Genomic DNA, 288,358 nt, shown 5'->3' on the forward strand with positions numbered 1-288,358 from the left:
GTAGAGAGAGGACACATATACAGCACTGTTATGGTATTAAACAGAGAAGAGAGGACGCAGATACAGCACTGTTATGGTATTAAACAGAGAAGAGAGGACACAGATACAGCACTGTTATGGTATTAAACAGAATAGAGAGAGGACACAGATACAGCACTGTTATGGTATTAAACAGAGAAGAGAGGACGCAGATACAGCACTGTTATGGTATTAAACAGAGAAGAGAGGACACAGATACAGCACTGTTATGGTATTAAACAGAATAGAGAGAGGACACAGATACAGCACTGTTATGGTATTAAACAGAGAAGAGAGGACACAGTTACAGCACTGTTATGGTATTAAACAGAATAGAGAGAGGACACAGATACAGCACTGTTATGGTATTAAACAGAGTAGAGAGAGGACACATATACAGATGTACAGTACCAGTCGAAAGTTTGGACACCTACTCATTCAAAGGTTTTTCTTTATTTTTACTATTTTCTACATTGTAGAATAATAGCGATGACATCAAACTATGAAATAACACATATGGAATCATGTAGTAACCAAAAAAGTGTTAAACAAATCAAAATATATTTTATATTCTTCAAAGTAGCCACACTTTGCCATGATGACAGCTTTGCACACTCTTGGCATTCTCTCAACCAACTTCACCTGGAATGCTTTTCCAACAGTCTTGAAGGAGTTCCTACATATGCTGATCACTTGTTGGCTGCTTTTCCTTCACTCTGCGGTCCAACTCATCCCAAACCATCTCAACTGGGTTGAGGTCGGGTGATTGTGGAGGCAAGGTCATCTGATGCAGCACTTCATCACTCTCTTTATTGGTCAAATAGCCCTTACACAGCCTGGAGGTGTGTTGGGTCATTGTCCTGTTGAAAAACAAATGATAGTACCACTAAGTGCAAACCAGATAGGATGGCGTATCACTGCAGAATGCTCTAATGAACATATCATCTACCTGAGGCAGAGGTAACTCTGGATCTTCCTTTCCTGTGGTGGTCCTCATGAGAGACATTTTCATCACAGCGCTTAATTGTTTTTCGACTGCACTTGAAGAAACGTTCAAAGTTCTTGAAAGTTTTCGCATTTATTGACCTTCATGTCTTAAAGTAATGATGAACTGTCGTTTCTCTTTGCTTATTTGAACTGTTCTTGCCATAATATGGAATTGGTCTTTTACCAAATAGGGCTATCTTCTGTATACCACCCCTACTGTCACGACTTCCGCCGAAGTCGGCTCCTCTCCTTGTTCGGGCGGCGTTCGGCGGTCGACGTCACCGGCTTTCTAGCCATCGCCGCTCCATTTTTCATGTTTCAATTTGTTTTGTCTCGTTCCCTGCACACCTGGTTTTCATTCCCCAATCATTTCATATGTATTTATTCCTCTGTTCCCCATCATGTCTTTGTGTAGGATTGTTTGTGTTATGTGTATTCTGATATTGTGGATATCGTTACATTACTTTTTGTCTATGTTCCGTGTTTTGGGCACATGTTATTTTGTGCTGTCATTTTGACTGGAATAAAAAGTGCGCCTGTTCACTACACTCTGCTCTCCTGCACTTGATTTTGCCTCCGATACACACTCCTAACAGTATCCTACATCAACCATGGAGTCAGCAGGAGCAGGTACCCCGGTCAGAGGAGTCCAGGAACGCGTCCAGGAACACGCGGCTATGCTACATCATCTCGGTGCCGTGATGGATTGCGCTGTCCAGACCATGGACCGCTGGGAGAGACAGGAAGTCTCTCCATCGCCTCGACCAGCTCAACCGGGGTTATCTCTACCTGTCCCGTCCGGATCCAGCTCCAGTGGAATACGTCTCTCCCTTCCCAGGGAGTATGATGGGACGGCCGCCCAGTGCCAGGGGTTCCTTTTACAACTGGATCTATACCTGGCCACTGTTCACCCAGCTCCCTCAGGAAGGGAGAGATTATCCGCCCTCGTCTCATGCCTCTCGGGGAGAGCTCTGGAGTGGGCAAACGCCGTGTGGGGAGAGGCAGACGCTGCGTTGGACCACTTCGAGGAGTTTACCCGCCGTTTCCGGGCCGTCTTTGACCATCCGCCCGAAGGTAGAGCGGCGGGTGAACGACTCTTCCATTTGAGGCAGGGGACGAGGAGCGCACAGGATTTCGCGCTGGAGTTCTGGACTTTGGCCGCCGGAGCAGGATGGAACGACAGGGCCCTCATCGACCACTATCGGTGCAGCTTACGTGAGGACGTCCGATAGGAGTTGGCCTGCAGGGATGCCACCACCACCTTTGACCAACTGGTGGATATGTCCATCCGGTTGGATAACCTGCTGGTCATCCGTGGACGTCCTGAGGGGGCTCTGTCGGTTCCATCTTCCAGCACTCCCGCTCCGGTGTCCATGGAGTTGGGAGGGGCTACGCGTAGGGAGGCTGGAGGAGGGCCCTTCACGTACACCATCTGTGGCCGCAGAGGGCACACTGCCGGTCGGTGCCGGGTTGGTCACTCTGGGAGGCAGCAGGCAGGGCACTCTGACGTCACCCCAGGTGAGTATGCACCACTTTCATCCAGAGTCCTTTGTTGTCCACCTGTTTGTACCTGTTTGTTTCCCTGAGTTCTCCCCGCATTCCCAGCATAAGGCGCTCGTCGGTTCAGGCGCAGCTGGGAATTTTATTGACAGAGCGTTAGCACTTAGTTTAGGGATCCCCATTATTCCTGTGGATAGACCTTTTCTGGTTCACGCTCTGGATAGTCGACCATTAGGGTCCGGGATAATCAGGGAGGCCACCATCTCCCTGGCCATGGAGACACAGGGGGTTCACGATGAGAGAATCAGTCTCTTTCTCATTGACTCTCCTGCGTTTCCCGTGGTACTAGACCTTCCCTGGTTGGCTCGTCATAACCCCACCATTTCCTGGTAAGAGGGCTTTCATGGGGTGGTCGCGAGAGTGCTCGGGGAGGTGTGTAGGGGTTTCCGTTGGTGCTACCATGGTGGAAAGTCCAGACCAGGTCTCCACCGTGCGCATTCCCCCAGAATATGCCGATTTGGCTCTTTCAATTACCACCCCATCGACGGGGGGGTTGTGCGATAAATCTCCTGGTAGACACCGCACTTCCCAGGAGTCACGTGTATCCCCTGTCGCAAGCGGAGACGGTGGCTATGGAGACATATGTCTCCGAATCCCTGCATCAGGGGTACATTCGGTCCTCCACTTCACCCGCCTCCTCGAGTTTCTTTTTTGTGAAGAAGGATGGAGGTCTGCGCCCGTGCATTGATTAGAGGTCTCAATCAAATCACGGTGAGGTACAGTTACCCGCTACCTCCTATCGCCACGACGATTGTGTCAGTGCACGGGGCGCGCTTCTTCACTAAACTGGATCTCAGGAGTGCGTACAATCTGGTGCGTATCCGAAAGGGAGACGAGTGGAAGACGGCGTTTAGTACCACCTCGGCATTATGAGTACCTCGTCATGCCGTACGGGTTGATGAATGCTCCATCAGTCTTCCAAACCTTTGTAGACGAGATTTTCAGGGACCTGCACCGGTAGGGTGTAGTGGTGTATATCGATGACATTCTGATATACTCCGCTACACGCCCCGAGCACATGTCCGTGGTGCGCAATGTACTTGGATGACTGTTGGAGCATGACCTGAACGTCAAGGCTGAGAAATGCCTGTTCTTTCAACAGTCCGTCTCCTTCCTAGGGTATCGCATTTCCACATCAGGGGTGGAGATGGAGAGTGACCGCATAGCAGCTGTGCGTAATTGGCTGACTCCCACCACGGTAAAGGAGGTGCAGTGATTTTTAGGGTTTGCCAATTATTACCGGAGACGGGGTTTTGGCCAGATGGCTGCTCCCATTACCTAACTGCTGAAGGGGGGTCCTGTGCGTCTGCAGTAGTCGGTTGAGGCGGACAGGGCTTTTGGGCAGCTGAGAGCTCTGTTTACCTCGGCTCCCGTGCTGGCCCATCCGGATCCCTCTTTGGCATTCATAGTGGAGGTGGAGGCTGGGATCGGAGCCGTGCTCTCTCAGCGCTCGGGCACGCCACCGAAGCTCCGCCCTTGTGCTTTCTTCTCGAAGAAGCTCAACCCGGCGGAGCGGAACTATGATGTGGGGGACCGGGAGCTGTTGGCTGTGGTTAAGCCTTTGAAGTTGTGGAGACATTGGCTTGAGGGGGCTAAACACCCTTTCCTCATCTGGACTGACCACCGCAACCTGGAGTACATCCGGGCAGCTAGGAGACTGACTGAATCCTCGTCAGGCAAGGTGGGCCATGTTCAATACCCGTTTTGTGTGTTACCCTGTTCTACAGACCAGGTTCCCAGAATGTTAAGGCAGACGCACTGTCCCGGCTGTATTACACAGAGGAGCGGCCCATGGATCAGACTCCCATTCTCCCGGCCTCCTGCCTGGTAGCGCCGGTCGTGTGGGAGCTGGACGCGGACATTGAGCGGGCGTTGCATACTGAACCCGATCCACTCGTGTCCCGTCGGACTTCAGTACGTTCCATCTGCTGTCCGTGACCAGTTGATCTATTGGGCCAACACATCACCCTCCTCTGGTCATCCGGGGATCGGTCGGACGGTGCGCTGTCTGTCTGGGAAGTACTGGTGGCCCACCTTGGCTCGGGACGTGAGGGTTTATGTTTCCTCCTGCTCAGTGTGTGCCCAGTGTAAGGCTCCTAGACACCTGCCCAGAGGTAAGCTACATCTCTTACCCGTTCCACAACGGCCTTGATCACACCTGTCGGTTGATTTTCTAATGGAGGCCCTGTTTACACACGTCTTCCGGCACTACGGGGTGCCTGAGGATATAGTGTCTGATCGGGGTCCCCAGTTCACTTGAGAGTCTGGAGGACATTCATGGAACGTTTGGGAGTCTCGATCAGCCTTACCTCGGGTTTCCACCCCGAGAGTAATCGGCAGGTGGAGAGAGTGAACCAGGATGTGGGCAGGTTTCTGCGGTCCTATTGCCATGACCGGCCGGGGGAGTGGGCCTCGTTCGTGCCCTGGACAGAGATGGCGCAGAACTCGCTCCGCCACTCCTCCACTAACCTCTCCCCATTTCAGTGTGTATTGGGGTACCAGCCGGTTCTGGCACAGTGGCATCGGAGTCAGACCGAGGCTCCTGCGGTGGATGAGTGGTTCAGACGCGCGGAGGAGACCTGGGAAGCCGCCCATGGTAACCTCCAGCAGGCCGCGCTGCGCCAAAAGACCAGTGCGGACCGTCACCGCACTGTCTCTCGACCCGAAACCTGCCCCTCCACATGCCCTGCCGGAAGCTGGGCCCGCGGTTTGTGGGGCCATTCAAAGTCCTGAGGAGAGTGAATGAGGTATGTTACAGGTTACAGCTTCCCCCCGATTACCATATTAACCCCTCGTTCCATGTGTCTCTCCTCAGGCCGGTGCTGGCTGGTCCGCTCCAGGAGTCTGAGGTACGGGAGGTTCCTGGACATCGAGGAGGCCCCGGCGTACTCCGTCCGTTCCATCCTGGATTCAAGGCGTCGGGCGGGGGACATTCAGTACCTCGTGGAGTGGGAGGGGTACGGTCCGGAGGAGAGGTGCTGGGTTCCGGTGGCTGATGTATTAGACCCTGAACTACTGCGTGAGTTCCACCCTCGCCAGCCGGATCGCCCTGCACCTCGCCCTCCGGGTCGTCCCCGAGGCCGGTGTCGACGCACCGCTGTCACAACTTCCGCCGAAGTCGGCTCCTCTCCTTGTTCGGGCGGCGGTCGACGTCACCGGCTTTCTAACCATCGCCGCTTCATTTTTCATGTTTCCATTTGTTTTGTCTTGTTCCCTGCACACCTGGTTTTCATTCCCCAATCATTTCATATGTATTTATTCCTCTGTTCCCCATCATGTCTTTGTGTAGGATTGTTTGTGTTACGTGTATTTTGATATTGTGGATATTGTTACGCGCATTACTTTTTGTCTATGTTCCGTGTTTTGGGGACATGTTATTTTGTGCTGTCATTTTGACCGGAATAAAAAGTGCGCCTGTTCACTACACTCTGCTCTCCTGCACCTGACTTCGCCTCCGATACACACTCCTAACACCTACCTTGTCACAACACAACAGATTGGCTCAAATACATTAAGAAGGAAAGAAATTCCACAAATTAACTTTTAACAAGGCACAACTGTTAATTGAAATGCATTCCAGGTGACTACCTCATGAAGCTGGTTGAGAGAATGCCAAGAGTGTGCAAAGCTGTCATCAAGGCAAAGGGTGGTGTCACGCCCTGGCCTTAGTTATCTTTGTTTTCTTTATTATTTTAGTTAGGCCAGGGTGTGACATGGGGATGTATGTGTTTTGTATTGTCTAGGGTTTTTTGTATGTTTATGGGGCAGTGTTTAGTCTAGGTGTATGTATGTCTATGGTTGCCTAGATTGGTTCTCAATTAGAGACAGCTGTCTATCGTTGTCTCTGATTGGGAGCCATATTTAGGCAGCCATAGTCATTAGGTAGTTTGTGGGTGATTGTCTATGTGTAAGTTGCCAGTGTCTGCACTTATTGTTTGTATAGCTTCACGGTCGTCTGTTTGTTGTTTTGATTAGTTTGTATAGTGTTCGTTTCGTCTTCATTAAAGAGAAGAATGTATTGTTATCACGCTGCGCCTTGGTCCTCCTCACTTAAATGTTACGACGAACGTGACAGGTGGCTACTTTGAAGAATCTCAAATATAAAATATATTTTGATTTGTTTCACACTTTCTTTGGTTACTACATGATTCCATGTGTTATTTCATAGTTTTGATGTCTTAACTGTTATTCTACAATGTAGAAAATAGTAAAAATAAAGAAAAATCCTTGAATGAGTAGGTGTGTCCAATCTTTTGACTAGTACTGTATATCAGTCCCTCTCTTCTCTTCCTCTCTCAGCCCCCCTGGTCTGTGCCCTGTAGAGCACCCCCTAGCTGGCCAGAGGAGGGAGTGGTGGAGTTCAGGAGCTATCAGACAGAGCTTAACCCATCACCCGCTGAACTGTCTTTCTGCACCCGGACCAGAGAGAAGGTTTGTGTGTGGGCCTTGATTCTCTGTGTGTGTTTGTGTGTACTTTTCTGTAGGTGTGTGAATGTGTACATGTATATACTACTAGGTTTGTGTTACTCTACAGGTTGGTGTGGTGAGCAGATCAGGAGCAGAGCTGGACGCCATAACCAGTTCTCTGTTCCGATTGGTGGAGGGCCGAAGGGGCGTGTTGATGATTGACGGTGTGGACATCTCTAGTGTGGGACTCCACGACCTTCGCAGCCGGTTGGCGGTCATAGCTCGGGTGCCAACCCTGTTCTCCTGTTCACTGCGCTCTAACCTGGACCCCTGGGGTTGCCATGGGGATGCCCAGGTGTGGCAGGCACTGGAGAGGTGCCACCTGAAGGAAAGGGTCAGCTTGCTGCCAGGACAGCTCCTCTACCCACTACACCACGGAGGGGCCGGGCTCAGGTGGGTATCAGACAGCTGTATACGGGTACAGGTGTGAGAGAGACAGGAACAGGTGTGAGAGAGACAGGTACAGGTGTGAGAGAGACCGGTACAGGTGTGTGAGAGAGACAGGTACAGGTGTGTGTGTGAGAGAGATAGGTACAGGTGTGTGAGAGAGACAGGTACAGGTGTGAGAGACAGGTACAGGTGTGTGAGAAAGAGAGAGAGAGACAGATACAGGTGTGTGAGAGAGAGACAGGTACAGGTGTGTGAGAGAGAGACGGGTACAAGTGTGAGAGAGAGAGACAGGTACAGGTGTGTGTGAGAGAGAGACAGGTACAGGTGTGAGAGAGAGACAGGTACAGGTGTGTGAGCGAGCGAGAGACAGGTACAGGTGTGAGAGAGAGAGAGACAGGTGTGAGAGAGAGACAGGTACAGGTGTGAGAGAGAGACAGGTACAGGTGTGAGAGAGAGACAGGTACAGGTGTGTGAGCGAGCGAGAGACAGGTACAGGTGTGAGCGAGCAAGAGACAGGTGTGAGAGAGAGAGAGAGAGAGAGACAGGTACAGGGACATGTACAGGTGTGTGTGTGTGAGAGAGAGAGACAGGTACAGGTGTGAGAGAGACAGGTACAGGTGTGAGAGAGACAGGTACAGGTGTGAGAGAGAGACAGGTACAGGTGTGTGAGAGAGAGACGGGTACAGGTGTGTGAGAGAGAGACGGGTACAGGTGTGTGAGAGAGAGGCAGGTACAGGTGTGTGACAGAGAGAGAGGTACAGGTGTGTGAGAGAGTAAGGTACAGGTGTGTGAGAGAGAGACAGGTGTGCATGTGAAAGGTATGTGGCAGATTGACAAGTGTGTAGACTAAAGTCAGAGGAGGCTGGTGGGATGAGTTATAGGAGGACAAGCTCATTGTAATGGCTGGAATGGATTCAAACATGTGGTTTCCATATGTTTGATGTGTTTGAGAAGTTCAATTTATTCCATTCCAGCCATTACAATGTGCCTGTCCTCCTATAACTCACCCCACCAGCCTCCTCTGACTAAAATCAACCTCAAAAATCTATCAAAGTCTGCAACTCTCTCTCCCTCTCCCTCTCCAGCTTCAGTGAGAGGAGGCTGCTGTGTGTGTGTCGTGCCCTGTTGAAGGGCTGTGTTGTCCTGGTAGTGGAGGACCCTGTTCCTCCTGTAGACATCCACACTGAGAGGCTGCTCCAGAGCATCATACACACACACTTCTCCCACTGCACCGGGCTGTATCTAACACAGAACCCTGGGAACGTCACACACACTGACAGGTGAGGGTTACTGAGATCTGTGTTCTTCTGTGGGATTTGTGTTCTGTCATTTTATTCTATAAGAGATTAATATTGCTCACTTTTTTCCATATGCTTGACCAGTTGTATCTCTCTTTCCCCCTCCTTCTCTCCCTGCCTCTCCAGGGTGTTAGTGTTAGATGGGGGACGTGTAGCTGAGTTTGACTGCGCCTCTGCTCTCCTCCAGAGGGGGGCACTGTTCTCCCAGCTGCTGTCTGAGACACATAGACACCAAGACACAGAAGAAGAGTGAAGAGTGAGGGTGGAAGTTGGTATTAGGAACAGAACTAGGATCATTTTACCCATGATCATAATGATGCTGGACTAGCTGTTTGAGTTTGCTCAGTTGTTTGAAGCATGGGGTTTCAACATTAGAGTAATGACACCAGAGTTGTGGGTTTCAACACCAGAGTAATGACACCAGAGTTGTGGGTTTCAACACCAGAGTAATAACACCAGAGTTGTGGGTTTCAACACCAGAGTAATAACACCAGAGTTGTGGGTTTCAACACCAGTAATAACACCAGAGTTGTGGGTTTCAACACCAGAGTAATAACACCAGAGTTGTGGGTTTCAACACCAGTAATAACACCAGAGTTGTGGGTTTCAACACCAGTAATAACACCAGAGTTGTGGGTTTCAACACCAGAGTAATAACACCAGAGTTGTGGGTTTCAACACCAGTAATAACACCAGAGTTGTGGGTTTCAACACCAGAGTAATAACACCAGAGTTGTGGGTTTCAACACCAGTAATAACACCAGAGTTGTGGGTCTCAACACCAGAGTAATAACACCAGAGTTGTGGGTTTCAACATTAGAGTAATAACACCAGAGTTGTGGGTTTCAACACCAGAGTAATAACACCAGAGTTGTGGGTTTCAACATTAGAGTAATAACACCAGAGTTGTGGGTTTCAACATTAGAGTAATAACACCAGAGTTGTGGGTTTCAACACCAGTAATAACACCAGAGTTGTGGGTTTCAACACCAGAGTAATAACACCAGAGTTGTGGGTTTCAACACCAGTAATAACACCAGAGTTGTGGGTTTCAACACCAGTAATAACACCAGAGTTGTGGGTTTCAACACCAGTAATAACACCAGAGTTGTGGGTTTCAACACCAGTAATAACACCAGAGTTGTGGGTCTCAACACCAGAGTAATAACACCAGAGTTGTGGGTTTCAACACCAGAGTAATAACACCAGAGTTGTGGGTTTCAACACCAGAGTAATAACACCAGAGTTGTGGGTTTCAACACCAGTAATAACACCAGAGTTGTGGGTTTCAACATTAGAGTAATAACACCAGAGTTGTGGGTTTCAACATTAGAGTAATAACACCAGAGTTGTGGGTTTCAACACCAGTAATAACACCAGAGTTGTGGGTCTCAACACCAGAGTAATAACACCAGAGTTGTGGGTTTCAACATTAGAGTAATAACACCAGAGTTGTGGGTTTCAACACCAGTAATAACACCAGAGTTGTGGGTTTCAACATTAGAGTAATAACACCAGAGTTGTGGGTTTCAACATTAGAGTAATAACACCAGAGTTGTGGGTTTCAACACCAGTAATAACACCAGAGTTGTGGGTCTCAACACCAGAGTAATAACACCAGAGTTGTGGGTTTCAACACCAGAGTAATAACACCAGAGTTGTGGGTTTCAACACCAGAGTAATAACACCAGAGTTGTGGGTTTCAACACCAGTAATAACACCAGAGTTGTGGGTCTCAACACCAGAGTAATAACACCAGAGTTGTGGGTTTCAACACCAGAGTAATAACACCAGAGTTGTGGGTTTCAACACCAGTAATAACACCAGAGTTGTGGGTTTCAACATTAGAGTAATAACACCAGAGTTGTGGGTTTCAACATTAGAGTAATAACACCAGAGTTGTGGGTTTCAACACCAGAGTAATGACACCAGAGTTGTGGGTTTCAACACCAGAGTAATAACACCAGAGTTGTGGGTTTCAACACCAGTAATAACACCAGAGTTGTGGGTTTCAACACCAGAGTAATAACACCAGAGTTGTGGGTTTCAACATTAGAGTAATAACACCAGAGTTGTGGGTTTCAACACCAGTAATAACACCAGAGTTGTGGGTCTCAACACCAGAGTAATAACACCAGAGTTGTGGGTCTCAACACCAGAGTAATAACACCAGAGTTGTGGGTTTCAACACCAGAGTAATAACACCAGAGTTGTGGTCACTTTGGATAAAAGCATCTGCTAAATTACCATATTATATTACCATGTGTTAAGTGCCCCTCGTAAGAGGATCCTAAAGGGCTATACATTGTGATGAGATTACTTACCTCATTCTCTACCAGCAGCGTCCATCTTGGCTCAATGGGGCTATCTGGTTGCCGTGACTGTGATGCTTTTGCAATATGGTCAATGTGAAACTGAGTTATAGAGGAACCGCATGGACTGTGGCCAAGGCTTTAAGTGTACTCAGACCATGTTGTGATACAGGATCAATACTAAAAGTACAACAAATACAGCACAGTAAGCACAGCACTCAATACATACAGCAAGTTTATCTGAATGACTGACACCAGCACAACAAACTACTGCCTGGACTACAGACTCTCTCTGTGTCTCTCTCCCAACTGCCCTTCTCTTCATTTGTTTGATCTCAGGCATAAATCTGTTCTGATTGAAGAGGGCTTTTATTGACCAGGATTATCCATCCAGCTCTGTATCTACTGGTACGGGTACATTCAGGCTTGGCCAGTACTGTTTATATAAAATCTGTACAATGTATACAAAATGTATTCTGTCCTTTTGATCTCATTCTGACGATGCATGATCAATTGTAACTGATCATCGCAATATGTAGGATGCAGTGTGTGTGTGTTTCTAATGAACATCAAATGTTTAAGGTTCTATTTTCTTGATTCTACCCTGAGCTTTAAAATGCAGTGATTACTCATATCTATAATTACCAGAACCTCCGTGTGTGTGTGCTCTTGTTGAAGCACAGGACTGATAAGTTTAATTGGCAGGCTAATCACTTTAACAAAGTACGACTAATAACAGAATAGGGGTAACCCACACACACTCTTCAGTGTGTGTGTCATGTCTCATCATCGAAAATGCACAATTAAACACTGACGTCCATGAATCACATAAAGCCTTTTATTGAGTTATCTCGTCACAAAACAAGTTATGGGTGAAAAAGGTTTCTTTAAGTTTCTACAAGGCTGTATATAAACTCTGTTTTCATCTCTGGCTGTGGGTAGACATGCTAGCAGGACAGTGACTGCATCACAACGCTGGGTACAAAACACACTACTTCTTAACAACACTTCTTAACAACACATTCACACACAGGCTCCAAAACGTGCCATACCATCACCAGAACCTAGTCTCATATATGTACCACTGATCTACTGTATGTGTTTCTAGAAACTCTAGAACCTAATGTATGTACAACACTCCATCCAACACATACACACTGAAATATACACAAATCCCTTATTAAAACCTTGTTCAATGGTTGAGCGTGCTACACGTGTGTTTACCTTTGAAAGAAAACGCATGTAGTACGCTCATATATTCCATCATATAAAAGCAATAACATAGGACATCTGAGGATAAGTTGAGATGTATGGCATGTATCAATATTAGCCAGGTGGATAATCTCTCACATTAGACGATGCTTATACGGAATATAAAATATAACATTGTAGACCATGTAACATGCACAAAACTGCACTTACAGTATTCATATCAGGCGGTGATAAATATTGGATAAATACTGACTGTTTCATCCATGAGATATTTACTGGCATTATGCATTCAATTAGATTGGATCATGGAAAGCCTCTTCTGTAGTGTTCACTAGCTTTGGTCCTCATCTTGGTAGCGACCTCTCCCAAAACATAGTGTGTCGTTTTGGATAACAAGAAGAATAAGAAATAGCGTTATACCTTCACAACAGAAAGTCATGGTCAACGTTGATAATGTCCCTCTGCATGACAACAGACACAGATAATCAGTTCAGTATGTTTTCAAGTTCCTCTTTCTATAATAACTAGGTAATCATTTTTTTTCAGGACATTTAGGAAAGTCATTTAGCTGACTGATCTGTCTGAGACATAGCTCCCCGGTGAGGGAACAGAGAGTTAAGCTAGTACTAAACCCTGAACAACGGGAAGCAGATCAAACAACACACTTCAATTTCCATTTTAAAGTCCTATTTCCCTATTTTCCCCCTCCCTGCCTCTTTTCCCACTCTTTCCCTCTCTTTTTATCTTTTATTCACTTTCCCTTAAATGTTCCTCTTTTCCCCCACTCCCTCCTCTCCCCACTCTCCCTCCCCTCTTACCCCTTGCTGTGTGCTGCTGTTCAGGAGTAAATCTGTGTGATGTGTTAAGTGGCTCTGACCCTATTCCTGGTCACAGGGGATTGTTCAATTCCTTGTTTTATCAGGGTCCCCCTCGCACCACCCTTAATTACTGATAGTTAATTACTTCCTCTGTTTGGAACCAATTAATGTAACACACACACACACATTAGTGTACACAAACGGTAGCATGCTCACACTCACACATGCGTACAGACACCAGGATTCCAGCAAAAACTCCCTGGCAACAGCAGCAATGGGAAAAGGCAACACGATAGGTTTACCTTGATATCAGAGAGGTACGAGGATTGCCAAATTATCCATTAAGTCGTTTCATTTTTGTTTGCTGGAACACATTAACAGGAGGACAGGACAGGAGGGGTGGAGGGGAGGAGAGGGGAGGAGAAAGGAAATAAGGAAAAACTAAACAGAGCGGTGGAGACATGAACAAATTGAACAAAGGAAATGCAGAAGAGGAGAGCAGGTCATTGGTTGAGGTGGATAGTTAGATGTATTTGGAACAAGGATAGTATCAGGGAAAGAGAGGTATCATTCAGTTAGTTCTGCCTGATCTGTTTATCTTGTTTGTGATGTAACCTGCCATTCATACTTCCATGCTGTCTGTCTTGGGTGTCTTGGAGATCCAGAGCGTTGATTGGTGGTTAACACTGGTTTTGGTCCGTGGTTTGCTTTATGAAATAAAAACAACGGAAACAGAATGAACAATAGTAGAACAAAACTAAATTAGAATAGTAGAACCACAGATGAATCGTAAAACAAAACTGTGTGTACGTGTGTGGTTGTGTGCGTGTGTGTGTTAAACACGAGAGCTGTTGCTCACACAAACACTTCTGTGCCAGCCATACCCAGCGATAAAACTCTGGATCCTTGCCTACTCATAACTCCTCATAACTCATATTTCCTCAGATCGCGTTTGTCGTGTTGTAAGTTCAAGTGTGTCGCCTGTTGTAAAGGAGAGACCTCACACGCGCTAGAGTCATGGCTAGAAGGGTCATGACCCTAGCGTCAAATCAGATTAACATCAGATTTGACTTTTTGTAGCAGGTTAGAAACATTTACGAAGCAGGTTAGAATAATTAACGAAGCAGGTAATAATAATTAACATAGCAGGTTAGGATAATTAATGTAGCAGGTTAGGAGAATTAGCATAGCAGGTTAGGATAATTAGGTTAAATGCAAAACATTTCAACTTTTGACGTTCATTTGACAAAAGCTTGATCCCTTCTAGCCGCGTTAGGGCTTTGGGAGCGTTTCAGGAAGAATTTTACTGCGGCAGGCGGGAGTCAGAGGCGTGATTAACTGGTCTCTGTCTGTATATTCCCTCTCAGTTCCCCAGCTATCGGAAATATGTTAAAAACCAGTGGTGGAAACAGTACCAATTGTCATATTTGAGTAAGAGTAAAGATACCTTAAAAGAAAATGACTCAAGTAAAAGTGAAAGTCACCCAGTAAAATACTACTTGAGTAAAATTCTAAAAGTATTTGGTTTAAATATACTTAAGTATCAAATGTAAATGTAATTGCTAAAATATACTTAAGTATCAAAAGTAAAAGTATAAATCAATTCCAATTCCTTATATTAAGCAAACCAGACAGCACAATTTTCTTGTTTTAATTTACGGATAGCCAGAGGCACACTCCAACACTCAGACATTAATTTACAAATGAAGAATTGTGTTTAATGAGCGTTTGTGTTTAATGAGTCCGCAAGATCAGTGGCAGTAGGGATGACCAAGGATGTTCTCTTGATAAGTGTGTGAATTAGACAATTGTCCTGTCCTTCTAAGCATTCAAAATGTAACAAGTACTTTTGGGTGTACATTTTTTTAAACATTTGGATGTAGTGAAGTAAAAAATAAAGTTGGCAAAAATAGAAATAGTAAAGTACAGATATCCCCAAAAATTACTGAAGTAGTTCTTTCAAGTATTTTTACTTCAAGTACATTACACCACTTTTAAATAAACATCAAATCAGACGGACAGCGATACTAAACTGGATAAATTAAAAAAACAAAGTTGCTGCCCAATCAAGGCAGAGGAGAGCTGGGAGTGTCTATATAGGAGATGTAAAGTCACAGTAGCGGGGTAGGGAGGTTGGTTGGCATTATACAATGTGCTGGAGTTGCACTTTGGTTATTGTAGGAACGCCATCGACCGGGCCCAGCTATCGACCCAGAAATCATAGAATGTGTTACCCTATCTGTTGCCAGAGTAGGGTAACACACACACACACACACGCACATCGCCTACACACAATCACAATAATAATTAATGACAGAGGGCTGAGCCAGTGGCCAGGGCTGTTATGCTAAATGACTCTTTGCTAACAAGGCGTCCTTGTGTTATGCCAGTGATTATGACTGAGTAAGCACTGTTCTTACCAAACAATTACAGCCCAGACCCATCCATCACAGCACAGGAACGGGGGGACTGGACCCATCCATTAGTGGATGAACAGGGGGGGGGTAGGGTTCACAGATTGAGCTGTTTCTCTGATTAATTTTGAGTATGCCAATTCAAGGAATTAAAAAAAAAAGAGTTGATGGGAGTGTAAGTGTGATTGATAATGAGAGAAAGAGGAGTATATAAGAGAATATTATACGATTGGTTTGTATGAGGATCATAGATTGATATTTTAGTGAAGTTGTTATCAGTAAGGCAGTACATTTTACATTTTACATTTTAGTCATTTAGCAGACGCTCTTATCCAGAGCGACTTACAGTAGAGTGCATACATTTTATTACATTTTACATACTGAGACAAGGATATCCCTACCGGCCAAACCCTCCCTAACCCGGACGACGCTATGCCAATTGTGCGTCGCCCCACGGACCTCCCGGTTGCGGCCGGCTGCGACAGAGCCTGGGCGTGAACCCAGAGACTCTGGTGGCGCAGCTAGCACTGCGATGCAGTGCCCTAGACCACTGCGCCACCCGGGAGACAGTACTGGGGACACCGGGGACTTAGTCTGTTCAGTTGTGTTGTACCATAGGGAGTTGAAGTTTCTGTTGTTGCAGTGGTGTGTCATGTCTCACCTCTTACTAAACATCTGGAAACAGCAAGTCCCAGAAGCCACCAGGATGAGCAGCAGCAGAGGGATGGTGGGGATGATTACATAAACCAGCAGCATACCTGCAGAAGGAGGATAGAGCAGAGATGGAGCTCCAGAGAGACTATTTCAGCAATTACACTCTATTTAAACACTGTCTTACATTCCATATCATCGCTACACCACATGTCTCACTTTCTGGTGTCCTGCCATACCATTTAATTGTCTCACCTCCCTGTCTCACCTCCACCTGTCTCACCTCCACCGGTCTCACCTGAGGTTCCAGCTATGACTACGTGTGGGGCGTCGTCCTCACTTGGTCCGGATTGTTTGACCTCATCTGCCTGCACCACCGCCACATCTGGGACAGACAGACAAAGATACTGAATCAAAAAGGGATATACTAACTGATACCCTCATGCAGTCAACCATGCTGACCTCCAGGAGTGGGGCTGATGTGGCTGGGCTATGCCCCAGTGTGTGCCTCCTCACCTGGGTCACGAGCTCCAGGCCTGTCCCCCTGCTCCTTCCCCAGACGGCTCTCTGGATCAACATCAGAATCAGAAAAAACTTGATTAAACAAAACTGATATGCATTTCTGTTAGTGTAATGTTTTACCAGGCTAAAACACAATTGGATCGCAATTGGATATCACAAAATTGGGAGAAAAAGGGGGGTATACTTTTTTTTAGAATAAAAAATAGATATAACAACCTTTTAAAAGGGAAACGTATAGAACACTCGACAAAACACACAGAACTCATCTCATCTGCCGTGACATTTGCGTACCTGTGTGATGCTGCGTACCTGTGTGATGCTGCGTACCTGTGTGATGCTGCGTACCTGGTTCGTACTTGCAGATGAAGTTGTGCTTCATGTTGCACCTGTCATCGTTCCACTGGTACATGTAGGCCCCGCCCAGCCCATGGAGCGCTGTAGGCTGGTGGTACATCACTACACATGCCTCCCCTCCGCACGACGGCTCGTCAAAATACCAGTTCCTAACACACACAATCACACACAATAATACACATATTCAAATTAAAATACAGACATACACAAAAGCCTCACCAAAGTAACAGTTGCTGTGTGAAACATACACACCTGAATTGGGACACACTCCCATCGGTCCAGAGGTAGAGGTCAGGACAGGAGGCGAAGCCGCCGTTTTCCTGTGTGTGTTCTCCTTCTGTCCTCATCAGCCCGATCCAGAAATCCCCGTCTGCTATTCCTCCATTACCGGTACCTGCTCCTACCCCCGTTTCTGTCCCTGCTCCTGTTGAGGAGGTCCGAAGCTCCTGTAAGAAATAATATATATATTGTAAGTATATTATAAGTAAATAAGAAATATATTAACATGTTCATGATTGGAGCACTTTGAGGAGGTGTTTTTGGTGTTGTTGTTTGTACTGTCACACACACACGCGCAAACACACACACACACACACACTGACCTGTAGCAGGTGTTCTATGTGTCTCTGCTCCGCAGCGCTCTCTACACTCAGCAACGACCCTCCGTCCATCTCACATGCCTGTCTGGCCTCGCTGAATGCAATCCGGCTGGTCATTTCCCGGAAGTAGGCAATCTTATAGCATGGACGCTCCTCCCCTCCCTGACACACCGTCTGACCTGGAGGCAAATGAGATCATCAATCTATCTATTGATTGCATGTAGGGCTCGCACAATTACCTTCTAACCATGTAACCGACGGTTATGGATGAAGATCGGAATGCCCCCCCTCCCTGCATCAGCAGCACACATAGAAATAGAATGAATAGAAGGGTCTTGGGACCTCTGGCTAATTGACTGGTAAAATCATGGGTACACTCGAAATTGCTGCCTGGTATTGTGATGCAAAAATGTTCATGGGAATGTTATAGGGCTGTGACGGTCATGAAACTTTGTTAGCCGGTGATTGTCAAGCAAATAACTGCCGGTCTCAAGGTAATTGACAAAAATACATTTAGCATCTCCTTACTTCCATGCATACAGTAGCCTACAAGGGACTGATGCAGACCTTTGGAACATTTACATTTTTCTAAAAGTATAATAAATCCATTTAAAATAGCCTACACTATGCCAATAAATCCATGACTTATTTTAGACAGGTCTAAAGAAATATGACATGAAGAAAATGTAGTCTATTTCAGATTAACAGAATAGCATACTGTGAGTTGTCCTTATGTTAGGCCCGGATCTGGCTATGCCATATGGCTGTAGGCTACACTAGTTCATTTAGTAAACAAGATTTGCTTAGAATTCCGTGGCATTATTTTATATTATTTTATAGTATGAAGAATACAATAGCTGAATAAAATAGAAAGGATATTTTTTCCAAACGATTTGAGGGAGTGCACACATGCGGCTATTCTTTGTGGAGCGGTTAAAAAAGAAACAGGTCCTCCTATCTGCTTAATTTAGAGTTACGTTGGGCTATATGTTTAGATTTTTAATACATTCTAAGGCTACATGATGTGACTCTAATGATGATTTGAAAAAAGTTGCATGAAAGGCATGAGCTTTGCTTTGTTTTTTGTGCAGCCTGTACACACTTCATCAGTCTCTCATTCACAATTTGACAAACACTTGATAATGCCTCGAATTTCCCGGCGACATCCCCTTTGCTTGGCCATAATGCCCCCTAAAAAAATCCATGCCTTTTGCGGCCAGTGGCTGTTGTGCCCTTGTGCTGAATCTAATAATTATAATTCCCCCGGCAGCGTGCTCCGAAGCACCTCTCACTCACATGGCTCTCTGAGATATCTCAATTCTTATTAGCCAATGTCCATCACATGATCGGGTCCTTCTCACAGGCTACAAGTGAAGACACACATGTGTGCGTCCTTGGCCAATTCCGAGGCGCATATTGAAGATATTGGAAGAACTGTCCACATTTCCTTTGTCAGCCAACAAGATGAGTAGGCCTAACAGACAGCAAAAGCACTAGCCTATGTCAATCTACTATCCCCCATAGTACAAAGAGTTGACCTATTCTATTCTGTGCGAGAAATAAATATTCAATGCATCGTCTGGGACAGTTGTGAGATAGGATAGATCCCAAATTAATATAATCACTAGCATCAAAAAAAAACATTTTAAAAGCAAATGAGGCTGATGCAACGGATCAGAACTATTAGCTTAAAATGTTCATAAACTATTAGGCTATTTCTTCACATTATAAGTGTTGCAATGCGCATACGGCATAAGCTCAAATGTTCCAAAATGCAATCAATTAGCGGGAAAACACAAATCTCAAAAGTGACCGCAAATGCGATTATGCATGTAAGGCTTTTATAATAAAGGTGTATTTTTATGGTGAAAATGATCTTCCCCAAACTTGAAAGTCACGCGCTGCGTATGTATGCCAGTTAGGCTCTAAACACCTTGTAAAGCGGATTAATGTGCTTCATTTGAAGAAGTTGTTTGGCCACTTTAGTTGTGATACAAACCTTTTCAAAACATATAGGCCTATGGGCTGAGGTGTGCGACTATGATTTGAAAAAGTGGGGGGGAGTGATGCACTGTTTCTTGCCTTACTGCACACAAACTGGGCATCATTCACAAGTGATAGGCTAATATTGTCACCCATCAGACTATTCTTGATTTAATCTTGTCTTTACATATACTAAATAATATATGTGTGAAATTAGTTTTGATTTAGAATGGGCCGTTATCATGCACCAGTCTCAAAACAGGAAGGGGGAAAAAATACATGTCATCTTGGCATTTAAATAGTGAATGGAGGACGCTTTTTTCGTGGTTTATTTTCATTTCAGCCAGGTATATGTCAGAATGATTAGAAGGATAATAGAGTGCTGAGTACCGGGCAGTTTGCAAGTTTGATAGGCTACAAAAGACCTTCAGCAGCATCAGAGCTTGGAGAAGCCAAATTACCGTGACTAAACGGTCACGTGGAATTTGACTGCCGTCATGACTCGTGAACGTCGGTGTGGTGGTAATACTGTCACCACAACAGCCCTAGAATGTTTATTCAGATGATGTTAACGTATGTGGCACAGGCCATGGAATGTATTTTTTGTAATGTTAGTTGAGTTGAATCAACAAATCACAGCACATATTGATGGGTACACTTCCTGCTTTTTCTTCCTGCTTTTACTTCCTACTCTGCTCAACGCAATGGCCATCATTCCACTCACTATGCTATCACTGACTCGAATGGGGACGCCCATTCTATTCCTTCTATTTCTATGGCAGCACATGCAGTCAGGAGCGGAGGAGAGCCGAAAATGTGCGTCTTCAAAAAATAAGTATATTCAAACGATTATTACAGTGACCGCGGTCACTTGGCTGGCCAATTACCGTCATACAAAATTCCATGACCGTCACTACCCTAATTGTAAGTAAACAATTTACATAAGGATTGATTAATTAATCAATGAACAATTATGTCAAATCTATCTGTGTCAGTTGTATGCAATAGGAGTCAATTTAGGCAACTACTGTATGCCGGTAATCTATCGTGGACAGACTACGTAACATATATGGTAGTAATTTACGTGAGATTTTCAGTTCTTGTTTGCCGAGATCAGTATGCCAGTAATACAGCCAATGCCATCAAGTAATGGTTCCACCACCGTTTCAAAATCAAGGTACTTCCTTGTTCTCTACTCATTCCTGTGGCCGTGGCTGTGTTTGTCTTTTCCTCCCTCCATCTATCTGACAAACCATCCATCATCTAATCAGTGATCAGTAAATCCACCAGACTACTGTATCTACACCCAATCAGCCCCTCCACCGGTCAGTACATCCATCAACCATTCCACAAATTAACCAACCCACCTGTCAATCAACCAGTCCACAAATCAACCAACCCACCTGTCAATCAACCACCTCACCAAACAACTAATTTATCAATCTAAAAATCAGTTCATATTAGTGATACCTCAGTGACTCAGATACCTCTCTGTTGATCTTAAGAAGTGGTTTGAAGGTCTTAAGTGAATGCAAACATCTCCATTGAACTTATCAGTTGTACACAATCCCTCGACCCCCTCCCACACATACACCCTTAACGACTTTTGGCTTCCCGCCAAAAGGATGTGGTCATCGCATTCGCATCCTCTCAGTACCTTAGAATTTACCGTCTTCTGTCAATCAGGAAGTGACTCTAGCTAACTGACTGTAGTAACAGGGCTGCTGATCACACTGTAGGCTGGAGGCCCACTTCTAGAACAGCCTTGTTACCGCTCACAAACGTACTTTTACTGGATGTGTTCACACACTGATATGACATTTACAGTAAGCAGCAGTCATGCTGTACTGTACGTATACACAAACACAGAGGAGACACACCCACAAACACAGAATAGACACACCCACAAACACAGAGTAGACACACCCACAAACACAGAGTAGACACGTGTACTTTCACAAGTATGCACGCACACAGGTACACACATACACACAAATATAATCACACACATGCAGCACACAATATTCAGCATTATAAAGCTGTACTCTATGATGGCAGTTAAGTGGGTGAAAAGTGGCGGATCTGGCCCAGATTCTGGACTGACTCATAAAAAAACGTGTGTGTGTGTACACGAATATGTGTGTGTGTGTGTGTGCGTGTGTGTGTGTATGCATGCATGCGTGCATCAGTGAATAATACCAGTGATTAATACACAGGCAGTTAAAGAGGCCTAATAATAACATTAGCAGTGTGGCCAGGAGGTACTTTAAATGATTGGCTGCCTGGTCTAGATCAGATCTGCACTATCATCACTTTGGACCGGGGCGCACAGACGACCAACAGACTCAGCATTTTCACCCCCTTTCTCTCTTTCTTCCTCTCTTCGTTCATTCCCTCCATCCATCCTGCCTCATCTTCCTGTTCTGATACCTCAAAATTCTTCTTCTCAACCCAAAGCGTCATCGTTTTCCTTTCTCCCTTTCTTTCTTCCTCTCTCGCTCTCTCTCCTTTATTCATTGGTTCCCTCTATCCGGCCTCCTCTGCTCTGATTCCTCAGATCCACATATTCATCAGTTCTTTCCCTTTCTTTTCCTCTAACAGCCTCCTCTTCCTTCACCTCCTCCTTCACCTCTTCCTTCACCTCCTCCTTCACCTCTTCCTTCACCTCTTCCTCTGTTTCTCTCCTTCACCCCTCTTCCTCATCCCCTTTTCATCCTCTGCACTTTCCCTATCTTGGAACATCAACCCCTCTCTCTCACTGATTCTCCCTCTGTCACTTTGTCTTCTCCCTCATCTGTGCCACTTTTTCAGTTTATTTAGACTAAATCACATAGTAAGGACATTTTAGGTTAAAGAGGGGCATATCTCACCACTAATGAAATAAAAGTTGTCCACTCTCCCCATCTGTCATCTGTCTGACTATAAGACTCTCTCTCTCTCTCTTTGCTCTCTCTCTACAGTATGTCATGGATTTGAATGCAAACATGTTAAGTCAGCTGCCTGTCCTATGACACCGACAGCCCTGACACATGTAGAATAGCAGTCTAATGTAAATCATAGATATTCCTACATTTAGTCACAGAGGGAAGGAACAGTAAATAGACTCAATCTTTACAATCAATAAAACCAATAAATCCAGTTTCCAGGGTAAACCAACTCTAACAGGCTCACACACACATTCATACACATGTAACTGTAGCAATGCAATAAAAGCAAAACTGTAGCAGTTTACATGTAATTACATTTTTGACATGAACAATGGAAGGAATAGAAAACATGATTCCATGTGGAAAAAATGTTTCTTTGTGTCAGATAACCTAATCTTATAGATTGATGTATATTTTCCAATCCTAACAAAATTCACAAATGTCCATCTAATTTTAATGATGATGATGGTGGTGGTGTTTATGATGATGATGAGCTATAGGCCTATAACTTTAACCTAGTCACAAAAGATAACATTTTACTGGTACTTTATGGTTGAGATTATTGTTTGATGAGAATGGTTAAGGAATTATTATTTGATTATTCTTATCTTGAAGATAACAGAAATACCACCAATATTCAAATGTTATTATTTTATAACGCTTATTTGTTTTATACGATCATTGAAAGTAGACCAATATGTGAAAAACTGACCATAAAAATGATCACATCATCAACTTACCACTGACAACTCTTGCGCCGTGACCGCTCGAGGCCATGACCATCACTCCGCATAGAACTCTCAGGATATTCTGCTCCGCGCTCTTCTTAGATGATTGCATACTTGACAGAGGAAAAGCCTGAGCTTTGAAATAAAAATGGTATTGTAAAAATAAAAAAGCTCCTTCGCTCACATTAGAGTTCACCGGTCTACTGCCAGTTTGTTGACTGCGACTCTGTTCTCAGTCTCTGCTGTTGTCATGGTTTCCACCCAAATTTCCGGTTTTTACTTTGCAGTGAGCAAGATGCTCTAATGGGATTCGTACCGGCACCCTCACGCGCTCGAGGACCGGAAAATGTTCTAAGAACGGGGGCTCGCCTCGTGCAGACAGCCCACCAGAGACAGTGAAACTGCGAAAGTGGCTCCCACAGGCGCGCTTATTGATCCCCCTCCCTTTCCTTCTCTCGTTGCTGAGTCCCTCTGCAACTGATCGACCACACACAGCTGTCACCTCGCGCCCCACCGACTATTTAATTAGCCTCGTGACACGTGCCTCGCACCCCTCCCCAATCTATATGTGCGAAATCCATTGATAGCATGCTTGAGATTAGATGGAATATAATTGCATGAACACTTTAAGCAAATGCGTCAAACTATAAACTAATATTAGGATTAAGCTACAATACGGTTCACTAAAATATAAACTATACTACATTTGAGAGTCCAGTTCTAGAGGGTTACTCCTGCATGCTGGTGTCTTAAAGGTTCAGAACTCTTGGCAGGTACGCTGACACAGAGGGAGGCTACATTGTATGTATATTAGCTGTCCTGGCTTGGGGTCACCACGGTAGCCACCTGGGACTTAACCAACCCCCCCCCCCCCCCTTTCAACTGTCAAATCCAATCAAAATAGATGGAAACTATATCTATACACCAGAGCCTTGGGAGAGTAATAAAATAAAAACGCATACTAATATGCCAGGCCAGAGACCAGAGGTAAATGGGTTGTTCCATCAAATGAGTGCCTCTTGTGTCCCTTTAATTAGAAATTGTGCACCAATATTGAATTTTAAAAGCCTGTATATTAAATGAATGATGCTTTAATATAGACCACATGGATAATTAAATAAATCAGATTTGTTTTTATATGAATAAATTCAGCATTTTGACATATCCCTCAGTCATTCCTGTGTCACTTCTAGGAAGACTTCAACCCAAAGTCTCCAAGTTTACACCATCATTGTAAAGCCCTAGTTATTTTGTTGCTTTGACAGTCATTTCTGAAGATTACTATTCATTTCATGTGATTAGTGATTCATTTACATTTGTCCGTTCATTTTAAGCTGAACTCTGTTAAGTGAATTTAACTCTTGTTTTAAAATAGTGAAACTATTGCATGTAAAATATATATTTTTAAAGAAACATTGAACATCTAATAGTCAAATCATGGTGTAAAAGCAGGTGAGCTGGTTCTACTCTTCTTGACCATTTTCTGGTGTTTTGTGGTGAAGAACTGAGGCGTCGAGCATAACACATCAACCCTGTTACCCATAGATAGACTGATTAGAAATGTTTTAGCAATAAAAAAAAATTGGTGAATCTTGCATTCAACTGACCCTCCCTGTTGCGCACAACAAGCTTCCATTCCCTCTGTCACAAGGTGATTTGTGGCTGATTTAACATGAAATCATCAACCCTGTTACAGTCAACTATGTTACTTTATTTGGCTCTTAATAGGCACTTACTATATTATAATTTTTTATTGATAACCTTGAGATGGAAAACATGTTTTTATTACGTTAAACGTGCTCTTTATGACAATGTTAAAATTGGGTGAAATCTAAAAAATGTTGGGACCAAGTCACACTTCTTAAAAGGCATCAAATTGGTAGAACACCAAAATATCGAAATTATTTTCATATTGTTCTCCCACAATTTCATATAGTTATGATGATAGCCAATGACATTGTCTGGCAGACAGGCCCTCTCTCTCTGTGTTGTATTGATCTGGTCGCTATAGCGATATGGAGCAAGGCTGTTATGGCCCTCTGCTGTTAAACACGCTGTAATATGCATTGACACAAAATATGCTATTACTTAATTCACTGTTAGATATTGATCGCTTATGCCCCCCTCCCTACTCTCCTCCTCTCTCTATTCATCCCTCCTTCCTCTCCACCCTCCTCTTCGGTAAATGGGTAAATGCAATTGGGGTTTTCTGGTCGGACGGGAGGTGTTCAATAACGACACTAAGATATTCTCTGACACATTATCAATAAAGTGGCCAGAGCATTATTACAGCTGCTGCTGCCATCATCATCATCAAGAGGCCAGATTAAACATGAACTGTCAGGAAATGAGAATAGATAAGAAAGACAGAAAATAAGAAAGAAAGCGAGAGAGGGTTTGTGAGAGAGGGAGAGAGGGAAACAGAGAGAGAGAGAGAAAAGGACAGAGAGAGCGAGAGGGAGAGAAAAAGAGTGAGGGATAGAGAAGAAAGGAAATGTGGGGTAATCATAAAAAAGACGGAGGATGGAGCTGAGTTTGAGTGCCATCGGGCAGAGGAAAGGGCCAGCTTGCAGAAAAGTGAGTGGGGCAGTAACTGGGGCAGCTGAATCGGGTCCTGCTGAGGCGGCTGTCTGAATGGACACGGGCAGCGGCCAATCCCTGAACATCATCATCATTAATGGCATCACTGTCCAGCTGCTCCTCATCATCTTCTTCTTCATCATAGTAGTCATTCTGCTGTGAAAGCATGTGTGGACATACAGTACATGGGTCAGAAAAGGCGTTTGTCTTGGCTGCTTTCTCTCTCCATTTTCACCCGTCTTTCTGTCTCTCTCTCTCTCTTTCTCTCTCTCTCTCGCTTAGCCTTAAAAATATTGTGTGTCAAGGCCCCCTTCACCAGGCCATAAAGAGATAGTATTTAAATGTACCATTTCAAGCCTTTTTAAGTAATTGTGTTTAAAAAGTGTCAATCTCTGTTAGAACAGTTTTATTGCCCCTAAACTCCACTCAGAGACTGTGACGGATCCACCAAATCTCGTTAGGTAAGAGGGGTAACATCTGGGGGTAGGCTGCACCCCTTCTAAAGAGCCCCCTTTGGGGTACACAGAGGCCTCGACCACCTGAGAGCGGTCTGAACTAATAACCGTTGGTATTGACCTCTTGAAAACAGTATGTACACACACACACACACACCGCGACCTGGAGGAGATCAATTTGAGACAGATTTACTAAATGGGATATTACTGTATAGAAAGAAAACTAGCGCTTCTAAAAGGCACTTGGGATGAATAGGATACAATATCTTCGAAGATTATATATGGTATTGTTCAACTGGTATGGGGGTCCATTTAGCAATAGTTGATGCCTATACACTGTGTCTCGGTGACGAGCAATCAAATAATTGCACAAGAATCAATGTATGAAATTGGAAATCAATACAAAAATGTACTCCAGCTCAGTTCTTTTTGACTGGAATTCTATTGAGTGAAATGCATTGATTTCCATGGCTGTCATGTTGAGGGTAGAAAAGAAAAAATATGCCATTCTTGCCTTACTATTGTATTTCAGGCAGTGGCCAAGACCCCATATAATGGTTGCATTTACAAAGCACTTTAGATTGTAAAAAAAAAAAGGGTGAGCCTTCACCCCTTATAGTTTGACTTATCACGAAACACCTATTTGATTGAACAGGGCCCTACTGTAAATGTGTCTGTTCTACACTACTTTGTCTTTATTGACAAGTGGCTTCTCAAGATGAATAGGCGTTACTTCCTCTATTTACCCACTCCATCCATCCATCCCTCCATCTCTTTTTTCCCCCGAGAACGGAAGCAAAGGAAGCCTCTAAGCACTCACGAGGGAATCATCCAGAATGGCCTGCAATTCAGTCTGTGAAAAGTGACAGGGTGGGAGAAAGAAGAGAGCAGTGGTGCGTGGGTAAAATCACTGGGGAACCCAAGCAAGAAAAACCTACAGTGCATTCGGAAAGTAGTCAGAACCCTTGACTTTTTCCACATTTTGTTACGTTACAGCCTTATTCTAAAATTGATGAAATAGTTTTTCTCCCTTATCATTACCACATAATGACAAAGCAAAAAATGGTTTTACATTTTTTTGCATATAACATCACATTCAGATAAGTATTCAGACCCTTTACTCAGTACTTTGTTGAAACACCTCTGGAAACGATTACAGCCTCATGTCTTCTTGGGTATGACTCTACAAACTTGGCACACCTGTATTTTGGGAGTTTCTCCCATTCTTCTCTGCAGATCCTCTCAAGCTCTGTCAGGTTGGATGGGGAGAGTCGCTGCACAGCTATTTTCAGGTCTCTCCAGAAATGTTCGATCGGGTTCAAGTCCGGGATCTGGTTGGGCCACTCAAGGACATTCAGAGACATGTCCCAAAGCCACTCCTGCGTTGTCTTGGCTGTGTGCTTAGGGTCTTTATCCTGTTGGAAGGTGAACCGTCGCACAAGTTTGAGGTCCTGAGTGCTCTGGAGCAGATTTCCATCAAGGATCTCTCTGTACTTTGCTCCGTTCATCTTTCCCTCGACCCTGACTAGTCTCCCAGTCCCTGCCGCTGAAAAACATCCCCACAGCATGATGCTGCCATCCCCATGCTTCACTGCAGGGAGGGTGCCAGGTCTCCTCCAGAAGTGACACTTGGCATTCAGACCAAATAGTTCAATCTTGGTTTCATCAGGCCAGAGAATCTTGTTTCTCATGATCTGAGAGTCTTTAGGTGCCTTTTGGCAAACTCCAAGCAGGCTGTCATGTACCTTTTACTGAGGAGTGGCTTCCGTCTAGCCACTCTACCATAAAGGCCTGATTGGTGGTGCTGCATAGATAGTGTGGTGGAAAATCGTCTTACAAATATAACACTTACAAGAACTTGTGAATTCAATAAAGGCTTTTAATACAAAATATCAGAAGCCGTGCTTGTCCGCGGAACAACCCACTTCCCTAAGCACTGGCTCTGTTCTTATACACATACAGCATATGAGTCCACCCTATATGCAAATGAAGTTACTTCCCTCAGTCCATCTGCCACCATTATCTTTTAGTTTAAGCTTCCTGTTTGTTCACGCCCAATAACGCCCATATCTGCTTTCAGTTAGGTTATAATGGTAGCAGGACCCCTTCATGTCCTAAAAATAATATATGTCCATCTATCCTATGGGCCTATGTCTTTGGCCTTCGTACTTATGTTTAGCTTGTTGCGCTCTTCGATATGTTTGCCCTTATTAGGACTAGTAGACTTTGTGTCCCTCTAACATTAGTATGTCCAGCTGTCCTATGCACTTAAGTGTCGCCTTCCCCTCCTGTGGTCTGATGTACACATGTTTTTGCTCTATAGTATTATATCTGTCCCTATATGTGACAATAACTACCACAATAGTTGTCCTTCTGGAAGGTTCTCGCATCTCCACAGAGGAACTCTGGAGCTCTGTCAGAGTGACCTTCTCCCCCGATTGCTCAGTTTGGCTGGGCTGGCAGCTCTAGGAAGAGTCTTGGTGGGACCAAACTTCTTCCATTTCAGAATGCTGGAGGCCACTGTGTTCTTGGGGACCTTCAATGCTGTAGACATTTTTTGGTACTATTCCCTAGATCTGTGCCTTGACACAATCCTGTCTTGGCTCTCTACAGACAATTCCTTCGACGTCATGGCTTAGTTTTTGCTCTGACATGCACTGTCAACTGTGGGACCTTATATAGACAGGTGTGTGCCTTTCCAAATCATGTTCAATCAATTGAATTCACTACAGGTGGACATCTCCAGGATGATCAATGGAAACAGGATGAACCTGAGCTCAATTTCGAGTCTTATAGCAAAGGTTCTGAATACTTATGTAAATAAGGTATTTCTGTTTTAATACATTTGCAAACATTTCTAAAACCTGTTTTTGCTTTGTCATTATGGGGTATTGTGTGTAGATTGAGGAGGACATGTTTTTATTTAATCAATTTTAAAATAAGGCTGTAACATAACAAAATGTGGAAAAAGTCAAGGGGTCTGAATACTTTCCAAATGCGCTGTATAGGCCTAAGGCCGAGACAATAAGAATACAAAGTGTCAGAATAAATTCAACCACACCTTTGTTTCATCACAAAACCGGAGAGCAATCTCTGTCCGGTGAAGTCCACAGAGCATATTGCATGTAACAAACAGTTACATGATCTACAGCACAGGTGTCAAACTCATTCCACGGGGGGCCGAGTGTCTGCGGGTTTTCGCTCCTCCCTTGTACTTGATTGATGAATTAACATCACTAATTAGTTAGGAACTCCCCACACCTGGTTGTCTAGGGCTTTATTGAAAGGAAAAACCAAAAACCTGCAGACACTAGGCCCTCCGTGGAATGAGTTTGACACCCCTGATCTACAGCATCATCAAGCAAGTTAATGACTACTTAACATCTAATTATTTAAAACCACGGAGAGTTACTGCAAGTTGCAAAGAAAACAGGAGCGGCCGCCGCTATTCCAGCACCATTTCAACTTCAACATCATCAAATCACCTCTGCTTAGTCTACTACAGCAACAACTAAACGATACCAAAAACAATTTAGTCCAATCAACATAAGCTAAATTTGATTTTGCTGTCTATGGTTCTGATTTTGTGTATGGGTGTGTGTGTGTCTGTGTGTGCGCGTGCGTTCGTGCAAGTATAAAAAAAACATGTTGACTCACCCTACTTGTTGAGGAACACCAATGCCATCTTCCTCTCTTTCATGTTGACAAAACACTTTAATTTATTTTTGTCCTAGGCTACCTTGCTAAAATGCTTGCTCGCTAGCCTAACTTCCAATCACGGGTAACGTTAGCTAGTTAACATTAGCCTTATACATCTGTCTGCATATTGAACTTCCATCCTCTCAGTCCAGGGGCACAATGTATGCATTTATGGTTGGATCAGAATCGCCGTTATAGTCATTGGCCTGTACGGATAATTAAGTAAAACCACAAGTCCAAATCCTTATCTCCATCCATGGGTAATTTAGGAAATGGACAATTTTAGCTAGCTAGCTACCCACCGGAGGACAACAACACAAAGAGATGAAACAATTCAAGTTGTTTCTGTCAATGACGTATTGCTCTCAATGAGATGTGATTGGAGTGAAGCTAAATCCAAACTGGCTTCCATTGACACTGTTTTTTGCTGCGCCAGGACCATTCACAATTGACCTAACTCAGCTCAACGCTGATGGGCTATTATTTATTTATTTTTATTTATTTTTTATTTATCAAGGGAGGCCAAATGCTCGCTGGCTTCCTTTGCAATCAATGCTACTGGCAGCAAAAATGTCATACTATTTTGACCAGACAGCATCAGATCGATGGCCTACACATACAGAAACAGAGGGGCGCTGTTTTCGCTCGCTCGGATGCTTTCGCCATTGAGAAACATTCAGCCTTTTGCGAATTGAAGGAAAACGATGAAATACAGAGACAAAAGATAAAATCTTTTATACGTTTTTGTATTTTTTCTTCAACCCTTAACTGAACCCTCCTCTACCTCCCTTGACCCCTACATCTCCTCCTCAAAACCTCCCCCCATTCTCCACAACCTTTAACTGAACCCTCCTCTACCTCCCTTGACCCCTACATCTCCTCCTCAAAACCTCCCCCCATTCTCCACAACCTTTAACTGAACCCTCCTCTACCTCCCTTGACCCCTACACCTCCTCCTCAAAACCTCTTTCTCCACCCCCATGCTCCTCAAACCTTAACTGGACCCTCCTCTCACTCCCTTGACCCCTACTCCACCTCCCCTTGTTCTCTTCTCTCCAACCTCTTCCACTGCATAACCCCCCACCTCACCCCCTTACTCCCTCTAAAGATAAATGTTGCCCACCTTGGGGTGGGTGAGTGAGCGCTGCCTCTCTGCTGATTGGATTAGAGACTGGTCATCGTGGGGATACAAGATGGAAGGAACATTAGGAGGAAGTAACAGAAATCCCATTAGACAGACATCAGACTACAGCTCACCCCCTCTGATCTATGGGTTACATCAACACTCTATTCTCTCTCTCTCTCTCTCTCTCTCTCTCTCTCTCATTAACAGTAGTCCTGTGATGGTTGTGACCCGTATCGTGTTCACATCATAACCTACTTACTGAGGTGTTGTTACTGCAAGTTCATATAGTGTTTCATAAGAGAATGTGATAACAGCTTTAAGTGTTCCATAATCAAAGTTTCACACATGGTAGTAAGGATGGATGGACTGTAGGAGTGAACAGGGAGGTAGCAGTGAGGGATGACTGGGTGTTTACAATACACACACACAAAGACACACACAAACAGTTAGAGTAAACATGACACTGGGTTAAAAGGAGTGAATTAGGATAAATCGTACATTGCAAGCTTTTGTATAAATAAGTGAAGGCGCCAGACAGAAAGAGTCCAGTGAGCTAACAAGACAGAGAACATGAACAGTTAGAGTATAAATAACCACTAAATAGAAAAATAGAAGAGAGAAAGAGAGAAACAGATAGAGAGAAACAAAGAGAGAGACAGAGAGAGCGAGAGAGACAGAGAGAGAGAGTCTTTAGTTAATGACCTCTACTCTTTACAACCCTTAAGAAACCCAATGGACCAAGACCTCATCTAATCCTACTGATTCTCATCACGAAGAGGACAGACCAAACACACACACACAGGTCCTTCCACGAAATGAGCCCCTTTTGCGTTCCTTTGATATTTGAAGAAGAAATTGTGCACCAATATTGGATTTTAAAAGCCTGTTATATTAAATGAAGTGTCCTTGAATATAGACCACATGAAATTTTTTTATAAATCTGCTTTTTTATATGGATAAAGACTTGATAAAGAGCCAAAATTCAGCATTTTGACATGTTCCTCTCTGCACTCTCTGTGACTTCTCTGAAGATTTTAACCCACTTAACCCCACATTTCTCCAAGTTTACACCATCATTGTAAAGCCCTAGTTATTGTTTTGCTTTGACAGTCATTTCTGAAGATGATCATTTTAGAGTCAACACTGTAACGTGAAATTAACTCTTCCTTTTTAAATATTTTTTTCAAAAGATACATGTGCAAAAGCAGGTGAGCTGGTTCTACTCTTCTCTATCACTTTCTGGTGTTTTGTGGTTGAAAACTGAACGGGTCGAGCATAACACGTCAACCCTGTTACCCGTAGATAGTCATGCTAGAAATGTTTTAGCAATAAAAATGTTTTGGTGAATCTTGCATTCAATTGACCCTCCCTGTTGCGCACAACAAGCTTCCATTCCCTCTGTCACAAGGGGATTTATGGCTGATTAAACATGAAATCATCAACCCTGTTACAGTCAACTCTGTTACTTTATTTGGCTCTTAATAGGCACTTACTATATTATTCTTTTTATTGAACCTCTTGAGACGGAAAACGTGTTTTGCTCGTCATGAACATTTGCTCGTCATGACAGAATGTAAAAAATGTGGTGAACAAAATATTTGTATTTTTTTAAGTTACACTTCCCAAATGGGACTCATTTCGTGGAACAACCCACACAAACACACACACTCTCCAGCCATTCCTTCAAAAATATACTCACACACACACACACTTGTACCTGTTGTCGTCGTCCGCCCTCTCCCAGAGCGACTGGTTACTAGTATAATGTTCTATGGGGTGACATCAGCAGTTGAGGAGGTGTCACTGCAGAGCTAATGTAATCAGTGATTACACCATAGGTCACAGGGTCAGGTCACCAGACCTATAAACACACACACCATCCCACTCGTCTTTTCCTCTATGCTATTATCTGTACCAAGAGGACAATAAAAGGGAGAAAAGAGAGGAAAGGGAGGGAGAGGGAGGAGAACAGAAGAAGAGAGACAACTAAAGGAGGTTAGAGAATACATCTAGAGAGACTAGATTGAGGGACTAAAGTAGACAATTGGAAAATAAAGAAGGAAAGGCAGGTAATAAGGGAAGGGACCAAACCAAAGTCAGAGAGAGAGATTGTTACTCCTACCATGCCTAAGTGTATACTGTCTGGGCCAGGGACAGGGGCGTATTTCTCCCCAAATTGCTCCATTTCCACAAATGGACTTGTATTGATTAGAAGGAATGCATCTCTTCAGAACTGCTAATCTGTTAGTGCCGTTCTCCCTCCGCCAGTCTCCACTTAAGGCTAATTACCCAGAAGCCAATACTGCGGCCGAGGGCGGTTAACTTCTCCCTCTCCGATTGGACAGTATAGCCTGGAGAGACAGAGAGAGAGCGAGAGAGAGGGAGAACTGAGGAGAGAGGGATGGTAGAGGTGAAAGAAGAGAGGAGGAGATAGAGAGGACTAGAGAAGTATAACCAGTCAAACTCAGACTGCAGCCAGGTCTGTTTATGTTTATAATGGCAATGTGCATTGTCTCAGAGAAGATAGACAAATATTCAAGGTAACTCTCCACAGTATCAGTCATCAGTCAGAGAGAGAGAGAAAGAAAAGAGAAAGGACAAAAACAAAACAGCAAAAGAGGCTAGATTCACCTGCTCTGAGAATGTTTCTCTCTCTCTTTCTTTCAATTTAATTCAATTTGCTTTATTGGCATGACGTAACAATGTACATATTGCCAAAGCTTACTTTGGATATTTACAATATGAAAATAATAAAATTAAATAATTCTCTCCCTCTCTTGTTTGTGCTGCGCTGGCTCTTTAAAGGCCCAATGCAGCCATTTTTTTATCCTCAATATCAAATCATTTCTGGGTAACAATTAAGTACCTTAGAGGAATAGATTTTTATTTTGAAAACTATTTCTCAAGCAAGAACTTTGCTAGGACTGTCAAGGAGTGTTCTGAGCGAGGGGCCTACTTGGAGGGGCCTAATGGGACGGATATGTAACTTGAAAATTAGCTGATATTGTCAGGATTTATTTTTCTTGGGGGGGGTGGGGGGGGGGGGGTGGACTATTTACAGTGGTGTAAAGTACTTAAGTAAAAATAATTGAAAGTACTACTTAAGTAGTTTTTTGGGGTATCTGTACTTTACTTTAATATTTATATTTCTGACAACTTTAACTTCACTACATTCTTAAAGAAATAATGTACTTTTTACTCCATACATTTTCCCTGACACCCAAAAGTATTTGTTACATTTTGAATGCTTAGCAGGACAGGAAAATTGTCTAACTCACACTTATCAAGAGAACATTCCTGGTCACCCCTACTGCCTCTGATCTGACACACTAAACACATGCTTTGTTTGTAAATGATGTCAGTGTTGGGGTGTGCCCGTGGCCATCTGTAAATAAAAATACATGTAAAAAAAAAAATGGTGCCATCTGGTTTGCTTAATATAAGGAATTTTTTAATAAGTAGGTATATTTTAGCAATTACATTTACTTTTGATACCTAAGTATATTTTAGCAATTACATTTACTTTTGATACCTAAGTGTATTTTAAACCAAATACTTTTAGATTTTTACTCAAGTAGTATTTTAATGGGTGACTTTCTATTAAGGTATCTTTACTTTTACTCAAGTATGACAATTGGGTACTTTTTCCACCACTTCCTATTTACCTATACTGCCTGGTGATGTCACCAGGCAAGCCTAAACTTGCTGTTTAGAAGGTACTGTGTAGATAGATTTTCAACCAGCAACTATCAGGAAACTACACTGATCACATGTTTTCACACTTTTACAGTGTTAGTTTCATCAGTTGTACAATATTATGCAAAACACAGGCAAAACAGCATTTTGACTTCACTGGGCCTTTGAGCAAGTCTCTCTGGTCGTTGTGGATGCGGCCACTTTGGACGGTGCTCAAATGAAAAATACATTTCCCTGTGGGCCCCTATTGCTCCAACAGCTCTCCCTGCAGCCTTAAGGGCTCCCTCAGGATCACATTAATACATTTTCATACAGTCATAAAAAAACCTCCTGACTGCTCTTAGTAACACAACCGCAGGTACTAAGAGGATAATGTATGGTGATGTTTCAACTGGAGGAGAGGTAGAGATTGACAGAGGTAAGCCACAAACCTGACACCATACATGGAGACAAATGGACTGACACATCAATCCAGTGTAGGTGACTGTGGGTGGGTAGTCGTTTCAAAGCATTGATCAAACATTGTGGAACTGTCTGTGCTCTGAATATATATCCATATTGGTCATTTCATGTATTGTGGTAGTGCATTTCTATACTCTCTTTGTAAACTTCACAGAGAAAGCACAAATCATCCAACATATCATACACATCTGTGACTGAGTGTAGAAAACATTAGCAACACCTCCCTAATATTGAGTTGTACCCCATTTTGCCTCCAGAACAGCCTAGGGGCATGGATTCTACAAGGTGACAAAAGTGTTCCACAGGGATGCTGGCCCATGTTGACTCCAATGTTTCCCACAGTTGTGTCAAGTTGGCTGGATGTCCTTTGGGTGGTGGACCATTCTTGATACACATAGGAAATTGTTGAGTGTGAAAAACCCAGGAGCGTTGCAGTTCTTGACACACTCAAACGTGTGGCACCTACTACCATACCCCGTTCAAAGGCAAGTAAATATTTTGTCTTGCCCATACACCCTCTGAATGGCACACATACACAATCCATGTCTCAATTGTCCTAAGGCTTAAAAACCTTTAACCTGTCTCCTCCCCTTCATCTACACTGATTGAAGTGGATTTAACAGGTGACATCATTAAGAGATCATAGCTTTCATCTGGATTCACCAGGCCAGTCTATGTCATGGAAAGAGCAATGTTTTGTACACTGTGTGTTTCAGGGGTTTTCAGAACAAATCTCAAGCCCCGTTTACAAGCAATACTTACCACTTGACCTCTGATAATTTAACAGATGCTCTTTTACAAGGCATCTTAGATGTATAGGCAACAGCTGTACAGCTAAATGTAAGGTATTATTGAAGTGTCCTGGCTTGTTATAAGTGTGCCCCCGCCCAACTCCAACCCTAAGCGATCCTGACAATAAACAAACAATAAACAAAGAAGAAATTGAGTGATTATCCAGAACCTGAATCTGTCTCAGCCTGTTTACTAACAAATTAAGCCCCAGAGTGATTGTTCCCTCCCTGATTATCCTTTGTGATTACTTTTTTGGGAGGCCATATAAAACTCAATTATGTTAACTACAAGACGTGCCCTGAATGGCTCTCCCTCAATGTGAGCACTTTTTAAAAAATCAATTCTTGGTTATGAATTGGCCCCGTTTGAATCCCTCGTGGAGATAATGTATTTGTAAAGGCCTGACGGCAATTTATGGTTCAGGTGACAAGAGGCTTATGAAGTATATAAAGCCTAGCTGTCTCAGTCTGACAACCACACCTCACTCACACACACACAACCTCTTCATTCCAAATACGTTTGTGTCATCAGCCACAACAGAACTCGAATTTCTTTATTTCTGTCTAACTCTCTCCATCTCTTCCTTTTTGCCTCAATCATTGATTAACATTGATGTTTAGTATAGTGCCTTGGATTATATGCATTTGTGGTGTGGGAGCATGTGGTGACTGGGTGTCAAAGAAAGTCTCAATGTGCATGTAATTGTGTCTACCTGTCTGTACCCATGTGTGTATTTCTCATTTGGGGTTAATAAGGGGATAATTAATGGCTTCCAACGATTCGACACAAAAAAATAATTATCCTCCTCGCATCATCAATCTCCAGAGTCATCCTGAACAACAGCAGAGGCACCGCCACACACATCCTGATTAATATTGATTTCTTAACTGGAGAAAAACTGCTAAAAATCAAACCGTGTGCAAGATGTAAAAACGCAAACGCCTCATCGAATCAGCCCAGTGTGGCTGCGTCCTCTAGTGTCTATTCAGTCACATTACAGAGCGTGAGAGATCAATTTTCAATTAACTTACTTTGGCAGTGTAAACATGTTTCCCCTGCCAATAAAGCCATTTGAATTGAATTAAATTCAGAAGGAGCGGCGGCGGCGTTATGTCTCCTGTTCTAAATGTGAAATTCATTCCAGATTACCTATTATTTACTCAGCGCCAGACTGTAACCTATTTAAATACTAAGTCATTCAACTCCGCAAGTGTAGAAGTTAGACTCGTCTACTTTAGGAACACGCTTAGAGCGCGATGTTTTTTATTGCCTATAGGCCAAACGCAAATTCTTACTGAATGTCGGTTTGTTTAGAAGTATGCGTACATTCAGCATGGAAATGACCCTCACCGTATCTCGGTAGTAACCTTATCTAATCGATTCCCTAACGGTCTGTTGTTTTCAGAAAGCGAAACTTCTTCGCCGCACCTGTCCAGTCCAGTTCGCATGCACAAAGGTGACCTTGGGTCACACCCAAGGGAGAGAGAGGCGGGAGAGAGGAAACCCATTTCACGTGGAGAGTGCCAGTAATGGCGGATCAGCCTCAGGAATGGAGATGTACTTAAATTCATTTCTGCCTTTTCACCGGCGGTGTTTTAAGCTTCCCTCCCGCCTCAATTGGTTAACGGAGGGTAACCAAACGGGAGCCGGCAGACAGGTAGTCTGATAATGTCAACACATGACGCGGCGAAGGTAGATCTCAGATTTGTAGGTGGAGAGAAGGAGATAGAGACAGAGGCGCCAAAGCTTCCTGCCCAGAGAGACGCAAAGTGGAAAAGGACGAAAAAGACAGAGTAAATGTCTTGATTAATTTAAAACTTAGTTGTAATTGCTTCTTTGCAAATGATAGTCTACGGAATTGTGAAATCCATCAATTTGCATCAATTTGAGGTCAGTAGGCTGATATCATTCGAAATAATTTGGACATGTTGGGTTTTACTATTTGTTTTGGTTTTATCTTTTAGCCTTCTTGTCCAGCCTAGGCCCACTTGCGTTTGAACTTGTATTATTTTACTCAAGATACGAACTTTCGAGGTGTTTTATGTAACAGTCAGATAGTTAAACTCTTGTTCGTCTGTAAGGGACACATGCATGCTCTCTGGCATTTTAAAGTAACTGTCCAGTGTTTCAGATTTCTATTAAATATAATCTATAATTATTTAAAATATGAGTGTAATAATTTCCCCCCAAGACTTCCAGTCTTTGCCTGCTCTTGAACGTTCTAGGTATATAGAAAAGTTTTCTTGTTCCCTTGCCTATATGTTCTTTCAACTTGCCGAAGACCAGCTGTGCAGACAACCCTACCAAATGGCCCAAAGTAGCCTATGGCAATATCTACACCTACTTGGTGTAATCTTCAGGTTTACACAGGCAATACACATAGCTAGTTAGAACTGGTCCTTGGGCAGTTGATGAAACTTATTTGGGTGGTCTTTTCTCATACTATTGTTCTAACAAAACAGTACGCAACCACATTTATTCGTGTTAGCTTTAAAAGAAGGGTTAGTTAGCTAACATTAGCTAGCTGAAGAAAGTCTATTGGAATCAGCTCTTTGGCTGATAATCGTGAATGACCATCGCATGGAATGTACATCTGTTCATGCTAACATTTTCACGTGTAGAGTCAGTGTTTTTAGGTATGATGTAGTTTGATGATTTAAGATGGCATGGAAGTATGTTAAAAATGACCAACCAAGCATATCCAAAATGTTTGTAGAATGATACAAATAAATACAGCCGTTGTCGGGTTATGCGTAAAGTAAGTAATTTAACATAGGAGTAACGGGGGGACCCTGTGTATCTATGCGAGTAGACTGCTGATTTGCCAGCTCAGTCAATTTCACCTTTATTTAATGAGCCAACATAAAATAGCAAGCATTTTTGAAACAGTCTGTTTGAGGTGGGGTTTTTGTTTTGGCCACAAATACGAATATATGACTATTCAACAACATTATCTGGGTATGAGTTAAGAGTAACTTTTTAAAAGTGAGATTTTCACTAGACAGTTACTTTAATTAAACGTCACCTAGGAAACATAGTTGTGCTGGCATTTGTATAGAACCAGAGGCCTCCATGCATGTTCACAATTGTTCCTTTGCCAATTAAGTCAACATTCTTAATCCCATATCAATCCCTCTACAAAAGGTAAACAAATCTGTGCTATAAAGCATTGCCTTCACTGTGCAAGTATTCAGTTGGGGTGGGACTGGCAGATGGTTGTGACATTACCAATGGTTGCTGTGAGGTCATAGGCTAACCTAGGCGAAATTGACACGGGGATGGGGGAACATGTCATCGTCCACACCCCCTCCCCCAATATTCAGAACAGTTCAATTCGTCCCCCCCAGTCATCTATTTGTGTTTCTAGATCATCCTCTGAGGAAATAGCAATAGCAACTTCCACTTATCCTTCCACTTATGCCTCAAGAGAGCCATAAAAAAGTACTGTGTAGAATTACAGGAAATCTGTTTTAAGATGTCGGACCCCCGTCTACTATTCGTCCCCACATGTATCTACACCACAATTTCGCCCGTGACCTATTGTAAAGCAAAATCCCCTTGAAGGCTTAAATCCTTCTTTAACCTGTCTCTTCCCCTTCATCTACACTTAACAAGCGACATCAATAAGGGATCATAGCTTTCATCTGGTCGATCTATGTCATGGAAAGACCAGGTGTTCCTAATGTTTGTACACTCAGTGTACATCTGTGAAGATCAAAATGGACAGCCATTATATGGCTTCACAATAAGCTTACAGAAAGGTTGATCTATGCAAATAATTTTGAACATCTTATGACAGGACTATGACCTTTCATGTAGATATTATCTTGCATGTCGTGCTGGGTATGTTAGACATTTTGAAGAAAATAGGCCTTGAAGCACATGCATGCTGCTGTGGAGAGCAGAGTGGATTGACCAACTCTTTTATTTACTCAGAACGGATGTGAAGCTTTCCTTAGGATAGATGTTTGCTTTGGCTTGAGGTGCTCAGTGCTGTAAGCATTCCAGTTTAGTTTGATCATAGTTTGGAAGATTTAGGCCAACGCCGGCAGCAACCAACAGTGGTGTTTCTGTGAATAGAACATGTTCACCTATTTTTCCTTGTTGACATCAATAGGCTCATGGTCTGTGGGAGAAAGAAAGAGTAAAAACATTGACTGAATCTGCCCTGCAGTCTGTTGAATTTGGCATTCATCTCTAGTTAAAGGAATGATTGCCACAGGAGAGCTCTACTTATAGCATGTCCTGCCACATTGTCCTGTTATGATCCAGAGCTTAGTAAGCCTTACAGCCAACAAGTATTTTCTAAAGGAAAGGCGTAGCAGCTTCTGTAATGGCTTGTTTCACTCACAGTATAGGGCCATGCCTCTGTATTGGGAGGGAGAAAAAGGGAGGGAGAAAGAAAATTAAAGAAACAGAAGATGGACAGATTGAGAGACAGTCAGACGGACAGACAAAGAGGCAGACTGAGACAGAGAATCCTCGTGTGACTTCCATGCCAAAGACAGCCAGAGGCTTTAAACTGTAGTCACAGTTGATTTGAACTTGGCCCATGCTGGTAGCTGCCAGCCAGCCCAGAACAGGACAAGACAGTGTAGTCGAGATGGTAATCACTGCATCTCCCTGAGGTATAGTACTCTCTGATTACTTTGGTACCTTTCCCAGTGACCAGATTATGTTTAGAATCAGGGTGAATAATCAGCTCTTTAGTGGGATTATACTGACTGGTTGTGATTAGTCTGTGCAGAGACCGAGATCATCAGATAGATGTGTGTCAGATAGTTGCTCTGTAACATTATGGGCATATTTATGTTAGATTGTTATCAGGTCTCTGTCTGTATTGGTGTTTTAGCTGGTATATCAGTCAGCAGTGTGTGGCTGCCTGGGCGTGTTGAGCGACGGGAGCGGATCATTCTAAAATAAATCAAATTATTTTATATGTCAGGTAAGGCTGATAGACAGATAATGTGAGTGTTAGAATCACAGATAATGTGAGTGTTAGAATCACAGTCACTCACCTGCTGCTATTGCCTATTGGACCTTGTCTTTATGGTCTAGTTCCATATTATTGGACTTAGGTTCTGGTCATACCTGACCTGGTTTCCATGGATACTTAGGTGTGTTGTTCTCCAGGAGACCCCAGGATGTGAGGTGGTCCCAGGAGAAGAATCATCATGGAAACGAAGTGGAAACTGACCAGTGCACTCAGACACCACTCAGTGCCAACAGTGGGGGGATAGAACAGACAGGTGAGACAACTCGCACACCTTATAGACACAGGTGACTAGTACTGAGCAATTATCGGTTCAATTACTTGAATTCCATTTAGTTTTTTGTGAGCCCAGAGAAATCAAATCATTCACGAGAGATTTGAGAAATTAAGTCAAGAACTATGTAGGCTGAAGGGAGTTGTAGTTTTCATTAAGTAAACTCAACCTACGTCAGCGCAGAAACATGGTAATTATATACAATGACAGAGACAGATCAGAGAGGAAGAGGCGAAGCGAGAGGTTGCACTCTCGCCGAAATCGGTCCAAAATAAGCCCAATGCGTTTCTATGGGTTTATTTTGAACCTAAGCTTGTCGACTGCCTTCCCGCCTTTGGAACAACAACTCCCATTGTTAGGGAATAGACATGAGCATCTCGTCATTGTATACAGATCTCTGGACGAATACAATTTTACACCTGCTACATTAGGTTAGATACACACAGACCGCATAAGAGAGCAATGTTCACAACGACAAGGGGTACAGAGACCGTTTGTGAAAGTATACCTTATCTACTTTGAAGAACTAGAAAAATGATTTTGTCAGACCACTCTGCAGTATACTTAGACAGGCTAGCTAAATAGGATGACTAAAGACAGTACAGTATGGGGAGCACATAACATTAGATGGCCTGGCTGGCTGACTGCTACTGATGAGATTACTTTAAGGAATGAAAAATAATAGTAATCAAATAAAAGCAAAGTTATATACACAACTGAAATATTTATTATTTCATAGTAATTTCCTCTTTCTATTGATGTCTACCCAATGTGGACCAGACAGAGACAATGGAATAAGTTAATGTTTTGGCAATTGAATGTTCATTATTTTTGGCTTTATAAAGTCATTATTTCATAAAACATTTCATGTTTAAAAAATATATATAAAAAATCGAAAAGCGTTATTTCTTTTTTTAATAATCGAAATGAACCGACCTCAAAAAGCACTAATCGCTCAGCACTACAGGGGACACAACTGAGGGAACTTACAGCAGTGTGCAGTGATTTACCTGTCTGCTGCAGATCCACATGGACTGTTATATTAGTACCTATTACAGATCTAGTTATAAACTCTACTCTAATACCATATGGGATGTTTGTGACCAGAGCTAACTTTGAAGACCAGGGAGGAGAGTCACGGCCGACCTGCAGTTCTGAACAGGAACCCCAACCAGACCTGGTTCACATCCTCCCTTTCCTTCAGACTCTCCTCTCAACACAGCAAGAAACACGACCTGGAAAAACTAGAGTCCACAGCTCAGAGGGAACACTGTCTACACAGGTGAGACAGCACTTTTAAAGCTAGAGTTTATAGCCTTAGTTATGGGATTTTGCATTATACAGTGATGCATTTTTTTTTATTGCCCTTCTCTTAGACACTATCCTTCTATTACATCTATGTATGTGTACAGATAGATTTGCACCAACACGGCTCCATAAATCAATGATATGAATGTAAACCGGTTTAACCAAGGTTAATTAGTTCCTTGGACTTCTGTACTGAGGAAATACTTCAGATTGATTTCTTAGATGTGTGTGCGCATGATTCCGTGCGCGCGTGTGTAATATGTGTCAGAGATGAATGCAACTCTTATCGGTATGAGTCATTTATCAAACACTGTCCCTTAGTAACAGACGACCTTTACCTGGCTTTATCGTCACCTATCCATGTCAGCCCTTTAGACTGAGGCTACACACCTCTCTCAACATCAACTTATATAGTAGCACTGTGGCCTTGTGTTTGTGTGTGATGTCTTTATTACAAGTGTGATTTTAAGGCATTCCGTTATTAGTTCCTCTGTTCCGCTATTGCTAACATAGCCCAGGCAACACCGCTGGAAGTAGTTTGGGAGGGGGGATGGGGGGTGCTGCAACGTTTTCGACGCAGAAAGAAACACATTGCCCCTGCTGAAGATGTCTATATGTGGTCTGCTAAAACAAGACTAGTAAAGGCCCAGTGTACTAACTAAATGTATTTGTAGTTGAGTGTATACCAGCATTTGTAACTTGAGTCTGATATTTATCTGCACCAAACAGTTAATCTGATAATACTGTTGGATTATAAAAATAGTTGCTTGATATGTCTCCCAGTGTCGTGAAATGAAACTTTGCAAATGCAACTTATTTCTATGTGTGAACTGAAATGGTCTATTCATTCCTTTTCAGTAGACACTCTTATCCAAAACAACTTACAGTAGGGAGTACATACATTTTCATAGTTTTTCGTACTGGTCTCCCGTGGGAATCAAACCCACAACCCTAGCATTGCAAGCGCCATGCTCAACCAAGTCATCCACATCATCACAAACCATTTGATGTCTCAATGTACTCAATTACTCTACTGTACATTGTTTTTCTTCATGGTGATGGAAAGTGTAGTTACAAACCTAGATGACCAGCTTGTGTACAATACAGTAATGTACATTAAGTGGTTTGTAACGATGGTACATTTAATACAGCACAAAAAGTGGTTGTTTTCCATGTTATTTGATCAATAAAAACATTTCATTTCGTATGGATGTTTTGTGTCTTTGCCCATAACTTTGCACATTTTTGACGTAAACATTTGAGGACAGGATTTAGTTATTTCTGAAATCCATTAGAATGACAATTGCAGAGAAAGGGACAGGGCAACAATTCTTACAATCCCAAGTATTGAATCTTGCAAAAAGACTCTTCTTAATTATACAACTTTTTTTGCTGGTAAACAATGTTTTGCTCGTGCTACAGGCGTCTATATCAGTCTGCTAATACTAGTAAAGGCCCAGTGCGCTACTTTTGAGAAAATGTTTTAAATATAAAAAATATTTCATTCTAATTCAGATTTGAGGGGGTTATGGGCATATTATTGGATCTGCTCCCATTGCTCAACACTCTCACACGCCCAGGCAGCCACACCCTGCTGACTGATATACCAGCTAAAACACCAATACAGACAGCGACCTGATAACAATGTAACATAAATATGCCCATAACTCCCACAATGCTGTTACACCCCTACTTCTCGCGGCTATGAGCCCAGGTAAACATAAATCATGAAAAAGGGAGAGCTGGAGGATAGACAAGAAGGAGAGAATGAGCAATGGAGGTCAAAAGAGAAGATGGAATGTAGTTGATCCTGTGGATCAGGGTGAATGAAAAACTTGTGACACCTGTAATCTTTACAAAAACATTAACACCCAGGAGGTGTGTCTGCATGCTTGTGTGTCTGACCTATTATGGTATACAGTGCATTCGGAAAGTATTCAGACCCCTTGACTTTTTCCACATTTTGTTACGTTACAGCATCATTCTAAACTGGATTAAATCGTTTTTTGCCCCTCATCAATCTACCCACAATACCCCATAATTACAAAGCAGAAATGGGTTATTTTTTATTTTATTTTGCAAATTTATTAAAATTAAAAACACATCAAATTTACGTAAGTATTCAGAGCCTTTTACTCAGTACTTTGTTGAAGCACATTTGGCAGCAATTATAGCCTTGAGTCTTCTTGGGTATTCTCTGCAGATCCTCTCAAGCTCTGTCAGGTTGGATGGGGTGTCACGACTTCCGCCGAAGTCAGCCCCTCTCCTTGTTCGGGTGGTGTTCGGCGGTCGAAGTCACCGGCTTTCTAGTCACCACCGATCCATGTTTCATTTCCTTTTGTTTTGTCTGTATTACACACACCTGTTTCTAATTCCCATATCATGTTCCTTATTTAACCCTCTGGCATACCTTTCTGTTTTGTCCGTGATTGTTGGTGTCTTAGTGATTGTCGTTGGTGTTAGTTTTTGTATTTTCCTTATTGGAATATTGCCTGTTTGTTTTATTGAGTAAACTCGTTTGTTTTACTCTAAACTGTGTCCTGCGCCTGACTCCGCTACATCTCTGCACCCAATCGCTGACATGGGGAGCGTCGCTGCTCAGCTATTTTCAGGTCTCTCCGGAGATCAAATCAAATTGTCACATGCTCCGAATACAACAGGTGTAGACCTTACCGTGAAATGCTTACTTACAAGCCCTTAACCAACAATGAAGTTCAAGAAATAGAGCTAAGAAAATATTTACTAAATAAAGTTTTAAAAAATGAATAAAAAGTAACATAATAAAATAACAATACCGAGGCTATGTACAGGGGCTACCAGTACCGAGTTAATGTGTGGGGTACAGGTTAATTGAGCTAGTTTGTACATGTAGTTAGGGGTAAAGTAATAATGCACAGATAATAAACAGTGAGTAGCAGCAGTGTAAAATCAAAGGTGGGGGGGTCAATGTAAATAGTCCGGGTGGCCATTTGATTAACTGTTCAGCAGTCTGTTGGCTTGGGGGTAGAAGCTGATCAGGAGCCTTTTTGACCTAGACATGGTGCTCCGGTACTGCTTGCTGTGCGGTAGCAGAGTGAACGGTCTATGACTTGGGTGACTGGAGACTTTGACCATTTTTGGGGCCTTCCTCTGATACCACCTAATATATAGGTCCTGGATGGCAGGAAACTTGGCCCCAGTGACGAACTGGGCCGTACGCACTAGTCCACGTTCATCTCCTGTGTCTTGCTCACGTTGAGGGAGAGGTAGTTGCCCTGGCACCACACTGCCAGGTCTCTGACCACCTCCCTATAGGCTGTCTCATCATTGTCAGTGATCAGTCCTACCACTGTTGTGTTGTTAGCAAACTTAATGATAGTGTTTGAGTCGTGCATGGTCATGCAGTCGTGGGTGAACAGGGAGTACAGGAGGGGACTAAGCACGCACCCCTGAGGGGCTCCCGTGTTGAGAATCAGCGTGGCAGATGTGTTGTTGCCTACCCTTACCACCTGGGGCCGGCCTGTCAGGAAGTCTAGGATCCAGTTGCAGAGGAAGGGGTTTAGTCCCAGGGTCCTTAGCTTAGTGATGAGCTTTGTGGGCACTATGGTGTTGAACACTGAGCTGTAGTCAATGAACTACATTCTCACATAGGTGTTCCTTTTGTTCAGGTGGGAAAGGGCAGTGTGGAGTGGGATTGAGATTGCGTCATCTGTGGATCTGTTGGAGCGGTATACGAATTGGAGTGGGTCTAAGGTATCCTGGAGGATGCTTTTGATGTGAGCCATGACCAGCCTTTCAAAGCACTTCATGGCTAACGACATGAGTGCTATGGGGCGGTAGTCATTTAGGCAGGTTACCTTCGCTTTCTTGGGCACAGGGACTATGGTGGTCTGCTTTAAACGTAGGTATTACAGACTCAGTCAGGGAGAGGTTGAAAAATGTCAGTGAAGACACTTGCCAGTTGGTCCGCACATGCTCTGAGTACACGTCCTTGTAATCCGTCTGGCCCCGCGGCCTTGTGAATGTTGACCTGTTTAAAGGTCTTGCTCACATTGGCTACGGAGAGCGGGATCACACAGTCGTCCGGAACAGCTGGTGCTCTCATGCATGCTTCAGTGTTGCTTACCTCGACGCAAGCATAAAAGGCATTTATCTTGTCTGGTAGGCTCGCGTCACTGGGCAGCTTGCGGCTGGGTTTCCCATTGTAGTCCGTAATAGTTTGCAAGCCCTGCCACATCCGATGAGCATCAGAGCCAGTGTAGTAAGATCCAATTCAATCTTAGTCCTGTATTGACGCTTTGCCTGTTTGATGGTTCATCTGAGGGCATAGCAGGATTTCTTATAAGTGTCCGGCTTAGTGTCCCGCTCCTTGAAAGTGGCAGCTCTAGCCTTAAGCTCGGTGCGGATGTTGTCTGTAATCCATGGCTTCTGGTTACTTCTGGTTACTAATACTACTTACTCAATGCCATTGGATGAATCCCGGAGCATATTCCAGTCTGTGCTAGCAAAACACTCCTGTAGCATCCGCATCATCTGACCACTTCCATATTGAGTGAGTCACTGGTACTTCCTGCTTTAGTTTTTGCTTGTAAGCAAGAATCAGGAGGATATAATTATGGTCAAGTTTGTCAAATGGAGGGCAAGGGAGAGCTTTGTATGCGTCTCTGTGTGTGAAGTAAATGTAAAAAAATAAATAAAAAGTGAACACTAATTTCTACCAGCACGTGTGACATGCTGGTAGAAATGAGGTAAAAATTATTTCAATTTGCCTGCATTAAAGTCCCCGGCCACTAGGAGTTCCGCTTCTGGATGAGCATTTTCTTGTTTGCTTATGGCCTTATACAGCTCATTGAGTGCGGTCTTAGTGCCAGCATCGGTTTGTGGTGGTAAAAGACGGCTACGAAAAATATAGATGAAAACTCTCTTGGTAGATAGTGTGGTCTACAGCTTATCATGAGGTACTCTACCTCAGGCATTCAAACCGGTTCAAGTCCGAGCTCTGGCTGCACCACTTAAGGACTTTGGCTGGGCCACTCCTGCGTTGTCTTGTCTGTGTGCTTAGGGTCGTTGTCTGTTGGAAGGTGAACCTTCTCCCCAGTCTGAGAACCTGCTCCAGAGTCAAGGATCTCTCTGTACTTTGCTCCGTTCATCTTTCCCTCGATCCTGACTAGTCTCCCAGTCCCTTCCGCTGAAAAACATCCCCACAGCATGATGCTGTCACCACCATGCTTCATCGTAGGGAGGATGCCAGGTTTCCTCCAGACGTGACGCTTGGCATTCAAGCCAAAGAGTTCAATCTTGGTTTCATCAGACCATATAATCTTGTTTCTCATGGTCTGAGTCCTTTAGGTGCCTTTTGGCAAACTCCAAGCGGGCTGTCATGTGCCTTTTACTGAGGAGTGGCTTCCGTCTGGCCACTCTACCATAAAGGCCTGATTGGTGGAGTGCTGCAGAGATGGTTGCCCTTCCGGAAGGTTCTCCCATCTCCACAGAGGAACTCTAGAGCTCTGTCATATTGACCATCAGGTTCTTGGTCACCTCCCTGACCAAGGCCCTTTTCCCCCGATTGCTCAGTTTGGCCGGGTGGCCAGCTGTAGGATGAGTCTTGGTGGTTCCAAACTTCTTCCATATAAGAATGATGGAGGCCACTGTTGTTTGGGACTTTCAATGATGCAGATATTTTTTGGTACCCTTCCCTAGATCTGTGCTTCGACACAATCCTGTCTCTGAGCTCTACGGACAATTCCTTCGACCTCATGACTTGGTTTTTGCTCTGAAATGCACTGTCGACTGTGGGACCTTTTTATATAGACAGGTGTGTGCCTTTCCAAATCATGTCCAATCAATTGAATTTATCAAAGGTGGACTCCAATCAAGTGTAGAAACATCTCAAGGATGATCAATGGAAACAGGATGCACCTGAGCTCAATTTTGAGTCTCATAGCAACGGGTCTGAATACATATGTAAATAAGGTATCTTTATTTTATGTAATAAATTTGCTTAAATTTCAAAACTGTTTTCACTTTGTCATTATGGGGTATTGTGTGTAAATTGTTTCCTCAATCTAATTTAATCAATTTGAGAATAAGGCTGTAACGTAACAACATGTGGAAAAAGTCAAGGGGTCTGATTAGTTTCTGAATGCACTGTATAACCATAAACATTCATTGTAATGATGTGTTATAATGTTTTTCTCTACATTTCCCTGCTGCTCCAGTTCTCAGGGACCTGTAAGGAACACACCTATAGCTCAAGCACAGGTAAACATAAAGCATTACCATTTAGTGGCAACATTATTAATGACACTTTACTTAATAACACAATAGACATGTTATTAACAGTCATTACAGTTAATGTCACCAGTTTGTGTCATTACAGTTTTGCCATTAGCCAACATCAACTGTCATGACTGCTAATGGCATCTGCTATATTAACAGCGCCATGGAGGCCATATTATGAACGCTTCAATTAAATCGTTGGCACATAATCAATGTCAGTTTGAACATTGTGTAATCTGAAAACAACCAACACGAATGCTAGTTTGGGGAGGGGAAAAATGGTGTTCCTGTGGAAATCTCATGTACTTGGAAATAACCTGTTTGTCCAGACTAATTACTTTAATAACATTTCCATGGGAACATGACTCCTGCAATGCTCCAGTTTCAATAAGTACACTATTTGGATTTCCATGTCAGATTAAATGTGTTGTCACACACAAATACTCTACCACTCAGCCTACATAGCTTTGGGAGGTGTGGAGTGACAAGCCATAGTGTTGACATATGAAAACCATTACATGCTGCAGTTTGATCTAAGGCAATAGATTTGACATTTCTAACGTTGCATAACTTTTGAACTAAAAGCAAAATAGTTCAATCATAGATTCTCTTTTTCTTGGAAAACCTTTGGCTTTGAGGTTAAAGCTTAACAGATATGTCTCGGATTGTTGATATCAATCTAATCTGATTTGAACTTTGAACTTTCTCGACAGGTGAAAAGAGAAGTCTCACCATCATATTATTTTATACCAGCCAATCGCCCTTCAGAGGAAGAGGAAGTGTCATCGCTTCCTTTTAAAGAGGAAGAGGATTCCAAGACAGCCATGTTGTCCTCCACGCTGGTGTCGGTTCTCGCACCGCAGTGGAGTGGGAGAATACGCAGGAACAAGCGGGGCATAGCCGGTACGGACATTGGTGTGGTTGGCACGGCAACCAGTGAGTCTGGACAGGAAACCCAAGGTAGCGGACAGGAAGTGAGCGAGGGGAGTGTGCTTTTGAAGCCGCAAGTCCCTCTCGAGACAGACTCTGTAGGACAACGACGACAACAACCGTTTCTGGGGACCCAGAACCAACGTGTTGGGGAGAGGGGGTTGACCCTTGGATCACAAGTCCATGAGAGGGCTTCAACCCTGGGTAGCAGCAGAAGCACAGTGGGGGGCTGGTATGAGGGAAGCACCCCCAACCTCAAACTGGACAACCCAACAAAGGCCCCAGTTTCTAAGCCTGTCTCTCTGGATGTGAGTTGGGGGAGGCTGGTCAACAGAGGGGGAGAGGGGGGAGCTGTTTCCCCTGTTACTCCCAGCTCTCCCCTCTCTCGCGACCTGCATGTACACAAGGGAATGCTACAGGCTAGTCGTCAAGGAGACCAGACATCATTGCTGAGTTCCAAACCAACAACCAGTAGCCTTCTTTTCTCTCTGAGAAGGCTCAACCACTCAGAGACCAATATCTCCTCTCCAACCAATGACAGAGATGGAGAGACTTCAAGTCCACACCTCTCTCCAACCACAACCAATTACAAAGAATCAGAGACAATTAGGGCACACTTTACCTTAACCTCATCCAATGATGGAGCCAGAGAGAGGTCCAAGTTCCTCCCAAATTCAGCTTATCCCACTTACAGGACAATAGAGAGGTCAAGGCACCTCCCATTACCAACTTCCAATCACAGAGAAGCAAATTCACACAGGACACAACTATTTTCAACCTCGCCCAATTACAAAGACACAGAGGGCACACCCTTTACCAAACTTCCCCAGACTTCCAGGGCGTATCCCAACCCAACCTTCCCCAGTAAGCAGACTCTTCTGTTTAGTGGTCTAGAGAGACTTTCCCCCTCAGAGAGACCAGATGGAACCACGGTTCCCATCAGTGATACTCATCTTCCTTCCTCTCCACCGTTCCAATATGACCACCTGGATTCTCTAAGGAGCCAGTCTCTTCCCAGAGGAACCACCCTAAGATCTACTAGCTGGAGAAAGCACATTACTCTGGAGGACAGTGTGTCTAATCCCAGTTCCCCCCTCAGTCCCACTACCACTATCAACAACAACAACAACACATCCAGCCTCTCAAACACTTCCAGCAATAATAACACAGGCCCCTCTAGCACCAATGATAACACTGGTGTCAATCCCCAAATCAGCATCAATAACAACAATAATTTAGTCACCCCCAACAATACCAACCTAAACCGCAATACTGTCACTGGCAAACACACAACTCAGAGCACCCTTAAAAGGACTTATGCTCAAGATATCCCAGACCAGGATTCCTATAGAATACTCCAAATTCAGGATTCCATTAACTCGAATTACCGACAATCACAAAAGCCCTATTGTTTGTCCAATATCTCCTTCAGCTCTAACAACAGTAGCCCAGCTAGCTCGAGCACTTCGAGTAGCCCAATAAAGTCCAGTAAGCCTGATTGCTACAGTAGGCCATCTAGTTATGACACCATCTACACCCCTCTGACCGTATTTAGCCCCAACTCCCCCAAGACTCCAACCAGCTCTGAAACCAGTGACACTCCATCCTCCCTCAGTAGTCATAGAATCGTTTATAAGTCCCATTCCCCGAACCCCTCTTCCAGACAGCTCTCCTTACAAACCAGTATCGCCTCCACATCCCTCAGTAGCCACAGACCCCTCTATAGTTCCCGCTCACTCAATACCACCAGCTCTATGAGCCAAGACCCCCAAAACAGCCCAAAATCTCCACCCCCAGTCGTCAGAAGCCAGATTCCCATAGTGAGTAACACCCACACCCCCACATCCCAACTGCAGTCCCCTAAAAATGGTTACATGCCTACCACAACTCCCAAACCACTCCTACTTAAAACCGGCTACGTCCCCAGTATCTCGACCCCGACCCGCTACACCCGACCGTTGTCCCCAGCCAGCTATACCCTCACATCCGGCAGCTATACCCCCATATCCCTGAGTATCCCCACCACCCAGGCCCCCTCCACCCTTCCCCTCTCCCCACCCAGCTCGTCCCCTCTGGTGGAAAGAACGTCCATAGGCAACCTAGACCTCTCCCCTAAGAAACACCAGCCCCAAGTGGAAGGGAGGGTAACAGCACATAGAGCGTGGCAGGAGTCACAACTAAGGCTGTCACAGTCTCATTCACCTCAGAGACCTCTGTCCCCAACCAGACCCCTCCGTAGTGTAGGGGGGCCCGCCATCTTCTCCTCCCTGAGATCGGGCAGCCCAACCTGGGCTACGTCACCTTTGTCTCCCCCGACCCCCAGGACCACCAAACTACAAGTTTGGAGGGGAACCTCGATGCATAACTTATCCATAATATCTGATACATTGGTGAAGGAGGGAGGCCAAGCTCTCTCAGAGCGTGTCAGCGACCACACTTCAAACTTCACATTCAACCACACAAGAACCGACTCGACCGCAATAGGACCACAGAGGAAGACCGCTGCCCCTCTCTCCCTTCCAGATTTTGGGAGCTTTTCCAAGCCACGATTTAGCTCCCCGCCCTACTCCACACTCAAGTCTTCACGCCCAACACTGGGTGAGGTCACACACACAACCTCACCCCAACCCCTTCTCTCACCCCCTACCTCACCCCAACACTACCCCTTCTACGGCCACCACAGGGCTAGGTCACAAGACAGTTCAAAGATTGTTGCCTTGGAAATTGATTGTGTCAACAACAACTCCAAACAGACCAGTCAAGAAAATGTTGAGACACTTGTGTACAGGATTTCTAAAGTTGATTCCTCTGCCATATTGGACAGTATTAGGCCTGCACAGCCCTGTTTTCCTCGACACACTCCAGACACACGAGTCGTCACAGGGATAAAGTCCAATGAACTCTGCCGTCTACCTTCACAACACAGCCAGGTGATTGGAATTCCCAGCTGTCAATCATACCAAAGCTCCAATCACAGTGGAGCATTAGACACTGAGAAGGTTGTGTGTAAAAGCGAGAGTTTGCCTAAGAGTGCAGCGGCTCCATTACAAACCCAGAGCCCAAAGAAAGGCTTATTCTCACTGAGGGGTAAGAGAGACAATGTTGTTGGTACACCTGCTGCCAATCTCCCTAGAAACCCAGTGATGCCTCTGTCTGAGAAACCAAAGAAAGAGTCAGAGAAGGAGCAAAAGGAAAGTAACAAAATAGACCTGGTGCTGAGTCGACTCCGGCAGACCTTCAGAGTCAAACGTCTCGATGACGAGAGGACGAAGAGAACACCGCAGCCACCTTCTGTCAGAGGAGCCAGTGACATTAGTTATGTCACTGAGAGTAGTGGTTCTAGCGATCGAGAAGAGGAGGGAAAATGGAGGGAGAATGATGGCGTTCACAAACCTTCAAACTCTTTCTGGGCTGGCAGTGAGCACACGTCAGTTATGACGAAGGAAAATGTTAGACGTGAACACTCACAGTTTGAGGGTTTTAAAGACCATAAAGAGACTAGAAACAGAGACCAACCTTGTGTTATGGACCTTCCTCAATTTGAGTCTTACAAGGACGAAAGCATCACTAAACCCAAAAACCAACCTTCTAGTGGTGAGATCAGCCCAACAAGGCGGCAGTTTGAAGCTTACAAAGAGGAGAGGATCAGTAGAGCCAGAAAGCAACCTCCTCAGAGAGACTTCAGCCCCGTTAGGCATCAACCCTGGGACCCCAGCCGCTCTGCAACCCTCCCTGCCTACAGAACCTCCTCAGGCAGCCCCAGAAACACTTTCTCTGACTTCCACTTCAGCCAGAAGGACTCTGAGAATGAGAACGTGTTCCACATTCCCAGGATTCTTCAGAGGAAGAAGACCACCTCTCTTTGTGAGCCAGGGGACAGGGAGTTTGGTTCCGGAGATCAGCGTGGCAGTGAGGGACGTCTGGCCTCCTTCTCCTCCTGTGCTGATCTCAAATACGGTCTTGAGGCTGGGCGTTCCTTCTCTGTGACTTCTGTGCTCTCCAGCCGACCTTCGGGTCCTGGACGCATCTCCTCAGGCCCTAGGGTCAGCAGTGTCAGTGACCTCACTTACCCCGCTCTGACCTTTGGAGAAGAGGTCATGACTTGGGATGACTGTAGGGTCAAAGGTGATTGGACAATACCAATGTGGGACACACACACAACCACTGGCCACAAAACCACAGGTGACAGCCAAGCTGTAAATGACTGGTCTGTCATTAGTGACAGGACATCCAGAAATGAGCGCAAAACAATCAAAGCTAATTTTATAAATCCACACAAGGCTAGATCCAAATCCCTACCCAGAAATGTATCCTGGAGTTCAGAGGTCACCGCCCCATCTCCAACCTCCACCACCACTGGCCGCATGTGGAACCATGGCAGCCTGGAGACCTCTCACTCCCTGTGGGATACAGAGGGTCCTCCAACCCTCCCTCCGTCCCCTCCCTGGTCCCCAGCCTCCAGACACATATCTCGCCCTCCCAGCTCCTCCTCCTCTGCCTCCCCTTCCCCCACAGACAGCAGGGCGTCACAGGACAGCCTGTCCCCTAGGGGGCGCCTACCCTCCAGGGGCTACGTCTCCAACCTGGCAGTCTTCGAGGAGTACAACTCAGGCTCTGACATGGACTCTGACACAACCACAGATGATGAATACTACCTGGCAGGTGATGGCGGTGAGAAGGAGACTGAACTGTGAGAAGAATACTGTATGGGATGCATCTCAATAGTCTAAAGTGGGTCTGTCTTGTCTCCTTTTGGTCTCCTTATATAGAAAGGACACTTACTTACACACCTATTTATGCTCACTAAAAACAGACTTGTTAAGTGTGCATGGCTCTGGGCCTCCTGAGTGGCGCAGTGGTCTAAGGCACTGCATCGCGGTGCTAGCTGTGCCACTAGAGAACCTGGTTCGAGTCCAGGCTCTGTCGCACCTGTCCGCGACTGGGAGACCCATGAAGCGGCGCACAATTGTCCCAGCGTGGTCCGGGATAGGGAAGGGTTTGACATGCAGGGATGTTCTTGTCTCATCGTGCACTAGCGACTCCTGTGGTGGGCCGGGTGCAGTGCACGCTGTCACAGTCTCCAGGTGTACGGCGCTTCCTCCGACACATTGGTGCAGCTGGCTTCTGGGTTAAGTGGGCATTGTGTCAAGAAGCAGTGCGGCTTGGCTGGGTTGTGTTTCAGGGGACGCTTGAGTTGCAGCGATGGGACAAGACTGTAACTACCAATTGGATACCACGAAATTGGGGAGAAAAAGGGGTAAAATAAGGAAATAAAATAAAAAGTGCATGGCTGACAGTAAAGAAGTCAGCACTGTCATATCACAGGTTAATGCCATGCTCTTATCCTGGGATCCAAAGAGCAGCTCATCACATGAACTCTACACCATATCCAAGAGAATGGCACTTCGTTTTTTTGTCATGTCACAGGTTGCTTGGATATATGGGCCTCTCACTTGACTTTCTCATGTCTGATATTTGTTTAGTTATCAGTGGGAAGTGTACTGTATATGCTAGGTTAAAGGTATTTCCTCGTCTGCTACAGATTAAATGAACAAAGGGCTCTAGCTATAAAGCTATAGTTTTAATACTGTTTTAATACTTCTACAGCTGTTCTAACCATGGTCTTTATTCACAAAGTGTATCAGAGTAGGAGTGCTGGTCTAGGATCAGGTCCCCCCTGTACATATGATCATATTCATTGTGATCTGAAGCCAAAACTGATCTTAGGTGAGCACTCCTAAACTAAGACTCCTTGTGAATACGGGCCCTGTTGTGGTAGAGTCCTGTACCCGGTGAGAGGTATACCTACCATACTCAGTTTGGCTGGGGTCACATTTCACTGTCAAGTGCTGCCTATCAATATGCTTTAAGCTAGCATGCTATATGATATGCAAGGTAAATATCTTTGAATGTTTTAATTCTCATGGAAATCAGTATTTTCTATTTTGGTTGTCTTGGAAGGTTTTCCTGAAATGCATATGTGTGCATTATAAACAGATGATTGTTATTAAAATTTTGTGAATTACTTTTTGTGCAATTCAACAGTTGTTTTTGGATCAAATATATTGTGAATTAACAATAAACCAGTTCTACTTCTGTATCTTCCCCTTTGTATTTTTTATATATGATATATATATAAACTGTTATGCCCAACTATCATATCTAACCAAAGACTGTGTGCTGTGACATTAGTGTTTTGACTTTCCCCTTGCGTACCTGAATAGTTATGCCTGCTACCAACACCACAAGAGCAGGCCTACCAAACCACATTCCAACAATTTTTTATTTATTTATTTATTTAACCTTTATTTAACCAGGTAGGCTAATTGAGAACAATTTCTCATTTGCAACTGCGACCTGGCCAAGATAAAGCAAAGCAGTGTGACACAGACAACAACACAGAGTTACACATGGAGTAAACAATAAACAAGCCAATAACACAATAAACAAGTCAGTGACACAGTAGAAAAAAGAAAGTCTATATATAGTGTGTGCAAAAGGCATGAGGAGGTAGGCAATAAATAGGCCATAGGAGCGAATAATTACAATTTAGCAGATTAACACTGGAGTGATAAATGAGCAGATGATGATGTGCAAGTAGAGATACTGGTGTGCAAAAGAGCAGAAAAGTAAATAAAATAAAAACAGTATGGGGATGAGGTAGGTAGATTGGGTGGGCTATTTACAGATGGACTATGTACAGCTGCAGCGATCGGTTAGCTGCTCAGATAGTTGATGTTTAAAGTTGGTGAGGGAAATAAGTCTCCAACTTCAGCGATTTTTGCAATTCGTTCCAGTCACTGACAGCAGAGAACTGGAAGGAAAGGTGGCCAAATGAGGTGTTGGCTTTGGGGATGACCAGTGAGATATACCTGCTGGAGTGCGTGCTACGGGTGGGTGTTGTTATCGTGACCAGTGAACTGAGATAAGGCGGAGCTTTACCTAGCATAGACTTATAGATGACCTGGAGCCAGTGGGTCTGGCGACGAGTATGTAGCGAGGGCCAGCCAACTAGAGCATACAGGTCGCAGTGGTGGGTGGTATAAGGGGATTTGGTAACAAAAGGGATGGCACTGTGATAGACTGCATCCAGTTTGCTGAGTAGAGTGTTGGAAGCTATTTTGTAGATGACATCGCTGAAGTCGAGGATCGGTAGGATAGTCAGTTTTACTAGGGTATGTTTGGCGGCGAAGGAGTGAAGGAGGCGTTGTTGCGAAATAGAAAGCCGATTCTAGATTTGATTTTGGATTGGAGATGTTTAATATGAGTCTGGAAGGAGAGTTTACAGTCTAGCCAGACACCTAGGTATTTATAGTTGTCCACATATTCTAGGTCGGAACCGTCCAGGGTGGTGATGCTAGTCGGGCGGGCGGGTGCGGGCAGCGAACGGTTGAAAAGCATGCATTTGGTTTTACTAGCGTTTAAAAGCAGTTGGAGGCCACGGAAGGAGTGTTGTATGGCATTGAAGCTCATTTGGAGGTTAGTTAGCACAGTGTCCAAGGAAGGGCCAGAAGTATACAGAATGGTGTCGTCTGCATAGAGGTGGATCAGGGAATCACCCGCAGCAAGAGCGACATCATTAATATATACAGAGAAAAGAGTCGGCCCGAGAATTGAACCCTGTGGTACCCCCATAGACTGCCAGAGGTCCGGACAACATGCCATCCGATTTAACACACTGAACTCTGTCTGCAAAGTAGTTGGTGAACCAGGCGAGGCAGTCATTAGAAAAACCAAGGCTATTGAGTCTACCAATAAGAATACGGTGATTGACAGAGTTGAAAGCCTTGGTCAGGTCGATGAAGACGGCTGCACAGTACTGTCTTTTATCGATGGCGGTTATGATATCGTTTAGTACCTTGAGCGTGGCTGAGGTGCACCCGTGACCGGTTCGGAAGCCGGATTGCACAGCGGAGAAGGTACGGTGGGATTCGAAATGGTCAGTGATCTGTTTATTAACTTGGCTTTCGAAGAATTTAGATAGGCAGGGCAGGATGGATATAGGTCTGTAACAGTTTGGGTCTAGGGTGTCACCCCCTTTGAAGAGGGGGATGACCGCGGCAGCTTTCCAATCTTTAGGGATCTCAGACGATACGAAAGAGAGGTTGAACAGGCTGGTAATAGGTGTTGCAACAATGGCGGCGGAGTTTTAAAAAGAGAGGGTCCAGATTGTCTAGCCCAGCTGATTTGTACGGGTCCAGGTTTTGCAGCTCTTTCAGAACATCTGCTGTCTGGATTTGGGTGAAGGAGAAGCTGGGGAGGCTTGGGCGAGTAGCTGCGGGGGAGGCGGAGCTGTTGGCCGGGGTTGGAGTAGCCAGGAGGAAGGCATGGCCAGCCGTTGAGAAATGCTTATTGAAATTTTCGATTATCATGGATTTATCATTGGTGACCGTGTCACCTAGCCTCAGTGCAGTGGGCAGCTGGGAGGAGGTGCTCTTGTTCTCCATGGACTTTACAGTGTCCCAAAACTTTTTGGAGTTAGAGCTACAGGATGTGGATTTCTGCTTGAAAAAGCTAGCCTTTGCTTTCCTGACTGACTGCGTGTATTGGTTCCTGACTTCCCTGAACAGTTGCATATCGTGGGGACTATTCAATGCTATTGCAGTCCGCCACAGGATGTTTTTGTGCTGGTCAAGGGCAGTTAGGTCTGGAGTGAACCAAGGGCTATATCTGTTCTTAGTTCTGCATTTTTTGAATGGGGCATGCTTATCTAAGATGGTGAGGAAATTCTTCCAGGATACCCGGGCCAGGTCGATTAGAAAGGCCTGCTCGCAGAAGTGTTTTAGGGAGCGTTTGACAGTGATGAAGGGTGGTCGTTTGACCGCGGACCCATAGCGGATACAGGCAATGAGGCAGTGATCGCTGAGATCCTGATTGAAAACAGCGGAGGTGTATTTGGAGGGCAAGTTGGTCAGGATAATGTCTATGAGGGTGCCCATGTTTACGGATTTAGGGTTGTACCTGGTGGGTTCCTTGAGGATTTGTGTGAGATTGAGGGCATCTAGCTTAGATTGTAGGACTGCCGGGGTGTTAAGCATATCCCAGTTTAGGTCACCTAACAGAACGAACTCTGAAGCTAGATGGGGGGCATCAATTCACAAATGGTGTCCAGGGCACAGCTGGGAGCGGAGGGGGGTCGATAGCAAGCGGCAACAGTGAGAGACTTATTTCTGGAGAGGTACATTTTTTAAATTAGAAGTTCAAACTGTTTGGGTATAGACCTGGAAAGTATGACAGAACTTTGCAGGCTGACCTCCCGGGTGGCGCAGTGGTCTAGGGCACTGCATCGCAGTGCTAGCTGCGCCACCAGAGTCTCTGGGTTCGCGCCCAGGCTGGGCTGGGTTCGCGCCCAGGCTCTGTCGCAGCCGGCCGCAACCGGGAGGTCCGTGGGGCGACGCACAATTGGCATAGCGTCGTCCGGGTTAGGGAGGGTTTGGCCGGTAGGGATATCCTTGTCTCAGTATGTAAAATGTATGCGCTCTACTGTAAGTCGCTCTGGATAAGAGCGTCTGCTAAATGACTAAAATGTAAATGTATCTCTGCAGTAGATTGCAACTCCTCCCCCTTTGGCAGTTCTATCTTGACGGAAAATGTTGTAGCTGGGTATGGAAATCTCTGAATTGTTGGTGGCCTTCCGAAGCGAGGATTCAGACACGGCAAGGACATCAGGGTTGGTGGAGTGTGCTAAAGCAGTGAGTAAAACAAACTTAGGGAGGAGGCTTCTGATGTTGACATGCATGAAACCAAGGTTTTTTCTATCACATAAGTCAACAAATGAGGGTGCCTGGGGACACGCAGGGCCTGGGTTTACCTCCACATTACCCGAGGAACAGAGGAGGAGTAGGATGAGGGTACGGCTAAAGGCTATCAAAACTGGTCGCCTAGAGCGTTGGGGACAAAGAATAAAAGGAGCAGATTTCTGGGCGTGGTAGAATAGATTCAGGGCATAATGTGCAGACAGGGGTATGGTGGGGTGCGGGTACAGCGGAGGTAAGGCCAGGCACTGAGTGATGATAAGAGAGGTTGTATCTCTGAATAAGCTGGTTATAATGGGTGAGGTCACCGCATGAGTGGGAGGTGGGACAAAGGAGGTATCAGAGGTATAATGAGTGGAACTAGGGGCTCCATTGTAAACTAAAACAATGATAACTAACCTAAACAACAGTATACAAGGCATATTGACATTTGAGAGAGACATACAGCAAGGCATAAAGTAATCACAGGTGTTGATTTGGAGAGCTAGCTAAGACAACAACGGGTGAGACAACAACAGCTAATCAGCTAAAACAAAATCAGGTAAAATGGCGATGAATGGGCAGAGAGGGTCGGTTAACTATACACAGAGCCTGAGTTCGCGGCTGGGGCCGACAGATAAACAAAAATAAATAAACAGAATGGAGTACCGTGATTAAACGACAGTCCAGCGGGCATCAGCTATGTAGCCAAGTGATCATACTCTACTATACTAATGGACCTAGACTAACAATACTGAACACAAAGCCTTATTACATACTTGATGCTTTAAATAGTGCATGTAATGAGTGTGTGGATGGGGCTATTTAGCGGTCTTGTACGAAAGGCGGTGTTTCCTCATTATTCCAATGCTGTAAGAATACTGCGATACAGTTGAATACCGTGATACAGTCGTTTGTCTGTGTGGTTTGTAGGATAGAGTGCAGCTGGTCACAGTTAACTTTGGCCATTTTCTATGATGTCACTTGGGAAGGGCCACACAGGCCCACACATCCAGAACAATGTGTACAGGCTGTAATGGTTTTGTCACGCTTTAGACCATTTCGACCATCTTGGACTTCATTTGTGTTCAGTGCTTGTGTTGAAACTCTCTGTTTGTGTCCGTTTTCTATAGTGTTTTGCACTATAATTATTAATAGGTTATGTATACAACACAGGAGGTTGGTGGCAGCTTAATGGCTGAGAACGGGCTCATGATAATGTCTGGAGCGGAATTGTGGAATGGTATTAAATACATCAAACACATGGTTTCCAGGTGTTTGATGCCATTCCATTGGCTCCGTTCCAGCCATTATTATGAGCCGTTCTCCCCTCCGCAGCCTCCTGTGGTATACAATGTTATGTACAGTGCATTCGGAAAGAATTCAGACCACTTGACTTTTTCCACATTTTGTTACATTACAGCCTTGTTCTAAATTTGATGCACTGTATGGCTGTCAGGCGTTGTTGAATATGTATTCAGCAGGCGTAGGTGCTATCAGCAGTGCTCATGGCATTACATGCATGCACCTGCTTGTCTCTGCCTCCACACTTCAAAGGACTTCTCCCCACTACAGTTCAACCTGTCAGCACAACAACAACATTCGAAAGGGCGTCTCCTAATAGTTATTACATAATGATGGGTTATTAAAATTAAAATAATTAAAATGGTCATTTGGAAAATATTACCTTTCTCTTCTCCCCTCCCATCCTCCCTTTTTCATTCCATCTACCTCACACCCTGGCAAAGTTTCTCTCTCTCTCACATACTCTGGCAAGGGTTCTAGAGTCATCGTTTCCCATAGCTGTTGGATGGAATGCAGTCTCAGTAAGAACATTGGGCGCAGTAGTGTGGTGTTCACTGTCTGACAGGCAGGAGACAGCTACACCCCAAATTAAGTGTGAGAATCTCTTTCTCAGTTGCATGTAATGTACAGTACCAGTCAAAGGTTTGGACACACCTACTCATTCAAGGGTTTTTCTTTATTTTTACTAGTTTCTACATTGTAGAATAACAGTGAAGACATCAAAACTGTGAAATAACACATATGGAATCATGTAGTAACCAAAAAATTGTTCAACAAATCAAAATATATTTTATATTTGAGATTCTTCAAAGTAGCAACCCTTTGCCTTGATGACAGCTTTGCACACTCTTGGCATTCTATCAACCAGCTTCGTGAGGTATTCACCTGGAATGCATTTCAATTAACAGGGGTGACTTATTAAAGGTTAATTTGTCAAATGTATTTCCTTCTTAATGCATTTGAGCCAATCAGTTGTGTTGTGACAAGGTAGTGGTGGTATACAGAAGATAGCCCTTTTTGGTAAAAGACCAAGTCCATATTATGGCAAGAACAGCTCAAATAAGCAAAGAGAAACAGCAGTCCATCATTACTTTAAGACATGAAGGTCAGTCAATCTGGAAAATTTAAAGAACTGAAAGTTTCTCCAAGTGCAGTCGCAACAACCATCAAGCGCTATGATGAAACTGGCTCTCATGAGGACCGCCACAGGTAAGGAAGACCCAGAGTTACCTCTGCTGCAGAGTTCATTAGAGTTACCAGCCTCAGAAATTGCAGCCCAAATAAATGCTTCATGGAGTTCAAGTAACAGACACATCTCAACATCAACTGTTCAGAGGAGGCTGCGCGAATCAGGCCTTCATGGTCGAATTGCTGCAAAGAAACTACTACTAAAGGACATCAATAAGAAGAAGAGACTTGCTTGGGCCAAGAAACACGAGCAAAGGACATTAGATTGGTGAAAATCTGTCCTTTGGTCTGATTAGTCCAAATTTTAGATTTTTGTTTTCAACTGCTGTGTCTTTGTGAGTATGTGAACGGATGATCTCAGCATGTGTGGTTCCCACCGTGAAGCATGGAGGAGGAGGTGAGGGGGTGCTTTGCTGGTGACACTGTCAGTGATTTATTTAGAATTCAAGGCACACTTAACCAGCATGGCTACCACAGCATTCTGCAGCGACATACCATCCCATCTGGTTTGTGCTTTGTTTGTGATCATTTGTTTTTCAACAGGACAATGACCCAACACACCTCCAGGCTATTTGACCAAGAAGGAGAGTGATGGAGTGCTGCATCAGATGACCTGGCCTCCACAATCACCCGACCTCAACCGAATTGAGACGGTTGGGATGAGTTGGACCGCAGAATGAAGGAAAATCCGCCAACAAGTGCTCAGCATATGTGGGAACTCCTTCAAGACTGTTGGAAAAGCATTCCAGGTGAAGCTGGTTGAGAGAATGCCAAGAGTGTGCAAAGCTGTCATCAAGGCAAAGGGTGGGTACTTTGAAGAATCTAACATGGATTTTAGAGATGAACTGATACAACACATTCTCAGAAGCACAGTGCACTTTGTTTCATGTCTGTAGGTCTTTGCTGAGATATTACATTTTGTATACTGAACAAAATGACAATTGAAATAAATTCATTAGGCCCTAATCTATGGATTTCACATGACTAGGAATACAGATATGCATCCATTGGTCACAGATACCTTAAAAAAAGGTAGGGGCGTGGATCAGAAAACCAGTCAGTATCTGGTGTGACCACCATTTGCCTCATGCAGCGTGACACACCTCCTTCACATAGAGTTGATCAGGCTGTTGATTGTGGCCTGTGGAATGTTGTCCCACTTCTCTTCAATGGCTGTTGCTGGATATTGGCAGGAACTGGAACACGTTGTCGTACACGTCGGTCCAGAGCATCCTAAACATGCTCAATGGATGACATGTCTTGTGAGTGCAGGCCATGGAAGAACTGGGACATTTTCAGCTTCCAGGAATTGTGTATAGATCCTTGCGACATGGTGCCGTGCATTAAAATGCTGAAACATGAGGTGATGGTGGCAGATGAATGGCACGACAATGGGTCTCATTGTCACGCCCTGACCTTAGAGATCCTTATTATTCTCTATGTTTGGTTAGGTCAGGGTGAGAAAGTCTATGTTTTCTATTTCTTTGTTTTTGGCCGAGCGTGGTTCCCAATCAGAGGCAGCTGTCTATCGTTGTCTCTGTTTGGGGATCATATATAAGTTGTCATTTACCTTTTGGGTTTTGTGGGATCTTGTTTTCTGTTTAGTGTCTGTGCCTGACAGAAATGTTCGCGTTCGTTTTTTTGTCTTTGTTATTTTGTTTTGGTGTCATCAATAAAAAGACGATGTACGCCTACCACGCTGCGCCTTGGTCCACTCTTCATTCTACAAACGAGAGGTGGTGGGTGGACATTCCTGTAGTAAGCATGCCAATTTCACACTCCCTCAACTTGAGATATCTGTGGCATTGTGTTGTTAGACAAAACTGCACATTTTAAAGTAGCCTTTTATTGTCGCCAGCACAAGGTGCACCTGTGTAATGATCATGCTGTTTAATCAGCTTCTTGATATGCCACACCTGTCAGGTGGATGGATTATCTTGGCAAAGAAGAAATGGTTTGTTTCCTCATCAATCTACACACAATACCCCATATTGACAGAGCAAAAACTGGTATTAAAATTTAAAACATGAAATATCACATTTACATAAGTATTCAGACCCTTTACTCAGTACTTTGTTGAAGCCCCTTTGGCAGCAATTACAGCCTCGAGTCTTCTTGGGTATGACACTACAAGTTTGGCACACCTGTATTTGGAGAGTTTCTCCCATTCTTCTCTGCAGATCCTTTCAAGCTCTGTCAGGTTGGATGGGGAGCATTGCTGTACAGCTTTTTTCAGGTCTCTCCAGAGATGTTTGATCAGGTTCAAGTCCGGGCTCTGGCTGGGCCACTCAAGGACCATCAGAGACTTGTCTCGAAGCCACTCCTGTGTTGTCTTGGCTGTGTGATTAGTGTCGTTGTCCTGTTGGAAGGTGAACCTTCACCCCAGTCTGATCGCTCTGGAAAGTGGTTGTTGTCCGAAGCGTCAAACCGCTCTGGCCCAACTGATTCAGGGAGCTCCCCGGCGTCTTCCTTTTTCCCAACACAGTTAAGCCAACATCCCGCTCCCAGCGTTCTACTACGCTCCCATTGGCTAGCTAGCGTTGTCTCACTCACAGGCGATCAGCGCAGAGACAGTGACCTTCCAAGGTAAGGATGGATTGTGTAATTTAACAATTAGCTGCCTACTGTAATGCAGGCCTATTATTATCATGTTGGTAACATTTGCCCATGTATTTATTTTCAGTTTCAATGAGTTGTAAAAATGTCTCAGAGAACTCTGCTGAATTCTCTCAATTGAAGGCCAGCTAAGGTAAGCTAAGCTACTTAACATTACTACCTCGGTATTTGAAGTTGTTATATTAACATTAGTAGTCTATCATCAGGTAAAACCATATGCTTATTATTCTTAATTTCTCAAATATTTATTAGCTAATCATTCAGTCGAATATGCTATGCTACAGCCATTGAATCTGTTTTTGAGCGTTAATGGATAGCTCGGTCCACGACATTATGTTATTATATTTTTCAATCTTGAAATACAAGGGCAAACGTTATTAATCAGTGACTGAAATTTCGCGCTTCGTGATATTCACTTCCGGACTTGGAGAGCGCTCAAGGCGTTGTAGAACGACACTCTGAATAACGGGGCGTGGTTTTGGCATAACTGCGTTGGGGAAAAGAAAGACGCAGCTCCCGGATATCAGAGAGATATGCTCACAAACAGTTAGTCAGACAACAATGACATTTACACACGTTATTCACAACATATTAAGGAAAACATTTATGTATAAATATTTATATTTAATCAAAATATTATGATTATCCCATCAGAGTCTAAGCCCTGTCTAAGTGTCTATACTATATCTGAGAGATATAAGAAAGATCAGGAAACGTGTTTTTAACCCCTTATTTTTTGCACTACTAGCTCGGTCGGTAGTGGTCTAAGACCTGTCTAAGACTTGTCTAAACCGGGGGAGGGGAAGGGTTTACTAAGCGATATGGAATTGTTTTAAAAAGGTCATACCAAGGATCATTTAGATTTTTGATTTTGAATTTTAATTAAGACTCCTAGAAGTATAAAAAAAATGTATAAAAAAATATTTGATGAAAAAAATGTTTTTGCCTTACTGCAATTAGCCCATACCAATGCATTGAATAACAGATTCAATACATGGAACAACAGATAGTCCCCAAAAAAACTCAAAAGGAAGTTTGTTCTGAAGTGTCTTTCCTACAGTGCATTCAGAAAGTATTCAGACCCTTTCAAAATCAAATCAAATTTATTTATATAGCCCTTCTTACATCAGCTGTCACGCCCTGGCCTTAGTTATCTTTGTTTTCTTTATTATTTTGGTTAGGTCAGGGCGTGACATGGGGGATTTATGTGTTTTCTCTTGTCTAGGGGTTTTGTATGTTTATGGGGTGTTTTCTAGTCTATGTGTTTGTATGTCTATGTGTAGTGTTTTGTGTTCAGCACTATTTTCTATATAGCGTCAGGTTCGTTTTGTTGTTTTGTAAAATTTGGTTAAGTGTTCTTCGTTATAATAAATAGAAGATGTATTCATATCACGCTGCGCCTTGGTCCTCTTCTCTTTCTCCATACGACGAACGTGACATCAGCTGATATCTCAAAGTGCTGTACAGAAACCCAGCCTAAAACCCCAAACAGCAAGCAATGCAGGTGTAGAAGCACGGTGGCTAGGAAAAACTCCCTAGAAAGGCCAAAACCCAGGAAGAAACCTAGAGGAACCAGGCTATGAGGGGTGGCCAGTCCTCTTCTGGCTGTGCCGGGTGGAGATTATAACAGAACAGGTACCGTCATAGAATGCCACATTTCGAACAAGTCGGCTCCATGCACAATGCCAATGTTGGCTGGAGTGGTGTATAGCTCGCCGCAATTGGACTCTGGAGAAGTGGAAACGTGTTCTCTGGAGTGATGAATCACAGAGTCCGATGGAAGAATCTGTGTTTGACAGATGCCAGGAGAACGCTGCCTGCTTTAATGTATAGTTCCAACTGTAAAGTTTGGTGGAAGAGGAATAATGGTCTGGGGCTGTTTTTCATTGTTCAGTCCCCTTAGTTCCAGTGAAGGGAAATCTTAACGATGCAGCATACAATGACGTTCTAGACGATTCTGTGCTTCCAACTTTGTGGCAACAGTTGCTGAAACAAGGCCCTTTCTTGTTTCAACATGACAATGCCCCAGTGCACAAAGCGAGGTTCATACAGAAATAGTGTGTCGAGATCGGTGTGGAAGAACTTGACTGGCCTTCACAGAGCCCTGACCTCAACCCCATCAAACACCTTTGGGATGAATTGGAACGGTGACTGCGAGCCAGGCCTAATCACCCAACATAAGTGCCCGACCTCACTAATGCTCTTGTGGCTGAATGGAAGCAAGTCCCCGCAGCAATGTTCCAACATCTAGTGGAAAGCCCAGAAGAGTGGATTATTTTATAGCAGTTAAAAGGGGGACCAACTCCATATTAATGCCAAAGATTTTGAAATGAGATGTTTGACGAGCAGGTGTATCTCTATCTTAAACTGACAGATTATTATGGAGATTATTATGCTTATTCGATTTCCGTGTGGACATTGACCTTAAAGGGGTAAGTGAGCACCAGCGTCAAACAGTAGACATCTCGCTCAGTGTCCAGATTTTGTCACGTGACCTAACACCCTAACAGGCCTACGTTTAGACCATGTATCGCAAATATATGTGACAGAAACAAATAATAACCGTTATCTATAAACATTTAGGGGAAATTATGTGTGTAATTGGAAGGAATATGTGAGTCATCAAAGTGCAAGTGTGGGCAGTTTGGGGTAGCAGATGCGAAAGTTTTCCAACCCAGTTACGAAGTGAGTCACTGTCATTTGCCAATGCATTTTCTGCTGGTATCTGGGTTTGTCCTGTTTTGCTGCTTATATTGTCCATTGTGACCTGTGCATAACAACAGTCCTTTGATGTTCTTTGTATTTACCCAGTTCCACTTCAGTCACAGCCATAGCTCCAGTTCATAAGCATGGATAAGAAATGGATCAAGTATGTAATGGAAAGGTTAGCAGAAGTTATTCTCAAACTTAACATTTAATACAGTGTAGGCCTCCACCACCTAACCACTCAAGTTGCCATGCAATATATCAGCTATTCTAGAGTAGGTATAGGAGGTGCCACCAATCAAATATTAAAAGTGTAGGATCTTAGTACCAGTCAGCACCCCCCCACTTTAACCACTGATCTCAGCCCACCATTTATGGACCCCCTCTCTAACCCAGTGGTTCCCAACCTTTATCGGTTACTGTACCACCAACTGAATTCTGCTCTGCCCGGAGTACCCTTCAAGTACCTCCACATGTGCATTTTACTAATAGGCCTATGGTCTCATGAGTCTTCTCAAGTACCCCCTGTGGATAGGCCAAGTCCCCACTACTGGGTCCTGGTACCCCTGACTGGGAACCACTGCTCTAACCTATGCTCCACCCTGATCTCCCAGTGCCCCAACTTCCTCCCCAGTGGAGGACCCTCCTGCAGGGGAGGATACGATGGAGCTGGACCGCCGGCCTCAGAGCGTCTACCACAGGGTTGCCAGGATGATACAGAGTACTTGGAGAAGACACGTGGTGCCACAATACCACAATACCACAGTACCACAATACGACACACACAGGCACACACACACACTGACACACAGACTGTGTAACCTCTCCATTTCCTATATGTAGGATACACACATTTTCTAGTACTTCAAGAACCTTGTGAGGTTCCGTAACAAGGGAGACCCTCGACTCCTGCTCAAAAAAGTCAATCCCAGTGAGGTAGCACCCTACACACACACACACACACACACACACACACACACACACACATACATTGACCATTATGAATGGTACTATGGTTGTTATTGCAGAGATATTCTGGATGCTGCGGCATGAGTCCACATCAGATTCAGACTGGGAGGGGTGTTCATTTTGACAGTGCTAAAAATGCAGAAAAAATATCTATCACTCACAATACTTGTGCCGGAATTTATTTAAAAACCTATCTGTGATGATTTATGCAATACAAATAGATGTGTGCATGCTAATGTGAGATTTGTTTGTCTTTCCCCACATAGACCACCTTTCCCCCGAGCATCCACTATAAGATCTACTATTTAGATCTACACCCACGACCCATCCTGGACATGTGTGCCAATAGCACAAAGGATACACACCCTCCCCCAGGCAGGAGGCCCGTCCCCAGGCAAAAATACAACCAGAGGCCCCTGGTGCAGGTCGAACAGGCTGGCTGGTACTGCCGCATAGAGAACAACAGCTGGAGACTGATGTCTGTGAAGGTGGGGCAGAAGTTCAGACCCCATGATATCACACTATATCGTATATGGGTTCGGTATGATATGGTTGGAACCGCGAAGAGATACTATGTTGTCAACATTGCTTTAGTGCAGTACTCAGCCCCTCTGTGAAAGAAGATTATAATTTGAGAAGTCTATTGGTTCAGGTTGCTCTGTTAGGTGACATCATCACATTGGAGACCAATGGCAGGAAGGTTGAGTTCCACCATTCCAAACTGCAGTCAGCAGTACGTGAAGAGGAGGAAGAGGAGGAAGATCAAGTGGCTGAAGCAGATGTGAGTTAGTGAGCATCCTTACCTGCAATAGCACCACTCACTATGATATTCGCTGATCTGTATGCCTCAAACAGCGTCATTATTGCTAATCTACACTGAGTATACCAAACATTATGAACATCTTCCTAATATTGAGTTGCCTCAATTCGTTGAGACAGCTGCGATGCAGTGTACCCAAAGCAACAATGTTTTTTCACATTTCTGCAGGTATATTCATGACTGGAGGAATGTGTGCACCAGTAATTCCTCTGAGTCTTGCAAAGGTACAATTATTTATTCCTTGAGTTATGGCACATTACAACCAAACAAAAAATTTCAACGGGATTATAGCATCCCCCTGTGGTCAAAGGGAGTAACAACTCTCTCTCTTTATCAATTTCGATTTTAAGGGCTTTATTGGCATGGGAAACATATGTTAATAATAAACATAAGTGAAATAAACAATTAAAATGAACAGCAACATTACACTCACAGAAGTTCCAAAAGAATAAAGACATTTCAAATGTCATATTATGTCTATATACAGTGTTGTAACGATGTGCAAATAGTTAAAGTACAAAAGGGAAAATAAATTAACATAAATATGGGTTGTATTTACAATGGTGTTTGTTCTTCATTGGTTGCCATTTTCTTGTGGCAACAGATCACAAATCTTGCTGCTGTGATGGCATACTGTGGTATTTCACCCAGTAGATATGGGAGTTTATCAAAATTGGGTTTGTTTTCAAATTCTTTGTGGATATGTGTAATCTGAGGGAAAATGTGTCTCTAATATGGTCATACATTTGGCAGGTTAGGAAGTGCAGCTCAGTTCCGTCAGCTCAGTATCCTCCAGCCTCATCAAGTCAGAACGCTCCAGGCCAATCTCTCTGACTGAATGGCTGGCTGGCTGACTGTATCACTGACCAGACCAGAAAATTGCAATACAGACTAACAGAGACTACTAAACCATGACCGTATGCAGTGAGATTCAATTAAATGTGAAGAGAAATAAAGCATAGTGGTGAATGTCACTTTATGTTGATACTACATTTGATATATTTGTAGTCATAAGTGTGGGAGTGTATTCTATATTTTTTCTACACCACCGTTTAACAAATTGTAATAAGTCTAAGGACATCAGATGTAGGTAAACCAGACACAATGTGCGCCGAAATATTATACCTATTCATGTTCAAAGTATCACTGAAAGAAGGACACACAAAAATGAGGGGGCACCCGGATTTGAACCGGGGACCTCTTGATCTGCAGTCAAATGCTCTACCACTGAGCTATACCCCCAAGCTGTAATGTTTGAAAAGGAATTCATATATAAAGACAAATCTATCTAACTGTGTATAAAGTATTATAAACCATATACGAATACATGTAAATAACAACACAATAGTTTAAACAACAGCAAACGTACTTTCCTTTTTTATTTCCTTCTACTAGCCTAGTTGTATTTCTTTCATCTGATTCGGATGTGTCGTAAAACTAACGCAACCCTAACCGGAAGTTTTGTACTGAAAGTGAAAACAGCCTCATCAGAGCGACAATGGTAGCTATCATATTAGCAACATTTGTTGTTTAATTAATACAGTAAATGTGTAAAGTTGATGTTTGTGCGAGTTAACTATATTGTTTATACGAAATACCAATGAATCGTGGGGTTCTGGACCTTTATTGCTAGCTGTATTTGTAGAGACGTTTTGATTTCGAGTAGTCACTCGTGCCAGTGAGCGAGGAGCTAGCTAACGCTAACTAGCAGCGATGAGGGAGCCAACGTTAGCTAGATATTTCTGTTTGGTTAATGTATCTAACTTACGCGAAAAACAAATCAGAAGCCGAAAACCTCAACAGAAGCTGGCGAAGCAAGCAGAGCGAGACGGGTGGAAAGGACGGGACAGGCAGAGCAGTGGCTGTATGCTAACAGGATAGGCCATATTTCCAATATTCTCTGTTGATAGCGATGGTGTTTCCATAAGTGGGTGAATTTGTCTAATTTAGAATGTATGGTAACGCCTTCACTACCTCTTCCAATTTAAATGATTTCGGGGAAAAAGTGAATAATGACGATGTGTATTATTTTGTGACTACTACAGCGCCAGCGAAAACACAGACGTTCTAATTGAGTGAGGCATCAAAGCGGACAACCAGCCTGCCAAGCTTCGTTTGGTTCATTTTAATGAAAAACAATGCATTCTAAAATAAATCACAATCACCTTTGGTGAGTTTAGACCGTTAGCTACATAGCATCGCGCCAATTATCATCCGGCCTTTCTTTTGGTTCGTGACAACTAACAATGTAGCAATTCGCTGACGTTAACTCGGTTGTTTGGGTTGCAGTAAAGTGTTACTATGCCTCTGTTATAATTCTAATCGAGTTGTGTTCTGTTGTTCAACTCCAGAATACCCGTGGACTCAGATCACAGCTGAAGGACAGTGTACCGGTGACGGGCATGGGTCCACAGGTTGGGGCTTATGGCGTTCAGGACACACTCAGGAGCGGGTGAGAGTAGTGTCTCTGTGTTGGACACTCATTTAACTCAAAGTATGTAACTAGCTAAACTATCAGTTTTTGATATAACTGCCGTTTTCACCTCTCCCTCTGTTTCTCTCTCAGATTTAGCAGTGTGAAAAATGAGCTGCTTCCCAGCCATGCGTTGGAGCTTTCAGAAAAGAATGTGAGTGACCAACACATTTGACACACAAGGTCCTGTTTTACGGAGCTACAGTCTATGCATCTTTTCAGGGAGTTAATACAAGTCTTCAGGCATTTATCTCCTAACCTCCTCTGCTACTTTAGCTCCAGCATTGAGTGTTTTCTCTCCCTGCAGTTTCAGCTGAACCAGGACAAGATGAACTTCTCTACCCTCAGAAACATCCAGGGCCTCCACGCTCCCCTCAAACTACAGATGGAGTATAGGGCAGCCAGACAGGTATACACAAACTATCTCACACACAATAGTATATCTCTGATCTTCATTGAAAACAAGGAACAGTGTCTGAGCAATTGCAATAAATAACTTTCCAATGTATACCTTCCCTCTTTCCTCCCCATCTCAGATCCAGCGCCTGCCGTTCCTGCAGAGCTCACACCTGGCTCTGGACACTCTCAAAGGGAACGATGAGAGCATCAGCTTTGAGGACATCCTCAACGGTAAGACACTAACAATAGGTTTTCTACAAAGGAGGAGGGCAGAAAAATGATCAGGAACTAAAGCCAACAGGGAACACATTTGAAGTGAAGCTGATGAGAACTCACGGCCGTGTTGTTTTTCTGATGTGAAAATGGTGCAAGTTCACCACCATTTTGTGTCCATCTCCTTGCAGATCCAGCCCAGAGTGAGATGATGGGTGAGCCCCACATCATGGTGGAGTATAAGCTGGGCATGATGTAAGAGCCGTCCAGCCCCAGGACGTTTGTGTTTACCCGCTGTTAACTAGTTACCGTGTGACAATGCATCTGCTTTAGAGATGGTCACTTACTTCCTCATGTGAGACCGCACTCAAGACTTTTGTATCATTGGATTCTTTTGTTTCTAATAAATCCTGTAACTCAATCATGATGTTGATTTATTACTGGTGTGTGGTAATGTTTTTGTTGTACTTAATTTCTAGAAATACACACCGAAGCACACTATGGAAAGGCACACACCTGTCTATATAAAGTCCCACAGTTGACAGTGCATGTCAGAGCATAAACCAAGCCTTGAGGTCAAAGGAATTGTCCGTAGAGCTACGAGACAGGATTGTGTCGAGCCACAGATCTGGAGAAGTGTACCAAAACATGTCAGCAGCATTGAAGGTTCCCAAGAACACAGTGGCCTCCATCATCCTTAAATGGAAGAAGTTTGAAACCACCAAGTCTCTTCCTAGAGCTGGCCAAACTGAGCAATCGGGGGGAGAAGAGCCTTGGTCAGGGAGGTGACTAAGAACCCGATGATCACTCTGACAGAGCTCCAGAGTTCCTCTGTGGAGATGGGAAAACCTTCCAGAAGGACAACCATCTCTGCAGCGTTCCACAAATCAGACCTTTATGATAGAGTGGCCAGACGGAAGCCACTCCTCAGTAAAAGGCACATGACAGCCCACTTGGGAGTTTGCCAAAAGGCACCTAAAGGACTCAGACCATGAGAAACAAGATTCTCTGGTGTGATGAAACCGAAATTGAACTCTTTGGCCTGAATGCTAAGTGTCACGTCTGGAGGAAACCAGGCACTGCTCATCACCTGGCCAATATAATCCCTACGGTGAAGAATGGCGGTGGCAGCATCATGCTGTGAGGATTTTTTCAGCGGCAGGGACTGGAAGACTTGTCAGGATCGAGGGAAAGATGAATGGAGCATGGTACAGAGATCCTTGATGAAAACCAGATCCAAAGTGCTCAGGACCTCAGACTGGGGTGAAGGTTCACCTTCCAACAGGACAATGACCCTCAACCCACAGCCAAGACAATGCAGAAGTGGCTTCAGGACAAGTCTCTGAATGTCCATGAGTGGCCCAGCCAGAGCCCGGACTTGAACCCGATCTAACATCTCTGGAGAGACCTGAAAGTAGCTGTGCAGCGACGCTCCCCATTCAACCTGACAGAGCTTGAGAGGATCTTCAGAGAAGAATGGGAGAAATTCACCAAATACAGGTGTGTGCCAAACTTGTAGCGTCATACCCAATATGACTCAAGGCTGTCAAAGGTGCTTCAACAAAGTACTGAGTAAAGGGTCTGAATACTTATGTAATTGTCATATATTTCTTTTAAACCAGTTTTCCCTCTCATTATGGGGTATTGTGTGTAGATGGATGAGGAAAAAAACATTTAAATACATTTTAGAATAAGGCTGTAATGTAACAAAATGTGGAAAAAGTGAAGGGGTTGAATACTTTCCGAATGCACTATATCAGTTTCTCTGGTTTGACTATTTATAGGTATGTGTTTGGGTAAAATTAACATTTTTGTTTTATTCTATAAACCACTGACATTTCTCCCAAACTTCAAATAAAAAATATTGTCATTTGGAGCATTTATTTGCAGAAAATGACAACTGGTCAAAATAACAAAAAATATGCAGTGTTGTCAGACCTCGAATAATGCAAAGAAAATAAGTTCTTAAACAACAGATTACTAATGTTTTAATTTAGGAAGAGTTCACAAATCAATATTTGGTGGAATAGCAGTGGGTGCGAGACCTGGAGAGGCCTAGAAGCCACAGTGTCTCGCACCCGCTGTGAAATTTGGTGGAGGATCGGTGATGATCTGGGAGTGCTTCAGCAAGGCTGGAATCGGGCAGATTTGTCTTTGTGAAGGATGCATGAATCAAGCCACGTACAAGGTTGTCCTGGAAGAAAACTTGCTTCCTTCTGCTCGGACAATGTTCCCCAACTCTGAGGATTGTTTTTTCCAGCAAGACAATGCTCCATGCCACACAGCCAGGTCAATCAAAGTGTGGATGGAGGACCACCAGATCAAGACCCTGTCATGGCCAGCCCAATCTCCAGACCTGAACCCCATTGAAAACCTCTGGAATGTGATCAAGAGGAAGATGGATGGTCACAAGCCATCAAACAAAGCAGAGCTGCTTCAATTTTGCACCAGGAGTAGCATGAAGTCACCCAACGTCAATGTGAAAGACTGGTGGAGAGCATGTCAAGACGCCTGAAAGCTGTGATTGAAAATCAGGGTTATTCCACCAAATATTGATTTCTGAACCCTTCCTAAGTTAAAACATTAGTATTGTGTTGTTTAAAACTGAATATGAACTTATTTTATTTGCATTATTCGAGGTCTGACAACACTGCATATTTTTTGTTGCTTTGACCAGTTGTCAATTTCTGCAAATAAATGCTCTAAATGACAATGTTTTTATTTGAGAGAAATGTTGTCAGTAGTTTATTGAAAAAAACTAAAATGTTAATTTTACCCAAACACATACCTATAAATAGTAAAACCAGAGAAACTGATAATTTTGCAGTGGTCTCTTAATTTTTTCCAGAGCGTATATGTACAGTAACCTGTCAAAAGTTTGGACACACCTACTCATTCAAAGGTTTTTCTTTATTTTTACTATTTTCTACATTGTAGAATAATAGTGAAGACATCAAAACTATGAAATAACACGTATGGAATCATGTAGTAACCAAAAAAGTGTTCAACAAATATATTTTATATTTGAGATTCTTCAAAGTAGCAACCCTTTGCCTTGATGACAGCTGTGCACAATCTTGGCATTCTCGCAACCAGCTTCATGAGGTAGTCACCTGGAATGCATTTCAATTAACAGGGGTGCCTTATTAAAAGTTAATTTGTTGAATTTCTTCCCTCAATGTGTTTGAGCCAATTAATTGTGTTGTGACAAGGTAGGGGTGGTATACAGAAGATAGCCCTATTTGGTGAAAGACCAAGTCCGTATTATGGCAAGAACAGCTAAAATAAGAGAAACGACAATCCGTCATTACTTTAAAACATGAAGGTCAGTCAATCCAGAACATTTCCAGAAATTTGAACGTTTCTTCAAGTGCAGTCACAAAAACCATCAAGCGCTATGATGAAACTGGCTCTCATGAGCACCGCCACAGGAAAGGAAGACCCAGAGTTACCTCTGCTGCAGAGGATAAGTTAATTAGAGTTACCAGCCTCAGAAATTGCAGTCCAAATAAATGCTTCATGGAGTTCAAGTAACACACACATCTCAACGTCAACTGTTCAGAGGAGACTGCGTGAATCAGGGCTTCATGGTCGAATTGCTGCAAAGAAGCCACTACTAAAGGACACCAATAATAAGAAGAGACTTGCTTGGGCCAAGAAACATGAGCAATGGACATTAGACCGGTGGAAATCTGTCCTTTGTTCTGATGCGTCTAAATTGGAGATTTTTGGTTTCCAACCGTCATGTCTTTCTGAGATGCAGAATAGGTGAATGGATGATCTCCGCATGTGTGGTTCCCACCGTGAAACATGGAGGAGGAGGTGTGATGGTGTGGGTGTGCTTTGCTAGTGACACTGTCAGTGATTTATTTAGAATTCAAGGCACACTTAACCAGCATGGCTACCACAGCATTCTGCAGCGATATGCCATCCAATCTGGTTTGCACTTAGTGGAACTGTCATTTGTTTTTCAACAGGACAATGACCCAACACACCTCCAGGCTGTGTAAGGGCTATTTGACCAAGAAGGAGAGTGATGGAGTGCCGCATCAGATGACCTGGCCTCCACAATCACCCGACCTCAACCCTAATTTTATTTAACCTTTATTTAACTAGGCAAGTCAATTGAGATGGTTGGGATGAGTTGGACCACAGAGTGAAGGAAAAGCAGCCAACAAGTGCTCAGCATATGTGGGAACTCCTTCAATACTGTTGGAAAAGCATTCCTGGTGAAGCTGGTTGAGAGAATGCCAAGCGTGTGCAAAGCTGTCATCGAGGCAAAGGGTGGCTACTTTGAAGAATCTCAAATAAGTTAAATATATTTTGATTTGTTAACACTTTTTTGGTTACTAGATGATTTCATATGTGTTATTTAGTAATTTTGAAGTCTTCACTATTATTCTACAATATAGAAAAATAAAGAATAACCCTTGAATGAGTAGGTGGGTCCTGACTTTTGACTGGTACTTTATATCTATATCGCAGCACCCCCACCACCAAACTACTTCCCGCAGTTATGCTACTAGGGAAACAATACAATGACTGGATACATAAAGGGTGTGCCATGACATCCAGTGTTGTAGTGGAGGGTATACACAGTATAGCCCCTAATTTTTCAGAGGGCTTTGGGTATACTCACTTCTTAATCCTCACTGATACCTATCAAAGTGGTGTAGTGGAAGTATATGCCATATCAATTAATAAGGCTGATTGAACAGGTCAGAATGTTTAGCTTAAAATGTTGATAAAGTATTATTATAATTTCTTCACATTTTAGGCGCAGATGACAGTAGGCCTAGGCTTGAACGTTCCAAAAAGCAATTGCTTGAAACACTGCTTTAAAATGCACATGCGAGTGGTTTCAGACAGAAATATCCCTTCCCGAAATTTTGAAAGAGAGGGATTTAAAGATGCAATAACCATCATGGGTTACTAATATGACTAGGCTAATGCCTTTGGTTGCTAGACAATGAAAGAAATTTGAAAGAAAGCCAATAGAACAGGAGAACACATATAAGTATGTCTTTATTTTAAAAAGTATTGACTCCACGTTTCTATGGTGGGATTTTGGCTATAGGATACTTTGAAGCAAGGTAAGACATGCCTCATATGAAGTAAAACGTCTAGACAGTGGTGAAAAGTACTTAAGTAAAAATACTTTAAAGTACTACTTAAGTCATTTTTTGGCGTATCTGTACTTTACTATTTATATTTTTGCCAACTTTTACTTTTACTTCACAACACTCCCCCCCCAAAATAATGTACTTTTTACTCCATACTGTAGCGACCCGCACAGACAGCGGTGTGTTATGTGGTAGGTTATTAGTGGGTTGTGTTGTACTTACCAGTGTTCGCGGGGTCCAACATGCCAATTTACCTGCTATCTGTCAATCACGGGGATGCCTGGAATGTTCTGAGGCCGGGCATCCTGGTGTTTGGCGGAGTGGCGTGGGCAGGGGGATGGAGCATTGGAAGTTAAGACCAAGTTTCGCCATTGTTCTCTCTCTTACGTCTGGGCTTCACAAGAGAAGGTCACGGTTGGCTTGTTGGGTATCTTTCGTTTATTTGGCGTGGGTTACGGCCAAACAGTAGCCTGTGTAAAGTTGGGTTAATAAACCGTCAATTCGTAAACTCAACTCTCTGTCTGGACAATTGTTCCTTTATGATCTTGTCAGGTCATTACATTGGTGTCAGAAGTGATCGGACCTTGCATCCACGACAGTGCGTGTGCTTGGCCGGTGAGCGCGTTCCTGTAAAACGTAGAGTCCCAAGCTAGCGCGAGGACGCGCTCTTTGAAAGAAGGGAGTAGTGTAACGACCCTGGGTTTATAAGCGCGGAAATCGACTCTGCCGCACCAGCATGCTTTTGCGGCACAGTCGATAGCGCGCCGGACCTCGGGCAAGGAGACCTGCTCCCTGCCTGTTTCATTACAATACGTTTTCCCTGACACTCAAAAGTACTCATTATGTTTTGACAGGAAAATTGTCAATTTCACACTCTTATCAAGAGAATATCCCTGGTCATCCCTACTGCCACTGATCTGGCAGACTCACTAAACACAAATACTTCGTTTGTAAATTATGTCTATCTGTCAATTAAAAAAATAAGAATAAATTGTGCTGTCTGGTTTGCCTAATATACGGAATTTGAAATGGTTTTAACTTTTACTTTTGATACTTAAGTACATTTTAGCAGTTCCATTTACTTTTGATACTTAAGTACATTTAAAACCAAATACTTTTAGACTTTTACTCGAGTAGTATTTTACTGGGTGACTTTCACTTTTAGTTGAGTCATTTTCTATTAAGGTATCTTTACTTTTACTCAAGTGGGACAATTGAGTACTTTTTCCACCACTGCGTTTAGGTGTCAAACAATTAAGGAAAAGGAAAAGTATAGATGCTAATGATAGGCTTAACCGTCTTCTGGTGGATGGAAAGGCTTTCCCAAAAACATTCTCTATTAAATGTTAACTAGGTACAAAGTAGCCTATGTTATGTTTCAATCCAGTGGCCATTTCTTTTGCAAACTCCTTCTCATGTACAACAGAAACACTGCTAACCAAATCAACAGTGCTAGGTTCCTGTACACTTGAATTAAAAGGCAACTAACAACTACACTCAAAAATCGAAATTTCTTAGATTTTTTCCCCCAGATCTCAAAAGTGGTCTCCTGATTTGGTTCAAGCATTGTCATGGTATTAGAACATTCATTTTTTGCCCTTATTTTACCAGGTAAGTTGACTGAGAACATAGTGTAACGACCCTGGGTTTATAAGCGCGGAAATCGACTCTGCCGCTCGAGCATGCTTTTGCGGCACAGTCGATAGCGCGCCGGACCTCGGGCTAGAAGGTTGAGGGTTCGAGACCTGCTCCCTGCCTGTTTCATTACACTGGTGTCAGAAGTGGGATCCGAACCCACGCCTCCAAAGGAGACTGCGATCCCACTTCTGACACCAATGTAATGAAACCGGCAGGGAGCAGGTCTCGAACCCTCGACCTCCTAGCCCGAGGTCCGGCGCGCTATCGACTGTGCCGCAAAAGCATGCTCGAGCGGCAGAGTCGATTTCCGCGCTTATAAACCCAGGGTCGTTACAATATTCTCATTTACAGCAACAACCTGGGGAAGAGTTACAGGGATGAATGAGTCAATTGTAAAATAGGAATGATTAGGTGACCATGATGGTATGAGGGCCAGATTGGGAATTTAGCCAGGACACCAGGGTTAACACCCATATTCTTACAATAAGTGCCATGGGATCTTTAGTGACCACAGAGAGTCAGGAAACCCGGTGAATGCCCCATCCAAAAGACAGCACCATACACAGGGAAATGTCCCCAATCACTACCCTGGGGCATTGGGATTTTTTTTAGACCAGAGGAAAGGGTGCTTCGTACCGGCCCTCCAACACCACTTCCAGCAGCATCTGGTCTCCCATCCAGGACAAACCCTGCTTGGCGTCAGAAGCAAGCCAGCAATGGGATGCAGGGGGCTACGCTGCTGGTAAATATTGTATGTATATTGTAACGCACTCTAGGTAAAATATATTGGACTTTGATGTTTGGAAGTCTTTGTGGAAATTTTTCGTCACTCAAAAGTTGACAGTCCGGTGTGGAATCGGTACCGGTGCCCCCTGTATATAGCCTCGTTGTTGTTATTCTTATTGTGTTACTTTTAATTATTACTTTTTTATTTGAGTCTACTTGGTCAATCTTTTCTTCTTCTTGAACTGCACTGTTGGTTAAGGGCTTGTAAGTAAGCATTTCACGGTAAAGTCTACACTTGTTGTATTCGTCGTATGTGACAAATAAAGTTTGATTTGATTTGATTCGATTTTTGAACGCTTCGTGTTGCCACGGGAAACATAATTTCTGGAAGAGATAACGCGAGGTTTTGCGGCAATCTCGTTGCCTGTCTCTTCTCACAAACATGGCGGACTACCGAGAAGCGCCCTTGGCCACTCGGCCAAAAACGTTGGACCCAGCTGAATATTTCAACCTTTCGCTGAACCAGAGACGTGCCGAGGAGGAGAGGGCTGGTTTAAGGGCTCAGCTGAAGAGACAATATCAGATGCAGCTAAACAACCCCCACAGAAAAGAGCTTATTGTAAGTACAGAGTGAGCTAACATGCTAACGCTAGCTAGCTTGCTAATGTCAGACCCACAGTTCACCAGTGTAATGCTAACGTTTGGTAGCCAGCAAGCATTCGCTAGCCAGACTGAAAACCCGACCCGACAGGTTAATGTGCCTGCATTCGGCATTTGAGCTATTCAGCAAATGCTGTCTTATGTATATCTACGTAACTAGCTAGTTTGCTAATTTATAATCCAACAACAGGCAACATCACAGGACGTTTTTGAGAGTAAGCGAGCTAACGTTAGGCAAGCTGGTTTTATGATGCCTGGCGTTAGCTACTTTAGTTGATGTGACCTTGATGTTAGAATTTCATAGTCATTTTGCTATTTAAACAAATTTGGGTTGCATTCAGTAACATGCATTCTGGGCCGACATGACTGTTTGTGCATTCAACTGTTTCTGCCCTGCGTAGTAGTTGACTGCAATAAGACTGGCATCAACTCTCAAAGAATGGCCATCATTAATGACATCAACTTTTATTTGTCACATGTGCCGAATACAACTGTTGTAGACCTTACCGAGAAATGCTTACTTGCATGCTGCTTCTTTTGTGTTTACAGGAAGACCCTGCCTTGACACGCTGGGTGTACGCACGCACCAACCCCTACAACCACTTCAGAGCCACCAAGAAGACGTCGCTGCTAGGTGGGCTCTTCGGAGTGGTGCCCCTCTTCGTCCTGTACTACGTACTGAAGACTGACAGGGTATGGATGAGATGACACAACCCCTTATCCTGCTCATTTCCTGACATTAGGGGTCTATTCGAAATCCACCCTAGCCTCTATACTAAGGCACTTTATTTAGTCAAGAGGAAGAATATGTGCTGCTCATGTCTAAGTTCAACTTATACTCTGCAACCATTCTCTGTAGTGTCTGTGACATTTTAGTCTACATGGCACCCCTTCTTCCTCCATTGTTATTGAGATCCTCTCCCTGAATCTGTGCCTGAATCAGAGAGATGTCACAGAGACCTTGGTACTGAGTGTGCCATTGTCACACTGTGCTGTAATTCCTCTGCCATTTTTCCACTGAGAGGAAGAAAAACGACCCTGTATTTATTCATGAGACATTCATTCATATTCTAAGCAGTGGAGGATGAGTAGGTTGCTTAGGTGATGATGCCATCTCTCTGTTGCCATGGGGACCTCACTAACCCCCCTCTGTCTCCAGGACAAGAAGGAGGAGCAGATCAAAGCTGGGACCTACGATCGCAAGTTCAAGCTCGCCTACTGAGTTTGCTCATCACGGACCTCCAATGTAAAGTGTTGTAGAGATAATGTCAGTGTGTATCTATTATTGGTAACTGAATAAAACTTCCGTTATTGTTGAAAACAAAATGAGTGTCTGCCTGTCATTACAAACATCGAAGGGCTAAGAATGACATGAGCAGCAAAGTAATGAAAACACGCTAATAAAACTTCCATGGTATTTATTCATTCATTTCTGTCCAGTACAATTTTTTATCAATGAACTGGTCAAAGAAACGAGCATAGAACAAATTAACCAAGCACTCAATATTACGCTGTGAGTGATATCTAAGGGATAATCAACAAGAGGCTATTCGTTCTAAGGAAAAGGAATGAACAACGTTGGTGTGTTCCACGGCGCAATAGCGGAGTGACACTAACCTTCCACGTAGTTGCATTATTTTCCAGTTGGAACATCCACTGAAGTAGGTAGCAAGTTTACTAGATAGCTACATTAGTTGCCTTGGTAACCAAACAGACTTGCTGGTTTAGCTAACCAAACCATCAGTCCTAGCTCGCTATTATGAAAATCTAATTCAACAATGGCAATGTCTTCAATTCGACTTCTGCTTTCAAAAGCAGCTCATACATAGAACATGTAAGAATGAACTAGAACCATTGAATTCTACCATGTTGATTTACACTGCTATTGTGCTTTATAGGGAAATAATGCAAGCTCTAGAATGCCCTTCAAGCCAATCAAAAATGAGTATTCAACAATGCCATTGTATAAAATGTATTGAGCCACAGTGTAGTCGTGTTACATTAAATCCTAGATGATTTTCTGGTGATCTAGGGGAAGTAATGACTGTTCTGCCTCTGCTCTACTGTTTGCTGGGCCTCCAGTTGGGGTTAAAGTGTTTGCGGAGTGGCTGTCAGTAGCTCTTGTCCAGTCTCTGACACGTCTCTAGGCCCCACTTAGTTACCGCCATGCTGAACGACTACTCAAACATGAAGGTCTGAGAAGAAGAGGGATGTTACTTGATGTCCCACTATGTACAGCTGTTTGAGAATTGTGATCACATCGTGTGTGTTACCATGGACCCCAGGCCACCCTCTCTGGTTTGAGGGGAGTGATGCTGTTCTTCTCGAAGCAGTCTCCGTCAGGACCGTGAGGGGTCATCATGCTGGAAGCCCTCCTTGGCCTCAGTGGCTCTTAATCAGCCCCACGAACTCACTCATACAGTTCCCTGGAACACAGACAGGGGGTGCTCTGACATAACACAAACACTACTACAAAACACACAAAGAGACCAGTGACAGGGGAAAGGTGGGCATGCTAGAACAAAGGTGTCAGTAACAGAACTAAAGACAAGCATAATAAGTAGCTATTTGAGTTATTTTTTCTGAGGGTAAGTGTGTTTATTATACTGTGGTAGTAGGGGGGTCTGAAGGTGTGGTCAGCCACTCCCCAGCGCGGGGGGAAGATGACAAAGTCAGCGATGGTAACTCCTGGACGAGTGGACTTGGCCGTCAACACCGTGAAGATGGAAGGATCCTGGTGCAGAGATGGAGGAGAGGAAGGATAAGTGTGTGTGCGCGTGCGTATGCACGTTTGTGGGAAGATCTCAATTCCATACTCCTGGCATCCTCTCCTCGTCACCTTCTCAAAACCCATTGGAGGAGAAGGTCAGAGGGGAGGGACCTCTGACTTTCTGCCTGTGTGTGAGGTTCTCACCGCATGATCAAAGGCCACACAATTGATTACCATGAAGTTCTCCAGGTTGTATTTGTTCGGTGTATAGTTCCCATGCCACGCCACCACGTTAAAGGGAGAGAAATCCTACAAACACACAAGAAGAAACAGAATAATAAACAAATGTATAGCAGGGACCGCGGCAGCACCGCTTGGTCTACCGCACCTTTGAACTTGAGATATAGCCTTACCTCAAGCCAATATTCATTTGAGGCAAGAGGGCCCTTGATATTCAGAATTGAAAAAACAGCCGTAAAAGCTGCATGAAAAAAAGAAAAAAAGAACTCAGGGGGAGGATAAGGGCTGATTTAAAACACAATGTACCTCTTTTCATTCTCTGCTCTTTTTTTTTTATTTACCCCGTGCTTTGTGATCCTCAGCTCCAGCAGGTATTATGCCGTAATTGGCTTCACAATCAAACTTTCCCAAACTTTCAGCGCCCGCGGCTCGGAGAGAGGGGGGAGAGGGAGACGGTGTAAAGATATTTCTTCATCTTGATTGTTAAAACCAGAGCAATTTTATATAGCAGTGCTGTTCTGATAATGTCACTGTGAAAGAGACATTCAATGGTACCTCTAAAATCAATATAATTCATTACAGCTCAAGCTGTCTTCAGGGCTGACCCATGTACCTTGTCATATGTGTGCAAGCGCAAGCACACACACATTCTCACACACATATATTCCTCCTACTCCCACAGACATACACCATAAAACACACACTAGCACACTTGCATACAGTACAAACACACACACACACACACACACACACACACACACACACACACACACACACACACACACACACACACACACACACACACACACACACACACACACACACACACACACACACACACACACACACACACACACACACACACACACACACAGTCACCATGCACCCAGGGGGTCTGAGAACCCCAAGGCAGGTAATCTCTTGGGCATTACAGTTCCTGTGATAACTCTGGCAGACTCGATTAAAAACGTAGCACAAGAAAACACACACACACACACAGACACACACAAAACAAAAACATATTGGCCCAGTCAAGCAAATAATAAGTTAATTTGAGCAATTTCATCTCTCTGCAGGAGGACCAAACAGCAGGATGAGACGCAGCAGAGATGGAACCTGCCCCACCCACTCCACTTCCAATCTGTGTGTGACACACACACACTCCCTGCAGTCTCAGGTTAGGTCGGGGGAAAGAACAAGCCCCAACACCTGGTCCGAACCCAGAGAGGGAGACGGAGAGAAAGAGAGGGTTGGATGGAGAGAGGTAGAGAGAGGTTAACGAAAGAAAGAAGGGTCCGGTGTATATACCATGCAAATATTCCCTCTAACACAGGTGTTTCTACAGTTACCTCCCTCACACACACATACACACACACATCCTTTCGCCCTGTCTCCTTAAAATCCCCTACTGTCAGACAAAATGAGTCGATCCAATTACCTGCTCGACAGGATGCGTTCAGAGCAGGGCGGGAAATCATTCCCCAGTGAAATATGCTGAAATTAGTGCTTAACTCAAGCAAGGTTTTCTCCCCTTCTGAAAGGACAGGCAGGTATCTGGCGGGAACTCCTGGACGAGCTAACTAATTATTAGTGATTAAGGCTGGTAAGGGAGACGAGACTGGAGCCTGCTGCTGAGAACAGTCAGGCGTTTCACGTTAAATCATTGGGGATGGCAGTTCAATGTTAATGTGCAGCTAACTGCTAATAGAACCCAATAGCTGTTCTGTATTAACTCGCAGCTAACTGCTAATAGAACCCAATAGCTGTTCTGTATTAACTCGCAGCTAACAGCTAATAGAACCCAATAGCTGTTCTATATTAAGTCACAGCTAACTGCTAATAGAACCCAATAGCTGTTCTGTATTAACTCGCAGCTAACTGCTAATAGAACCCAATAGCTGTTCTGTATTAACTCGCAGCTAACTGCTAATAGAACCCAATAGCTGTTCTGTATTAACTCGCAGCTAACTGCTAATAGAACCCAATAGCTGTTCTGTATTAACTCGCAGCTAACTGCTAATAGAACCCAATAGCTGTCCTGTATTAACTCGCAGCTAACTGCTAATAGAACCCAATAGCTGTTCTGTATTAACTCGCAGCTAACTGCTAATAGAACCCAATAGCTGTTCTGTATTAACTCGCAGCTAACTGCTAATAGAACCCAATAGCTGTTCTGTATTAACTCGCAGCTAATAGGCCTCACTTTAATAGTCTGTACAACTTTTCTCAGGGCCCGATTCAATCAGATCCACTTTAGCCAACATCCGCATAGCTGATGTTTGCATGGTGTCAATGGTGAAACTGTGTTAGAGCTGTCAAATCCACAAGCAGCTCCAGGTATTATGCCTAAAGCAGACGTTGCCATTGGCTGTCGCATTAAGAGAAATCCCATGCAGCCTTGTTTACAAGTTGTAACACTGGAATGTGAGATGTAATCTACACCTGACTGATAGAAATCCTCATTATTTCTATATAGCCTACACGTTCTTGTTCTGAACTTCTAATGCAAGTGGGGTGGGCGTGGCTTCATGGTAATGATCACAAGAGCAGCTGCTCTGTTTCTTCCGCCTAATCTCGCACTCTAATTCTCGCCATTGTCTCACTTTCCAAACCCTGTCCATCTAATTTCTCTCTCTCTTTCTCTCTCTCTCTACCTCTACCTAGTTAGGGTCAGGTTCCACTTCATCCCACTTCTCTGTTAGGCTCCCACAGTGCATTGCGGTGTACAGCTTGTGACGGACAAACGGCAGGATACGGTAGAACCAACTGGGAAACAAGGAAATGGAATTAGGAAAGAGAGAGATAATGTCTGTGTATGTGCATGATTAAGTGTATGAATAAAGTCATGTTTATTACATTTTTAAATTTTAGTCATTTAGCAGAAGCTCTTATACAGAGCTATTTTCAGGGGCAATTAAGGTTAAGTGCCTTGCTCAAGGGCACATGGACATATTTTTTTCACCTAGTTGACTCGGGGATTCAAACTAGCGACCTTTCGGTTACTGGCAGGGTTGGGGAGTAGCTGATTACATGTACAAAAAAAACTATAAATGTAATCAGTTACGTTACTAGCAAACATTTTGTAATTAGATTATTGGATTACATTATGACATCTTTCTGTTTTTCCAATGGCATTCAATTCATTATTTAAAAAAGGCGCAAGTTTAAATTTGTTCAGAGACCACTATGATGACAAACCAAATGCCTTTGCTGGATAGTTTTTTCGTCTTATTCTAATGCCTCTTAAGAGGAAAGTAATCAAAAAGTAACTGAAAGTAATCAGATTACGTTACTGAGTTTGGGTAATCCAAAAGTTACGTTACTGATTACAATTTTGGACAGGTAACTAGTAACTGTAACGGATTACATTTAGAAAGTAAACTACCCAACCCTGGTTACTAGCCCAACGCTCTTAACTGCTAGGCTACCTACTGCCCTATACCTAGTGTTAGCATGCGCCCTTTGTCCACGTTCTGATTGTGCCAACATTTTTAGACAGGTGTCGATGACTAAAAGACACATTATGATCTGATTGTCCTGACCACCTCCAGAGGTAGCCAGGCACGCATTGTGTCTGGATATCAATCAGATATAAACAGATCTGGATGATCAAACTATTTAAATCCTCATTATACTGGCCTCTAAAATTGACATGCAGTACCATTGACTTATGGCATCAATAATTGTCTTAAAATAAATACATTCCGAATATCTGTTAAATAATTTGCATACAAGGAGGCACCAGCTAATATGGTCTCATGCTGACACAGTGGATGGATGAGACATATTTTAATACAATGTGTAGACATGACAAACCTTGATCAGATAGGCTGTATCAAAAGACCAATTAGTACAAAAGATCAGAATTGGGCTGCCTGTGTAAACGAAGCCATAGTGATTAGATCTTATTGATCAGATCATGAAACTCACATATTAGCCCCAGGTGTAAACGAGACTTCTGTGTAGGCCTATGTATTACTCCATTATTTATTAAATCTGAGCGATGAAGGAGAAGTTTCTGTCAATCACTATGATATACCTCCTCTTATTGGTTGGCTGTGGGTAGGTGAAAGTGTAGCCGGAGAGTTGTTCAGCGTAGAGACCGTAGGGACACACCTGAGGGTTGTTCTGCTGAGACAACAGAGCTGGGTATAACATCCTAGAGGGGAGTAAGTACACTGGTGTACCGGACACCCCCGCAGCCCCCTGCTTATGAGCTCTAGGGGCCCATGCGCCTGTCATCAATGTCTATTATTTTTGTTATTTAATAAATTATTTTGACAGTAACCCCTCCAAAAAGTCATTCATAAACCTTTTTACTTCCACAGGAAACTAAGTATTTGTTTCTTGGGGCGCAACTTTCACTGGGGACGGGGGGACATGACCCCCCCACATTCTAAAATTGTGTTTTTGTACCCCCCTCCCCCAGTTTTATTATTGCACTGTGATACAAAATGAGCCACTGGTGTGCTTTAGGACCATGCAGATGCCTCAGAGCGGTTGGGTATGCTATTTTCCGGTTTTAGACGGCTGGATTTAGAACTGCATGGCCATCACAGAGCATGTGGACAGGCTAGCTGTGTGAAGGGAAAGCTTCTGAAATGCTGGTGTATAGGACCAGCACGGGAGAGATGAACAGAGGCAGCTGCTGTCTGTTGCGCATTTTCTCTGAGACGTAAAAGCAAGCAGGGCAGAAAATGGCTACCTTTTAGTTGACTGATCTAGCTGGCAAGTTAACTGCTGTTTGATATAAAAACAATGTATTTATTCCCAGCACTGAGCTAGTATTGTAACTGACATGTTACGTTAGCTAATGTTTCATCGCCTCTCCACTGAAGTGAATGAACTTCTAGCTGCTAGTTTAGTTAGCTAGCTAGTAGCTACCACAGCCAGTTCAGCTCTAGCTAGCCTCTAGCTATCTGTCAGGTAGCAGTATCTAACAACTCTTGTGTGTATGGAAAAGTTTTGTAGCCTTTGTTTTGTCCTGTTTCAACAGAAGTAAATGTGATGATGTACCATTGTACCATTAGTTGGCTAACTGTAACTAGCTAGCTAGCTCACTAACGTTAGCTATTATTTTTGCTTCAATCACACTAGACCTGAATCAAACAATGAAACCAGTAGCCAAACGATTGAAGACTGATATTCTGACCTTTTTTCTGCGCAATGCGAGTTTTTATTAGTCAGTATAGCAATGTAACGTTGTTGATCTGTCAGTTTCCCTAGCTAATGTCCTACTTTTCACACTGACACAGTATAAACAGCTCTACAGGCTTCACTGTCATGGTGCACAGTCAATACACAACACTGTGCTCATCATGTTTCAGCAGGATCAGATGGTGACAGATTTCCCTGCAGGGTCAGACAGCCAGGGAAGACCAGTCTACGGCACTCAGGTGAATTTTGCAGTATATAATAACAATCAGTGAATGGATACAAAGTTCCATCTTGAGTTGATGAGTAGACCTTCAGTAGCTACAGTCTGGGATCTGGGAATAATGGTCATTTCAATTATTGAACCATTGGTTCTATTCTTGGATAATATAATGTATAAATGTGCACCAAGGTAATTATTTGTCATGCCTCATCTGAGCATCAGGGTCAGGCAGCCAGATAACTTTAGCAGACACAACACTTTATTCTCTCTGTGCAGCAAACACAGGACAAGTAAGAAGCTTCAAAGATTGAAACTACTTTAAGGCAGTCTGACAAACATCTAAAGTTGATTTCCAAACAGTATCAAGGGTTGATAGAGGCTTTCCCCAATGACACAAAACATGTCAAATGAAAATGTGAGGAAGACCTGGGAGGCACTATTGACGATGATGACAGGATACAGATTTGTTAGAATGTCCAGTCATGTTCATATAATCTGACATAAATGACTGCAGTTTAAGACCATCCATAGAACGTTCTATATGCCAGTGAAACTGATTATCATGCACTGAGGAACTCAATTCTTCTGCTGGAGGTGTAAAACACAAAAGGGGACATATTTGCATATGTTATGGTCTTGTGAATGCTGTCTGAATTCTGGCAAAGAGTATGTTATTTTTATCTCAGCATGTCTACAGATTCTTCCTTCTCCCTAATTTTGTTTGCTTGGAAATGTTTATACTGGAGACTGTTCTCAGAAGAATCTGTGTAACCTAGCATTTATAGCGGCTAAGAAATGCAGGTTGGTTATCCTCCCACAGTGGATGGCAGAAATGTCAAGTTATGTATCACTAGATTTGATTTATTACAAAATTAAGGGTATACTGTGCAACTTTCATAAAGTCTGGATGCCTTATATGGAATACGGTTTGACAAAGGAGTCTGTCTTGAAAACATGTCTACATCAGGGAGGATACCTATTTAGGCAATCCCTAGCTGCTGGGCAGCTCAGTCCTGGCCCTGGGGGTCTGCCATACTTGTCATGGATCCCTCCGGAACTTTCATTACTCACACCCGTCTCCTATTCCCATTGATTAGTACTTGTATGTATGTGCCCTTTGGTTTCCATTGGGCTGTCGATTATTGTTACTATGTCCGTTGGTGCATGTGAGTACCTATGCTCTGTGTTTTTGGCTTTCGTGCCATTGTGGATTGCACAGATGATTACGATTACGGTCTCGTCCTGTGTGTTAATCATTGTGCCAAAAACACCAGTCTCAAGATCAACAGTGAAGAGGCGACTCCGGGATACTGGCCTTCTAGGCAGAGTTCCTCTGTCTAGTGTCTGTGTTCTTTGCCCATCTTAATCTTGTATTTTTATTGGCCAGTCTGATATATGGCTTTTTCTTTGCAACTCTGCCTAGAAGGCCAGCATCCCGGAGTCGCCTCTTCACTGTTGACGTTGAGACTGGTGTTTTGCTGGTACTATTTAATGAAGCTGCCAGTTGAGGACTTGTGGGGCATCTGTTTCTCAAACTAGACACTCCAATGTACTTGACCTCTTGCTCAGTTGTGTACTGGGGCCTCCCACTCCCCTTTCTATTCTGGTTAGAGCCAGTTTGCTCTGTTCTGTGAAGAGAGTAGCACACAGCGTTGTACGAGATCTTCAGTTTCTTGGCAATTTCTCGCATGGAATAGCCTTAATTTCTCAGAACAAGAATAGACTGACGAGTTTCAGAAGAATGTTCTTTGTTTCTGGACATTTTGAGCCTGTAATCGAACCCACAAATGCTGATGCTCCAGATACTCAACTAGTCCAAAGGCCAGTTTTATTGCTTCTTTAATCAGTACAACAGTTTTCAGCTGTGCCAACATAATTGCAAAAGGGTTTTCTAATGATCAATTAGCCTTTTAAAATGATAAACTTGGATTAGCTAACACAACGTGCCATTGGAACACAGGAGTGATGGTTGCTGATAATGGGCCTCTGTACGCTTAAGTAGATATTCTATTAAAAAATCTGCGGTTTCCAGCTACAATAGTAACTTACAACATTGACAATGTCTACACTGTATTTCTGATCAATTTGATGTTATTTTAATGGACAAGAAATTGGCTTTTCTGACAAAAACAAGGACATTTCTAAGTGACCCCAAACTTTTAAACGGTAGTGTATTTAATAATGATCTCTTACCTTGCTTGATGATTGTGGACATGGTTGCTTACTTTTTGTTCTAAATAGAGACAGCTAGAAGGGCCATGGGTCATATTAAATTGTGTATAAATGCAGGAAATTAGCTTTAGATGCCCCCCCCCCCAAAAACAAATACAGACCACCGCCAGGTTATGTCCCCCACACTTCTAAACCCCAAGTTGCGACCCTGTATAGACCTACTTTGTAAGTGGCTGTCTGGCTGACGCATTGGATTTGTTCTTAATTTTGGGGGGGGCGGGGTTCAGAGAAACTGCATTATGCCGGTGGTAAAGTGGGTGTTGCTGGATAACAGGTGAGGGGTATAGACTGGTTAGCTGACGCCATAAAAACAATGCCCGCACTTCAAAGGGACAGAAGTCTGTGTGTTGTTGTGATTCTGGATGGCCAGATAGCTAGCAACAATGTCAAGAAACTACCATATGTTGAATCGTAAGTGGCTCATTTCAGCTCATTGTATCTTGTTATTGAGGTGTTTTGACTGATGTCATGTGGTAATATGGCAAAAAAATCTCAAGCTTACCAACAACTGTAACAATGTATATATTTGAGAGACAAATGTGTGTATATTTTCAATAAACATTGGAGTCTAAATATCGTTTACATGTTGTCAACAATCTAAGCCAACCCCATCTGTTTTGCCCCATAGTTGTGCACGAGTCGGTTTTGTTGCTAAGCAACTAACCATCTATGGAATGTTACCTGACCTTCAGGTAAGGCTCCTGGACAGCAAGGGTCTTCAGATGAGAACTCATTACCAAATCCACTCAGGTACTGGAAGAGAGCAACATGTTAGGGGACAGACAGTTGGCTGGACAGTGATAGGCCTAGTCTTTAAAACAGACATATTGGGTGATATTGTGACGGTATACCTGTGTTTTTGCTTTTGGTTTAACATTGATAAGAACTTTGATTGGCGTCAATGTTGAGTCGTGCTACTTGTGTCATCTGTTTGCATACTTGTCACACAATGCAAACATACATGACTACTCTGATAGGCATGCAACTCCACAGGACGAGCCCTCTTACTCTCTTTCTCTGCTACACTGGGAACGTGGTTCGCGTTCAAACCCAAAAATGGTGCTGAGTCATCGCGGAGTATGCAAAAGCGCACGGGTCTGTTTCCAATAATGCGCGCGCACACGTGAGTCTACATTTCTTGCGGAGTATGCTACTTTACTTTGTTGGGAGAAGAATGTCTAAAGTCTCAGTAAACAATACAGTGGTAATATAATAGATTATATAAATGTCAACTGACGTTAACTGATAAAAGACACACACTACCACTGTGTTTAGACTACAGAACTCTGCGTTCCACAAGCGACTTGGACAACATCTGAGCATCTGCTGAATCCAGCCCAATGATTGGGTAGAAGGAAACGCCCCTTCAGCACACCGCTTGACAGCAAAAGTAGCCTATGGATGTATAGCCTACACACAGTTAACCTGTTTGGGCTGCAGGGGCAGTATTGAGTAGCCGGATAAAAGGTGCCCATTTCAAACGGCCTCGTACTCAATTCTTGCTCGTACAATATGCATATTATTATTACTATTGGATAGAAAACACTCTCTAGTTTCTAAAACCGTTTGAATTATATCTGTGAGTAAAACAGAACTCATTTTGCAGCAAACTTCCTGGCAGGAAGTGGAAAATCTGAAATCGATGCTCTCTTCTAGGGGCTGCCTATAAAGGTCCTTGATATTTATTAGAATACATGCACTTCATACGTCTTCCACTAGATGTCGACAGGCAGTGAGAGAAGAAATTGAGTGTATAACTTGATCTGGGCTCGAATAAATGCTCTTTGTATGACGTGTCACCAGTTTCCTGTTTTCTGGAGAGCGCGCGAAGGGACCTGGTTTTGCCTTCTGCACAGCTGTCGTTATAGACGACTAATATCTCCGGCTTTGATTTTATTTGATACATGTGACAATATCATCGTAAAGTATGTTTTTTCAATATAGTTTCATTAGATTATTGAAATTTTTTCGGGACGTTAGGCGTGTTGCGTTGTCTGCGTTTGTTCACGAAGGAGAGCTTAGCGCCACTTTGCTAGCTTTCCGTGCTAATTGACTGGAGAAGAGGACATTCTAAATCCAAACAACGATTGTTCCCGACAAAGGACCCCTTGTACAACATTCTGATGAAAGATCATCAAAAGTAGGACCCATTTTATGATGTTATTTCATATATCTGTCGAACATGTTGTACTAGTAGGTTGCGGCCAGGTTTTGGGCACGCTCTCGCCATAATGTAAACTGCATATCGTAATGAAGTTATTTTTAGAATTCTAACACGGCGATTGCATTAAGAACTAGTGTATCTATCATTTCCTATACAACATGTATTATTTAGTTATGTTTATGAATAGTTATTTGGTCAGAATATGTGAGTGCCAGAAAAATATCCGGACGTTGTGGGAAAAAGATGCTACGTTAGCACAATGTATAACCACTGATTTCAGCTCTAAATATGCACATTTTCGAACAAAACATAAGTGTATGTATAACCTGATGTTATAGGACTGTCATCTGATGAAGCTTATCAAGGTTAGTCAAAAATTATATATCTTTTGCTGGTTTGTTACGATCGCTAACTTTTGCTGCTGGGGAATGGCTTGTGTTTCTGGCTATTGTGGTAAGCTAATATAATGCTATATTGTGTTTTCGCTGTAAAACACTTAAGAAATCGGAAATATTGGCTGGAATCACAAGATGCCTGTCTTTCATTTGCTGTACACCATGTATTTTTCAGAAATGTTTTATGATGAGTATTTAGGTATTTGACGTTGGTGTCTGTAATTACTCTGGCTGCTTCGGTGCCATTTCTGACGGTAGCTGTGATGGTAGCTGCAATGTAAAACTGATTTATAGCTCAAATATGCACATTGTTCGAACAAAACATAGATTTATTGAATAACATGTTATAAGACTGTCATCTGATGAAGTTGTTTCTTGGTTAGTTTGGTTGGTTCTTGGTTAGTTAGGTTGGCTTTGTGCATGCTACCTGTGCTGTGAAAAATGCCTGTCCTTATTTGTATTTGGTGGTGAGCTAACATAAATATACGTGGTGTTTTCGCTGTAAAACATTTAAAAAATCGGACATGTTGGCTGGATTCATAAGATGTTTATCTTTCAAATGCTGTATTGGACTTGTTAATGTGTGAAAGTTAAATATTTCTAAAAAATATATTTTGAATTTCGCGCCCTGCACTTGAAGTGGCTGTTGCCATATTGTGCCCGGCTTCGGGCTTGCAGCCATAAGAAGTTTTTAAGTCTTACATATTGTAAGATTTCTGACATTTGTTGGTGCGATTGATAGCTCCATCACCCATAAAGTAAAACGTTCAAATGACATTGGAATAACAATTATTTTCTTTACTTATTGTAAAATAATATATATATATATATATATATATATAAAATGAAGAAAACAATTCATGAAAAATAACAGTCAATCTCCGCAATAATATATAACCTGAACATTGCTTAATCATAAATGGAGGTAATATTTACTGAAGTTATGCCTCCTTACCTTGAGCCCAGCCATTGTGCTTACTTAGGAAACTGTCCAACTGAAGCAAATACGTTTTCAATGTCCAACACCCTTGTTAAAACTTAACTATTTATCTCCAAACTTAACTAGGTTAGCTCCCTAACCTATCGGCCACACAACCCCAACGTCCCGTGATAGAGTGAAGAAGAAAGGAGGGATGGATTTATGCTCTTTCACAATATGGCATCAATCAGGACCAGACTCGGTCCGTGACGTATATGGGGGGTTCTCTCTGAGAGAAGGGGTTAGATGTCCAAAGAAAAAAACAGAGAAAGGGGTGGAGAGACTGAGGCCGGGTTGCTTAAAAGTGCGCAAACAAGGACCAAAGTCATAGCCAATGCAAATAGAACCAACCCCAAGCCACCTTTAAGATACAACATGGGTCCAATGGACATGAGACGTTTCACGGCTTCCTGTGTTCCAACCACATTGACGGTTATGGATGCACCTCGCGGATGGTGATGAACATAGAAATAGAATCCATATCTATGGAGATGCACACCAGCGCACTGAAACCAACGAGATGATGACCCCGGTAGGCCTACTTCACTAGCTGGCGAGGTTGGAAAAGACAATAGTGGCAATATCGTCTGGCCTGTTGAGCATGTGGTATATCAGCCTGGGTATAGGCCTATGAATCATTGAACTTGGTATAGCCTAATAATCAGGCATATAGGCCTATATAATTGTGGATCAAATCGAAATGGACAAGCAATCTGTGGGATAGAGATTTGGAAATGATTTATTATTTTTGATCTGCTTGATAGCCTATACACACTGGGCAAAAACTGGATGAATCAACGTTGTTTCCATGTCATTTAAACTAAATGAAATGTGATGACGTTGAATCAACGTAGAAAACGGATTGGATTTGCAAAAAGTCATCAACATCGGGAACTTGTACTTTTTTTTAACCTTTTGAACCTACAGTAAATCCAATGACATGGTGACATGTTGTGTTGAATTCACTTTAGTTAACAACTCAACCAAATGTAAATCAAAACTAGACATTGAAATGACGTCTGTGCCCAGTGGGTAGGCCTAGTCTAGGCCTATTTGTTTATTCAGAGTACATTGGATATTACATGTAAAAATGCAATCGAATTGTCATTTGAACAACATACAATATACATAACAAAATACGAAAAATATCGACATTATTCTAAATGTATTCAGTTAATTTTTTAGAACGGAGAGGACCAAACTGGGCGCACCTAATCTCCCAGCAGTATCAAAAAGAATCATTTTCCCTTTCTCATTCTTACTCCCAATCCACTCTCCTGTCTATTTCTTTTCTTTTTGGGAGATGTCGGACTAGGGTAAATGATGGCAATTCTCATAGCGAGGCGCAAATAAACTCTGTGCGGCAGAAGTAACTGTTCTCCAGCGAGGCGTGCAGTTGCCGCGGGCGCCCCGCTGCGAAGCAGTTAGGGTGCCGCGTCTCATACGAGAAAGCCCAATTGCGGAAAATATCGCGACCCAGTCTGCGGAAATTGATCTCCTCCTTGGATGGAAAAAAAGTGATTTTAATTTCGCCTCCGAGTTTGATGATAGAATTCTAGAGTATTTGTCACCTCTCCAGGTAGGCCTGTGTGTTTTAAGAGGGGCTGAAGGAGTGAAGAATGGAGGAAAGTAGCCTATTCCATCCAGATGGTTGTATCTATGCATGAGTGAGTGGGTAGTAAATGGTTTGTTATTAGAGGCCTGCTGGACTCAATGTCTTGATGGGAAAAGGCATCCATATTTTAGCTCACCTGATACAAACCCAATCCACCCACCCTACACGAGGCCTTCACACAGTGCGTCAGATTATCTGGACCAGTCTGCATTTTGACACGGTTGAAACATAGACAAATATTTAATGACAAATATTTCTTGTTGTCTGTCACTTGTCTGTTATATGGCCTAAAAAATACAAAACTTGAACACAACAAAACAATCGTCTTGAGAGAAGGCCTTGCCATAGGCTATACCAAAGACTGAATATCTCCTATCCCTCCTTTTCTCCTCTCCACTTCTCTCTCTCAACCTCTCTGAGTTGAGTCTCTCCTGCATTCTACACCACTAATGCTATGCAAATGTTTTAATATAAAGATAAAGACTGTTGCCATGCGTTACGCTCTCCTGGTTCATGCCCTCAGGTTTCCACGACGATAGTTCTAACACAAGAGCAATATTCGGGAGACATTAAACGGTGCCCTCTCTGACACACCACAAACACATATACACACTCTCTACACATGCCTTTTAGCACCCGCTCCCAGTTTCTAACACATCACAGTGTCACAGAATAGAAAATTACACTCTCCACCCACAGAGAAAATTGCTTTGGAATTGCTTGGTTATAAAGATGTGCCTTAAGAGGTAGAGAAAAAAGATAAGTAATACAAAAAAAACACAGCACACAAACATAATTACTTTAGCGCTCTGTGGACAATTCGTACTGCTGGTTAATCAGTGGATTTACCAATTAAATATCAGAAGATATTTGTGGAGTGTGTATGTGTTGTTGTTGTTGTTGTTGTTGTGTGTGTGTGTGTGTGTGTGTGTGTGTGTGTGTGTGTGTGTGTGTGTGTGTGTGTGTGTGTGTGTGTGTGTGTGGTGTGTGTGTGTGTGTGTGGGAGCATATGTGTGAACGAGAGAGCAAGAGAAAAGAGGAAATGTTGAATTACTCATGAATACATTACTTATCCATCTCGCCAAGCTAAGCAGAAATGCAATCATCGCTGCTTAGAGGACTGTCTGGAAGGCTTCAGCTGATGGTCCCCTCATGAGGGCAAAGGTCAATCAGGGGTCACACTAGGTTAAAGGTCAAAGGTCAAAGCTCTTCCTGAGTGATGAAAACAGTAGAGGAAGGAGCCTGGTGTCGCCTTAGTCTTGACGAGTCAAGCAGAGGAACTGGTGAAGAGGAAGGTAGAAGATGAGATGGAGGAAAGGAACTGAAAGAGAAGGTAAAGGGTATCATCAACTGTTATGGAGCGGGATGGAGATAGAGATGTAAAGAGATAAATGATTTCCCTGATAATGGTTTTGGCACTAAGTCTCCTACGAATGAACTATGATCAGACTTTAAAGGACAGTTAGGGAGGAAGGAAAGCCACAACAAACGACATACAGAGAGAAGTAGAACAGCGGAACAGGGATTAACAGAGGACACTTGAATTGAATGTTCAGTCCTGTCTCTATCTCTCACTCTGTCTATCAGTGAGTCTGTTAAATCCCACCTTTCTTGACCCCTGGGTGACTCCCACAGGGACAGAGAGTGTGCAGTTATGACTTCCTTACTGTGGGGGGGACTGTGTGTATGTGTGTGTGTGTGTGTGTGTGTGTGTATGTATCTCTGTGTGTGTGTGTGTGTGTGTGTGTGTGTGTGTGTGTGTGTGTGTGTGTGTGTGTGTGTGTGTGTGTGTGTGTGTGTGTGTGTGTGTGTGTGTGTGAGAGAGAGAGTGTGTGTGTGCGTGCATCTGTGTGTGCATTTCTTACTTCCTAACCGCGGGGTGTGTATGGGGCCAGGCGATGGGAGAGGAATAAATCCCAATAGAGATTGCAGGGCTAAGCTGCCTCCCACTGGGCACCACCAGACCTGCAGGCCGGGATCCAAGAGCTGTTCTCCCACTAAATGGTTCAGAGGGGCTGCAGAGCCGACCGAACCACCACCCCACACACTGGGGCTGCCTACGACCTAATGATGATGCGACAGACACACACACACACACACACACACACACACACACACACTTTGATACACACACAGATATACTCACACACAACACACAAGCACACCCAAACCCACAGAAAATGACAGACTCTCCTCAAGTCTTCATCCCACTTCATGCCACTCAAAACCTCTGACACAAACGATACCAATACAATGCACTGCACTCTCTCTCACACACACACACACACACACACACACACACACACACACACACACACACACACACACACACACAAAAAGTTTTGCACACACACAAACACACACTTCCCTCTGACAGCCATGCACCCCTGACCACTCTATTTTCCATCAAAATGTAACAATATGATAACTGTCGAATGCTGAAAAGGAAGATGGGGAACGGGTGAAGAGAGAAAGAGAGGAGAAGAGTAATAGAATGACTGGCATCATGCCACATCGCTGGGCACAGTGTCTGACCACCCTCCACACACACACAGCCCAGACTGTGTCTTTACGTGTCCCACCCACTCCGGCCATTTTGTGGCGGCCCGGGGAGCTAATTCCATCTGAGATGAAGTGTCTGACAAGCCACTGGGTAGCTCCCGTGATCAGGATCCAAATCCAGCAACACTGAATGCCCCTCAGGAGGACATTGCGGCTCTACATGCTTCATTACCAGCTCACAAGGCTCACAAGGCTCACTGTGGTGGCCATTTTGTACCAACCGCAGAGTGTCTGCTACCCAGTTTCCCTCTGGAGGGTAATAAGATGCCTGAGGTTACTGAAGTAAATACAGACATGTAAGAGTGATCCACTTAAATGTTTCCAACTTTATCTCGTTTATCATAATGGCAGCTTCAAAGACATCCTAGAACTATAGGCGATGATTTGACTCATGCTGCTACTAGGCCTCGTACGGTTGGAAATCAAGTCTCTTCAACATCAAGTTCACTCATCTGCCTGATATGCTACCAACCTCGGCCACAAGGTGCTAAAATCACCCAATTCAATCAGGTTCTGAGGGCCTTGAACCCATGACCGCACAGGAACACATCAAAACACCCGGGGCCCTTGTCCCCATGCAGCTCCAGCTACAAATCTGTCCCACCTCCAAAGCCCTCCAAACATCTTCAATCTGGTCTCAATGAGTTAAAGTAGAGGTTTTGTTTGGCCCTGGCCTCATCCATGGAAAGCGCACAAAAGTCTGAGGCTTTAGGTCAAGTATCAGTGGAAATCGCAGCAGTGGAAATGGCCCATTATTACCGAGTCTGACCACCTTGTTTACACCACACACTCTGCTCAATCCAGATCCAAAAGAACCTCAAATGTTTTATCTTTTGGCATCTGCAGTGCCAACTCTGAGAGACCGTTTAACTTGAATCAAAGCAGCTGAATACTGGGATAAATCGCCAAGGATCTAGGCCTATTAACACATCTCCAAAATAGCCTATCAACTGATTAGCCATTTACTTATAAATGCATTTTTATCACATTATAATGCAGTTTATCCTATCACACTGATTGTTTCTATAATTTACATAAAACTGAGACAAGGTCAGATACCAGTGAGGTCCTTAATTTTTCCTAATCAACCATCATTTGCATCATGCCATCCACCACATTATTGCTGCTAACTGAATAAATGGACTTCTTCAGACTTGAGTGGGACAGGTACATTTTGATAAGCTCACAAGATAATTAATTTGCATACATTACTTTGATTATCTCATAAAGGGGGAGAGGTGATACTTCTGCACAATTTTTTGGAACTCTATTAACTGAACGGCTGCAATCAATAAAAGGGCAAATGCACACAAGTTCATGAGTTCTGTTACCTTCGCGCCACCCGTTTCGAGCTTGCCTAGTAGTGGAGACACAACGGTATCAGCAAACACCGTCGATGGACTTATAACAGCAAGTGGCTCGAGTGCCTTGATCCCTGCGATCAAAGCTGAGCGGAGAAAATGTGGCCGTCAGACTGCTGCAGTGAACGTGCCTGACCTATCTCGTGTTCATTTATAATTCCTTGGAATCGCGAAGGGCCCTGGGTAGACCCCGCAGACATCTTTCCTGGTCATCTGTAGAATGTAGGCTTAGAACGCCCTATAGAACATAGAACGAAACCATGCACACAACGAGGTCTACATGTGCTCCTTGGGCTTCTCAAAACAGTACCCCATAAATAGGCGACCACACATATCGCTGTAGATAGCTTGATGACCACAAAGTGTATTTTTTATTGTCATCATATTCTGTGATATTGGAGAATGGTTGGTTGCAACATATTTCATGAGCTTAACGTTGTATATGCATGGGCCAAAACACATTTGTAACATAAAGGCCAGCATGCATGGGCACTTCTGCTAACAGGCTTTTCTTAAGCAGAGTGATGGGCCCTGAGTTTATTTTTACTTAATCATTGAGGAGAATGAAGCCTAATCTTGGGGTTGAAATATTTAAGTCATTAATTATTTTCCTTACATAAGGGACTAATTATCCAGTCAGTTGAGTGAAATTAGAGCCCTTTGTTTTTTATCAGACCACATTATGGTTGGAAATTACCGATGATGACTGCATGTGCCGACGACTTTGTTGTTCCGATCATCGCCTGTCATTCTGAACCTCTCGCTAACAAAGTCATTAAATTGACTCCCTCGCGCTTTCATTATGCGGGGCTGTTAATAACCGCTAATTAACGTTGCTTACATGCGCCTTTAAAAGCCCCAAGCCCCATCCGTATCTCTCTCTCTCTTTCTCTCCTCCTGCTAGCCTTCCCAGGCAGAGCAGCATCCAATTACTTAACAGCGAAAGAATGAAGACAAGACACCGGCAGTGGGGCCACGACACTGGAACCTCATGCGCGTGGATAACCTCACTGGCTCATATTCGTGTTGCATATTCTGTCAGATTCTGTCTGAACACAGGCTTTAACAACTTGTCACTATGACTGCGTTTACTCAGGCAGCCTATATCTGATGTCTGTTCTACTAATCTGTCTTTTGACCAATCAGATCAGCTCTGAAAGATATCTGATGTGATTGGTCAAAAAACAGATTAGTAGAACAGATATCAGAAATAGGCTGCCTGTGTAAACCCAGGGTCTTTGATATACAGTATCCTTGGAACGTCCATACCCACCATTGAAGGTGACATTTAATAGGGATAAACTAAGAGTACGTTTTTTATTTTTTATTTAACTAGGCAAGTCAGTTAAGAACACATTTTTATTTACAATGATGGCCTAGGTTAACTGCTTTGTTCAGGTGCAAAACAACAGATTTTTACCTTGTCAGCTCGGGAATTCGATCTAGCAACCTTCTGGTTACTAGTCCAACGCTCTAACCCCTAGGCTAGGCTACCTGCCGCTCCAGGATTAGGTAAGGGTTATGGTTAGGTCAGTCAACGCAGAGAGAGAACGAGAGAGCGAGAGAGATGTTGGTTGGTTACAATGGTGCCTGACCTGATAGACCTGGAACCTGTGTTGACCACCAAATATATATGTAAAACTTGGGCCTAGTAGCATATGCCAGATATTCACAGTGCATATAATGAACATGAGACTTGCATCGGAGACATTCTACAACCCTGCTTCCCCAACATAATATGCATAGAAGGCTATATGAATAATCGCATCATGTAAATCACCACGTGATGTGATGTCAGAAGATAAACCACATTTACTCTCAAGGAAAACAATCCCGAGATCGGCTTGTTGATTAATTATGCAATTATGCGTAATTGTCGAAAATCAGCCTTAACCAACGGAATAAAATATGTTAATTAATTAAAATCAAGACGTAAACCCTTACATTTTGTAATGAGCACTTGCTGTCAGTTAATGTTACTCCAGTTCACAAGTCTCTGATTATTAGGCTATTAATGGGTTATTAAGCAGATCTCTCTCCAGATGCAATGACAGACAGGTTGATTAGTCCAGAAGATGGCGCGCGTGGAATGGATGGAAATAATATGGAGATCGTTGGTCCAGCGTTTTACGCATCTGTGTGGACACATGCAGAGTAGGCTATGGACACGAAAAGAGACAGAGGCATGCACACACACACACACAAAATATCACATTGCAAAGCGGTGATCCATGGAACACTAGCTGGAAACGTTCCTAGATCTAAGCATTTTGAACGACACACCTGTGGTTAGGCCATGTCCTTAACCACTGCCCCGGGACCTGTTGCTGTTTAACTCATACTAGAGATGGGGTGTGGAAGAACTGACCCTAAATCAGTAGTCTGCTGAAAGTGACCCCCAATACTTAGCCTAGTATGCATATGCCAACACACCGAGAAATGTTCTTGAAATTGACCCTGTGGTGAAAATGGTTTCTAGTGCCTATTCTGTTGCACATTAGGCTACACTTGCACGAATTCCAATTGTGACTTTAACAGCAAAGCAACACAATACACTACATAAGTGCATCGGGTGTAAAAAATTATCAAGTTAGGGTGTTATGAAAATACAAAACACACTTTGGCAAAGGGTAAAAGAGAGGGGGAACGGAAAGAGCTCGAGCCACAGTCGGGCACTGCCTCCCCTCCTCCCCCAACTTCTGCCACCCGCATGCGGCGCGCTAAATAGAGCGAAAATTTAAAATGTGAAAATTGCGCTTATTTCGTCCCTCGCTAATGTGTGCTGGCATAATTAGTGCGTTTAAACAAAGCGCGGATGTCCTGCTGGCTCAAACCGCGGCTGACATCTCTCTTTTCACGGGTTAATAACAGAGCGCGGATAAATGAATCAAATCGTGGCCCCCAAATTACATAGCGACGCTAAATACCCGTCTGTATTACATGCATCTGTTTGTGACCGCAGAGGAGAAAAAACTGAACATTTTATATTGTTATTAAATCTCATTACTTTGCTGATCTGAGAGCAGAAAACGAGGCCTGAAGTTTCTGACTCAATAAACGCGGTGAATTGTTTGTAATTGTCAGTAACGAGGAACATTTTGTTATGGTCACGCGTTAGAGGCCTGATTAGAATGAATGAATGAAATCCTGCCTGCAATTTGCACCAAGATGAGAGAATCGTTTTGAAATAAGATCTGGCATACAAATAATGTGTCATCCTTAAAATGCATTCAATTCAATGAATTCAATATCCTATTGAATATTGTCTATGACAGAACTGAATATTGGACATCTCTTGGCCATGGATCTACCGTGCGCTCTAACCAGAAAACCTAATTCATTTATTTTCACAAAATAACAATGCCGTTCTTGGAAATCCATGAACGAGAGCTCAAACAATCAGAAGGTTATATCACTTTTTTAAAGTTTTACAATTTTCTGAAGATATGTTTTATTGTTATTTTTCATGTTCTTCTGAATCTTAGTAACTGGGCAGCCACATAAAGGGAGAGAAGCAGAATAAAGAAAGAAAGAGTCAATTGTAGCTTGTTGAAGTTTTGGGATTGAATTCTGAAAATGATCCTTTTAAAAGTGATGGGCTTGCGAGGCGAAGGATAGGGTCACGCCATTTTCAGCGGGTTAAAAAGACTTTCATTTAAAATTACATTCTCGATCCATCTCCCCCTCTCTGGCGCTAGCCTGCAAGGCGTCCCGGCTCCCCACGCGCCTTCTCATCATCGCCATGCACCTTCACTTTTTAAGTCAATCATCCGACAAGCGGACCATCTGATCGCCTCTGCAATTGCCGGAGAGAGGCTACGCAATTAGTGTTTCGTGTTCGCCTGTAACAGTGTGTGTGTGTGTGTGTGTGTGTGTGTGTTGTGTGTGTGCGTGTGCGTGTGCGTGGAGTGAGAGATGGAAGGTGACAGGGCTTTTGAGAACGTTTCTGTGGCTTTTGAGAGTGTTCTGTGTAATCAATAGCAATCAATTTATCAAATTGTCATGATAATTTGGTAGTTATTGCAGTGATTGTTTGATTATATTTACAGCTAATATAATGCAATTGTTCGTTGAAAAGGAGTGTATGAAAGTGCTCCACTGTAAAAATCCTTATTCTATTATAAAACATCTAGCCTGTAATCTTACATTTGTCCCGTGTTTTTCTAATTTGTCCTGGGAATACACAATATTAAAGTCCTAGTTTACATTAGGCCTTAGGCCTACAGGATAAAGTATGTCACTATTATTCGGAATATTTCTAAGATTACATAGGCCGACAGTTTGGTATTTTTTATTTTCTCTCTTATTAGATAGGCTATTGATCCGAGGGACTTGATGGAATTAAAGTAGGCTATACAACGAGGGTGACAAGGCTCACAGTAAACTTTGGACAAGTTCTGACCTTGCCAAACGGCCTATCGAAATATGGATTATTTAGTTGAGTTAAATAATCCAGCCAGGTCAACCGTGAAGCTCTCCCAATCTCACATCAGAATTAGACATTCATCCATGTTTGTCAAATGTCAATTTTTTGTTGTTGTTCCAAACGTCAAATTTCGAAGTGTTTAAGGTGATGTTTAGGCATTAACTCCGAATTTTTAAGGTTAGGGTTAAGTTTAGCCATTAACGCCGAAATCTTAAGGTCCAGCGTTTCCCAAACTCAGTCCTCGGGACCTCAAGGGGTTTAATTTAATTTTGAAATTAATTTTTTGCCCTAACACTACACAGCTGATTCAAATTGTCAAAGCTTGATGATTAGTTGATTATTTGAATCGGCTGTGTAGTGCTAGGCCAAAAACGAAAACGTGCACCCCTTGGGGTCCCGAAGACCGAGTTTGGGCAACCCTGGGTTAGGCATTAACTCTGAATGGTTAAGGTAAGTGTTAAGATCTGCGATAGCTTTAAAATAAAAATATCGGGCCTCCCGGTTGGAGCAGTGGTCTAAGGCAGTGCTAGCTGTGCCACCAGAGTCTCTGGGTTTGAGCCCAGGCTCTGTCGCAGCCGGGCATGACCGGGAGGGCGACGCACAATTGGCCTAGCGTCGTCCGGGTTAGGGAGGGTTTGGCCGGTAGGGATATCCTTGTCTCATCGCGCACTAGCGACTCCTGTGGCGGGCTGGGCGCAGTGCATGCTGACCAGGTCACTAGGTGTACGGTGTTTCCTCCAACACATTGGTGCGGCTGGCTTCCGGGTTGGATACGTGCTGTGTTAAGAAGCAGTGCGGCTTGGTTGGGTTGGGTTGTGTTTCGGAGGACGCATGGCCTTTGTCTCTCCCGAGCTACTAACAATTGGATACCATGAAAAAGGGGGTAAATTTTTTATCAAAAACAACTTTTGGCACCAGATGGTTAAGTTTCGGCATGCAACTGCTTAAAACAAAAATATAAAAAACTACTTTCAATCATTGGATTTGAACATGCAACTGTTGGCACAACACCCTAGCAAAAGAGCTCATTTGTTGCTCCTAGTGGCCAGTTTCCACATCTAACTTCCTCAGACATGGATGCACATCAAATACTGACTTGTATCATGGGTGCAGCCCAGCAATCATGCATCAGTTCAGCCCTTCCGTTAAAGGAAAACTCCACCTCAAAACTATCTTTTGATATTTGTTTAGTCCATTGTTGATATACTCCCAAAATGTTTTGCATGTTAGTGTGAAAAATGTCACGCTGCTTGTTTAGCGAGAACCAGCTCCTCCCAATTCGGCCCATACACAAACTCGGGACCTCTGTCTTGCTAGCACACGTGACCGTCTTCCCTCAACCGTTTTACCCGATCGTACCACCTCAAAAGCTAACTAATGAGGCAACACAAGAGGGACACTTCAGGCTGAGAAAGTTTCACACATTGCCATGTGCTACATTCAACAGGGGCCTCCCGAGTGGTACAGCGGTTTAAGGCACTGCATCGCAGTGCTAGAGGTGTCTGTACAGATCCGGGTTCGATCTAACCCATGAGCCGGCACACGAAATTGGCACAGCGTAGTCCGGGTTAGGGGAGGGTTTGGCCGGCTGGGATGTCCTTGTCCCATCGCTCTCTAGCGACTCCTTGTGGCGGCCGGGCGTATGCATGCTGACTTCGGTTGCCAGCTGTACGGTGTTTCCTCCGACACATTTGGTGCGACTGGCTTCCAGGTTAAGCGGGCAGTGTGTCAAGAAGCAGTGCGGCTTGGCGGGGTCGTATTTCTGAGGACACATGGCTCTCGACCTTCGCCTTTCCCGAGTCCGTACGGGAGTTTCAGCAATGGGACAAGACTGTAATCAGATACAGTATATAACCTTCAAAATACAGAAATATGCGTTTTGCATCATACCTGCTGTATTTTGAAAGTTATATACAGTATATATTGAAAACTTGATTGCTGACATGCAAAACATTTGGGACTATATCAACAATGAACTAATGAAACAAATACCAAAAGATAGTTTTTGGGTGGAATTTTCCTTTAACTGAAAGGCTGAACTATGATGCATTTAACTCAACAAAATAATCCATATTTGGATAAGCCAATATAATGTCTTTATTATTGTTGTTGTTGTTGTTATTATTATTATAATTACTATTGTTGGGCTATTATAATTATTATTAGCAGCATATTATTTGTAGGCCTACAATATCCTTTTGAAATCCAAAAGGAAAATCGAATACTGAGTTCAATCCATCGGAACCGGGTTCCACCGCAAGCTTTGTTTTTTTCCGTTTCTCCAAAATTAACTTTAACATCTAAAATATATAAAGCTTCTCTTTCCCCGACGCGAGCCAATCAGGGGATATAACACACGTCAATGCGAGCACGCGGAGAGCGGAGCTTGAGCCAGCCAACAGTGTCTGTCATTAACCGTGGGTAGGGAGGGATAGTGAGAGGAACAAACTCGGAACGTCAGAGAGAGAGAGAGGGAAAGAGAGAGAGAGAGAGAGGGGGAAAGAGAGAGAGAGTGAGGGAAAGAGAGAGAAAGAAAGAGAGTGAGGGAGGGTGAGTGAGGATCATATTTAGGCTACTGCCGCTCTCCTGTCAAATAAGCGCTTCACTAAACAGATCAAAATGACTAGTCAGTTCAAAGAAGATATCCACGACCGGGGAGAATGTAAGAGTAAATCGCCCACTCTGCTCTCCTCCTATTGTATAGACAGTATTCTGGGCCGACGGAGCCCCTGTAAAGTCAGGCTGATAGGGGCGCAAAGTTTGACAGCTCTACCCGGGAGACAGGAGCACGACAAGCAGACCGAAGGTAAGACAACCCCGCTCATGAAGACATGGCTCTCCAACTTGGGAATGGGTTGCTGCATGCTCCAATGACATGTTTTGGTTGTTGAATATAGGCAATAAAACGGTGTGTGTTTATAACATGATAATAAACCATCAACATAAAGCATTGGCTACAGCTGACTGCAGAATGGAAGTAAACATTTGCTAATAATGGTCCATCAGATTTAAAAGTGTCTGAGGTTGTGCGATAGTGGAAAATAAGATATTTGTCAACTTATCGTCGATACGATACATAGGCTACTCAAATGTGCATGCAATTGTAGACAGAAACAATACATTTTCAAGTTTATTCAAACATTATCACTTTAATGCATTGTGCATAACTTTGCGCCTTGTTGCGCTCCGGACTCCATTTGCTTTTCCTGCACTTACACATGTCTCGTCATCCTCTCCATACCTTTGACACCCTCACTATAGGCTCGACTAAAGATCCCCTATCACTAGACACAGACATGCACCTTCCATCAAAGATGCGCCGGCTCTACGGACCAGGGGGGAAGTACCTGGACCACGGCCGGGGTTTAGTTCACGACCTAGGGGAGAAATTGGACAAGGAGAGGCTCCTGGTGGACCAAGCCTGCGAGAGCCTCAAAATCATCCAGGCTCCACAGGTGAGCATCAGCCGGAGCAAATCGTACCGGGAGAACGCGTCCCTGATCCGGGGAGAGGGAGGCCAGAGTCCCACTGAAGGGCCGGAAGATGGGCCTGGACTAAGGCTGGGCGAGTTAGGGTCGATGAAGTTTGACGAGGACGCGGGAAAAGAGGAGGAGAGCTGCGGGGAGGCGATGGGTCTCTCCCCGAAGGACGACGAGAGGGAGAGCCTCCACGCCGGGGATGGAGACGTGAGGGACGGCGAGGACAGCGTGTGTCTGTCCGCAGGCAGTGATTCGGAGGAAGGAATGCTAAAACGCAAGCAAAGAAGATACAGGACTACATTCACCAGCTATCAGCTGGAGGAGCTGGAGAGGGCTTTCCAGAAGACACACTACCCCGATGTTTTCACCAGGTACAGTATAGGCTACAGTTACAGCACAGACTCAGGTATTCATTCATATGCAACATCCCTAACATTAACGCCATCATTGTTGCAACACCTACAACAATGTCACCCAACCATGACAACATTTCGTTAAATGCACGTTTTGGATAGACGTTTCTATTTCACGTTACACTTTTTTCGTCTAAGCTACATTAGTTGTATGCTACATAACGAACAATAAGTAGCAGTGTGCCTACTTTAGTAATAATAATCATAATAGTAATAATGGAATAGTTGAAGTTGGAAAATATAACATTATTTTATCTTTAGAGAGCCTGAGATACAACTACCAGAGGCAAACATATAACTCAGAATAATGTGAAAGAATGTCACAAATCTGCTATTTCATACAATGGTGTATCAACTTTTATAACATGAGGTCAAACATGCATAAGCCTTGTCATTTATGATGCCTATATTTTAATTGTGATGTATGTGGTAACAACATTAAAACCCTTTATCATCACTATTTATTTATGTAAAAAATAGTAGGCCTAGAAAACAGTCCACTTTTGATCCACTTAGGTAATTCAACCCAGCTATAATTCGAGACTGGTGAGTTGACACCTACCATGTAGCCGAACCAGTGCCTTACATAAGGCAGAACAATAGCTTAAAGTGGGAGAACCAATCCGTTTTGACACATTTACCTCATCTCATTGTTATCGGCGATATGGATATTATTCTCATTTGGAAAATTAGCTGGTGGCAGCTCGTCCGTGCGCACTGCTGATCTATTCAACGAAATGTAGGTTTCTGGGCCTGCCCAAGCTCAAGAGTATAAAACGCGCACACACACATACACCCACACACATGCACACACACGATGACGCGCACGTCAACTCTTTCTTTATTCATTCATTAGCTGAAGGTCTAGGCTACGCATCTCGAGAGAACAGAGAACGTGAAAACAGCATTTCACACAAATCATCTGTTCCTGACAATTAAAGGCAAATAATGTTTTTGGCAGTGTCAAATTAATTCAATCATATTAAATCGTGTCTATTTTTTCATTTTTGTTAAGGCTACACATAGGCTACTGGCATATAATTCTATTTCAGACTCATTATGTTTTGCTCCTCAATCACGTCATGGAATGCAATAGTTTTTCTTCTTACTGATGAATTGAGAGTAAGTCACTGCTAAGGCTGCTCTAAATAAAAATACATGTTTAAATGTAACCTTTATTTAACTAGGCAAGTCAGTTAAGAATACATTCTTATTTACAATGACGGCCTACCGGGGAACAGTGGGTTAACTGCCTTGTTCAGGGGAAGAACGACAGATATTTATCTTGTCAGATCGGGGATTCGATTCAGCAACCTTTCGGTTACTAACCCAACGCTCTAACCACTAGGCTACCTGCCTCTAGATAAGAGTTTTTTTTAATTTAATTTTTTATTTTTTTAAACATTTTTTATACACGAGTAGGTCCTACTTCTTTTTTTGATGCAATAGACTACAAAATGTAGGCCTTTAAGGGAATTTCAAATGTAAGTCTTTTTTTCAACCATGAATGAAAACCTAATATTATTCTAAAAGCAAATGTATTCTAGCTAGGCCTATGTGTTTTCAGGACCCCGCATGTAGAGTTGAATATTTAGATTTGAGATTAGATTTTTCTCATTAGCCTATTATCTTATTATAATTGTACTATTACAGAATGGAATATTACTATGCATAATGAAATGTACAACAGGCTTCAGAATGTCATTATTTTTCATGCATGCAGCAGCCAGACGGGCTAGCCTATCATTTTCAGTAAGGTAAATCATCTATAGGACACGTTCAAGATAAGGAATAGAAAATATAATGTTTTAAACGGGGATTTGGAAAATATTATTTAACAATGGCAACATGAGCCAAATAATAAATATGCTATTGTTGATCGATGTTTTTGTGCTTTTATTATTTCTAAGGCGAAATTGTGGTAATCAATTTGTGCATGTATAGACTTCTATTTCAGCCAAGCGCACGATGTCTTTGTAATAGTTTGGATGTCATTATTTCCAAATTCCACCATTATGTTGTTCCACTGACTCGAAAGAAAGCCATTGTATAAGGCAGCTATTATGGGGGAAAAAAAGACAGATTACAATACAATCACCCTGACAATTTCCCTCAAACCATGGTAAGGAAAATAGCATAAAGGACTGTCGTTTCTCTGTGGGTTTTCGGTGTCTGAAAAATAACTATTTTCTTGTATTGTTACAAGAAAGGGAGAGATATAAAACATTCGAGTTCTCGGTCAAAAACGGTAACCTCTTTTCTTACCTTTTCAGAGAAGAGCTTGCGATGCGGCTGGATCTGACCGAGGCGCGCGTCCAAGTAAGTGGCTTTTTAACGTTTTATTGCTGCAATTACGGCTGACTGTCGCTTTCAACTAAAATGGTTATATAATGACACTTAAACATTTCAAATAGGTTATTGAAATAAATAGGCTACCAAATTAGAAACGAATATAAAGGCCAGTACCACTTAGGCTTAGAGTATGTAATGAAACAATTCCTATTTTATTATTATTAGGCCTTTGTCTTGTTATAATAATCAAAAACGTCAAATGCATATTTATACAATGTAGGCCTAACATAATTTCCAAGCATCTTCAGATTTACACCTTCATAGAATCATAATTTTACTAAGTCTATAATTATTTGTATTTCCCAATATGCCTACGTTATTTGCTGTTTTTTTGTGTTGACATGACGCATACAATAAAGTTGGCACAAAATCAGGCCTTGAGCAATAGCCTATGGATAAAAGTCTTTATGAGGGTCTGAGTGATTTACTACCCTGAAATGTGTTAAATGACCCCAATCGCTGCGTAGCGAAGCTCCATCCTGTTATTGGAAGTTATTACATGCACCGAGGGACGTTTTAACGGTAATTAAGCGGACGCGGACGATTCATAAAAGCGCACTTAGTCCAAGAGCAAACACGAGCTATTCTCAGGGAGAAAATGGTGTTTGAATTACCATCGCCGGAACGAGAAAGGGAGAGAGAGAGAGAGAGAGAGAGAGAGAGAGAGAGAGAGAGAGAGAGAGAGAGAGAGAGAGAGAGAGAAGGTGTATGAGGTGGAGAGTGAGGAAGAGAGAGAGGGAGGGGGGAGATGGAGATGGAGAGAAAGAGAGGAGAGGGGAGGGGGAGAAAGGGGTGGCTGCAGAATAATGCTATTTGATTTCTCATTTTGTGATTGCAATAGAGCCGCATTGATCCGATGCTTTGCACTTGGAGCGAATGAGGGACCATTAAAGGTGTTTGCTCCCCCCCCCATCTACTCTCCTCTCCTCTCCTATCTCTCCATAGAGAGCGTGGCTTGCATGTATTAGCCCAGGGCTCATAACCAAAGAGACAGTTCAAACACAGCGATGCTCCATCCGGGGTTACGGCCGGTATAAAACAACAGATGTCCCTTCGCCGGACCGTAGGTGAACAAATCACTTAACGGGCTCCATCGGGAGGTGATAAAACTCATACATTCCCGAAGGGCCGTGTAATGCTTAACAGCTTCCAACGGAATAGTGTGTGTGTGTGCAGGGCTAATATCGTTCACTTTCTCTTACTGTTGACATTTTCTTCCATTGTTAGAGCCCCTGTTTCAGCAGCGCAATAGGCAGGGGGGGGGGTGGGGGGGGGGGGGGGGGGGGGGCGTGGGAAAGTTAAATACCCTTTGGAAATGACTTGTTCAACATTTTGAAGAATTTAATTTAAAGCGCATTAATTGTTATTGGACTCTGTTCAGCTGCTATTCTCCCCATCTTTTGTTAACACGGTTCTTAATTACGGCGCGCCACACCGATCTCAGTCTATCAGTCAGACTGCAGGGGGAACTGATTTTAATTAGCTAACTTTAGACTAACGGACCATGAGGGAGCGCGGGTTTTAGTGCTTGTGTAATTACCGCTGACTTTCCGCCTGTTTGTCACCTCATGAACCAGAGCGATGGGATCTTCCGTTTACACAAGAGCTTGTGCTCGAGCAGGTTCGATGTGGCACAGCAAGGGTTTCCCGGTCTTCCAAATATAGGCCGCTGCCTAAATAACCTTATGTCACCTTATATTGCTCCAAAGTTGTTCATGTTTCTCAATATCAATTTGTAGGAAGCCAGCATGGGCAGACAACTTTGTTTTATTCTGCTAAATTGTATCTATTCACGCAATCTAATAAACCTATACAAAATGAAATGTAGCCTACCTATATCTATGTTAGCTAACCTCTGACCTCTCTCCCACTCTCTCTCTATAGGTATGGTTTCAGAATCGTCGTGCTAAGTGGCGTAAGCGTGAAAAGGCAGGTGTCCAGACACACCCCTCTGGACTCCCTTTCCCTGGCCCCCTGTCAGCCGCCCACCCCCTCAGCCACTACCTGGATGGGGGTCCCTTTCCCCCACACCCTCACCCTGTTCTAGAGTCTGCCTGGACAGCTGCTGCTGCCGCAGCCGCTGCATTTCCTGGTCTGGCTCATCCCCATAGCAACCACTCAGGCCAGCAACTAGGGACACCGCTGGGCCTCGGAACATTCCTGGGTACAGCCGCTATGTTCCGTCACCCCGCCTTCATGGGACCCACCTTCGGCAGGTGAGACAATAGGTACCTCTACTTTCATAAACTTGTATATTTAACACCTGTACTGTACCCTATAACACCACCTCACACCTGTACTGTACCCTATAACACCATCTCACACCTATACTGTACCCTATAACACGATCTCACACCTATACTGTACCCTATAACACCATCTCACACCTATACTGTACCCTATAACAGCACCTCACACCTGTACTGTACCCTATAACACCACCTCACACCCGTACTGTACCCTATAACACCACCTCACACCTGTACTGTACCCTATAACACCACCTCACACCTGTACTGTACCCTATTACAGCACCTCACACCTATACTGTACCCTATAACACCACCTCACACCTGTACTGTACCCTATTACAGCACCTCTCACCTATACTGTACCCTATAACACCACCTCACACCTGTACTGTACCCTATAACACCACCTCACACCTATACTGTACCCTATAACACCACCTCACACCCGTAATGTACCCTATAACACCACCTCACACCTGTACTGTACCATATAACACCACCTCACACCCGTACTGTACCCTATAACACCACCTCACACCCGTACTGTACCCTATAACACCCCCTCACACCTGTACTGTACCCTATAACACCACCTCACACCTGTACTGTACCCTATAACACCACCTCACACCTGTACTGTACCCTATAACATCACCTCACACCTGTACTGCACCCTATAACACCACCTCACACCTGTACTGTATCCTATAACACCACCTCACACCTGTACTGCACCCTATAACACCACCTCACACCTGTACTGTACCCTATAACACCACCTCACACCTGTACTGTACCCTATAACACCACCTCACACCTGTACTGTATCCTATAACACCACCTCACACCTGTACTGCACCCTATAACACCACCTCACACCTGTACTGTACCCTATAACACCACCTCACACCTGTACTGTACCCTATAACACCACCTCACACCTGTACTGTATCCTATAACACCACCTCACACCTGTACTGCACCCTATAACACCACCTCACACCTGTACTGCACCCTATAACACCACCTCACACCTGTACTGCACCCTATAACACCACCTCACACCTATACTGTACCCTATAACACCACCTCACACCTGTACTGTATCCTATAACACCACCTCACACCTGTACTGCACCCTATAACACCACCTCACACCTGTACTGCACCCTATAACACCACCTCACACCTGTACTGCACCCTATAACACCACCTCACACCTGTACTGTATCCTATAACACCACCTCACACCTGTACTGTACCCTATAACACCACCTCACACCTGTACTGTACCCTATAACACCACCTCACACCTGTACTGTACCCTATAACACCACCTCACACCCGTACTGTACCCTATAACACCCCCTCACACCTGTACTGTATCCTATAACACCACCTTACACCTGTACTGTATCCTATAACACCACCTCACACCTGTACTGTATCCTATAACACCACCTCACACCTATACTGTACCCTATAACACCACCTTACACCTGTACTGTATCCTATAACACCACCTTACACCTGTACTGTATCCTATAACACCACCTTACACCTGTACTGTACCCTATAACACCACCTCACACCTGTACTGTACCCTATAACACCACCTCACACCTGTACTGTACCCTATAACACCACCTCACACCTGTACTGTACCCTATAACACCACCTCACACCTGTACTGTACCCTATAACACCACCTCACACCTGTACTGTATCCTATAACACCACCTCACACCTGTACTGTACCCTATAACACCACCTCACACCTGTACTGTACCCTATAACACCATCTCACACCTGTACTGTACCCTATAACACCACCTCACACCTGTACTGTACCCTATAACACCACCTTACACCTGTACTGCACCCTATAACACCACCTCACACCTGTACTGTACCCTATAACACCACCTTACACCTGTACTGTATCCTATAACACCACCTCACACCTGTACTGTACCCTATAACACCACCTCACACTGGTGACCAACAGCATCCATCATCCTCAGTACTATTACGTAGACAGAGCAGGCCCCCCTGACCTCTACCTTTGTTGGTCGTAGGATGTTAGTTTTCAGCCCTGAATGTTGCTTGGGGTGTTTTGCTCATGAGACTATGTTGGTGTGCATTCATGTCAGTGTTGATAGTAATTAGCTGACAGTGTGATGCTGACAACCAAGCTGTTAGCGGAGGTGCCAAAACAGACACACACACTCCAAACACATGGCATGTATCTCAATAATCTAAAGTGGCTTCCTCTTCTTATATCCTTTTTTTCTGCACTGGTATAAAAATGCTGGTGATTGCAAATACCTGGAGAAGCCATTCACATTCTGGTCTAACACTCTCTTCTTTCTCCCATCCCTTCATCGGTCATCCCTGCTTCTCTTTCAGGCTCTTCTCCAGTATGGGCCCTCTGACCAGTGCTTCCACCGCCGCCGCACTCCTCCGCCAGCCTGCCCCGCCTGTCGAGACTCCCTCCATCCCTCCGCCAGTCCTCTCCGAACCTTCCTCCTCCTCTCCCTCCTCCTTAGCTGCAGCGGATCGCAGGGCCTCCAGTATTGCAGCTCTGAGGCTGAAGGCTAAAGAGCACTCTGCTCAGATCACCCAGCTCAACATCCTGCCAAGCGGAGCTCCAGGGAAGGAGGTGTGCTGAACAGCTGTTACCCCACCCAGCACTCTCTTTCCTAGGCTTCTGTCCATCACCTGTTCCCCCTCTCCACCTCTCATATCCCTGCAGATCTGGGAAAGGAGTGGTGGATGGATCCAACCCTGACCCCTGATCTCTGTCCCCTAAACCCTGATCCTCTCTGGGCTGAAGACTCCTTTCCCAACAGCCCCCCCCCCCCCCACCTTACCCATACCTCTTACCCTCAAACAAAAAGCACGACCAAATTCAAATAGCACTGGCAAACCGAAGCGCTGTGTGTGTGTGTGTGTGTGTGTGAGAGCATCATCCCCCCTCCCCCCCACTCTTCCAGGTCTCCTGGATGAGCGTAACCTTTAGCTGTAGAGCCCTTTCGTCCAGAATCTGACACACAAACACCTCCATATTGTGTTAACCCATCTCTAGCTCATGCTTCCTGGTTCACAAAGTCCACTTTCTTTTCTGTGACAGATATAAACTACGATCTCAGCGGGGTAAACTCCCATGACTACCTGCTGGTTGGACACACACACACACACACACACACACACACACACACACACACACACACACACACACACACACACACACACACACACACACACACACACACACACACACACACACGTGCTCGCTCACTCGACTCTGGGGAGAGAGAAAGAATGAACCAGAACTAGGAAAGGAACAGTGGAGACTGGCATTTGTCTGGACCACATGAACCCAGTGCCATAGCAGTCTGAGGAGGTCTCCATCCAAGCCAAAGCAACCAACCTGTCCATAGACCTTTCTGTCCTCCTCTGCAACCCAACCTGTTGCTGGCTCAATAACCTGCATCGAGTTTGTTCTTTTGTCTTCATTGATACTTACATTATCATCTGGAAGAGTTATTGGAAGAAAATCTACAAATTTTCAGCTAATTGAGTTTGACTAAAGGACAAATGAAGTGAAGTTTAGATTCTATCCAGTGTCTCTTATATCTGAACTGTGTGAGAAAGAAAGTAAACTGCTGTAAATATTATTGTAAAAATGAAAAACAAAACAAAAAAGGATGATTTTCAAAACAGAGCCTTGTATATTTGAAAAAGACAATGTTTTGAGAAGTTGCACTTGGTGTAGTGTTTTATGAGTATGAATGTGTCCCTGTGTAAAATTCCCCTGTGTTTATGGAATATCATAGGTTTTTAGATGATTATTTATGTCAAAACTGTTCCACAACAGATTGAGTGCAGGGCAGGATTTATTTTTAATTGTTTAAAGTGATTGTCTACATTTCCTGGTTTAATAATAGATGGAAAAAAGAGAAATGAATAAATGAAAGTGGTGAAATGAAATATGCTTTAGATTATTATTTAAACCCCTTATAGAACTGACAAATGCCCAGGAATTAAAAAATGGTGAAATAGAATTATAGAACTATTAATAAAATTGTTATGAAGAAACTGATGTTGTCTTGCATATTTATAAATAATATTATAATGAATGCCTCAAAACAAAATTATTTTGTGAATCCATTCTATGTTTGAAAAGGAATAGTAAAATTATAGCATAAAGAGTTAGTTCCAATGAGGTTGTTTTAATGATTAAACGTGGAATTACATTAATCACATTTCCTTTAATTATGCGAAATATTCAGACCCACTATCAAAGAATTTCATATAATATAGGTCTATATCAAAATAACCTTTATTATAAGTAATTGCTTATTAAATTATGGACTTAAATTATGGTAATATTCTTTAAAATTAATGTAACAATTGAAAAGTCGTTTGGAAATAGGTCCAAAACGGATCTAAATTGTTTTCAAGTTTAATTTAAAAGGAGAGGCTCACCAGAAATGAAAATAATTCAGTTGTGAGTGTGAGGAGCTGAGAACGGGAGTAGAGTCCTATTTTCATAGGCACTATGGTGGCTGGTCACCTTGGATAGGCTAACTGAAAGAGAAAATAGATTAGTTCAGCAATGACAGATATAATTCTAGGCCGCTGTGTGCGTCTGGTCTCTCCAGCCGAGTTGACAAAATACAGACCCATATATTCATGAGCTAAATCCCCACATGTGAAACGGGCGACAAAGGCGAGGGGTTTTCAATTAGATCGCCCACTTTATTTGGGGCCCTCTACAAAACGCGCTTTAAAAACTTTTAAAGGCGCTAAATTGGTGTTAACATCGGTAATGCCATGTCGATGGAAGCGAGTCCCTTTGTCATTAATGAAGTAACAAACCACTTTATCAAAACGTCTTTCTCTCGAGTCCCCCTCTTCTACCCTCCCTGCTTTCATCCATCCCTCTACCCACGACTTAATTCCCCAAATCCCTAAGAAGCGGTTCTATTACGCGCCATCAATGCGCTTCCTTTCACCTAAGTCATTCTCGCCCGTTTGACCCGTCCATGGTCTCGGACCAAACCGCGTGAAATTACCTTTCGGATTAATTTAGTCCGTTTTTATAGTCTCGCTCTGGTGGAAACCCGTTTCTTTCATCGGCCTTGTTTTATACACCTGCTAATCCAAGACAGAATGACATCAGATCAGATGGATGTAATGATAACGCAATCAAAGATGGAAATTATGTGCGTGTCGGAGAGACAGATAGAGAGAGAAAGAGAGAGAGAGAGAGAGAGAGAGGGAAAGGTGGGGGTGGCAAACAACTTTCTCCGGCTGGATCAGTCCTAATTTGACACTTAATATTTCCATAAATACCGCGTACTAAAGACCCCCCTTGCCACCCACCTCGAGCCTGCATTACGCGACAATCTGACCTGCTATGCACACACAACTGCACACTCGCTCTCTGCGCTCAAAGGACTATTACGCAAAATAAAGACACAAAAAAAAAACAAATAATTATCTTGTACCCAAACCCTCCCCTTCTATGTGAACTCTGAGTGTTTTCAAAATTCTCATTCTATGGGGAAAAAAGACCATTAGAGCGTGTTTTTATGTATAGGATTGTATATGAGGTCTTATTGTGAACATTACTAATGAATGGCAAACCCATTTGCACCTAATATCTGGGGAATGCCTGGAGCTTCGCAGGAGGCAGGTGACCCGCTGCGCTCGAGGCTTAAACTTTCTTTCCAGAGTGAGAAAAAGACGAGAAGATTGAAATGAGTTGTCGTGGCCACGGGGGCCCTTGTTCATGGTTCTACTAATTCTCACTTGTTAGGTGCGCGCACATTAGAGAATATTGAACATTCTTTGAAAGAGAATGGCCTGTAGAATGGATAGGCTCTCGTTTCAAACGACTTTGAAAACGCCATAATGTAGGTCTATACATCAAATAATGAAAGTTCCCTTTTAAGATATATCTATGAATAGGTTCTGAATATAATAATATAAAATTTTCAAATAGGGAACATTTTGAGTAAAAATGAGAATATATAGACCTATGGCCAACACGACCACAATCTTCTTATAAAGGTTGCCTATTAGAGATGTCTAAAATTGCTCTCCACAATGACGCACCCATTTCATCATATAGCTTACATCCCTGGTCTGCGCGAGACTGATTTGACCGCTGATTTCCGACTCTCCAGGACCCTCTCTCCCACCGAACCCTTCCAACAGAATAGCCCCAATCACTCCTCTCCCCGTTCCCGTGAGGCGCTCTAAAAGCTGTTTTGATGAGGAGCCATCTCGCCTCCCCTCGGACTAGTGACGCAGACTGATGAGAGGAGTTGGGGAGAGAGAGGAGATGGAGGTGAATAAAAGGAGTGAATAGGTAGGCCTCTGGCACTCTAGTCCCTTTTTCCTTCTCTCCCTTAATTCCCTACGCTCCCCTTCGCTCTCATCCAATTAGCTGGCTGTATTAAGCGGTTTATCGTCTCATAGCTGTCCTTTCAGGACGAACAAGAGGCACACAGCAATAGGACCGGCTCTCCCTTTGACACCCTTCCTGGTACTTACATGTTCCACCGCGCTATGAATAATAGGGATAGAATAGGCCGCTAATTACCTCATCAAAGAAGGCCTTGTCCGACGCTTTGTTCAACGCCGCCATTCTGGTCAAATAGGACAGGCAATAAAGCTTAACATCACGCACACAATACGACTCGTTCGCTCTTTATTAGTCTAGGACAACGTCGAATTAATGCGAAGTCTTGTTTGGGAGGTGATTCGGGAATCACAGCCTTATTGAAAAACCCAGTTATTCGCCCATGCAGGAACGCACGTGGATTGACGTGCACATCGCTGCTGTTGCTGATGTGAATATGATGCTTTTTCCTTCAGCAGAGCTCGAGGAAAGGAACGCATAAATACAAAAGCCGCGCCACTGATGATTTAATCTGGTAAAAGTAGAATAAAAACTGCCATTAAGTATTAAACCCACCTTCATGATGTGATTTAATAAATATACTCAAAAACAAAACGCAACAATTTCAAAGATACTGATTTACAGTTCATAGAAGGAAATCATTCAATTAAAATGAATTCATTAGGCCCTAATCTATGGATTTGACATGACTGGTCAGTGCCACAGCCATGGGTGGGCCACCCATTGGGGAGCCAGGCCCAGCCAATCAGAATGAGTTTTTCCACACAAAAGGGCTTTATTAGACATAAATACTATTGAGAACCCAGTCAGACAGATGTGGAGGTCCTGGGCTGGCATGGTTACACGTGGTCTGGTCTGCGGTTGTGAGGCCAGGTGGATGTATGGCCAAATTCTCAAAAATTACATTGATAGAGAAATTAACATTCAGTTATCTGGCAACAGCTCTGTTGGACATTCCTGCAGTCAGCATGCCAATTGCACACTCCATCAAAACTTGAGACATCTGTGTCATTGCGTTGTGTGACAAAACAGCACATTTTAGAGTGGCCTTTTATTTTCCCCCAGCACAAGGCGCACCTGTGTAATGATCATGCTGTTTAAATCAGCTTCTTGTTATGCCACACCTTCAGGTGGATATAGTATCCTGGCAAAGGAGAAATGCTCACAGGGATGTAATATTTGTGCATAAAATTGAGAATTGAGCTTTTTGTGAGCATGGAACATTTCTGGGATCTTTTATTTCAGCTCATGAAACATGAGACCAACACTTTAAATGTTGTGCTTATATTTTTGTTCAGTATATATATATATATATATATAAATGTAATGCCACTATATGCACACACAAACACACACACACACACACACACACACACACACACACACACACACACACACACACACACACACACACACACACACACACACACACACACACACACACACAATAGGGAATGGTGGTTTAAGTGTTGAGCCTACTTAAGGTCTGTTCTAGGAGTCTGAGGCTGGCGTGTAGTGATTTCTGAAGCGGCGTTTATGGAAATGGTTCCTGCAATGATGATGAGACCTAGTAAAAATGATCAGTCTGTCATTATACATACACAACTACAGTGAAGGATGGAGAACACACAGCGGATATTCCCTAATATACTAATTTAAGAGGCCCTTAGACACACTAGAACACACACACATTCCTACTGTCACACACACACATCTCTAAGCCACCAAACAGCTAATTGAAAAGGCCAGTTCATACAAACATGTATCAACATACAGTACCAAGGAGATTTTCATTTAGTTATTTCACTTTTATTTAAGCTTCAGTATCAAATGTTGTACAAAACACTTTCCGTATCTAAACAGAAGATTATGAATCTAAAAAAAATACAACATTCAGAATGAGAAATAGTGGACAATTACACACATTAAAAAGCCAATTTTCATAGCAACAGAAAAGGAATGTGTGAAGGAGGCCATTCCAATGACATCACTTAAACAGAGGAAGGTTGGAGAGCGACAACACCTGTTCAATACGGACATTAAAGAACACAACTCCTGCCCTCCCTCACCCCATCTATTTCACCACCCATCCTCTCTCACTCAGTCCATCCCGCACACACACACACACACACACACACACACACACACACACACACACACACACACACACACACACACACACACACACACACACACACACACACACACACACACACACACACACACACACACACACACACACACACACAAAAATGAATGGGGGTAATTTTAACAAGTGTCCAATCACGGCAGGAGTCCAGTATACTCACTGGCCAGGGCTTGTATCATTGGCTAATTCCGTGTGTGTGAGACTGTGTGTGTGGTGAGAAGTCATCTGCCCCCCTCACCCAGCCATCCTCTGGTGTCTCGTTTAGCTGATTGTCACCCACCACCCCCCCCCCCAAAAGTGTGACTAGGTCACAGAGTGTGTGTTCGACAGTGTGTGGGGGGAGTAGAGGGTCTTTAGCCCCATCTCAGCAGCCAATCATAATGGGTTGATAAGAGACAGATGTGCTGATATGAGCGCAAGGGTCACACCGACTGGCTGTAATCTTTCACACACACCTCACTATGTAAATCAAGGCCTAATTTCATACAAAGACCCTATACACTCCGTCCTCCTAATCTCACTCAAATGTAGTAAAATTATCATACATACAAAGAAAAGGCATCAAGAGCCAAGGGTCAACAACTTCATCAAACACACAAGCAACATGTACAACAAGCATTACCAGAATCATTCTATGCCTTAACACCCATGCAACATGAGGGATGACAGTCACCAAGAAATATGTTGTCTAAGAAAACCAATTTCTTTTCGGTAAACCAAGTCACATCCATAATGATAGTCACATCCAGAGGAGGTGGGGGCCTTCACTGCCCAAACGTGCATGCTTATAGGACTCCACAGCTGTAAGTCATTAAATCCCCACTGGCCAATAACTGTGAAGGAGTTGACGCAGGATTTACTTGAGGGAAGTGAAGGCTTGGAAGAGTTTGGAGAGGTTGACCTCAGAGTAACCGCTGGCAAGGAGGGAGCGGTCTGGAACATCTTTTAACTTCCTGTAGACCTCCATCTCTGTCTTCCATAATTTCTTAACCCTTACTGGAGAGGAGGATGAGAAAGAGAGAAGAGAGGTGGAGAGAGGGAAAGGGAGAAGAGGGAAAGAGGGGGAGAAGAGATAAATAATCAAAGAACTTGGTCAGTCTAAGACAGTGTTCAGAAGCACAACAGTGTCAAATGTTGCACTGTATGACAATATTCTCTCTGGTAGAAATACAGGCTTTGGGATTTATATCACTCTTAACTGGAAAGTTGAGGGATCTATAGTGGAGCAGTGATACTATCACTTCAAGTTGGGCTATGGGGTCGACACACATTTTGTGTCAGATGGAATTTCATGACTTTTCCATGACTTAACTACATTTCCATGACCAACAATTGGCGGCGTCTATGTACATATAAAAAAGGTAAGCATAATGTGGTGTCGACACTGAGGCTGCTCTCTGATCCCATGTACCATCTCCTGTCGTTGTGCAAGGCACTTAACCCCTGACAACGTGGAATACCTGTTAGGCAACTGTATAAAACACATACGGTCAACTCTCAGTCTATAGAGCTATTGGGTGTGCAGGCTCTTGATCAAGCCCTGATCAAACACATCAGAGCCAGTTTATCAAGGTCTGGTTGAGCAGCTAATTTCTAAAACGTGGTTTGTTAGAGGGGGACTGGAATAAAAGCCTGCACAAAGGTATTAGCTCTCCTGGAGAATGGTTGACCACCCTTGATGTATAACATTGCAACCAAATACATTTGTCTTTGTAAATAATTTACTTATTCAATACATCAAAAGATAGCCACAAAAAATGGAGGAGACAGGTGGCAACGGGAGGTGGTAGGGAACTGGTCTATCTGCCCAATATAAATGATCAAAACTGGCGGAGGAATAAGAATAGCATAAATAGGAAAGTACGGCAGTTTAACTTGAGGACCAGGATGTTGACAGCTGTGCCATACAGACTGCAAAATAGCTGGGAAGAGATTTTTGATGTACTGATTCCATGGTATGAGTTGATATATAAAACAACGCAAGATTCAAGACTTGGTGCTAATCAGTTAAAATGATCGTATAGAATTCTTGCTACTAACAAAATGTTGAATATTTGGTGGCATACAATCGTCGCAGCTCTGCAGATTTTGTTCTGAGGACACTGAATCAATAGACTATTTGTTCTGGTTTTACATTAGGTATCCTGTTTCTGGTCTCAGGTTCAGGAATAGCTGAAAAAGCATAATCTAAAATTGACCCTAGAAATAGCATTGTTGGGAGATCTGGAGAGACCTGGTGAGTCAGTTAATAACATACTAATATTCAAAGTAAATGTATTTATCTTCAACTCGCAATCTGTGGATTCTATTTGATTAGATAGATTCAAATTGTATGTTAAACATCACAGCATAGTTGAACTAAATCTTGCATGTAGAAATCCAAAAAGGGTGGCCAGCAGAGATGGGTGGGATGGGCTGATGGAAGCAGAGGGTTGGGATGTGGAATTGGAGACAATTGGGAGTGGAGTTGCTGGGCAGGGGATAGAATGACGGTCAAAGATAAGTCAAAATAAACAAAGCAAAAATTTGTGTTGGAATGACACTGAGGGGCAACGCTGTTACATCCAATGCCTGTTTGGGAGAGGTATTTTATTATTATGTATTTTCTTGGATGGTTGAGGGGCAGCTCTCGGGGAATTGTGGGGGGATCTTGGAGGGTTGGTGGCCTAGCGGTTGGGAGCTTGGGCTGGTGGCCGATAGGTTGCTGGTTTGGGTCCCAGTTTTGACTTGGTGGGAGACCTGTGGATGTGCTCTTGGGCAGGGTGTTGACCCTCGTTGCTTCTGTGGGACAGAAGCAACTCTGGATGGGAGTCTGTAAGATGACTGAATGTAATGTAAACGTTGAGCGGCTTCTATGCAGGTAGATTGTATGTTTTAATATTCAAAAAAATAATATCTCAAAAGATCAAATGGTTATGGTAGGCTACAGATCCTTGTATTCCGCTGAAGCAAGCCCACAAATGTACCTCTTCTAGTTTAGCTCTATTTATCGAAGCTACCATAGAAGTGTTTACTCTGCAGGCTGACTAGCATCTATTGAGTTGCAAAGTCCCATACATGTGGATGCTCAAATCAACTGGAAGTACCTACAAAAGTTTTGAAGCAACATAATCCAAAAGAAATGCTATATCAAATAATTGTTCCTAAAATTACTGTTTGCGATTCACAGAGGGATGAGTATTACTTCTCTCCGCTCTGCTGACAAGTATTTTTCTCAGCTTCTTAAAATATATATATAGTCACTTTTTCCACATTTTGTTACATCAGTCTTATTCTAAAATTAATTAAATACATTTTCATCAATCTAGAAACAATACTCCTTATTGGCAAAGCGAAAACATGTTTTTAGAATTTTTTGCAAATGTATAAAAAATTAAACAGAAACTCCTTATTTACATAAGTACTCAAACCCTTTGCTATGAGACTCGAAACTGAGTTCAGGTGCATCCTGTTTCCATTTATCATCCTTGAGATGTTTCTACAACTTGGGAGTCCACTTATGGTAAATTCAATTGATTGGACATGATTTGGAAAGGCACACAAGCTGTCAATGTAAAGGTCCTACAGTTGACAGTGAATGTCAGGGCAAAAACCAAGCCATGAGGTCGAAGGAATTGTCCATAGAGCTCCGAGACAGGATTGTGTCGAGGCACAGATCTGGGGAAGGGAACCAAAACATCTTTGCAGCATTGAAGGTTCCCAAGAACACATTGGCCAACATCATTCTTAAAAATGGAAAAAGTTCGGAACCACCAAGACTCTTCCTAGAGCTGGCCGCCCGGCCAAACTGAGCAATCGTGGGGGAGAAGGGCCTTGGTCAGGGTGGTGACCAAAAACCCGATGGCCACTCTGACAGAGCTCCAGAGTTCCTCTGTGGAGATGGGAGAACCTTCCAGAAGGACACCCATCTCTGCAGCACGCCACCAATCAGGCCTTTACAGTAGGGTGGCCAGACGGAAGTCACTTCTCAGTAAAAGTCACATGACAGCACACTTGGAGTTTGCCAAAAGGAACCAAAAAGGACAGACCACGAGAAAGATTATCATGTCTGATGAAACCATGATTGAACTGTTTGTCCTGAATGCCAAGCGTCACGTCTGGAGGAAACCTGGCACCATCACTACGGTGAAGCATGGTGGTGGCAGCATCATGCGGTGGGGATGTTTATAAGCGTCAGGGACTGGGAGACTAGTCAGGATTGAGGGAAACATGAACGGAGCAAAGTACGGAGAGATCCTTGATGAAAACCTGCTCAGGACCTCAGACTGGGGCGAAGGTTCACCTTCCTCGGGGCCTCCCGAGTTGCGTAGAGGTCTAAGGCACGGCTTCGCCGTGCCAGCTGTGCCACTAGAGATTCTGGGTTAGAGTCCAGGCTTTGTCGCAGCCAATTGGCCCAGCGTCGTCCGGTTAGGAGAGGGTTTGGCCGGCAGGGAAGTCCTTGTACCATCGCATACTAGCGACTCCTGCGGCGGGCCGGGTGCAGTGCACGCTGACACGGTCGCCAGATGCACAGTGTTTCCTCTGATACATTGGTGCGGCTGGCTTCCGGGTTAAGTGGGAATTGTGTCAAGAAGCAGTGTGGCTTGGTTGGGTTGTGTTTCGGAAGACGCACGGCTCTCGACCTTCGCCTCTCAAGACCGTACGGGAGTTGCAGCGATGATACAAAACTAACTACCAATTGGATACCACAAAATTGGGGGGGGGGGGGGGGGGGGGTCAAATAAATAAATGGTTCATATTCCAACAGGACAATGACCCTAAGCACACAGCCAAGACAACGCAGGAGTGGCTTTGGGACAAGTCTCTCAATGTCCTTGAGTGGCCCAACCAGAGCCTGGACGACACGATCGAACATCTCTCGAGAGACCTGAAAATAGCCAAGGGTAGCCAAGTCAAGGGGTCTGAATATTTTCCGAATGCACTGTATGTATGTACAGTTGAAGTCGGAAGTTTACATACACCTTAGCCAAATACATTTAAACTCAGTTTTTCACAATTCATGACATTTAATCCTAGTAAAAATTCCCTGTCTTAGGTCAGTTAGGATCACCACATTATTTTAAGAATGTGAAATGTCAGAATAATAGTTGAGAGAATGATTTATTTCAGCTTTTATTTCTTTCATCACATTCCCAGAAGTTTACATACACTTAATTAGTATTTGGTAGCATTGCCTTTGAATGGTTTAACTTGGGTCAAACGTTTCGGGTAGCCTTCCACAAGCTTCCCACAATAAGTTGGGTGAATTTTGGCCCATTCCTCCTGACAGAGCTGGTGAAAAAGCATGCTTTTTCAGTTCTGCCCACACATTTTTTATGGGATTGAGGTCAGGGCTTTGTGATGGCCACTCCAATACCTTGACTTTGTTGTCCTTAAGCCATTTTGCCACAACTTTGGAAGTATGCTTGGGGTCATTGTGCATTTGGAAGACCCATTTGCGACCAAGCTTTAACTTCCTGACTGATGTCTTGAGATGTTGCTTCAATATATCCACATCATTTTCCTCCCTCATGATGCCATCTATTTTGTGAAGTGCACCAGTCCCTCCTGCAGCAAAGCACCCCCACAACATGATGCTGCCACCCCCGTGCTTCACGGTTGGGATGGTGTTCTTCGGCTTGCAAGCCTCCCCCCCCTTTTCCTCCAAAACATAAAGATGGTCATTATGGCCAAACAGTTCTATTTTTGTTTCATCAGAACAGAGGACATTTCTCCAAAAAGCATGATCGTTGTCCCTACGTGCAGTTGCAAACCGTAGTCTGGCTTTTTATGGAGGTTTTGGAGCAGTGGCTTCTTCCTTGCTGAGTGGCCTTTCAGATTGTGTCGATATATGACTCGTTTTACTGTGGATATAGATACTTTTGTACCCGTTTCCTCCAGCGTCTTCACCATGTCCTTTGTTGTTGTTCTGTGATTGATTTGCACTTTTCGCACCAAAGTACGTTCATCTCTAGGAGACAGAACTCGTCTCCTTCCTGAGCGGTATGACGGCTGTGTGGTCCCATGGTGTTAATACTTGCGTACTATTGTTTGAACAGATGAACGTGATACCTTCAGGCGTTTGGAAATTGCTCCCAAGGATGAACCAGACTTGTGGAGGTCTACAATTCTTTGTTCTGAAGTCTTGGCTGATTTCTTTAGATTGTCCCATGATGTCAAGCAAAGAGGCACTGAGTTTGAAGGTAGGCCATGAAATACATCCACCTTCACACCTCCAATTGACTCAAATGATGTCAATTAGCCTATCAGAAGCTTCTAAATCCATGACATTTTCTGGAACTTTCCAAGCAGTTTAAAGGCACAGTCAACTTAGTGTATGTAAACTTCTGACCCACTGGAATTGTGAACTAACTCATGAAGCTGGTTGAGAGAATGCCAAGGGTGTGCAAAGCTGTCATCAAGGCAAAGGGTTGCTACTTTAAAGAATCTTAAATATAAAATATATTTTGATTTGTTTAACACTTTTTTGGTTACTACATGATTCCATATGTGTTATTTCATAGTTTTGATGTCTTCACTATTATTCTACTATGTAGAAAATAAAGAAAAACCCTTGAATGAGTAGGTGTGTCAACTCTTGACTGGTACTGACCGCATGTATGTATGTATGTATGTATGTATGTATGTATGTATGTATGTATGTATTTATGTATGTATGTATGTATGTATGTATATCCCCCCCGATTTATCAGCATCCCTACTTCCTGTAGCTTTGGGCCAGGCCTACCTGCCCGACTGTCTCTCATCGCTCTTTGAGCAACGGGCCCACTAGTCTCACACACAGAGGTGATGCTCGCAAACACAAATGCGCTAAAGTGTCATTCCGATATTGGCTGATATGTTGAGAAAGGCCCGAGGGGGTGTGGTATATGGTGCCTGTATACAGCCCTTAGCCGCGGTACATTGGCCATATACCACACACACCCCAGAGGTGCCTGATTGCTATCATAAACTGGATGCCAATGTAATTAGAACAGTATTTTTCTTTTTCATACCTATGGTATAGGGTCTGATATACCACCGTTTTCAGCCAATCAGCATTCAGGGCTCGAACCACCCAGTTCAACATTCAGCATTAAGGCCTGGGGGGGTGTGGTATACGGTCAATATAACATGGCTAAGGGCTGTTCGTATGCCCGACACCACAAACCCGAGGTGCCTTATTGCTATTATGAACTGGTTAAAAACATAATTAGAACAGTAAAAATAAATGTTTTGTCATACCCGAGGTATACAATCCAGTTTATAATCTCCAATTAAGCCTACCACTTTCATACAAAACATATACAGTATATATTCTAAATTCGCACATATTAATCCCTCTATTCGATTCCACTCTCCTCTACTACACTCCTATTACCCATCCTCCTCTCTCTGTCATCCCTTCTTTCTCTCTCTCGTTTTCTTCTCTGTGTGGTGCATTAGTGGGTGTTGTATAAATACACAGGGACAGGCTGCCCAGAGGGAACAAAGGTTAAACACACACACACACACGACAGAAGATGGCATGTGCAGGAACTGAGAAGGGAACAGATGGAAAAAGAATGATGTGCTCGCTCCACACACACAGGTTGGTGAGGCTGACCCAGCCACCACAAGCAACCATTACTAGATAATCCTCACCTCAGCGGAAGGAGAAAGTGAGACAAAGGGAGGGAGGAAAAATGGCAGGAAGGGGGAGATAAGAGGGATGACTATTTATCTGAGGAATAGAGCGAGAGGGGGGGAGACTATTTATCTGAGAAATAGAGCGAGAGGGGGGGAGACTTTATCTGAGGAATAGAGCGAGAGGGGGGGGGACTATTTATCTGAGTCATTGAGCGAGGGGGGGGGGGGGGGGGAGACTATTTAACTGAGGAATAGAGCGAGAGGAGGGGGGGACTATTTATCTGAGGAATAGAGCGAGAGGGGGGGGGGGACTATTTATCTGAGTCATTGAGCGAGAGGGGGGGGGGAGACTATTTAACTGAGGAATAGAGCGAGAGGAGGGGGGACTATTTATCTGAGGAATAGAGCGAGAGGAGGGGGGGAGACTATTTATCTGAGGAATAGAGCGAGAGGAGGGGGGGAGACTATTTATCTGAGGAATAGAGCGAGAGGGGGGGGAGACTAACTGAGGAATAGAGCGAGAGGAGGGGGGGAGACTATTTATCTGAGGAATAGAGCGAGAGGGGGGGGAGACTATTTAACTGAGGAATAGAGCGAGAGGAGGGGGGGACTATTTATCTGAGGAATAGAGCGAGAGGAGGGGGGGGGACTATTTATCTGAGGAATAGAGCGAGAGGAGGGGGGGACTATTTATCTGAGGAATAGAGCGAGAGGAGTGGGGGACTATTTATCTGAGGAATAGAGCGAGAGGGGGGGACTATTTATCTGAGGAATAGAGCGAGAGGAGTGGGGGGGACTATTTATCTGAGGAATAGAGCGAGAGGAGGGGGGGGACTATTTATCTGAGGAATAGAGCGAGAGGAGGGGGGGACTATTTATCTGAGGAATAGAGCGAGAGGAGGGGGGGGACTATTTATCTGAGGAATAGAGCGAGAGGAGGGGGGGACTATTTATCTGAGGAATAGAGCGAGAGGAGGGGGGGGACTATTTATCTGAGGAATAGAGCGAGAGGAGTGGGGGGGACTATTTATCTGAGGAATAGAGCAAGAGGAGGGGGGGGACTATTTATCTGAGGAATAGAGCGAGAGGAGTGGGGGGGACTATTTATCTGAGGAATAGAGCGAGAGGAGTGGGGGGGACTATTTATCTGAGGAATAGAGCGAGAGGAGGGGGGAGACTATTTATCTGAGGAATAGAGCGAGAGGAGGGGGGAGACTATTTATCTGAGGAATAGAGCGAGAGGAGGGGGGAGACTATTTATCTGAGGAATAGAGCGAGAGGAGGGGGGAGACTATTTATCTGAGGAATAGAGCGAGAGGAGGGGGAGACTATTTATCTGAGGAATAGAGCGAGAGGAGGGGGGGACTATTTATCTGAGGAATAGAGCGAGAGGGGGGAGACTATTTATCTGAGGAATAGAGCGAGAGGAGGGGGGAGACTATTTATCTGAGGAATAGAGCGAGAGGAGGGGGAGACTATTTATCTGAGGAATAGAGCGAGAGGAGGGGGGGACTATTTATCTGAGGAATAGAGCGAGAGGAGGGGGGGACTATTTATCTGAGGAATAGAGCGAGAGGAGGGGGGGACTATTTATCTGAGGAATAGAGCAAGAGGGGGGGACTATTTATCTGAGGAATAGAGCAAGAGGGGGGGACTATTTATCTGAGGAATAGAGCGAGAGGGGGGAGACTATTTATCTGAGGAATAGAGCGAGAGGGGGGAGAAGAAAGATGATGCATGATCAAGCGAACGCAATCATGTCATCATTTCTGAAAGGTAGGAGAAAATAATTCTTTTTTTCTCTAGTCTTCCTCCTGCTTTTCTTCATTCTTTCTCTTTTCCCCCTCAATCACTGTGTGTGGAATGGATAAAAGAATGATTTAAGAGTCAGAGTGAGAAAGAGAGGGAAGGAGGGAGGGAGGGAGAGAAAGATAGAGCCCAGTTCTCAGTAGGGGTTGCAGTTCAAATAAATGGCCTCCCTTTAAAAGAGCGAGTGAAAGGAGAAAAATAAAAAAGATAGGAGGGAGAGAAAGGGAGGAATGAGAGGAAGAGAGACAAAGCAAAAGGAGAAACAGGATAAAGAAAAGGAACAGGAGAAAAGACTAGAGAAAAAGGCATGACGGAGAGAAGGAGACACCACGCACACAAGGCCTGTCTGCAGTGTATCAGGGCTGTGCGGTGCTCCACTCTATCTAGATATACAATAACAAGGGTATAATTAAGTGTGCATGATGAAGTTAATGGAGATGGGCCAAAGCGATCCTGGCACCAACACTAACGTGATGAAAAATAATGGAGCCGGGCCATAGTGTTTGCTAACGCTAACATGAATATTCTATTAGCGCATGGCTGTTAGCAGCTAGCGTAGCGGGCAACTGGGACAGGAGTTAATTTAATCACCCGTCGGAGCATGGTGGAGCACGGTTAGGACGGGGAAACTTCTTTGTTTGAGGGTAATTGCACAGAAAGAATAATTGATTTGACAATCGCACCCACGGATTTACCGTCCTTATATGGACTGGTAGGGAGGGAGGGTTAAGGGAGGAGGGAGAGAGATCAGGAGAGAAGACAGTGGCAGAGGAAGAGAGGAGAGAGGGGGGGCAGGAGAGGGAGGAGGGAGGAAAAGAGAGTGAAAGGAGGGGGGAAAGGTACAGTGCTGTGAAGAGGGGCAGAGGAGCTCTGTGTGTGATTGAGGCATCAGGAGAGGAGAATTTATATCTGATCAATGCAGAGAAATTAAATTATGGTTCACACACACAATCATATTCTGTACACCACAGACAGACAGCGAGACAGAGGAGGAAAGAGAGAGGGAGTGAGGAGAGAAAGCTGAAGCGTGCAAATAAATGCTGTGGAAGTCATTGATATGAGATGTTTAATTATTGCCAAGAATGAGATTGTTTTATCATGAGGGAATACTGCTGGTAGCTAGGTGTGTGAACGTCTGTGTATTCTATTAGAGATCTCCTGCCGGGGAGGAAATTACCTCCATGTTTAACTCAGTCACAGCAATCGGGCACAATAATGTAGGGTATATGTAGATCAGACAGACAGACAGACACCTTCTGTCTCCTCTCGGGTAACAGAAGAGTAGTTGCTGCAGCAAACACAAGCCATATAGGCCTATCGAGGTAAAGATTGAAGAAATATCAGTGAAAGCGGAAACACTATTTGGATAGTCCATTTGTAGACGCTCTACAGACTATCAGTAACATTTCAACTAATTACCTACTAACCGTAACCCTTACCCTAATCACAAGTTCAGCAAGCATTTGCTTATCAACAGATTCTCAGCAGATGTTCATACTACCAAATAAAGTGTGCCCGTGAAAGCAAAAGGTTAAGGAAACTAAACTAGGTTAAAGGTGTGGTAACCCAGCAGGTAAGGAGTGTGTAGGGCCACTGTTGTCTGGCCCTGTAATCCTAGCAAAGCTTCCCCAGAGAGTGTAATACAGTAATATGTGGTATTACTGCCCCGGGACCAGAGGATAACACACACAACATGTACTTTACAGCTGCACGGGTCTGTGTGTGTGGGTGTGCGTGTCGTCCCAGTCAGTCCACTAATCCAGTCACACCTAGAGTTATCCCAGTCTGAGCAAAGCCAGGGTGTGTGTTGTGAGGGTGAGTGAGATAGTCACATACAGTCGTGTGTTTAGGCCTGGGAGATTAAATATACATTTCTGAATAGTTTCAACACGGTGTGTTGTTGAAAACTATACAATAAAGGTGTAGCCCTTTACACTTGTACCCGTATAAGGGTTGAAAAAAGCAGACTTGGACACTGGTAAGTGCCTAAACTGTAACGTAGTGGCTGTACAGAAACATGCTATACATGACGTCAGAGCTCAGGCTCTGTGCTTCACAGCGCTGTATGGGTTTTGACTGACAGCCGTTCTGAACTTGAGTACCGCGCCCGACTAGAAGTTGCCCCCCATCCCTCCTGGTAATTGGGTAACTTTTGCAACTATTTTGTTGTCTGAGTGAGGGAAATTCTGTAAACCATGAGGACTCAATTTATTTTGAAAGATGAGACATTGAGGATTATATAATAAATACCGCTTTGATGTCATACAAGCAAGCCAAATACCCATGAGTCCAAATGTGCACTTCACATTTCCAGATCATAAGACGCATGTAATATAGTGTCAACATTTCTGGTCACTATGTTTGATGTACAGTTACAAGATGACATGGCTTCATATCCTGGGTCGTCCTGAACACAATGAGCCTGTTGGTTGTATTGTGAAGAAAGTTTGCCACGGACCACACATCAGAATGCACTCATGACTCCTTTCTATGTGCACCAGAATTATGATCGGCTTCTCTGAATTGCCTTGTGAAAGCCTAACACTGTAAGATTGTATCTTATAATTTAGCTAGTCATGTTGGCAATAGAACAAGCATTCAAATTATGCCCACCTGACCCAGATTGCGAGTTATAATGGGAACTTTTTGGATTGCGCAAACAGTAATTGTGTGATGGCGGGGAAGCAGCGCTGTGTTCCAAACAAAACAACTAAAAGTGTGCTTGCTCTAGCTCCTCAACGGCACAGCTAGGAGAGCTCAAAAAAGCACGGTATAGTTGAAGACGCTTCTTTTAGTCATAAAAGTGCATTGAAATTACGTAAACACTGTGCACACTTTGGAGAGGTTTGTGGCTACTTGGAAACACCAGTTAGACCTCTCACTCAAGCCCTTGTAATTATTTTGTATTATATTGCACCTACCCAACATTCTTATCATGTTACTGAATGTATCCAGAATATTTTCAGATTTCGTTAACAAATTCAGTGAAAGTACAGTAAATGTAAAATGCACATAAAATCAAAACAGTGTAATGGTTAGTGTGAACTGTTGTGTACCTCACCTTTAGTCTAATAATTTCCCCATAATCTCCCAGTTCCTTTTAATTGCTACCATGGTTATGCATTCCATATTTCTTCTGTAAGAAACATTTCAATGTAGCCCTATCCATATAGGCCAATTCCCACGATCGTAAAGGGTTAAACGGTTATTTCTAAAGTTGACCAAACAAAGAACCTGACAAGGCCAGACGCAAAAGAAGGAAATAATGAAAAGCAAGTAAAGAAAGCAAGGCAGAAAAGGGGAGGGAAAGAAAGGATTGGCGTTGATTTCTCACATCAAAGAAAGAGGGGGAAAAACACAAAAGAAAAGAGGCTATAATCATGTTAGCCCTCCTCGCCGCCTCCACCTCTCCTCCATCCCCATCCTGCCATTCCTGCGCCATCCGTCTCCAGAGTGGTCATCTATTGATTACAACTTATATTTACCTCCGCTGCCTTGCTCTTTCGCTCCCTCTCTCCAGCCCTCGCTTTCACACATGCGTCTACACACACACACACACACGTCCAGACACACGCACTTACACATGCATACATAAATATTTAATCAAATAAATAAATCTATTCGCAGAGCGACCCTTTCTAATCAAGTGACATCAATCAGAGGACTGTGGGTAAAGGGCCTACGGAGCGAGCCCAGAGCGTGGTGTGTCGCGGCTAAATGGGTCCGGGAGGAAATATACGCTCCATGTCCTATTAAGGCAGAAGGGCTATCCTTTCATCCGCTTGCCTATTACTCCCCCTATCATTTCCCCAAATCTAAAACCTGTTTTCAATCAACACTGGCAACAGAGTGGCTGTCGGAGAAAAGGAAGAGAGCGGGAAAGAGAGAGAGATGGAGAGCTCTTTCCCTCTTTCTCTCCGTGATTGGAGCGTTTTGCATTCTGTGTGTGTACGATTGTGTAAGATTCTCTGTGTGTGTGTGTGTGTGTGTGTGTGTGTGTGTGTGTGTGTGTGTGTGTGTGTGTGTGTGATTGAATCCGTCTACGAAATTAGGGCTGTCGACTCGAGGAGCTGAGCGTCCTTAACCCAACCCCCTCATAGCCCACGCCCATCCACCAACGCATGGGTGTGTGTCTACTAGTGATGCATTGGTCAGCTGTTTGTTCATCCACACCCGACTGACTATGTGATAGTTCAAATCTGAGGCCCACATCCGAACCTAACACGCAAATATAGAAAATGTGATGTATAGTCAGAGGCGGAGCAATTTTTTGACAGGCCTTTTAGATAGGCCTGTGTTTCTGCTTATAATTTCAACATTTTGGTTGTCTATTTGTTAGTCAAATTGTCTATAATTAGATACATGCAGCTTATCTTCAGTCATTACTTGTTGCCTTCGAGTACTAAATAAACCCTTGCTCACCAGAATAATGCCATAAATCGATAGAATGAATGCTTCAATCTAGTTGACATAGGTAAAGTTCTTTCTTCACTGCTTCACTCGGACAGCAAAGACGTCTAGGGACCGGGGCGAAAATGCAATAAAAATAAATAAAACGGAAATGATTTTATGTGAAAAATTTCCAAATTACATCAGTTTGACCGGTTTAAGGAAATTAAAAGCTGTGAAAACTACATAACATGTTTTGGCTTGGATGCATATTTTATGATACTGATAAAGATAGCACCTTTACACAGTCCATAACCACGCATTCATTCTCTCAAGATGCTGAAAGAAAGAAATCATTCTGCAGGAGTAAATGTTATATTAGGCTATGTGAGAGGTTATAGACCTAGTCAGTGTCCAGATTTCAGACGACTGTTCCATTTAACTATCTGAACATCAGCCTACAGTTCCCTCGACATGCCATGTTAAAGTCCCCGTCGTGTGACTTGAATTTGTATAGCGCCTCACAATCATCACATATAACATAGCCGGCACCGCTATTATCCTCTTACCACTTCACCAAATCTTTCCCAAACATTAAACTACTGTTCTGGCCCTCCTATTTATTTTCATCTGTCCATTTTGCAGCTTTCCTCTTATTAAATTAAACTCCGATAGTCTTTTCTGCCTCAGTGGATCAACATGAACATTTTCTGTTCCCAAAGCATTTGGCAATTGGTGTGTATTTGGCGAGTGTACAGTTAGGCCCTAAAGCGTAGGCTTAGGCTACGCACTAATGTCAAATAACAATAATAAACATTTTTAATGTAGCCTAGATAAGAATTATATATATGGATTTTTAATGCATTGTTTTCTCTATTCAACCCACCTTTCATCCACCCACCCAATATTTAATGTCCCTAAGCCTGCCCGCCAGGCGGATTTAACCGCGGGAACTGTGGGTTATGAGTCAACCCGCATATCACTAGCGTCTACACGTGAGTGTGACAGTCACTACAATAAACTGTATGTGCGTCTTAATACATAGGCCTCTGTAAGATGTATGTACAATAAGTGGGTGTCAATTGTAATATTGATTGAATGCTAGTGTGTGTGTAGTTTTACTTCTCTCGTCGCTCTGTAGTACTTTGGTGAAAGCGTACTCCCAGTCGAAGATGAACCTGTAGTAGCACAGCTGGGTGTACAGGGCTTTCTCAGAGTACTGTGGAGAGAAAAACACACATTACTACACACTCATCAACAGGTACTGTAGCAGTCAAACTTGTAGTTTGTCAAATGAGAGAAAGAAAAAAAGACTGTTCCAAGCCCCTTAATCCAACCCCAGTGTTACTTACACCCAAGGTGCTCTGATAATATACAGGCAACTGCCAAAATAATGGAAATGCTAGTAAATTAGGGATATGAAGTGTTTTGAAAGCAGGTGTTTCACACAGGTGTGGTTCCTGAGTTAAGCCATTAATATCCCATTATGCTTAGGGTCATGTATAAAAGTGCTGGGCAGGTCATTATTTTGGCTACCATAGCTATGCCCCCATAGGATGACAATACCCCCATCCGCAGGGCACGAGTGGTCACTGAATGGTTTGATGAGCATGAAAACGATGTAAACCATATGCCATGGCCATCTCAGTCACCAGAACTCAACCCAATTGAACACTTACTGTATGGGATATTCTGGAGCGGTGCCTGAAACAGCGTTTTCCACCACCATCAACAAAACACCAAATGATGGTATTTCTCGTGGAAGAATGGTGTTGCATCCCTCCAATAGAGTTCCAGACACTTGTAGAATTGATGCCAAAGTGCATTGAAGATGTTCTGGCTCATGGTGACCCAACGCCCTATTAACTTCTTAATGGGGGGGGGGCAGTATTGAGTAGCTTGGATGAATAAAGTGCCCAGAGTAAACTGCCTGCTACTCAGGCCCAGAAGCTAAGATATGCATATTATTAGTAGATTTGGATAGAAAACACTCTGACGTTTCTAAAACTGTTTGAATGATGTCTGTGAGTATAACAGAACTCATATGGCAGGCAAAAACCTGATAAAAAAATCAGCCAGGAAGTGGGAAATCTGAGGTTTGTAGTTTTTCAACTCTTTGCCTATCCAAGATAGTGGAAATTTGGTCCGATTGCACTTCCTAAGGCTTCCACTAGATGTCAACAGTCTTTAGAACCTTGTTTGAGGCTTCTACTGTGAAGGAGGAGAGAATGAGAGCTGTTTCAACCAGAGGTCTGGCAGAGTGCCATGAGCTCAGTCTCACGCGCTCCCGTGAGAGTTAGCTGCGTTCCATTGCATTTCTAAAGACAAAGGAATTCTCCGGTTGAAACATTATTGAAGATTTATGTTAAAAACATCCTAAAGATTGATTCTATACATCGTTTGACATGTTTCTACGAACTGTAACAGAACTTTGACTGGACCTAGTGGTCGCACCTCATGAATTTGGATTTGTGACCTAAACGCGCGAACAAAAAAGGAAGTATTTGGACATAAATGATGGACATTATCAAACAAAACAAACATTTATTGTGGAACTGGGATTCCTGGGAGTGCATTCTGATGAAGATCAAAGGTAAGTGAATATTTATAATGCTATTTCTGACTTCTGTTCACTCCACAAAATGGCGGGTATCTGTATGGCTTGTTTTTGTGTCTGAGCGCCGTACTCAGATTATTGCATGGTGTGCTTTTTCCGTAAAGTTTTTTTGAAATCTGACACAGCGGTTCCATTAAGGAGAAGTGGATCTATAATTCCATGTATAACATTTGTATTTTCATCAACATTTATGATGAGTATTTCTGTAAATTGATGTGGCTCTCTGCAAAATCACTGGATGTTTTGGAGGTAAAACATTACTGAACATAACGCACCAATGTAAACTAAGATTTTTTGATATAAATATGAACTTTATCGAACAAAACATACATGTATTGCGTAACATGAAGTCCTATTGGTGTCATCTGATGAAGATCAAAGGTTAGTAATTAATTTGATCTCTATTTCTGCTTTTCATAAAATATACTGTCTCCTCCTCCACCTCTTTCACTTTCCTCCCACATTCTCAGACCATGCTCTCACATCCCTGATCCTCCTATTTCCATCTCTCATCTATTTACATCTCGCCATCCTCCTCTCAGGGAGCATGACCAATAAAGCCGTAGTTTGGTTTGTTAATTTCAGCAACAATTAACTCTAGTCACACGCCTGAGAGAGAGAGGCTGAGATAATGAGGTAGTGGGAGAGAGAGAGAGAGGGAGGTAGAGAGGGAAATGAGGGGGAGGAGAGGGAAGAGAAAAGGAAAGAGATCTGATCATGTGTAAATCACCTGGCTGATAGTTTGTTGTGATAAGGTTTTTGAGAGAGAGGAGAGGCAGCTGAACAACAGCCTCCGTCAATGTGATTAGACATTTTTCTGCATGAGGCCATTATCACAACGCTAATTACACTGACTGTTACATTCAACTACAGGACACCCCCACAACTAGCATCAGGGGTATGTAGTATGTTATTATTATGATACGTGTATGACAGAGTTAGCATCCGTAATGCCTGTGTCCGCGTATGGATTGTGTTTCAATGTCTATGAATGAGTGTGTGTAGTGTTTAACAAGTGTGTGTGTGTATGTATGTACACTACCGTTCAAAAGTTTGGGGTCACTTAGACATTTCCTTGTAAAAAAAAAAAAGAAGCATATTTCTTGTCCATTAAAATAACATAAAATTGATCAGAAATACAGTGTAGACATAGTTAATGTTGTAAATGACTGATTTTTTATAGAATATCTACATAGGCGTACAGAGGCCCATTATCAGCAACCATCACTCCTGTGTTCCAATGGCACGTTGTGTTAGCTAATCCAAGTTTATCATTTTAAAAAGGCTAATTGATCACGAGAAAACCCTTTTGCAATTATGTTAGCACAGCTGAAAACTGTAGTTCTGATTAAAGAAGCAATAAAACTGGCCTTTAGACTAGTTGAGTATCTGGAGCATCAGCTTTTGTGGGTTCGATTACAGGCTCAAAATGTCCAGAAACAAAGATCTTTCTTCTGAAACTCGTCAGTCTATTCTTGTTCTGAGAAATGAAGTCTATTCCATGTGACAAAGTGCCAAGAAACTGAAGATCTCGTACAACGCTGTGTGTGACTCCCTTCACAGAACAGCGCAAACTGCCTCTAACCAGAATAGAAAGAGGAGTGGGAGAACCCGGTGCACATCTGAGCAAGAGGACAAGTACATTAGTGTGTTTAGTTTGAGAAACAGACGACTCACAAGTCCTCAACTGGCAAATTCATTAAATAGTACCCGCAAAACACCAGTCTCAGTGAAGAGGCGACTCCTGGGATGCTGGTCTTCTAGGCAGAGTTCCTCTGTCCAGTGTCTGTGTTCTTTTGCCCATCTTAATCTTTTATTTTATTTGGCAGTCTGAGATATGGCTTTTTCCTTGCAACTCTGCCTAGAAGGCCAGCATCCCGGAGTCGCCTCTTCACTGTTGACGTTGAGACTGGTGTTTTGTGGGTACTATTTAATGAAAGTGCCAGATGAGGACTTGTGAGGCGTCTCTTTTAGAGGTCGACCGATTAATCGATTAATTAGGGCCGATTTTAAGTTTTCATAACAATCGGTAATCGGTATTTTTGGACACCGATTGTGGTTGATTACATTGCACTCCACGAGGAGACTGCGCGGCAGGCTGACTACCTGTTACGCGAGTGCAGCAAGAAGCCAAGATAAGTTGCTAGCTAGCATTAAACGTATCTTATAAAAAACAATAAATCTTAACATAATCACTAGTTAACTACACATGATATTACTAGTTTATCTAGCTTGTCCTGCATTGCATATAATCGATGCGGTGCCTGCCTGTTCATTTCTCATTGAATCACAGCCTACTTCGCCAAACGGATGATGATTTAACAAGCGCATTCACGGAAAAGCACTGTCGCTGCACCAATGTGTACCTAACCATAAACATCAATGCCTTTCTTTAAAATCAATACACAAGTATATATTTTTTAAACCTGCCTATTTAGTTAATATTGCCTGCTAACATTAATTTATTTTAACTACGGAAATTGTGTCACTTCTCTTGCAAGCAGAGTCAGGGTATAATGCAGCAGTTTGGGCCGCCTGGCTTGTTGCGAACTGTGTGAAGACCATTTCTTCCTAAGAAAGACCATCATTAATTTGCCATATTTGTACATAATTATGACATAACATTGAAGGTTGTGCAATGTAACAGCAATATTTAGACTTAGGGATGCCACCCTTTAGATAAAATACGGAACGGTTCTGTATTTCACTGAAAGAATAAACGTTTTGTTTTCGAAATGATCGTTTCCGGATTTGACCATATTAATGACCTACGGCTCGTATTTCTGTGTGTTATTATGTTATAATTAAGTCTATGATTTGATATTTAGAGCAGTCTGACTGAGCGGTGGTAGGCAGCAAAAGGCTCGTAAGCATTCATTCAAACAGCACTTTCCTGCATATGCCAGCAGCGCTTCGCTGTGCTTCAAGCATTGAACTGTTTATGACTTTAAGCCTATCAACTCCCGAGATTAGGCTGGTGTAATGTGAAATGGCTAGCTAGTTAGCGGGGTGCGCGCTAATAGCGCTTCAATCGGTGACGTCACTCGCTCTGAGACCTTGAAGTAGTTGTTCCCCTTGCAAAGGGCAAGGGCCGCGGTTTTTGTGGAGCGATGGATAACGATGCTTTGAGGGTGGCGGTTGTCGATGTGTCCCTGGTTCGAGCCCAGGTAGGGGCAAGGAGAGGGACGGAAGGTATACTGTTACACTGGCAATACTAAAGTGCCTATAAGAACATCCAATAGTTAAAGGTATATGAAAAACAAATGGTATAGAGAGAAATAGTCCTATAATTCCTATAATAACTACAACCTAAAACTTCATACCTGGGAATATTGAAGACTCATGTTAAAAGGAACCACCAGCTTTCATATGTTCTCATGTCCTGAGCAAGGAACTTAAACGTTAGCTTTTTTACATGGCACATATTGCACTTTTACTTTCTTCTCCAACACTTTGTTTTTGCATTATTTAAAACAAATTTAACAGGTTTCATTATTTATTTGAGGCTAAATTGATTTTATTGATGTTCAAATGAAAGTGTTCATTCAGTATTGTTGTAATTGTCATTATTACAAATAAATAAATAAATAAATATAAAATTGGCCGATTAATCGGTATCGGCTTTTTTTGGTCCTCCAATAATCGGTATCGGTGTTGAAAAATCATAATCGGTCAACCTCTAGTCTGTTTCTCAAACTAGACACACTAATGTACTTGTCCTCTTGCTCAGTTGTGCACCGGGGCCTCCCACTCCTCTTTCTATTCTGGTTAGAGACAGTTTGCGCTGTTCTGTGAAGGGAGTAGTATACAGCATTGTACGAGATCTTCAGTTTCTTGGCAATTTCTCGCATAGAATAGCCATCTCTCAGAACAAGAATAGACTGACGAGTTTCAGAAGAAAGTGCTTTGTTTCTGGCCATTTTGAGCCTGTAATCAAACCCACAAACGCTGATGCTCCAGATACTCAACTAGTCTAAAGAAGGACAGTTTTATTGCATCTCTAATCAGAACTAGTTTTCAGCTGTGCTACCATAATTGCAAAAGGGTTTTCTAATGATCAATTAGCCCTTTAAAATGATAAACTTGGATTAGCTAACACAATGTGCCATTGGAACACAGGAGTGATGGTTGCTGATAATAGGCCTCTGTACGCCTACAGTGTGTAGATATTCCATAAAAAAATCTGCCGTTTCCAGCTACAATAGTCATTTACAACATTAACAATGTCTACACTGTATTTCTGATCAATTTGATGCTATTTTAACAGACAAAATGTTTAGCTTTTGTTTCAAAAACAAGGACATTTCTAAGTGACCCCAAACTTTTGAACGGTGGTGTGTATATGTACAATTGAAGTCGGAAGTTTACATACACTTAGGTTGGAGTCATTAAAACTAGTTTTTCAACCACTTTACACATTTCTTGTTAACAAACTATAGTTTTGGTAAGTCAGTTGGGACATCTACTTTCTGCATGACAAGTAATTTTTCCAACAATTGTTTACAGACAGATTATTTCACTTATAATTCACTGTATCACAATACCAGTGGGTCAGAAGTTTACATACACTAAGTTGACTGTGCCTTTAAACAGCTTGGAAAATTCCAGAAAATGACGTATTGGCTTTAGAAGCTTCTGATAGGCTAATTGCCATTATTTGAGTCAATTTGAGTTGTGATGCATGTACCTGTGGATGCATTTCAAGGCCTACCTTCAAATTCAGTGCCTCTTTGCCTGACATCATTGGAATATCAAAAGAAATCAGCCAAGACCCCAGAAAAAAAAATTGTAGACCTCCACAAGTCTGGTTTATCCTTGGGTGCAATTTCCAAACGCCTGAAGGTACCACGTTCATCTGTACAAACAATAGTATGCAAGTATAAACACCATGGGACCACGCAGCCATCATACCGCTCAGGAAGGAGGCGCGTTCTGTCTCCTAGAGATTAACGTACTTTGGTGCGAAAAGTGCAAATCAATCCCAGAACAACAGCAAAGGACATGGTGAAGATGCTGGAGGAAACAGGTACAAAAGTATATTTATCCACAGTAAAACGAGTCCTTTATCGACATAACCTGAAAGGCCGCTCAGCAAAGGAAGACGCCACTGCTCCAAAACCACCATAAAAAGCCAGACGACGGTTTGCAACTGCACATGACGACAAAGATCAAACTTTTTGGTCTGATGAAACAAAAACAGAACTGTTTGGCCATAATATACATCATCATGGAGGAAAAAGGGGGAGGATTGCAAGCCGTAGAACACCATCCGCACGGGGGTGGCAGCATCATGTTGTGAGGGTGCTTTGCTGCAGGAGGGACTGGTGCACTTCACAAAATAGATGGCATCACGAAGTAGGAAAATGATGTGGATATATTGAAGCAACATCAAGACATCTGTCAGGAAGTTAAAGCTTGGTTGCAAATGGGTCTTCCAAATGGACAATGACCCCAAGCAGACTTCCAAAGTTGTAAGGAGGCCTACAAGGAGGCCTACAAACCTGACTCAGTTACACCAGCTCTGTCAGGAGGAACGGGACAACATTCACCCAACTTATTGTGGGAAGCTTGTGGAAGTCTACCCAAAACGTTTGACCCAAGGTAAACAATTTAAAGGCAATGCTACCAAATACTAATTGAGTGTATGTAAACTTCTGACCCACTGGGAATGTGATGAAAGAAATAAAAGCTGAAGTAAATCATTCTCTCTACTATTATTCTGACATTTCACATTCTTCAAATAAAGTGGTGATCCTAACTGACCTAAGACAGGGAAATTTTACTAGGATTAAATGTCAGGAATTGTGAAAAACTGAGTTTAAATGTATTTGGCTAAGATGTATGTTAACTTCCGACTTCAACTGTATGTATGTATGTATGTATGTATGTATGTATGTATGTATGTATGTATGTATGTATGTATGTATGTATGTATGTAATGGTCATCTATGGCCATGCGAGACACACAGCTGTTGACCCACGATGCACTGCCTGGTCAATAACTAACCATGAATTCCATAATGGATCCTTGGTTACCGTTGCCAACGCAGAGCTGAGCACACACACTTCCCCTCTCACACAAACTAGCCCTACACACAAAGTCGCACTGGACTTGACTGACAGGTGTCGAAGAGGCGTGGCTAAAGGTGTTACAGGTCGTTATTGAATTTAGAGCACACACAACCACACACGCACAAACGCCTCGTCATTCGGCTCAGTGCTTTGTTCTTGTACTGACACCATTTCAATTTGCACCACAAATCTGCTGCATTTTCAGCCTGGCTGCCCAAAGAGCAAACCAGCTGTGAAATTGCCTCTCTAGGGAGCGAACAACCCCCCCTCCCCTCCACACACAACCTCGCTAACTACCCCCCTCACTCAATCTGCACACACACCCATATAGTAGGTGCACTTCCCTTTCTCATGCAAGTGAACATGTAAAGTATGGGCTGAGAGGGAAAGAAACAAGGGGAGAGAGAGAACAGGGGGAGGAAACAATTGTGGGAGAGCAAAGAGGGGGAGTGAAGAGTGAAAGGGAGAGAAAAAGGGGGAGATAGCAAACAAAATGGGTCTAAATAGCTAAACCACAGCCAACAGTCTAAAACAGACCACAAAAGCCCACACAATAAACTGAACACGGTAAAATGACCCCCCCAAAACTACAATTAGTATTCTATTCAGACAGGTACTGAGAGGTCAATGACTACATGGATAACTACATACTACATGACAAAATAAGTGTGTAACTGTGACAGTCTCCTGCTCAGTATGAGATTCATACAGTAAATACAGCACAGTCAGCCATCACTAGTACTAATCCATAAACACTGGAGCTACATCTAAAGGTTCCATGCCATACACTGAGTGTACAAACATTAAGCACACCTGCTCTTTCCATGACATAGACTGACCAGGTGAAAGAAATGATCCCTTATTGATATCACTTGTTAAATCCACTTCAGTCAGTGTCAGGTTAAAGAATGATTTTTAAGCCTTGAGGCATTGTGTTTGTGTGCCCTCCAGAGGGTGAATTGGCAAGACAACAGACTGGTAGATGGTAGTGGGTGCCAGGTGCATCGGCTGGGTTTTTCATGCTCAACAGTTTCCCATGTGTATCAAGAATGGTCCACCACCCAAAGGACATCCAGCCAACTTGACACAACTGTGGGAAACATTGGAGTCAACATGGGCCAGCATCCCTGTGGAACGCTTTCGACACCTTGTACAGTCCATGCCCTTGAGGGTAAAAGGGGGTGCAACTCAATATTTGGAAGGTGTTGCTAATGTTTTGTACACTCAGTGTATATTCCACCTAGACACTGCTAACCTGCAGATCCAGTTGACCCCTTAAACACACCACACACACACACACACACACACACCACTGTAGCTGCGAGAGAGAGGAGAGAGAAATCACTGTGTAGCTGTGCGTTATGAAATCTGATAGGGTTTAACTCAGACGTTGTAGCGTTGGGTTGAGTCCTCCCAGCGATCGGCTTCACAAGCCTCCATAATGAGTCAATATATGTAAATCTTTACTAGCCAAACACTGCAGGAAACAAAGACATTTAACTGGCGCTCCCGCTCGCTAGCGCAGCCCTGCACCAATGGGTAATTTCTCCCCATTCACAAGGTATAATTGCCTGCTATTTGAAGATATTCATGCTCAATTTTTGAAATTAATTTCAATTGGGGGGAAATGTAGAAATGTCAGCTTCAGTGAAAGGGATTTGATTTCAATTATCCTCGCTCAAAGGCCCTGTGATTTCCAAATACACTTAAGCGAAATTATGACAAGAATTTTTGTTCGGTGAATTTCAGTGTTTAAAGAGCGATTAGGCGATAATGGGGCGGCTTTGAGCCGGGAGTGAATGCAGCCGTCTCCCTCTGAAAGGCACTCAATTATCTCTGATTGCTCCAGCTATAATGTATCAAATAGAGATACCTGCTATTGCCGTAATTTGTGTGAAAATTAACATGCTGCAATTTCCACTAGAGAGGAAAAAAGAGCTTTAATGGGCGCCTGAACGTACATCAATAAAACTGAGGGAGAAAGAGAGAGAGGGAAGCAGGGAGAGAAAGATAGATAGGGAGAAAGACAGGGAGGGAGAAAGAGGGAGGGAGTGAGAGAGAGGAAGAAAGAGGGAGGAGGAGAGGGAGAGAGGGACAGGGAGAGAGAAAAAGAGTGGGAGGGGACTGAGCGCATTGGCTAAACTGAAAACGAAAGGGGAAAAAAGAAGCGATAGAGAAACAGAAAATGAGAGAGAGAAAGCGCATCAGATACAAAACGAAAGCAAGGGAGGGGGAGATTGTTAAAGAGGGAGAGAGAAAGAGAAATTTAATTTACTGAAAATATTACAAATTGCACCTGTGCATAACTCCCTCAAATTACTAACCAATCAACAAGAGTGGCTATTACTCCTCTATTACATGGAGATCAGAGAGTGAGGAAGAGAGTAGGGTGAGAGAGAGACATATAAGGGGGGGGGGCAAGGGAGGGAATATGAGAAGGGGAGAGAGGGAGGTAGCAGGAGGGGGAGAGAGAGCAAGCAGAAAACACATCACTGACAGAGACAGGAACGAGGCTGTGGAATGAAGAGTAAGAAGAGGATAGAGGGATAAGATGATAAAGGAGAAGAAGGATGGAGGCAAAGGGGAGAAAGAGGGGATGATGTATAATGAGATAGAGAACGAGAAAAGGATGGAGGAATGAAAGTACAAGAGGGGAGAAAGAGGGAGAGAGAACAGAAAGGTGGGAGCGAGTGGGCGAGGAGCGAAAAGGAGGAAGGCTGAAGGAGGAATGGAGGGAGCAGGGGAGAACAGGAGAGATGGAGGGAGCGGAGGAGAGAAGAGGTGGGTTAAGGGTAGAGGGGTGAGTTAAATGTTTTATTCAGCCAGCAGTTTAAAGTGGCAGGGCCCTCAGGCACAGAGAAGGACGCCTAAGTGGCCGTGGTGACAAGACAAATTGGCCTTTTGGGTTTCAACCTGTCGCCACACAACCCTACACACTGCTAGAGAGAGATAGAGGGAGAGATAGAAGGGGAGGGAGAGAGGATGAGGGGGGAGAAAGAGGGGGAAGAAGGGGGAGAGAGAAGAGGGAGGAAGAGGGGAAAGGGAGCTTGGGGAGAGAAAGAGGGGGAGGATCGAGAGAGAGAGAAAGCTTGTAGGGAAGGAGGAAGAAAGTGGAGAGGCAGTGAAAAAGAGCGGAAAAAGGGAGAGAACTACAGGAGAAAAATACATTGAAACATCAGGGATAAAATGAGAGGGAAAGAGACGTCAGATCAAGTGAAGGCAGAAAAACACAGAAAGAAAAACATCTACCCTTCAGGCTAACCTGGTCTTCATAAAGGAGACAGTTTAAAACTACCAGTACCCTCCTACAGACACACACTCAAGGCCGTAAGAGGCCTGTGTAGAGAACAGAGGATACCCTTATCAGTGTGTGTATGTTGTACTTCAACATGAATTACAAGTGTGTGTGTGTGTTGGGATGGCCTGTGTAAGAATCTCATTAAAGTATGAACACAACAGTTGAGGCAAGGACAGGGTGGGAGGGGGGGAGGGAGAGTGAAAGAGGAGAAATATGGAGGGGAGGTAAATAAAAAGGAGAGCAAAAACAAGGGAGCGTGAGAGGGGCGTGAGAAGAGAGAATTTAGACCATGTGAATGGAGGAGAGTATGAGAGAAGAGGACGAGAGGAGAGGACGCGAGGAGAGGACGTGAGATGTGAAGAGGAGGAGAGCTGAGACGAGGAGGGGACAAGAAGAGAAGGGGACGAGAGAAGAGGATGAGAGAAGAGGATGAGAGCTCAGTAGCTTTAAAAATGGCTCTACAGCACCATCACCTGGACAAACCATCCAACATCGATACAGTGAGTGTGTGGGTGTGTGTGTGTACACATCCAGTATGTTTATGCAAGTGGATTATATGTGTGTGGTGTGTTCATGCTTGTGGGTGTATGTGTGTGCGGTGTGTTAGTGTGTGTCTGTTACCTCTGGTTTGAGTGTAGAGCGGGTGCAGGCAGGACAGATGGGTCCAGATCTGGAGAAGGAGATAGGCAGCCTCCTAGTTCGGTTCTGACAGGCCTGGTCCTCACACACCAACCAACCCTGACATGGAGAGAGAGGGAGACAGAGACAGAGAGGAGAGAGGGATGGGAGTGAAGAGGGATTGGGGGGTGAAGAGAGATGGCGTGAGAGGGGGACAGACAGACAGAAAAGGACAGAGAGAGAAGCAGAGGAAATACAATAATTATACAACATTGTATTCATATCAAGGAAACTTTAAAATACGAGGCTAACTTGCTGGAAACAATTACATAATGATCTGCCTAAATACACATAGATCAACTTTCTCCCGCCTTCTCTCTGCCTCCTCCCTAAATTGTATATTCTCGAATTTTCCAAGACAACCCCTCTGTGTGAATAAGGCACATCTGCTTGAGCCTGGGGGTCCTTCCCTTTTCAGACAGGCAGAGCAGAGGGCAGCAGGTGGTTAGGACCCCTGGGGTGAGTCAGTGGCCTTGGACAGGTGCAGACCCTACTCCCTCTGTTCCCCTCCTCATCCCTAATCTAATACCCTATATCTCCCTGGCCTGCCCTTTCGTGTTGGGGTTATTACCCAACTAATAACAGTTCCCAAGACATCCAACCCCTTACTACATACTGCACCTGTCCTACCACCTCACATACCAAATCATCCCACACACACACACAACGACCCAGTTGAGCACTAAGGGTGAGCCACACACCCCTATGCACCCTTCACCCCATAATTCTCCCAGATATACTAGGCCACAGAGAAAAGGAGGAAATATGGAGGTCTCTTTTCCCCTGTATGAATTACAATCATAGAGTAGACAGATAAACTGAAGGGTCTATTGTACTGTTATCAATCTCATTAACCTGGCTGTAACCACACACACAACATTGTGGTGAATATTATATCAGAGCCAACAGAGCAGTTTAATGTCCCATGATCCTCGTGTCTGTGGCGGTTGGCAATGTTTAGATAACGTCTCTGGCCCAGGGGGTTGTGGGTAATGCTGTGAACTCTGGGAGATTGTAATTGAATTGGGACATATGTGTGTGTTTGGTTTTCGTTTATAGGCGATTGGCGGGATGCTGTGTGTGTTCATTAGGGATGTTATTGCCTGACTGTCTGATCCCAGAGTCTCCTGAGGACACAAGCCTAAACACACAGCACTGTTCCCATGGGCTGGAGATGCATGCGTACACACACACGAGAAAAGGTATATTAACTGATAAAGTCCTGTGGGTCTTTGAGTGAAACTGAGCAAGAGGAGAGAAAGAGAGAAAAACATTAAGCCAGAGAGAGCAAGAAGGAGATGGGGGGGGGCTGATAATGACATAATTACAGCAGTCACTACCTGACACACTGAATCCAGCCGTCAGATGACTTCCACACCATTTAACTAAACAGATTAAACTGCAGTGAGACAAGACACAGAAACTAGCCTACACTCCCTCCCTCTCCATCCATATTCCTCTCTCCTTCTTTCTGTTCTCCTCCTTTCACCCTCTTCTTTTCTCTCATTTGCACCTCATCCCATTTTTCTCTCTCCTCTCCCTCTTTTCTAACACGCTCCCCTTTCTTCCTCTGTCCAACTCTCTCCCGCCTTTTCTCCCTCCATCCAGGGTTTGATAATGAGGCAGATAGTTGACTTTGTGGGGGGTTACTGTTTCACACAGTGATCTCAGACCAGTGGAACTCAACACACAGGAATCGCGCACATACACACTATTTTGACTGGTGGATCTCAGGATAAAAGGACTAGAGAGAGAGAAGAGACAGAGGTTCTAGCTTGTAAGGTAATCAATCCTGCCAGCTCCAGAGTTGAATAGGTCTGAAACCAGTCCACTTTTGTAGACAAAGCACACAACCACGCAGGCAGGGACACGCACGCACACAAACACGCACTCACCTCTCACTCTCTGAATAGAGCTGAAACCAGTCCACTTTGTACATCCTCCGCTTAATCAAAGCGGCTCCATTCAGCAATTTGACCTTTTGTTCAAAATAGGATTATCACCTTCTTCTCTATTTATTCCCTCCCTCAGCCAGTTTCCAGGGGTGACCCACATGACGAGAGTAATTGCAATAATTTGTTAAACGCCATGGCAACGGGTGTTTGAAAGGGGTAAATAAGAGGGGGGTCGGAATGACAAAATGAACCAACGACACTCGGGAGGGGGGGGGGGGGGGGGGGGGGGGTGAGAAAGATAGATGGAGAGGAAGATAGATGGAGAGGAAGATTGATGGAGAGGAAGAGGCAGAAGAGAGAGGGATCAGTGTTTGGCCAGTCTAGCAGAGCAGGTTTATTGATAATAGCGGGGGGGGGGGTTAACGTCTCTGTAGGAACACACGCGCACAGAGGTGCAGGCCAGGGCTTTCAGTCTATCTGGCCAGACAAACAGCTCCATTTGAGCTCTCCCTTCGTCTGAAAGAAATCCTTAATTACCACTCTTCATCGCCCCCTCTGTGTGTTTATACACACGTGTGTTCCTAGAGTGTGTGTGTGGTGTTAGTATTCAGTGGCAGCAGCTGTTTCACACATTACAAAGGGGGCGAGAGGCTTGTTCCCTGAGAGAGTATATGTGCGTGTTTTTGGGGGCACATTCGCCCCACTAATTGATTTCTGCTCAGCACTGTGGGAGAGTAACACCCCCTCCCCTACCTCCACACAATGCTCAATCTAAAAGACTAGCAGGCAACGCCACTCCAATCTTCCACAACCCTGAAGACAGCATCAGTGCTAGTTCTAGAAAACATACAAGTTCTACTAAGCAAAAAGTTCTAAAACCAATACAGAGTTCCAGAACAGTTCTAAAACCAATACAGAGTTCTAAAACCAATACAGAGAGTTCCAGAACAGTTCTAAAACCAATACAGAGAGTTCCAGAACAGTTCTAAAACCCTCCACACTATTTCTCCAACTAAAGATATCCAAATACAAGCTCCAGTCAGAGCCTGACTACTACAGTGTAGTGTATTCCAGGAAAGCACTAAAGCCTGAAAGAACTAAATTAAGTCCATTTGCAGTAATGCAGAAGGGCGAGGGGTGTGTGTATTTATGTGTGTGTCGCAGAGGGAAAGGCCAGTGTTCGGCATTCAGTAGAGTAGCAATAAATAGTCAATCTGAGCAGGATAAAACTGCCTGCAATAAACCACACACACCTCTCTCCCCCCTCTTACACACCCCCGTTGGTACTCACGCTGTAGTATTTCCTGATGTGCTTGCGGATGTCCAGTAGCAGCTTGTTGCTGATGTGTGTGGGGTAGTCCAGAGGACGCCCCCCACAGGTCGGGTTGCAGCATCGCAGCAGAGCCGCCTCCACCATCGTACCCTACACACAAACAGGATGGGACTTCGTCAGCACAGCGCTGGCGCACACACACACACACACACACACACACACACACACACACACACACACACACACACACACACACACACACACACACACACACACACACACACACACACACACACACACACACACACACACACACACACACACACACACACACACACAGGACCAGTAAAAGCCTGCTCTCCAGGTTTAGCAGTGGAGAACTCAGGACTGTAGGAATCATGCAGCACCACATATAGGCAGATCAAGTAGACCCCCAGCCAATCTCCCCAGCCTGCAGACTCCCAAGCTCCAGCCAATCTCCCCACTCATTCACCTGTCAGAACAGGCTTTCATAGGCACCTACCTGGACTGCTAACACAACAGAAATCCCACAACTAGTAGCTAACTACTTCCTATCTGCTGAGGCCTAAACAATGTTCTCAATTAGTCAGAGACAGGACTGGGGAGTGTCTCAACAGGGCTATGCATTTATTGCACTGATACACACATTTCCACATAATAGTAGTGATATTCCTACAGGGTTTCCCTGCTTTTACAGAAATGGTGGATGGGGAGCTGGACTGACAGATGGATGGCAGGACAGCCGGGCGTACACATACAGCAAAAAGTTTGAAGTTGGGTTTTCATCCCCAGGAGATGACTAGAGAACATCAATTGATTTTCCTTTTTCCCTCCCTCCCTCGCTCTCTGTTTCTTCTCTGGTTTTGATAACAGCCGTCTACCTCGCTCTATTTGATGTTCTCTTCCTCTCCCCCGTCTGTCTTTCCCATTCCCTCCAGCTCTTCTCCTCTCTTGCCATCCCCTTTCAATCTCCCTGGCCTCTTTCCTTCACTCCCCCTGTATCTCAAGTCAAGGCCCGCCTGAGTTGTTAGACCATGTTACCACTAATTAACGTACCACCTTATCAGTGTATGTGATGTCAGAACCATGGGAGGACAAACGGAGGGGAAAGTGTCAGCTTCAAGAGTTTCTCTGCGACAAGAGAAAGCTGTGTCCGTCTAACTCATTACTGAGTGATAAGAATACACACACCTCCCTTTTCCAGTGACCTCGGTTCTAGGAATGGCTGTAGTAGGTGGGTAGGAGTGTGATGTGTGAGAGTGAGTGAGTGAGAGAAAAAGCACAAAAGACAAAGAGAGATCGAGATGGAGAGTGTGTGTATAGGGGTTTAGGAGCCTTTAAGTACAGGAGTGTAAACTATGTCAATGAACACAGACTGTGTGTATGAGTCAGTCCTGTCTAAAAATAAGACATGAGGTACAACACTGAAAGACTATAGCATACTTCACAGGAAGTATCAAACGTGTGTGTGTGTGTGCGTGCACGTGCGTGTACGTACCGCTCCCTCAAACACATTGTCGTAGACGTTATCAGTGGTACAGAGAGGGCAGGTGAATGTGAAGCGTTCACAGTCTTTATATTTCTCCTCATCAGTGAGTTGGACCGGAGCTCCTAGGAACCCATCTCCCTCCTCCTCTCTCTGCGCCTGCTGCTGGGCCCGGAACTGACTGGGGTCCAGACCTGGGGAACACACACACAATCAATCACAATATCTACACAGATGCTATTGGCACCAGTTATAAACACGCTGTTACTGAACAAACACACAAAACCAGTCTGAGGCAGAACCAATCAAGACTACTTTGTCTGAATGTGTGTGGCAATGCACAAGGGTGAAGTTGACATACAGTGCATTTGGAAAGTATTCAGACCCCTTTACTTTTTCCACATTTTGTTACGTTAAAGCCTTATTCTAAAATTGATTAAATATTTTTTCCCCTAAATCTACACAAAATACCCCACAATGACAGAGAAAAAAAATATTTTTTAAAAACATTTTGCAAATGTATATAAAAAAAACCCCCTGAAATATCACATTTACATAGGTATTCAGACCCTGTACTCAGTACTTTGTTGAAGCACCTTTGGCAGCGATTACAGCCTCAAGTCTTCTTGGGTATGATGCTACAAGCTTATCTGAATTTGGGGAGTTTCTTCCATTGTTCTCTGCAGATCCTCTTAAGCTCCGTCAGGTAGGATGGCGATAGTCGCTGCACAGCTATTTTAAGGTCTCTCCAGAGATGTTCGATCGGCTTCAAGTCCGGGCTCTGGCTGGGCCACTCAAGGACATTCAGAGACTTGTCCCTAAGCCACTCCTGCGTTGTCTTTGCTGTGTGCTTAGGGTCATTGCCCTGTTGGAAGGCGAACCTTCGCCCCAGTCTCAGGCCCTGAACGTTCTGGAGCAGATTTTCATCAAGAAACTCTGCACTTTAGTCAGGATTGAGGGAAAGATGAACGGCGCAGTCTCCCAGTATCTGCCTCTGAAAAACATACCCACAGCATGATTCTGCCACCACCATGCTTCACTGTAGGGATGGTGCCAGGTTTCCATCAGACATGACGCTTGGCATTCAGGCCAAATAGTTCAATCATGGTTTCATCAAACCAGAGAATCTTGTTTCTCATTGTCTGAATCCTTTAGGCCCCTTTTGGCCTGAGATTCTTTTAGGTGCCTTCTAGCAAACTCCAAGCGTGCTGTCATGTGCCTTTTACTGAGGAGTGGCTTCCGTCTGGCCACTCTATCATAAAGGCATGATTGGCGGAGTGCTACAGAGATGGTTGTCCTTCTGGAAGGTTCTCCCATCTCCACAGAGGAACTCTAGAGCTCTGCCAGAGTGACCATCAGGTTCTTGGTCACCTCCCTGACCAAGGCCCTTCTCCCCCGATTGCTCAGTTTGGCCGGGCGGCCAGCTTTAGGAAGAGTCTTTGTGGTTCCAAACTTCTTCCATTTAAGAATGATGGAGGCCACTGTGTTCTTGGGGACCTTCAATGCTGCAGAAATTTGTTGGTACTCTTCCCTAGATCTGTGCCTCGACACAATCCTGTCTCAGAGCTCTACGGACCATTCCTTTGACCTCATGGCTTGGTTTTTGCTCTTGACACTCACTGTCAACTGTGGGACCTTACATAGACAGGTGTGTGCCTTTTCAAATAATTTCCAATCAATTGAATTTAACACAGGTGGACAACAATCAAGTTGTAGAAACATCTCAAGGATGATCAATGGAAACAGGATGCAGCTGAGCTCAATTTCGAGTCTCATAGCAAAGAGTCTGAATACTTACATTAAGGCATTTTGGTTTTTTATTTTTAATACATTTGCAAAAATGTCTAAAAACCTGTTTTCGCTTTGTCATTATGGGATATTGTCTGTAGATTGATGAGGGACATTTTTTTGTTAATCAATTTTAGAATAAGGCTGTAAATTAACAAAATGTGTTAAAAGGGGTCTGAATACTTTCCGAATGCAATTAAAATGTCAAATTAAAAATGCATATTTTGTCCAATGATATTATTGTGTAGATAATCCTCTTTGAAAACCAAATGGTCCAAACATCATGTTTCTATCATAATACGTTCAAAAGTTATTGGAGTTCTTACCTTGTAGGATGTCCAAAATTAGGCTGACTAAATCAAGGCCAGCAAAAAAAAGTGCTCAAAAGTAAGGAATATTGCACAGCATCACGTCAACTAGGCTGGATGCTGTGACAGAATGAAGGCTGCCTAACTCATCTTTCTTCTCAATCCACAGGACATAAAACAATATGGAGGTAAGATATAGATTTTGAGACATGACATGTAGTATTTTTATATTTTACCATATGCTGTTCATAATAATGAAAAATTCCTGTTCTTTTTTGAAGATTTCACAAAACATGGGGTCGCATTAGCTTTCAGAAATCTGCATTTTCAAAACGCAGACATACAAAAAATCTGTGATGAAAAAGATTTAATCTGCATTTTATATTGAAAGAGTGTATTTTTGATTCAAAAGAGTGGTAAAGGGAGTGCAATTAATTTTGTTTCTATTTTCAAAGCTTATTACATTTAATTCAGCTTGTGTCATGCCAATTTAGCTTTTAGCGACCCGTGGAAAAAACTTGACCACCACAATATGTAAAATCCTCAAAGTTGCTGCGAGAAAGCGGCACGGCTGTCAGAGCTCGGTGATATCGGATGTATTAGGTTACGAAATCCGACTCTGTTGATATACTGTTAATCAAAAGTTAGAAAAACCCTACTGAACGACTCAGAGCATTAATAAATCATATTTGTCTTGGTAAAATGTATTTTAAAACATAAGGAAGTGCTATTTTATCACCAAATCACTCTGGGAGAGAATGGGTGGACAGAACCCGAACATATGGTATGGTGGAGACTGTAGAGGAAAAGGCAGAGAGGAAGGACAGAGAGAGCGCAGATCGTGAGGGAGGTGTGATAAAAACAAACCGGAAATATCAGATTTTTGTAAGGATGCCAAAACAATCAAATCCCTGTGCGTGTGCAAGCAGCTGAGATAATCATATCATTAGAAGCTGAGCAGCTGAACACCCATTTGGTATTCCCAGGTGAACCCAAACACTGACACACAGAGAAAACACACACTTTTCGTGGCTAAGTGAATAATGTGTTAGTAAATCAGTGTTGAGGACTAGGCCACAAAACCCCCCACCTCCCCATAGCAACATACACAGTGCCATCTACAGACAGAATGTGAAGACCAAGGACACAGGTTTCTGTTAAGGACTATATATCTACTGGCTCTCATCTCTAAGACCAGGATTTTTTCCAGACCATGTGACCGTATCAGGGAAAACTTCAGGCACCAGGCCAGGAAAGCCTCTACAATTCATATCTACTCTAATAACAGTGAAACAGTGCTGAGAACTGAGACCCACCCAGCCATGTAGCGATGAGGACCCCGTCGATACCCTCGATGGGCTCACAGATCCTGCCCACCACGGGGTGCACCTGCTGGGCAAGGTAGTACTGGGTGTCCAGGCTCAGCCCGGCCTGCTTCTGGAGCTGCTCCAACGCGTAGGCCCTCTGACTGGCTGCCAATGTAGAGCCATCCTGGGGGAGAGGAGAGAGGGAGAAGGGAGAGAGGGTCAAAAACACTTCTGTTATACAACACAGACACACACACACTTTCATCCACAGATACACTGACTGAAAGTCCCTCTCCAAAAATACACACCTGTAAACTCATAATACACTTGCCATCACACACACACACACACACACACTCTCCCATCCCTACCTGGCAGATGATGTAGGAGACTGTGTCTCCAGCTTTAACCCTTCGTCCGCTCTGAGAGTTGATCCACAGAGCCACGTGAACATGAGGAAGAGACTTCTTGTCTGGGTAGTCCTGGGGGTCCTTAGTCAGGGCCTGGGAGAAGGGAGGGGAGATGAGGGAGAGAAAAAGAGGGAGAGCGCAAGGGAGGAGAGTGGGCATTGATACAGACTCACACTGTAAACACGCATACCAACGCAAAGAACGTTGAAAAAACACACACCTTGTGTATCTCATACTGGTTGAGCGGGATGGTTCCGTTAGCAACCTTCTCTCCCAACTCCACAAGGTGACGCTGGATGTTCTCGACGATGACATCACGGTTCTGGTCCGACAGGATTTGACCAATCACATAGCTGAGAAAGAGGTGGAGGAGGAAGATGGGTAGAATCAGGTCATTGATTAACATTGCCACGACTCAGGGGAATCAGCCAGAGCAAGGTTTGAACCAGCCAACCCTGCAGCAACAGCAAACACACTACCTTCTGTGCCAAAATGGTTGAGACATCTTGGCATTATACAAGAGGAAGGGGACGAGTGGATGTACAGTATATAGCGTTCTCCAATTGACGAGTCCACCTACTTGCCACACTCCTTGGCGAGGTCACACCAGTCCCTTCTTACGATGTCCAGCCCCTTGAGTTCCTGCTTGGTGCTGTAGCGGCCATCCCCCAGCGGCTCAACCACCAGGGCGGCGTACTTCTTCTTCTTCAGCAGCAGCAAAGACTTGAACACCCCGTCGATGTCAATCTCCAGGAGCTTGTAGAGCTTGTTCACCTCAGCTTTCACCTGGGGTAAGACACAGGCAAGGTCAATCTCTCTTTATCCATCTGGCATTCTGTTCTCTCTATTCCACTTTCCATGCCTTTATTTCACCACCAACCCACACTATATAACTGTTGGAGTTTGATTACGATGGAGTCTCTTGCTCTAGACCCCTCTATTTCTCCCTCTCTCCTCCCTTTCCTTACCTTGTTTCCTAGTTTGTAGACCTCCTCCAGACTGGAGCTGTTGGTGTTGATCATGATGGAGTCTGTGTCGCCGTAGATCACTTCCAGGTTCATCTGACACACACAGGAAGTCAGAGGTGAGGAGTGGGGTCTAAAGTAGGACTGCGTTCGAAATGGTACGGAAATTCCCTATTTAGTGCACTTCTTTTAACCAGAGCCCTGGGCCCTGGCTAAAAGAAGTGCACTATATAGAAAATAGGGTGACATTTTGTGCGCACCACCTAGCTCTTGGTCATCAGTAAGGATATTGTTGCATAGTTCTTTCTAACATGACCATGTAGTGACTACTGGTGAGGTATTCCATTGATCAGTTAGGTTTAGAGTACAACAAGTACTCACCTTCTGAACCATGTCTTTGGTGTGCATCAGGATCTAAGGGAAACACAGTACAGAACATCATGAATACAAAAGCACTCAAATAGCATAATGAACTGTCAAGTAGGGCTGTTGCGGTGACTGTATTACTGTCAAACTGGCACTCATGCGTCATGACTGCTGTCAAATTCCACGTGACCGTTGAGTCACGGTAACCTCCTCTTATGTACTCTGTACATGCGTTGGTAGTACTCAACTCACTAACGACCACCAGGTCCTAATGGTCTGGTACTCAGGGCTCTACTGTCCCTCCACCAGGTCCTAATGGTCTGGTACTCAGGGCTCTACTGTCCCTCCACCAGGTCCTAATGGCCTGGTACTCAGGGATCTATTGTCCCTCTACCCACTCTGACATCAATGCAAATGCAATGGAAAATCACAAACATTTATCAAGATAGTCTCATGCTCTTAAAACTGACCGTTACAATTTTTTTTTTTTTTTTTTTTTTTTACCTCACTGTGATGATACATTTGAAGAAAAAAGTTCAACAATAGGTTGAAACTCAGTAGAAAACATGGTTGTTGTGGATGTTGTTTCAAAGGCAAACAACACTAATGGACAGCACTTTAAGGTGATTCATTCAAAGCATTTAAGACGTTGCATGTAGAACACCCATACGCACATTAGAGCTTATGCACATGCCTATTTGAGCTCATGCATTAAAAATAAAAATATATTAAAATAATGATTGTGCTGTTATACAATACCTAGCCTAATATCCTACCGCATATGTCCAGTCTATACTCTAAAATAAAACAATTATAGTAATCTCCCTTGAGTGTGGAATGTATTATTATGCATACTGGATGGACCTTATGCTACGCTCCAAACTTTCTATGCACGAGTCTGGGAGAGAACGCATAGGGCCTCGGCGATGCTGTTGGTTCAGTGATTGTGTAGAGTGGCTTACAGAGTTAGTCTACTATTATAGTGAATTTGTATTGTATACACTGTGTGTGTGTGTGTGTGTGTGTGTGTGTGTGTGTGTGTAAATATACTAATATTCTTTATTATTCCCCCCCCACTGTTTGGACTGTGGCCCATCTAATGATTTCAATGTCAGAAAAATCTGCTGTTTTTGCATCTTTGTGTGTGCGTATGTGTGTGCGCACGCACGCGTAAAGCCTTGGTGATTTGCTATTAAATGGAGGATAATTGGCTAATAGGGCCATTAGTCTCGCTGCAACGGGCCTTCAAACCCCCCCACACACACAGCGAGCCTAATGACTCCTAATGGCCTCAATAGCCAACAGAGTGAGTGACGGACCAGAGAGTGGGAATGAGAAAACAGATGAAGCGAGCGAGAGAACGAATGGAGCGGTGCTCAAATGGGGACGGGCAAAGAGAAAAAACAGTGAAACCAGGAGTGAATTGTCTGTTCAAATGCATCAAGGAAAGGTGTAAGAGAAAAATGGACAGAATAAGGAAGAGAGAGCTTGAGATGGACAGACACTAAGGCACTAGTGCCTGTGTCCTCTGTAGCAGAGGGATCCTAACAGGTAGGGGTTGAGTGTGTGTGTGTACAGTGCAAGGATCAGGGATGCTAATCTGAGGGTGGGGTAAGAGTGACTGGGTGCAGTGTGACCTGACATCAGCAATCTGTCCCTTCACACACACCCCCCAGGGTTTGTTAGCCGGTAGTAGCCGACAAAAAACCCAGAAAGGAGATAAATAAAATCTTCGCTGGGCAATTGCCCGGAAAAAATAATAATAATAATAAATCGCATCACAAAATAATGCTATTCATTCATGAAAATACCAGTCAATGTAAATACATGCTTATCGATCTATGGGTTAATTTGCATGAATTAGTGGAATTAAAATGGCGCATGCGCATACAGCCTAGTTTCAGCTTAAAATCTGTCAGACAGCGCATGAGTTGCAGCTACAGCTTGCTGCTGGAGTGAAATGAGTTCTATATGCCCAATCACTGAGGAACAATTATGAATTAAATCATGTTAAAAACAGTTTGATAGCCACAATTAAAAAAAAAAAAAGCTAAAATTTTTTTCCTTCTCAACTGATAATCGAAGCGCACTTCCCATTCATGTGCATATAAATGGTAGGCAGGCTTCAGAGCGTCACATACCACTTTGCAATGAGCTGGAGGCAGTACGCATTTTGAAAACATACTTAATGGCTTGAAACATTAATGTTTTAGTACATTATGAGGCATGTTTACCTTGCTTCAAAGTAGCCCAGCCAAAATACGACCAAACGTGGAGGCAATTATTTTATAAAGACTTCCATATGCTAATGAAACCAGTAGCTTTTCTCTTATGTTCCATTTGTTTTCAAATTAACTTTCATTGTCCTGTAGCCAAATGCACAATCCTAGTCATATTAGCAACCCATGCTACTTGTTGCATCTTTAGATCTCCCCTCTTTCTACATTTCTAACAAATATTTTCATCTCAGTCTCATGAAACCGCTCAGGTGAGGAGCGCTTTTGACAATGGTGTTATTCTCCTAATAGCATTATGGAATGCACATTCACGAGTAGCCTACTACCTTGTGCATAGAGCTGCACTTATAATGTTAATAAATTGTTTATCAGCATTTTAAGCTAAACATTCATATATGTTGCATCAGCCTCTTTGCTGTTTTTTTATTTTTTTTTATGTAGCCTACACTTACTGGTTGTATGAATTTGGGATCTATCGTCCCACAACTGTCCTCAATTTGTTTGGAATAGGCTATTTCTTTCTCGCAAAGAATGACAAGCTGACCAAAAGAATAGGTCAACTTTTCTATTACGGGGAATAAAAGATTGACAGAGTAGTTATTTTGCTGTTCGTTACTCGTCTTACGAGGAAAAGTAAATGGACAGTTATTCTAACATTCAAATTCGCATCGGATTTCAGTAATGAGCACGTATGCAGTATGCTTCCTCAAGATGCATGTTCTGTTAAGATGAATTATCATAATATGTGATTCTGAGCACCGTGAGTGGACGCCCTAAATCAGGCACCCAATGCATATGGGTCTGGTAAATTTCTCAAATGTCCAGTAAATTAAAATGCTGCAGGTCAAATGTCAGGTGCCACATTTTCTTATCTGAAACCCTGACACACACACACACACACACACACACACACACACACACACACACACACACACACACACACACACAACCCTCCGCAGAGACAAGGACAGGGCTATTTGAGACCGACAGTGCGGGGAGAGGAGAAGTTACGAGTGGTTTCCCCTCCCTGAAATTAGAGTGGGACTTAAGCTTTATGGGCTGCTACATACCTCCGATACAGGATGGAGGGAGATGTGAGGAGAAGGGAGGGAGGAGGGGAAGTTTGAGTAATTACAGCACAGCCTCGTCCATTAGAGACTACCACCAAGGTCATCCTACATCACATGCACGCGCAGGCACATGGACACGCAGACACACATGCCTAAGAATGTAATATTGTGCCTAAAAATGTCAAAACAGGGAAGAAAGAGATGGAAGGAAAGAAAGTAGCGTTAGGAAAGAAAGCAGCTGAGATTAAAGAGAGGTGGAGCGAGGGAGAGGAGGTGAGGTAGTGTTCATATAATTGATGCGTGGTCTGGTCGTATTTAGCCAGTTTTCCATCTGCTGTCAGTGACCACAGGGTGGACCACTCAAGGAGCCACCCCACTGAAAGACTAGTCATCTGACCATGACTCCGGAATTTGTGAGTGGTATCCAAACCGACGACTGCACTGTACTAACCACCGCACATATCACACATACAGTGCCTTCAGAAAATATTCACACCTGGCGACTTTCTTAATTTTGTGGTGTCTGAACTTAAAATATATAACATTTAGATTGTGTGTCATTGGCCTACACACAACACCCCAATGTCAAAGTGGAATTATGTTTTTACAAATGTTTAACAATTCATTAAAAATGAAAAGCTGAAATGCCTCGAGTCAATAAGTATTCAATCCCTTTGTTATGGCAAGCCTAAATAAGATCAGGAATAAAAATCTGCTTAAGAAGTCACATAAGTTGCATGGACTGTGTGCAATAAGTGTTTAACATGATTTTGAATGACTGCCTGATCTCTGTACCCCACACATACAATTATCTGTAAGGTCCCTCAGTCGAGCAGTGAAATTCAAACACAGATTCAACCACAAAAACCAGGGAGGTTTTCCAAAGCCTCGCGAAGGCCACCTATTGGTAGATGGGTAAAAATGTAAAAAGCAGGCTTTGAATATAACTGAGCATGGTGATACTATTAATTACACAAACAACAACATTGTAGTTACTCCACAATACTAACCTAAATGACAGCGTGAAAAGAAGGATGCCTGTACAGAATAAAACTATTAACAGAACAGGTCTCCTATTTAGAATAAGGCACAAAAGTAAACCTGCAAAAAATGCAGCTAAGAAATTTGCTTTATGTCCTGAATATAAAGTGTTATGTTCGGGGCAAATCCAACAACACATCACTGAGTAAAACTCTTCATATTTTCAAGCATGGTGGTGGCTGCATCATGTTATGGGTATGCTCGTCATCGGCAACGACTAGGAAGTTTTATAGGATAAAAAGAAACGGAATAGAGCTTAGCATAGGCAAAATCCTAGAGGAAAAACAGACACTGGGAGACAAAGTCACCTTTCAGCAGGACAATACCCTAAAACACAAGTCCAAATATACACTGCAGTTGCTTACCAAAATAATGAATGTTCCCGAGTGGCCTAGTTACAGTTTTCACTTAAAATCAGCTTGAAAATCTCTAGCTATACTTTAAAATGGCTGTCTACCATTAATCTTGAAAGAGATTGAATTTAAAAAAAAATTGCAAATATTATAAAATCTAGGTGTGCAAAGCTCTTAGATTTATCCAGAAAGACTTACACCTGTAATCCGTGCCAAAGGTGATACGAACATGTATTGACTCAGGGGTGTGAATACTTATGTAAATTAGATATGTCTGCATCTCATTTTTAATACATTGGCAAAAAACATGGTTAGACTTTCTCATTATGAGGTATTGAGGCGGCAGGTAGCCTAGTGGTTAGAGCGTTGGATTAGTAACCGAAAGGTTGCAAGATTGAATCGCTGAGCTGGCAAGGTAAAAATCTGTCATTCTGCCCCTGAACAAGGCAGTTTAACCCACCATTCCTAGGCCGTCATTGATAATAAGAATGTGTTCTTAACTGACTTGCCTAGTTAAATAAAGGTGTAGAAAAAAAAGAAAAAAAAGAATCGGCGTCCAAAATTACCGATTGTTATGAAAACTTGAAAATCGGCCATAATTAATCGGCCATTCCGATTAAAATCGGTGGACCTCTAATAAGGAGATCAAGAAAATGGAGGATAAAAGAGTGAAAGCGGTGTGCATATTATGCGTGACAAACAGATGCTAGATTACAATATTATTTTTCATATGCTGAGCACTTGTCTGCTTTTCCTTCACTCCGCTGTCCAACTAATTTCAAACCATCTCAATTTGGTTGAGGTCGGGGGATTGTGGAGGCCTGGTCATCTGATGCAGCACTCCATCACTCTCCTTCTTGGTAAAATAGCCCGGAGGTGTGTTGGGTCATTGTCCTATTGAAAAAAAATATATTGTCCCACTAAGCACAAACCAGATGGGATGGCGTATCTCCGCAGAATGCTGTGGTAGCCATGCTGGTTAAGTGTACCATTAATTCTAAATAAATCACCGACAGTGTCAACAGCAAAGCACCCCCACACCACCTCCTCCATGCTTCACGGTGGAAACCACACATGCAGAGAACATCCGTTCACCTACTCTGCGTCTCACAAAGACACGGCGGTTAGAGACAAAAATCTCAAATTTGGATTCATTAGACCAAAGGACATATTTCCACCGGTCTAATGTCCATTGCTCACGTTTCTTGGCCCAAGCAAGTATTTTCTTCTTATTGGTGTCCTTTAGTAGTGGCTTCTTTGCAGCAATTCAACCATGAAGGCCTGATTCATGCAGTCTCCTCTGAACAGTTGATGTTGAGATGTATCTGTTACTTGAACTCTGTGAAGCATTTAAATGGGCTGCAATTTCTGAGGTGCAGTTAATTGCTTATTTCTAAGGCTGGTAACTCTAATGAATTTATCCTCTGCAGCAGAGGTAACTCTGGGTCTTCCTTTCCTGTGGCGGTCCTCATGAGAACCAGTTTAAAATCATAGCACTTGATGGTTTTTGCAACTGCACTTGAAGAAACTTTCCAAGTTATTGAAATTTTCCAGATTGACCGACCTTCATGTCTTAAAGTAATGGACTGTCGTTTCTCTTTGATTATTTGAGTTGTTCTTGTCATAACATGGACTATCTTCTGTATACCACCCCTACCTTGTCACAACACAACTGATTGACTCAAACCTATTAAGGAAAGAAATTTCACAAATGAACTTTTAACAAGGCACACCTGTTAATTGAAATGCATTCCAGAAAATTACCTCATGAAGCTGGTTGTGAGAATGCCAAGAGTGTGCAAAGCTGTCATCAAGGCAAAGGCTGGGTGTTTACTCGTCTCTGCTGCCTCCGCCGCATTTTTCTCAAACCCAATACGCTGGTTAACTTTGCTCTTAAGCACATAGCAACATAGGGAAAGGCGCAATTCTACGGCGCACTGAAGTTTGTTTCAGAACTGCGGACAGTGACCGTATCAAACGCAGGAGAAAGCGCATTTATTATAAAATAATATTAGATTTATTAGTGTTGCACCATATACAATTTCAGTATCACATGTCTTAGAATGACGGACTGTGCCATCCCTGTGACCTCCGCAAACGGATTAATCCACTGAGACAGGATCGAATCAGACAGGTGTCTTGTGCACCATGAAAGAAAAAAATAAATATATAATGCGACTGCTCGACTAAAGAAATCTCGGTCGACCAACAGCCTATCGACCAGTCGACTAAATAGGGTCAGCCGTAGAGTAGATGGGTGAGATTTTGTATATATTTCATCCATTTTTAATTCAGGGTGTAACAAAATGTGAAATAAGGGGTATGAATACTTTCTGAAGGCACTGTAGTCCACACACACACACACACACAACTGAACAACGCCACTCATGTTACAGATAAACAACTAGGTGTGGTGCCACAGGGACAGATGAATTATGATAGTGTAGTTTTGTGAAGATCGACTATAGCCAGTTACATACACTCAATCTTCTCTTTCCCTTGTTTTCCTCACCATTTCTCTCTTTTATATATCTATTTTCATTGCGTCTTCCCCTAAACTGCAGTATCCATTGCTCTCTAACCCTCTAGACTCCCTCTCTCACCTCCCTTCTCCACTTCACTCTACCTATCCCCATCCGTTCCACCTCCCCTCCTGTCAGTGTATAATTAGTCTGGTCAGTAAATTAGCGGCTGGCTGACAGGCCCTCCTGCGGTGCCAGGGGCAGGATCACAGACTTGAGACCTCTGGGTAACAGAATGACGTCCACAGGGGTCAAGCTGGGTTTTACAGGCCATCACTGAACGGGAGGTCAGAGTTCAAACTGTCACACAAGATGATACAGATACACCCAGGGAAAGACTTGAGATGTTCAGACTGTGAAAAAGGTCTATGTCCTAAACAGATGGGGAGAATGTGGTAAGGTAGAGATGGAGGAGGTGGCAGGGGAAGGAGAGAGAAGAAGTGGCAAAAAGAAGGAAAGACAAATAGATGCAAAGGGAGGGAAGAAAGGAATGCAATGAAAGGAGGAGAAAATGTATGGAAGGTAGGATAGGAAGTAACAGATGGATAAAGCCTACGCCCTAATTGATCAACAGTCAAGGCACTGGCTTCAAAATATGCATGTCCCCTTAACACATTTCCTCACTCAAGACACCAAAAAGATATTTGCTCAGTGAAAGGGAATTCTGCACCCTCTACCCCAACACACACACAGCCCGCCCAGATCAGAGGTGGTATGTTAAGGCCTGTCAAAGAGCGGACACCCACACTCCTGTCAAAGAGCGGACACACACTGACTTTCATACTCTACATGAGTGACAGACACCTGTCCTAGTAGATTCCTTGGCAGTGCAGTCATGTGTAATCTCAGGAGGGTACATCTGTTGTAAAACTAGGTCCGATTTAATACAACCACCTCACCTCAAATGTTATTTGTCACATGCTTCGTAAACAACAGGTTGTAGACTAACAGTGAAATGCTTACTTACGAGCCCTTCCCAACAACGTAGACAGAAAGAAAAAAGAGAAATAGAAAAGTAAAACACGTAATAATAAATACACAATGAATAATGATAACTTGGCTATATACACACAGAGTACCAGTATTGAGTCGATGTGCAGGGGTTTGAGGTAATTGATGCAGATATGTACATATAACTAGGAATAAAGTGGCATAATAAACAGTATCAGTAGCATATGTGATGAGTCAAAAAAAGTGTAATTTTGTACAATCAATGCAGACAGTTTAAATAGTTAACCAAATAGCTACCCGGACTAACTATTTAGGAGTCTTATGGATTGGGGGTAGAAGCTGTTCAGGGTCCTGTTGGTTCCAGACTTGGTGCACCGGTACTGCTTGCCGTGCTGCAGCAGAAAGAACAGTTTATGATTTGGGTGGCTGGAGTCTGGAAAAATTGTAGGTCCTTTCTCTGACACCGCCTAGTATAGAGGTCCTGGACGGCAGGGAGCTCAGCCCCAGTGATGTACTGGGCCGTGCGCACTACCATCTGTAGCACCTTGTGGTCGGATGCCAAGCAATTGCCATACACCATGCAGTGATGTAGCCAGTCAAGATGCTCTCAATGGTGTATCTGTAGAACTTTGAGGATCCGTGGGCCCATGGCAAATCTTTTCAGCCTTCTGAGGGTGGATGCGTTGTCGTGCCCTCTTCACGGCTGTGTTGTTGTGTGTGGAACATTATAGGTCCTTAGTGATGTGGACACCGAAGAACTTGAAGCTCTCGACCCACTCCACTACAGCCCCTTCGATATGAAGGGGGGTGTGCTCTGCCCTCCTTCTCCTGTGTTCCACAATCAGCTCCTTGTCTTGCTGATGTTGAGGGAGGTTGTGGTACCGGCACAACAATGCCAGGTGTCTGATCCCCTCCCTATAGGCTTTCTCATCGTCATCGGTGAGCAGGCCTACCACCGTTGTGTCGTCTGCAATATTAAACTGTTTAAAGGTCTTACTCATATCAGCTACAGAGAATGTGATCACACAGCCGTCCGGAACAGCTGGTGCTCCTCTGCGTGGTTCAGTGTTGCCTGCCTCGAAGCAAGCATAGAAAGCATTTAGCTCGTCTGGTAGGCTTACGTAACTGGTCAGCTTGCGGCTGGGTTTCACTTTTCAAACTAACACGGAGTACAAGCCCTGACACATCTGACAAGCGTCAGAGACGGTGTAGTAGGATTTGATCTTAGTCCTGTATTGACGCCTTGCCTGTTTGATGGTTAGTCTGAGGATGTAGACAAATTTCCTATAAGCGACCGGATTAGTGTCAAACTCCTTGAAAACTGCAGCTCTAGACTTTAGTGGATGTTGCCTGTAATCCACGGGTTTTGGTTGGATATGTACACTACCATTCAAAAGTTTGGGGTCACTTAGAAATGTCCTTGTTTTTGAAAGAAAAACACATTTTGTCAATTAAAATAACATCAAATTGATCAGAAATACAGTGTAGACATTGTTAATGTTGTAAATGACTATCGTAGCTGGAAACGGCAGATTTTTTATGGAATATCTACATAGGCGTACAGAGGCCCATTATCAACAACCATCCCTCCTGTGTTCCAATGGCATGCTGTGTTAGCTAATCCAAGTTTATCATTATAAAAAAAGGCTAATTGATCATTAGAAAACCCTTTTGCAATTATGTTAGCACTGAAAACTGTTGGTCTGATCTGATTAAAGAAGCAATAAAACTGTCCTTCTTTAGACTAGTTGAGTATCTGGAGCATCAGCATTTGTGGGTTCGATTACAGGCTCAAAATGTCCAGAAACAAAGAACTTTCTTCTGAAACTCGTCAGTCTATTCTTGTTCTGAGAAATTAAGGCTATTCCATGCGAGAAATTGCCAAGAAACTGTAGATCTTGTACAACGCTGTGTACTACTCCCTTCGCAGAACAGCGCAAATTGGCTCTAACCAGAATAGAAAGAGTGGTGCAAAACTAAGCATGAGGATAAGTACATTAAAGTGTCTAGTTTGAGAAACAGACACCTCACAAGTCCTCAACTGGCAGCATCATTAAATAATACCAGCAAAACACCAGTCTCCACGTGAACAGTGCAGAGGCGACTCCGGGATTCTGGCCTTCTAGGTAAGGTTGCAAAGAAAAAGCCATATCTCAGACTGGCCAATAAAAAGAAAAGATTAAGAAGGGCAAAAGAACACAGACAGAACACAGACATCACGGAGTCGCCTCTTCACTGTTGATGTTGAGACTGGTGTTTTGCGGGTACTATTTAATGACGCTGCCAGACCAAAGGACACATTTCCACCAGTCTGTCGTCTATTGCTTGTGTTCCTTGGCTCAAGCAAGTCTCTTCTTCTTATTGGTGTCCTTTAGTAGTGGCTTCTCTGCAGCAATTCAACCATGAAGGCCTGATTCACACAGTCTCCTCTTAACAGTTGATGTTGAGATGTGTCTGTTACTTGAACTCTGAAGCATTTATTTGGGCTGCACTTTCTGAAACTGGTAACTAATGAACTTGTCCTCTGCAGCAGAGGTAACTCTGGGTCTTCCTTTCCTGTGACGGTCCTCATGAGAGCCAGTTTCATCATAGCGCTTGATGGTTTTTGCAACTGCACTTCAAACTTCTTGAAATGTTCTGTATTGACTGACCTTCATGTCTTAAAGTAACGGACTGTCCTTTCTCTTTGCTTATATGAGCTGTTCTTGCCATAACATGGACAAATAGGGCTATCTTCTGTATACCCCCCTTACCTTGTCACAACAACTGATTGGCTCACTTTTTTTGTTACTACATGACTCATTTCATAGTTTTGATGTCTTCATTACTATTCTACAATGTAGAAAATAGTAAAAATAAAGAAATCATCCTTGAATGAGTAGGTGTTCTAAAACTTTTGACCGGTAGTGTAGGTAAAACGGATTTCAGTTTTCCTGCATTCAAATCACTGGCCACTAGGAGTGCCGCTTCTGGATGAGCATTTGCAGTTTGCTTACGGTCTTATACAGCTCGTTAAGTGCGATCTTAGTGCCAGCGTCGGTTTGTCGTGGTAAATAGACAGATGCAAACAAATCTTGGTAAATAGTATGGTCTACAGCTTGAGGTAATCTAACTCAGGAGAGCAGAACCTCGAGACTTAATATTAGAGATAGCGCACCAGCTGTTTAACAAAGCGACAAACATCCCCCCCATGAGCTTACCCAACAATGTTGTTCTTTTCTCTACACACACAGCTCTATAGTATTACATATACTGTCATAACAACAATGATCCCAATTATTACCTACAACGATAACTTTACAATCAGATACTGTGAAATTAAATCTCTCTACTAAGAAAAATATGATTTACCTAACTCTGTTAGACAGTCATTACCATTTTCATAAATTACACTTACAAATTCCTCCCACCTGTTTGTTATACAGTAATAACCTTGGAAATATTTATGTTATGAAAATAAGTTTAGTACATTATTTTCAGTCTGGACAACGAGATAAGTAGATACTCACACCCATCGAAATATACACTACATGTCCAAAAGTATGTAAACACCTGCTTGTCGACCATCTTACTCCAAAATCATGGGCCTTAATTTGGAGTTGGTCCCCCCTTTGCTGTTATAACAGCCTCCATTCTTCTGGGAAGGCTTTCCACTCTATGTTGGAACATATCATAGAAACTAAGGAGCCTAGCCCAAACCATGAAATACAGCCCCAGATCACTTTACAGTTTGAAATATGCATTGGGACAGGCAGCATTCTCCTGGCATCCGCCAAACACCGATTCGTCTATTGGACTACCAGATGGTCAAGTGTGATTCATCACTCCAGAGAACGCGTTTCCACTGCTCCAGAGTCCAATGGCGGCGAGCTTTAAACCACTCCAGCCGACGCTTGGCATTGCGCATGATCATCTTAGGCTTGTGTGGGGCTGCTCAGCCATGGAAACCCATTTCATGAAGCTCCCGACAAAGTTATTGTGCCGATGTTGCTTCCAGAGGCAGTTTGGAACTCGTTAGTGAGTGTTGCAACCGAGGACTCTATGCTTCAGCACTTGGCGGTCCCATTTTGTGAGCTTGTGTGACCTACCACTTTGCGGCTGAGCCGTTGTTTCCTCCTAGATGTTTCCACTTCACAATAAAAGCACTTACAGTTGACTGAGGCAGCATTAGCAGGGCAGAAATTTGACCAACTGACTTTTTGGAAAGGTGGCAACCTATGACGGTGCCAGTTTGAAAGTCACTAAGCCCCTCAGTACGGGCCATTCTACTGCCAATGTTTCTCTATGGAGGTTGCATGGCTGTGTGCTGGATTTTACATAACTGTCAGTAACAGGTGTGGCTGAAATAGCAGAAACCACTCATTTGAAGGGGTGTCCACATAATACCTCTCCCAACGTGACTATTTGTTAAGTCCAGGCATATTAGCAGCCAATCCCACTATTTAGGAAGATGGGGCAGTGTGCAACAATACAGACTATAACACACACCCTGAGGGAGAGAGATGGGTTCAACTAGTGTATGGTGTACTAAGATACACATGTCAATTTTTTATTCTTGAAAGTGGCTTAATTGATTGTAACAAATGAGAGTACAGGGGAAAGGGAGATACCTATGAGCACAGGTAATAGTATTTACCCAGATCTCATCACACACACAGGATTAATCCTGCCCAGCCTACCCTGGTACCCATAACGACTAGGGATGTGACAAATACATAACAAATCTTAAGGTTTAAACAGCCATTTATCGGTTTCCCATTAAAACAATATAATTTTTTTTTTAAATCCATTCAAATTCATAATGCTGCTGCCAGCAACGGTTTGGGTATCACGATGCATCCCTTCCAGATGGTTAAGCATTGCACCTGTACTACCATTTCTGTTAGAGGTCAACTGATTATGATTTTTCAACGCCAATACCGATGATTGGAGGAACAAAATAAGCCGATACCGATTAAATCGGACGATTTTCATTTATTTGTAATAAATTACAATTACAACAATGCTGAATGAACAAAGAACACTTATTTTAACTTAATATAATACATAAATAAAATCAATTTAGCCTCAAATAAATAATGAAACACGTTCAAATTGGTTTAAATAATGCAAAAACAAAGTGTTGGAGAAGAAAGTAAAAGTGCAATATGTGCCATGTAAAAAAGCTAACGGTTAAGTTCCTTGCTCAGGACATGAGAACATATGAAAGCTGGTGGTTCCTTTTAACATGAGTCTTCAATATTCCCAGGTAAGAAGTTTTAGGTTGTAGTTATTATAGGACTATTTCTCTCTATACCATTTGTATTTCACATACCTTTAACTACTGGATGTTCTTATAGGCACTATAGTATTGCCAGCCTAATCTCGGGAGTTGATAGGCTTGAAGTCATAAACAGCTTTGTGCATCCCAGCATTGCTAAGAGCTGCTGTTTGAATGAATGCTTACGAGCCTGCTGCTGCCTTCCACCGCTCAGTCAGACTGCTCTATCAAATCACATACTAAATTATAATATAATAAACACACAGAAATACGAGCCTTTGGTCGTTAATATGGTCAAATCCAGAAACTCTTATTTCGAAAACGAAACGTTTCATCTTTCAGTGAAATAAGGAACCGTTCCGTACTTTATCGAACAGGTGGCAACCCCAAGTCTAATTTATTATTTTTTATTTCACCTTTATTTAACCAGGTAGGCTAGTTGAGAACAAGTTCTCATTTACAACTGCGACCTGGCCAAGATAAAGCAAAGCAGTGCAACACAAACAACAACACAGAGTTACACATGGAATAAACAAGCGTACAGTCAATAACACAATAGAAAAAAAGAAAGTCTATATACATTGTGTGCAATTGGTGTGAGGAGGTAAGGCAATAAATAGGCCATAGTAGCAAAGTAATTACAATATAGCAAATTAACACTGGAGTGATAGATGTGCAGATGAGGATGTGCAAGTAGAAATACTGGTGTGCAAAAGAGCAGAAAAGTAAATAAAAACAATATGGGGATGAGGTAGGTAGATTGGATGGGCTATTTACAGATGGGCTACGTACAGCTGCCGCGATCGGTTAGCTGCTCAGAAAGCTGATGCTTGAAGTTAGTGAGGGAAATATAAGTCTCCAGCTTCAGCGATTTTTGCAATTCATTCCAGTCATTGGCAGCAGAGAACTGGAAGGAAAGGCGGCCAAAGGAGATGTTGGCTTTGGGGATGACCAGTGAGATATACCTGCTGGAATGCGTGCTACGGGTGGGTGTTGTTATCGTGACCAGTGAGCTGAAATAAAGCTTTACCTAGCATAGACTTATAGATGACCTGGAGCCAGTGGGTCTGGCGACGAATAGGTAGCGAGGGCCAGCCGACTAGAGCATACAGGTCGCAGTGGTGGGTGGTATAAGGGGCTTTGGTGACAAAATGGATGGCACTGTGATAGACTGCATCCAGTTTGCTGAGTAGAGTGTTGGAGGCTAGTTTCTAAATGACATCGCCAAAGTCGAGGATCGGTAGGATAGTCAGTTTTACAAGGGTATGTTTGGCAGCATGAGTGAAGGAGGCTTTGTTGCGAAATAGGACGCCGATTCTAGATTTTATTCTGGATTGGAGATGTTTAATATGAGTCTGGAAGTTTACAGTCTAGCCAGACACCTAGGTATTTGTAGTTGTCCACATATTCTAAGTCAGAACCGTCCAGAGTAGTGATACTAGTCGGGCGGGCGGGTGCAGGCAGCGAACAGTTGAATAGTATGAATTTAGTTTTACTAGAGTTTAAAATCAGTTGGAGGCCACGAAAGGAGTGTTGTATGGCATTGAAGCTCATTTGGAGGTTTATTAACACAGTGTCCAAAGAAGGGCCAGATGTATACAGAATGGTGTCGTCTGCGTAGAGGTGGATCAGGGAATCACCCGCAGCAAGAGCGACATCGTTGATATATACAGAGAAAAGAGTCGGCCCGAGAATTGAACCCTGTGGCACCCCCATAGAGACTGCCAGAGGTCCTGACAACAGGCCCGCCGATTTGACACACTGAACTCTGTCTGAGAAGTAGTTGGTGAACCAGGCGAGGCTGTCATTTGAGAAACCAAGGCTGGTGAGTCTGCCGATAAGAAGACAAAGCCTTGGCCAGGTCGATGAAGACGGCTGCACAGTAACGTAAACTCACCCCATTCTGTACAAATGTGCGCAACCGCAACAATCAAACGAGGCTACAAAGAAAACTAATGGGACTGTAGCGACTGCGTTTACTTCAAAATCGGGGGTGTGAACTAGGTTTCTATTCAAGCGTTGATCGACATGGTAATGGCTCTATAGTATTGGAGAAAAGTTGAAAAAAACGTACAGCATGCATAAAGCAACTATTTCTGTCTTACAATCTCTCTCCACCAGGTGTAGCACTTCTCTCATCGTTTAAAAACAAGAAATGGACAGTGGCGGGGGTAAGGGGGGGATACCTAGTCATTTTTTGCGTCATCATTGCATGCGATCATCATTCTCAAAGCCGTTGTTTACATCTAAGATCACTTTAGCACCACCCTAAAAACCCGATTCAAATTCGACACAAACCTTCAAATAGGTATGTAATGACACATTATATAAACTCTTTAGTGTTTTATTTACATTTTAGAGGCGATAAGGTGATAAGTTGGACAGATCAAGTGGTGAAAAAGCAAATTTCGCACACAACATCTCTCCTTCTCACTATCACGTATTAATTTCGTTTCCCCACCCGCCATTTTTGAAAAGACCCAACGGGGCTCATTGCCTGCTTGAATTATGCAGAAACGGGCCGCGTTTAGGTCATGTAATTGATTCTGTTGGAAAGGGGAGAAATTGTGCTTTACAATGGTATTGACATTACAGTTGATCTGGAAGTATTACGTTTTTGGTGCGCTAAAATAAGGGCAATTGTACAGACCAAGGCGATGTACGAGTTTACGTTACTGTCTTTTATCAATCGCGGTTATGATATCATTTAGTACCTTGAGCGTGGCTGAGGTGCACCCGTAACCAGCTCGGAAACCGGATTGCACAGCGGAGAAGATACGGTGGGATTCGAAATGGTCAGTGATCTGCTTATTAACTTGGCTTTCGAAGACTTTAGAAAGGCAGGGCAGGATGGATATATATTTGGGTGAAGGAGAAGCTGGGGAGGCTTGGGCAAGTAGCTGCAGGGGGTGCGGAGCTGTTGGCCGGGGTTGGGGTAGCCAGAAGGAAAGCATGGCCAGCCGTAGAGAAATGCTTATTGAAATTCTTGATTAACGTGGATTTATCGGTGTTAATCAGTGTTACCTAGCCTCAGTGCAGTGGGCAGTTGGGAGGAGGTGCTCTTATTCTCCATGGGCTTTACACAGTGTCCCAACACTTTTTGGAGTTGGAGCTACAGGATGCAAATTTCTGTTTGAAAAAGCTAGCCTTTGCTTTCCTGACTGACTGCGTGTATTGGTTCCTGACTTCCCTGAAAAGTTGCATATCGCGGGGACTATTCGATGCTAGTGCAGTCCTCCACAGGTTGTTTTTGTGCTGGCCGAGGGCAGTCAGGTCTAGAGTGAACCAAGGGCTATATCTGTTCTTAGTTCAACATTTTTCAAAGGGGCATGCTTATTTAAGATGGTGAGGAAATTACTTTTAAAGAACGACCAGGCATCCTCGACTGACGGGATGATGTCAATATCCTTCCAGGATACCCGGGCCAGGTCAATTAGAAAGGCCTGCTCGCAGAAGTGTTTTAGGGAGCGTTTGACAGTGATGAGGGGTGGTCATTTGACCTCGGACCCATAGCGGATGCAGGCTATGAGGCAGTGATCCTGATTGAAAACAGCAGAGGTGTATTTGGAGGGCAAGTTGGTCAGGATAATATCTATGAGGGTGCCAATGTTTACGGTTTTGGTGATGTACCTGGTAGGTTCGTTGATAATTTTGTGAGATTGAGGACATCTAGCTTAGATTTTAGGACTGCCGGGGTGTTAAGCATATCCCAGTTTAGGTCACCTAACAGAACGGACTCTGAAGATAAATGGGGGGCAATCAATTCACATATGATGTCCAGGGCACAGCTGGGAGCTGAAGGGGGTCTATAACAGGCGGCAACAGTGAGACTGGAGAGATTAATTTTAAAATTAGAAGCTCAAACTATTTTGGGCATAGACCTGGAAAGTATGACAGAACTTTGCAGGCTATCTCTGCAGTAGATTGCAACTCCTCCCCCTTTGGCAGTTCTATCTTGATGGAAAATGTTGTAGTTGGGGACACGACAAGGACATCAGGGTTGGCGGAGTGTGCTAAAGCAGTGAGTAAAACAAACTTAGGGAGGAGGCTTCTGATGTTAACATGCATGAAACCAAGGCTTTTTCGGTTACAGAAGTCAACAAATGAGTGCCTGGGGACACGCAGGGCCTGGGTTAACCTCCAAATCACCCGAGGAACAGAGGAGGAGTAGGATGAGGGTACGGCTAAAGGCCATCAAAACTGGTCATCTAGTGCGTTGTTACATTGCACAACCTTCAATGTTGTCATCATTATGTAAAATTCTGACAAATTAATGACGGTCTTTGATAGGAATAAATGGCCTTTCAACAGTTCGCAACGAGCCAGGCAGCCCAAACTGCTGCATATACCCTGACTCTGCTTGCACTGAACGCAAGAGAAGTGACACAATTTCCCTAGTAAATATTGCCTGCTAACATGAATTTCTTTTAACTACATATGCAGGTTTAATACTTGTGTATTGATTTTAAGAAAGGCATTGATGTTTATGGTTAGGTACGTTATTGCAACGATTGTGCTTTTTTCGCGAATGCGCTTTTGTTAAATCATCAAGTTGAAGTAGGCTGTGATTCGATGATAAATTAACAGGCACCAGATTGATTATATGCAACGCAGAACAAGCTAGTTAAACTAGTAATACCATCAACCATGTGTAGTTAACTAGTGATTATGTGAAGATTGATTGTTTTTTTATAAGATAAGTTTAATGCTAGCTAGCAACTCACCTTTGCTCCTTGCAGCCACAAGGTCCTTTTGATGCTGCAATCGCGTAACAGGTGGTTAGCCTGCCACGCAGTCTCCTCGTGGATTGCAATGTAATCGGCTTCCATAAAGGCCGATTACCGATTGTTATGAAAACTTGAAATCGGCCCTAATTAAATCGGCCATGCCGATTAATTGGTCGACCTCTAATTTCTGTACCTCAATTCCACCTCTCAAAGAATACTCGCATCTTTCATAGTGAACTAGTGAGGGACAGAGAGAGGGGAGGGGCACAGTATTGGCAGATCGGCCACCAGGCAGACAGACAGAACCGTGCACTAGAACTATCTATCAGTGGCATTAGCAGAGTAGCCAACAACCGGAAGTTACGGTTTTCAGGGGAAATGATAGAGAGCCTGTGACGCAGCTTCCACTTTTGGACGTTAACCCTTTAGAAACAAAAGCGGACGTCAACGGCCGTTCTTTAAATTACCATAGCGGCCTTTATATTGTAAAATTAACTTGCTAACAACCTGTTGTCTTATTTGTGTGGCTTTGAGGAAACTTGGGGAATAGCTCTCAGATAAGCCAGTCCTGTCATGATCACCGGGTTGATATAGGCGAGCACATCATCGGTGAAGCCCTGTTTAGCTATAGGTCCTGTATAGTCATAACTATATAGTTGATTGTTTTGTTTCTACCTAAGTAATTCATGTGGAAACGACCCAAGCTGTTTGCTATAGATAGTCCCAGCTTTGTAACTAATCAGCTTACATTATCTAACTATAGTTGTCTGTTAGGCAAGAAATCAAGAGTTGAGTGGGAACATTTGCTTTGCTGGACGCTGCCACTTGATCGTCTCACTCCCACCCTACAAAGACAACCAGCTAACTAAGTCATCTGAACCTGGGTCTTGAAGTGTGTGTACCATATATAGCCGTTAAGCTTATAATCTAACCCATCTATGAACATTTTTATGAAGGTATTTTTGTGTGCTCTATCTAGGGCTGGACGGTATACCGTATTTGACTATATACTGGTATTGATGCACAGACCGGTTTGAGTTTTTACTTTACCTTCTATATCAATATTTCAATGTTTGGTTTGTTAAATGTGATCCACAACTCCAGCGCGTACGTACATTCTTATAGTTCACTCAGTTTGCTACTTGCGTCATCTCTCGCCCTCCCCTGCTGCTGCATGTCTCTAACCACACCAAGCCCTGCCCGTCACTCAAGGAGAGAGCAGTTGCTCGACCATGAAGTCACGAGTACCGTCTTGCCATTCACTCTGCATTGTCAGATGGATGCAACAATGTTTGTGACATGCTGCTTTAAGCAAGCATTCTATATACTATTAGTTTGTGACTCTTACTGTCTGCAAACTAGTGTCTGCTAGTTTGTTTTTTCTTAGCAAGGTGTTGCTAAAATACTTAGTGTTAGCCGCTAATGATAATTGCTCGTAGCTAGCTTGAGTCAGAGCAAACGTAGCTAGCTAGCTATTATTACCTGGTACGAGTGCTGATTTAGGCCTAGATGAGTTTCTACGACGAGATTTTATCAGAGAGGAATAGGCAAAGCATGAATAATGTTGGCTAGCTAGATGAAGTAAGCTCTAACATCTAATTAGGTTCACCTGGAAACACTGACCAACACTTTGGTTCCTACCCTGTCAATTTCTCCCTGGTTTATCCATTCGTTGTCATGTCAAAGAATATATTCAAGGTGCTGGCCACTATATTGCAACTACAGATTTCGAATAATCATTATATTTCCATGATTCCAACAGTTCACCAATTAACTAGGCCTATATTTTGTTGCCCATATCATACTGCGTGGCAGTGTGGAAATGACAATACAGTAAGCGTGCAGTAAATTTAGAAATTGATCAAAATGCAGAAAATATTTATTGTTTGGAGTAGGATTAAACAGTATGAACGGAGAATGCCCCATTGAAATCACTTATTTGTGTTGCCACCCTAGTGTCATGAACTACTCAAAGCATATTTTGAACTTTCATATAAAAACATAAAATACCATCAACTACCGCCATACCATCAAAAAGTGATTAAATTTGTCTATAGCACCGAGCCATAGATCTATCCTGTTTGATTAGCCATCAGTCTGACAAACATACAAAATATTAGGAAGGTGTCCTTAATGTTGAGTTGCGCACCCACCCTTTTGCCCTCAGAACAGCCTCAATTCGTCAGGACATGGACTCCACAAGGTGTCGAAAGCATTCCACAGGGATGCCGGCCCATGTTGACTCGAATGCTTCCCACAGTTGTGTCAAGATGGCTGGATGTCCTTTGGATGGTGGACCATTCTTGATACACATAGGAAATTGTTGAGTGTGAAAAACCCAGCAGCGTTGCAGTTCTTGACAAACTGGTGCGGCTGGCACCTACTACCATACCACATTCAAAGGCAATATTTTGTCTTGCCCATTCACCCTCTGAATGGCACACAAACAATCTAGTTAGGTCTCAATTGTCTCAAGGCTTAAACATCCTCCCAATAATCTACACTGATTAAAGTGGATTTAACAAGTGACATCAATAAGGGATCATAGACTGACCAGGTGAAAGCTATGTCATGGAAAGAGCAGGTGTCCTTAATCTTTTGTGCACTCTGTATATGCACACAAACGAACAAAAACAATCTGGCCACTAAGTGCTTTATAAAATAATTTTGATTGATGACTGATTGAATACAAGTGCTATTAAGCTTTATGACGATACTGTATGTGTGTGTGTAATGTGATTGATTGAAAGTGCTATATAGCATCATGATTTAGTTTATTAGAATTCTCATTAAATGTTTCTCATGCAGCTGCTACTCTTCCTGGGGTACCACATGATTATACTGTGTGTGTGTGTGTAAAATGGGAGGCGTGTTGTAACTATGACAATTTATTATGGAAACCCCTGAGGTGATTGTTAGAATAGTATGTGTATTGCTGAGGAAAAGTGAGGAAGGGAGAGTGTGTGTGTGTTAGTGAAAGAGAGATATTATCACCCTGACCACAATTTAGGCTTGGGCGGTATTCCGTATATACCGCGGTATTTGGAAATAGCCACAGGAGGGTGTTTCAATACCGTCGAAACAATTTCTTTGAAGTTTTTCAAAACATTTTCATATTTGTATCTATTTTTTTTGGTAAATATCTGCAGTCAACTTGTGCAATGCGTTAGGAGATGAAGCAGATCGCGTTCTTCATTTCACAGGTCACACTATTTTACATTATGAAGCTCAAGTAGTTCCCCAGAACAGTTGAGCCAGTCACGTGTTTGTTTGTAAACGCGGGAGCAGGTGAGTCCAGCTGTGTATTGACGGGGGTCGCGTTTTATATTGAAAGTCCGTGTTTTTTTTTGGTTCAATAAAGTGATCAGGGAGATGCAACTATAGTTTTCCTTCACAGGAAATACATTAGTGCAACACATTTGGCAGTAAATAGCTTCATTTTCATCAGATGACAGAAGTCCAACACTACTTGGCTGGGAGCCACACAATGAAAAAGCCAAGTATCTTTTTCAAAAACGATGCATGGCCACCATATTTTAATGTTTAGGCCTATCATAGAAAGAATGTAGTCAGCTACATTTCCTAATGTTTTGCTTAAAGTTGATCTTGCATTTTACCAGAGAAAAATAGGCTGGCTACACCTAGAAAAGTACCGGGGAAAAGTAACTACACATCAGTCAGAGTGCTGTCTGCTGATAGAATGCCTGATGGTGATGATAGAATGCCATTTTTGAAATCTCATCCGAGTTTAGAAGTGCAACTGAAGCACAAAATTATTCTGATGCCGAGCAGGAATTACAATAACAATTTTAGATCTGCGTTTACAAAACGCAGCAAGATATTTCTTATGCGTTTTATGTTTTTCCCTGCATGAAAAATGCAGAATTCTGCGTTAGCAAGTTAAACTTAGGGGTTTGTGTTATCTAAGTAAGCGGCTGAATTGATAAGGTGACGGGGCATCATATTGTGTTAGCTTTCTGCTGTGTTTGAGAAATCAAAGCCCCCTTGGATTAGTTATTTGTACAGCTGCTATTTTGATTTCCTTGCATTTTTTCTCCTCTCAGTTCTAAGGCCTGTCTGCTCCTCCCCCTATTCTCCGAGCAGAGTAGGCAGGCCTGTTGCCCTAGCGACTTCAGGACTCCACACAGACATAGCTGTAGATAAGCAGCTAGAGAGCCAGTACCGTTCTTTCTTCAGACAAGCATGCCTCAAAACTGTTCATTTGCACAATGTCTCTCGTTCACATCTGCTTGTAAATGTCGAAACTCACCAAAAATTACATTCGGTAGCTGCTACCTATATACAGTGGGGAGAAGAAGTATTTGATACACTGCCGATTTTGCAGGTTTTCCTACTTACAAAGCATGTAGAGGTCTGTAATTTTTTATCATAGGTACACTTCAACTGAGAGACGGAATCTAAAACAAAAATCCAGAAAATCACATTGTATGATTTTTACGTAATTAATTTGCATTTTATTGCAAAATCGGCAGTGTATCAAATACTTCTTCTCCCCACTGTATGTATAACTTTATGGGCACGATTGCCCGTCTTTGTAATTTGTTTATTTCCGTTTGGCCCGTTAGCATATTTAATTAGCAGCCTACATGGAAATTCACAATTACTTGTGCAAATTGTGTTAGCATTCTGGTACTAGACGCCCAATGGGCTTTCTTGCGTTTTCTGGCGCTCCCTTGTGTACTAAGCCGGTAATAACGTAATTCCAGGGGTGAGAGGACAGTATGACGATATGAAAATCTGGATATCACCCAACCCTACCACAATGGAACACTATTTGTTCCTCTGTTCCCCCCTCTGTTACTGTTCCGCTAGTTCAGTGAAAGCAAGGGAAGAGATGTGGAGAGTCAGGGCTCAGCAGCAGAAGGCAGGGAGGAAGAGTTAAGATGATTGGAGGGATAGAGATGTGGAGTGAGTAGGAAGAGGGAGGAGTGGAGGGAAAGGAACATGGAAAGGAAGAGGAACATTGAGAGGGAGAGCACACCAGAGGGGAGTCTATAGTTCCAAGCATGTGCAAAGCTGTCAAGGCTAGAGGTCGGCCGATTATTAGGGCCGATTTCAGGTTTTCATAACAATCTGTATTTTTAAACACTTTTTTACACCTTTATTTAATCTTTATTTAACTAGGCAAGTCAGTTAAGAACACATTCTTATTTTCAATGACGGCCTAGGAACGGTGGGTTAACTGCCTCGTTCAGGGGCAGAACGACAGATTTTGACCTTGTCAGCTCGGGGGATTCAATCTTGCAACCTTACAGTTAACTAGTCCAACGCTCTAACCACCTGATTACATTGCATTCCACGAGGAGCCTGCCTGTTACGCGAATGCAGTAAGCCACGGTAAGTTGCTATCTAGCATTAAACTTATCTTATAAAAAACAATCAATCAATCATAATCACTAGTTATAACTACACATGGTTGATGATATTACTAGTTTATCTAGCGTGTCCTGCGTTGCATATAATCGATGCAGTGCGTATCGTTGCTCCAATGTGTACCTAACCATAAACATCAACGCACAGAAGTATATATTTTTAAACCTGCATATTTAGCTAAAGGAAATCCAGGTTAGCAGGCAATATTAACCAGGTGAAATTGTGTCACTTCTCTTGCGTTCATTGCATGCAGAGTCAGTGTATATGCAACAGTTTGGGCCGCCTAATTTGCCAGAAATTTACGTAATTATGACATAACATTGAAGGTTGTGCAATGTAACAGGAATATTTAGACTTAGGGATGCCACCCGTTAGATAAAATACGTAACGTTTCCGTATTTCACTGAAAGAATAAACGTCTTGTTTTCGAGATGATAGTTTCCGGATTCGACCATATTAATGACCTAAGGCTCCTATTTCTGTGCGTTATTATGTTATAATTAAGTCTATGATTTGATTGTGCAGTCTGACTGAGCGATGGTAGGCAGTAGCAGGCTCGTAAGCATTCATTCAAACAGCACTTTTGTGCGTTTTGCCAGCAGCTCTGCTGATTATGAATTCAAGCCTATCAACTCCCGAGATTAGGCTGGTGTAACCGATGTGAAATGGCTAGTTAGTTAGCGGGGTGCGCGCTAATAGCGTTTCAAACGTCACTCGCGCTGAGACTTGGAGTAGTTGTTCCCCTTGCTCTGCAAGGGCCGCGGCTTTTGTGGAGCGATGGGTAACGCTGCTTCGAGGGTGGCTGTTGTCGTTGTGTTCCTGGTTCGAGCCCAGATAGGCGCGAGGAGAGGGACTGAAGCTATACTGTGACATTGGCAATACTAAAGTGCCTATAAGAACATCCAATAGTAAAAGGTTAATGAAATACAAATGGTATAGAGAGAAATAGTCCTAAAATTCCTATAATAACTACAACCTAAAACTTCTTACCTGGGACTATTGAAGACTCATGTTAAAAGGAACCACCATCTTTCATATGTTCTCATGTTCTGAGCAAGGAACTTAAACGTTAGCTTTCTTACATGGCACATATTGCACTTTTACTTTCTTCTCCAACACTTTGTTTTTGCATTATTTAAACCAAATTGAACATGTTTCATTATTTATTTGAGGCTAAATTGATTTTATTGATGTATTATATTAAGTTAAAATAAGTGTTCATTCAGTATTGTTGTAATTGTCATAAAAAATAAAAACCGTTCGATTAAATCAGTATCGGCATTTTTGGTCCTCCAATAATCGGTATCGGCATTGAAAAATCATAATCGGTCGACCTCTAGTCAAGGCAAAGGGTGGCTACTTTGAAGAATCTCAAACACAAAATATATTTTGATTTGTTTAACACTTTTTTTGGTTACTTCATGATTCCATATGTGTTATTTCATAGTCTTGATGTCTTCACTATTATTCTACAATGTATAAAAAAGTAAAAATAAAGAAAAACCTTTGAATGAGCAGGTGTGTCCAAACTTTTGACTGGTACTGTACGTTTTCACCTTTCCACAGAGGGGTCATATTAGTGTGTAGCCCAAACTGTTTGGATGCTACAGTCAGAAGTTGGCAGATTGGCTGTGCCGAGTCCCAAGACGCTTGTGGGGGTCGTAGAGCAAAACCGATAACACCATCGTGTTCGTGAGAGTCTCTTTCCATAGAGGGGTCATACTAGTTTGCAGGCCAAACCGTTCGAACACTCCAGATGATTGTATGAGAAGAACAATTTTCTGGATGTCTCATGGTCTGACAAACACCGCTCTAGCTCTGCCACCTTTCACCGCAGATGCGGAAGTGCGACATCGGCGGATGCGGTGCATTGTGACGCATCCAACACAAAAAAAAACAGATGCATCTGGCTTAAACTGAGACTTTTTTAATGGGGATTTTTTTATTATGCTAATTTGATTTCCGCAGGGGAGCCGACATCGACTCTAGGGGGTTAAAGAAGAGGTTGTGCTCTTTAAATTTAAGTTACCTTGTAATAGTCATTTATTCATTGTTTTGAGCTGTGTCTGTTTGAATATGTGTGAGAAAATGTACTTTATCTTGAAAATTCTCAGTAACCTATAGAATTCTATTGGGGTCTAAAGGGTTACGAAGGAGACACTCCATCTTAACTCCTCAAATTTTACTGGATTGGTTGAACACTGCAGAAGACAACCTCCAACAGTTTTTTTTCTTTCATTCTCGTAAAGGATCTAGGTTCAGCTGTTAATTTTATGCCTGGCTACATAAATTAATCTATCGGCAATCAAAGCTGTATCTCGCAATGGAATGCTGTATCTGGCAATTTCTTGGCATACAATGTCTAGCAACTTCAGTAAAGCAGGGCCCTTCAACATGCAACAGACTGAAGACTGAACGCACACCCACGTTATTAGCGGGTGTGAATGCTAAGCATCACGTTTTGAGGAAAATCTGGCACCATCCCTACAGTGTAGCATGATGGTGGCAGCATCATGCTGTGGGAATGTTTTTCATAGGCAGGGACTGGGAGACTAGTCAGGATGGAGGAAAAGATGAACGGAACAAATTAGAGAGATCCTTGATGAAAACCTGCTCCAGAGTGCTTAGGACCTTAGGCTGGGGCGAAGGCTCACCTTCCAACAGGACAACGACCCTAAGCCCACAGCCAAGACAAAGCAGAAGTAGCTTCGAGACAAGTCTCTGAATGTCCTTGAGTGGCCCAGCCAGAGCCCGGACTTGAACCCAATCAAACATCTCTGGAGAGACATGAAAATAACTGTTCAGCAACGCTCCCCATCCAACCTGAGCGCTTGAGAGGATCTGCAGAGAATAATGGGAGAAACTCCAAATACAGGTGTGCCAAGCTTGTAGCATCATACCAAGAAGACTCGACGCTGTAATCGCTTCCAAAGGTGCTTCAACAAAGTACTGCGTAAAGGGTCTGAATACTTACGTAAATGTGATTTTCCTTCTTTTTTTTTGCTCTGTCATTATGGGGTATTGAGAGTAGATTGATGAGGGGAAAAAACATTTAATCAGTTTTAGAATAAGGCTGTAACTTAACAAAATGTGGAAAAAGTCAAGGGGTCTGAATACTTTCCGAAGCAGGTTTTCATCAAGGATCCTTCAAGGATCTCTGTAATTTGCGCCGTTCATCTTTCTCTCGATCTCGGAAGAGTCTTGGTGGTTCCAAACTTCATCCATTTAAAAACGATGGAAGCCACTGTGTTCTTGGGGACCTTCAATGCTGCAGAAATGTTTTGGTACCCTTCCCCAGATCTGTGCCTCGACATAATCCTGTCTCGGAGTTCTACGGGGAATTCCTCCAACCTCACGGCTATGTTTTTGCTCTGACATGCACTGTCAACTGTGGGATTTTATATAGACAGGTGTGTGCCTTCCCAAATCATGTCCAATCAATTGAATTTACCACAGGTGGACTCCAATCTAGTTGTAATAACATCTTAATGATGATCAATGGAAACAGGATGCACCTGACCTCAATTTCAAGTCTCATAGCAAAGGGTCTGAATACTTATATAAATAAGGTGTGTTTTTTATTTTTAATACATTTGAAAAATGTTCTTAAAAACCTGTTTTCGATTTGTCATGATGGGGTATTGTGTGTAGATAGCTGAGGGAAAAAAATCAGTTTCAGAATAAGGCTGCAACGTAACTAAATGTCGTAAAAGTCAAGGGGTCTGAATACTTTCCAAAAAGCACTGTACCATTTTCTATGTCTAAGTCTCGACTTTCATCAAAAGTAAAAAACACACTTTCAAATTTTGCTACATAAAACCGAATCGAGCCGGTCGGTCACATATGAATATGCCCCCAGGCGAGCCAGAGCGAGGGAGAGGGGGCAGGCAACAACAAAAAAACATGATGCGCACGTGTCTCGGTCATCTGAATCTCTCAATGACTTGACTCGCAAATTCACGAAAGTAGCCTAAAGTTCACATTTTTCTCAGGTTTTATTTAAAATTGCACAACTTCACCCAGGCCTTTATAGCCTATCATCTAGTTACAGGCGTCTGTCGGTTTTTAAACACAAGGACAGTCAGAGACTCAATAACAACAAAGTGTTTTAGGTGTCCTCCGCAGTCCTGAAATATGGCCCTACCCTCACCACGCACACACACGCAGCACCGGACATTTGACCAGCAGCATTTTAATTTAATGGACCCATATGCATTGGGTGCATGATTGGGGTGTCCACCCACGGTGCTCACCCACGACAGAAAACACATTTATATTATGGTTCTTTGTCTTAACAGAACATGCAACTGCGTGCGTCCTTCTAACCAAATTCCAAAGCACATCTTCAGAAGAAGCCAAGTAACAAACAGCAAAATCACTAGCCTATGTCAATCTAAAATCCCCCATAGTAAAAAAGTTTAGGGTAAGCATACTCGTTAAGCCAACTTGCATCTGTGGATTGAAATCAAAAATGTTTTGTTATTTAATGTTTCAACTAATTCATCTGGTTGTTATATTCATTATTTTATTATAAACCAATTCACATGTTTTATTATTAAGTTATTGACAATGTGTAAGTTCCCACTCGTGGCCAGTCTCAAAGGTGAAAAAAACCAAAAAAAAACATTGGCTTTGAGGCTACCCTCAGATAAACACTTAAAATATATATGTTTTTAGTACGTTTTCAGAAAAGTGATCATACTTTATCTAAAATTGAGACTAATGTGCTGATATATGCACATGATAGCCTATTTCATGAGCATTCATTGCCATTTCTTACCAATTGAATATATGGGTTTTTCATGCTAGCAGTTGTGCCTGCCTGTATGTCACAGTCTCACTGTAGCAACATAACTTGATTAACTAACTACAAGGTAGACTTCCAAGTATTCACAGCTTACATTTTTCAATGCATTTTGTCTTATTTTGCAGTTAAATGAACCTTGCATTGTTTTACAGTGCATTCGGAAAATGCTTAGACCCCTTCCCTTTTCACATTTTGTTACGTTCCAGCCTTATTCTAAAATTGATTCAATTATTTTTTTCATCAATGTACACACAATACCCCATAATGACAAAGCGAAAACCGGTTTAGAAATGTTCGCAAATGTATTAAAAATGAAAAACAGAAATATCTTATTTACCTAAGTATTCAGACCAGAGATGTTTGAGGAGCAGGTGTCCACATTCTTTTGGTAATGTAGTGTAGATTCCATTTTCGTAAATTTGACATTCATCTCAGGTGGGCTTAAAGGGTACAGTAGCACAAAAAGCACTCCCTCTGTACATAATGTAAATGACAATGAAGCATTATTGTTCAATATCCTCAATACTAACTTATCACAATATTGTAGTTTATAAAGTATATTTATACCCCAAACCATTGGTTTCCAATATGTTATGAGTAGACTTTGCTATTCCATCTTTCTCACCATAAATCACTTTTGTTACAATTAAGGCCAGTATGATCCTATTAAGCCCGGTTGGCATTGAAACACATGGGGATAGGTGTGTTGATATGCCTAATAATCAATGAACATGAGCAAAAATATATACACTGCTCAAAAAAATAAAGGGAACACTTAAACAACACAATCTAACTCCAAGTCAATCACATTTCTGTGAAATCAAACTGTCCACTTAGGAAGCAACACTGATTGACAATAAATTTCACATGCTGTTGTGCAAATGGAATAGACAAAGGGTGGAAATTATAGGCAATTAGCAAGACACCCCCAAAAAAGGAGTGATTCTGCAGGTGGTGACCACAGACCACTTCTCAGTTCCTATGCTTCCTGGCTGATGTTTTGGTCACTTTTGAATGCTGGCGGTGCTCTCACTCTAGTGGTAGCATGAGACGGAGTCTACAACCCACACAAGTGGCTCAGGTAGTGCAGTTCATCCAGGATGGCACATCAATGCGAGCTGTGGCAAAAAGGTTTGCTGTGTCTGTCAGCGTAGTGTCCAGAGCATGGAGGCGCTACCAGGAGACAGGCCAGTACATCAGGAGACGTGGAGGAGGCCGTAGGAGGGCAACAACCCAGCAGCAGGACCGCTACCTCCGCCTTTGTGCAAGGAGGTGCACTGCCAGAGCCCTGCAAAATGACCTCCAGCAGGCCACAAATGTGCATGTGTCTGCTCAAACGGTCAGAAACAGACTCCATGAGGGTGGTATGAGGGCCCAACGTCCACAGGTGGGGGTTGTGCTTACAGCCCAACACCGTGCAGGTGTTGGGCTGTAAGCACAACCCCACCTGTGGACGTCCCACCTGTGGACGCTTATGGTAGAGAAATTAACACTAAATTATCAGGCAACAGCTCTGGAGGATCTTTTATTTCAGCTCATGAAACATGGGACCAACACTTTACATGTTGCATTTATATTTTTGTTCAATGTAAAATGTTCAAGTTTCAAACAATTAAGTATATGTTTTCAAAATGCATACTGCCTCCAGCTCATTGCAAAGTGGTGTGTGACGCGCTGAAGCTTGCCGACCTTTGCCCATATGCACTTGAATGGCGAATGGGAAGAGCACTTCAATTAGCCTACCAGTTGAGAAATAAAAATAGAAGCACTTTTTAAATCGTGCCCATAAAACTGTTAGCACAGGATTGCATTTAGAATTGTTAGGCAACGATTGGGCTTATAAAACGCACGTTTCACTCCAGCAGTAACGAATGAGCGGATGTTTGAGAAGTTGTAGCAGCAGCTCTTGTGCCGTCTGAACGATTTTCGCTCAAAGGCTCTATATCTGTATGCATGTGATAAACATAACTAACGGAAAATATACACGTGCCAATTTAATTCTACTAAATTATGCAAATTATCCTACAGACCGATAAGCATGATCGGTCAAATGTATTTCCATCAATGAATAGGCTAAAAAACATTATTTTGCAATGGGATTTTTTCATCTTCTCCCGGTCAAATGTCCAGCGCCAGTTTCATTTATTTTTTAAATTGGCCAAAAGCCAGCTACTACCGGAAACCCTGACACACAAGGGTCAGAGTTCAAACTAAGTAGCGTTCCACAACCATCAACAGCTCCCATAGACTAAAGTGATTAACATCACTCGATTAGTGCACACGCACACTCACATAACACCATGCGCCTGTTATCTCCTCACTACCACACCTTGTTACCCCCTTAACACTAACCTATCCAAAATAACCATTGTGTCAAATGTGATTGTACATTACATCTGTGTATGCCCTCCCCTCTACCCCTGGCTCCCACACAAAGGAACCAAAAATAACACATTGGGTTCATGTGTGCCGAACCCTGAACCGTGTAACCCTAAACCCTCCACTTAATGCTCCCGATCCCCTAATACCCCCACATACCAGGGATGGGGAGACAGGGGCACAACAAATATTTCCCTACAAAGGCCAGAGTTCAAACAGTAGAGTTGTCTCTCTGCCTCACAAACGTGTACACTAATGCAGGTGCAACTTGGCAGAAGGCTGGAGATAAAGGAGGGAGATTTCCCTTCCAGCCTGGTAAATCAGACAAGAACATCCAGAGCCAGGGGGCTGTCATCACCTCCTAAGCCCAGGCATCTTAACCCCTCCCTGGACTGAGAACTCACCGTGGGCCCAGGCCTGACCTGCTATTCCCAGAGGGGTTAGGCCTCAGCTTAGACAAGAGTGAGAGAAAGAGGAGATCCCACACACAAACAAAGAGGGGACCACAAAGGGAGTCGCAAAAAGGCCTTTATAAGCAAAGCATTCTGGGTCAGTGGTGGTGTCGTGTAATGTTCATTTATAAACAGCCCTAAAATCAGATCATAAAAGGAAAGCATAAACGGGAAGATTCCATTGATGATAGGTGCGTGTACGGTGAGTGTGTATGGTGATACAGGACAGCTATGCCGTTTTAGACAAGTATAAATACACTAGAAAAAAACACTACAAACACCCAGCTGCCCTTTTTGGCTCCCAATCACTGCAAACTAACTTGGAGCTACTTGGCTTTCAACTGTCAGAAGTCTAATCTGAGTCAAGGTCTTTCCTTTTCAAAGTGACTTCTTAGAACTGCTTATTTTAGGTGTTCTATTCCAGAGTTTATACCGTTGAGTAGGGATGGAATTAACCATAGAATTAGAACTTCCTCTAATTTTATAGAAGGGGAGAATCCTGTGTACATCACTGATAACTTACTAAGTCGCAGTTCAGCTCTGAAGCAGAACTATACAGGAGGATAGCCCTGGGCTAATGCTGGTCCTATCTATTCTACTGTCACAGAATGAGGTGTGAAATTAAGCTGGGCTAAGACCAAACCCAAGGCTCAGGGCTACACAGATACAGATATGGCACACCTGTTAATGTTGATATCAGTCACTCACTCTCACAGAGCTGAACCAAACACACAAGCACACGCCCTGACCTCTATTAGGGAACACAATGGCGCTGTAAGGGAATCCCAATAAACAGCTCCCTGAGGATCACTGGAACACCAGAGGTAGGTGTGGGTATTGTTAGAGCTCATTAAATTAATACAGGCGTGGTGTGTGTGGTGACCAGCTACAGGTAAACCCCTGACTAAAATCAGAACTTTATGTCACCCTTCAACATCCCCTGCTGTCCCTAAGGCTAAGAGGGAAAAGTACACACTGTTGCTACCTCACAGTCCAACCACAGACGATGAAACGAGATGGACGAAATGTATTCAGAATCAGACATTACATTTGTCAATGCAAAAAATGAAAAGGGATGATCAATATCAACAGAAGAAGAAAAAAATGTGGAAGTAAAAGTAGTGGTGTGAGAGAGGCTGGTCTTGGACTGCCCTCTAGTGGGATTTGCTCCAGCATTCATACTTGACCAGTCGTTCACATCTACAGTATACCCAGCAGGATGTAACTCACCTCTCTGCCCTTGTGTGTGACGAGCGCGGCCAGTGGCTTGGCGTAGAAGCGGCTGAAACTAAAGCCCAGACAGCCGTACATACTGTTAGCCGTCAGCTTCAGAGCCTTCTGACGGATGTCATACTGCACAAAGAGACAGAGAGATTTAGAGAAAAGCAAATAAGTTCAAATAGTCCTGTGTTATTCAAGAAAAACCACCTACGCATTTCAGCTTCAAGCAAGTGTGGTCTGGGTTATGAGTAACAAATCAGTTTCTGAAACTGAAAATCACAACAGAAAGAAACCTGACAGCAGAAGTCATTATGCATGTACCTGCAGGTAAAGGTCAGGGTTGATGTCTTGTGCTTTCATCAGCTGTTTCACTTGTTTACGTCGTTCCACCAGCTTGCGAATCTCTTTGGGCAGAATTCCCATCTCCAGGTCGGCGTCCGGAACCTCTGGAATCTCATCAGGGTCATGCTCCTTTTGGTACAGAAACCAGAAATGGTACTGTTCAAATAACACACACACACACAGTGAGTCTCTCTCCGACTAAGACACACATACACACACCTCAGTCTTCTTGCGTGTGCTGTGGGCCTCTCTCTGTACGGTGGTGAAGCAGATGTTGAACTCTTGAATGATGGACGGGTACAGACTGTTGAAGTCCAGCAGCAACACAAACTTATCATAGAAACCTATGGGGAGTGAATAGGAGTTACACCTCACAGACCATTTCATCAAAATAAAATACATCTCGGTGCCACTCAGAAATCTTTGCTCCGGTGAATGTCACACTCCAGGGTGCATTCTGACTAGCAGGGCACTTCATAGAAACACACGTCTGTCATTTTGATGGCGTAAATATTTTTTTTTACATTGTTTTATATGAATCATACGAATAAGTCTGTAACAAAACAATAGTTACTACACACACCTTGTTCAATATGAAACATAACAGAACTATCAGTTTTATGGAACACACAAACCTTTTTCTGACAGTATGCAGGAAGCGAGTACAGTAGCCTCAAACAAAGACCATTTTATTTGGAGGGGGATTACATTTCCGGGAATGATTAAAAACACTTCAAAACAATCCAATCCATTCCATGCTACAGTACTATTGATGAGGTGTGTAGACAACACTTAAGGTAAGGATAGGAGAACGTCTCCACATATTACTTTGTTACAGCATGGACATTTTTGGGCGAACTTCACACAGAATGTTACAAAAACATAATAGAAACTTCAGAGACTTCATAATGCACATATTGACCCCCCCCCCACCCCGACTCACCCACTTTGGGGTCCAGTACCAGTCCACCTGCATATGCTGCTTTCTTTCTTCTACTCTTCCCTTTCCCAGAATCCCCCTCCTCCTCTCCCTGAGTGAGGGAACGTGAGAGAGGAAAATGGAGAAAGTGAGATGGAGAGCGAGAAAAAAGTAGAGAGAAACAGAGAAAGTGAGAAAAGGAGAGGTGAACGTAAGAGAGAAAGGAAGAAAGTCCGTCTTGCAGTAGGTCCATACGGTGAGTGAGCGATGAGACAAATCTAAAATGTTTTATTACATTGGTGGGCTTCCTGTTCCTTTCAGTGCCAAAACCTAAATAAGCCAGACCTCAAAATCCCTAAAAACATGTGTGTGTTTAGACTTTAGTTTCGTGCAGTTCTCTACCCTGGCTCTGGCTACGACACAAAGGAAATACAATCAAGTGTCTAGTAATGGCCTCATGCAAGTGTGTATACCAGTTCTTGTTGGGCCTTCTTGAAGGAGGGTTTGTCAGGTACGATGTAGTTCTTGTCATGGAAGGCATGGAGCAGTAGATACTCATTCCTTTCAGAACGACCCCCCATCAGAGTACGAGACTAGAGCGAGAGAACGAGATGAGAGAGAGAGAAAAAGAGAGGGCGGGTGCATGTGTTAAGAATTACTCAGCATTTCACTCAACGGTGCGTGTGTGTGTGTCTCTCTCACCAGTACGTTGCCTGCTATGTTTGTGATCTGCAGGGCGAGAGGCAGCACGTTGAGCTCACACATGATCTGGAGGATCAGCTTGGCATCCGTCCATGTCAACTCCAACAGGTACAACAGGTGGGGGGAGTCACTGATGGAGGGACAGACACACACCAGGACCTTTACAGCTGAACTTTAGATTTTTATTGTGGGACCAAGCACTCATATGTAGAGGCACACACACCTGTAGAGGTTTTTGATGTTCTCAGCAGGTATAGTGGCTCGCTCAGTCTTCAGCACCTGAGCAGCCAGCTCAGTCAGGTGGTAACTCTTACAGCGAATCAGCTCCTTGGCTGAGATCTCAACGTCACACACCAGACGGCCACAGGTGGCGCTCTTCTCTGCAAAGCCACTGCGACCCTACGCAGCACAGGCACCAGAGAGGAAGACCATTAACACCCACTCTAACCTCCACTATCCTTTGCTGTAAGGCCTAGATATGGACCAAAGCCTCTGCAAAGGAGTGTGACATGTGCAAGCATAATGAAGGAGACTTTAGCTCAGTGGGCTAACATGATATTGAGTTGCTCTGAGGACCCAGGTTCGAGTCCCTGATACTCACCCCTAGTTTGGGCATGTTGGACCTCTTGAGGCGTCCGATCTTGGACCAGTGGGGGACCTTACACACAGTGATTCTCTGAAGGAGCACTTCCAGGTCAAAGCCAAATATATCATGACCCTACAGGAAATAGATGAGAAGAGAGGTCAGCTGGGGTGTAAACATAGACAGCTATAATACACAGTGGATTCTGAAAGTATTTAGACCCCTTCCCTTCCACATTTTCTTAAGTTACAGCCTTATTCTAAACTGTATTACATTATTTTTCACTCAATCTACACACACAATACCCAATAATAACAAAGTGAAAATACATTTTTTTTGTAAATGTATAAAATAAAAATACCTTATTTACATACAAAAGTTTGGGGTCACTTAGACATTTCCAACACATACATTAAATGAGTTGCAAAATGAATAGGAAATATAGTCAAGACACTGACAAGGTTAGAAATAATGATTTTTAATTGAAATTGTGTCCTTCAAACTTTGCTTTCGTCAAAGAATTTTCAGCAATTACAGCCTTGCAGACCTTTGGCATTCTAATCTGAAGAGATTTCACTCCATGCTTCCTGAAGCACCTTCCACAAGTTGGATTGGCTTGATGGGCACTTATGTTCCATACAGTCAAGCTGCTCCCACAACAACTCAATAGGGTTGAGATCCAGTGACTGTGCTGGCCACTCAATTATAGACAGAATACCAGCTGACTGCTTCTTCCCTAAATAGTTATTGCATAGTTTGGAGCTGTGCTTTGGGTCATTGTCCTGTTGAAGGAGGAAATTGGCTCAAATTAAGCGCCATCCACAGGGTATGGCATGGCGTTGCAAAATGGAGTGATGGCCTTCCTTCTTCAAGATCCCTTTTACCTTGTACAAATCTCCCACTTTACACCACCAAAGCACCCCCAGACCATCACATTGCCTCCACCATGCTTGACAGATGGCATCAAGCACCTTTAATTTTTTCTGCGTCTCACAAACGTTCTTTGTGAACCGAACACCTCAAACTTAGATCCGTCTGTCCATAACACCCTTTTCCAATTTTCCTCTGTCCAGGGTCTGTGTTCTTTTGCCCATCTTAATCTTTTCTTTTTATTGGCCAGTCTGAGATATGGCTTTTCTTTGCAACTCTGCCTAGAAGGCCAGAATCCCGGAGTCGCCTCTTCACTGTTGACATTGAGACTGGTGTTTTGCGGGTACTATTTAATGAAGCTGCCAGTTGAGGACTTGTGAGGCATCTGTTTCTCAAACTAGACACTCTAATGTACTTGTCCTCTTGCTTAGTTGTGCACCGGGGCCTCCCACTCCTCTTTCTATTCTGGTTAGAGCCAATTTGCGCTGTTCTGTGAAGGGAGTAGTACACAGCGTTGTACCAGATCTTCAGCTTCTTGGCAATTTCTCGAATGGAATAGCCTTCATTTCTCAGAACAAGAATAGGCTGACGAGTTTCAGAAGAAAGTTCTTTGTTTCTGGCCATTTTAAGCCTGTAATCAAACTCACAAATGCTGATGCGCCAGATACTCAACAAGTCCAAAGGCCAGTTTTATTGATTCTTTAATCAGTACAACAGTTTTCAGCTGTGCCAACATAATTGCAAAAGGGTTTTCTAATGATCAATTAGCCTTTTAAAATGATAAACTTGGATTAGCTAACAATGTGCCATTGGAACACAGGAGTGATGGTTGCTGATAATGGGCCTCTGTACCCCTACAGTGTCAACAGTATGTGAACCGTTTGGACTTACCTGGATTGCTGCATAAATTGGTCATCAAATTTGATCTGATCTTCATCTAAGTCACAGCAATAGACAATATAGTGTGCTTAAACTAATAACACACAAACTATTGTATTTTTCTTGTCTATACTGAATACAGTAATCCCTCGTTTATCGCGGGGGTTACGTTCCGAAAATGACCCGCGATAAGTGAAATCCGCGAAATAGAAAACTTTTTTTTTTTTTACAATTAGCAACTATTACATGTATACAAATACAGTGACTCACGTGTAGGCCGTTTCGTCGACATTATGGGTTTAGGAGATGTTCGAAATTACAAGATAATTTGGCCAACTTAATGTAAATTTGCCAAGCTGTTTTATGTACGTACACATAACTGCACGAGACGACAAAATGATAGCACAATTCGTAGCATGTTTTGATACAAGAAGCGGGAGTGAGTTTTTAGCGAATCAGAATGCAGAGCACAATGCACCAAAAAAAAAAAAAAAATGCATTATGAAAATCCGCGAAATAGCGAATCCGCGATAAGTGAACCGCGAAGTGGCGAGGGATCACTGTACATCATTTAAACATTCACAGTGTAGGTTGGGAAAAGTATGTGAACCCCAAGGCTTATGACTTTTCCAAAAGCCAATTGGAGTCAGGAGTCAGCTCACCTGGAGTCCAATCAATGAGACGAGATAAGAGATGTTGGTTAGAGCTGCCCTGCCCTATAAAAAAAAAACTAACAAAATTTGAGTTTGCTATTCACAAGAAGCATTGCCTGATGTGAACCATGCCTCGAACAAAAGAGATCTCAGAAGACCAAAGATTAAGAATGGTTGACTTGCATAAAGCTGGAAAGGGTTACAAAAGTATCTCTGTTCATCAGTCCACATTAAGACCAATTGTCTATAAAATAGAGAAGTTCAACACTGTTGCTATTCTCCCTAAGAGTGGCCGTCCTGCAAAGATGACTGCAAGAGTACAGCGCAGAATGCTCAATGAGGTTAAGAAGAATCCTTGAGTGTCAGCTAAAGACTTACTGAAATCTCTGGAACATGCTAACATCTCTGTTGACGAGTCTACGATACGTAAAACACTAAACAAGAATGGTGTTCATGGGAGGACTCCACGGAAGAAGCCACTGCTGTCTAAAAAACAACAACATTGCTGCACATCTGAAGTTTTCAAAAGTGCACCTGGATGTTCCACAGCGCTATTGGCACAATATTCTGTGGACAGATGAAACTACAGTTGAGTTGTTTGGAAGGAACACACAACACTATGTATGGAGAAAAAAAAGGCACAGCACAGCACACCAACATCAAAACCTCATCCCAACTGTAAAGCATGGTGGAGGGAGCATCATGGTTTGGGGCTGCTTTGCTGCCTCAGGGCCTGGACAGCTTGCTATCATTGATGGAAAAATCAATTCCCAAGTTTATCAAGACATTTTGCAGGAGAATGTTAGGCCATCTGTCCCCCAATTGAAGCTCAACAGAAGTTGGGTGATGCAACAGGACAACGACCCAAAACAGAAGTAAATCAACAACAGAATGGCTTCAACAAAAGAAAATACGCCTTCTGGAGAGGCCTAGTCAGACTCCTGACCTCAACCCGATTGAGATGCTGTGGCATGACCTCAAGAGAGCAGTTCACACCAGACATCCCAAGAATATTTCTGAACTGAAACAGTTTTGTAAAGAGGTCCAAAATTCTTTCTGACTGTGCGGGTCTGATCCGCAACTACGGAAAACATTTGGTTTACATTACATTTACATTTAAGTCATTTAGCAGACGCTCTTATCCAGAGCGACTTACATTTTTAACCTTTATTTAACTAGGCAAGTCAGTTAAGAACAAACTCTTATTTTCAATGACGGCCTAGGAACAGTGGGTTAACTGCCTTGTTCAGGGGCAGAACGACAGATTTGTACCTTGTCAGCTCGGGGATTTGAACTTGCAACCTTTCGGTTACTAGCCCAACGCTCTAACCACTAGGCTACCCTGCCGCCCCGGTTGAAGTTATTGCTGCCAAAGGATGGTCAACCAGTTATTAAATCCAAGGGTAAGAAGAAGAAGGGGGGGTGTGCCTTATGATTAACGAGTCGTGGTGTGATCATAACAACATACAGGAAGTCAAGTCCTTTTGTTCACCTGACCTAGAATTCCTTACAATCAAATGCCGACCACATGATCTACCAAGAGAATTCTCTTCAATTAGAATCACAGTCGTGTATACCCCCCCCCCCCCCCCCCCCCAAGCAGACACCTCGACAGCCCTGAAAGAACTTCATTGGACTCTATGTAAACTGGAAACCACATATCCTGAGGCTGCATTTATTGTAGCTGGGGATTTTAACAAGGCTAATCTGAAAACAAGGCTCCCTAAATTTTATCAGCACATCAAATGCGCGACCCCGAGCTGGCAAAATCCAGGGTCATTGTTACTCTAACTTCCGCGACGCATACAAAACCCTCCCTCGCCCTCCTTTTAGCAAATCTGACCACGACTCCATTTTGTGGCTCCCAGCCGATAGACAGAAACTAAAACCGGATACGCCCGTCAGGCCTGTTCAACGCTGGTCCGACCAATCTGATTCTACGCTTCAAGATTGCGTCGATCACGTGGACTGGGATATGTTCCGGATAGCGTCGAACAACAACATTGATGCATACGCTGATTCGGTGAGAGAGTTTATTAGCAAGTGCATCGGTGATGTTGTATCCATGGCGAATATTAAAACCTTCCGCAACCAGAAACCGTGGATTGATGGCAGCATTCGCACAAAACTGAAAGCGCAAACCCCTGCTTTTAATCAGTGCAAGGCGACCGGAAACATGACCGAATACAAACAAACAGTGTAGCTATTCCCTCCGCAAGACAATCAAACAAGATAAGCGTCAGTATAGAGACAAAGTAGAGTCGCAATTCAACGGCTCAGACATGAGGTATGTGGCAGGGTCTACAAAAAGAAAACCAGCCCCGTCGCGGACCCCGATGTCTTGCTCCCAGACAAACTAAACAACTTATTTGCTCGCTTTGAGAACAATACAGTGCCACCAACACGGCACGCTACCAAAACCTGCGGGCTCTCTTTCACCGCAGCCAACGTGAGTAAAACATTTAAATGTGTTATCCCTCGCAAGGCTGCCGGCCCAGACGGCATCCCTAGCAGTGTCCTCAGAGCATGCGCAGACCAGCTGGCTGGTGTGTTTATGGACATATTCAATCAATCCCTATCCCAGTCTGCTGTTCCCACATGCTTCAAGAGGGCCACCATTGTTCCTGTTCCCAAGAAAGCTAAGGTAACTGAGCTAAACGACTATCACCCCATAGCACTCACTGCCGTCATCATGAAGTGCTTTGAGAGACTAGTCAAGGATCATATCACCTCCACCCTACCTGACACCCTAGACCCACTCCAATTTGCTTACCGCCCCAATAGGTCCACAGACAACACAATCGCAATCACACTGCCCTAACCCATCTGGACAAGAGGAATACTTATGTAAGAATGCTGTTCATCGACTACAGCTCAGCATTTAACACCATAGTACCCTCCATGGCTTTCTCACGAGCCCGTACGGGAGTTGTAGCGATGAGACAAGATAGTAACTACTAACAATTGGATACCACGAAATTGGGGAGAAGGGGGTAAAATAAAAAATTTAAATAAAAAAAATATATATAAAAAAACAAAGTACTGAGTCAAGGGTCTGAATTCTTATGTGAAATGTCCGTGTCTTATTTTTGTATAAATTTTGCAAAACTTGTTTTTGCTTTCTCATTATGGGGTATTGTGTGTGGATTGATGAGGGGGGGAAAAAACGATTTAATCAATTTTAGAATAAGGCTGTAACGTAACATTTTGAAAAAGTCAAGGGGTCTGAATACTTTCCGAATGCAATGTATGAAAATGACATATCAAAGTAGCTCCTATGCAGCGCATATTCTCAATTAGCTTACTACGTCACTCATAAGTATCTCATATGAAGCTGGTCTGTATCTTTATGGTTCTGCTATGTAGCTCATAAGAAGCTGGTATGTCCCGTCCTACTCACCACCACGATGTCAGGGTCAAGCTTGTGCATCTTGGCCAGGAAGAATCCCAGTAGAGTTCTCTCAGTGGCCGCTATCTCCACCTTACCATTCTGACAGAGAGGGCGAGAGAGAAATGAGAGGGTTGGGGGGGCGTCAGTGATCAAGTCAAAGGAGGAGAGGGACGCATTTTTAAGTATTTGAACAGGGCTCTGACTGTTCACCTGCTAACGGACAGGATTTCAGAGAAACCAGTGTGGTGTTATTCTGTCATAACTCACCTTCTTCTTTACGGCATCCATGAAGTCATAGGGGAAGATACAGTCATTGGGTTTACTGACCACTAAAACACACAAATGACAGAACACTGAGTCAGCAAACATTTGAGACAGTGAAAAAAGCCACAACATCCTTCCTCTCTCTTCCCATCCCTCCCTCCCTTGCAGGTTGTGACGCCAACTCACCACAGAAGTGTGTCTGGTAGGGGGGTTGAGGGGGGGCCTTGTCCAGGTGGAACCTGTGGTGGACCAGGGCAGCCAGGGACACAATCTAGGGATGGACAAGAAGCAGGAAATAATAGGTAAGGTTCAGGCCAGTTGCATCACTAATTATTTAGCCAAGTCTAATTAGTCAGAGTCAGTATCACACGCAATCACACCACACAGAGAGAGTGAGAGAGAGAGAGCGAGAAACAGGGTTCGTACAGACAGTGGCATGTTAAATTTAAGGACTTAAACACGAATATTCTAATATCCAACATTTTCCATACGCACAAAAGGAAGGATTGAATCTACATTTGTCAAGCATTTTAGCGCTCAATGTGACGTTAGGTGGCGCAGAATCATTCAGTTCTGTACCTGCCTGGCTGAGTGCGAGTGTGGGTGGAATGAGCGAGCTCACCTGGCGCGAAACACATGAAGAAATAAAACTCGGTAGTCTGCCTGGAAATTTATTTGCAAGACCAATACATTTTTCTAATATTTTTGATAAACATATTTGTTCATAATCTGTTCTCCTCTCAATTTAATTCAAGTACTTTTCAAGTACCAACTTGAGAAAATGTCTGATTTTCAGGGTATTCCAGTACTTGAATTTCACAGTGCCATATTGAAGTACTTTAAGCACCTTGTGCAAACCCTGGAAAGAGAGAGAAGGTGGATGGTTTCAGAAAACTCCAGACATGTAGGGTTAATGTGTAACCATGGCTTTTCAGCTCTTTTGCTGCTCAGTGGCTGGAAAATGTGAACAATAACATGCAAACACAGAGGTAACGGCTGTGGTGCCACGGAGAGGATCTAACCAAAGCTAACCTAACAGGCCATCAGATCACCGAAAACATATAAAGTTTACAGTAACATACGGTTTCTACCATAACAAACCATCCCTACACTAGCCGTAACAGGATTCCAATGGAGACCATCAGGGTTGTCGCATCCTAATAAAGGGATTATTTGCTATCTGAAAAATAAAAATGTATCTTATCGTATTTGAAGCCATATCCTTTCATATTTACCTACCTACAATAAAAAGAAAAGTAAAAAGGTGACCTTGTTAAGACAAGTGTTACACTACATGCAATAACATCCACTATCCATTTTGATTGGAATGTGCATTATCTATCTATGGGCTGATTGAGTTGATAAGAGATGGGCCCATTGTTCAAGTGAATGACAGAATTAGTCATTTACTAGATTACTCACAGTGAGAGTGTAGCAATATAACTCATAGAATGGGAACATTGTCTCCTCAGACCATGTCAATGCCATAGAATGGGAATATCTGTTCTAGTGTCTGAATGGGAATGTGTTCTCGGAATTCTAATTCTATGGGTTAGTTAAAGGGTACTTGTTCCACTTGCTAGTTCCACCTAGACTAAAAACGGCTGTGATGCCACATCCAGAGTGCTGAGGTTGGGGACTGTATGTGGGGACTGTATCCCCTGACTATCCTTTCTAGGGAGTTTTTCCTAGCCACCGTGCTTCTACACCTGCATTGCTTGCTGTTTGGGGTTTTAGGCTGGGTTTCTGTACAGCACTTCGAGATATTAGCTGATGTACGAAGGGCTATATAAAATAAACTTGATTTGATTTGATGTGCAGCCATTAACCTATCTAAACCAGGGGTGTTCAACTGGGGGTTGGCGGCCCTGAGGTACTGCAGGGGGTCCGCAAAAATATATATACAACAAGAACAGAATAAATACATTTTTAATGACATACCGACAGTAGGAGAATAGGCTACCAGTGCAGCAAGTAAGCTTTCTTGACTTGGACTGTCAGAAATAAAAAAAATTCAACAAGTCTGACCTTTGTTTACCAGCTAAACAGCTGCTCTTTGCAAAAATGTGTTTGGAGTTACCTATCTAGCTAAAAGACTATGTTAGAGTGTACACTTCCTCTTCCAATTATAATGTGGGAGGGGTCAAAATAATGAAAAACTATCTACCAAATCTATTCATTTTTAAAATGTTGATTACTTCTCCTTGCCATTATCATTCACCTGATAATACGTTACATTCCCCCCCCCCCGTTTAGGTATGATGGGGGTCTATGGCTCGCTGGTTTGCCTGGGAGGGGGTCCCTGGGCAAGAGAAGGTTGAAAACCCCTGATCTTAACATATGACAGAGAGACAGACCTCGTTGTGGTGTGTCTTGGGGTTCTGTACAGTCTTCAGGCTGATGGACATGACAGTGAGAGGTGGAGGCGGCAGGTCTTTGACCACGGTGACCAGGTCACTACGCATCGCCACTGCTTCCACCTTACACCAGCTCACAGGCACGCTGCTCAACTCTACAGGGAGATAGGAGAGAGGGTTAGAGTGTTAGAGGTGTGTGTTGCTTGTTTGTGTGAGTGTGTGACTATGAGAGAGTGCGTGTGAACTTCTATGTGTCTCAGAACGTGTGTAGTCTTACGTGGGGTCTTGATGTCCAGCCAGCAGGGTCCTTTGATCTTCCTGCTGAGGAGGAAGTGTTCCATGCTGGAGGTGTTGGTTCCAAACACCTTGGAGAAAGTCGCCCCCTTGAGGTCCGAGGGCAGAGACGGATACTCAGCCTGCACAAAAAAATACAATAACAATGGATAAGATATATATATATGTATAAGAGAGCGAGAGAGAGGTGAGAGAGCGTGAGCGAGAATACTCACAGAGTATCTGACTTCCAAGTACTCTGACTCTGTAGGGACGTCAGCGATCTCAAAGGCGTAGCTCTTCTCCACTTTCTACAGAAGGAAACAGAGAGCACAGACAGTCTATCAACTAATCATTCAACCAAATCAGTCAACATGTCTATAATAGACATGCTCAGGAAGTCATGAAATGAACATTGGTTCCCATGTGTAGGCTAATTCCTGGTCTCTGCTAAGAAAGGGAAAGGGGGATACCTACCGTAATTTCCGGACTATAAGCTGCTACTTTTTTCCCACGCTATGAACCTCGCGCTTTATACAATGACGCGGCTAATTTATGTATATATTTTTTTCCCCCACAAGATTCATGCCGCCAAAAAACTGAGCACCGTCACATAATGTGACGTAAATCGAGTGCGCTCAAACTTGACATCATTCTGATTACGGTAGTCATTTTGTCACCCTCATCATGGCAAAGACACGGAGAAATGCATATGATGCAGCTTTCAAGTTGAAGGCGATCGATCTGGCTGTTGGAAAAGGAAATAGAGTTGCTGCACGGGAGCCTTAATGAGTCGATGATAAGACGTTGGAACTGTGCAGATCCGACTGAAAGCCATAACAATCGCCACCGCAATGAAGTTTGACTTTCTTGGTAGGCTACTGTTTACTGCTATTTATTTTTGTTACAAGCCGTGTTTCATTAAAGCCTATTTATTTTTGTTACAAGCCGTGTTTCGTTTAAAAGCCTATTTATTTTTGTTACAAGCCGTGTTTCGTTTAAAGGCTGTGTAAAGTTCATTTGTTTCAATGTACCGGTAGGCACTTGCGGCTTATAGACATGTGCGGTTTATTTATGTACAAAATACATATTTGTAAAAAATTCAGTGGGTACGGCTTATATTCAGGTGCGCTTAATAGTCCAGCAATTACGGTAGTCAGTTGTACAACTGAATGCATTCAACTGAAATGTGTCTTCTGCATTTAACCCAACCCCTCTGACATCATTCTGTAAGTCTAATCTTTCTCTATCTGGTCCTAGGGCAGACGGCACAGACCTTGGACTTGAACTTCATGATCTTAAACTTCTCAGAGAGGTCATTGACCTCCTGGTAGACGTCCATCATCCCCACCGGAGTGTCTGTCTCCTCGCCTGTCTTTGGGTTCAACTTCTGTCAATAACACACAACCAATAAGGAGACCCATTATAAAACACACAACCTACCAGAAGAGCAATCACAAAACACACAAGACAGTATTAAGTGGAAACGTCAACCTTCCATAATAAAGCTCATCAGAGACAGTTTGGGTCACAGTTGATTCCAATAGTAGTCTAACATGGTGTGAAAACGTGGATATTCTGGAGTAGATGATCATGTGACAGGAAACAGGACTCACGCGTTCGCGGGGCAGGAAGTGCATGGTCCTCTCGATGTTCTTCACTGACACACAGCAGCTGACGTGGGCCTTGGCTGACTCGATCCACACCTTACCAAATAGGTACACCACACCTAGAAAACACATTACATAACCATAAAATGACCACATCTTAACATGTTTAGCCACATTTTGTTTAGGAAGGGCTCACTTTCTTGGTTGTTTTAGTGAGGATTCCTGAACATCTGATTGGTAATATGAACTCGGTTGGCTGTAATAGTCTATGGGTTAAGTAAGAACACACGTGTTTGGCTGTTCTAGTCCATGGGCTTGGTAAGAACTCACCTGGTTGGCTGTATTGGTCCTCGAAGGCATCCAGCCAATAGAAGCGGAACATGAGCTCTCCCTCTGGCCCCTCGGCCAACGGGAGACGGCTGGGGTCGACTTGCACCTCCACGGGGGCCTCACTGTCCCCCTCCTCCTGATCCCAAGACCCCCCCAGCTTGCCCCTCCTGGAGGACAGGATAGAGGGGCTAAAAAGGTTCTCATGATCCAATGGTTCCTACTGTAAATCAGTGGTACTAAAAATACTTGAAAGTACTACTTAAGTAGTTTTTTGGGGCATATGTACTTTACTATTTGACAACTTTTACTCCACTACATTCCTAAAGAAAATAATGTACTTTTTACTCCATACATTTCCCCTGATACCCAAAAGTACTCGTTACTTTTTGAATGCTTAACAGGACAGGAAAATGGTCATCCCTACTGCCTCTGATCTGGCGGACTCACTAAACACAAATGCTTCATTGGTCAATTACGTCTGAGTGTTGGAGTGTTCCCCTGACTATCCATAATATAAAAGAAAGTCTGGTTTTCCTAATATAAGGATTTTGAAATGATTTATACTTTTACATATTTTAGAAATTACATTTACTTTTGATACTTAAGTATATTTAAAACCAAATACTTTTACTCAAGTAGTATTTCACTGGTTGACTCACTTTTACTTGAGTAAAAGTAAAGATACCTTAATAGAAAATGACTCAAGTATGACAATTGAGTACTTTTTCCACCACTGATGTAAACACACACACACAAAGTTATTTGGCCTTGACTCAAAGTATAACCCATAGAGATAGAAGACTAGTGCCCAAAAGCCTATTTCAGCATTGGCAGCACCACTGTGGACTTTCACCATTTCTGAAGTAGTCAACTTGGTGGGACTTCATATGGGTTAAGGAAGGACCACATAATTCCTACTCAATTCACCATGAGGGATCAGCCCATTAATTATACGTAAGCAAACATTCCATAAATGCAGGTGGCAGTAAATCACCAACGATGACTTTTACCTGTTCAAACAGTATGCAGCCTTTCAGTTTGTTTGCCAACTCATAAAGTAGGAGAAGAAAATTGACTACTTCAAAATGGAGATGGCCTCAATGGCACTGCCTGTGCTCTCACAGACACCATATTGGGACAGATACAATGATGCCATGTCTAGCAAAGTCTATGGTAGAACCACTAACAGAAGACAAGCAAGCAGACACACACTCACAGTAGGACCAGGTCCTGTGGTTCTGCTTTGGGTTCCACTTTAACAGCTGGTTTGGTCTCTGGCTCCTCCTCTTCATTTACAGGCCCCTCCTTTTCCCGATCAAGCCCCACCTCCATGGGTTCGTCAAAGTCCACCCCGTCAAACTGCAAAGAGTTGTCCTCTGGGAGAGAGGGGAAGGGAGAGAGAGATTGATTGAGAGATGACAGACTGACAGCCATTGGGGAAAAGGCAGTGATTCCCCTTGGATCGTTGGTGTGGCCAATGGTGCACTCTCCGACTGAACATTTTAGAGGCCCTCCTCTTGGCTGTGGAAACAATTAGGCTGTTTTAAAGCTAATTTCCCACAATTCTACACATTTGGCCATGGGGCGTAGAGAAAATGTGCAGTTTTAAATTAACTGTCCAGTGAAAATTTCCCTTTTAAAAGTTAACATTCTGTTAACTCAAACCCAAATAATGTTTTTGTCCTATACCCGTATGTGGCCAATGCATAAATTGGGAGAAAAAAAATAAAAAGCACTTAAAAACCCCACAAACTTGTATCTTAAACAGACCATCTCAATACTTGCTATTTCCTTACAGAATTCCTGAGGAGGATGAGCTGGCAAATCTGCGGTCTAGAAGAGGATGAGCTGGCCAATAAGCGGTATACTCATATCAATATTCTGTTGTAGGGTTACGCCCACACCATTCATACAAAAAAGGCTGCTTTTTAATATAATTATACTGTACAAAAATAAACACAACATGCAACAATTTTAAAGATTTTATAAGGAAATCCCTCAATTTAAATAAATGAATCAGGCCCTAATCTATGGATTTCACACAACTGGGAATACAGACACGCATTGGTTGGTCACATAAAAAATACAAAAATTCAAGTAGGGGCGTGGATCAGAAAACAAGTCAGTATCTGGTGTGATCACTCTCTACTGCACCTGCTATCTCTAACTCTGAATGCTCGACTATGAAAAGCCAACTGACAATTACTACTGAGGTGCTGAGCTGTTGCACCCTCTACAACCATTGTGATTATTATTATTATTATTATTTGACCCTGCTGGTCATCTATGAACTTTTGAACATCTTGGCCATGTACTGTTATAATCTCAACCCGGCACAGCCAGAATAGGACTGGCCACCCCTCAGAGCCTGGTTCCTCTAGGTTTCTTCCTAGGTTCCTGCCTTTCTACTGAGTTTTTCCTAGCCACCTGGCTTTGCTTGCTGTTTGGGGTTTTAGGCTGGGTTTCTGTACAGCACTTTGTGACATCGGCTGATGTAAAAAAGGGCTTTATAAATAAATTTGATTGATTACCATTTGACTCACGCAGCGCAACATCTCCTTCGTATAGAGTTGATCAGACAGTTGATTGTTGCCCGTGGAATGTTGTCCCACTCCTCTTCAATGGCTGTGCGAAGTTGCTGAATATTGGCGGGAACTGGAACACGCTGTCTTACACGTCAATGCCACTTTTTTTTTTTTGCGATTTTTCCTGACTGTCTAGTTTTTATTCTGATGGTTGTTAGTTCTCAAATGTGATATTATTTAAAAATATATAGCTCCATTATCTTCTCTACATACTTTATATCTGGGTTTTAGTCGTTTAAGTTTACACTGAAAATGTTTTTACATCATATCTTTTGGAGTAGCATCCACGATTTAGCAGAATATAGGGGAAACACTGAAAGGGTTAGCCGAGAGCTGGTTTACCAAAGAGATTGAAGGAAAAACACAAACTATATTTTAGGAGTTACTTGCTTAGAAAACTGTTAATACAGTCCCAAATGTTTTGCATGTCAGCAGTGAAGTGTTCAAGATATTGGACTTTCAAGAAGCAAAAATGTGTCACATGCCACATCAAAGATGCATCATGATGTGGCAAGCGACACATTGCTTCTTGAAAATTTCACTGACATGCAAAAATGCAATTTCAGCCTGGGGTGCCCGGTCTTAATACAGTCATCAAATGTTTTGCATCTACCTATCAATTTTTGGTACATTAACATTAGTATTTCATTTTAAACTTTAGTTTACCATACTACTGTCAACGTTATGAATTTTTACCACTTTAAAATGGACATACAAACATTTCAAAGCTAACTACATTGAATTACATAATTTCAAAGGCCATTTCAAAGAGAATGTTACAAACTGGACTACATTTAGTAACTTACTTTGAAGGGACGGTGATTGGGTCTAAATAGGCTTTTGGTAGTCTTAATTCAGTGTACTTATCTTTAACTGACATTTCCTGAAAGTCAGACTCATCCCACACGCCAACTAATTTCTCTAAGCTTCAGAAGCATCTGCATCCACCAAATGTTGTCTACAGGGGGCGGAGATCGAGGTGCCTTGTGAGAATTTGTTGGCGAGTGGTCAATCCACCTCTACCATCCATTCTATTGGCCAACATGCAATCACTGGAGAATAAACTGGATGATCTCCGTTCGAGAGTATCCTACCAACAAGACATGTAATATCTTATGTTTCACAGAGTCGTGGCTGAACGACGACACGGATAATAAACAGTTAGCTGGGTTTTCCGTGCATGGGCAGGACAGATCAACTACGTCTGGTAAGACAAGGGGTGGGGGTGTGTGTCTATTTGTGAATAACAGCTGGTGTGCGATGCCTAATATAAAGGAAGTCTCTAGGTATTACTCGCCTGAGAGAGAGTACTTCATGATAAGCTGTAGACCACACTATCTACCAAGAGAGTTCTCATCTACATTATTTGTAGCCGTCTATTTACCACCACAGACCGACGCTGGCACTAAGACCGCACTCAACCTACTCTATAAGGCCATAAGCAAACAAGAAAATGCTCCCTTGCCCCCCATTTGGAAAATCTGACCATAATTCTATCCTCCTGATTCCTGCTTACAATCAAAAACTAAAGCAGGAAGTACCAGTGACTTGCTCAATACGGAAGTGGTCAGATGACACGGATGCTACACTACAGGACTGTTTTGCTAACACAGACTGGAATATGTTCGGGGATTCATCCAATGGCATTGAGGAGTACACCACCTCAGTCACAGGCTTCATCAATAAGTGCATCAACGACGTTGTCCCCACAGTGACCGTACGTACATATCCCAACCAGAAGCCATGGATTACAGGCAACATACGCATCGAGCTAAAGGCTAGAGCTGCCGCTTTCAAGGAGTGGGACACTATTCAGTTTTTTTAAACACGCTATGCCCTCAGACGAACCATCAAACAGGCAAAGCATCAATGCAGGACTAAGATTGACTCCTACTACACCGGCTCCGACGCTCGTCAAATGTGGCAGGGCTTAAAAACTATTACGGACTAAAGGGAAACCCAGCTGCGAGCTGCCCAGTGACGTGAGCCTACCAGACGAGCGAAATGCCTTTTATACTCGCTTCGAGGCAAGCAACACTGAAGCATGCATGGGAGGACCAGCTGTTCCGGACAACTGTGTGATCAAGCTCTCCATAACCGATGTGAGCAAGACCTTTAAACAGGTCAACATTCACAAGGCTGCAGGGCCAGACAGATTACCAGGACGTGTACTCAGAGCACGGGCAGACCAACTGGCAAGTGACTTCACTGACAATTTCAACCTCTCCCTGACCGAGTCTGGAATACCTACATATTTCAAGCAGACCTCCATAGTCCCTGTTTTTTTTATTTTACCTTTATTTAACCAGGTAGGCTAGTTGAGAACAAATTCTCATTTGCAACTGCGACCTGGCCAAGATAAAGCATAGCAGTGTGAACAGACAACAACACAGAGTTACACATGGAGTAAACAATAAACAAGTCAATAACATGGTAGAAAAAAGAGAATCTATATACAATGTGTGCAAAAGGCATGAGGAGGTAGGCAATAAATCGAATAATTACAATTTAGCAGATTAACACTGGAGTGATAAATCATCAGATGATCATGTGCAAGTAGAGATACTGGCGTGCAAAAGAGCAGAAAAGTAAATAAATAAAAGCAGTATGACGGGGTGAGGTAGGTAAATTGGGTGGGCTATATACCGATGGACTATGTACAGCTGCAGCGATCGGTTAGCTGCTCGGATAGCAGATGTTTAAAGTTGTTGAGGGGTTGTTGAGGGAGATAAGTCTCCAACTTCAGAGATTTTTGCAATTCGTTCCAGTCGCAGGCAGCAGAGAACTGGAAGGAAAGGCGTCCAAATGAGGTTTTGGCTTTAGGGATGATCAGTGAGATACACCTGCTGGAGCGCGTGCTACGGGTGGGTGTAGCCATCGTGACCAGTGAACTGAGATAAGGCAGCACTTTACCTAGCATAGCCTTGTAGATGACCTGGAGCCAGTGGGTCTGACGACGAACATGTAGCGAGGGCCAGCCGACTAGGGCATACAGGTCGCAGTGGTGGGTCGTATAAGGTGCTTTAGTAACAAAACGGATGGCACTGTGATAAACTGCATCCAGTTTGCTGAGTAGAGTATTGGAAGCTATTTTGTAGATGACATCGCCGAAGTCGAGGATCGGTAGGATAGTCAGTTTTACTAGGGTAAGTTTGGCGGCGTGAGTGAAGGAGGCTTTGTTGCGAAATAGAAAGCCGAATCTAGATTTGATTTTGGATTGGAGATGTTTGATATGAGTCTGGAAGGAGAGTTTACAGTCTAGCCAGACACCTAGGTATTTATAGATGTCCACATATTCTAGGTCGGAACCGTCCAGGGTGGTGATGCTAGTCGGGCGTGCGGGTGCAGGCAGCGAACGGTTGAAAAGCATGCATTTGGTTTTACTAGCGTTTAAGAGCAGTTGGAGGCCACGGAAGGAGTGTTGTATGGCATTGAAGCTCGTTTGGAGGTTAGATAGCACAGTGTCCAAGGAAGGGCCAGAAGTATACAGAATGGTGTCGTCTGCGTAGAGGTGGATCAGGGAATCGCCCGCAGCAAGAGCAACATCATTGATATATACAGAGAAAAGAGTCGGCCCGAGAATTGAACCCTGAGGTACCCCCATAGAGACTGCCAGAGGACCGGACAGCATGCCCTCCGATTTGACACACTGAACTCTGTCTGAGAAGTAGTTGGTGAACCAGGCAAGGCAGTCATTAGAAAAACCGAGGCTACTGAGTCTGCCGATAAGAATATGGTGATTGACAGAGTCGAAAGCCTTGGCCAGGTCGATGAAGACGGCTGCACAGTACTGTCTTTTATCGATGGCGGTTATGATATCGTTTAGTACCTTGAGCGTGGCTGAGGTGCACCCGTGACCGGCTCGGAAACCGGATTGCACAGCGGAGAAGGTACGGTGGGATTCGAGATGGTCAGTGATCTGTTTGTTGACTTGGCTTTCGAAGACCTTAGATAGGCAGGGCAGGATGGATATAGGTCTGTAACAGTTTGGGTCCAGGGTGTCTCCCCCTTTGAAGAGGGGGATGACCGCGGCAGCTTTCCAATCCTTGGGGATCTCAGATGATACGAAGGAGAGGTTGAACAGGCTGGTAATAGGGGGTGCGACAATGGCGGCGGACAGTTTCAGAAATAGGGGGTCCAGATTGTCAAGCCCAGCTGATTTGTATGGGTCCAGGTTTTGCAGCTCTTTCAGAACATCTGCTATCTGGATTTGGGTAAAGGAGAAGCTGGGGAGGCTTGGGCGAGTAGCAGCGGGGGGGGCGGGGCTGTTGTCCAAGGTTGGAGTCGCCAGGAGGAAGGCATGGCCAGCCGTTGAGAAATGCTTGTTGAAGTTTTCGATTATCACGGATTTATCGGTGGTGACCGTGTTGCCTAGCCTCAGTGCAGTGGGCAGCTGGGAGGAGGTGCTCTTGTTCTCCATGGACTTTACAGTATCCCAGAACTTTTTGGAGTTAGAGCTACAGGATGCGGATTTCTGCTTGAAAAAGCTAGCCTTTGCTTTCCTGACTGACTGCGTGTATTGGTTCCTGACTTCCCTGAACAGTTGCATATCGCGGGGGCTCTTCGATGCTATTGCAGTTCGCCACAGGATGTTTTTGTGCTGGTCGAGGGCAGTCAGGTCTGGAGTGAACCAAGGGCTATATCTGTTCTTAGTTCTGCATTTTTTTAACGGAGCTGTAGAAAGCCAAGAAAGCGAAGGTAACCTGCCTAAATGACTACCGCCCCGTAGCACACACGTCGTTAGACATGAAGTGCTTTGAAAGGCTGGTCATGGCTCAGAACACCATCATCCCAGAAACCCTAGACCCCCTCCAATACCGCCCCAACATATCCACAGATGACACAATCTCAAATCACACTCCACACTGCCCTTTCCCACCTGAACAAAAGGAACACCTACGTGAGAATGCTGTTCATTGACTACAGCTCAGCGTTCAACACCATAGTGCCCGCAAAGCTCATCACTAAGTTAAGGACCCTGGGGCTAAACACCTCCCTCTGCAACTGGATCCTGGCGGGCCGTCCCCAGGTGATAAGGGTAGGCAACAACACATCTGCCATGCTGATCCTCAACACGCGGACCCCTCAGTGGTGCGTGCTTAGTCCCCTCATGTACTCCCTATTCGCCCACGACTGCACGGTCAAGCACGATGCCAACACCATCATTAAGTTTACTGATGACAACAGTGGTAGGCCTGATCACCGACAACGATGAGACAGCCTATAGGGAGGAGATCACAGACCTGGCAGTGTGGTGCCAGGACATCAACCTCTAGCTCAACGTGAACAAGACACAGGAGGAGATCAGGAAAAGGAGGGAACACGAACACACCCCCATTCACATCGAGAGTTTCAAGTTCCTTGGTGTCCACGTCACCAACAAACTATCATTACCCATCAGGAGACTGAAAAGATTTGGCATGGGTCCCCAGATCCTCAACAGTTCTACAGCTGCACCATCGAGAGCATCCTGACCGGTTGCATCACCGCCTGGTATGGCAACTGCTCATCATACGACCGACCGTAAGGCCCTACAGAGGGTACTGCGTACAGCCTAGTACGTCACTGGGGCCAAGCTTCAACAATCGAAGGATCTATATACGAGGCGGTGTCAGAGGAAGGCCCAAAAAATTGTCAGACTCCAATCACCCAAGTCATAGACTGTTCTCTCTGTTACCGCACGGAAAGCGGTACCGGAGCGCCAAGTCTAGGTCCAAAAGACTTCTTAACAGCTACTACACCCAAGTCATAAGACTGCTGAACAATTAAGCAAATGGCCACCCGGACTATTTACATTGACAACCACCACCTATTTTATTTAGTAAATATTTTCTCAACTTTATTTCTTAAACTGCATTGTTGGTTAAGGGCTTGTAAGTAAGCATTTCACGGAAAGGTCTACACCTGTTGTATTCGGCACATGTGACAAATAAAATATAATTTGATTTCCGCTTAAAGCCTAATGCTAGATTAAAAAGCGTCACTTGAGTGGGTTGAGTTACTGACGTGATCTTCCTGTCTGGGTTGGCGCCCCCCCTTGGTTTGTGCTGTGGTGGAGATCTTTGTGGGCTATACTCGGCCTTGTCTCAGGATTGTAAGTTGGTGGTTGAAGATATCCCTCTAGTGGTGCGGGGGCTGTGCTTTGGCAAAGTGGGTGGGGTTATATCCTTCCTGTTTGGCCCTGTCCGGGGGTATCATCAGATGGGGCCACAGTGTCTCCTGACCCCTCCTGTCTCAGCCTCCAGTATTTATGCTGCAGTAGTTTATGTGTCGGGGGGCTAGGGTCAGTTGGTTATATCTGGAGTACTTCTCCTGTCTTATCCAGTGTCCTGTGTGAATTTAATTATGCTCTCTCTAATTCTCTCCTTCTCTCTTTCTTTCTCTCTCTCGGAGAACCTGAGCCCTAGGACCATGCCTCAGGACGACCTGGCATGATGACTCCTTGCTGTCCCCAGTCCACCTGGCCTTGCTGCTGTTCCAGTTTCAACTGTTCTGCCTGCAGTTATGGAACCCCTACCTGTCCCAGACCTGCTGTTTTCAACTCTTAATGATCGGCTATGAAAAGCCAACTGACATTTATTCCTGATTATTATTTGACCATGCTTGTCACTTATGAACATCTTGGCCATGTTCTGTTATAATCTCCACCCGGCACAGCCAGAAGAGGGCTGGCCACCCCTCATAGCCTGGTTCCTCTCTAGGTTTCTTCCTAGGTTTTGGCCTGTCTAGGGAGTTTTTCCTAGCCACCGTGCTTCTACACCTGCATTGCTTGCTGTTTGGGGTTTTAGGCTGGGTTTCTGTACAGCACTTCGAGATATTAGCTGATGTACGAAGGGCTATATAAAATAAACTTGATTTGATTAAAAAGCACTTTCAATTTATATTTTTAGTCTAGAACTAGGCTTAATCTGGGTCCAGGAAACCAGCCCAGCGAGTGCTAGATTAACTCCTAGTCTGATTTCTTACCCTCCTCAATTTCTTCCACCTTCACCCTCTTCTTCTCCACGAGGACAGAGGGCCTGGAGGTGGGGAGGCGGGAGGGCACCCGGGGAGTCAGCTCACCAGGAGGAGGGTGTTTCACCTTTGAACCCTGGGCAGAGGGAGACTCCTGCGATGGAGACAAGTGACACATTACAACAGGAAGAAGACCAGGGGTGTACTCAGTAACGTTTGGCCTTAATGGAATATAAGAGGGGGCAGGGATCAATGGAGAGAGAGAGAAGAAGTGTACCTTAGGGGGTTGGGTTTTGATGGAGAAGGGGTTCATGGTAGTTCTGAGGGCCTTCTTCTTCTTCAGAGTGACGACCGGAGGAGTCAGGGGAGACGGCCTCTGAAAGAGGGGGCAGATGGAGACACTCAGACACACTGATAGCGTATTCTCCCCCAGTGAGTTCATGTTTTAGTGAAAAAGAATCAAACAACAAGCTGAAATCTAAGCATCTCCCAAATAATCTAGCTGAATTTGGTTTAAGAGAGGGGAATTACAGGAGCTGGACTAAACCATACACAGCAACCTGACAAAAAAACATTAAGGCTGAAGCGTTGTTGAACCAATCGTGGAGTAAACTTCATGTGTGAGTGAGCCGACATGCACTATTTTTTCACCGCTGTGAGAAGGTGTGGAGGTTGACAGGACAGGAGAGACTGACCTCAGAGTGCAGGTCCTGTAGAATGTCCCCTAGTAGGTCATCTTTGGACAGGTCCACATCTTTCTGTAAGAGACACAAAACACACAATCCTGGTTCAATTACAAAATAAAAACAAATGGACTAGAACACTAACTATTGAGTGTTTTGGATTGCATGTATAGGGTCACAGAGGGTGAGAAACACACAGCCATGATTAGTGAAGCGACTCTTGATAAACAGGTGCACAAATACAAACACTCACCTCAGCAGGTTTCTTGACGTTGCTGTTCATGAAGAGATTTTTGATGCTGTTGGGTTTGGCCACCGCTGCCTTCTTAATGTTATTCTTAGAGTCTGCTCCCTTAGCGCCCGCTTTACCTACACACAAACAAACAATAATTAGGCTGGAGACACACACAGGCTTGTTTTCACACAGACACACAAAGGGTTCCTACCTTTGGCACATTTCTCTAACACATCATCCGCCAAATCCTCATCAAAGATTTCTCTCCCATCCTCCACATACCCTGTGCCATCTGAGAGAGAGAGAGAGAGAGAACTTGCTATAACTTGGGACTGAGAAGCAGAAAGGTTCTGAAAGTATTTCAGACCAACTCACCATCATCAATGATCCAGTCATCATCCTGCCTTTCTCTCACCATCCGAGAGTACTGCTCTTCGTCCACTTCCTCATAAACACTGGTCAAATCCTCCACCTACACACAGCACACACAGATTCAACACACAAGTTAAAACAAGGCTTGGCTATAACATCCACACTATACAACTTGTTCACTTAACACACAGATTAAAAGGGGCGGACACAAACACACCTCTGTAAGATCAGGACTTGGACAACACACACACAACTCTCACCTCATATTTGACTTTCTCTCCCTTCTTGGCTCTCTTGAGCTGTTCCAGAGCTGACTTCCTCCCTGTCTTCTCCTTCTTCTCCCTCCTGGAGCGACCCACTGCCAGGCCGCAGTCATTCTCTGGAAAGAGAAAACAGGAAGAGAGTGAGGGGTGAGAGAGATGGAGTGAGGGGAGAGATTGAGATGGAGGGAGCATAAAAATTGGGGGAAGAAAGGGGGAGAGAGAAAGCAGAAAAAGAGAAAGAAGAGAGTTTAAAACCCAGTTGTTCTCCTTGATCTCCTACAGGCATTTCAGGCAAGCGACTGACAGCTTTTAAAGAAAGAGATTCTCTAGTACTGTTGTATATATTTTTGCCAGTAGAAAGTAGCACTCAGGAGTGGTCGCTGAAAATGGTGTACTACTTCACATATTTGCAGATAAAGTAAGAACACCACATCATTGCGCTCTCTCTGCTGTTTCCACTGAGCTGTTGGGACCGCTCTGCAACCTCATTGGATTACTCTGGGTAGGCCTATTGCTAGATGTCAAACGCGAGGGGCTGAAGCTCATTGGCTAGAACTCTTAATTGCTGAGGACGGGCTGACCTGGGTGGGGAATTAAGGGAAAATGGCGTCCAACACAGCTCCAAGGAAAGTTCCTCTCAAACTAGGGATTTCGTGGCTAATTGAGGTAAAACAGTAGTTCCGCGCATATATTATACATGTATGAACTACAGAGACACGTTTAGCCCAAAGCGGGAGGTTTAAAAAATACTTTAAGTCGCCAAAGTACTAGCGGAGTATGTCTTAAAGTATGAAATGTCAACATCACAGTAGCTAAATGGCCAGTTAACTGTGGGTAATTATGCAATTTATGAACATTCGGTGTTAATTTAATGGCACGTAGCTAGCTACATTCAGTCATTCTATTAACGTTAGTTGCTTGCTTTGTTAGCGCGCGATAGTTAGTTTATCTAGCTAGCTTGTTTGCAGTTATATTCCGGTCAGACTCACCGCCGTCCGGGTTGTCCACGTCCTTCTCTGGCTTAGAAACCGGAGACATTGCTATTTATTCCAAATGTATTGATAACCTTCAGCTCTCTTTTGGTAGCTAGCTTCACAGTTCAACACAACAGAAGATTTCGCGCCAAAGCTCCTTCCCGTTGAAAGTCATATGCAGGAAATGACGCAAAAAGAAATTAGCCAATCAGAATATCGCCGGAGTTTCGATTCTTGGCATGGAAATGTGGTTGTGTCCGCTTGATGGCGATGTTGTTTCATAGTCCATGTAGCCTACAGTAATGTTTGCAATGTCTTCATCACGTTATTAGTCTGGGCTGGGGTCGGGACTATAAGCAATGGTGGGAAAAGTTCTCAATTGTCATACTTGAGTAAAAGTAAAGATACCTTAATAGAAAATGACTCAAGTAAAAGTGAACGTCAACCAGTAAAATACTACTTGAGTAAAAGTCTAAAAGTGTTTGCTTTTAAATATCAAAAATAAATAGAATTGCCAAAATATACTTAAGTATCAAAAGTAGAAATCATTTCAAATTCCTTATATTAAGCAAACCAGACGGCACAAATTTATAAAATAGATAGCCAGGGGCACTCTCCAACATAATTTACAAACAAAGTGTTTCGTGAGTCCGCCAGTTCAGAGGCAGTAGGGATGACCAGGGATGTGCTCTTGATAAGTGAGTGAATTGTACCATTGTTCTGTCAAAATGTAACGAGTACTTTTGGGTGTCATGAAAAATGTATGGAGTAAAAAGTACATAATAGAATGTAGTGAAGTAAAAGTTGGCAAAAATATAAATAGCAATGTAAGGTACAGATACCCCTAGAAATGACTTAAGTAGTACTTTAAAGTATGTTTACTTAAGTACTTTACACCAATGAATGTTGTTCATGGTGAGTTTGTTTATTGCTTGCTTCATCAAGAACACTCCTGCTCTCGGTCTCTCTCAATTCAGTTCAAAGGGCTTTATTGGCATGGAAACATGTTTACATTGGCAAAGCAAATAAAATAGATAAACAAAAGTGAATTAAACAATAAATGAACAGTAAACATTACACTCACAAAAGTTCCAAAGGAATGGAGACATTACAGATGTCATATTATGGCTATATACAGTGTTGTAACGATGTGCAAATAGTTAAAGTACAAAAGAGAAAATAAATAAACAAATATGGGTTGTATTTACAATGGTGTTTGTTCTTCACTGGTTGCCCTTTTCTTGTGGCAACAGGTCACAAATATTGCTGCTGTGATGGCACACTGGTATTTCACCCAATAGATATGGGAGTAGAGGTTGACTGATTAATCGGAATGGCCGATTAATTAGGGCCACTTTCAAGTTTTCATAACAATCGGTAATCTGCATTTTTGGACACCGATCATGGCCGATTACATTGCACTCCACGAGGAGACTGCGTGGCAGGCTGACTACCTGTTATGCGAGTGCAGCAAGGAGCTAAGGTAAGGTGCTAGCTAGCATTAAACGTATCTTATAAAAAACAATCAATCTTAACATAATCACTAGTTAACTACACATGGTTGATGATATTACTAGGTTAACTAGCTTGTCCTGCGTTGTATATAATCGATGCGGTGCCTGTTAATTTATCATTGAATCACAGTCTACTTCGCCAAACGGGCGATTTAACAAGCACATTCGTGAAAAAAGCACTGTCGTTGCACCAATGTGTACCTAACCATAAACATCAACACCTTTCTTAAAATCAATACACAAGTATATATTTTTAAACCTGCATATTTAGTTAATATTGCCTGCTAACATGCATTTCTTTTAACTAGGGAAATTGTGTCACTTCTCTTGCGTTCTGTGCAAGCGGAGTCAGGGTATATGCAGCAGTTTGGGCCGCCTGGCTCGTTGCGAACTGTGTGAAGACTATTTCTTCCTAACAAAGAAAGCCAACTTCGCCAAATGGGTGATGATTTAACAAAAGCACATTTGCAAAAAAAGCACAAATGTTGCACGAATGTACCTAACCATAAACATCAATGCCTTTCTTAAAATCAATACACAGAAGTATATATTTTTAAACCTGCATATTTAGTTCAAAAAAATTCATGTTAGCAGGCAATATTAAACTAGGGAAATTGTGACACTTCTCTTGCGTCCATTGCATGCAGAGTCAGGGTATATGCAATAGTTTGGGCCGCCTGGCTCGTTGCGAACTAATTTGCCAGAATTCTAGGTAATTAGGACTTAACATTGAAGGTTGTGCAATGTAACAGCAATATTTAGACTTATGGATGCCACCCGTTAGATAAAATACGGAACGGTTCCGTATTTCCCTGAAAGAATAAACGTTTTGTTTTCGAAATGATAGTTTCCGGATTTGACCATATTAATGACCTACGGCTCGTATTTCTGTGTGTTATTATATTATAATTAAGTCTATGATTTGATAGAGCAGTCTGACTGAGCGGTGGAAGGCAGCAGCAGGCTCGTAAGCATTCATTCAAACAGCACTTTCCTGCATTTGCCAGCAGCTCTTCGCTGTGCTTCAAGCATTGCGCTGTTTATGACTTCAAGCCTATCAACTCCTGAGATTAGGCTGGCAATACTAAAGTACCTATTAGAACATCCAATAGTCAAAGGTATATGAAATACAAATGGTATAGAGAGAAATAGTCCTATAATAACTACAACCTAAAACTTCTTACCTGGGAATATTGAAGACTCGTGTTAAAAGGAACCACCAGCTTTCATATGTTCTCATGTTCTGAGCAAGGAACTTAACCGTTAGCTTTTTTACATGGCACTTTTACTTTCTTCTCCAACACTTTGTTATTGCATTATTTAAACCAAATTGAACATGTTTCATTATTTATTTGAGACTAAATTGATTTTATTGATGTATTATATTAAGCTAAAATAAGTGTTAATTCAGTATTGTTGTAATTGTTATTATTACAAATATATATGTTTGTAATAATAACAATTACAACAATACTGAATGAACACTTATTTTAGCTTAATATAATACATCAATAAAATCAATTTAGTCTCAAATAAATAATGAAACATATATATATATATACACATACATCGGCTGATTAATCGGTATCGGCTTTTTTGGTCCTCCAATAATCGTATCGTTGTTAAAATCCTAATCGGTCGACCTCTATATGGGAGTTGATCAAAATTGTATTTATTTTTGAATTCTTTGTGGGTCTGTGTAATCTGAGGGAATTATGTCTCTAATATGGTCATACATTTGTCAGGAGATTACTCATTCACACACTGTCCAACCTCCGTTCATGACCACTAGTCCCACCTCTGCGAGCTACTGACACATTTCTAAAAGAGAGCCGAGTCCTATCTAAAGGGTTCTGACTGAGCTCGTATCTGTACTCCCTCTAGTCACAACCTATCTAAAGATAATTTGACTGCGGAAAGTATCCCCTTTTTATCGCAATGAAGCTTGTTTCCAGGGTGACCTTAGCTGGACTCTTGGGCACGCACAAAGATTCTCCTGTCCCAAATTGGAGGATGAAAGCGTGCTCGGGCGTGGGGGACACGCAAACGCATAATATTATTGGCACAGTGACACTACAGTGCGTTCAACCACCAATCCTACAAAAGTGCCATTGTAGCCCATGCAAGACTACTGCCCAGCTTTGTTCTTATTTTTGGCTTATTGAAGGAAGTAACACAGACAAAGTTGTAGAAGTTTGATAGGGCCACCTAGGCCTATTCTATAGAACAAAGTCCAGGTCCAGGATGACACTTTCTGGCCATCTGAGCTTGCGAAAATAAAATAATAGCCTATAGCACACTATCTGCTCCTATAAAATTACATATTTATACTTTTTTTAAATTATTTTTAAAATCTCTTTTAGGCCTGGTCTTCATTCAGCTTTGACTTAACCATCTTCAGATCCTCTTTTTTTGTTGGATCCACATTTCTTCACCATGTAACATTTAAGTGACAACCAATTATAAGCCATTATCAATCATCTGCTAACAGAGACATAAGACAAAAACATTTGATAAACAATGTTAATCTTACCAACAGTGGCCTCAAGTTTTCTTATGTCGAGGGCCTCTTTGGCAACAGGTCAAAATAGGTAAGTAGAATGGGTAAGTATACCAATATGAACATAGGCTACTGTACATTTGCCTACAAACAAACATTAGCTAGCATTAGCTAGCTAGCATGACAAAAACAGAGGCTACATTGCCACATTTTAACAGTTAGGCTAAACATAATACAATTTTTGGCTAGCAATAAAGGAAAGTTAAACTTACAGATGGTGCCAGCATAAGGGCTATGAAAGACAGGATGACGAAGGATTGAAGATGATTACATTCGGTATTGTCAAATACAGTAGCTAGCAAACAACAACCAACTACTTCCTGTTTTGTCTTCTGCACTTGCAAAAAGCCTGTGCAGTAAAGCTGTAGTGTTTTGACTACTTATTTACTACCAACATCAAGTAGTAAAAAGCTCTACCTGATTAGTACTGGAAACACTGTTTTCCTACTGAACACTACAAAACTCGACTTGTTTATCTTGAGTAGTGCATAAACTACACATTCAATACACAACCCCTACACATCTCTACATAGTCACTACTGCACAAATAGGTTTTGTGTAGTAATTCAGTAGTACTTTTTCATGAGGGACAGATGGTCAGAGAGCTGAGGTGTGGCACATTTTATCTTGCCTATGGCTACTTGAGAGTTTAGATATTTAGGGCGTGAGAGTTTTGTTTCAAGATATTCAGGGCATGATACAGAGTACATTTTGTGTTAAATAAATACTTAGAGTTAATTTTAGCACTACCTCAGAAAACATATGGTCCCACTCTAGAGTGTAAGAAGTACTCTGATTATAGTGTTACATTTTGAGTGTATATTAATATATATATTAACACTGCATTACACTTGCCAGAGTTACTCAAATTTAACACTATGGGATGATTAACAATTATTTCTATTCAACACTAGTGTTCATCTAGAGTTAACTCCTAGTGTTAAACAAAACATTTAACATTCACATTTCTGGTTACTCTGTCAGGTGTATAAATGTAGTGCCACCTGGAATTACAAAATTACAATGAATTCAAACAGAACGGTTGCATCATGTCCAAAAATGATTTCTTCAGTGCTATGCTTCAAACATCAAATTAGATTGTTTTGTATATGTGCTGAGATTTCAAAACATAAGGAATTCTGTCATGTCAAGAGACACATCGATTCTGGAATATGATATCCCACTCAACACACCCTGTACCTCTTCTGACATCAAGTCTCGTACACCCAAATACCTCTGCAGCTGCCACCACAGCCTCAATTTTCTGCGACTTATGTTCCATCCCTGCAGTACAGTTAATAACCATTGCTAAAAATCCAATTTTACTGAAGCATATATCACTTGTTGGCCTATCCCTCTGCACTAGTAAAGATCTACTACTCACACCACTCCTTTCAGGATCCCTCCCCCTTGACCCATTGTCCTCTACTTTCTTCACTGCCTCAGCATATGACAACTTCTGCACTACTCTAACCCTGGAAACCTCAACCTGTCTCTCTTGCACCGGGCATTTCTAATCCCCAGCCCCATGGGCACCCCTACAATTAACATTATACCCCTACTTTCCCCAATCCTACACATTCCTTTGTCTCATGCCCTTCTGCACACTTCTCCGACATAAGAATCTCCCTCCTACACACTGCTGCCACATGCCTATAAGCTTGACACCTGTAACAACGTAATGTATACGGCACAAAAGCTCCTAACATGACTTTGTCAGGCAAAGACTCAAAAGAACAGAACAACTCTTTTGTTTCAGCACTCATGCCACCCTGTCTGCATCGCACCAAATGACGAGCATCACAAACACGAGAAATATTCCCCTTCAGTTGGTCAACTTTCACATTTACTGCTACCCCAGTAATCATTCCTTTCAATGAAGCCCTTTTCTTGAGAGCAAAACAATTCACCTCTCCTGTCCCCATTCATTTAACGCGGAGCTCCTGCTCCCTCTAACCAGCAGAAACACAACCTATTATCACCAGACCACTTCTGGTTACCTTCACTGATTCCACAGCACTCAACTTTTTTTTCACCCTGAAACCACAAATGGATCAGCCAAAAGGCAAAAGTCCACATTTCCCCAAAATGTCACTCCTACCGTCACAGACCCATCTTTATCCTGACCCTCGGTGCAAGTCTCTGGCTCCGAGAACTTCACAACACCTACCACCTCAGATCAAAAGAAGGCGTCATTAGGAAAATGGCCTCCCTGCACTGTTCATTACTCAGGGTAACCTCTGGACTGGATGGAGTCTCTCTCAGTTGTTGGACCGCCAATGAATGACTGGCTAGATGGTTGTTTCTCAGATGAAGCAGAATTCCTCTGGATGGTTTTGATTTCCCGCGACAAGTAACCATCTCCAGTTCGTGGGTCAAAATAATGTTCCTTGAAGAAAAGGAGAACAAATCTAAACACAATGGAAAAGTCACAGCAACATTTTGCTCACAAATTTCAACACTCCTACCCAGACCACAATTGCAAGTTGTGTAACATGCAATCCAAAATCCAAATGCATTCAAAATGTGACCTATACAAATATAGGATAGGCTATTGATTGTTGCTAGGCAGCGCCTGGTTACTATAGCCTGGGCCTGGTTGCATAAAACATATTAAGTCAATTTTCCCCGCATCTTTCCCTTAAAGTTTCCTTAACTTTAAGTCAGTTGCACAAAACATTTTAAAGTTAAGGGTCCCCATGAGTTCCCTTAAGTGCTTCATTCAGTATGGATATCAATGTAAACAGCATTTGTGGAGTTGAATGTTGCTTTCCTCTGGTTGCAAAAGGAAAACATCAACCAGTTAGCTAAGTGTATAAATAGCTGCACAATCCATGGCTACAAAGCTAGCTAGCGGTCTAGATAGCTACCTACTCTGTAAGTTAATATGACGTGCTAGAAAGTAATAGAAACAAGTTGAGAACAAACGTAACTAAAAGAAACGTGGTTTATTATCTTCTGAATCCTTTTGTTTATCCTATCTTGAATGTTGAAATTGTAGTTTGATCTAACAAAATAAATGCGATCTCTTTGACACTTTGTCAGTGAATTAGGTCATCTCCATGGTAACCAGGGACTCTTTCTGCCATACATGCCTTCAAACTACCAAAATCCCCGGCCCTGCTCCCTAACAAGAGATGAAATGTGGATCAAAAAAAGTTTCAAATTAAGCCTATCATTTTTTTATGACAGTAGTTCCACACGTTGCCTTGACGCAAGTTGTTTGGGGAAAATATTATTTTGTATTTTATTCTGTTATTTTCATTAGTCTTAGCCTACTATAAAATACATGTGTGTTGATTTGAACATTACCAACATTTAAATAAAATGTAACCATGTTTGAACTTTTAAAATATAATTTTTGTTGTTGTTGTCAAGTTCCATAATTAAATGTGCTGAGAACGTTCCAAAGCCAAGCAACTATCTTGCGCCATCCAATATGGCTACCAACGCAATGCCATATATGGACATGTGTCACGTCCGAACTCAGTAGCTCTACTCAAATCAAATCAAATTTTATTTGTCACATACACATGGTTAGCAGATGTTAATACGAGTGTAGCGAAATACTCTCATTGGTCCTAACGATTTGTTAATTTTTTGTTGCATGTAGCTTCCGACACCGCCGTCCAGAGATCAATAGATCATTAGAAATGGGTAGATAGATAGGTAGATACAGCATATAGCTACTTAGCAAAAACAAATATTTAATGAAAAAGTGAATGATGCACACGAGTTCGATACACACGAGTTCTATTCACAAAACGATCAGCTGCTGATTGTTTAGCTAAGGCTAGCTAGCTACAAATAGCTAGCTAGATAGATGGGTGATGCATATTTAGGGTGTTAAACAGGGCAAAAAGTATTAGAAGTGGTTTTATATTACATTTACCTACATTCACATATACCTACTTACCTTCCTGTAACAATATTGCAGAGATAAGAAGTGTCTTGCAGAGTCAAGATCAGAGCTCCAGCAAGCTCATTTTGAGAACTAAAAAACAGTGTATACAATACCAATTTCAAATACAAAAACAACACACCACAACAGGACATTTCCTTAATCCCACCTGGCCTATCAGAGTTTAAGATGGAGCTACCAGCAAATTGCTTACACCTATCCAATACCTCCAGATATACACTGGAAGTTGTTTCTAAGGGCTACGGGTTTATTTGGATTTCAGGGATTAGTGTCCTGGCCCAGTTCAACACTGCATTTATGTGGTCTAATGGCCATCACCACAATAACAAGAGACTATATGTGCTATTAGGTATAGTAGGTCTGCCTATGTAACAGTATAACTTTAGACCGTCCCCTCGCCCCGACACGGGCGCGAACCAGGGACCCTCTGCACACATCAACAACAGTCACCCACGAAGCATCGTTACCCATCGCTCCACAAAAGCCACGGTCCTTGCAGAGCAAGGGGAAACCCTACTTCAAGGTCTCAGAGCAAGTGACGTAACCGATTGAAAGGCTATTAGCGCGCACCACCGCTAACTAACTAGCTAGCCATTTCACATCCGTTACACTCACCCCCCTTCAACCTCCTCCTTTTCCGCAGCAACCAGTGATCCGCGTCAACAGCACGCGACGCTTCGTGGGTGACCGTTGTTGATGTGTGCAGAGGGTCCCTGGTTCGCGGGCGAGGGGACGTACTAAAGTTATACTGTTACATTGATGCTGTTGACCCGGATCACTGGTTGCTGCGGAAAAGGGGAAACCCTACTTCAAGGTCTCAGAGCAAGTGACGTAACTGATTGAAAGGCTATTAGCGCGCACCACCGCTAACTAACTAGCTAGCCATTTCACATCCGTTATACCTATACTAGGGTTAGTAGGGATCAGGATTTCCTGACCTGTCATGGCATGTAGGGCATTGGTCACCAACCCTGTTCCTGGAGAGCCACGGGGTGTGCAGGCTTCTGTCCCAGCTAACACTATGAGGACTAATACACTGGAGGGTTTGTAAGTGTTGGGCTTGACTCCACATTGTTGAATAGTGTCTACTGTCCTGTTGCAGGTAGGCATGCTATATAATTACTCTAAAACCTAGCTACAGGTTTAAGAGCAGCTATGGTAAGTAGACTAGGCCTACTTATTATAGGCAGGGTTGGATGATGTCCACTTAGCACCCACAGGGCAGGTCATAAGTTACCTTTGCTTTAAGGGAAGGGCAATATCTGCACTTGCAACGTCATCGTAAGGTAAGACTGATTCCTCAGTGTGTGTTAGCATTAATAACTGCATTAAAACCTGAAATGTTTATTTGTAAATATGTTGCATGATGTATCTGATCAATTATGTGTATGTATCTAATAACATGTTCTTCTACATCTGCATTGCTTGCTGTTTGGGGTTTAAGGCTGAGTTCCTATGTAAGCACTTTGTGACATCTGCTGATGTAAAAAGGGCTTTATAAATACATTTGATTGATTGATAGAGATAACTATGTTCTCTAGTTCTAGTTCAGGAGCCAAGGAGAGAGGATGCGCGTGGAGAGGAGGACCGTGGAGAGAAAGATTTATGTTCTTTCATAAATACAATTAATACATAAATAAAAAATACAAAAGTACAATTTCACCAGCATGAAATGGTGGCAGCATCTCACACTATGCAATTAGATCTCCACTTCAAATTGTTAGCACACTACACAACATGGCCTGATAGTAGCCTGTACACTGGGTGATTTCACAAGACGATTGTTTACACTCGATAGAAGGAAGAAAGAGGCTCCTTTCCTTCTGTGTGTACGATAGCTGTAAATACATTGGAAGAAGATAAAGACCATTCTCCTAACATTGTTGTCCCTATCATAATGTGATAGCAAGGGTGCCTTGTCCGCCGCGTGCGGATGACAATCAATCTAGAAAATTTATCGGGATGCTGTGTCTTGTGGCAAATTCATGTCTAAAATTACAAAGTGACATACTGTATCTATTAGACATGACTAGTGCTTTGTCAAATTCAATTAATTTAATTAATTCACATGGCAGAATACAAATTAACTCTGAACTGCATGATACATATATTTTTTAAACAAGAAAAGGAACATACATGCAACACATGTTTAGGGAGATTATAAACTGGGTGGTTCGAGCCCTGAATGCTGATTGGCTGAAAGCCGTGGTATATTTAAGCAATAATGCCCGAGGGGGTGTGGTATATGGCCAATATACCACAGCTAAGGGCTGTTCTTAAGCATGACACAACGCGGAGTGCTTAGGACACAGTCCTTAGCCGTGGTATATTGGCCATATATCACAAACCCCCTAGGTGCCTTATTGCTTAAATATACCACGGCTTTCAGTACGATTATGATGAAAAAGTACGATTACTTTTGATTAAATGATTAAATAAAATAGTCTTCCTCTTCAGAGTCTTCTTCTGTTTCCACCTCATCCTATGGTCTTTGCCCACCAAAGGGATTTCCAACCCTTACATCTTCAGGTGGCCCTGGCCATTCACCCTTGTCATCTCCATCACCAGGACAGTCCCTTGCAAAATGTCCTGGCTTGCCACAGTTGTAGCGGCTACAGTCTCCTTCTTTCACAGGTGATGGGGTTATACATGGCAATGATTGCTCTCACCTCTTCTTCAAACTTCACAGCATCTTTCGCGGGTCAGTCACGTCCTTTACAATGGCTTTCATCTCATCCACGTCCCAGGGTCAATCCACAGTCATAGTAGCTCCCCCCTGAGGGTTTAGTTATGATATCAGGAGGAAGAGCTTCTTGAGTGGGGTCCGCTCGTCTCCTTTGCGGTATTGATCATCATCATCAGAGCTGGATTCTGGAGGGATGTCGGCTTTGTCCCTTCATCTTTGTCTAAGGTTGAAGTCAGTCTTTGGTTTTGGCCTTATCTTGGGTTTAGTTTGGCTCTCGCCCCCTGCCCATAATAGGCTGGGGGTGGCTGCGGTGCGGCAGGTTCCATGGTTCTGGAACTGGCCCGTACCCGGGGTTCTCTTGTCCGGCAGCCAGGGGTTGGTTTTGGCCTGCCTGTTGGTCATCCCCTCCAAGAGGTCTTCCCAGAGTTAACCAGAGGGGGTGATGGCGGGGACCTGGCTGTTGGTTACCACCACCAAGAGGTCCTCTTGGCCTGGCTGTTGGTCACCCCCACCATGAGGTCTTCCCAGAGTTAACCGGAGGGGGTGATGGCGGGGGCCTGGCTGTTGGTTACCATTACCAAGAGGTCAGTCTTCTACTTCTCTCGTCTTCCACATGCTTTACCATCAGTCATTTTACTGTTTTCTCCTTCAGAGAATCTTCTCTCTCCCGCTTTATAAAATCATCCCACTTCACTTTAATCTTCTTATTACTTTTCTCTTGCTTTTCCAGCTGCTTTATTATTTCCACCAATTTATCAGAGCTCAGGGTGCCATCCTCAGGGAAACCACCATCAGTCCATCCAGTTTGTCAGACCTCAGGGTGCCATCCTCAGGGAAACCACCATCAGTCCATCCAGTTTGTCAGACCTCAGGGTGCCAAGCCTCAGGGAAACTACCATCAGTCCATCCAGTTTGTCAGAGCTCAGGGTGCAATCCGCAGGGAAACTACCATCAGTCCATCCAGTTTGTCAGAGCTCAGGGTGCCATCCTCAGGGAAACCACCATCTGTCACAACCTGATCTGTTTCACCTGTCTTTGCTTGTCTCCACCCCCCTCCAGGTGTAACCCATCTTCCCCATTATCCCCTGTGTATTGATACCTGTGTTCTCTGTTTGTCTGTTGCCATTTCGTTTTGTTAGTGACACCTACCAGCATTTGTTCCCCTGCTCCTGTCTGTTTCTTGTCCTTCCCGGTTTGACCCTTCTGCCTGCCCTGACCCTGAGCCTGCCTACCGTTCTATACCTTGCCGCACCTCACTGGATTATTGACCCCTGCCTGCCCTGACCCTGAAACTGCCTGCCGTTTTGGACCTTTTGCACCCTCTCTGGATTACTGACCCCTTACCAATGCCCCAGCTGTGTTCCAGGCAGGCTCTGGTTAATGATGTTCTCCGTGACTTGTTGAACCGGTTCGTCTACCTCAATGACATCCTCGTCTTCTCCCACTCCACCCAAGAACACGTGCTCCACGTCCGACAGGTTCTCCAACTCCTCCTGGAGAACCAGCTTTTTGTAAAAGCAGAGAAGTGCGAATTCCATCTCTCCACATCCCTCTTCTGGGTTACATCATCGCTGCAGGGAGTGTACAGATTGATCCCGAGAAGGTGACAGCGGTGGTGGATTGGCCCCAGCCTACGTCCAGAGTACAGCTGCAACGTTTCCTGGGATTCGCCAACTTTTATTGCCGCTTTATCCGGGGCTACACCACCCTGGCTTCCCCCCTGTCAGCACTCACCTCTCCCAAGGTCCGTTTACGTGGTCCCCAGCAGCTGACCAGCCGTTCTGGGATCTCAAACACCGCTTCACCACAGCTCTCATCTTGGTTCATCCTGACCCATCCCGCCAGTTCGTGGTGGAGGCCGATGCTTCGGATGTCGGAGTGGGGGCTGTCCTGTCCCAGCGGTCTGCCCTCGACCTCAAGTTACATCCCTGCGCCTTCTTCTCCCACCGCCTCAACGCCACGGAGAGAACTACGATATGGGGAATCGTGAGCTCCTCACGGTGAAGATAGCGTTGGAGGAGTGGAGTCACTGGCTGGAGGGAGCGGAACATCCTTTCATTGTGTGGACCGACCACAAGAACCTGGAATATCTCTGCACCGCCAAGCGCCTCAATTCCAGGCAAGCTAGGTGGGCCCTACTGTTCACCCGGTTCAACTTCTCCCTCTCATACCGGCCGGGATCCAAGAATGTCAAGCCGGATGCGCTGTCATGCCACTAAAGCCCCATGGCTACTACCCCGGAACCTGAGACCATCCTACCCACCTCGTGCCTGGCGATGGCACTCAGCTGGGATAGGGAAGTAGGTTCGTGAGGCGCAGCGTTCCCAGCCGAACCCCGGGGCGTGGGGGAAGATAACTGGATATTTGTTCCTGACGCGGTTCGCTCCTCGGTCCTGGAGTGGCAGGCTTGCCTGTGGCAGGCTTGCCAGGCTCCCGTCGGACCCTGGCTTTTGTGCGACAACGCTTTTGGTGGCCTACCATGGTTCCTGACATCTCCGAATTTGTCGCCGCTTGCATGGTCTGTGCACAGAACAAGACTCCTCGGCAAGCTCCGGCTGATCTCCTCCAACCTTTGCCTGTCATTCACCGTCCCTGGTCTCATATCTCCCTGGACTTTGTCATGGGTCACCCCCCGTCTGATGGCAACACCGCCATCCTGACCGTGGTGTATCGGTTTTCCAAAGCCGCCCACTTCATTCCTCTCCCCAAGCTACCCTCTGCCAAAGAGACGGCCCAGCTCAGGGTGCAGCACGTCTTCCAGATCCATGGACTACCAGTAGACATTTTCTCAGACCGGGGTCCTCAGTTCTCGTCCCGGTCATGGAAGGCGTTCTGCACCCTCAACACCCTTCCCTGCTCTGCCACGGGCCTATCACCCTTTGAGTATTCCCTGTGGTATCAGCCCCCACTCTTCCCTGAGCAAGAAGAGGTCAGCATACCTTCGGCCCAGATATTTGTCCGCTGCTGTCTTCGTACCTGGAGAGCCCGGTTGGCCCTCCTCAAGACCACCTCCACATATCGACGACAAGAGGATCGCCACCGGACCCCGGCTCCCCTGGTATCGTCTCGGGCAGAAGGTATGGCTGTCCACCCGGGTGGAGTCCCGCAAACTCTCCCCCCAGTTTATCGGCCCTTTTCCCATCTACGAAGTCATTAGCTCCTCTGCTGTTTGTCTTCTGTTGCCCCGTACCCTCCGTATACATCCCACCTTTCATGTGTCCAGAGTTAAAACCATGTCTCACATCCCTTTGTCTCCTGTTTCCAGACCCACCCGTCTCATCGACAGACAACTTCACCATTATCCCCTGTGTATTTATACCTGTGTTCTCTGTCTGTTGCCAGTTCATTTTGTTTGTGAAACCTACCAGCGTTTGTTCCCCTGCTCCTGTCTGTTTCCTAGTCCTTCCCGGTTTTGACCCTTCTGCCTGCCCTGACCCTGAACCGGCCTGCCGTTCTATACCTTGCCCCACCTTACTGGATTATTGACCCTTGCCTGCCCTGATTCTGAGACTGCCTGCCTTCTGGACCTTTTGCACCCTCTCTTGATTACTAATCCCTGCCTGCCTTTGACCTGCCGTTTGCCTGCCCCTGTATTAGAAATAAACTTTTGTTTCTTCGACACTGTCTGCATCTGGGTCATACCTGAAACGTGATACCATCAGTCCATCCAGTTTGTCAGAGCTCAGGGTGCCATCCTCAGGGAAACCACCATCAGTCCATCCAGTTTGTCAGAGCTCAGGGTGCCATCCTCAGGGAAATCACCACCAGTTCATGCTGTCCAATCTTCTGTCTAGCACAGTACACCCTTACAAACCTTTTTTTCATCACTTTACTGGGTCCCTTAGTTGCCCAATCTGGGTCTTCATATCTACTTTTACTGTTCCCTTTCCCCATGATTAAATTTCGATTATACCCTGTCAATCTACTTTGCTCTAACAATTATCACACTCATACCACAATCATTCTGGGAACTAATTTCCCCTTTTCAGTAAATTTGTCAATCATACAAAAATCGTTGCACTCACTTAATATTCTTAAATTCCTTAACATAGAGTTCCAAAAACTTCCATGTAGTTCCCAGAACTACTTTTTTATTTTGTATTTTATTTCGCCGTTATTTAACCAGGTAGGCTAGCTTTACAACTGCGACCTGGCCAAGATAAAGCAAAGCAGTTCGACACATAACACAGAGTTACATGGAAAAAACAAACATACAGTCAATAATACAGTAGGGGAAAAAGTATATATACAGTGTGTGCAAATGAGGTAAGATAAGGGAGGTAAGGCAATAAAATAGGCCATAGTGGTGAGGTAATTACGATATAGCAATTAAACACTGGAGTGATAGATGCGCAGAAGATGAATGTGCAAGTTGAGATACTGGGGTGCAAAGGAGAAAAATAAATAAAGAAATACAGTATGGGGATGAGGTAGTTGGATGGGCTATTTACAGATGGGCTATGTACAGGTGCAATGATCTGTGAGCTGCTCTGACAGCTGGTGCTTGAAGTGAGGGAGATATGAGTCTCCAGCTTCAGTGATTTTTGCAGTTCGTTCCAGTCATTGGCAGCAGAGAACTGGAAGGAAAGGCGGCCAAAGGAAGAATTGGCTTTGGGGGTGACCAGTGAAATATACCTGCTGGAGCGCATGCTGCGGGTGGGTACTGCTATGGTGACCAGTGAACTGAGATAAGGCGGGGCTTTACCTAGCAAAGACTTGTAGATGACCTGGAGCCAGTGGGTTTGGCGACGAGTATGAAGTGAGGGCCAGCCAACGAGAGCGTACAGGTCGCAGTGGTGGGTAGTATATGGGGCTTTGGTGACAAAACGGATGGCACTGTGAATGGAATGGAATTGGAAAATGGAATTCCCAGAACTACGTAAGTATTCCCTGAATACTTACAGACAACGTTGCCTCTCTACCCCCGCCTAGTCCCCTCTTGGGACTCTGGATCCTTTTCTAAGCTTCTCAAAACAGTTAAAAATTCATTTATATTGACTTACTGTATTTCAGTCAGTCCTTCCAGGTTTCGTAGATTATGTGTTTTCTCCCGTGCAGCCCACAGTGAGTGTCTGGTGTGGGCGGGTCCTCGTCGTCTTTGGTCAGACAGGAATTTCTCTTGCACGCCTTCACATGGAATGCACCACCGGTGTTCCCTTGCAGACCCTCACTGCCAAGCTTCACAGGTAGAATAAATCATCCTGTTTTGTGACGCCAAATGGTAGTGGAAATTACCACTAAGGACTTCAAGTCAAAGTTAAATTAACAATTATCACGGCCGGAGAGGTTACAACAAACTTAATACTCAAAGTACAAGTCTGTCAGAAGCTCTGAAGGGGTGCTTCATTTTTAGCACTCTTTATACTCATGCACAAACTAGGCATCTCTGCTCTCATTGTGCAATAGGCTGATCATGACCTTGCACACACAGTTTCTAGGCGTTGGGCCAAAGTAAAAATGTTCCCTTCTTTCTGTTCTCTTTCTATCAGTTCCCTTCTTAAGAGCAAAGTCACAGAACACAATTACAAGAAACAATACGCTACATGTAGTCACGCATCTGCAGAGACACAGAGGACACAAACATTTCCACTACATAATGCACACAGTTGCCCCAATGGACGGTTTAAGGCATTTCCCTACATCAATCTTGAACTCTCCCTGATTAAGCTAGCTACAGTATTATTTCCCTTTCATCTGTGTTATCATAACTAGCCTGGCTAGCTAGCATTATGATATTATGTTGTATAACCAAAAGTAGCTCCTAGCTAGCTGCCATCTTGGTCAGGGAGAAATTCAAAATTAGTCTATTTGGAATGAATGGTAGTAGAGGCATAGGTGATAGATTTCCTGCTTTTACTTATGCAGGAAAATAAAAGTAAGGCATGTGATGTAACAAATTTTGTCATCGAATTATAGTCGACCTAAAATAATGTCATATAATTATAAATACAGTTTATACGGGTTTTATGCCAATGTTCTGTATAAATAGTCTCTAAAATATATGGAAACAGACAATAAATGTCTCAGATTTTGTTTTCTTGGAAAGCTGTGAGTGCCATTATGTGATACAATACATCAGTATTTGTTGCATTTACACTTGTCTGTCCTGTCATCAAATGATTTCAGCCAGTGCATGGATGTGGATTGATGGCATTGTTTGAATTGGCAGTTAATCTGACAATTTAATGGACTCATTCTTTCCTAAACTGTCTGGCTATATAGCTAACACACAGTGCAGATTAGACATTGTGTAAAACAATGAATTTATTACAGCACTGGCAAACCATGGTTGACCAACTCCCTGACCAATATGGCTGTTCTTTGGACCATCATAAGAAGGTTCATGTCAATTCTAGGATTTCTATGGTCAGATGTTACATTCCTGGCCACCTGGCAAAATTGTTGAAATGTATTGGAAGTTTGCACCAACTTTATGAAAGCCCATTTTCACTTCCATTTGCCGAGCAAAATGTGCATTGCACCGATATGCAGACTTGACAACAAATGTCCACATGGCAGATCACAATGTGTTGTCTCTGTGCAATTGGGCATCTTTGCCAAAAGTGGGCATGTACTGTAAGTAATCCATACCCAAACCCCCAGTAGGCTAAGTCGTGAACAACTCACTTACAAACTCAGTTTGGGCGTGACTGACTTTATAACCATAATTATCCAATGTACACTTTGTAGTCATTTTTTCCCCCACCGGACCCTCCTCCTCCCGTTGCAGGCTGGCCTTCACAGATTGCCATTACCTCCTGAAGTTGCCAGTAATAGGCTTCACAATAGTGTTGTAATTATATTTGTAACTATATTTGAGAAGGTTAAGTAAAAATGAAGAATTGTTGTTTAACCTGCAAACCAGCAGAGTGCACCACTGAAGATTGTTTCAGAATCGCTGACAGCAACCAGTGCGGGAGAAAGTGCTCACAAGATTCAGTTTAGCACCTTGGAGAGCGCCACTGCAGCGGCAGCACTCCGCACCTACAGCAGCGCTCATAATGAGCCAGTTCTACACACCTGTGGCAGAGTGGGGAACTGTGTGCTACAGAGACAGAAATGTTTGGCGTGGCAGGAGATGGCTGACGGACAAGAGAATGCCATCTGATTTGTTCCCTTCCCATTTCCACAAAACGTTGTAATTGGAAATGTATAGGGAATAAACCCGAAACGTTGTCATCACAATCTTGCTTCTAGTCTGCTGATTATACACCACAGGCCTATACTTGTATTTGACAACAACCAGGTAACAACTTTCTAATCGCTTTATCGTGGTAGTTAATCTGAATTAGACCTACAGTAGCCTAAACTAAAACAGCCGAAGCTTATCACTGACCCCGAGCACGAATGTCTCTCAAATATGATATATTGCTGAATGGGAAAAATCCAATATGCTAAAAAATAAAGAGCAGTTTCAACAAAAACATTTTTTTTATTAAGAACATAGCATTTACAGCCAGTAGGCTTACAGCCAGTAGGCCTTGTATTCAATCAACATAGTTGAACAGTATTACAGTAAATATATTGTGTTTAATAATGGATAAATGAATAACAAAAGAAAGAAGTTGTTTCAAGGACAGCTTTTTTCCATCTACGTAACATTGCAAAAATCAGAAACTTTCTGTCCAAAAATGATGCAGAAAAATGAATCCATGCTTTTGTTACTTCTAGGTTAGACTACTGCAATGCTCTACTTTCCGGCTACCCGGATAAAGCACTAAATAAGCTTCAGTTAGTGCTAAATACAGCTGCTAGAATCCTGACTATAACCAAAAAATGTGATCATATTACTCCAGTGCTAGCCTCCCTACACTGGCTTCATGTTAAGGCAAGGGCTGATTTCAAGGTTTTACTGCTAACCTACAAAGCATTACATGGGCTTGCTCCTACCTATCTTTACGATTTGGTCCTGCCGTACATACCTACACGTACGCTACGGTCACAAGATGCAGGCCTCCTAATTGTCCCTAGAATTTCTAAGCAAACAGCTAGAGGCAGGGCTTTCTCCTATAGAGCTCAATTTTTATGGAATGGTCTGCCTACCTATGTGAGAGACGCAGACTCGATCTCAACTTTTAAGTCTTTACTGAAGACTCATCTCTTCAGTGGGTCATATGATTGAGTGTAGTCTGGCCCAGGAGTGTGAAGGTGAACGGAAAGGCTCTGGAGCAACGAACCGCCCTTGCTGTCTCTGCCTGGCCGGTTCCCCTCTCTCCACTGGGATTCTCTGCCTCTAACCCTATTACAGGTGCTGAGTCACTGGCTTACTGGTGCTCTTTCATGCCGTCCCTAGGAGGGGTGCGTCACTTGAGTGGGTTGAGTCACTGACGTGACCTTCCTGTCTGGGTTGGCGCCCCCCCTTGGGTTGTGCCGTGGCGGAGATCTTTGTGGGCTATACTCGGCCTTGTCTCAGGATGGTAAGTTGGTGGTTGAAGGTATCCCTCTAGTGGTGTGGGGGCTGTGCTTTGGCAAAGTGGGTGGGGTTATATCCTTCCTGTTTGGCCTTGTCCGGGGGTATCATCGGATGGGGCCACAGTGTCTCCTGACCCCTCCTGTCTCAGCCTCCAGTATTTATGCTGCAGTAGTTTATGTGTCGGGGGTCTAGGGTCAGTCTGTTATATCTGGAGTACTTCTCCTGTCTTATCCGGTGTCCTGTGTGAATTTAAGTATGCTCTCTAATTCTCTCTTTCTTTCTCTCTCTCGGAGGACCTGAGCCCTAGGACCATGCCTCAGGACTACCTGGCATGATGACTCCTTGCTGTCCCCAGTCCACCTGGCCGTGCTGCTGCTCCAGTTAACTGTTCTGCCTGCGGCTATGGAACCCTGACCTGTTCACCGGATGTGCTACCTGTCCCAGACCTGCTGTTTTCAACTCTCTAGAGACAGCAGGAGCGGTAGATATACTCTTAATGATCGGCTATGAAAAGCCAACTGACATTTACTCCTGAGGTGCTGACTTGCTGCACCCTCGACAACTATTGTGATTATTATTATTTGACCATGCTGGTCATTTATGAACATTTGAACATCTTGGCCATGTTCTGTTATAATCTCCACCTGGCACAGCCAGAAGAGGACTGGCCACCCCTCATAGCCTGGTTCCTCTCTAGGTTTTGGCCTTTCTTGGGAGTTTTTCCTAGCCACCGTGCTTCTACACCTGCATTGCTTGCTGTTTGGGGTTTTAGGCTGGGTTTCTGTACAGCACTTTGAGATATCAGCTGATGTAAGAAGGGCTATATAAATACATTTTATTTGATTTAGCCTATGACAACAGTAGACTAGGCTATTTAAAGAAGCTTATGAAATCTAATGCTGAACATAAAATGTATTGTATAGGCCTAGGCAAAAAGAAACGATGCATATTGCACCATTCCAAACATTTAGCAGCAGCCTGCATTATAGCTTAATGTTCTCTCTATCTGCCAACTGTATCGGACTGGCCTGCTTACTCACATAGACCTGGGCTGCCACCTACTTCCCCAATCTTTTCAAGTTATGAGACAGGATTATCAGCTTGTCAACATTTTCGGCAGAAGACAGCTCCTCGTTTTATTGACTATAAACGCTGCCTTGGAAAAGATCCGCTCTGATGGAGTGGAGGTGGCGGGATGGAGAGGAGGCATCTTGCTGCTCTGGCCAGCTTCGGATACCTGTCCTAATTTCCCCCCATCAAGCAGTCCAGCGTCAACATTGATGTAGGCTTCTACCGTTTTGCATCGTCAAAGAACGAAAGCAGCATAAAAGCGGGGGTCTACGTCTGCTGCTTGGACATATAGACTATTCTAAAATAGTCGGCGGTGAGCTGCCATCTTTTGTCAGTTTCCTCCACCAGCTTTGTTTTAAGACTTAGTGGTGGGGCTGTCATCCTCCACTGAGGCCAAGTGACGGCGTTTGAGGTTGGCCAGCATGGGCATGGTTGCAGATAAGGATGCGTGGTCCTCCTCGGCATGCAGCTCAATCCGGGTGACCATAGGCTTCAGCACATTCGAAATATCCTCTGCCAAGGATGCATCATTTTTCCCAGTGTAGTGCTGGGGTCAGAGAGGATTGGGGTTAGGGGCCATCTCTGTTCTAGCAGACGCTCTAACATGGTCTGAGAAGAGTTCCACCATGTGGAAACTTCTGTTGGATCAGATATCAAATTGTATTAGTCACATGCGCCGAATACAACAATACACCGTACAGTAAAATGCTTACTTACGAGCCCCTAACCAACAGTGCAGTTTCAGAAAATACGGACAAGAATAAGAGATAAAAGTAACAAGTAATTAAAGAGCAGCAGTAAAAAAAATAACAATGTATACAGGGGGGTGCCGGTACAGAGTCAATGTGCAGGGGCACCGGTTAGTTGAGGTAGTATGTACATGTAGGTAGAGTTAATTAAAGTGACTATGCAAAGTGACACAACAGAGAGTGGCAGTGCTGTGGAGAGGTGCAATGCAAATAGTCTGGGTAGCCATTTGACTAGATGTTCAGGAGTCTTATGGCTTGGGAGTAGAAGCGGTATAGAAGCCTCTTGGACCTAGACTTGGTGCTCCTGTACCGTTTGTCGTGTGGCAGCAGAGAGAGCAGTCTATGACTAGGGTGGCTGGAGTCTTTGACAATTTTTAGGGCCTTCCTCTGACACCGCCTGGTATAGAGGTCCTGGATGGCAGGAAGCTTGGCCCCAGTGGGCTGTTCGCACTACCCTCTGTAGTGGTTTGGTCAGAGGCCGAGCAGTTGCCATACCAGGCATATTCAACCACTTTTGTAGTTCCTGTTTCTGGCTTTTGCTCCCTTCTTAAAATGTGCCACAAGGTGCCTGGCTGCAGCCACAGTGCGACAGATTTGGTCTTGTTTAAGATTGCCATTTATGCTGCCCAGCATATCTGACTCCTTTAACATCTGCCCATTCCTCTTCCTGCCCCAGTATATCTGCACACAAAACCATGTTTGCGGTGTTTTCATGTACCACAGCGACCCTTTTACCCCCTGGGATTTCGGATGTGTCAGCAACTTCTCCAAGTCTCTGCACAATGTTGGCTGTATTCTCCAGTCTGGTCAGCTGTAGGCTAGTTGTCTAGTGATATTGGTGACCATCATCAGCTGATCAATAACGCTAAATAAATGGTATACTTTTTCTGGCCAAGGACTGCACAGAGAATATCAACACCCGCATGCACCTGGAAAACAAAGCGATGAATGCTCTAAACAGCTCACTGACAAAAGCAAATAATTATAAATCAACAGATAAATCTAATGCATTGGAATAAAGGCAAAATAGATTTTTTTTCTAGTGACCAGGCTGAGCTAAAAGCAAGGTTGAAGATACTGTACTGTAACGTTAGTTAGCCACCTTGTGAAGGATGGTTTTGTTCTCTTTTTAACAAAAATATATGCCTTATAGAAATAGGACATGTTAATCACGAAACATAGCGTGACTGCAGAAAAGCTGTTGCTAATCTAGGGTGTCGACTGTGCTAATCACAAGGTTGAGACAAGATGGAAAATTAATGAATAACAAGAAAACAGGAACTGAGCAATGTAGCAACCGACAACTCAGCTCAATCTACACAACAAACACTTCGGATATCTGGATCCTGTGTGCTGTGAGGCTGGGACCAGCCTGGGCACCACCGATAGGCTAGCAAGTTTAAACCACGCTAAGCCTCTACTGTGACAGGCCAACTCTAAAGTTGGAACTACCTCTGTCACAGTATAAAAGAAGATGTCTGTACTATTTCAGTCAGTTCTCTGCTTTACCCTGCGTGGTGATACAGTGAACCCGTATATACGAAAATTGCATTTACCATTTATCGCTTGTGTTAAATAAAAATACTTAAAGTATATATGGTGACTCTGAATCACATGTTATCCTGATACCAGATTTGATTGACGCAACCCTTTACAACCTCCACCAAATATTTTTTATCAAAACAAACATCATTACCATCACAAAAAAGGAAGCACCAGTCATAATATAATTATAAACAGCCAATGTCTATTATTTAACATTACTATTAAAATAGTACTCACTTAGGAATGGATAATTGTTTACAAGTTGCAAGCTATCCCATAAAGCCATCCCGAAAACCACATAATTGTCAACTTGTCCTGTGCTTTGGTAACTTCCTGTTAAAATTGATGGACTCTGGCTGCACTAAAGATGACGCAAAGTTTGAAGAAATGCAATGTATGCGTCAGCCATTTCTCAAACGGAGCCTTCGACGGAGCTGCGATACCACTCCTTTGCGGACGGTCCCAATTGAAATGAATGACATCTGGTGCAACGCAACGGACTGCTCAGATGTAATATAAATGGAGCACCAATCGGACACAGCTGCGTTTCCATCCAATTGATTACCGGTACACCTGTGACAACTCGCTAGCTACTCAACATTTGCTCTCCCATTCGCCCAGCTGTCGCTTGTTGGTAGCTACAGATAATGCTTTGATTCGCTTCAAGCAGGAGGGTAGTATCAAACAAACCACCAACCAGTTCCATGTGTCAATAAACACCCCCATGAGTTCACCCCCAGTCCTAAAAAGCTTGCTGGCTGATGTACCTTTTGTCGCACCAACAATGAAATGCAAGTAATCTAAAAATGGGGGAAAATAACCGAAATAACTGAATTATTACCCAACCCCTTACAAAAAAAAAGATTGCCGTTTTGAAACTGCAGTAAAAGTGCAGTAACTGCAGTCGACTCTGGTATTTTGGACGCAGTGATTGCAGGATAACATTATGCAAGTTGTCTATAATTATTCACTCTCCTTTATCAGAATAGTCCGCCACATAGAAGGAGATGAAATTGAAAGAACAACCCATAGCATTAGTATCAGGTATTGTTGGCTAGCTAAGCACAAAAAAATGGTGTTCACAGTCGTTGTCAGCCGCTAGCTAGCTAAGCAGCCGAGAGCTAGCTGTACGTGGCGGCACAGCATCTAGCTACAGTAGCTAGCTAGCTAACGCTAGGTGGTGGCTGGCATGGAACACCTGCACAACACTCAAAATCAATTACATATAATTTTAGAAGCATTAGCTCGCTAGCTAATAATGTCCCTCACAGACATTGGTCTAAAAGCCTTTCATGGGAAAAATATTGAGCAAGAGTCAATCAAGCTAGCTAGCTAGCTAACCACTTTAGCTATAGGCTAGTTAGTGACTTTTATCAAATGTTTCCCAAAAAATGTTGTACAATAAATCTGACAATCAAATATGAAGTAAAGTTTAATTGGAATACCAAATGACATTAAGACAAGTTTGTTTGAAACTCACCCTCTATTCTGCTTTCTCCTTACAGTTCTCAGCCATTAGCTTCGCCCACGACTGCCTCACGTGAACTACAATGCCGACGCTGTGTTTGAATGTTTAGAAACGCCAATAATCATCGCTTGTGATACGGCTTTCGAAACACATGGCCCTTATCTTTCATCAGCAGGAAAGAATCTTTCAAATGAAAAACATACACTTAACTGTAGCAGTTTTGCACAGATCTATACAGCTATGGAGCCTCCATCTGACACAACTACACTCCCACTGCATTTCCGGAGATATGCTTACACACAAGTGTTCTAAGCTAATTAGCACAGAGGGTCACCTCTTTTCTTCCTTTTCTGCCTTCTAAAGTATTCAGACCACTTCCCTTTTCCACATTTTGTTATGTTACAGCATTATTCTAAAATGGATTAAATCATTTTTCCCATCATCAATCTACACACAATACCCCATAATGACAAAGCATTTTAGATTTATTTTTGCAAATTGAGCTCCGGTGCATCCTGTTTCCATTTATCATGCTTGAGATGTTTCTGCAACTTGATTGGAGTCCACCTGTGGTAAATGTAATTTATTGGGCATGATTTGGAAGGCACACACCTGTCTATATAAGGTCCCACAGTTGACAGTGTATGTCAGAGCAAAAACCAAGCCATGACGTCGAAGGAATTGTCCGTAGAGCTCCGAGACAGGATTGTGTCGAGGCACAGATATGGGGAAGGGTACCAAAAAATGTCTAACATTGAAGGTCCGGATGAACACAATGGCCTCTATCATTCTTAAATGGAAGTACAGTTGAAGTCGGAAGTTTACATACACTTAGGTTGGAGTCATTAAAACTCGTTTTTCAACCACTCCACAAATTTCTTGTTAACAAACTATAGTTTTGGCAAGTCGGTAAGGACATCTAATTTGTGCATGACAAGTAATTTTTCCAACAAATGTTTACAGACAGATTATTTCACTTATAATTCATTGTATCACAAACAGAAGTTTACATACACTAGGTTGACTGTGCCTTTAAACAGCTTGGAAAATTCCAGAAAATTATGTCAGGTGTACCTGTGGATGTATTTCAAGGCCTACCTTCAAACTAAGTGCCTCATTGCTTGACATCATGGGAAAATCAAAAGAAATCAGCCAAGACTTAAGAAAAAAAAAGTGACTTCCACAAGTCTGGTTCATCCTTGGGAGCAATTTCCAAACTCCTGAAGGTACCAGGTTCATCTGTACAAACAGTAGTACGCAAGTATAAACACCATGGGACCACGCATCCGTCATACCGCTCAGGAAGGAGACGCGTTCTGTCTCCTAGAGATGAACGTACTTTGGTGCTAAAAGTGCAAATCTATCCCAGAACAACGGCAAAGGACCTTGTGAAGATGCTGGAGGAAACAGGTACAACGTATCTATATCCACAGTAAAACGAGTCCTATATCGACATAACCTGAAAGGCCACTCAGCAAGGAAGAAGCCACTGCTCCAAAACCGCCATAAAAAAGCCAGACTACGGTTTGCAACTGCACATGGGGACAAAGATTGTACTTTTTGGAGAAGTGTCATCTGTTCTGATGAAACAAAAATAGAACTGTTTGGCCATAATGACCATCGTTATGTTTGGAGGAAAAAGTGGGATGCTTGCAAGCCAAAGAACACCATCCCAACCGTGAAGCACGGGGGTGGCAGCATCATGTTGTGGGGGTGCTTTGCTGCAGGAGGGACTAGTGCACTTCATAAAATTGATGGCTACACGAGGGAGGAAAATTATGTGGATATATTGAAGCAACATCTCCAGACATCAGTCAGGAAGTTAAAGCTTGGTCGCAAATGGGTCTTCCAAATGGACATTGACCCCAAGCATACTTCCAAAGTTGTGGCAAAATGGCTTAAGGACAACAAAGTCAAGGTATTGAAGTGGCCATCACAAAGCCCTGACCTTAATCCTATACAAAATGTGTGGGCAGAACTGAAAAAGCGCGTGTGAGCAAGGAGGCCTACAAACCTGACTCAGTTACATCAGCTCTGTCAGGAGGAATGGGCCAAAATTCACCCAACTTATTGTGGGAAGCTTGTGGAAGGCTACCCAAAACGTTTGACCCAAGTTAAACAATTTAAAGGCAATGCTACCAAATATTAATTGCGTGTATGTAAACTTCTGACCCACTGGGAATGTGATGAAAGAAATAAAAGCTGAAATAAATAATTCCCTCTACTATTATTCTGACATTTCACATTCTTAAAATAATGTGGTGATCCTAACTGACCTAAGACAGGGAATTTTTACTAGGATTACATGTCATGAATTGTGAAAAACTGAGTTTAAATGTATTTGGCTAAGTATGTATGTAAACTTCCGACTTCAACTGTAGTTTGGAGCCACCAAGACTCTTCCTAGAGTTGGCCGCCTGATGTTCACTCTGACAGAGCTCTAGAGTTCCTCTGTGGAGATGTGAAAACGTTCCAGAAGGACAACCATCTCTGCAGCACTCCACCAATCAGGCCTTCATGGTAGGGAGGCCAGACGCAAATCACTCCTCAGTAAAAGGCACATGACAGCCCGCTTGGAGTTTGCGAAAAGGCATCTGAAGGAAAGATCCTTGTTGAAAACCTACTCCAAAGCGCTCAGAACCTCAGACTGAGGCAAAGGTTCACCTTCCAACAGGACAATAACCATAAGCACACAGCCAAGACAACACAGGAGTGGCCTCAGGACATGTCTCTGAATGTCCTTGAGTGGCCCAGCCAGAGCCCGGATTTGAAGCCGATCGAACATCTATGGAGAGATCTGAAAATAGCTGTGCAGCGACCCCATCCAACCTGACATGTCTTGAGAGGATCTGCAGAGAAGAATGGGAGAAACTCCCCAAATGCAGGTGTGCCAAGCTTCTGATGTCATACCCAAGAAGACTTGAGGCTGTAATCGCTGCCAAAGGTGCTTGAACATAGTACTTAGTAAAGGGTCTGAATACTTATGTAAATGTGATATTTCATTTTTTTATTTTTTTTTTTACAAATTTGCTAACATTTCTAAAAACGGTTTTTGCTTTGTCATTATGGGGTATTGTGTGTAGATTGATGAGAAGAATAAAAAAAAAACTATTTTAGGATAAGGATGTAACGTAACAAAATGTGGAAAAAGTAAATGGGTCTGAATACTTTCCGAATGCACTTATGTGTACTGAGATTCATGATCAAGGGCTACCTCGCTGCAAGGTGCTGCCTCATAATGGCATTGATGAGAATGTTGAAGGCAACAACAGATATTGGTGGGCTGACCAGTTATGTTTCTTAAACTATTTAGTGTAAAACAATTACACCATAACTAGAGGTTATCTACAACCACACTAGGGGTCGTTCGATACTGCAGGTTGTTCAACCAAATACAGTGTCCTTGCTATCAGGGATCCTTGAGACGTCCCAACTCTAACATCACCTCATTGAAGTTGACATTTCAACTGGTAAGGGTTAGGGTTAGGGTAGGGGTTATGGTTTGTGGTAAGGACGTCCTAAAGATCCAGTATTGCACTAATATATGGGCGTAAATCGTTTTTGACACTGCTAATTTAACACTGGGGACTTATACTCTACTCGGCCTTGTCTCAAGTTGGTGGTTGAAGATATCCCTCTAGTGGTGTGGGGGCTGTGCTTTGGCAAAGTGGGTGGGGTTATATCCTGCCTGTTTGGCCCTGTCCGGGGGTAACATTGGATGGGGCCACAGTGTCTCCTGACCCCTCCTGTCTTAGCCTCCAGTATTTATGCTGCAGTAGTTTATGTGTCGGGGGGCTAGGGTCAGTCTGTTATATCTGGAGTATTTCTCCTGTCTTATCCGGTGTCCTGTGTGAATTTAAGTATGCTCTCTAATTCTCTCTCTCGGAGGACCTGAGCCCTAGGACCATGCCTCAGGACTACCTGGCATGATGACTCCTTGCTGTCCCCAGTCCACCTGGCCGTGCTGCTGCTCCAGTTTCAACTGTTCTGCCTGCGGCTATGGAACCCTGACCTGTTCACCGGACGTGCTACCTGTCCCAGACCTGCTGTTTTCAACTCTCTAGAGACAGCAGGAGCGGTAGAGATACTCTCAATGATTTCCTATGAAAAGCCAACTGACATTTACTCCTGAGGTGCTGACTTGTTGCACCCTCGACAACTACTGTGATTATTATTATTTGACCATGCTGGTCATTTATGAACATTTGAACATCTTGGCCATGTTCTGTTATAATCTCCACCCGGCACTGCCAGAAGAGGACTGGCCACCCCTCATAGCCTGGTTCCTCTCTAGGTTTCTTCCTAGGTTTTGGCCTTTCTAGGGAGTTTTTCCAAGCCACCGTGCTTCTATACCTGCATTGCTTGCTGTTTGGGGTTTTAGGCTGGGTTTCTGTACAGCACTTTGATATATCAGCTGATGTAAGAAGGGCTATATAAATACATTTGATTTGATTTTACTGTGCAGTGTTTTTTCAAGAGACCACCTAATTTGGCCACAAACTTTAGTAACCTGGACACAGCCTACTCGTTTGTTCAACCCACTTGGCCGCAGAACGAGACCCACCAATTGGACATTGTTGGTGAACTAGGCCTATGTCCCCGCTGTCCCCCAGTGTGGTCGGTCATGCATGTGATGTGTGGTCGGTCATGCATGCGGTGTCCGACTCCAGACAGCGGTTAAAAACGCACACGCCGACCTGGATGCATAACCCTAATCTTCTATACTGGCCGGTGTTTCCTGAGGCTCGTGCGTATGATCTGGCTCTCGGTCTAGTCCGCTACACTTGCACGCAGTGTGTCAGTGTCTGGGTCTCGCTGCCTGTTGGCGACGGGTGGAACGAGGGAAGGGAAAATCCAGGACCGTTTTTAAATACTCAATGGTTGACTGACGACGGACAGATACGGTTCTCTCAAGATGGTGGGGCGTACAAGCAATGGAACTCACAAGTATGCATGCGACCCTGTTGCACCGGGTGTGGCCGGACACAGGAGGGAATCGAGCACGGTAAGTTAGCTAACCAACTGTGTACACTTACCTATTGCCTAAGTGTACTATGACATGATGTCAGGACCATTATGGCACGGGACATAATGGACTTGGGCTATTCGCATGTTAGAAATTAAGTGGGCTATCAGGTACTTTCTCCCAGGTTACTGTTTGTGGCTGTAGTGAGGTATGCATGGATCATGAAATTCAACCCAAGACAACTAAAGTTGTCTCTGACAATGAGACAGTGTCTTATATGTTTTTGAACTTTCATTTCAAGATGAAATGTCTAGGAGACTCTTACATGAAGTGGTTGAAAGATAGAAAGTGAGAGGATGGTCTGGGGTAGAGAGAAGTAAAGATAGAGATGGATGGAGAGAGAAGTGTGAAGTTCAGCAAGATCCACTTCAATGTCCTGTTCCTGCTGCTTCATATAAATAGAATAAGGTCTATTCTGTGTATCAGTGTAATTCAGTGGAAAACAGATACTGTTCCCTGTATATTCTTAAATGTGGTCTCTCCTCTTTTCTCCCATAACAACTGATCCCCAAAAGCACTGGATAGGTGTGTCTACTGCTGTAAAAGCCTTCTGCTTTCACCTATCCTGATGTGGTCAAAGAGGAAAGGGGACAAGAAACAGAAGCTGGTTAAGACTGTTGGGACACCGCACAGGGAGGAACCTCAATGTGCATGTATCATATTACTTTCACCTATATTGTGTTTTCAGAGGAGAGGAGAGCAACTGTAGACTATTGAGATATAGCCTCCTAGATAGACACTGATGCTCAATGCCGTCCTTCACTGATGGTCCTAGCCAGCTCAGCCAATCCTTGTCCTCCATGCAAATGATACAGTGGGATCTGTGCACTGATTGGAGCTCTCTCACATATTTGTCGTCGCCATGGCTTGAGTTTGGAGGCGCTTGGCTGCTGGTCTGTGAGTGAGAGATCACTCTGCCAAAGAGAGGAGGAGAGGGGGAGGAGAAAGGGATGGAAGAGGTGGAATAGAGGGAGGGAGAGAAGAGGGCAGAGTGGGTGGGGATACAGAGGGAAGTGAAGAGGGAGGGGGAGGAAGAGAGGGCGGTAGAGAGAAATAGAGAGAGAGGGATCATCTCACTGATGCTGAGTCACAGACAGGGGGTTCAGCCGCCGTATCCCATGAGCCTTTAGGGGAAACATGGAGGAGCTCGAGCACACCTGCCCCCAGCCGCGCACGGTAGGGTGTGTTTGTGTGTGAAGGAGAGAAAGAGGGAGAGGCTGGCTAGTCTTCTTGTTATGAAACAGATCCACTGTCTATGTGTGTCTTTGCGGGATGCTCTGAGTGCTGAATGGACTGTGTGTGTGTCTGTGTGGAGGATGGGGGGTTGGGCGTGTTTCGCAGTATTGGCAGGGGTGTATGTATGTGTGGGCATAGGCAGCCTGGCATAGATCTCCTGATGAGGACACGAAAGCGCAAGGATACAGAGGGGCGATGCTAGCTCCATGCCAGCTCCATTCAGTCTCTCTTTCTATCTTTCTCTCTGTCTTTATTCCCTTTTATTCTTTGTGTCTCTCTCCTTCTCTTCATCATATCCTCCTCCCTATTCCCACATCCCTGTGCCTCTCCCTCTCTTTCTTTCCTCCTGTGTGCTACCATCACAGTGTTGTGGTTGATTTTTTAGTTGAGGTTTTTAGTGTGTGTTTTTTTCTTAGTTAATCCTTCTTAGACCAGATGTTGCCTGCTTGTGCCAGTTTCAGGGCTTTAGTGAGCACATTCGCTGCGGTCACTCTGATCTGTCGATCGTTCGAGGCAACCGCCTGCCCTTTGTCCACACTGGGCTCCTCCCCCTTCTCACCTTGCAGTGGATTGTGGGAGAAACGTTACCTCAGTGCGTCCTCCTCACTGTTCTGTTCTGTCCGATCTGTTACTATGGGGATGGGAGCTCACAAGACGGTTGCTAGCCAAGACCATCTGATGATGTTATGATCATCTCCACCTCCTTTCTGTTCTTCCTCATCCCTTATCCAAATGGAATATGTAGAGGTGGAATTACCTTTAAATATTCAGTGTTATGGATGACAAATGTAGACAAAGGTATTAATATGAACAATCTAAGATCCCATTATCCCTAGAAATCAAGAAACCATGGTTTCTATGTTGCCCTCTAGAGGAGACTGCTGTGTGTTTTGTGATCATGGTTACTGTTCAGTTGCACCTTCACTCTCTCTCTCTCGCTTTGTGAATGAGATCTAGTCTCCCAGGGTAACATATAGTCTCCAGTATGTCTCTCAGTTCTCTCGTGTGTTTGGGAGTGGATCCATGAAGTTACTGGGGACAGAAAGTCATGCATGTTCCAATTCCTCTTTCTCTCCCCCCTAGAGAAAGATGGAAAATGAGGTGTTGGTAGAGGGAGGGATGAAGTTCCATTTTAGCCAGTAGCAGATCAATAGCACTGGGTGCTGCTCGTTCCCTCATCATGTAATCAATAGTTGTGATAGAGAATAGATATCAGGCCTGATCAATAATGTAATTACTGGAATTATGCCGGAGAGAAACAGGGGATGACTATCAAGAAGGGGACATGAATGTCATTCAACTTTCCTTCTCTCCTCCATCGCTTTCCTTCTCTCCTCTCTTTATCGGTCACTATCCTTCCCTGTATCCCCTGTTCCTCTCTTCACCCCCCTCTCAAATTACATTTTTTTCAGGTTTTATCACATTATTTCCCTCCTTTTCTTCCCCTCCTTAACACACTTCACCTATCATGTGTCTGAGACTCCATACCATTTTTGGTTTGTTGAGAGGAGTGAGAGTTTTGTAGGGGTTTGAATTTGATGCATGTGCTGTTCTAATATGCTGATGTTAGCACTATTATACTGAACAAAAAGCACTTAACAGTTAAATCTCTCTCTCCTCCCTCTCTCAGATGCTGACTGAGCCTGCTCTCTTTGCTAAGGACACCAGCTGTGAGTGTCGCGCCCCTCATGAGAGACTCTCCATTGCTCAAGCCCGCAGAGGGACCCCAGGTATACCTCCTCTCGTCCTCTGTTACGCCCCCCTCTCATCACTCTTCTCTCACTATTCCTCCTCTCATCCTCTCTTCCTACCATCCTCAGCATCTTCCCTCATAGCCATCTCTTCTTCTTTTCCGCATCCTCTCCTCCTGACATTCACTTACAACATCATCAGGAGAGGAGAGGAGAAGGTATGTGTTAGATGTACACTGTGTGTCTGTCCTCTACAGTAGACCGTCCAGTGCGTGTATATGCAGATGGGATATTTGATTTGTTCCACTCCGGCCATGCCAGAGCTCTGATGCAGGCCAAGAACCTCTTCCCCAATGCATACCTCATAGTGGGAGGTATGCACACACACACACATGCAGATATGTACACAAACACACACATTCATACACATGTGGATATAATGACTCTTAGTATGAATAACTCATACATGTTTTGCTATCTGTTTCTTTGTACCTTTGTGACTGTTTGTGTGTGTGTTTGTTTGTGTATGTTTGTTTGTCTGTGTGTGTGTGTGTGTGTGTGTGTGTGTGTGTGTGTCAGTGTGTAGTGATGAGCTGACCCATAAGTATAAGGGTTTCACTGTGATGACGGAGGATGAGAGGTACGAGGCTCTGAGACACTGTCGCTATGTCGACGAAGTGGTCCGAGATGCACCATGGACGCTAACACAGGACTTCCTGGAAAAGCACAAGGTGTGTGTGTGTTTGTCTATTCCCATCAAGGCTCTCTGTGTGTTTATGTGTGTATATGTGTGTGTAGAGACTATGTATGATGCATGCAAGCATGTCTCTTTTCTGTGTGTCAGTTTATCTGAATGTGTTTTCATTTTGTTTCTCCCGTGCTGTGTGTAGACACTGTATATTTATTGTTTATAGACTGTGTATAGACTTTATAGAGACTGGGTATATATTGTGTGTAGACTGTGTAGAGATGGGGTATATATTGTGTGTGTAGACTCTGTGTAGACGGTGTAGAGATGGGGTATATATTGTGTGTAGACTGTGTAGAGACTGTGTGGAGATGGGGTATATATTGTGTGTAGACTGTGTGGAGATGGGGTATATATTGTGTGTAGACTGTGTGGAGATGGGGTATATATTGTGTGTAGACTGTGTAGAGACTGTGTAGAGATGGGGTATATATTATGTATAGACTGTATAGAGATTGTGTATAGATTCTTGTCTTGTGTTCTGATTGTTTCTCAGATCGATTTTGTGGCTCATGACGATATCCCATACTCCTCAGCAGGAACTGAGGACGTCTACAAACACATCAAGGAGGCAGGTGAGTGTGTGTGTGTGTGTGTGTGTGAAGCTGTATTTATGATTAGTGTATGTGTTCCTGTGTGCGTGTTTATAATGTGTGTGTGTGTGTGTGTGTTCATGTTCGTCCATATGTATTTATAATGTGTGTGTGTTCATGTGCGTGTATTTATTGTATGTGTGTGTATTTATGTATTTATAGTATGTGTGTGTATGTGTGTGTTCATGTTCGTCCATGTGTGTGTATTTATAGTGTGTGTGTGTGTTTGTGCTCATGTTTCTCCTTGTGTGTATTTCTAATATATAATGTGTGTATTTGTGTTTGTATAATGTGTGTATTTATAATGTGTGGGTATTTATGTGTGTGTGTGTGTTCCAGGCATGTTCGTGCCAACTCAGCGGACAGAGGGTATCTCGACCTCTGACCTGATCACTCGTATCGTTCGAGACTACGACCTCTACGCTAGACGCAATCTACAGCGGGGCTACACCGCTAAAGAGCTCAATGTCAGCTTCATCAACGTAAGTGTGTGTGTCTACCTTAAAAATAACGTGTGTGTACTCCGTACACTGGGAACATAACTGATGTCTTTCAACGAACACACACACAGACATACAGTATGTTCTGTCTGTATTTGTTGAGAGACACATACAGGTAACTGACAAAATAACGGAAACACCTGAGTTAATGAGGGACACAAAGTATATTGAAAGCAGGTGCTTGCACACAGGTGTGGAATTAACATCCTATCATTCTTAGGGTCATGTATAAAAATGCTGAGCAGGCACAGTTGCCCATTATTTTAGCTACCATGGCTAGAAGAAGAGATCTCAGTGACTTCGAAAGAGGGGGGATTGTTGGGGCAAGTTTGGCTGGAGCTTCAGAGACGAAGACTGCTCAACTTGCTGATGTTTCACAATATGCCATGGCCGTCGGTCACCAGCTCTCAACCCAACTGAACACTTATGGGAGCTTCTGGAGCGGCGCCTGAGACAACGTTTTCCACCACCATCAACAAAACACCAAATGATGGAACTTCTCATGGAACAATGGTGTCACATCCCTCCAATAGAGTTCCAGACACTTATAGAATATATGCCAAGACGCATTGCAGCTGTTCTGTGGTGGCCCAATGCCCTTTTAAGACACTATGTTGGTATTTCCTTTATTTTGGCAGTTACCTGTATGTCAGTTACATTCCTACAACCTTTTTACAACCTCAGGAGAAGAAGTACCGCCTGCAGAACCAGGTGGACCGTATGAAGGAGAAAGTGAAAACGGTGGAGGAGAAGAGTAAACACTTTGTCTACCGCGTGGAGGAGAAGAGCCATGACCTCATACAGAAGTGGGAGGAGAAATCACGGGAGTTCATCGGTAACTTCCTGGAACTGTTTGGACCAGATGGAACATGGGTAAGCTAAAGCCTGCCTCTAATGCTCCACTCATGGACATATTTCAATCACTCATCTGACATTTCACTTCTTTGTTTGCAAATCTGATCTATGAACCTAAACTGTGTTTAGCTTCTACGTCTAGCCTAGTCTTTGAAGTGATAGTTCTCTCACAAACCTCTCTCTCTCCTTACCTTAACAGAAACAGGTGTTTAGTGAGCGTAGTGGTCGGATGATCTCCTACGCCCTATCACCCCACGGGTCGCCTAGTAACAGTCCCCCCCGGCAACTGTCTTTGTCTCGTTCCCCGTCTCCCCCCTCGCGCTGGCTTCACCCCCGACCAGCCTCCCCTTCCTCACCCAAAGGGGCTTCCGCCTCTTTCAGTAGCATGAGTGAAGAAGATGAGAACGAGAAGTAGGAGCCTGGACTGTGGAACAGACACTTGACACCACACACACACCTAACAACTGATGCCATGCATACACACACACCTAAGACCACACACTCACTTACTGCCTGAAAGGTGCTGTCACGCACACACATTCTCTCGCTCTCTCTCCCCGACATCCCCTTCCACACACTGGCAGCAATGACTGGATGCTGAAGGAAGTTGTAGATATGCAAGACAGAAGGGAGTCATGGGAAATGTAGTGTAGTGCTGTAGCACGAAGAAGCCATCAGTCTCTGTTGCCTGGGTAACGAAGCAGACAGGAGTATAGAGAACAGAAGATGATGCGACTGACCTGTTTTTGATTGCTCAGGTTTGACAGAGACGGTAAATAAAAGAGCGCCTGTTGATCATATCATTCCATCATTTTATGTCCTCCTTTTTCTCTATCCTTTCTTTTGGTTTTAAATCTCATGTTATGGTCATATTTTAGAGAAAAACTAGGGTAAACATGATAGAAGATATTTTCTGCAATTTCACAACAATCATCTGCAGTGTGACTATTTGCATTGTGATATTACGTGAGTAGCAGGGTTGGGGTCAATTCCATTTGAATTTCGGTCAATTTCCAAACCAAATTCCAATTTGAAATGTTCCTAATGGAAAATAATCGGAATTTTAGTGTACTTCCTGAATTGAAATGGCCCCAACCCTGGTGAGTAGACCTACACCATTACAGAACTCTCCAGATAGAGATTGAATTTATAGACAAACCGACACAGTTCTCTATACAATAAGAGAATAGACTGTCTGCACCATTCTGTTTGGAATTGCATACCGACTGTGCCCTAGTTTGTAGATTTAAGAGAGAAACACTGTCCTCTAGAGGAGTAAGTAACTGCAGCCTTCCTGGGAGACAAGAGGCCACTTTAGACTACGGAGATGCACCCCACAGAATCACAAATCATTCTGTACCAGATTATTTGCCATAGCAACTAGTCTCCCTAGGCAGAAGTGTTGCCTCCCACAGTGTTAAATGTTCCAGCATAGATCTGAGATTTCCGAGACTACATAGCAACCCAAATTAATGGATGTTACATTTCAACAACGGTAACACCATGGAACTCAGTACGTGATTGGTGATTGCATAATGAACAGAACACTTGGGACTTCAGTATCAGGGATGCCCCCACCCCCCGCTTTCCCAATATGGCCGCCTGCCCGGCCCATCAATTGTAAACAGTGCTTTCAACAGGAGAAACTGATCTGTCAATTTATTTGCTTTTAGAGAATGTACAATTGTGACAGCTTATTCAAGAGCCTTCCTTATTAGAAACGAGAGATCAAAGGATTTTATAGTACAGGGATGGCCAGTGTTATCCACAAAGGGCTGGTGTGGTCCTAGAATCAGGTGTTATAACTTGGCTGGAATAAAAGCTTGCACCCACACTGGTCCTTTGTGAATAAGATTGACCCGCCCTGTTGTAGTAGAATCATTGTGCTCTCCTCTTGCTAGTCACACATGACACAGAACTGTTCTTCAACTCGATGTCTCTCGCTACGACACCTCACAGGCCACAACTGTTCCACAGCGGAAACCCACATAACATCACTTCCTACCACACCTCCTGATCCACCTTAGAGACGTTCTTGTCCTGTATGCATTATATGTAATCCTGCACTGTGTGTACAAGATTGGGAATGTGTGTTTCTGTTTGTATCGTCTTATTTTCTAATGTATAATTCCTAATGGCGTAATATGTAAATAAATAGAAAATGAAAGTCATTGAAAGAGAAGCAGATTGGTGATTGAGAGGAAACAAATCTTTTTCAACAGATAGACTCGTTTGCACACATGCATAGAAAAAAAAAACTGTCTGTTTTGTTCTCTTTATTGTAGCTTTGGGAAATTGACAGTAGGTATTGCAAGCTTGACCTCATGCTGAATACCTCTATATTGTTGTATATCACTGTGTCTACTATCTATGCTAGCCGCTACTGTACCACATGTATACATACAGAAGTTACTGTTTTGTGATAAGATGGGCTGCATACGTCTGTACACACTTTCTCTACAGAGAGGAGTTCAAACAAAGTGCTCAGTCATCTCCTTACATCAGAGATACAGTAAGGATGTATGAGTAATCACTTCACACCGGTTCAATATATTACCATACTGTATATGCAATATAAGCTACTAATACCTTAGAGGTACAAAAAGGTAAGGAAGGATTCACTACCTTATCTACAGCTAAGCCCACTTAAAATTTTAGGTGCCACCTTGGCAGTGCTGGAATGAGTTAGTTCAGGTTTTGCTGAAAACTGAGAATGGATGATGTCAGATCAGAGCTCCATGATTGGTCCAAGTTTGGCCCACTTTTCATAAACCGGCCAATGAGAATGAGGATAACTAGAAACAAACAAGCTAATATTATCCCAGCGTTAACTAAGACAATTGATTCTTATCAGAGAGGCCTGAATGAAATGTAATCCACATACGAAGTCATTGATGAAGAAAAACAGTATGTGTATACTGTAGATGGTGACTTAAAAATCAAAAAAGAGGGAGGAAAGAGCCCCCTCTGCAATAATCATCATCCAGTTACACAAAAAATAAATGCAAAAAAATTGAAGTAAAAAACAAAAGATCAAAAATCAACCATTTTCCTATGCAAAAGAACCCTTGTTTCAGAAACACAAGATATTTGTTCAGGTCCATACTCCTGCATACTCCTGCACAAACAATGGGGTTTCAAAATGGCCGCTGTTTTACACCACTACAATGCCACAGATTCTTCTTGACACTTAGATACAAATATTAATCTCATCCAATCCCTTCCATCCTTGAAGAGCATTATTCACACACTTCAACCAATGACAGCTATTACATGTCTTATCGGAAAACCATTCAAAATACTAGTTGATGTTCAAGCTCGTTCAATGTTCATAATGTTTAGTAATACCACTACTAGGTGAATTAAAAGGTTGAGTCGGTGTGACGTTGTTAGCGATAGTCTTGGTTAACGTGACAATGTTCATAATGCTTTGCAGGGTTGATGCTGCCACAGGGGGACAAACAAGGCTAACAAAATGTAGCCATCTTTAGGATAGGTCATGTAGCCTTTGCATGGTCTTATCAGGGTGTGGAAGGAGCTGGGAGGGTTAACAGTAACACATGTAATGCTGGAGAGGTTTACAAGCAATAAGCTACAGGAAAGACAAGGCTCACATGGTGAACCATCGTTAGTTAACATTAGCATCCTGAAAACATCCATTTTCTTTGAGACTCAGAGCAGTGTTTCCCATAGAAAACCTCAAATGGGGCACCAAGTTGTTCAATAGAAACAAATTAACACCAAAGGTTTTTAGAAAGGGGGCAAGACAGCTAGGTGGGCTGTCTCGGAGTATACAGTTTTAACCTTTCAAAGGGTTCAGGAAGGATCAGTATCGCTGGTTAAGATCTGGGGGAAAGATTGAGGATGCCTATTTCACTAGTTTCTCCTCTCAAACCAACACGTCACAATACAGTAAAAACAAAATAAAACAATGGAGTTGAAATTAAACTATAGCCATCAGGGCATTTGTCATGCAATACTGTTTCTTAACTCCTCAGAGTTCTAAGTCTCCCCCTCTTTCTGAGATAATGGAATAATAATTTAAAAAAAATACATCTGTTTGTTCCAGATTCTTTCTATAATATAATGCAACATGCGTAATGCATAATAACTATCTTTAGTTAGTTTAAAGCTTGTTCCCATTGTTCCTAAAATGTTCTTATAGGTCTAGTTAGTCACTGCAACTCTCTCTTCTCTATAACTTGGCATTGGCCACGCCACTGTAACCATGACAATCGTAACTATGACAACTGCCCACCCTGACCCTCGTTGTGCCTAATTAACCTCGTGCCCGGGTCGAATTGCTGGCGCACATAGTCTGGTAACGGGGTGGTCAGTGCTATCTGGGATCCTTGGGATGTCCCTACCTTAACACTTTTACATTTCAACTTCAATGGGGTAGGGACGTCCCAAGGACTCCAGATATCAGGGACCGTAATAGGGTGGGACTGGTTAGAACTTAGGGGGTGTTGATTTACTGAGTGCCATGCTAATCAAGTCAAATTCTAAGCGAATCACACAACTATGAGGCATGTCTTTAAAATCGAGGCAGGAGGGTCGTCACTAGTTAGCACACCCACAAAGTCATAAACGCTGCCTATCTCTAAAATGTCTCTTCTTAAACCTAACCTTAACCAAACTGCTAACTTTATACTTAACCCTAACCTTAAATTAAGACCACAAAGTCAATTTTTGTAGCCAATGTTGACTTTGTGGCAGTGGAAGCTAGTGGTAACTGACAGGAAGTGAGAGATAGCAACCGTTTTATTAGCTGGAAAATTGTCAATCAAAATAAATGTTCTATTACATAAACAATATTATTTTGAGGAAGCCCAATTGATTCTGAGTTCGGGCGTATAAAGTTTATAAGTCAAAATAATTTCCAATATGCATACTTTCAGATTTTCCCAAACTCACTTCCTTGTTTAAATCACTTGCGCTTTGAAGTCCACAATGTAGCTGGGGTATGTTCTCAGGGTTGGGCTAGATGGCGATGGACAGAGAACAGCCAATTAAAATCGACGTATGTTTTCGCCGCTCCTGCCATAGTCTCCCATTCAAGTTCCATTCTGAGGCGCTGTGAGACCAGACGGATCGACAGAGAGCGCCGGCTGGTGGACGAGATTAGTGCCCATTCAAAACTGTGTCCTCAAAGGGAGAAAAGGAGCTCCTTTTCCCTTTTCTCTGTCGGGCCTGAAACCCAAACCCTCAGCCTGTCACAGCCTTCTGCTTTGTAGGGGAGAGAAGAGAGAAACAGAGGTTCTATTATGTTTGACTGAACAAACCGAGACTGGACACAGAGAGAGCAGAACAGAAACCTTTCCCAGCCCAAAGACAGAGCCTCTAGCTGCAGTGGCTGGAGAGAACCACAAGGGAGTGCTGTGGTCAGTAAAGCTGAAGATAAGGGATCGAAGGAAAGAGTGGCTGAACTCAACCTCAACCATCTCAAACTGACTGTCTGTCCACCAATCTGGTCGCTGTAGTCCCACTTAGAACATATTGTGAAAAGGAACAACTGACCAAATAACCTATTAGAGGAGTCAATGGGTGGGGCTAAAATCCTGTTCCAAAGTCCACCCTGGGACAACAACATCAATGACTGCAGAGAGGGCGTTGTATCGCCGCGGCAGCTGAAGTTAAACCCATGATGATTTTGTTAGTGAGGGGATCATTGAAGGGGCAGAGTTCAGTGTGCCAGGCAGGTGGGCGGGGGAAGTGTTTTAGGGCAGAGTTATCGGTTGGCCTTGTAATTTGATTTGCTGGTGTCTCGTGGCTCTTTGCTCGGGTTGCTCCAATCGTCTGCCTCAGGGCTGGTCTGGTAGTGTCGCCATGCCGACTTATTAAAGACGGGCAGGCGCTCAAACGACTCACTGGACAGAGCCTGGATTGGGGGCAGGACAAAAGAAGAACCAATGAAAAGGGATGGAGTAATGTTGATAGTGAATTGTATTACAGAGCAGAGGTATATCAGAGTCTGAAAATCACAGAGTAACATCAAAATGATTGGTGGTGTGAGAGAAGCCCCTCCTACCTTGAGATAAATGACAGCATCAGTGCCAACCCCTTCCATGGAGTAGAGCTTCAGGTCTCCCTGAAAATACCTGGCATACAACCTGGAGATGGGCAGACCATAGCCAAAACCAGCCTGGAAGCAGGGAGGGAGAAGGAAGAGAAAGTTGGGAGTCAGAGATAGCAGACAAGAGGGGGAGAGAAATGACATAGGTGAGAGTGTAATATAAGGGCAGTCACTTCTTCAGAAGAAGTTGTTTACAATCACTACAGAAAAACACTGGCATCTGTTACTGGCTTCAGAATGATGAGTCAGAAAACCTGAAAAATATGGGGAACAATGTGTATGTGTGTACCAGTGGGACAGTGCTGGAGGGTTCTAGGCTGGGCGTGGGGGCAGTAGAGTACATGTAGTTAAACAGACGATCGATCTTCCTCAGAGGTACACCTCCACCCCTATCACTGATCTGACAGAGATAGATAAAATAGAGAGGAAAGGGAGAGAAAGAGGATATGTCACAACTGTACATTTGACACACTGGGTAAAAGATGATGGTAAATATAACAATTTATAGAGCATTTATCATACATCCCACTCATAGATGGCATGTCTAAGTATTGGCAGGTGTGTGTGTGTGTGTTACCTTTATGGACAGGTCCTCTTTTCCTAGTGTGACTTTGGCCTTCACCGGAGGTAAGCCCTCCTTACTGTCCTCATGGAGCTCCACGGAGGCCCGCATAGAGTTCTACACACACCAAACAGTTTTATTAGTATGATGATGGTTGTGCATTGTGTATGTGTACTTGTGTGTGTGTGTGCCACACCTTGAAGAGTTCAAACAGCATGTGGAAGAGGTGAGAGGGAACATACACAGCCTGGATCGATTTGTCTTTGTCTTGTTTCACTGGGACACAGGGAAAGAAAATAAGATATCTCTCTCTATATATATATATAATCACAGCAGGACTAAATCTGGCCTCTGCAACCACCATCTCTAAATAGGAGCAGTCCTGTGGCTACAACACTTCTCTTTAAAGGTGGAGCTCTGTTATCTCTCACACAGAGAGGGATCAGATGTTATGAAACCACAAACATACTGTAAAGACTGTGTTTAGACAGCATATAGAGATCAAAGATATCATGAGACCGTGTGGAAAGTTTGTGTGTGTGTTGACTGTACATTAGACAACATGGAGGGGGATCAGAGATGTGGTAAAACAGGGAAGATGTCTTACTGTTGAACTCTTGGATCTGGAGTGCAGGGGCAGCAAGGTAGTACTGTTCACACAGCATCTTGGCTGTCTCATAGGCATCTGAAACAGGAAGGCAGTGTCACATGATGGACAGATGGATACATGCAATCATGCACACAACTACCTAAGAAAAGCAGAACCATTTGGGGGTGGTAACGAGGAAGAAAAAGGGAGAAAGAGGAAGGGACTAAGGGGAGAGAGATGACTATTGTTTTGTTTCAGAAAACTGCCATCATCACTATTAAGGTTAGGGTTGGATTAACCCAAGGAGGCTGAAAGGATTTGGCATGGGCCCTCAGATCCTCAAAAAGTTATACAGCTGCACCATTGAGAGCATCTTGACTAGCTGCATCACCACTTGGTATTGTAACTGCTTGGCATCTGACCGCAAGACGCTACACAGGGTAGTGCGTACGGCCCAGTACATCACTAGGGCTGAGCTCCCTGCCATCCAGGTCCTCTATACAAGGCGGAGGAAGGCCCTAAAAATCTTCAAAGACTCCAGCCACCCAAGTCATAGACTTCTCTCTGCTATCGCACGGCAAGCGGTACCGATGCACCAAGTCTGGAACCAACAGGACCCTGAACAGCTTTTACCACCAAGCCATAAGACTGCTAAATAGTTAGTGAAATAGTTATCTATAGCTACCAGGACTATATGCATTGACCCTTTTTGGGCACCAACTTTGACTCATCACATACACTGCTGCTAATGTTTATTATCTGTCACTTTATTCCTAGTTATATGTATAGTACATTCACCACATGACCAAAAATGTGGACACCTGCACATCGAACATCTCATTCCAAAATCATGGTCATTAATATGGAGTTGGTCCCCCCTTTGCTGCTATAACAGCCTCAACTCTTCTGAGAAGGCTTTACACTAGATGTTGGAACAATGTGGCGGGGGACTTGCTTCCATTCAGCCACAAGAGCATTAGTGAGGTCGGGCACTGATGTTGGGTGATCAGTCCTGGCTCGCAGTCGGCGTTCCAATTCATCCCAAAGGCGTTCGATGGGGTTGAGGGGAGGGCTCTGTACAGGCCAGTCAAGTTCTTCCACACAAATCTCGACAAACCATTTCTGTATGGACCTTGCTTTGTGCACGGTGGCATTGTCATGCTGAAACCGAAAAGGGCCTTCCCCAAACTGTTGCCACAAAGTTGGAAGCACAGAATTGTCTAGAATGTCATTGTATGCTGTAGCATTAAGATGTCCCTTCACTGGAACTAAGGGGCCTAGCCCGAACCATGAAAAACAACCCCAGACCATTATTCCTCCTCCACCAAACTTTACAGTTGGCACTATGCATTCAGGCAGGTAGCATTCTCCTTGCATCCGCCAAACCCAGATTCGTCCGCCAGACTGCCAGATGGTGAAGCGTGATTCATCACGCCAGAGAACGCGTTTCCACTGCTCCAGAGTCGAATGGCGGCGAGCTTTACGCCACTCCAGCAGATGCTTGGCATTGCACATGGTGATCTTAGGCTTGTGTGAGGTTGCTCGGCCATGGAAACCCATTTCATGAAGCTCCCAACAACAGTTATTGTGCTGACGTTGCTTCCAGAGGCAGTTTGGAATTTGGTAGTGAGTGTTGCAACCGAGGACAGCCTATTTTTACGCGCTACGGCGTTCCCGTTCTGTGAGCTTGTGTGTTTTAGCTTTCTATTATTTCTTTGTCTGCGTTGTTGGGAAGGGCTCGCAAGTAAGCATTTCACTGTTAGTCTACACCTGTTGTTTACAGATCATGCGACAAATACAACGTGATCTTTTACCACTGCTTCTGAAAAACACAGTGAGTCAGACAAAGACTCCCCCCCCCCCCCACCAGTCCTCACCTTTGACTACTTCAGCCACGTTGCAAGTGGGGTCTATGCTGCCAATATGTTTGGGGTGGGCTGGGTTAGTGTCATTGCCGAACAGGAGAGCTGAGGAGACAGACATGAACATTATGGATACCATAGTTCCCCCAAAGACATAACGCCTTTACACACACACACACACACACTGTCCACATATCTTAAACATCGTCCAGCGGACATGTGCGTATTAACGTGCTGTAAATGTGTGTCAGAGTGTGTGCTCTCACTGTGTTGGTTGATGAGCATGCGGAAGGATATGCGGTTGGTGTAGAAGCGGTCCAGAAAGTACTGGATGTTACTGCTGACGAAGGGGTCAAAGCCAAACTTCTCCTTGTACTCTATAACCCCCTGGGCCATGGTAGGGACCACGTCATTATGACGATTACGGATCTCTATCAACAACTCCAGGAAACTGAGCGAGAGAGAGAGAGAGAGAGAGAGAGTTAAAAAAAAAAACTTATTTCTGCTGACTTACAGTTGTCAGCTGGGGTTGTTATCAGTGGTTCCTATCTAAATCTCTCTCACATGGTGTGAACACTGTTATGGTATAAATATACATGATTATCTGAACAGGTAAGTCCAGGAGTTTAGCATCAGGTGAGTATGAGGACAAGGACACAGGCAGTTAGCAGTAAGCTACCCTCTACCTCTTCATAGCTCCAAACATCCCTCTCAGGTTCTCACACCATTCTACCTCCCTGCTGTCTTCAGTTCAACATCAGATGATTGATCTGTTGAACCAACAAGGAATAAAATATCTAGAAAAAACATTGTCCTCCATACTCACTCATTGAGGGCCTGAGGATCCTCTGGTTTTCTGTTCTCATACCCCAACAGCTCCACAAAGCTCTGCATGTACCTGAGGGGAACACACACACACACACAGCTCATTCAATAAGTTTGGGGTATGTAAATTGCATGTTTGTGCTGATGTCACGGGCATGTTTGTGTGTTATGACTCATTCTCACTAGACTGGTCCCATATGTTTTTGTGCTTTTGCCAACTCCATTGCTCATTGTCAAGTGTTTGGCATGATAGCACAAACAGACTGGCACTCAGGCTAAATGTCTCACCATTTCTGCACCAGTTTGATTGAGGGCTGACTGAGCAGGTTATCAGGCAACAGGTTGACCTCTCTCATGGTGTTAGCCAGCCTCACCGGCAGCTCCTTCCTCAGGAACATAAAGGATGTCTTCTCACACGCATTGTCCCGACCTAGAGGAGGAGATGGGAGGGGAAGGGAGGGAGAGTCTTAAAAGTTGACTGGGAAAATCCACTCTAAAAAGCAAATGGCATTCTACCATGATGTTCAACTTCTCTGTCTGAAAAAGCAACAAAAGACACCCCTCTGTGACATATTGATGTGAACAAATGGACATCCCACCATGGTTACAATGTGATGAATGCTGGAAATACCAGAGCTGCTGTGTGTTTGACTATAGGCACATCCCAGCATCTCTTTCTCACTTACATACACAGTCCACATGCTATCCATAGATACTTCAATGTGTGTTCTGAAACAGCAATGAGTAATGTTTGTTTAACCTCCAGGGAAAGGCACCCAAGGCAACTAATGCTGGGCCGAGGCGTGGCTAATTTGATAAGAAAGGCTCAAATAGGCTGAACGCACTCAGAAAATAGGCAGACTAACTGTCTGAGTGCGTTCAGCCTATTTTATCCTTTCTTATCACAGGCAAGTATGCACACACACATGTGCCACAAACACACAGAGAGAGAAAGAGAAAGTTAAAGTGGTTCAATAACAGCAGTGGTCCCCCTGAGCAGTCTCTGGTTCCCAGGCCCAGACACAAAGGAAGGATTATGAAACAGTTCCAGTGACGCAACAAGACACTAGCTGTTATTACTGTAGACCTGTTCAACTAGTAATAAACAGCCCTCTGTACACCTGTGAGTGTAGCCTATCTGTATGAAAGAGGGAGAGAGAGATAGGGGGGGAAAGAAACAGAAAGCTTTCCTTTTGACTTCATTAACTAAATTGTTGCTTAGCAGTCAGAAACTGATGATTTAACAGAAGTCACATATGGGTTAATAACATGCTCCCCTACTCAGCATGTGTGTCTTCTGACTGGACACAATGCCCCAGTCTATACTGTAGCTATAGGCTATAGCCCCCAGTCATACTGTAGCTATAGGCTATAGCCCCCAGTCTATACTGTAGCTATAGGCTATAGCCCCCAGTCATACTGTAGCTATAGGCTATAGCCCCCAGTCTATACTGTAGCTATAGGCTATAGCCCCCAGTCATACTGTAGCTATAGGCTATAGCCCCCAGTCATACTGTAGCTATAGGCTATAGCCCCCAGTCTATACTGTAGCTATAGGCTATAGCCCCCAGTCTATACTGTAGCTATAGGCTATAGCCCCCAGTCTATACTGTAGCTATAGGCTATAGCCCCCAGTCATACTGTAGCTATAGGCTATAGCCCCCAGTCATACTGTAGCTATAGGCTATAGCCCCCAGTCATACTGTAGCTATAGGCTATAGCCCCCAGTCAATACTGTAGCTATAGGCTATAGCCCCCAGTCATACTGTAGCTATAGGCTATAGCCCCCAGTCATACTGTAGCTATAGGCTATAGCCCCCAGTCAATACTGTAGCTATAGGCTATAGCCCCCAGTCTATACTGTAGCTATAGGCTATAGCCCCCAGTCTATACTGTAGCTATAGGCTATAGCCCCCAGTCTATACTGTAGCTATAGGCTATAGCCCCCAGTCTATACTGTAGCTATAGGCTATAGCCCCCAGTCTATACTGTAGCTATAGGCTATAGCCCCCAGTCTATACTGTAGCTATAGGCTATAGCCCCCAGTCTATACTGTAGCTATAGGCTATAGCCCCCAGTCTATACTGTAGCTATAGGCTATAGCCCCCAGTCTATACTGTAGTTATAGGCTATAGCCCCCAGTCTATACTGTAGTTATAGGCTATAGCCCCCAGTCATACTGTAGCTATAGGCTATAGCCCCCAGTCAATACTGTAGCTATAGGCTATAGCCCCCAGTCAATACTGTAGCTATAAGCTATAGCCCCCAGTCAATACTGTAGCTATAAGCTATAGCCCCCAGTCAATACTGTAGCTATAAGCTATAGCCCCCAGTCTATACTGTAGCTATAGGCTATAGCCCCCAGTCAATACTGTAGCTATAGGCTATAGCCCCCAGTCAATACTGTAGCTATAGGCTATAGCCCCCAGTCTATACTGTAGCTATAGGCTATAGCCCCCAGTCTATACTGTAGCTATAGGCTATAGCCCCCAGTCTATACTGTAGCTATAGGCTATAGCCCCCAGTCTATACTGTAGCTATAGGCTATAGCCCCCAGTCTATACTGTAGCTATAGGCTATAGCCCCCAGTCTATACTGGTGCACTGATAGGCATATTGCTCATAACTACAACAACAAAAAATGTACATGCTAATTGTGGCAAAAAAAAAAAAAATCATGCAAATTATATCAGAACAGAATTATCATTGAGTACTGTGGCATACTATAAAAACATTGACCGTATTCAAGGGAATAAAAACAACACTTGCAAGGATGTTCACCTTCAGAGATTCACATCGCCTTATGTTTGTTCATCAGGATTTCATTCATATTACAGAATAATAGACAACAGCCTAAAATTAAAACACATTGATAGTGACAGCCCATTACCAAGAGAGTGTAGGCCTAGTCTAGGCTACTTACCAAATTCCAAAAATTGCTTGATGGAGAGAGGCGACGGTGAAAATCTTGAATAATATTCAATTTTTTTGGTGTTTTTCAATAAAACCGTATACAGCCTCATTGTGAAAAGTTGCTATTGTAGATGTCGTTCCGGAATGATGATGGTTAAATTAAAAACACTCCACCACATCCAATGACACTGACAGCGATGTGCATCCTCCACAGACAACGTCTTCATTTGACGTTTCTCTCTGTCTAGACCTGCAAATCACTGAACGATATAACTAAAAGTGTTACTGTAGCTTAATCATTCAATATGTAGCACTTCTATTTTCTGGAATGGTTTCTATGCAATATTGTTGCACAGGAGAATACGTACTGTCGCGAGCCCTAAACTCAATCGCGCATTACTCTGAGTCTGTTGGTGTTTAACGGTGATTGGTCGACACTTGCCCTGTCAAACCCGGAAAAGAGAAAATGGGAGATAGCGATTGAAGTGCTGGTCTGTCTGCCATAAAGGGGCGGGTCTGTAGCAGTTTAACAGACCGGTTAATTGGATAGAATTAAATGTTGCTTTGAACAGTAGCCGTCACTGTGTATCCTTGATAACTGATGCCAACACGCATGTAACTGATCCAGTTTTTTTGTGTGTATAGCCGATCATAAACGTCAGCTAACCTTGAATAAGTTATGGAGAGGGCAACAGATCAGCAACATAACTAGCCTACATAGAATACCTGTGGATACAGTCAGTGGTCGAAAAAGTACCCAATTTTCATACTTGAGTAAAAGTATAGATACCTTAATAGAAAGTTACTCAATTTAAAGTGAAAGTCACCCAGTAAAATACGACTCGAGTAAAAGTCTAAAAGTTTTTGGTTTTAAATATACTTAAGTAAATGTAATAGCTAAAATATACTTAATATCAAAATTATAAATCCTTTCAAATTAAGTATTTTAAGCAAAGCAGAAGGCACCATTTTCATGTTTTTAAAATGTATGTATTGCAAGGCACACTCCAACACTCAGACATTATTTACAAAAGATGCAATTATGTTTAGTGAGTCAGACAGGCCAGAGGCAGTAGGGATGACCTCGTGTTCTCTTGTTAAGTGCGTGCAATTGACAATGTTCCTGTCCTGCTAAGCATTCAAAATGTAACAAGTACTTTTGGTTGTCAGGGAAAATGTATGGAGTACATTTTCTTCAGGAATGTAGTGAAGTAAAACTACTCAAAAATATAAATAAAGTAAAGTACAGATACCCAAAAAAACTACTTAAGTAGTACTTAAAATACTTTTAAGTAAGTACTTTACACCGCTGGATACAGTAGCCTTAACTAGAAAGTGGTAGAGCTTGGAACAGTTCAAAGTAATCTACTAATTATCCTTTACAATAATACAAATTAGAACAATTATTAAAAGTTTCAATTTGCACCTACCATTTGATAGTTACTTTAGTATGTTCACCTAGAGTTCTAAACTTAACCTGATCTGCAGAGTGCATCTGGGTTGTGATAACTCAGATTCCACAAGATGAAGGTCTAAAGAGGAGAGAATAAAGAGGTGTCTGTGTTGATCTGTCAATGATCATGATAGAATGACCTTATCCAAATGTTATCAATGTAGGCTACTGCTCAGTGTCACTCTGGCAGGCGGACCCATTGGTTCATACTGTCACCTAGTGGAGCAAGTTTGCCACTACAATGAATACAGGGTTCTTCTTTACAAATACGTGTGTATGCATGCCTATGAAAAAAACAAATGACAAAGCAAATCTTAGAGAAAATGTTTCAAAATGTATATATTATAAATGGATCATGATAATACACTATAATGTCCACCAAGGCTATGGCAAAAGATACAACTTCTGAGGAAAAATACATTTCTGAAATAATTCTTAGATTACAGTTACATAATAGCAACACTATCCAAACACACTGGCTGAGGGATTATGACTTCTGATCAATCTTAACAGCATTGCTCACCCAGAAAATGCCATAACTGATTAAATTCTTACTGCAGACCTCAGTGTAACATAACATACACACATACTCTTTCTCTTGAACACACACACAGCCTTTCTAACAAAACCACACACACTCCCTCTGCCTTTCTAACAAAACCACACACACACTTTGTCTCTAATACATGCACACACACACAGATACAGTCTCTCATGCCCTCACGCTATGTCAGATTTATTGGCCGGTATAACCATCTTGGTGTGTTCATCGTCATTCTCGTCGTCAGGGAGTGGGTCATACTGGCGGCGGTACAACAAGCGGGTTACCAAGGTGATGATGAACATCTCCAGGATCAACAACTGTTGACTCATCACTACACACACACACAGAGAGAGAGAGGGAGGATAGGTCACTTAAGTTATCTGCTTGCCTGAGAGCAGTAGAGTTTGTGTGTAATAAGGTATACAGTGATGAAGGGATGGATGGAGATAAGACTCACAATATCCCCTGGCCTGTGAGGAGTATGGTGGCGTGCAGGCGATGGTTCCGTTCATAGCCAGGATGTTGATGATGGCCGACTGGAGCTGACTCAGCACCAGCACCAGCTACACGCACAGCATCATGGGTAAACCCCAACAACATAACATAGGTAAACACAAAAAAGGACATCACTCTGCAGATGTAAACAGGTAAACACAAGTTATCATTTGCTGAAACTCCTGTCACTTCAGGGAATTAATTAACTGACCTCTGATTGGTTGAGGAGGGCCTTACTGTATATCTTTCCTCAGATTGGTTCATTTACATGGCATGTGTGTAATCTTACCTGGTACATGGCATATTTGGGGATGATCTTGAGGCTGCGCAGTGTGATCCTGAGGTGCATGAACATGATGGCTACAGGCCACAGTGCTATGATGGTCAGAACCCCCACACCTGGGTTAATCCAGATGGCTGCTCCCGTTATCGCCATCTGGAACACACACACACAGTGTTGGGAGTGTGTGTATTGAGAATGTGTTCTCTTCCTTTGAAGCCCAATTTTGTGTGTGTGTGTGTTGACACCCCATACTAACATCTGCGATGTCGAAGTTGCCATTGGTCCAGAGGATGATTGATAGTATGGTGAAGGCGATCTTTAGCACGGCAAACTGGAACGATCCCAACTTCAGCAGGAACAGACTCCGTCTGGGGAAAACCAGAGGAAAACGTTCAACAAATATTTCATATCGAAAATAATAATTAATTTCTACATATTTCTAAAATGTTGTTATAGGCCATGCCTATAGCGGACAATGACCAGTAGGTAGCATATTTGGAGTGATAATGTTGTCAGATGTACTGTGAGACATGGAGGGGCCCATACAGAGCCAGGGTGAGTGGCCAGGGGCACATTCAACCTGCCAGATCCTTTACAAATCCAGCTACTGTTTTACTACTAACCTAGTAGCTGGACTCTGACTCAACTAAGAAACAGGTCTTGCTATGAAGTACATTTGATCCTAAACAGTGTGTGTGTGTGAGTACGCGTTTGTGTATGCATGTGTTACCGTGTGATGTTAACATGGGGTAGACAGGGGCAGCAACAACAACAGGGACCAGTACTGATCCTCAGTTTGTTTTTCCCTGCTCGCCGTAGAAACGCCTCGTCACCCCCCACTTCCTCAATCATCAGCACCAGGAACTTAAACACTACGATCGCAAAATAGCTGCGGAGACAGACACACGTTACACACGTTACACACACACCACAAATATACAACGAGGGAAGGAGGGAATAAAAGATGGACAGAGGGAGAGATGGGTTTGGAAAGAACTACACAAGCACGGTTTTAGACAATCAATATTGTAAGTGTTTTTAGTATCGCTCTGTATGTTTTGCTGACACAGTGTGTCTCTTCCTACAGAGTTTCCTGCCCGTCACAGCAGGGATCTGAGATCCAGAGAAGCCCAGAGCCACACACAGACAGACACTGGGAGAGATGGAAGGTGGAGGAGGAAAGAGGATATGTCAAGAAAGAGAAACTGATATGTAAAGAAAGCGAAAGACAGAAGGAGAGAGAGAAGAGAAAAGGAGCAAAGGCTGAGTGACATACCAGGCAGAGGTCATGTCAGTGAACATGGTGGCTCGGGGAATCCACATCCCCAGACAGGACATGGTGGCGATCACCTGACACACACAGACATACAGACTTAGTCTGAATGCTATACCAATGCATCCTTCCTAACCGTGCTACTGCCCTAGAATTTCCTAGTAAACTGACAGGATGGGACCTGTTCACTGGACGTGCTACCTTGTCCCGGACCTGCTGTTTTGGACTCTCTCTCTACTGCACCTGCTGTCTAACTCTGAATGATCAGCTATGAAAAGCCAACTGACATTTACTCCTGAGGTGCTGACCTGTTGCACCCTCTACATCCACTGTGATTATTATTATTATTATCTGCCGGTCATCTATGAACGTTTGAACAGCTTGGCCATGTTCTGTTATAATCTCCACCCGGCACAGCCAGAAGAGGACTGGCCACCCCTCAGAGCCTGGTTCCTCTCTAGGTTTCTTCCTAGGTTCCAGCCTTTCTAGGGAGTTTTTCCTAGCCACAGTGCTTCTACATCTGCATTGCTTGCTGTTTGGGGTTTTAGTCTGGGTTTCTGTACAGCACTTTGTGACATCAGCTGATGTAAAAAGGGCTTTATAAATACATTTGATTGATGGGTCACAAGTTCACAAAAGTTTTGTTTTTTGCCGCATGTGTTTGTACTGTAGCACAATGAGTTGTCACAGAGAGGATATGAAAGTAGTAAGTACCAGATTGCACCTTTAAAGCCTCCTGATAAATCAGTATGTGCTTACCGGCGCTGCCCCGTTGACCCAGATGATGGCGCTCTTCTTGTGGGAGGGAACCTTCCGGTAGATGTACCAACACTCCTCTATGTAGACCAGCATGGACACCACTGCCATGAAGGTCAGCACAGAGTACAGGATGATACCAAATATGTCCAACTCTAAAGACAGAGAGAGAGAGGATAGAGTGAGAGTGAGGTGGGGGGTGAAAACAAGAGAGGGGGAGTGAGACAGAGAAAGACAAAGAGATAGAGAGATGACCAAAATCCAGAAAATAACCATTAAATTCTACAACCACCTAAAAAGAAGCGATTCTTAAACCTTCCACCACAAAGCCATCACCTACAGAGAGATGAACCTGGAGAAGAGTTCCCTAAGCAAGCTGGTCCTGGGACTCTGTTCACAAACACAAACAGAGCCCCAGGACAGCAACACAATTAGACCCAACCAAATCCTGATAAAACAAAAAGATAATAACTTGACACGTTGGAAAGAATTAACAAAAAAAAGACAGAGCAAAGGACTATAGAGTGGCAACAGTCTAAAGTAGCTTCCTTTCCTGGTGTCCTCTCTTCTCCTACACTGTGTGATACAATAAAACAGATTGATGAAAGAAATAGGAGGGAGTCCACAAAGCTAAAGGACCAGTTTTAGGGACAATACACAGGCCTCATCTAGGGGCTTGGTGATTCACTTTACCATTTTCTCTGGAACTAATTTCTGACCTCCCAGTTCCAAAAAAGCATATAAAATGAAGAGATGTGTCAATTTCAGAGAAAGAGAAATGGATGTTTTCTGGAAAACAAGGGTGTTTATGTGAAATCAAGACAAGTAGTAAAGAAAAAAAAAAGTTTGGAAAACAGCACATCTGCCAAAGACTGAGTAACTAACTCACACATGCAAACACACAAACTAAGACTGCACTAACACATACACAAATACACTTCAACACAACACACGTGTCAGCAGACAAAGCCATGTGTTATGGAAGTGGGGAAAGAAAGTCCTTGCTCGGATTTCTGGGAAGAGCAACTTGATTTGTGTAACAGGCATAGACAGACACATAAGGACATGATTAGAGAAGAGTGGGGAGGGATGGGGGAGTGAGATGAGGGAAGCCGCGTAGGCACTCATCTCACCCCGCCTCATCCCAATACGATTGAGAAGAAAAAAGAAAAAATGATGCTCTCTACTTGTCAGTGTTCCAAACGGAAAATTTGTCTTTTTACCTAAATTGAATTCATGATGATAGATACATAGGAAGTTTCTACGTGAGTGCTATGTAGATAAACAAGGGAATGCTGCTCTCTCCTTACATACAAAGAGATACAAAACACAATGGTGAGTTCTATAACCATCACCAGTAATAAAACTAAGGGCACAATTGAAAACAGCATCTAGTGCTGCACGCATATAGATAATATCCCCATAATCTAAAATTGACATACCTAAACATGCAAACACTATCAGATAGAATTCATAGCAAGAAGTGCACTGGAATGACATTCAATCTCATGGGATGGGTGGCCAAAAATAACAAATTTAAAGCCACACCACCAATAAGCCACGAATATGACAACATTGAGGCATGTCACTGAGGTTCACTGGCTAAATGCACCATGCCACTGCCTACTTCATTTGTACATTTGGCAAACAAGACAGCTCATAGCCCAGTGTGTTTATCAGTCAACACATGTATATTTTAGCTTTAAAATAGCTATAGAACTGCACATTTTCCTCTCAGCCTCATGGCAAAATGTGTAGAATACCATGAGATTAGCTAAAAAAAAATGCACGTTTCTCTTTGCCCCATGGCAAAATGTAGGACGTTAACTGTCCCCTTGCCCCTGCAATGTTACACATGCCAGTAACAGATGTTTTGATGCAGTGTTGTGAAATCATTGCTTTTTCACTTCTAGTCATCTTACTTCAGCTTAGTTTACCACAACTTAACCATTAAGGAGGCAAACACACCCTCATTTCCAACACACACACACACACACACACACACACACCTCAAGACCCGATTCAGAGCTCAGGTGATGGGGTACAATATAGAACTGTTGACCCTCACCCTAAAAACCATACTGGTATGTTAATTCTACATTATAACAGCAGTTTGAAATCAGCAGGCACAGGAGAGTTTACAGTGGTTAAAAAAAATCATAAACAAGTCACTGCCTGTCAGTTTCAAAATTATTTTATTGGATTAATGTGATTATTCGATTTGAAAAAGGCTCATCTCTCCAAACTCCAACAGTCTCAATGGTGACTGAATTAATAAACAGCTCAATCTGTATCAATGTCGCCTAAAATTCTACCTTACCTAGATGTGTGTTTAATAGCCCAGGGACATGGGTGGCAATGCATGTTTACGTTATGCGTAGGCCTAACCATCGGCAGATTGAAGAAAATAACGGCACTTGTCCCAGAACAGCTGAAAAGTTATCGATAGGCTAGTATAAAAAAGACGCCTATAGAAAACATAGGCCTATTCGAGCGGTTCAACTCACGGGAAATTATGTCGATGGCCACGGGAGGTCTGTCCCTGCAGCTCGGGTCGATGGTTCTGTTCCCGTCCATCCTCAGACGGTTTGGTTAGAAGTTTGAGTAGAAAGAGGGCGCCGTTGACGAAAACAAAAAACTATTTATCCGTGCTCTGTCCCTCTACCACCCACATGCACTCAATTGGCAGCAATGTCAATGTTGGTAGAAAATCTCAAAATAAATTATGTTTGGAGTGCTGCAAGGGACATGGGCTGCAGTTCACCTCTGGACTGCAACTGCGGGCAAACTCAGAGAAATCACCAGTTTCTAAAAACTTGGACCCGCCCTCTGCCCGGCTGCAGCGCACGTCGTTTTCTGTGAACAGAGTTGTCTCTAAACGCAGGGACACCTCCACAGGGTCAATTGTGAAATCACACCCAGCTCGTAGAATGTTTTTACAAGATAAAATCAAAGTCCTCCGTTTACTTGAACACAATATCAACTGTACAGTAGTAGCCTATATTTTGGCTTTATCAAGCGTTCTGTTTCTCTGATCCTACCTTGCTATTTTCAAGCTGTTGTAGGAGGCTTATTGTTGACTTCTTGTGGTTCAATCAAACTGTATTTATAGAGCACATTTCTTACAAGGGATGTATTTCAAAGCGCTTAACAAATAAAATAATAAAAGGTCAGAAAGATGAAAGATGAAAACACCATACGTTTTCTAAAATTACACAAATTAAAATAGTAAAACAATATTACAATAAAAGTAGGCTAGATATGGGCCTCCCGAGTGGCGCAGCGGTCTAAGACACTGCATACCAGTGCTTGAGGCATTACTACAGACCCGGGTTTGATCCCAGGCTGTGTCGCAGGCGGCAGCAACCGGGAGACCCATGAGGTGACTCACAATTGGCCCAGCATCGTCTGGGTTAGGGGAGTGTTTGGTCGGGGTGGCTTTACTTGGCTCATTGTGCTCTAGCGACTCCTTGTGTTGGGCCGGGTGATTGCAGGCTGACCTTGATTGTCAGTTGAACAGTGTTTCTTCTGACACATTGGTGAGGCTGGCTTCCGAGTTAAGCGGGCGGGTGTTAAGAAGCGTGGTTTGATGGGTCATGTTTCAAAGGACACATGACTCGACCTTCGCCTCCCGAGCGCCTTTGGGGAGTTGCAGTGATGAGACAAGATTGAAAAAGGAGATATATATAAATAGTCCCAGTCAAAAGTTTGGACAGACCTACGCATTCAGGGATTTTTCTTTATTTTTTACAATTGTAGAATAACAGTGAAGGCATCAGAACTATTACATAGCACATATGGAATCCTGTAGTAACCAAAAAAAGTGTTAAACAAATTAAAATATATTTTATATTTTCGATTCTTCAAAGTAGCCACCCTCTGCCTTGATGAAAGCTTTACACACTTTAGGCATTCTCTCAACCAGCTTCACCTGGAATGCTTTTCCAACAGTCTTGAAGGAGTTCCCGCATATGCTGAGCACTTGTTGGATGCTTTTCCTTCACTCTGCGGTCCAACACATCCCAAACCATCTCAATTGGGTTGAGGTCGGGTGATTGTGGAGGCCAGGTCATCTGATGCAGCACTCAATCACTCTCCTTCTTGGAGGTATGGGAGCCTGACGAGCCGGCTGAGACATGGAAGCCTGACGAGCCGGCTGAGGCATAGGAAGCCTGCCGAGCCAGCTGGGGCATCCCGGTTGCTTCGGCAGCAGCACTTGGACCCGACATCACCAGTAAAAAAAAAAAAATCCCTGTTGCTTCCCCTTGGTGAGGTGTTATTCTATAACGTGTATGCTGGGAGTCGGGAAGCAAGTACAGGGAAAGCAAATGCAATAATAAATAGATCATAGTACAAAACAATTAACACAAAAAGCGTAGACATGAAACAGAGTCAATAACGCCTGAAGAAAGAACCAAGGGGAGTGACAGATATAGGGGAGGTAATCGGGAAGGTGATGGAGTCCAGGTAAGTGTCATGAGGTGCAGATGCGCGTAACGATGGCAGCTCTGTGACATGTACGCTGGGAGTACTGGAAGCAAGTACAGGGAATGAAAATGTTATAATAAATAAAACATGGAACAACACAAGAAACACGAATAGCATACAGACATGAAACAGAGTCAATAACACCTGAAGACAGAACCAAGGGGAGTGACAGATATAGGGAAGGAAATCAGGAAGGTGATGGAGTCCAGGTGAGTCTCATAAAGCGCATATGTGTGCGTAACAATGGTGGCAGGTGTGCGTAAGGATGAGTAAACTTGCGATAACGCGCGTCAGAGAGGAGCAGCGAGAGTAGACGTGACATGAGCTAAGCGCAAACCAGATGGGATGGTGTATCGCTGCAGAATAATGTGGTAGCCATGCTGGTGCCTTGAATTCTAAATAAATCACAGACAGTGTCACCAGCAAAGCACCCCCACACCTCCTTCTCCATGCTTCACGGTGGGAACCACACATGCGGAGAACATCCGTTCACTTACTCTGCGTCTCACAAAGACACAGCAGTCTTCTTATTGGTGTCCTTTAGTAGTGGTTTCTTTGCAGCAATTCGGGCCATGAAGGCCTGATTTACGCAGTCTCCTCTGAATAGTTGATGTTGAGATATGTTTGTTACTTGAACTCTGTGAAGCATTTATTTGGGCTGCAATTTCTGAGGCTGGTAACTCTAATGAACTTACCCTCTGCAGCAGAGGTAACTCTGGGTCTTCCTTTCCTGTGGTGGTCCTCATGAGAACCAGTTTCATCATAGCGCTTGATGGTTTTTGCGACTGCACTTCAAGAAACTTTTAAAGTTCTTGTCTTAAAGTAATGATGGACTGTCCTTTCTCTTTGCTTATTTGAGCTGTTCTTGCCATAAGATGGACTTGGTCTTTTACCAAATAGGGATATCTTCTGTATACCACTCCTACCTTGTCACAACACAACTGATCGGCTCAAAAGCATTAAGAAGGAAAGAAATTCCACAAATGAATTATTAACAAGGCACACCTGTTAATTGAAATGCATTCCAGGTGACTACCTCATGAAGATGTTTTTTAATTTTTATTTATTTAACCTTTATTTAACTAGGTAAGCCAGTTAAGAACAAATTATTATTTTACAATGATGGCCTATCCCGGCCAAACCCTCCCCTAACCCTATGGGACTCCTGATCACGGCTGGTTGTGATACAGCCTGGGATCGAAAAGGGTCTGTAGTGACGCCTCTAGCACTGAGATGCAGTGACTTCGACCGCTGCGCCACTCGGTAGAGAGAATGCCAAAAGTGTGCAAAGCTGTCATCAAGGAAAAGGGTGGCCTCTTTGAAGAATCTCAATTTTCTATTTTGATTTGTTTAACACTTTTTTGGTTACTACATGATTCCACGTGTTATTTCATAGTTTTCATGTCTTCAGTATTATTTTACAATGTAGAAAATAGTAAAGATAAAGAAAAACCCTTGAATGAGTAGGTGTGTCCAAACTTTTGACTGGTACTGTATATAAAATAAAATAAAGTATGACGTTTACAAGTAATTCGCTAAGAAAATATAGGCAATTTAGAAAGGACAGCAACTTCATCAGTGATGGTGGGGGTTGTGCCAAATGGAATCTCATGGGAGCTTGAGCCTTGAACAACACAAAATGATTGGAGTAAACTGACTATAAATATCATTCTATAGCTTTTTGAGTGTTTCTGTAAAATATTTACAGATGGTATTAGACGAGGACAGCCAGAGCAACATATAGCAGGGAGTTCCAATATGATCTGAAAACTACAGACAGGTTATATAGACAGCTGAAAATAACTGTCCATCATTTCTTTTATTAGTCATCTCAGGGATCCTACTTGAAAACGTCACAGGGAAGCAATTTCCAGATTTGCTCGTCACTAAACAGGCAATAGAAATAAAAACTGTGTAGGACATCACTAAATACTTCATAATGACAACCCAAATGTTAAAAATGGTGGAGTTGCCCTTTAAAAGAAAGCCAGCCAAAAACCCCAAAGAACAAGATGCAGATGCAGAAGCAAAGTGGCTAAGAAAAACTCCCCAGAAGGCAGGAACCTGTGAAGAAACTTAGAGAGGAACCAGTCTCCAAGAGATGGTCAGTCCTCTTCTGGATGTACTGGGTGGAGATTTAAAGAGTACATGTGGCCAAGACATTCCAACGTTCATAGATTACCAGCATAGTCTAGTAATAACCACTATGGCTATAGAGGGTGCAACAGTTCAACACCACAGGAGAACTGGATCAGCAGCACAAACGAATGAACTTGGGATCAGTACAGCCAGTAATGGTCAGGCATGGTAGCCCTGAAGCATGGTCCTAGGGCTCGGGTGCAATCGGGGGAGAAGGGCCTTGGTCATGGAGGTGACAAAGAACCCGTTAGTCACTCTGAAAGATCTCCAGAGGTACTCTGTGGAGATGGGAGAACCTGAAGGGCAACCATCTCTGCAGCACTCCACCAATCAGACCTTTATGGTAGAGTGGCCAGACGGAAGCTACTTCTCAGTAAAAGGCAAATGACAGCCCGCTTGGAGTTTGCCTAAAGGCTCCTAAAAGACTGTCAGACCATGAGAAAAAAGATTCTCTGGTCTGATGAAACCAAGATTGAACTCTTTGGCCTGAATGCCAAGTGTCACGTCTGGAGGGAACCTGGCACCATCCCTACAGTGAAGCATGGTGGTGGCAGCATCATGCGGTGGGAATGTTTGTCAGCGGCAGGGACTGGGAGACTAGTCAGGATCGAGGGAAAGATGAACGGAGCAAAGTACAGAGAGATCCTTGATGAAAACCTGCTACAGAGTGCTCAGGACCTCAGACTGGGGCAAATGTTCACCTTCCAACAGGACAACGACCCTAAGCACACAGCCAAGACAATGCAAGCATGGCTTCAGAACAAGTCTCTAAATGTCCTTGAGTGGCCAAGCCAGAGCCCGGGCTTGAAACCGATCGAACATCTCTGGAGAGACCTGAAAATAGCTGTGCAGCTACGCTCCTCTCCAACATAACAGAGCTTGAGAGGATCTGCAGAGAAGAATGGGAGAAACTCCCCAAATACAGGTGTGCCAACCTTGTAGCGTCATACCCAAGAAGAGTTGAGGCTGTAATCAATGCCAAAGGCGCTTCAACAAAGTACTGAGTAAAGGGTCTGAATACTTATGTAAATGTGATATTTCCGTTTTTTTTGTTGTTGCATAAAATAAAATATTAACTGTTTTTTCTTTGTCATTATGGAGTATTGTGTGTAGATTGATCAGTAAAAAACAAACAAATTCAAACCATTTTAGAATAACGCTGTAACGTAACAAAATGTGGAAAAAGCCAAGGTGTCTGAATACTTTCCGAATGCACTGTAAATATTGCTCCCAGCATTGATCAAAGCTCAGAACGCTTATATTCTTGATCTGACTGAGTTCTAATGGTGCATGCCTCTTTGCAAACGAGTGGATTAATGAATAGTAGTTTGTTGGTCATGTTTGCCTAAGTCCCCTGGATTTGCCAGTTTAGCAGCACATTCACCACTCTCTCAAACATCTAACTCTGTCCTCTCGTGGCACAGGAATATACAGTGGGGCAAAAAATTATTTAGTCAGCCACCAATTGTGCAAGTTCTCCCACTTAAAAAGATGAGAGAGGCCTGTAATTTTCATCATAGGTACACTTCAACTATGACAGACAAAATGAGAAAAAGAAATCCAGAAAATCACATTGTAGGATTTTTAATGAATTTATTTGCAAATTATGGTGGAAAATAAGTATTTGGTCACCTACAAAAGTTTCTCAATACTTTGTTATATACCCTTTGTTGGCAATGACAGAGGTCAAACGTTTTCTGTAAGTCTTCACAAGGTTTTCACACACTGTTGCTGGTATTTTGGCCCATTCCTCCATGCAGATCTCCTCTAGAGCAGTGATGTTTTGGGGCTGTTGCTGGGCAACACGGACTTTCAACTCCCTCCAAAGATTTTCTATGGGGTTGAGATCTGGAGACTGGCTAGGCCACTCCAGGACCTTGAAATGCTTCTTACGAAGCCACTCCTTCGTTGCCCGGGCGGTGTGTTTGGGATCATTGTCATGCTGAAAGACCCAGCCACGTTTCATCTTCAATGCCCTTGCTGATGGAAGGAGGTTTTCACTCAAAATCTCACGATACATGGCCCCATTCATTCTTTCCTTTACACGGATCAGTCTTCCTGGTCCCTTTGCAGAAAAACAGCCCCAAAGCATGATGTTTCCACCCCCATGCTTCACAGTAGGTATGGTGTTCTTTGGATGCAACTCAGCATTCTTTGTCCTCCAAACACGACGAGTTGAGTTTTTACCAAAAAGTTCTATTTTGGTTTCATCTGACCATATGACATTCTCCCGATCTTCTTCTGGATCATCCAAATGCTCTCTAGCAAACTTCAGACGGGCCTGGACATGTACTGGCTTAAGCAGGGGGACACGTCTGGCACTGCAGGATTTGAGTCCCTGGCGGCGTAGTGTGTTACTGATGGTAGGCTTTGTTACTTTGGTCCCAGCTCTCTGCAGGTCATTCACTAGGTCCCCCCGTGTGGTTCTGGGATTTTTGCTCACCGTTCTTGTGATCATTTTGACCCCACGGGGTGAGATCTTGCGTGGAGCCCCAGATCGAGGGAGATTATCAGTGGTCTTGTATGTCTTCCATTTCCTAATAATTGCTCCCACAGTTGATTTCTTCAAACCAAGCTGCTTACCTATTGCAGATTCAGTCTTCCCAGCCTGGTGCAGGTCTACAATTTTGTTTCTGGTGTCCTTTGACAGCTCTTTGGTCTTGGCCATAGTGGAGTTTGGAGTGTGACTGTTTGAGGTTGTGGACAGGTGTCTTTTATACTGATAACAAGTTCAAACAGGTGCCATTAATACAGGTAACGAGTGGAGGACAGAGGAGCCTCTTAAAGAAGAAGTTACAGGTCTGTGAGAGCCAGAAATCTTGCTTGTTTGTAGGTGACCAAATACTTATTTTCCACCATAATTTGCAAATAAATTCATTAAAAATCCTACAATGTGATTTTCTGGATTTGTTTTTCTCATTTTGTCTGTCATAGTTGAAGTGTACCTATGATGAAAATTACAGGCCTCTCTCATCTTTTTAAGTGGGAGAACTTGCATAATTGGTGGCTGACTAAATACTTTTTTGCCCCACTGTATGTGTCCTGTTATGTAATGTAAAAATCTCACATTAGCTGGTATAACTGATTAAATTAAATGAATGATAGAGGTCTTATAATTCATGCCTTTTTATATTCAGATTTTTCTTTACATTTGAGTTGCTCTGGTTGTGTCAGTATACAGTATCTTTAAACAAACGAATGACATGTTGCACTCTAACTTGCTACCTTGCAGATGTGCCAAGGAGGAGGACAGATGCCAACAGCAGGCCAGTGGAGCACTTAGAACACAAGCAGCCAGGGGCAAATGGTAGGTAAGAGGATGATTTAGGTGACCCAGACACATAACCAAAACAAGTTAAGCTACCCTAGTATCCCGTTGACCGTTTTGGATTGCAAAAGACACACACAAGACAAGACACAATCCTAGAAACGTCCTTGGAGCTTCTTGCGCCACTTGAGGATGAAACTAAAATCTCTCTTTCTCTCGATATCTCATTCTCTGTCTTTCTTGCTTTCTTTCCTAAATCTGGGATCTCTGAGCTGCAAGTGCAAATACTTAAAGATTTACATGCAAGGATGCATGCCCTAGCCCACGCTGGTCTGGTCAGGCCCAATTTAGGGTACGTGCACCTGAATGACACCGGAACCCCCCTACTAGACAGATGTGTGTCCGAGACTGGTGATCACACACACCCGTGGAACACCTTATCTGGCCCAGACCCACTTGGCCAGAGACGGCAGGGCAATACTGAGCCAAGACATAATGAGGGGGAACTCAGAATGCCTCTCACTAGTCTGGAATGGCTTCCTCTCCTGGTCTTGTGCATTTTTTTATTTTTATTATTATTATTTTTTTAAACAGTTAAGAACAAATTCTTATTTATAATGACGGCCTAGGAACAGTGGGTTAACTGACTTGTTCAGGGGCAGAACGACAGATTTTTACCTTGTCAGCTCGGGGATTTGATCCAGCAACCTTTCGGTTACTGGCCCAACACTCTAACTATTAGGCTACCTGCCGCCCCAGGTAGCATTGTGTCAGCTTTGGCCTGAATGCTTTGGCCTGAATGTGTCTGTGTGTGATGCAACAGTACAGGGTGGTTACAGTGGCCTTGTGGGGTTTCCAGTGGGTCTGGTGTTGAACTGAATGGTGTTTGCTGTCTTCAGAAGCTCCGTGTGTCAGATCAACAGCACAGAGGCTATTCACCCGAGAGTACATACAAAAGCAGACATGCACACTCACACACACAATACTCATGTCTTTACACGTGCCCATATCATATCAAATCAAATCAAATTGTATTTGTCACATGCGCCAAATACAACAGGTGTAGACCTTACAGTGAAATGCTTACTTACAAGCCCTTAACCAACAATGCAGTTTTAAGAAAAATAAGTGTTAAGTAAAAAATTGATAAGTAAAAAATAAAAATAAAAAATTGTTAAAGAGCAGCAGTAAAATAACAGTAGCGAGGCTATATACTGGGGGTACCGGTACAGAGTCAATGTGCGGGTGCACCGGTTAGTCGAGGTAATTGAGGTAATATGTAGGTGTAGGTAGAGTTAAAGTGACTATACATAGATAATAAACAGAGGGTAGCAGCATTGTAAAAGAGTGGGGGGAGGGTGGACAATGCAAATAGTCTGGGAAGCCATTTGATTAGCTGTTCAGGATTCTTATCGCTTGGGGTAGAAGCTGTTAAGAAGCCTTTTGGACCTAGACTTGGCAATCCGGTACCACTTGCTGTGCAGTAGCAGAGGGAACAGTCTATGACTGGGGTGACTGGAGTCTTTGACAATTTTTAGGGCCTTCCTCTGACACCGCCTGGTACAGAGGTCCTGGATGGCATGAAGCTTGGCCCCAGTGATGTACTGGGCCATACGCAGTACCCTCTGTAGTGCCTTGCAGTCAGAGGCCGAGCAGTTGCCATTCCAGGCCGTGATGCCACCTTTCAGGATGCTCTCGATGATGCTCTCGACTTTTTGAGGATCTGAGGACCCATGCCAAATCTTTTCAGTCTCCTGAGGGGGAATAGGCTTGTCGTGCCCTTCACGACTGTCTTGGTGTGTTTGGACCATGTTCGTTTTGATGATGTGGACATCAAGGAACTTGAAGCTCTCAATCTGCTCCAATACAACCCTGTTGATGAGAATGGGGGCGTGCTTGGTCCTCCTTTCCTGTAGTCCAACATCATCTCATTTGTCTTGATCATGTTGAGGGAGAGGTTGTTATCCTGGCACCACATGGCCAGGTCTCTGACCTCCTTGCTATAGGCTGTCTCATCATTGTCGGTGATCAGGCCTACTGTTGTGTCGTCGTAAAACGTAATGATGGTGTTGGAGTCGTGCTTGGCCATGCAGTCATGAGTGAACAGGGAGTACAGGAGGGGACTGAGCACGCACCCCTGAGGGACCCACGTGTTGAGGATCAGCATGGCAGATGTGTTGCTACCTACCCCTACCACCTGGGGGCGGCCCATCAGGAAGTCCAGGATCCAGTTGCAGAGGGAGGTGTTTAGTCCCAGGGTCCTTAGCTTAGTGATGAGCTTTGAGGGCACTATGGTGTTGAACGCTGAGCTGTAGTCAATGAATAGCATTCTCACGTAGGTGTTCCTTTTGTCCAGGTGGGAAAGGGCAGTGTAGAGTGCAATAGACACTGTATAATCTGTGGATCTGTTGGGGCAGTATGCAAATTGGAGTGGGTCTAGGGTTTCTGGGATAATGGTGTTGATGTGAGCCAAGACCAGCCTTTCAAAACACTTCATGGCTACAGACGTGAGTGCTATGGGTCGGTGTCATTTAGGCAGGTTACCTTAGTGTTCTTTGGCACAGGGACAATGGTGGTCTGCTTGAAACATGTTGGTATTACAGACTCAGGGACATGTTGAAAATGTTAGTGAAGACACTTGCTAGTTGGTCAGTGCAATCTTGGAGTACACGTCCTGGTAATCCGTCTGGTCATGCGGCCTTCTGACTGTTGACCTGTTTAAAGGTCTTACATCGGCTACAGAGCGCGCGATCACACAGTCGTCTGGAACAGCTGATGCTCTCATGCATGCTTCAGTGTTGCTTGCCTCGAAGCGAGCAAAGAAGTGATTTAGCTCGTCTGGTAGGCTCATGTCACTGGGCAGCTCGTGGCTCTGCTTCCCTTTGTAGTCTGTAATAGTTTGCAAGCCCTGCCACATCCGACGAGTGTCGGAGCCGGTGTAGTACGATTCAATCTTAGTCCTCTATTGATGCTTTGCCTGTTTGATGGTTCGTCGGAGGGCATAGCGGGATTTCTTATAAGCGTCTGGGTTAGAGTCCCGCTCCTTGAAAGCGGCAGCTCTACCCTTTAGCTCAGTGCGGATGTTGCCTGTAATCCATGGCTTCTGGTTGGGTTATGTACGTACAGTCACTGTGGGGATGACTTAATCGATGCACTTATTGATGAAGCCAGTGACTGACGTGGTGTACTCCTCAATGCCATCGGAAGAATCCACTTATATTCACCCCTTTTGTTATGAAGTCCCTAAATAAGATCTGGTGCAACCAAGATCAGGGTTGGTTATAAAACAAATCTGAGACTTTGAACATCCCACAGAGCACCATTAAATCAATTTATTTTAAATGGAAAGAATATGGCACCACAACAAACCTGCCAAGAGAGGGCCGCCCACCAAAACTCACGGACCAGGCAAGGAGGGCATTAATCAGAGATGCAACAACGAGACCAAAGATAACCCTGAAGGAGCTGCAATGCTCCACAGCAGAGATTGGAGTATCTGTCTATAGGACCACTTTAAGCCATACACTCCACAGAGCTGGGCTTTATGGAAAAGTGGCCCAAAAAAATAAGCAAACATGTTTGGTGTTTGCCAAAAGGCATGTGGAAGACTCCCCAAAAATATGGAAGAAGGAACTCTGGTCAGATTGAGCTTTTTGGCCATCAAGGAAAACACTATGTCTGGCGTAAACCCAACACCTCTCATCACCCAGAGAACATCATCCCCACAGTGAAGCATGGTGATGGCAGCATCATGCTGTGGGAATGTTTTTCATCGGCAGGGACAGGGAAACTGGTCAGAATTGAAGGAATGATGGATGGCACTAAATACAGGGAAATTCTTGAGTAAAACCTGTTTCAGTCTTCCAGAGATTTGAGACTGGGACGGAGGTTCACCTTCCAGCAGGACAATGACCCTAAGCATACTGCTAAAGCAACACTCGAGTGGTTTAAGGGGAAACATTTAAATGGCTTGGAATGGCCTAGTCAAAGCCCAGACCTCAATCCAATTGAGAATCTGTGGTATAACTTAAAGATCGCTGTACATCAGTGGAACCCATCCAACTTGAAGGAGGTGGAGCAGTTTTACCTTGAAGAATGGGCAAAAGTCCCAGTGGCTAGATGTGCCAAGCTTATAGAGACATACACCGAGAGACATGCAGCTGTAATTGTTGCAAAAGGTGGCTCCACAAAGTATTGACTTTGGGGGGTGAATAGTTATGCACGCTCACGTTTTCTATTTTTTTGTCTTATTTCTTGTTTGTTTCACAATAAAAAATATTTTGCATCTTCAAAGTGGTAGGCATGTTGTGCAAATCAAATGATACAACCCCCCCCCTAAAATCTATTTCAATTCCAGGTTGAAAGGCAACAAAATAGGAAAAATGCCAAGGGGGTGAATACTTTTACAAGCCACTGTATGTGCATTTTACATTTACTGTACTTTCGCAGGCATTTGTTGATAGCAAAATCTGAAAATACTCTGCAGACATTCAGTAATATGATAAGACTATTCCTGGAAAATGTGGGGTAGGTGCAACATAAGACAAAATAATTACAAGGGCTTGAGTGAGAGGTCTAACTGGTCTCTCCAAGTGGCCACACACCTCTCCAAAGTGTGCACAGTTCTTAAGTAATTTCAATGCACTTTTAGAACTCAAAGAAGAGTCTTCAACTATAAGGTCATTTTTAAATCCCTCCTAGCTGTGCTGTTGAGGCACTAGAGCAAGCAGTTGTTTTGTAGCTAAGTTATAAAATATAATCTTCAGTGTTAGTCTTTCACAAGCAGTGGCGTGTATTCATGGATGCCAAGGGAAGGCAGGTTTCCCCAAAAGATCGCTGTGTTTCATCATTTTCCTTCAGTTGGTAAGAGGCTGTCTCTGTATGTGCAGGCCATCTATCTGATGCTGTCTGTTCAAAAAGAGTATTACACTGTTGCCGCAAGTAGCATTGAATGCAAAGGAAGCCAGAAAGCATTTGGCTTCCCTTGATTATTTTTAAAATAAAATAATTCCTCTCCAGTATCACTCGTTACTGGAGAGGAAACTTTGCCAATGCCATGCAGCAAATGTACTTCAACAAACCAATCCTTCTTCATCACTTCCTCCCCACTCACAATCAGACAGTTACAAATGTTATTCCACTGTCTATGTCCCAACTGAGCTGGCATAACCATGGCGATGTTAACCCTTTACACTCATGGAATTGGCCTACATGGATAGGGCTAAATTGAAATGTTTCTTACCAAAGAAATATGAAAATAATTTGCATAACAATGGTAGAAATTTAATGGGAACTGTTTGTATATAATGGAAAAATTATTAGACCAAAGGTGAGTACACAACAGTTCACCTGACACAAGACTGAATCCAAACATTACACTGTTGATTGTATGTGCATTTTATATTTACTGTACTTTCGCAGTATTTGTTGATAACGAAATCTGAAAATACTCTGGAGACATTCAGTAATATGATAAGACTATTCCTGGAAAATGTGGGGTAGGTGCAACATAATACAAAATAATTACAAGGGCTTGAGTGAGAGGTCTAACTGGTCTCTGTCACGCCTGTTCCAACTCCAACATCAGCGTAATATTAAACTCACCTGGACTCCTTCACTTTGTTGATTGCCCCTTTCTATATCTGTCTGTTCCTCAGTTTGTTCCCCGTGTCAGCATTAATGTCATTGTTTTTCATGTCCAGATGCTGTCCTCTCCTGTTTCATGTCTGTTCAGTTGGTAAGAGGCTGTCTCTGTATGTGCAGGCCATCTATCTGAGGCTGTCTGGACAAAAAGAGTATGACACTGTTGCCGCACGTAGCATTGAATGCAAAGGAAGCCAGCAAGCATTTGGCTTCCCTTGATCATTATTTAAATAAAATAATAGACAATCAGCGTTGAGCTAAACTGAGTGAGCTCAACTGTGAATGGTCCTGGCACACCAAAATAAAGTGTCAAGGGAAGCCAGTTTGGATTTGGCTTCACACCAATCACAAGCCAAAAGTAATTTACAGAAAAAGCAACATTGTGTTGTTGTCCCCCGGTGACTAGCTAGCTAGTTAAAATCGTCCTTTTCCTAAATTAGCAATAGATGGAGACAAGGATTTGGACTTGTGGTTTTACTTAATTCTCTGTACTGGCCAATGAATATAACGTTGATTCTGATTGAACCATAAATTCACGCATTGTGCTCCTGGCTTGAGAGGATGGATATTCAATATGTAGCTACACTGAACAAAAATATAAACGCAACATGCAACAATTTCAAAGATTTTACTGAGTTACAGTTTATTAAGAAATCAGTCAATTTAAATAAATTCATTAGGCCCTAATCTATGTATTTTACATGACTGGGAATACAGATATGCATCTGTTGGTCACAGATGCCAGTCAGTCAGTGTGACCACCATTTGCCTCACGCAGCGCGACACATCTCCTTCGCATAGAGTAGATCAGGCTGTTGATTGTGGCCTGTGTAATGTTTTCCCACTCCTCTTTAATGGCTGTGCGAAGTTGCTGGATATTGGCGGGAATTGGAACACGCTGTCGTACACAACAATCCAGAGCATCCCAAACATGCTCAATGGGTGACATGTGTGGTGAGTATGTAGGCCATGGAAGAACTGGGACATTTTCAACTTCCAGGAATTGTGTACAGATCCTTGCAACATGGGGCTGTGCATTATCATGCTGAAATATGAAGTGATGGCGGCGGATGAATGTCTCGACAACGGGCCTCAGGATCTCGTCACGGTATCGCTGTGCATTCAAATTGCCATCAATGAAATACAATTGTGGTCATTGTCTGTAGCTTATGCCTGCCCATACATAACCCCATCGCCACCATGGGGCACTCTGTTCACAACGTTGACATCAGCAAACTGCTCACCCACACGACGCCATCTGCCCAGTACAGTTGAAACCGGGATTCATCCGTGAAGAGCACACCTCTCCAGTGTGCCAGTGGCCATCAAAGGTGAGCATTACCCACTGAAGTCGGTTACGAAGCCAAACTACAGTCAGGTCAAGACCCTGGTGAGGACGACGAGCACATAGATGAGCTTCCTTGAGACGGTTTCCGACAGTCGGAAACATTAATTTGCTTGACATTGCTGTAGTAGGTCATGTAACAGTTTTTTTTGTTTGTGGACTTCATCGGACAGATGTTGCTTTCCAGTTTTGTATTGAAACAAAGGTGTGGTTGAATTTATTCTGCCACTGTGTCTTCTTATTGTCTCGGCCTTAGGTCTATATATCATGGTGGCAAGGGATAGTTAAATAAAGGTTACATTTATTTAATTTTTTTTAAATATCAAGTAACAGGTTATAGAGCAAGCGCAATTATCACAACACATAGGTTGTAATATAGATTTTTTTCCTGGCTTCGCTTCCCCAGGGATTTTACCCATGCACCGCTACTTTTCCAAGGCAATTCAGAGAAACAGATTGTAATGTTGGTGCTCATAGAAAGGATTCATGTGTGCATTCAGGTGCGTGTGCTTTGGCAAATGTTCTTCAGAATAACCCTGGGTATGACAACATGTCATCTTGTAACTTTACATCAAACACAGTGATCAGAAATGTTGAAAATGTATATGGCATGAGTTTTATGATTTGGAGATGACATCAAAGTCGTTTGAGACTGCTGAGGGGAAGAAGGCTCATAATAATGGCTGGAACGGAGCAAGTGGAATGACATCAAACCATGTGTTTGATGTATTTGATACCATTCCACCCATTCCGCTCCAGCCATTACCACGAGCACGTCCTCCCCAATTAAGGTGCCACCAACCTCCTGTGATCAAATCCGTACTTATTATAATCCTCAAAGTCTCATCTTTTAAGATACATAGAGTCATCTTAATTTACAGAATTTCCCTCACTACAAAAATGTGTAAAAGTTGCCCAATTACCAGGAGGGATGGGGGCAACTTCTTGTCGTGCACGGTACTCAAGTTCAGTACAGCTGTCAGTCAAAACCCATACAGCGCTGTGAAGCGCAGAGCCTGAGCACTGACTTCATGTATATCAATCACATTTTTTTCAATCAATCAAATGTATTTATAAAGCCCTTTATACATCAGCTGATGTCACAAAGTGCTACACAGAAAACTAGCCTAAAACCCCAAAGAGCAAGCAATGCAGATGTAGAAGGACGGTGGCTAGGAAAAACTCACTAGAAAGGCAGGAACCTAGGAAGAAACCTAGAGAGGAACCAGGCTCTGAGGGGTAGCCAGTCCTCTTCTGGTTGTGCCGGTTGAGATTGTAACAGTACATGGCCAAGACATTCAAACGTTCATAGATAGAGGGAAAAAAGCCATGAAGTGCTTTGAAAGGTTGGTAATGGCTCACATTAACACCATTATCCCAGAAACCCTAGACCCACTCCAATTTGCATACAGCCCAAACAGATCCATAGATGATGCAATCTCTATTGCGCTCCACACTGCCCTTTCCCACCTGGACAAAAGGAACACTTATGTGAGAATGCTATGCATTGACTACAGCTCAGCGTTCAACACCATAGTACCCTCAAAGCTCATCACTAAGCTAAGGATCCTGGGACTAAACACCTCCCTCTGCAGCTGGATCCTGGACTTCCTGATGGGCCGCCCCCAGGTGGTGAGGGTAGGTAGCAACACATCTACCATGCTGATCCTCAACACTGGAGCTCACCAGGGGTGCGTGCTCAGTCCCCTCCTGTACTCCCTGTTCACCTATGACTGCATGGCTAGGCATGACTCCAACACCATCATTAAGTTTGCAGACGACACAACAGTGGTAGGCCTGATCACCGACAACGACGAGATAGCCTATAGGGAGGAGGTCAGAGACCTGGCCGGGTTGTGCCAGAATAACAACCTATCCCTCAATGTAACCAAGACTAAGGAGATGATTGTGGACTACAGGAAAGGAGGACCGAGCACGCCCCCATTCTCATCGACGGGGCTATAGTGGAGCAGGTTGAGAGCTTCAAGTTCCTTGGTGTCCACATCAACAACAAACTAGAATGGTCCAAACACACCAAGAGTCGTGAAGAGGGCACGACAAAGCCTATTCCCCCTCATGAAACTGAAAAGATTTAGGTCCTGAGATCCTCAAAAGGTTCTACAGCTGCAACTTCGAGAGTATCCTGACTGGTTGCATCACTGCCTGTTACAGCAATTGCTCGGCCTCTGACCGCAAGGCACTACAGAGGGTAGTGCGTACGGCCCAGTACATCACTGGGGCTAAGCTGCCTGCCATCCAGGACCTCTACACCAGGCGGTGTCAGAGGAAGGCCCTAAAAATGGTCAAAGACCCCAGCCAGGCCAGTCATAGACTGTTCTCTTTACTACTGCATGGCAAGCGGTACCGGAGTGCCAAGTCTAGGACAAAAAGGCTTCTCAACAGTTTTTACCCCCAAGCCATAAGACTCCTGAACAGGTAATCAAATGGCTACCCAGACTATTTGCATTGTGTGCCCCCCCCAACCCCTCTTTTACGCTGCTGCTACTCTCTGTTTATCATATATGCATAGTCACTTTAACTATACATTCATGTACACACTACCTCAGTTGGGCCGACCAACCAGTGCTCCCGCACACTGGCTAACCGGGCTATCTGCATTGTGTCCCGCCCCCCCCCCCCCCTCTCTTTTACGCTACTGCTACTCCCTGTTCATCATATATGCATAGTCACTTTAACCATATCTACATGTACATCCTACCCCAATCAGCCTGACTAACCGGTGTCTGTATGTAGCCTAGCTACTTTTATAGCCTCGCTACTGTATATAGCCTGTCTTTTTACTGTTGTTTTATTTTTCTTTACTTACCTGTTGTTCGCTTAATACCTTTTTTGCACTATTGGTAGCCTGTAAGTAAGCATTTCACTGTTGTATTCGGCGCACTTGACAAATAAACTTTGATTTGATTTGAGAGGGTGCAACAGGTCAGCACCTTAAGAGTAAATGTCAGTTGGCTTTTCATAGCCGAGCATTCAGAGTTAGAGATAGCAGGTGCGGTAGCATGCTACTGTACAGCCACTACGTTCCAATTTAGGCACCATTTTCAACACATATACAGGTACGAGTGTAAAGGGCTACAGGTCCAATGAAGCGGTTTTTATCACAATATCAAATCATTTCTGGGTAAAATGTAAGAACCTTACTGTGATTGTTTTCAATTAAAATTGTCAAAAATAAAACACATTTTTTTTTTTTATTGTTTTAGGGGGTAGATCAGCTTTAATATTTCAGATAGACTGTTGCTTCCATCAATGTAATTGTCTTCATCATTTCCAATCCCCTATATATTTTTGGGGTAAATATACACTGCTCAAAAAAATAAAGGGAACACTTAAACAACACAATGTAACTCCAAGTCAATCACACTTCTGTGAAATCAAACTGTCCACTTAGGAAGCAACACTGATTGACAATAAATTTCACATGCTGTTGTGCAAATGGAATAGACAAAAGGTGGAAATTATAGGCAATTAGCAAGACACCCCCAATAAAGGAGTGATTCTGCAGGTGGTGACCACAGACCACTTCTCAGTTCCTATGCTTCCTGGCTGATGTTTGGTCACTTTTGAATGCTGGCGGTGCCCTCACTCTAGTGGTAGCATGAGACGGAGTCTACAACCCACACAAGTGGCTCAGGTAGTGCAGCTCATCCAGGATGGCACATCAATGCGAGCTGTGGCAAGAAGGTTTCCTGTGTCTGTCAGCGTAGTGTCCAGAGCATGGAGGCGCTACCAGGAGACAGGCCAGTACATCAGGAGACGTGGAGGAGGCCGTAGGAGGG

At 43.5% G+C, this 288,358-nt stretch overlaps 8 protein-coding genes, 1 non-coding gene and 1 pseudogene across 9 annotated transcripts; 4 read left to right on the forward strand and 6 right to left on the reverse strand.

The window, feature by feature from the left end:
* Positions 1–13,684: 13,684 nt before the first annotated feature.
* Positions 13,685–23,352, reverse strand: LOC120027682 (chondrolectin-like). The gene is made up of 8 exons (XM_038972676.1): positions 23,253–23,352; positions 17,606–17,781; positions 17,256–17,449; positions 16,977–17,152; positions 16,644–16,694; positions 16,426–16,512; positions 16,138–16,234; positions 13,685–13,769 (listed from the first exon to the last, which is right to left on the reverse strand). The coding sequence occupies exons 1-8, from the start codon at positions 23,350–23,352 to the stop codon at positions 13,685–13,687; spliced, it is 966 nt and encodes a 321-aa protein (XP_038828604.1).
* A 46,969-nt stretch (positions 23,353–70,321) lies between these two features.
* trnac-gca lies at positions 70,322–70,393 on the reverse strand. Its single transcript has one exon. It is a non-coding gene; the product is annotated as a tRNA-Cys (tRNA).
* A 189-nt stretch (positions 70,394–70,582) lies between these two features.
* On the forward strand, positions 70,583–72,657 carry LOC120027856 (proteasome maturation protein-like). Its single transcript, XM_038972932.1, has 6 exons — positions 70,583–70,652; positions 71,503–71,603; positions 71,718–71,778; positions 71,932–72,033; positions 72,161–72,254; positions 72,428–72,657. Exons 1-6 carry the CDS (start codon positions 70,650–70,652, stop codon positions 72,493–72,495), a joined length of 429 nt encoding a protein of 142 aa, XP_038828860.1. The 5' UTR covers positions 70,583–70,649; the 3' UTR covers positions 72,496–72,657.
* A 7,488-nt stretch (positions 72,658–80,145) lies between these two features.
* On the forward strand, positions 80,146–81,709 carry LOC120027850 (NADH dehydrogenase [ubiquinone] 1 beta subcomplex subunit 4-like). The gene is made up of 3 exons (XM_038972923.1): positions 80,146–80,342; positions 80,933–81,076; positions 81,543–81,709. The coding sequence occupies exons 1-3, from the start codon at positions 80,166–80,168 to the stop codon at positions 81,603–81,605; spliced, it is 384 nt and encodes a 127-aa protein (XP_038828851.1). The 5' UTR covers positions 80,146–80,165; the 3' UTR covers positions 81,606–81,709.
* A 734-nt stretch (positions 81,710–82,443) lies between these two features.
* On the reverse strand, positions 82,444–94,471 carry LOC120027683 (annotated as a pseudogene).
* A 12,592-nt stretch (positions 94,472–107,063) lies between these two features.
* arxa (aristaless related homeobox a) lies at positions 107,064–115,611 on the forward strand. The gene is made up of 5 exons (XM_038972752.1): positions 107,064–107,250; positions 107,706–108,294; positions 110,610–110,655; positions 112,573–112,904; positions 115,350–115,611. Exons 1-5 carry the CDS (start codon positions 107,064–107,066, stop codon positions 115,609–115,611), a joined length of 1,416 nt encoding a protein of 471 aa, XP_038828680.1.
* Positions 115,612–121,163: 5,552 nt separating this feature from the next.
* Positions 121,164–215,625, reverse strand: pola1 (polymerase (DNA directed), alpha 1). Its single transcript, XM_038973235.1, has 37 exons — positions 215,484–215,625; positions 214,492–214,610; positions 214,235–214,331; positions 214,071–214,151; positions 213,878–213,993; positions 213,637–213,699; positions 213,219–213,317; positions 212,954–213,095; positions 204,619–204,778; positions 203,403–203,569; positions 203,079–203,191; positions 202,739–202,852; positions 201,699–201,773; positions 201,467–201,605; positions 201,190–201,344; positions 199,019–199,103; positions 198,836–198,897; positions 198,578–198,667; positions 192,794–192,910; positions 192,416–192,591; positions 192,193–192,322; positions 191,964–192,083; positions 191,515–191,602; positions 190,791–190,915; positions 190,551–190,700; positions 190,239–190,361; positions 157,831–157,863; positions 157,453–157,545; positions 157,065–157,270; positions 156,705–156,837; positions 156,446–156,577; positions 156,084–156,258; positions 152,684–152,865; positions 151,183–151,314; positions 147,940–148,056; positions 136,454–136,550; positions 121,164–122,521 (listed from the first exon to the last, which is right to left on the reverse strand). Exons 1-37 carry the CDS (start codon positions 215,530–215,532, stop codon positions 122,382–122,384), a joined length of 4,395 nt encoding a protein of 1,464 aa, XP_038829163.1. The 5' UTR covers positions 215,533–215,625; the 3' UTR covers positions 121,164–122,381.
* Positions 215,626–245,503: 29,878 nt separating this feature from the next.
* Positions 245,504–250,460, forward strand: LOC120028173 (choline-phosphate cytidylyltransferase B-like). Its single transcript, XM_038973377.1, has 8 exons — positions 245,504–245,598; positions 247,289–247,388; positions 247,607–247,723; positions 247,929–248,080; positions 248,594–248,672; positions 249,030–249,172; positions 249,875–250,063; positions 250,245–250,460. The coding sequence occupies exons 1-8, from the start codon at positions 245,560–245,562 to the stop codon at positions 250,458–250,460; spliced, it is 1,035 nt and encodes a 344-aa protein (XP_038829305.1). The 5' UTR covers positions 245,504–245,559.
* A 1,828-nt stretch (positions 250,461–252,288) lies between these two features.
* On the reverse strand, positions 252,289–263,284 carry LOC120027779 (pyruvate dehydrogenase (acetyl-transferring) kinase isozyme 3, mitochondrial-like). The gene is made up of 11 exons (XM_038972808.1): positions 262,882–263,284; positions 260,248–260,389; positions 259,961–260,032; positions 259,401–259,585; positions 259,150–259,239; positions 257,291–257,368; positions 256,880–256,959; positions 256,699–256,800; positions 256,411–256,521; positions 256,077–256,190; positions 252,289–255,926 (listed from the first exon to the last, which is right to left on the reverse strand). The coding sequence occupies exons 1-11, from the start codon at positions 262,979–262,981 to the stop codon at positions 255,777–255,779; spliced, it is 1,224 nt and encodes a 407-aa protein (XP_038828736.1). The 5' UTR covers positions 262,982–263,284; the 3' UTR covers positions 252,289–255,776.
* A 1,352-nt stretch (positions 263,285–264,636) lies between these two features.
* Positions 264,637–270,470, reverse strand: LOC120027744 (organic solute transporter subunit alpha-like). Its single transcript, XM_038972749.1, has 8 exons — positions 270,183–270,470; positions 267,679–267,830; positions 266,923–266,996; positions 266,377–266,535; positions 265,903–266,014; positions 265,653–265,799; positions 265,326–265,431; positions 264,637–265,199 (listed from the first exon to the last, which is right to left on the reverse strand). The coding sequence occupies exons 1-8, from the start codon at positions 270,250–270,252 to the stop codon at positions 265,045–265,047; spliced, it is 975 nt and encodes a 324-aa protein (XP_038828677.1). The 5' UTR covers positions 270,253–270,470; the 3' UTR covers positions 264,637–265,044.
* Between the last annotated feature and the right edge of the window lie 17,888 nt (positions 270,471–288,358).

Source organism: Salvelinus namaycush, chromosome 33 (genome assembly GCF_016432855.1).
Source record: "Salvelinus namaycush isolate Seneca chromosome 33, SaNama_1.0, whole genome shotgun sequence".
NCBI classification, from domain to species: Eukaryota; Metazoa; Chordata; class Actinopteri; order Salmoniformes; family Salmonidae; genus Salvelinus; species Salvelinus namaycush.

Bases quoted from the DNA above. Each gene is read 5' to 3' on its own strand.
- LOC120027682 (XM_038972676.1), bottom strand. From the start codon at position 23,352: ATGCAATCATCTAAGAAGAGCGCGGAGCAGAATATCCTGAGAGTTCTA. The intron at 17,782-23,252 runs GTAAGTTGATGA...ATTTGCCTCCAG, and splicing joins CGGCGCAAGAGTTGTCAGTG to GTCAGACGGTGTGTCAGGGA. The intron at 17,450-17,605 runs GTCAGTGTGTGT...TATTTCTTACAG, and splicing joins ACATAGAACACCTGCTACAG to GAGCTTCGGACCTCCTCAAC.
- LOC120027856 (XM_038972932.1), top strand. The intron at 71,604-71,717 runs GTGAGAGTAGTG...TTTCTCTCTCAG, and splicing joins CAGGACACACTCAGGAGCGG to ATTTAGCAGTGTGAAAAATG. The intron at 72,034-72,160 runs GTATACACAAAC...TCCCCATCTCAG, and splicing joins AGTATAGGGCAGCCAGACAG to ATCCAGCGCCTGCCGTTCCT.
- LOC120027850 (XM_038972923.1), top strand. From the start codon at position 80,166: ATGGCGGACTACCGAGAAGCGCCCTTGGCCACTCGGCCAAAAACGTTG. The intron at 80,343-80,932 runs GTAAGTACAGAG...TTGTGTTTACAG, and splicing joins CCCACAGAAAAGAGCTTATT to GAAGACCCTGCCTTGACACG. The intron at 81,077-81,542 runs GTATGGATGAGA...CTCTGTCTCCAG, and splicing joins ACGTACTGAAGACTGACAGG to GACAAGAAGGAGGAGCAGAT.
- arxa (XM_038972752.1), top strand. From the start codon at position 107,064: ATGACTAGTCAGTTCAAAGAAGATATCCACGACCGGGGAGAATGTAAG. The intron at 108,295-110,609 runs GTACAGTATAGG...TTACCTTTTCAG, and splicing joins TACCCCGATGTTTTCACCAG to AGAAGAGCTTGCGATGCGGC. The intron at 112,905-115,349 runs GTGAGACAATAG...CTTCTCTTTCAG, and splicing joins ATGGGACCCACCTTCGGCAG to GCTCTTCTCCAGTATGGGCC.
- pola1 (XM_038973235.1), bottom strand. From the start codon at position 215,532: ATGTCTCCGGTTTCTAAGCCAGAGAAGGACGTGGACAACCCGGACGGC. The intron at 214,152-214,234 runs GTGAGTTGGTCT...TCTCTCTCTCAG, and splicing joins TGACTGGATCATTGATGATG to ATGGCACAGGGTATGTGGAG. The intron at 192,592-192,793 runs GTGAGTATCAGG...TGTGCTGCGTAG, and splicing joins CCAACATGCCCAAACTAGGG to GGTCGCAGTGGCTTTGCAGA.
- LOC120028173 (XM_038973377.1), top strand. From the start codon at position 245,560: ATGGAGGAGCTCGAGCACACCTGCCCCCAGCCGCGCACG. The intron at 247,724-247,928 runs GTATGCACACAC...TGTGTGTGTCAG, and splicing joins TGCATACCTCATAGTGGGAG to TGTGTAGTGATGAGCTGACC. The intron at 248,673-249,029 runs GTGAGTGTGTGT...TGTGTGTTCCAG, and splicing joins CAAACACATCAAGGAGGCAG to GCATGTTCGTGCCAACTCAG.
- LOC120027779 (XM_038972808.1), bottom strand. From the start codon at position 262,981: ATGAGGCTGTATACGGTTTTATTGAAAAACACCAAAAAAATTGAATAT. The intron at 260,033-260,247 runs GTGAGACATTTA...TGTTCCCCTCAG, and splicing joins ATCAAACTGGTGCAGAAATG to GTACATGCAGAGCTTTGTGG. The intron at 255,927-256,076 runs GTAGGAGGGGCT...CCCCCAATCCAG, and splicing joins ATGCTGTCATTTATCTCAAG to GCTCTGTCCAGTGAGTCGTT.
- LOC120027744 (XM_038972749.1), bottom strand. From the start codon at position 270,252: ATGGACGGGAACAGAACCATCGACCCGAGCTGCAGGGACAGACCTCCC. The intron at 266,536-266,922 runs GTATGTCACTCA...CTGTCTCCGCAG, and splicing joins ACTGACATGACCTCTGCCTG to CTATTTTGCGATCGTAGTGT. The intron at 265,432-265,652 runs GTAAGATTACAC...CTGTGCGTGTAG, and splicing joins CCAAATATGCCATGTACCAG to CTGGTGCTGGTGCTGAGTCA.